This window comes from Oculina patagonica, chromosome 1, assembly GCF_052425735.1.
Source record: "Oculina patagonica isolate OP01 chromosome 1, crgOcupat, whole genome shotgun sequence".
Lineage (NCBI taxonomy): Eukaryota > Metazoa > Cnidaria > Anthozoa > Scleractinia > Oculinidae > Oculina > Oculina patagonica.
The window spans coordinates 36,342,012-36,625,244 of record NC_135758.1 but is presented as its reverse complement, the minus strand read 5'-3'; the positions used below and the strand labels follow the sequence as shown (position 1 = coordinate 36,625,244).

Genomic DNA, 283,233 nt, shown 5'->3' with positions numbered 1-283,233 from the left:
AGATTTGCTAAAACAAAACTTGAACACAATCTTTTCTCAAAGGAAGTTATTCACCAAGTCACAAAACAAAAGTGAACAGAATAGCTGAAGTTGGGTTCTTTTTTACTTCAGCGCGTAATTTATGAATCGCGAATACGGGCAAAATCTTACTGAGTTAAGAATGGAAAAAGAAAATCTTAACAAAAAAGTCCCATAGCATTTCAATTTAGGTAGGCGTGCCTTTCACTTTCGTTTACTTAGAAATGTAAGTATACGTAAACTGAACGTTCGTAGTGCGTCATGTGAAGTTAATAGGGATTCATATTTAGTTTTGCACAATTGGATACTGTCTGATATCTTTAATTCCAGTTGCCCTTTAAGCGATGTCTTGACTTATTTATGTATCAAGTTTATTCTGCATTGGGAAAACCGTTGCTCAAATTGTGAAGTGCAATTTGCTTGAGGCAGCTGTTGGCAGCTCCTTAGAAAGAGCAACAGCAAACGACCAAGGAAGTACATACAGGGTGTGATATTTAGACAGCTGAAAAATACACAGGGGGTTCATTTGATGTATATTTGGTTAAATAAAATTCAGAATTACACGTAAAATGAGACTTTAAGGAAGCGACTGATTGTAATTTGCCTGAAATTTTAGACCAAAAGAAAATCGTTTTGTACATCATCAACAACCGAATGTTTTGCGTAACAAGTTGTGTGTCATAGGGATAAACTAAGTCGATTCAACTCTCAGCCTTTGGGCTTTAACTTCGAAGATGCTATTCATGTTACCTTTTTTTATGTTTCCTTTTTTTCAAACTTCAAATTAACTTGTATGGTTAACAAATCTCTTGGCCTGGAAATTTGGTTTGATTTCTGATCAGCCCAGTCCGAATTACTGGATAAATTCCTTTTTATAATACAAGCTTAACTACTAAAAGATTTTCCATTTATTGACTGAAAGTTTCTTTTAATCTTTATTCTACTCGAATAGAGAAGTGTATGAATATATTCATTCTTGTCAGACGGGCAAAGTACTTTTCCCCGGGGACTAATTCGTAGAAGAACAAATTTATAGTTACAAAGTTTTTTCGTTTTGGGAGCTACATATTGCAAGATGAAACGGTCGACATTTGAAAAAATACTCTGAACCACTTAAGAAAATCCAAACAAACCTCTCAATTGATCACACAACATTTAAAATTAACCGATCTTTCTTTTTGTTAAAGTTTAGAGGTCCATTGACCTCACACTAGACAATGGAAAGTAAAAGTTTATGCTTAGTGTGTGATCCTTTTGTTAGTACTTGACACCATTCCATAACAAAGGGTATAATTTTAGTTAATTCATCGTACCAGTAACATGTATATAAGATGGTAATTTTGCAGCCCTTGAGAAAAATATACTAGTCGACAACCCCATATTAATAAAAGAATTTGCCATTGTACGAAAACGTGAATAGTACTTTTCACACTCGTTAAAATAGCTGTCGGCGAGACTAAATGAAAATCTTAAAACATTTTTGCTGGTTTAGGTGGGTTGTCAATGATATCTAATAGTTCACCGCTTATCTCACTACCACAATTAATAATAACTTAAACGCGTTCACTTTTCAAAAGAAAAGAAAATAATAATTTTAAAGGTACAATTAGACCGTATTATTGGCCAGAGAAGCAAACTTAAACACAGTACACTTTGGCTAATTTCAAAGATATTTTAAGATCTTACAGTTTAAAAACATACGGTATTTAAAATAACCTAGCGCTGGAGTTCAAAACTGAGCCTCTTTCTGTACTCTCTCGTCAGTTTCTTCCCAAGTCTTTACAAATCATTGTAAGTACTAAGATTTCTTTTACTGAATAAAACAAAACAAAATCTCACTACTATTTTTGAGATTTTGCCGCCTGACTCGAATTCGTTCAAAAAATCCGCACTAAATTCGACTCCTTTAGGGAAGGAAAAGAAAATTCCAGCCGGGCATTACCCCGGGCTATAAAACTCGAATGTCTTGAATTACTGAATATGCAGCCCTCTTGAACAGTAAACTGAATAAAACATATATTACCAAGGTGCTAATGTGTTTCTTCTTTTTCGTATGCATGCAGACATTTGTGAAAGTGTTTTGTCTAAAAATAGGATGTAGTAGGTTCTCCATTTCAATATATCATTTTTACCAAGTCGGGTGGAGTATTTCTTTTGTAGTTTAGCTCCTAAAGGGTAGAAATCACGAGGCTTTGTTTGCTATTCTATTAAGAAAAGGTCGATGTATAGTCCCATAAAAAGTGCTATCAGACATGAGGTACTCCCACGTGTTTATCATGGAACAGGTATTCTTGTTCAAAATAAATCAATTTTTGAAAGCCGGGTAGCAGGTACCTGCTGTAGGGTTATTATTGTACCACATGCATGAGAAACAGTACTTCAATACACTGTTGTTTACTAATTCTTTAAACGTTTCAGTAGGACCGTTAAATATTTCAGTATTGGTTGGCTTGCTCAAACAATCAAAATATCACTTAAAATGAAATCAGTTAAACAATCTGCCTTGTTTGATTTCTAAGGGGGATTTTAAAACAACTAGCTTTTCCTTGCAGAATTCGTGTCAACAGATAGGTTTTAAAAAGAGAGTGAGTAAGTCAAATAGGGAATATTGTCTAAACGTTCCACCAAATGTAATCAATAAGAAGGAATTCATATTTCTGATCCTTCGTACTACCGTGGTCAGAAGGTCGAAGGTATAAAGGTCATTAATTTATGTACTAAAAACTGAGAGTTGTAAAAACGTTACCATTTAAGTTGGTATATGAATATAAAATGTGTCATATGATTTGATTTAGAAAGCAACGCAGGCTCCGTAATAAAACTATCTACCACGAATGAAAATGTTTTTTTTTTCTTTTAATCACTCCTATCACTACTTCACTCAAAGAAGTTCTGTACTGAAGCTTTTTGTGAAGCAATTGGTGTTAATACAACAAAAAGAGGATCGATATACACTAAAGTAATCAGAACAGGGGATTTGCAATTAACCCCTACGAAATTCAAAAGTTTAATCTCATTGACAACAAAAAAGGTAAAAAAAAAAGCCGATTTAAGAATTAGACAATCAAATGCTTTGAAACCAACAAGCAGGTGGTATGTTGTACTGTAGAAATCCTGAAATACGAGGTTGCTTCAGTAACCAGCTCAGTGCAAGTAAGTTTAATATGCCTGATCACGTCCAAAGCCGGAACATTACGTTGCAAGCTTGACATTACGGTTAGATATCTCCCATTCATCACGGGGAGGGTCCGAAATTCAACAATTTAAGATACAGTACCTCTAAAAGGGTTGTTAGAACATGTTTAACTAATCGATCATAAATGCGTTGTTTTGACAGATTATCCTCTCGTTTTTTTGACCAGGAATTTATTACTCTCATAATCGCTATAATTATACTTAAGTTGCTTGACTAAAAAAACTTTCATTCTCAGTAAATCTTTTCGGTCATTATTCAACTTTTCAAACTTTAATTACAAGATTTCTGCAGTCCGACAATGGCAAGAAAGACGATTAATACTGACACCACACGAAAAAAAATAAATCGTTCTGGTGAGATCGTTTTTGTTGCTTCCCCTTTTGTAAATAAACAATTACCCTTGAATTACTTTTGTAAACAAGGAGACAAACAAATGACCTCTGATATTGATGAGAACTACCAGTGATTAGCTGGCCTTGCATTGGCATTCCAGCTTTGAGTGATTTACTATTTGCAGCCAAACCCAGAACATTGCCCTATTTATTTTGGCACAATCTTTTACTGGCACTTATCGCGACTGGGGCTAAAAAGTTATTAATTTGCATGTTTCTATTTGAATAGGCAATCTTCAGTTCTAAGGTGCTCCCAATCTGCAAAAGTAATCGTTAATAATGTAATTTTAAACGTTTTACTTGACATGAATCCGGAGTTCAGTAACCTGGAATGGGATTACCGTTCAGTGAAAACCATAAATCCATCTGCGAATGCTTTCTTCACGACAAATTAGCGCAAGAGTTGTTTCACTGAAACGTGTTGCCTTATCTCAGCGTGGCGACCGTGGCATAAAAGGTCACGTGGCTTCATTAGATTACTGATATGTTAATTATCATCACTCATCAGTCTGGCGGGACCGATAACTCTAAATAATAATTACTGGTAGTTACTAGCAACATGGCTAAATCGTTCGTCACGGCTTTGTCGATGAACAGTCTCGGCCATGAACAGATACCGGGGAGACTGTGGCGTTGTTCTTAAAGGGACCGTGTCAAGGATTTTAGCCAAATTTAGTAGACACGGGAAATGGCCATCAAATTCAGTAACACACAAGTACGAAAGAAGGTACGGATGGCCAAAAGGGAAGAAGATTGAAACGGATTGCGATATGAGTTTTTGAAATACTGTTGGGCTGAACAGTTTTCAAACTGATCAGTTGTAACGCCCGGGAGACACATGTATTTGGTTGTAATGAAGCTATGGTTTTGTCATTTAGATCCACAGATGTAATTTCTTTGCAAACGTATAGTCTCATTGCGAGTATTTGGCAAACGTAATAAAATAAACTTAACTCAGCCGTGACACAGTCCCTTTAACTCAGTAAAAGAGATACAAGTATGCACTCTTCTAAAATTCTAGATTGTAATTACAAACTACAGAGAACATTCTTTGTGGGAGAATAAAAACTGCGATTCTTTCCTGTCAGAAACAATCACATACGTTTTTTGACAGTTTTCTTATTACATGTTTCAGACAACCTACAACTCACATTATACCATTGTTAACTTTACAGTAATTCAAAATGAACAACAATATGCAATCAATAGTTCAATTTCAAGCTAAATTGACATTTTACCTCATTTTTCGGCTTTAGCTTGCATGTGTATAGTAACTTTTGTTCGTGTCTATTACTTCGCAGTTTTTCGTACTTCGCACCTACTTCCTTTCATTGTCTTTAAGCTTTAATTGTCAAATGCTACACATGCAAGATGGCTAAAATTACTAGTTTAAGACAATAGTTACTTTTATTCTTTGAAACACTTGAAAGCTTTGTCAAAAAGGCCGGAGTGTTACAATAGCCCGAGGATGTTAGCTCAAGTTTGTTTAACAGCAACCATGCATAGGTTGTACTAAGGTACTCAAAATAATTTGGATCAAAAAGTTTCTCCGAACTTCCATGTTAGATTTCGGTCTGCGGTTTCGCTTCCAATATGGTAGTCATAGGAATTGTTTTTAGTTTAATTATTTCCAAACTTGAGCAGAACGTAGTCATGTTACGTGTTAGTTTTATTGTAAACAGGCTCATGTGTTGTCCAAATTGGGGATTAATTGGATTGTTGCTTGAATGGGATTTTACACCAGCACTATTTTTGAAAAAAAATAACAATGCTAAGATTTTTCATTAATTCTATACGCTATTCAAGATTTGCTCGAGTTTTCTGACTACCTCGAGTAGCTTAGCACCAAGTATCAGTAAAGCTGAGGCGATTAAAAATACACATTAATTTCTGGTAGTAATCATGACTTTGAAACGTATTTCCGTTTACTACGTAGCACGGGAGATAATTATTTTTACAAGCAATAAAATAAGCACAGCCGGGCCAGCCCAATGTTTTTGTCCTTCCTAAGTTTATCAAAAGAATAATATATAGTACTAAGTTTTCTGAATTTGTATAATTTCAGCCCGTCCTGCAAATCCCCTTCAAGCGCTCATTAGTATATAAGGCGATGGCACCCACAGTTTAAATTCCTGCTGCGAAAGATTGTTTTAAATTCGCCCTGTTTGTTCTTATTTTGGAATAATTTTATACGTAATGCAACTTCTTTTAGAGACAAAGGCATCAGTTGGAACTTTGCTGCAATTACTGTACAAGCAGTACAAGTTCATTTAAATACCGTAATAAAATGGTTGAGCTGCATGGAGAGGCGCTCTCTCTTTCTTCGTAAACCTCTGAATGACGGAGCCTTGAAGAGAAATCGAGTGTTCGTCAATGTCCTTTGTTCCACCAAGAATCTAGAGGATGAAGGCAGTAAACTTCTTAAATTGTTTGCGCGTAAGTTTTTCCAAATCATTGTCACTCACAATCGCTAGCAATTCCTTGATCGGTGCATAGGGCTCCAAAAACCGAATCCGAACAATGATCTTTTCACCGAACGGACCGCATAATATTAAGTGTCAGAAATGACTAAGAGAAAGATTTGTGTGCGCGTAGAACAAGTAATTTATGGCCCCATTTATCTGCATTTAACTAGGTCTATTTATAGTAAATGATAAAGATGGTAAAGTCTCTCGTAGCTCAATTGGTTAGAGCGCCCAACCGGTATCTGGGAGGCCATGGGTTCGATTCCCGTCGGGGACTCAGAATTTTTCTTTGTCCCATGCTCGAGTCATGTTGAACACTTCATCTTCATTAGGTCTATTTATGTTTCTTAAATACATTTCACCAAGTATACGTTAAGCAAAGCCTGTGATTTTTCAGCTGTATAAATATTACACCCTCCAGTAGTCCTTGTTCACCGTTTGCTGTTGCCCTTTCTAAGAAGCTGCTAAGACGCTAACAGCTGCCTCGAGCTAATTGCAGTTCACAATTTGAACCCAGTTGACTCAACTTGACATAATACTGCGAATTGTGAATTTACTTGCGTTTCAATTTAAAGTTGAAAAGAATTGAAAGGCAAGTCTAACTAAAATCAAATGCTATGGGACTTTTTGGTTATTTTATTTTTCCATTCTCTACTGAGATTTCACTCTTAACTATGATTATTTCGCGTTTAAGTTAGTGAGTTGGCCAATATATCTCTTCCTTTGAAAAACGGATAGAAACGAATGTGTTTCAGTTTTGTTTTAGCAAAACTTCATTCGCTAATTTCTTACGCTAATTGTATCCCCGCGTCATACTTCAAGGAACTACACGTTGCTTGGTATCTTGCTTTATTTTTTTGACTCTTCTTCCTCTTCTTTTAGTTCTCCTTTACTTTTCTCTCACACTCCTTTTCTTTTTTCTTTTTTTTTCACTTTTTTTTAAGCTCAATGTGTATTTTGCAATATTTTCTTTAAGTGGTCGCAACAATAAATGGTTTAAGAACGATAACGCATATGGATGAAAAAAATATCAAAGAGGAGTAATTGTTGGCAGCAAAGGAACATTTACAAGCATAAACGAGTAACTGGCAATATACAGTATTACCGTACTCAAATTTGCAAGTAGCCAATCAGAAGCGCGATCTACTGTCCTGATATCCTACGATATCAAGTTACTGACCTGATATGCCACCATATCACGGTCACTTTGAAGTAAAGTAGTGTTACTGTACGATGAATTGAAAAGAGGTTTACCAATAAAACAGAACTTCGTAATTTAAATTAAGCGGTGTTTAGCGGTCGTAAAAAGAGAAAAACTTTCCCGCCAAAACTAAACTTGACCACGCTCGCCAATTGCGCGATGTTTGCCGATGAGTACTGAGACATTCAGACTGAAAAAATGAGTCGGAATTTCCAAATTTTTCGGTTTATTTTGATTTTGAAAATTTAGAGAATGAAACTCTAAAAAACGAGTGAAAAAAAAGGCAGAAGAAGGACTTGGTAAAAGTGTTGAAGACCTAGTCAGTAACAAATTTGCAGTAAGTCCTTACAAGCATAGCTTCAACAGAGCGATAAAAAACCGGAGTTTTGGCTGAATTTGGGTACGGTAAATACCTAATCTACCTTTTTAGTACGCTTCGGTGCATATCAGGCTGTTAGTCTCGCCATGGGTATTTTGGCTCGACTGCGTCTCCCAAAATACGAACCATGGTCGACCAAACTCGCCTGATATGCCGCCAAGCGTACCAAAAAGGTACGATTAGGTATAAGAATCCCGATTTCTCGAACCTCCTGGAGAAACGAAAATTGCTTCGAGAAATCGGAGAGTAAAATTACAGAGAAGTACTATCCAACGGAAACCAAAATAGAAATCGGGATTCTATTGTGTCTATTGTAGTTCCTGGCTTGTTTGGCTTATTGAGTTGACTAAATACACGGACGAGCAGCCTTTTAAGACAAACGGAAGCAAATATCGCAGTTAGGTAAAGTGAAGATTTCCAACTGTGTATGACATTATTACCGTCAGTATGCATCAAAGCATTTAGGACGCCTACAAATCGAAATAAATAAACTTTTCTCTGAAGCAGCTTTTGTTTCACATTTTTTTGTCCCATTTTGCTTTACTACTTCTCCGATGCTGTATCAGTAAATCTAGCAGGTGGGCACGTAGTGTTATACATATCATTTATTAAGTTTTAAGTGAAATTGTTAAAGAGACTGAATCCTTTCGTCGGTTAAACGACGAAAGGATTTTTAACTATCAAAGTTTCAATTAAATGTTAATAATAATAATAATAATAATAATTAAAAATAAAAACTTTATTAACCAATTTCTAAAAGAATTACAATGATTTGACTATTCGAATAAGAACTTTATATATAAACATATTATTTACATAATAATAAAAACAGTGTCTCTAAAAATGTAGAAAAATAGTAAAAGCGACTTCGAGAGCAATAATAAAAGAAGAACTATATATTAAAAAAAATATATATATTCGATCTAAATTGCAGTACGAGAATTCTCTACTTGAAAGTCCATATCATAAATGTCAATGTTCCTGTTTCTCTTTACAGTTCTTGATCCCCTTAGGCAGATTAAGGCGGATCGGAGGATCGCAAATGAGACTTTTGATCTGATCCAAGACACCGTTGTTGCGTAATCCTCCCCTTTCTTTGCGGCGATTAATTCTGCAAGCCTACTGTGATACCTCTTGCACTCCTCGCCCATTCCTCCGGTGGATGTAAACACCAATGGAGTGAAAGTTCCCTGTTCTACTTGAAGAACCCTGTCTGCGTAAGCCCTCTTCTTCTCATTCTCATGGTTACGGTATATCTGCTTGGGGGTTTGGTCCTTGTAGGAATCCGCGTTGGGGTGACACACCCTCACATCAAAGAACGCGGATCTCTGCTTCTCCCAAAACCCCCCCGGCATGTATATCTAGGCGAGCATCTGGCGTTGTGTTAGCGCCGCTTGGTAGCCTCTCTCCAGTCAGTTCTTGAAGGACGGGCTCTATTTCGACATCATTACAGACCATCTTAAGCAAGTCAGCCTCGAGGTCACGGAGTTCATTATGGCGCTGAATTATGAATCCGCCTCTCCTACAAATCATTGCATGATCGATTGTAAAGGCGTCACCGCACACGCACACTGTCGGCTTGTCCTCAATTTCCCAGTCGTACCTGAGCTTTACAGCATCTCGGAACTCGCCTTTATTCAGGTTGTAGCCCATGTCCTTTAATGGGAGGACCGTGAGCCAGTTAGAAGCACCTTTCTCGGTTGCGAGATCAATGGCTCGTTGTGTCTTCTGAGGTAGAGACTCCCTGACATTGCCAAGCCTAGTCTGAAGCGCTTCGTTGGTTTCTCTTCGCACGCACTGCTGTAGTGTCTTGACAGCAGTATCAGCCGGTGTTTCATGATCCTGTGCGATTATTTTCTCGACTAGGGGCGCTGTGATCTTGGTTGACACCTTGAATTGGGACGCTGCATCCTGGCTTGGATTAATAAGTCCAAGCCCCCCTAGCCGCACTGGAAGTGCCACTAGGTCCCTCTCTTCTTTTGTGCAGTGGTGATCAGTGATTGATGGTATTAGTACATCTGCAATAGCACGCTCCAGGGGCTCTAATAGATCTTCTATATCGGGAAGTGTTCTGAGAAAATATGTCCAGCGGTGGCGTAGTCCGAAGGTAAATGCCGCATAGCACGCCTGTGGGTTTGATGTGGCATACTCGGCTAGCTTTACCACCTGGCTCACCCACTCCTCAACCTTTCCATCGACATACTCTTCGAGATAAGCTCGAGAGCCCAGAGCGGCGCCTAGATGTTTTTGTCCCTGCGTAGAGATGTTTATCGCAGTCCCCTCGAAGATAGCTTTAGCATGGTCCTTCTTGTCGGGTTTCGTAATAAGCCAGCACTTTTTGGCGTTAGGGTAGTACCCCAAATCAGGTCCTGCCTCAGTCAGCACATCCCACCATCGCTTGATATCTTCCAATGAACCTGCACCACTCGCGTCATCGGCAAACCAGCACTGCTTCAAATCGTTCGAAATCCCCAAACGAGTAATCAGAGGTTGTAGACTGATGGCGTAAATTCCCATCGCTAGAGGATCTCCTTGCGTTGTACCCTCTGCAGACTTGATCTCCTTCCCTCCGATTATGAATAATCTTGCTGGTTCTCGATACGTATTGATAGCGTACGTTGCAATAGGTGGGCAGAGTACTCTAATATTGTGGAGGGCAGCAGCTCTGTTTAGTGCATTGAATGCATTTGAGGCGTCAATCAGGAGTACAGCATCCGTCTCATCAGCTTCGAATATAGAGTGTATGGCGTGGACTGCGGCTTCGCTTCCACTCTTGAGGCCTGCGCATACTTGTAGCGAACCACTAGCCTCGATCACATCTTGTTTGGTCACCTTCATGACACATTTCCCAATCACTCTCCTGATGACTTCACCAACACCGATGGGGCGGACCGCGCCTTCGCCTTTGTCTAGAGGGATGAGCCTGTTGGCTAGAAATGGCTCAATGGTTCGAGGGTCGACAAAGTCTGTGTTGAGCCTCCTTGCCGTTTTTGCTAAGGCATCGCATAGGTTTGCACTCGATTTCTTGAATGATTTGCAAGCAAGAATTCGCTTGAAACCGTTTGCATCGACGCCTGAGGGACCACCAGAGCCTTTTGTTCGTAACGCCGCCTCGCGTATCATATCGCCATCGATTTGCTGGTAGAGCGAGTCATGCACTTCTTCAACTGGTCCGAAGAGTAACGAGCCGAGCTTTGCTTCTTGTGCCTCAGGGTGTTTATCTTTTAGTTGGCCCATGACGTCATCGGTCAGCGGTAACACGCCGCCGCACTCATTCTCGCTGAGGTATCTCAACGCTGAATTAATCTGTCCCTCCATGACTAGCTTGGCGAATATCTTAGCTTTATTTGGTGGTTCTGTCCTCTTGGTCTTAACAAGGCGTTTTTGGATAGACCTCCCCTCTCGAAGCAGACTATCAATTTCACCTTCTTTCCAAAGCGCTAAGCGCTTAGCCAGACACTCTTGATGAATTTTTGCTTTTGACTTCATGCTTGGCTTTTGTAGCGTCGTTGCTAGGAGAACAATGGCAGCTTTGAGCGCTATGTGTTGCATTTGCGTTGCATTGTTCCAGTCGGTTATATGCGTCGTAAGCTGATCGATAAACTCTCGCCCGACTTTCCCATAAGGGACAAGGAAGGTGTTTTTACGCCATTGTGTAATCTCATCATAGGCTTTTGTTATGACTGATGAATAGACTGTTATTGTACTCCCATCCGCTCTTCGCCCCCAATTAATAATTAATGGAGTGTCAACAACATTGTAGTCAGGCAACCGTCCTGGTAAGTGCACGCATGCACGGGCTTCGCTCAAGTCATTAGTCATCTCATTAACCGAGGCGTTTACTGGTTCTTGTTGTTCTTGGATATTTTGCGTGGAACCATCACTCTCTGTAGCTGTAGGTCTCTCTGGGGATCGCGCCACTGCCATATGCAAATCCATCAAACTTTCCGAATCCACGCAATTAGCATTTAGAGCTGTATTACATGTATTCTGTTTTCTAGGATTGGATTTTTTCTGAGAAGTTTGGTTTAAAGTCCTCTGATGCTCACTTCCGCTCGAATCTTGTACGCGATTGCATCTCGAATCCTTTTCCTGGTTCTTTCTTGCGGGAGCGCTTGAGCCAACCGTGTGATCAATTTTCTCGAGTCTAGAAGCTTGATCTCTGAGGTTCTGGCTCTTAATTTCAAGATGCGCATAGCCTTTCTCATCCCATAACTCCTTCATCACTACAATATATCCCTTTCTCCTGCCGTTCTCGTTGCATGGTGGTGTGTCTGATGTCACAAGATCCTTAGCTCTCGCCTTGCATTCGAGTAGGTCATTATTCATCTTTTCGGTCCATTTCAGCTTGCCTCGCGATGTAGTCGACATTTCGTTTGTTGCGTAGAATTCCAGTATTTAGAGCATAATAATAATAATAATAATAATGATAATAATAATAATAATAATTTTTTCAATGTTAATGAAATTTGACCTTTTTGGAAAAGAAATTTTCTTTGACCTTATTTTATTCTTACTCTTTTCCTTCTTTCACGGCAAATCAAAAGGTTGAGGACTGAACTTTAGACAGCTGAGAACATATTCCTATTATTTGGTACGGTCAATAAATTCGAGAATATCAAAACGGGATCTAGCATCGTCCGTTCGTCACAAACAAGAGAAAAAGAAACACGTGAAACGATTCCTGTTTTTGGGCCGCTAGTCTGGACGCGGTGTTAGTCCATCAAGATCATCAACAACAACTCGCTACATCTGGGTTGAGGGAAGGGGTTAGGGAAGGAGATGGCCTGTTCCAGGCTCTCGGTAGTTGCGGGAGAGCGAAAAACGCGGGCGAGCGAGGAAAAAAAAGAGGGGAGACGAAGGCGAGAGTCTCCCCTCGTTTTTTTTTACTTGCTCGCCGCGTTTTTCGCTCTCCCCCAACTGCCGAGAGAGGCTAGAAAGGAGAGAGGGAGAGAGAGAGGGATGGAGAGAGAGGAAGGGGGAAGGGGAGTCTACACACTTTACATGACCTAATATTTACTTCTCGATTTTATTTTTTCAATTTTAACAAACCACTATCCGTGGTCTCTTAGTGTATTGCTACACCATGGACGCATTTAAAGTAACACCTTAGTTATTTTCAAAATGTCTTCAAATAATATGAACCAAGGCCAACAACACTAATTTTCTATATAAACACATTACTACTGTCCCGATGGACGCTTTGACATGCACTGAATGGTACAAAGGGGTTGGACGGTTAATATACTCTTTGTTTTACTTTTAATTAATTTTCCTATGACGGTGCAGTTTGGTTCATTTAAATATTATTTTCTGCGCTGCTTTCTGCAACGCCGGCTTCTCTAGACAATTAAAATAACGGCTTGTTAGGAAGACTGAAATACATACAGCTTGATAAATCTTGGCTAAGCGTCTATCTCACATGTTAACCAGTCCCCCACTTCCTATTATATTAAGCACGCCTAATGGCGACCACCGCCATACAGAGTAATTTTGGACAGGAAATACTCGCAAATCGTGAAATTGAGGTGTCCCAAAATATCCCAATTTATCGCAACTTTAATTTGAGCCAAACATTCTACAGTAAACATGGCTTACATATTCACAACGCCAAAATACCGTGAATAACCTACGGGAGAGAAAGAGTTCGATTCTCCATTGTCTTGACATGCAATTAAATTCTCACAACTTCTGTTACAAGAATTGAATGGAGACCACAAAGGAGAATTCGTAAATTAATGTCAAGGTTGTGACTATTTAAGAATGAAAGCTTTCATTGTACATTATATACATTTGACGTTCTTTTACGAAATTAACACCATTTTCTTCTTTGAGAACTGTTTTCTTTTACTTAATAAGCTTGCTCACCCATTTTATGAGCCTAACATTAAAAATATGTTACCCAATGCTTAACAAGACGATGTCGTATTCTCAGAGTTGCTTTGGGGAACTATCCCGTACCTCCAAATGGGGGAGAGAAGAATCTTTTTTCAACGCAAGCCAAAGCTAGTTCCAGCTAAACCGGGCGAATTCGAGCATCGCCTGTTTAAAAGCTTTAATTTAAAATTGCTTAAAACCCTAGCGCGAAAAGCTTCACGATTGGTCATGGTTATGATCGGCAGGTTTTCAAATGGCTTTGGAAAAATTTTTTACTTTTTTTGTTTTGTTTACATGTAAATAATTTTTGCACTAAGAACTGGTCCAGACATCTCGTGCAATGCACCTTGCTGTAGCCTATCAGTGGTCAAAGTTCAAAACAAAAACCAGTCACGAACAGGATTAGTTACACATAACACTGGTTAGATGTTTTCCTGCCCATGACAGCGGCGACATTTTTTGCAGCGCTTGATAGCGGTGAAATATTTTCCCGCGATTGACAGCGGTGACCTGTTTTCCCGCGCTTGCCACCCGTGGCCTGTTTTGCCGCGCGTGAGACTGCTTAGATTCTTTCCCGCGCTTGGCACCCGTGGTGTGTTTCCTGCGTTTGGCAACACTGACAAGTTTTCCCGCGTTTGACAGCGACGACATGTTTTCCGCGCTTGCCACCATTGGCATGTTTTGCCGCGCTGATACTGGTTTATAGATTTTATCCCGCGCTTGACACCGGTGACATGTTTTACTGCGTTGATACTGATCACACTTGCTACCTGTGAGAAGTCTTAGCCTTCAGTTCTGAATGATTTATATCGTTATTTGTGGCTGGCAAACGCACAATAAAAAGATTATAAGGATACTTCGATCTAAGATTATAACTGTCCTTTGCAAACCGCTTTAAAAATATAATTAAACCTGACGTAACATTATATTCTACAGTGATATCCCACCTTACCAGCACCTCACCACCTTGCCTACTCTTCTGGTCCGAACAGTTAACAGAGTTGCACTGCATGTTCTTATTGCAATGTTAGTATATAACTGAGCTGGATAAAAGTCAAAATAAAGACTTGTCCAATGGCACAGTTATAAAAAAATAACTGACATAGCCTAACCCCATATACTAAAAGTAAACGCTGCACGTTAAAATCTTCACTGATCAAGCAGTTTTTAGAGTTAATTAATTTGCTTATTTTTCGAACAGTGCAAAGCTGTACACATTCCCTCTGTTACGTAGGCACACTGGAGCTGTTTGGCACTCCCTCCGTTCTTTTTGTTGTACCCTGATCAACAACTATTTCTGGCATTTCATCCACAGCGCTTGGACTTTGGGGACTGTCTTTTCCCTCCGGTCCATCCAGAGTTGGCCAGCTGGTGGTCTGCTCCAATTTTTGAAGCCTCTCATTTAGGGCCTTCAATGCCTTTTGTCTAACCAAGGAAACAGAAACAGAACGAGAATGTGAAGTCTGTGTCATATTGTGTGGTTCCAGAAAATGTCCATACTCCCCCCACTCCTGGGGAAGGGAGGGGACTTGGAGACAAAAATTTTAAGGAAATGTATGAAGCTTAAAATCCCTTTCATGGGGAAGGTATGGATAATTTATAAACTACTGTGCACATTATCATCTGCCATCCCCACCTCCTTTCTTTTTTTAAAATAAAAACATGTCATCACAAGAATTTGAAATATAGCACTTCTTTATAATGGTTTAAGGTCGCGCAGGACCCTTGCAATCATTAGTATGTATTTATTTAAAGAGTATGCACGAACTGCCGGACGACTGAAGCCGACAACAAACGAAATATTCACGAGAATGTTTGTTTTTAAACTCTTTTGTACAAGTAATTACTAGTAATTGTTCTCAGCTTTGTGCCACGTGCACTGGAACATAGGGAATTATCATAATTAGATTCACAGTTTTGAATATATCACACGTTGTTGTAAACATTAATTGACTCGGGAGGTCTTCGGAAGCCTCAAAACCTGCAAATTTGTGTCCAAGTTTTCTCCGTCGATATACAATTTCAAGAGTTGATTCACGAGGAACATAAACTTGGTGTACTCTATTGTGCTATGACTAGAGCGAATTTTTAAGTTTCCTTCTCAAAATGAAGATAGCACGTTTCAAAGTTTAGATTTCACATTTTTGCTCTCTTAGAAGCGATTAACTTGTAGCAGTTTTTGAAATCGAAAATTCCGTTCTAGTGGTAGCACAAAAGAGGTTATGATTTATCACTAAGCTATACAATCATTTAATTTGGTGCCCTGTTCTAGCTGAAAACTTGGACACAAAATCGCATTATCTGCAGTTAAACTTTTAAGGGCTTGTAACATCACAGACAACGGTCATCTCTCAGTAAAAGGACAATCATGATGTAATTCCATCATCCCCGAATATCCTTGTTTAATTTTAGAGGAATCGATGTTCAAAATGTAGTGAATTAAAGCTATACAAGATAGCACTCCGTCAAGAAATTTGGCTAATGAATTTATTAATGAGCAAGGGTCCCGCGCGACCTTAATTTTGTAGAACAGCACAGAGAACTAACCACAATGAGGGAGGGAATGGATTACAGAAGGTTTTTTTTGGAGGGGAGGGGGGGGGGGTGCTGTTGAAACATGTACCTCCTACATTGCACACCTTTCAGGTGTAGAGGGGAGAGGTGAGTGAACATTTAAACCTCTATCAGACATAACATTGTTATAAACAGGTACTCTATAACACAAAATCTCATGAAACCAAATGGCACATCAGCAAAATACGATAACATTTCTAACATTCTTAGCAAAACATTCCAAGTCTATCAGTCACAGAAATGACAAATGCTGTTAGTAAGTTGCTTATCAGGTGGTTAATTGCCCACTTTGGGGGGGGGGGGGGGGAATGGCCACATCACACCCTTTTTGTACTGTGATTTGTTGTTTGTAGGTTAAAAGGCAGCACAGCAACTGTGAGATTGAAGATGTGAACTGAGAACTGACTTACTCACTCGGAGTACTACACTCTACCTTCTTCTCTCGGCATCTGCAGGATCCATTCCTGGTAAGCTGATTGTTATTGCTGATGGTGCTCCCACATCATATGTTCTGACAGGTTTGTGGCAGATTTTCAGACGAATCAGAGTATTGAATACAATTGTTGACACTGTGCTTACTGGAGCCCTGGTTAAAAATAGCAACAGACGTGTTAATTCAAGCTGGTTCAAGCTAGTTCAATAAGCTTTGTGTAGTTAGTGCAATCATACACTATAAATGGGCAAGAAACTTGGTTATTTGCAGGTAAAAAGGTATCCTCTTAGAGGGTGGGAAAGACAACAATATTTCCCAAAACTATATCAGAAACCTTTACAGCAACTTGTAAATGAAATAAAAATAACCACGTTCAAAGAAAAGGAAAGCCTGTCAACAAGTGTCAGCCGGCTGAAGAAAAAAGTTACCACCAAGAAAAAAAAGGCCAGAATTGGCACTTAGTACACTGATGATTTAGAGCTTTATCAAAAATTTCTGCATCTCTCATACAATACCAGTGTATTTTCCAATACCAGTGTATTTTCCATGTACCTTATCAAAAATTTCTGCATCTCTCATACAATACCAGTGTATTTTCCATGTACCTTAAGTAATTATTACTTAAGGTACATGGAAAATACACTGGTATTGTATGAGAGATGCAGAAATTTTTGATAAAGCTCTATGCCTAAGTAATAATTACTTAAGGTACATGGAAAATACACTGGTATTGTATGAGAGATGCAGAAATTTTTGATAAAGCTCTAAACCATCAGTGTACTAAGTGCCAATCCTGGCCTTTTTTACCATGAGCGTGACTTCTCCTCGCTTCATGGCGCGAATAATGTCATCTCTGATCCCTAATAGAACAGTAGTCGTTGAGTGTCCTTTGTAAAGACACCAAAAACATTATTTTTAAGAGAGTTTTAGAACATTTGAATTTTTAACTTTTTAGCATGTCTTAAGTATTTTTTTTTGTTTTGTTTTGTTTTATATACTATAATTCACATAATTAGTTCTTATATCGTTTTAATACAATTTTATCTCGTTTTCATGTAAATATAAATTCTTAGATATTTTTTAAACTTTTACATCTGTAAATTTAGTTAGGATCGGGCAGGCGAAGAGCCACTCTGTGGATATACTGCCCGAAGTGCCATTATTATTATTATTATTATTATTATTATTATTTTTTATATAGACCTTTCCGAATTATGCTTTGTTGCCTGCGAACAATGGTTTCAAGTCGAGGCTGGGGTGTACAAACTATATTATTATAGTTTCATACATTTACTGCATTTTTGTCCACCCGAGCCTCAACTTGAAACCATTGTTGGTATTCACTGGAGTGAATGTGGGAAAGGTCTGTTGTAATATTATATACTTGAGATAATCAAAACCACTTACTGCAAAGCTTCTGGAAAGAAACTAGCATAGGAGAAACTTTCACTCAAGTCTCCCTTGACTCCTTTACCACGTGGCTGGTAAAACCTTAAGTACACCCAGCCAATCAGTGTCCCTGATAGAACCATGACCAGTAGGATGATGGGAAGAATGCCAACGATGCAAAGAATACTGTATACAAGAACAACTATAGATGGTACATGCTGAAATAGGAAAAAACATTTTTATCTGAGTAAGCAGAGATAACACTTTCTTGAGAAAAATCTGAGATGTTGGACTTGAGTTGTAGAAATTCCATGACATAGCTCTGCAAAGATACACATAGTGTCGCGGATTGGGTTTTGCTTGGTTTTGAATTTTTGCATTCGCATAACACCAATCAGGGACACTGCACATATCTTTGCATCAGTATGGAATTTTGGGGGTCAGGCAGCAGCTCTCACATGGTCTCACATAAATGGCTCGCTGCCCTTTGAGAGAACAATAGAACAAACCACAGGAACAATGGCACTTGCTCCAAAAACAATATCAACTGCAACACTAGAGGACCAGTAGAATTAAAAACTTATGAGAGCTGCTACACTATGTACTGAATTCTCTGGTCATGTTTTAAGTGTTTCTCAAACAGGAGAAGATTGAGCATGCAAAGAGACATGTCTGTTTATCATTTCTCTATGAGGCATGATGATGAAGTGGAAACCAACCTTTACACGAAGACCAATCGAGGACAAGCTTACTTCCTGCTCAGGTCTGATCTGTTTGAATGCAACCACCATTCCCGATAAAATTCCAGTCATTCCACTGAACTCCAGAAACCTATGAGTCAGATAAAAAATAGCAAATGAGAAAGTAACTAACAACACTTTAGTTACAGCTATTGATGGCTGCCATGTGAGGATAAAAAACAGTGAATACAAGTAACATTTGAAAGCTTTGAAAGACTTTAGAGGAATCTTGGCAAGCTGCACATATCACAGGATATGTGTTAATATGAAGGGATGACGGATAACACTGGCATTCTGACCATAAATTATATAGGCATCACAGCAATTTATTGAATAATGATTCTAGATATTACACTACGCTATCACAGGTTAAACAAGACCTTTTTCAGACTACCAAAAAAAGAGACACTGGAAGCCATCTGTAGGCCTTTCAGTACTAGCTTTGGATAGTGTATGACTGTTAGTACTGAATTTGTACTGCATCTTGCACTGAAACCTGTGGACTGTCAACTATGTATTACAAATTTAGATGTAGACTTACCACATATGTGTGTCAAATGTTGCAACATAAGCTATTACGCAAACAGCTGATGTTACCAGTGATGTTCCTACATCTAATATTAATACAAATTTCTACAAAAAAGAGAAAGAAAACATAAGTTTATAGACAGCCCAAGAAACATAGAAAACTATTCATAGTTGTTACAAAATTCATGGGGTACATAACAATCCACAAACAGTCACAGTCATATCTTGGTTTCTCAAACCTTCAAGGGAAATGAATATTGGTTCCAGTAATCAGGGAGTTTGAGAAATTAGGGCTTAACATGGATGTAGATTAAAGCCGCTAGATTTTACCGCTTATGAAAGTGAAAATGGGGATGTTGCATAGGTTTGAAAACCCTTTTCTTGACCAGCACCCACCCATAGCAAAGAAATTTCCACCAGTTTCATCTTAGCTACCTTATTACATGAAATTTTCGCAACACTTTAATTTCGCGAATTTCGCGATTCTAAAAAAATCGCGAAATTAAAGTGACGCGAACAATAAGTGTCGCGAACATAACATGACGCGAATATTAAGTGACTCGCATATGTCAGTTATCAATGTAAATGGATGTTGTCGTCAATTGACTCACTTGTAGACATTGTGAGAACTGCTCTGTTGTAGGTATTGCCGAGATAAAGTCCCCCCTGCGTTTTAGTTAATTTTGACGTTATTGTTCCTTCGATGAAGTCGTTTTATATAATTCAAAGGTATGTCAAAATATATTGCCAAGAAAACGTAAATTGTGTCTCACACAAAAACGCGAAATTAAAGTGATTCAAAATACAAAATTTTCGCAAAATTGCGAAATTTAAATGTCGCGAAATATGTGTACCTCAAAGTCGCGAAATTAACGTGTCGCGAAAATTTCATGTAATAAGGTACATCCTTGGGGTAAAATTACAGTGTTAAACACAGGGAAGGGAGACAACTTTTGGGTTGAGTTATTAGGAGGTTTGAGAAATCGAGCGTTAAAAAAAATCAGGATTCCACTGCTTTTACCAAAAATTCAAGTGCTCCCCAGAGAGGCTCTAGCAACTGACCACATAGCACAAGAACTCCAATGTCTATTAACATCTGAAAATCAAACACACTCATCATCTGATTGTTCCCTTACTTATAACAAAGATTTAAGTCCAGAAGTCATGTATTGAATTTAAGCATGTTTTTTCCAAAATAGTTCTAAAGGTTGTAAAATAGAAGAGGTTGCACAAAGCTAGCCTGTGAATACAGCCGCTCTCACGTGAATGAGAGGCCGCTGTATTCGCAGGCTAGCACAAAGCATTTTCAAAACGATGTACACCAACCATTGTGCAGGGCTCGACTTTCAGAAAAAAACCTTGGGGCCAGCTGGCCCCTAAGTCTTCAGCTTTGGTCGCCAGCACACATTTTCTAGTCGCCAAAAATGTTTCAACAATAAAAGCAGTATTATTTCAAGGGCAGATAAAATACACTATCTTCATCTTGAGAAATATAAATTTGCCGTCTCCCGCTAGATTTCTTTTTTTAAAAAAAAATGAATGAGAGAATGTATAGTGTATATAAGAAAAACCGTTTATCGTGCAAGCTTTGAGTCATTTTTTTTCTTTAAACAACAAATATTTTTCAGAAAAAACGGAAGAAATTACGTGCGCCACAGGGTTTTCGTGCTCATTGATGTGTAACGACTACGCGCCAGAGTTACGTGTGTTGAGACTTACTCAATTTGCATGCCGTGGGAATTGGAGGTTTTTCCCTGATTTGTTTGATTATTGTTACAGGCTACAAATTTTTGTTATCGATAAAGCAGTTTCATTGAGCTAGAAATCAACTCCGAGCAGTCCGATAGCTTTTCATGATCTTTCATGAGCCGGGCCGAGCCGAATATCGGCAATGAATGAACAGGCAGCGATGCGTAAAAACCACGGGAATGCCTCAAAACTGAAGCGGGTTGTTTTCATTCGAAATTGAAGTGCGTTGCACGAAAGACAAACATAACTTTAGTCTTTAAGTCCATTGACCTTTAATCAGTGCTCGACACTAACGCTAGTACACTAGCCCAGGACTAGTAAAATTTCATGCTTGGCTAGTAAAAGTACTTTCCTACTAGCCCATAGACTAGTAAGATTCGTGGAAAAATAAATCAACTACAACTCTATAACTTGGGAAGTTTTTCTCCCAGAAACCTTCATCAGGATCTAGTTTCCATAGCTTGAGTAATTTAAACCACATCGCATACGGATTTACATGTATATCGTACGATCAACTCGCAAACCTGACGCCATCTTGGAAAAGACCCTCTGTCCTCGCTTCCATGACACCCAAAAGGGACCTGGGAGAGAGCCATAATAAGTCGGCCATCTTGGGGTTTTCGCGCGAGCGACCGCGCGAGCGACCGCGCGAGCATGATTTCAAGCTTTTGTAACACTTTACCTACAAGAAAACCGCCTTCAAGGGCCGATAATTGTGAGCCAGATTTACATTGTTCACCAGAGGACCACACACAGCATGAAGAGAAAAAGAAGTGTGATCCACGGTCAAGAAATTCTTAACCGAGTTGGATGATAGCATCGTTGCTGCGTCTCAGTGAAGGAAAGATGTACTTGTGTGGACTCAAACAAATATAGTGCTAAGAGATTAGCTGATTCAAACTTGGCTGTTTTAATTTTTTTTAAAGGGGGGGGGGGGTGGGGCTAGTGACTTGTCCTTGTGGGCTAGTGATTATTTGTACCTACTAGCCAATTGCCTAGTATCCAAAAAAGTTAGTGTCGAGCACTGTTAATATCCTGAACATGGAAAACTTAAGAATAGCGATGACAAGAATATAATATTTCGTTTGTGTTCGAGCCAGACAAGGCGAAATCCGATATTCAAATGCAAATATGCTAATGCGTGTGTTGTTTACGATTCAACAGCACACTCCATTATTCTTAAATTCCCATATTCTTCGGAACCACTGTTGCCAACCACAATATAAAGCTAAAAACAAAATAAAAGAACATAGTGACTCATTATGAGAAGACACGCGCGGTCAGTGTAATTATCCAAAACGCGACATTCCAAAATGGACTTTAATTTCCAATCTTGTTTAACAACTTACGGAAAGCTTGTAATGTTAAATCCAACGTGAGAATTCTTGAATACACTAAGACCATAGTTCACACTTTCGAACGGTAAATTTGTTTATTTAGCAGAACATTTCATTTTAGAAACTATTTTTTAAAAATGTGGCTTCCGGCTGGCTTCCTGAATGTACTCAACGCGAGGAAAGATGTCGATTTCACTTTGCGTTTCGCCACTGCTTGTAATTTTAATAAGTAAGTAAATAATCAGTTTAAGATAAAGGGCAGTTTCAATGGATTTATACGTAAAATACGTAATGAAATTCTTCGCCGGTTTGAATGAACATTCAATCTGTTCATTAGGGTTCTAAGGAAATAACAAAAACCTAAAAATCTTAGTGGCCAGATTGGCGACCAAGCATTGGAAGTTAGTCGCCACCGGATCGAATCCAGTCGCATTGGCGACCCCACAGGTCGCAACGTCGAGCCCTGCAACAATGCCTCAAGAGGAATCAACTTTTAATTTGGACTAAGCACAGGAATAGAATACATTTCTAACCAATTTTGCTCATCTTTGCTACTGATTATTTTGACTCAATCTGTTTATAAGCTTGACATATTCTAGCTACCTAGCTAGAAAAGCTATATGGCCTAACTACTTCAAGTGCACCTAACCCCCGAAACAATACTTTCAAAATTGATTGTACATGAGTTAGAGAGTTGAATGGTTAAATATTTCTTCATCTCAATGTTGCGTTTTTAAGTTATGAAGGTTTTTTTTTCCAATATGTTAATGAGTATGACGCCTACCCAGTCTTCATTCAATATACAGATTTTGACTGGTTCACACAAGCAGTATTTAAAAAGCATTATCATAATACTCGCAATTTCCACAATTTTTATTGTAAATTTGGTGTCTGGTAATGGCGAGTAAATAATGATATAAGCCAAACAAGTATGCTTAAAAGCCTGGGTAGACGTCATACTCATTACCATATTGGAAAAATAAACCTTCATAACTTAAAAACGCAACATTGAGATGAAGAAATATTTAACCATTCAACTCTCTAACTCATGTAGAATCAATTTTGAAAGTATTGCCACAGGGGTTAGGTGCACTTTCAGTTACCATAAGAGCTGGCAGAATAAAATTATAAAATAATTTACAATAAAATATATAGTTAGACCCTACTAATTTCAACTCAGTTATTTCAAATTTCCAGTTATTTCAAACTAAAACACATTTCCCTTGGATTTGCCCTTCAGCCTTTTACTAGTGGCTATTTTAAACAGGGTTCAACTGTACTTACCCACATAATTGGAGTTAAATTTATAACAATGGTACACACTTACATTCCATATTCTATATTCTATAAATCCTCCTGTAATTAAAGTCCATATTCTAAAATGTGGTGGAATGATGCTGAAGAAATAAAAAGAATAATGAGTTAAAATCGGAAATAAAAGAAGAAAAAGAGGCTGCATGCAAGCACTATACTATTAAAATAGGTACACACTATGAGCTAGTGATGCCAACAGTGACATAATAAACGGCATGAATGAATGAATGATGATGGTTAGACTTGTATAACTCATTAACAAAGCTCAATGCGCTCTACAGTTAGAGTTACGGGACAAGATCAGACATCAGCATATCAGGCGCCTTTAAAGGTCAAATGAACAGAAATTTCAAAATGCCATTTTAACCACTCAAATGCTAAAACTATCCATTATTGAGAAAAATTAAGAAAAATTTTTACTTTTCGAGCCTTAAAGCGCGAATAACAGCAAAAAATACGAAGATTTCCGAAGGCTTCACGAAAACGTTTTTGAATGACTGCGCGCTAAAATGGAAGGAATGGAATGAGTTTTTGACGTCATAATTGGTGTTTTTGAAGACAACCGCAGACCAACTACACAGACCGCACCGACGGCAACGTCAACGAAAACGTCTGGTGGAAAATGAATTTATATTTTACTTGAGAATCTCGCAACTTTCCGAACGTATTCTGCTTATTTATAACTTTAAGAACTAGCTCCCGCTGAATACTCAAAGAGAGCGTTTTACCCCAAGTAGAAAAACCGGATATCAGCCGTCGTGGCTGACATTGTCCAAAATACGCAGAATTTCAATTCGTCATTTCATGTTGTTGTTCGGCAGAGAACGGCTTCTTGTAGTGTACCAAGATTCAAAACGCACGTGCATAGTTAAAGCACGTGCTCATTAACGAAAATGCTAATCAGAAGAACAATAGAGATTCCTGATTTGTTTTCATACCAGCGTGCATTCTACCTATGCCTCACATGATTATGCAAAACGACAGCAAACAAAACTTTAAGCTATTTTTGAGCTTTAGCTATTTTATTTAAAAAAATGCGCGTCTCTGAACAACCATCAATCAATCAACTGAAAAACGGCCGAACTGAACGAAATAACTGCTTGAAAAGTCACTAAACACATTTATTTAAATTCTAACGTGCGGTCTGCGGAATCGGTCTGCGGTCGTCTTCAAAAACACCAATTATGACGTCACAAGTTTTTATTTCCGACAATTTTTCCGAGCACTCTACGATTATGACAGCCTACAAAAAGCATTTTTCAACTTGCAATATCTCTGCGATGTAATGACCGATTGCTTTGAAACGTTGGGATATGTTTATTTGGCTCTTAATAAACACATGGGCAAAAAATATCAAAAATCGAAATTTCTGTTCATTTGACCTTTAATAGGCTAGTTTCGAATTAGGCTCCACTGATCACAAACAAAGGAATTAAGTTGAGGTTCAGGGAAATTAATTTTCTTTTGTTTTATTCCCCTCAACCTCGACTTCACTCCTTTGTTTAGGATCAGTAGAGCATAATTCGAAACTAGTCTATTTGGCAGCTGCTGTCTGTCCATTTATAATGATCTTGTCCCACCACCCAACCCATGGATACCATGCAGTGCATGGAGAGGCGATGACATTCCTCAAGGGGGTCTTAAATAATTTTCAGGAAATTTATCAAAACATTTACATACGCTAGATAAAAGTAGCTGACAACTTCTGTATTGAATGACTGTTCAACAAAATCGAAACAAAGGTTGTTATCTAGTAGCGTAAAATTTGATATAAGCCTGATACCGTAAAAACTCATGTATAATTATAAGCCGCACCTTTTTGCTGAAATTTTTGGCTCAAAATTGTGGGTGCGGCTTTTCTACGAGACCATTGCTTTTGAGGGGTGTAAATTGCCTAGTCTGGGGTCAAAAAGGTATTTTAAGAGTTGATTAATATAATCAACTTGCAGCAAATGCACAGCATTAGCTTTCAATGGCTACGTTTATCACCAACAAACAACTACTTCTTTACCTCAGCGCTTTTTTAAGTTTTTTATTTTTTTCTCAAAATCAAGCTTCAAAATCAAGCTTATGTATGAGTGCGGCTTATACACGAGTCTTTACGGTATATGATATACAATACTCCTCTTAAGTGACTCAAGACTCTTTAGTCACTTGAGAGGAAGATAAACACAGTCTTGTTATCATTATTGTTTAACACAGGCCAACTGTAGAAGATGTAGACCTGTTTACTGAATCTAATAGAACTAGTCAAAAATAAATGTCTCTTTCATTTATATTTTGTATTACTGGTAGTAGTCCTTTCTAACTTTCCAAGAGTATAATTTTGCTTTGTGTTCTTTGCGGCAATTTCTTGTTGTGCTAAACTTGATTTCTGTTCACGTCTCATTTTATATATAATTACTGCTGTAGTTAGTTCCCAGTCCTATTCAGTTGGTTGATCAGGACAGAGCCAGATGAAGGCCCATGACATACTTCTCCAATTAAAAGAAACATTACCAGCTAACAGATACATAATAAATACAAATTTAATTCAAAGAAACAATTTGTGTTTTGGGGACACCTGTTTTTCACACTTTTATAAAGTTTTATGTGACAAATATGTTTGATCGTGTAGATGACACAACAATTATTTGTCAGCAATCAAAGGTTTAGTGCGCCAGTAATGACCTTGAGCAGCAGAGATACGCTAAGAGATACGTGTGCACAGTGCCCAGTAGGAGACTGGGGACCACATATGCTGACGCAATATTTGCCACAGTTTATGTGACAAGTCGTTTACACCAGTAATTCATATTTTTTGTATGTGACAACTTTTAGTGGTCACATAAAAGCTAACAAAACAGCTTGTCAACAAATACATCTGACACACAAGCAAATAAAAATTGTCACATTAATTGTCATACAAAAATTGCTTGTGTAAACTTGGCTTAAGTTTCTTTCAATTTTGTAGAATCAAGATGTTATGACTCGCTATCTCGGCTAATGCACTGTTAAAAAATGCTTTAGTGTTAATATGTGGTCCTACATCATAACTATAGAACATTGCAACATATTTACATTTATATTTTAAAAACTCCAACAAAATGGATAAGAAACATTTACTTTCACAACTAAATGATTTCAAGTATCTGATTTAACATTACCTTTACTGATAATATGAGCTATAAAATAAAAAGTAAATTTTATAAGAAATAAGTTGTACTTACAATCCAGGAGTAACAGCCAGCACAGAATAAACAGAAGGAATAAAACTCAAACAATACAACAGGCATACAGTAGCACAGGAAAACTTTACAACCACGGAAGCATCGCCCAGTGCCTTGTTTACGTGATTCTGGAATAAAAAGACGAGTGAGTAAAAAATTAGAGACAAATTGTGACCAGTTTAAGCGAGATATCTTCTTTATATTACCTTGAGACGATCAAAATCGATGGTGGCCATTTTGTTTGTATGTTTCTGGTGCGCAGCCGCAGAAGCACAGATGACGAGTCACAAAATGACGTGTATTTCTCGGCCCAGTCCTTTTATTAGCGTCTCCATGAAGTTTAACTCGCAAAAATGCCAAAAAATTTAATAATTTCCATAAGGAAATGTAAACATTAAATTCATAATGCAAATTTCGCCGAAACGTATAGATATTTATAATTACTGACCGATTTAAAGCATCGGACGTAATGAGTCCTGGTTCACACTAGCGACATAACTAGACGTGGACATAACGACAAAAAGAAAAGTTCAGTTCTTTCGTTATGTCGTTATGCATATGTCAGAGAGATTCCCTGGTGGCGAGGTGACCGGATACCCTATGTTGTTATGTTATGTTCACTGGTGACATAAAACATCAATGTAAAGCGTTTTTGTGCGTTTGCGTGACCTTGCAAGTGTGAACCAGGCCTAAGAGAAACTGAGACGTAACCAAAAATAGTCACGCGATCTGAGGGTGACCAAAGATAACCTGGCAACTCAAATGAAGTAGTCCGCAGAAAAAAAGTGTTCCGTAAGGGTATCGTTGGCTGGGAAGGATGAATTGCTGGACTTGGTGGTTGTGCTAGGAAAATATTTCTTTTGTGAAAGGGTGAGATCAACATTGAGATGATGATACCCCCTCCCCTTCCCGCTTCCAACTAAAAGTGTAAATATGGCGTGGAATAGTTCAGGTATTTTCAGGACTGCGCGCTTTCCCTTAAAAAATCCGGTAAACGTTGCCTCAACGGCATCCTCGCGACTATGAAAGATTTTGGAAGCAGAATTTTCACAACCCTTGTATGTTTATACATGCCGCCGTGCACATGCAATCTCACATGATGTTTGTTACAGGGGGTGGGGTACGTACACGTTTGATACTGGATGATAAACGTGCTCCACAGTGTTCAGGGTGGTATACCTCTTACGCAGAGTCAAGGCGAAACGACAGAAACCACAAATGATACACTTAGCTGTTAGGGGCGAGACAGTTGCATAATAATTATAACGTGTAGATGCGTGCTTGGAACATGCAACAATTGTATTAGCGAGACAATTTGACAATTTTCTTGTTATAACAAGAAACAAGATTTAATGGCACGTTATTTTGTTGACTTCAAGCCAGAGGTAATCTAAAACTCGTGAAGTCACGCACGGAGAAAAAAAACTTGAAATAATATAAAGCTCATGAATTATTGATAGCACGAATGGGCTAAAGGATTAATTTCTTAAGAAACTCTCGTGAAGCTTCGAATGAATGATAACTTTGTATGAGTGGTTATGCCTTTAGTTTTCAGTAATAACTGAAGGCATATGAGCCGTACAACACTCGCTGTAGGTGGCGACTTTTGAAGGCTAGGAGGGTTTAATTGGTGAAAACGTGTGTCGTGCCACCATGGGGCAATGTGATCAAAAGAATGGTGGGAAAGATTAAAATGTTTAACAAATGATTTAGCGTCTCTGAAACGGAAACGATGTTGCATGATGAGCCACGATGCACGTTGTGCAATGAATCCTGTAAAACTTATCACAAGTAATGAGATTTGGCAGTGTGGCGAGACAGAGGTGCAGTTATTAACACGTTGGTCCCAAAATGTGGGTGTTATGATCTTTTTCCCCTTCGTAATGAAACTATCCAAGAATTTAAAAATCACTGAGCTATTCAATTCACTTTAAAATAATTCTTTCAATTAATTCTTTTAAATGAATGAAGAGCGAAACGTCGTGATTGTCGATTGCATAAAAGTAAACTCTTAAGTGACAACCAATACAGACCCACTTCAAACAGTCATACCGACCCTTCATTCACTATTTCACGCTTTCTTCTTCAAACAGTACGAGAGTAAACACGTGCTTGATCCCTGGAGTTATTTTTAGGAACGTTACTGCCCGTTAATAAGGAGTAATATTTCCCTTATCCGCTAATATCCACTTAAAAGCACCGCAATGTTAGGTCCATGGAGCAGTTTAGTAAAGATAAATTAGTCAAGAGGTGCCGATTACATTTTTGCGACGATAAAAAGCACTTGATTGTTTAAAAATTTAATTAGTTTTTGAGAAGTTTACTCTACTCATTCTGTTATTAATCAAAGCTTATTAAAGTAAAGTTCTATTGCACTTCCATGCATATGTAAACTGCATATTTAGATGCAAAAACGTTAATCCTCTTGCTTGGGCTAATTATGTGCCGAGCCACCCTACGCCATGTTTTGCCCCTTTTTTAACAGATTTTCAGTTAAAGAAAGTGATGCGACATACTTTTATTGAAATTGATCAAGGAATTACTTACGTGTTTGCTTTGGAAAGCGAATCGCTCTAATAAGAGGTCATTTAGTGGCACGATGATTAGTAAGTTCTCAAGTATGTGTCGAAAAGTAAATAAACTTAATCCTTTGTTGGACATGATACAACAATTAACACTTGAAACGACGCTTGTGCAATCAGAAACTAGAGTGCAAATGAATAAATAGAACAAAAGAGATTTTGTAAGTTTAAATCACGATGTAAAGGAGAACTAAACATCACGAATTGCTCAGTGGAACACTGTAAGAACACAAGCCCAAAATGAGTGGAAGAAAACATATGGCCGGTCGAAAAGAGCTCACGCAATCTTTAAAAAATACTGGAATGATGAACTATCAAGAGTCTAAGAAGCTTAATTGTTCGGTAGACAAGTACAAAAAGGAATTCGAGAAGAAACTTCGGGAGTTATCGGTACAACAATCAATGCTTGTCGCCTCCCAGCGAAAACGAGAGTCCCGCCGAGGTTCCCTTCCTTCCAGCCCCTCGATTGAAGCATACGCTGAAGAAGATAAGAGAAATGTTGGTGATGATACCTTAAAGAGTTCATTCTCCGATTCGGCATTGGACCAATACACTGTAGCTAAGGATTTGAAATCCGGAGTAAACAATGACAACAAAACTTCGTCATCGCCGTCGCCTCTAAAACTACCGAACATAACAACTCACAAGAATAAAGGGTCGAGAAAGATTGAGTTAGAAGACGTCAAGTCGATAAAAACACCAAAAGAAATATTATTCGACAAGCTGAAGTACTCAAGACAAGCCAAACCGAGACTGGATGCGCTAGATGTGACGAGCAAGTTATCCAACGGTTATTCCGCGATGGTTATTGCGTCTCCGCCAATAGCCAGATCGACCCGACGAGGAAGTTTACAGCCGATGCATTTATCGCCCTTGACTGTGGAAGAAGCCGTCCCGAAAAGTTCGAGGCTGATGCGGAGAGGTAGTTGTCCTAGCCTGGGTTCAAAGTGGGCCAGAGTAAGGAAATTAGTCGGCGTGGAAAGCAACGATGACAATTCGGAGGAACAGAAGTTTTCCAAGCATGTGGAAGAGATGAAGAAATGTAGATATTTGAGATTTCCAACGTCTATAAGAGAGGACGAGGAAGAGAACATTGACTCGGTTTTTATTCAAAAGTAAACCAGACAAAGCAAAGTATTTAGTGTTTCTTATAGTAAAGGACGACGACCTTATTTTTCATTTTGAACAAAAACTACCATAACATTGTAACTTTTTGTAAGGCTGAATAAATTTTAAACAATTAGGTTTTTTGATATATATTTTTAAAAGACAAAATTAACCACCAAAAGAAATGTTGATTGCATCATAACTTGAGTTAAGACTGACAGTATATTGTAAGAATGTATACATGTAAATAAAGGTACAATAGACGAAAAACAAACAAATCTCTTGAGAACTTTTTTTGTTTTAATATTTGACATCTTGACTTACTTTCAATACTATATACTTCAGGAGGGCCACAGGTTTCAGCTTAGTGCTTTGTTAAATAATAACTACATTTTTGAAAAATTACCCATAAATAAAAACTAAATTGTTTTTAGTATTACCATAATTCGCAAAATCCTTCATTCTTCAAGTTGATTGTGAAATACCGTTATGATTCGCCAGGGGCCCGTTTTTCGAAAGCCCCGGAAACTTAACGGGCCCGTAAAGCCATTTTTAGTCACCTGTATCTTAGAAACAGAGAAGTCTATAGGCCTGAAACTTTGTATAAAGAGAACATCCGTTTATATTAAAAATATCATGGAATAAAACAGCTCTATAATCCTAAGGTTCAGGATTTTGTAATGGCTTTTCGGGTGCGAAAACGTTTCGGGATCTTCGAGAAACGGGCCCCTGGGCCGCTATTTTTATTTTGGGAGCTCAAGGTGTTCAAGGGAAGGCGCTCATTGATTGGAGACAGTGCGCCTACTTGGGACGGAGCGCTTATTGTTTTGATATTCATCTAAATGTGTAAAAATGTGTAAAATTAATGAGATCTTTTATTTGAAGGAATTTTGTCCTCACATGAAAATAACAGTCGAGACACTTCGAAGAACAGTTATTTTGTATGCAGGAACGATTGAGGACTCAAGCTTGTGATTACGATTGGTCATCGATTGGCCGATGCCAATCGATAGCAATTAACTAATTGTTATCGACTGGTATCAATTGAGCGATTGGATTTCCGATGATCGATTATAAGCGATTGATCAGGCCGGGGAATGATTTGAGTCAGTTTGATGGGAGATAAACCATGGGTGATTTTAATGTACTCTGGTGGCGCAGTAAATTGAAACAGGAAAGAATAGGGGCGCCTACGCAATTGGAGGCGTTTGGAGCACTTATACTTATTGGCACAGGGGCGGTGTTAGAATAGGGTCGCTTATTAGCAAAAACACATTCAAAGGAGCCGGCGCACTTATTACAAAGGGGCACTTATTGAACGAGGGCATTAAATAGAATTACCGCCAAGATCGCCTCGTTTCAGGAAATTAAGCAACACTTAAAGGTCCTTAAATTATGGCCATATTGCCAGCCAATTCTGTAAACGTTACATTGAGAGTTTGCATTTTTGTTTCTTTCGGTTTGTCTACATATCCGCGCCCGCACAAAAAAGAAAAAAGAAAAAACTTCCAGAATAGTTTTGTAAGAGTGGAAAACGTTAATCGTCAACGACCGTTACCGGTTGGACACTTTGAGAAGTTCTATAAAGGAGTCATAATGACCTAAATTAAGCAGGGGAGGTTTAGATATGGGGTAAGGTAGAGAATAGCTTTAGGCAGAGGATTCGAAAAGCACTTCAGTAAGCTTGTAGGGTTAGTCCTTGGTAATTTTGGAGTTGTTTCTGTCTGTAGTAACCTTATACAAATGTTACTTTGGCTTGCATTGTGTAGTGAACAGTTCTCTGGCGCTTAGCGGTAAGGCATTGGACTCTAAGTCGTGTTAGGGTATTTTTAGGTCCCAAAAAAATTTTCGATTAAAAAGTTAAGGGAAAATGCCTCACATAAAAACTTAAAAAACTAAGTGTTCAAACTGGTTCGTGTTATTTGCATCAAAGCGCCTTTCCTGTTAAACTCAAATGAAACGTTTCCAAGTGACCGGCGCGCCTCCGTAATGGTTTTGCCTGGAGATGGCACTTTAAGTCGCATCAGTACCTCATTTGGATTAACATGAAAGGAACGTCCTTTTTCTGTTATCAAAAACCACACCCAAAGTAAGTGGCCTCCAATGAGTTGTGTAAAAGAGTATAAAAGAGTAGCCGCTTTATAAGAAATATCAATCAATTCCACAGCCAATCGATGACTTACACATCACGTCTACGGTTATTATCACGGCACTCAAATTTATAGGGACTATGTCAGAGAGTTCGCCTATTTTTGGTCTAAACTGTTCTGAAATAAGTGGCAGGCAACTTTACCCATGAAAAAAATTCTTTGAACACTTAACTGAAGATATAACCTTTATTTGGGGATAGCAATCAAACTTCGGCTATAAAATATCCATCCGAGTTATCCACAGGCCAAACGTGCTTTTTAACAGATTTAGTGCTCTAAAATAGCAATTGTTTATACAAATTGACCATTATTTTTAAGTTTCCTACGACAAAAACATAAATTTTGGCTGTTCAAAAATCTGTTAAAATCCGTGACATAGTCCCTTTAAAGCTTGGCATGCATCTAAGCTTGGCTATCAACATGTCGAATTTAACCTCGAGAGATAAGTTAGAGACAAACTAGAGACAAAAAGCTTGCTGCTATTATCAGGCGCGTAGGAGGGGGGGTTCGAGGGGTTCGAACGAACCCCCTTTGGAGGTCAATAATGGAGGACCGAAAACACAAACTGTTGATTTTCAGCTTTTAGCAAATAGGGGGGGAATGTAAAACAAACTTTGAGAGTTGCAGCTTTTAAATTACCCTGCACGAAAACGCTAAAAGTATCGGGAAAGTATTAAATTGTTAGGAGAATGGATCTTAGTGCCCTAGTATTATATGTAGTCAAAATAATCCCATTGCTGAAAAAGTATTTCCTTAACAGGCGTCCGGGATTTGATAAATGGAGTATCAATAAACAAAATGCGGGGATTACAATTTCGGGGGACCCAGGTGATACGTGCATTCATAGTTAGTACTAACTATGGTGTATTTAGTGCATATTGACGATTTGACGCCGCTTTTAGTACATTGAAGGTGGAGCCGGGGTGGGGGCTTAACCTTTGCAGCACACATCAAGCCTTTGTAAAACGTTTAGTGTACTAAGCCGGTATGTATGTATGAATGTATCAAGTTAACAAAACGCCGGAAATATTGTTGTTATGACTAAAAATACCTGTTATTTTACACTCCATCGAGTTTGAAATATTGACGTACACAATGCTGAAAATAGCATTTCCGGGCCTCTAGATTCAAAATATTCTGGGGGGACATGCCCCCAGATCCCCCTAGAGGCTCGCGCCTTCGGCGCTCGTATTAAATAACCCCCCTTAATAAATATTCCTGTCAATACGAACACCCTTACAAAAACTTCAGCTACGCGCCTGATTATGATTGTGTCGCAATGTCTTGTGTGTACTCATTTCGCCAATTTAGAAATCAACTTTTGTCCGTAAACCCAGCCGTGTATTTGTACTACTAGCGATGCATCTGAAATTACAGTAAAAAGAACAAATCTCATTTTAATATTGTCCCTCATTCCTAAATGACAAAGTTACAGAAAATATAAACATCGCTTTTTGACGTATAGCGAGAAAAAAACCTAATACATTAACATTTCAATTAAAGTTTTTTTTATCGGTGTGTGCCTTTTAAACAAAATGAATTAGTTTTTCAAATTTCCTGCTTCTCAGGGTTGCTTGGTTTCAGCTCAATTTCTAATGGCCCATTTACACGTCATGTCCCAAGCACTTACAATTTTACTTAAGAAACGTGTTTTAATAACGTACTTTGGCGCACCTGTCAGTTAAGTTTAAAACGCTAGTGTTATGAATTCTGGGGAAGTCTTTCGCACGACAGCCTACAATTCGTTCGACGACTTTAACTTACAATTTTGTCTCATCAATAAAATTATTGACGATCACAAAGCTCTCTCTTGGCTCCGCGCTCTCTCTGCTTTCTCTCCTACCACGATTTCTTTTCCTCCCAAACAAAGCTTGAAAGCTTCGACGATACGGCCGCATCCTCCAGGCATATAACAACGGGTTAAGTGCAGAATTACTATACAGAATCGGAATAGAAAATCGGTAGCCTGCAATAAACCATCTTTGCTCAGAGCACTCCTTGCAATACCGACGTATGGCAGTAAACGACCAAAATGGAACAAGAGACAGGACGAAAACAAGGATTATCAGAGAGGCGGTTTTCATCAGTTGCTTTTGCAGTTCGGCCGATTGTTTGGACATTTTCTCCTTTCTCACTGAGCCACGCTCTCGATATTTGTACCGTCCACTTTCTCCGCGTTGTAAGCTGCCGTGTCGATGAAGCCTTTCAGCCTTTCTCTTCATCAAGCAATAGGTCGCACAATAAGTGAAACACATCGTAACAAGAGGAAGGACAAACGTGGTGTAGAAAAAGACAACATCGTACAAATCTTGCTGGACTGCTAACTCCAGACAACTCGTAACGATGGCTAACACCCAACACAACGCGCAGCCGAAGACGGTCTTTCGGATGGTGACAGAGGCACGATAAACGAACGGGAAGGCTACTGCTACGAAGCGCTCCACTGCGAACATGATCAAGATGTAAACACTTGCGCGCACGGTTACCTGCGAAATGATTTTAGCCTGAAGCATGACTTTCTGAATGGCGAGTCCTTCCAGGATGTGTGATATTCCTACATCTACAGCGGTAACACAGCCTGTTAGAAAGTCAGCAACGCCCAACGAAATGACGAGGACGGCGGTCGCGTTGCGAAATGTTTTTAACGGATCTTTGTATATCACGAACAGGAGTAAACCATTAGAAATCGATATCAGCACTGCGAATAAGAGCAGTATGGCCCCGTTGATGACGAAGATACGGGATTTGAAGTCTTGGGTGAGACTGGAATTCATACTGACCTTCCCTGGTATACCGGCAGTGCGAGTCGAGAATACTTTCTGGACTTCTGTAGTCAGGCTAAAGTCGAGTGCGGTAAAAGGTGTCAAAAGAGGAAATTCATATGCCTTTACAAGCTGTTACGAGTTCATATATCGCACATTAACTCCTCATTATCGTAGTATACCTTCTTGAATATCTCAAGGACAAGGCGCGCTATTTTCTTGAAGAGTGAGTGCTGCGAATTGAGGTTCGGCCCGTCAATTAACAAGAACAGGAAAAATTAACTTGTTTTTTTCACGCTGATCTCGTCAATGAAGCCTGCTTTACCACTCCATTAATGGATTTCTTAGTTACCTAGGCTGTATATTGAATGCACAGTAATCATTTCAATTAGCGCAATTGATGCTGCTTACAGTAAATGCACAAAAGATGTTCATTTGACTTAATATATGCAGCGTAGGTTAGACGAAAGCGTGCGCTTTAGATTGCTTTTAGAAATATTATCATAATCGTCATAAAATTTGACACATCATCTATGAAGGCTATCAGCTCATATACTATAAATGGAACAGTGACCCGAAATAGATGGTGAAAATAAAAGCTTCCTTGAAAGATAATGGATCTGTTGGTAATGTAATGACTACTTCTCATCCAATGGTTGCCTTTTTATAAAACGATTATTCAGTCGATCTAGTATGATGTCTTAAAGTCGACTCTGTCAGCCTGTGATGATTACGAACTCTCGCTATAACGGACACTAAACGACGCCCCGAGCGTGTCCGCTATAACGAGAGTTGACTGTATCAGGTTTTTCCTCTAGTACGTCATTTATTAATCAATTCTCGAAGACGAAATACTAAGGGACCGTTCTTTTTTATGAGCATTGGGAGGGTGGTGGGATTTGGGGTCACCCCAAACAATTGGCACAAAAGGGGGGGGGGGCTGCCCCAAAAATGGAGTGAATGGGAGGGGGGTGAAAATGGCTCACTAGAAAGAAAACGCTACAGAAAAAAATCACGAATTACCTTGAAGGAAGCGTTTTTACAAATAGTGCAGAAGGAAAGGCCGAAAGGTTTTTAAAGCGCACGTGCACTGACAATGCAAAATGGTTTTCAAATCTGGTTGCAAAAATTAAACAGTAACTAACAATATTGAAACAGTCTCTCTCCCCGGGGGGGGGGGGATACTTAAAAAAGTTTTATACGGGGAGGCTCCGCCCCAAGTTCTAACCCCTTACCCTTTTATATACCATTTTTGACAGAAATTGTACCCCTTTCGTATACCTTTAACTGAAAAAAAGGGACCCCTTTCATATACCTAAGAGACATGGCGTGGACTTAAAATAGGACGTTTTCTTGTCATGTTTATGTAACGCTTAATAAATTAAAATAATACAGCCGTAAATTGCGTCTGTTCGAAATATTTTAATTAAAGGCCCTTTTAAATAGCCAAATGACAGATTTCTATACCCTTTCATATACTTAAACTCGTGAAATCCCTATCCTTTTATATCCCTGAAGCCTGAAAAAGGTACCCCTTTCGGGCTTGGACCATTTCCACCGACAAAATGTAGACTATAAACTAACTATACTTTGTACACACGAACGAGTACCAAATCGCCATGACATGCCCATGACATTCTTTTTACCTTCTCTCGTTCTGTCTAGTTGCGCCAGAAAATGGAAGAACTTGACTTAATCGCCGTTTAGGTTTATTACCCAGGATTCATGATATCGGGAATCGTTTTTGCAAGCACAATAAGCACATCTTTTAGTCGTGGACATTCTGTTTGTATACTACCCACTATACAAATATGTTCGACAGTTGTCCGAACTTTCGGTCTTTGTTTAACAAAAAAGTCACGTGACACTGCGTGACACTACACGTGAAATCTAAAGCCGAAGTGGTGAATTTGCGCGCGCTAAAATGCATACAGACAACTCTCTCTCTCTTAACGGAGACCCCTATAAGACGGACACCTCCATAAGACGGGCACCTGTTGATGGTTCCTGCCGTTTTTCAGTCATTTTACTGTAACTAAACTCCCTATAAGACGGACACCTCTTAAGACGGACAACGGACACTTTGAAATCATTAACGGACTTGAGAAGTGTTTTTTGAGAGGTGTTTTTTGAGAGGTGTCAATTCTTGCAAGCGAAATTTGGTTTTAATGAGATCTGTAAAACTTATTAATATGCGAGGTTGAGCTGTAAAAGAGGGAAAGTTTCCACAACTTAATCAAATAGTTCGTTTCGGCAAAATTAGTTATCTTGCATTTTCGCAGCTGAAAACATCTCTTGCGGAAAGCAATAAGTTTCACAATAAGCTACAATAGAAAGCAGATTTTAAGCTAGATAAATATCTTTTCTAAAGTGTACGTGTTGCCTAAATTTTAAAGTTTACAACAGCGGTTAACCGAAATTATTTAAAAGGTAAAGATACAATAAGGTTGAAACAAGGATTCCTTTTGATAAGTTAAATATGAGTGACCGTTTAGCGGCTACGCAAAAGTAAATAAAACTGAAAGAGGGGTATCAAATGGTCTTTGCGAGCATTTGCGAGCATGCGAGCACAGCGTTTTTCTTTGCGAGCACGAGCATTGACAAAAATTAGCCTTGCGAGCAACGAGCACTTTTCAAAAACCTACCTCCACTAAAAACCGAGCATGCGAGCACTTGTAAAATTGTGCGTAAAATTCTTGACTCCTTGAAAGGTTACTTTAAAGTAATCTGTGACGTGAGTTCTCACCTAGTTGTAACGCGAGTTCACACTTCATGAAATCCATGTTTTCCGCAGATGAGTAGATATAATTAAAACACGAGCAGGTACTACTAAGAAATCTATTTTTTAAATAATCCCAAAATTTGCTTCTACATAAACAACCTTAATGGACCTGAAGTATACCTTAAGCCGGTTTCTATTGTTGGCGGCTACTAAATTTTAACGATTGTAGCGAGTTGGACGAAAATCGCTAAAATGAGTACTCGCTAAAATTTGTCTCGGTCAAATTTAATACTCGTTAAATTTAAGTACCGGGTACCCCCTTCCATCCCAAAGAAAAAAAACATAGTCAACAAAAATTCTTTATGCTAGTAACTTTGTTCTCTCTGGCAATTATACAAATGGTCGTTCAATTTCAAGTCAGCTTGTTCTTTTACTGAACATTTATTTATTTTACAATTTTTTTTAAATTTTCGGAAAATCGCACTTTCAAACAAACTTAGCTTGTTTAAACACTTTACTTGGTTTAGCTTAACCTGTTTACTATAATGGACCAATTTGAAGCAAACGAACGGGTCATGTGTTTTTTTGTTGTGGTAAAATCGGAATTTGGGGTGATAATGTGAAATATTTTCGTCTTGTTGTTAACCACATTTCATCCTACAATTTCATTCGAAAACCCTGATATCCCGCAAGTGCGTAGCGTGGAACCGGCCCTCAACACTCAATTTATTCTGCAACAAGAACTTCTTAGAAGTTTTTATCGCGCTTCAAAATTTTTTACCGTATTTCTGCTTATAAAAATTCATAACAAGAAGCTACTTAATAGCTTGAAACCGAGTGGTTAATGTTTAACCACATCTTTGTCTAACAAGAAAGCCTAAGGTTTTATAGACAGACCCAGTAGCGTTTGTAATTCCTTTTATCGAAGAAGGGCGTTATGTTGAAGCGTGACATCCAATATATACGATATTAGGTCTCCTGCTTTGATCGCTTTTGAATGTAGAGATGTCTGAGATGTCTTCTTTCTTCTACTAAAACTCATAAAATATATGTCTCTTTCATTTATACCTCATACTGCTCATTTCTAACCGGCTCTATTCTGCTTTGTGGTCCAAGCGAGGATTCCTTGTTGTGTTAAACACATGCAAAAAAATCTTTGTCTAACAAGAAAGCCTAAGGTTTTATAGACAGACCCAGTAGAGTTTGTAATTCCTTTTGTCGAAGAAGTGCGTTATGTTGAAGCGTGACATCCAATATATACGATATTAGGTCTCCTGCTTTGATCGCTTTTGAATGTAGAGATGTCTGAGATGTCTTCTTTCTTCTACTAAAACTCATAAAATATATGTCTCTTTCATTTATACCTCATACTGCTCATTTCTAACCGGCTCTATTCTGCTTTGTGGTCCAAGCGATGATTCCTTGTTGTGTTAAACACATGCAAAATGCTTATAACGCACGTGATTTTAATCTATCAAGTGGCAAGTATGGGTATTAAAGCACATATCAGGAGCCCATGACGAAATTAGTGGCGTGTAGCGAAATTAGTGCCGTCCCATTCCCCTTTCTTCATCCAGGCAATTTCAAGATGGTGATGAAAGATGATCAACACGCGTGACCTTCAATGCCCTACTTACAAAACGAGAAGTGCGTTATGTTGAAGCGTGACAGCCGATATACGATACTTTGCTGTCAGAATTAAAGGTCAAAGGCGCTTTGATCGCTATGAAGACTTTGAAGAAAGAGATATTAGAGTTTTTTTTTTTCTTTCTACTACTAAAACCCATAACATATAACGTGTCTCTTTCATTTATATCTCGTACTGGTCATTTCTAACTGCCCAGCAGTTCTATGTTGCTCTGCGTTCCAAGCAAGGATTCCTTGTTGAGTTAAACACAAGGAAAACGCGTATAACGCACGTAATTTTAATCCCTCAAGTGGCAAGTGATTTAAAACACTTCCTCCGTCCCATTCCCCTCCCCCCATCGAAGCAATTTCAAGTGGGTGATGAAAGATGACCTGTTTTAAGCCAATCAACATGCGTGACCTTCAATGCCCTATCGACAAAAAAAAAACGACGACAAAAAAACCCCGAAGGTAGATTATGAACCGGGGGGCACCAGACCCCCACCCGGTTAATTAAGTAGTATTATTTACTCCCAAAAACGTTACGCGATTTCGTAGCACCACAATTGTTCAATTTTTGACTCGCAATCAAAAACTGTCGTCGATTTTAACAGGTCAAGAGAATAATAATAATATTAATAATAATCGCAAAGATCGGAAAGTTGTAACGTCAACACATTCTATGAATAACAGTGTTTATTTATAAATTTTGGCCAATGATAGGTCAATGATTCAATAGCGCTTGCAAGAGCTTGACGAATAAACAACTGAATGCGTGATTCAAAGCACGGCCGAAGCCAGACTCGTACCCAGTCGTTAAAAATCGAGAGAAGCGGCTGGGTACGAGTCTGGGCCGACGAGTTGAACGATTGGGAATAACAATTGACAAGACGGAACCACGAGTAGAGCAAAAACTGCGTGCGTGGTTAATTAATAATAGCAACTGTCGTGCCCATTAATAAACGGTGACTCATCTCTTAGGTAAAGAGGACGCCTCGAAAATGACCAAGCAATCAGGTTTCATGTTACATATCAGAGAAGTAAATGGCATTACCAGGCAGCTCATTTCCTGGGAAGCCAAAAAGCATTATTCAGCAAACTATCATAATTAAGCGAAACCCGCCTTTCAGTTTTCCACAAACACATACTCTGTGAAAACACATACTCTGTGTTATAATTAACGCAAGGAAGATTGCCAACTGAGAAAACATATGCATGAATTGTTCAATTTTAATGTAAACTCTTACAGTTTGAAGACATCAAAAAAGCATTTTGTTTATCTTTTTTAAACGTTTTCACTTTAATCATTTTAGGCGCACACACCTGTGTACATGAAGGAAAGCAACATGGCAATTAATGGTAAAAATGACTTTCAATTGTGATAATGTGTGTTCACCTACCGCTGCATTTAAATTATATTTATAGTCGTAAACATCTTTTAGGCCCCTTGCATACACAATTGGTAGGCAAGTGAAGTTTTGATTATGGTTAGCTGTGACTTTTGATTCGTTCCAGGGCGAAAATCAGTTTCTAATCCCGGGGAGCGATTTGCTACAAGAACCTTAGCTGTTTTTAGAGTTCATTTCTTGGGCGAGAGTTTAACTGGACAGTGTACTTAGGAGTGCACTCCAGGATGAGTCCGCTACTCTGTGTTCACACACCGCCTTCTTGGCCAGAAAGACTGCTTGTAGTTCCCACTTGTTGCGGCACTGTGTGGCATCGTATCTGCCTAAAACAGCAGCAGGCGAAGAGAGAAACTGTTTGTATCTCTCTCTGAATTCCTTATCAGTAATAGGGTAAATACCAGGTTTGATAGCTGCATAGATGTCCACCGCGATCTGAATGGCAAAAAACACATACTCGCTGCACCGACGACCTTCAGGACCTTCACAAATGTACAGCAAAATCAGCAAGATTATTGATATGATGACGAAAAGAAACGATGTTGCACTCTCGATCTTCGCCTCTTCTTGTGTCATTTCGAGACTTTACCTCTACTACAGACTGATCGGTACTGCTTGAAGCATCTTCTTCGCCAACAGCGACGTCACTAGTATCGCTGCCTTTGTTAGATTCAGTGGACATCTCAATAAAGGTTTCAGTGTTGCTGCTTTCGGCAGCGAAAACTTCTCCACCAGGCTCAGAGCTTTTGCTTGACAGCATCTCCCGAGCTTCGTCTGTGAACTGCACAACTTTGTCGTTTCTCACGTCTCTGATCCGCTTCTTTTGGCGTCGAACTTTCATTTTTCCAGCCCTCGTCGTCTCTCGTTTGCGACGAGCTATTTCCTTTTTTCTCCTCTTAACTCGGCAAAAGATGACAAGATTTAGAATCATCAGAATCAAGTCAGCAGGTGCCACGAACATAAAGGAGTGAATTAAATCCATCATGAACTTCGTCATCTGTTGAGCCGGATCAGTGACGCACTTTTTGTTTTCAACCTTGTTCATTATTATATAAAAATGTACATGAACGAGAGGCCTGCAGCGATGATCCAAACGAAAACCATTAAAATGACGCTGAATCTTTGTGTGTGTTCCCCTCGGCCTTTGGTGGACAAATTTCTGGTCACGTCGCACGCCAGAGCAACCAAGCAAAGAACAATAACCTCGCCAGGAATTTGAGCGAGGAAGGCATAAATTTTGCACAGTACATTTCCAGCCTGACCTTTAACGAGCCAAACGTATTCACCATGAGAAAACCAGACAAACTGTGCCGGGTAGTAAAGAAGGGCGCTTAAAATATCTGCACACGCCACACTGATCAGTGTGCATCGAGCAAACGTTTTTCTTCCTTTCCTGATGCTCTTGTACAGAATAAAAATAGCGATGCTGTTTTCCATTAAGCAGATAACAAAGAGAACAACTCGAATAGCCAGGCTGATTTTGGGGAGTAAAGTGTCCGGTTTTCTTGTTGGCGGCACCAATGGTATTGCATAGTCCGGGATGGTTGGCACCTCGGTTAGATAAGGAGAGTTTGTCGGGGAGGTTGACCTGGACCAGGAGTTAGTTGAAGTCCAAGCCATTTTTTCACTTCAGTGTGTTCGACAATCCGTCACGTCCCAGCACTAAACAGCAAATGGACCTTTAGCGTACTTAATTTGCAATTAAACGACGATTAGATTTTTATTTGTTTTAGTTTTAATTATAACAAGTATGAACTGCCGATCAAGTGGCAATTTTAAGGCACAAAGACAAGACTAACTGTTTTTCAAACGTAAACGTTTGACACGTACAGCTATTGGCTTGGATGTGAAGTATTTTAAAACTGACTAAAAGACGACGAAGACGTCAATGGCAAACTCTAGCTCCTTCAAATACACCTAATTGCAATAACGTTGCCATAGAAAAAAGAAAAAGGAAAAAGGTTAATAGGAATTAATTAGCGTATTTTTATAACTGGTAGTATTTACAGAAAACTCACGAGTTTTTTGGGTTTCTATCTGCACACTTTGAGTCCACTTTTTTATGCTGTAACAAGATAAATTGCTTATTCATATTTGTATTTAAAGGCTTTTTGTACGAATAAATTTCATGTATGTGCTTAATTAATACCTATCTGACTTTTTCCTTTTTTCTATGACAACCTTATTAATCGGGCGTGGCCGATTTATAGTTTACCCTTTGGTCGTCCTAGAGCATAGTCTCCTGGCGCGGCCAAAAAGACGGGGATAGCTTGGGGTTGCTACAAAACCGCTATGGGTGACGCATACCGCAATGGTTTTCATTTTAGTTTTGACAGGAAATCGTTGCAGGCACACTTGGTCGACTTTTGGGTTAATGTGTAATCAGGTTGTGTTTTTTTGCTTCGGCGGAAGGACAGAGAAAAAAGCTTACGGGGAAAAGTACAGTATGGGGCCCAGTTCTCGGCCACTTTTGACGTAAACTTGTATTTCTTACCTCAGAAGAACCGCAGGAACTTGAAATTTCTCCCAGAGCTAGCTACATTATTCAGCTTTTTGGTGTAAAGCTATCGACCGGTCAAAAATTAATTTGCCCGAGCAATAATAAAAATAAAAGCTCCATTTGTGGGCCCAGTTCTCGGCCACCTTGGCCCAGTTCTCGGCCACTAAAAAGCTTGTGCGTAATTATCTGTAAAAAAAATGCTCAATTAATTTTCACAGTCATAAAATCACTCTGTAAACCTATTTATGTTATATCGATCCCAAATTATTTTTATGAGGCTTTGTTTTACTTTAGAAAAGAAGGATTTTAACGCGCCTAGTTGCCTATGTGCAGGTTCTAGCAACGCATTGTGTGACCCGTGCATTTAGATGGTTTATTTTGCAGTGAAAAGGTCTTGAAAGATTTAGGAGTTGTAGAAATAATAGACAAGACAAGAGTTAGCTCAAAACTTAGAGATAAGATTGAACTTTATTTTTAAAACATTTATTTCTTTCATTCTGGCAGCAGCAGATGAAATTATATTAAAAACCAAGCGCTAAGCTGTGATAGCGAGCAGGGTGGCCGAGAACTGGCAAATACGCAAACGTCGCAAGAAAAACTTTCGAAGTAAATTAAGACCAAAAAATACAACGGTTCAACGAAAAGTTAACTAAAGCAGAAAGCTGAATTATTCTACGTTTCACATGCCAAAAATTAGCTCGTATGGTGGGGGCTTTTGGATAAAATACGAATTTAACTACATCCATGAATTTTAAGGAGCCGTAAACAAACAAATTTTTCGGGAATGCAAATTCACCTACCTCCGCGTAAACTCGACGTGTGAGCTTTCTATATCGAATTGAACGATCAAACTCAAGATACTTAAAGCACATGAATCAGTCTATCGTTTGAAGGAAATACCTTTTTCTTTTAATTCAACTGGAGTGTGAAAAAACGCGTTAAACACAAAGTGGCCGAGAACTGGACCCGGCCGAGAACTGGGCCCCATACTGTACATGATATTCACCATTGTGAAATTGCACTTACTTTGACAAGTTAAAGTTATTTTTGTAAATGAAAAAGGTAACGTCATTGATGTCACGCAGTGTTTTTTTTTAGCAAACTAGATGGTTTGCTGGTTTCTGACTATGAATGGGGGTGTGATCTTGCGGTATATTTTTTGAGCCTGACTCCGCCGTAAAACTTTTTTTTTATTTAGCAAGAACTGTGTCGATTTTCATTTCTGAACAATTGGTCGTCAAGTCGTTTGTCACAAAGAGTAGAATGTTTGTACAGCATGTTTTGGAATTATTTTAGATTTGGTTAGTAAGACGCTTCTGAAGACCTGAGCAAAACATTGGGAATGTACAGTATTAATAGGAACTTGAATGGAATTTTTCACAAGTTGGATAAAGGTATCAACTAAAAAAAATGGACTTCAAAATGAGAACTTGGATTTTGTTGTAATTAAATTTTATCGCGGATTGGATGCATAATATCACGGCTTTGAAAGTCTTCAAATAATTAGAAAGGTTCCTTTCTTCCTTTTGATCTTATTGTTATTTTCATGTATTGATTATTCGAAAGTGGTTTTCGTTGATACGAAAAAAAAACGGGTTTTCACTGAATTGCTTGAAGTATTTTTAGACGTGATAATATTGGCTTAATCAAATTACATTGTGCACGAAATATTTGTTATTCTTTTGTCTTGAAACTTTGAGGAAATTGAAATTTTTGTTTGACAGTAGTGTATGAAAGGCATTTTATAGAACTGAATAAAAAATAAGAAACATTGATAAAGGTTATTTCAAAGATTTATTTTGCCTGATTTTGAAGGGTTTCAGGAGTTTTAAAGAGTGCTGGTAAACGGCTGTATGTTGTTTGTGATTACGGATCTTATTTAGTTTCGAACGCTCTAATTTTTGAAAGGTTAAAACAGGTTAAAACCGGGCGGTTTCATGAGTTTTTTGGGTAGAAAGGTACGGTGGTGGTCAAAAAAAAATGTTTAGAAAGGAATGACTGTAGTAGCACGTAAGTCGGAGGTTTGCGTGAGTCACGGGGTATAGTATGCGTGAGCTGGATTTCCGGCGTCATAACGGCATGTTTTGTTAATCGGGCGTGGCCGATTTATAGTTTACCCTTTGGTCGTCCTAGACGATAGTCTCCTGTCGGCTAAAAATTACGGGGATAGCCTGGACCAATCGGTTTCATTTCAGTTTTGACAGTAAATCGTTGTAGGAATACTGGGTCGACTTTTGGGCTAATCTGCAATCTGGTTCTCTTCTTTGCTTCGGCGGGAGGACAGAGGAAAAAGCTTAAGGGGTAAAGTACTTTGACAAGTTGAAGCTATTTTTGTAAATAAAAGGGGTAACGTCATTGATGTCACGCAATGTTTTTGTGGGAAACTTTTGAAACTAGACGCTTTGCAGGTTTCTACAAATAGCAGTGTGATCTGGCGGTACATTTTTTTGAGGCGGACTCCACTTTAAAACTATTTTTTATATATTTAGCAAGAAATATGTCGATTTTCATTTCCGCACAGTTGGGCGTCAAAGTCGCCTGTCACAAAGATTAGAATGTTTGCACAACTTGGTTTGGATATATTTTAGATTTGACTAGTGACGTTAGTACGACACTTCTCAAGACATCAGCAAAACATTGGCAGTGTACAGTATTGGTGTGAACTTGAATGAATTTTTTACGAGATCAGTAAAGCTATCGAATAAAAAGATGACTTGAAAATGAAAACTTCGAATAACTATAATTAAATACCAATTGAATTTTAGATGACAAATTCCGGAAGTGACATCTGTGTTTAAAATAGGAATTTTTGTACAACTTAAAGTTCCGAAAAAAAGACCACATGTTTGGTAAAAATCACAGACAAACATGATCAGGAAAACAAAACAGGCCAATTGGTTTTATTCACGAAAATACAACTTTCTTGAGAATGAGTTTGTAAACAAGACAATGAAATCGAATTACATTTCACACGAAATTTGCATACATTTGAACTTGCAAAAAAGAAGTATCTCTGCCGAGACATAATAGCGTCAGACCTTACATTAATAATTATGGTATTCTGATCTGATTGTTATTTTTTATGCATAACTATTTGAAAGTGGTTCTCATCGATGAAAACAAAACGGTTTTTCATTCACTGCTTGAAGTATTTATAGACGTGAAAACATTCGCTTAATCAAATTACATTCTGCACGAAATATTTTGTATCCATTTGTCCCGAAACTTTGAGGAAATTGAAATCTTTGTGGACAGTACTGCATAAAAGCAGTTTATAGAATTGAATAAAAAGATAAGAACCATATTGATAAAGGAAATTTTAAAACTTTATTTTGGTTCATTTTGACGAAATTCAGGATTTTCAAAGACTGCCAGTAAACGGCTGTATGGTAGCGGGCAGAAGTCGGTTCGTTCTGAATTTTTCAATACGGTATACAAGTTACAGGTCAATAAACAGACCCTATGTACAGTAAAAAACGTTTTGGGAACAAACCATTGTGAACTCATTTTCTATGTTGATCAGTAAAAATCCTTAGTACGACATGGGGCTTGTTATCAAGTTTGTTAGTACGTTAATACTGCAAGGTGTATAACCTCAGAGAATTATTATCAGTTTGTTTTGTTTTATTAGCGGTTTATACTCCAAGGTCTTGGAATGGGAGATCAAAATTAAGGCAAATTTCTGATATTATCTGATTGCTTGGCACAGATTAGTACGATACTTAATTGGTTAGGAAATTTAAACAAACATTAAATTGAATGAGAATAGAAAGGGAGGGACAGGTGGGGGTGAAAGGCTAAGGAGATGGAAAGGGAGGGAGAATTAAAATCCATGCTTGGTTATATCACGCAACTTTGACTTCTGTTGTTTTCTCACAAGAACAAAAATTAAGATGGGGTTCTACCTGAATTTGAATGGAACTTTAAGAGATTTAAAGAAGGGATTGAATAAAAAGAATGGAAACACCTTCAAACAGTTGACCCCCTCGCAAGAGCACTCCGGGTTGTCAGGAGACTGTTTGGTGTCCGTCCACCAATTTTTAACTTCAAATTCAAATTTTAAAATCACATTAAATCTTCAATATTTCTTATTTGTCTACATTTTACTAATCCTTTGAGAAAAACTATCGCCTCCCAGACATCCCCCAAAATCGTTCAAAAATTAACAAAATACTGCAAAACATATATATATGGGATAAGTAAAGCTTTTTTGGATTCCTTGAAACGCGGCTGAAATGGTTTTCAGTGTTTTCCAGCCCTTATACTTTGGGTCAGTACTACTATTCTTCACCAGTTTCTATTACAGTAATGGTATGAAACAAATACCTAATCATTGGTCAATAAGTTGTGATCATTTTCTTGACAATAGTACCTGATTAGGAGTTGTATACTGTTACATTAAAGTGTAAGGACTGGAAAATACTGAAATGCGTCAGCCACCTAAAGCGTTGGAAAACTTGGTCTTCAGGTAAAACCCCGCCTTTATTAAAAGGCTGTCAAAATGACGTTGCCATGGTGATTTCAAGTTACTGGCACAATAACTAATCCTACCAAATTATTGCGAGATAAATTTTCGATAAACGCGCAAAGTTTGGCAGCGTTTGGTTGAATCTTGAAAAAGTTATAAGCGTCAAAAGTCAGCAAGGGCCTCAAAAGCCCCCCCCCCCCCGGCCTGAATAGGTTTAAGTGACTGTTTTTGCAGTGATTTTTACTGTACTGTACCCCGCCTTTCAAGTCAAAACAGATAGCTAATTATTAAGCGCCCGATTTTAAGCTTCTCAAGCTTCTCAAGCTTCTTGTTGCAATTAGGTTTATATACTTATACTTTGCCAAAAAGTCATTATTCAGCGAACTACCAAAAAGAAAAGGTAAACCTGCCTTTCAACTTTCCACAAAATATAAACTCGATCTCAAACACATGCAGGGATAACTGCATATTTAAAAAATTCAATGTAAACTCCACGAACAGTTTGTAGGATATTAAAGAAAGCGTTCTGTTTATCATTTTTTAACGTTTCCAGTTAAATCATTTTGGGCGCACACACACCTGTGTATACATAAGGGGAAGCAATTATGGCAATGAATTTTAATAAATGGCTCTCCGCTATCAGCAAGAGATTAGTTTTCAACTTAGAGCGATGATGCTTACAGTTATTCGAAAGCTTTGCAGTAATGGTTGTTAATTTCTTTGTAACACGAGATAAATTAAGAAAAATATGTGTTGGAGTAAACTTTTTCTCACTGATATATCAATTATTGTTAAAATCTACCACTGCATTTAAAGAACATCGGGTTTGTTTTGCAGTCGTATTAAGACATTGTATATAGCCCTTGAACAGGCGCTTTATAGTGTATAATAGATGAAAACGTGTTCGGCAACCTTTCTCGCCGATTTTTGTTTTCGCCCTTTACCTCCCGGGATTACTCCCTATAGTGGACTATACGGAGAGGGTCCGCCCAAAAAGGGTACCTTTTTCAGGCTTTAGGTATATTAAAGTGTAAGGATTGTTTTTGGAATAAAAAAAGAGAGATGCATTATTCCTTCTGCAGATATGTGAAAGGGGTACCATCTTCCTATTGAAGATATACGAAAGGGTAACCTTTTCTATCGGAAATGGTATATAAAAGGGTAAGGGTTTTGACCTCTGGGCGGCAACTCCCCATATAGCGACTACGGGTGGGGCTTTCCGGGGGGGGGGGCTCTATCCCATTAAGGAATCTGTTCAATGCTACACTATACAGGATGGCTGGTTAGGTCTTCTTCAGTCAAAGCTCGCCACCGTGTGGATATTCTCAATCGTCTTTTGAGTCATGATACAAGTGTCACTGGTTGGAATAGATCCTAAACTGAATTGTTCAGCGATCAACTACTTTATTCTCGTAGTAAATAATAAAGATGGTAAATTTCAAGCTCGGTGATAAATAGTGAAGAAATTATTCAACATGACACGAGCGTGGGACAAAGAAAAAATCTGAGTCCCCGACGGGAATCGAACCCAACCGGTGTCTGGGAGGCCATGGGTTCGATTCCCGTCGGGGACTCAGATTTTTTCTTTGTCCCACGCTCGTGTCATGTTGAATAATTTCTTCACTACTTTATTCTCCTTGCAATATCAACTCAATGTGAAACAGACAGGTAATGAGAATATAGAAAATCATCACCCACAAAATTCTCCAACCTCGTTCCCAGGGTCTTTCTCTCTCCTTCCCCCAAGGAGGGGGTTAAAGCGGGAGTTTCTTTAGAGGATTCTTCAAAATTCAGAACAGTTTGACAAAAAGTGTCAAGTAATTTCCAAACTTTCTCCGCTGTCCAGAAACATCATTTCCCTAAATATTTTCGTGTTTGTGCGGAACAAACTTTGTTTTGTTGATTTTTTTTTCAATTGAAAAAATGTTGCCCACTGGTTTCAGAAACATTTTGCTTAGCTTCTGCAACAAATTTCTCCATTTATGCACCAAGGAAACAGTATAAGAAAACAATGTTTTCGCAATGACGTTTTCTTGTTTGTAGGAGTCATTTACATCCTTTTACAAGGGAAGCTTCTTACAAAATTGAACCTTATGAGCAGATGTTCACGGCAGATGTTCCGCAAAAGGCTTGCCTTCGTTAATGGTTTATTCAAAGCAGGTTTTAAGCTAATAACTACTATTGTCTTTTCAAAGAGTCATTAAAAAAGATTGATTTATTCAGTGTAGGGGTTCACACTATTATTAAAATTCACCTGGCTTTTTCTATCACTGATTTTTTTACTTTTATAATGTGGTTCCATTTGGTGGAACAATGTACCAAATGCTTGTTAAATGACAATGATAAGTAATTTGCGAACGTTCTCCGCTGCTCGGAAACAGCACTTCCCTAAATATTTTCGTATTTGTGCTCACTTACAGAAACATTTTGCTTCTGCAACAAATTTCTCCATTTATGCACCAAGAAAACAGTATAAGAAAACAATGTTTTGGCAACAAAGCTTCCTCATTTGCAAGGGACATTCACATCTTTTTACAAGGGAAGCTTATTACAAAATTGAACCTTATGAGCAGAAGTGTTGTTCACGGCAGATGTTCCGCAAAAGGCTTGCCTTCGTTAATGGTTTATTCAAAGCGAGTTTCAAGCTAATAACTACTATTGTCTTTTCAAAGAGTCATTAAAAAAGATTAATTTATTCAGTGTAGGGGTTCGCACTATTATTAAAATTCACCTGGCTTTTTCTATCACTGATTTTTTTACTTACCGTGACGTTTTGCGTAGTTGCGTGACACCGTCACACAAGGCGATCGTAGGTTCTAAAAAGCGCGAAAATAAACGACATCGACAACGGCAATGATGACAATATTTTAGTAGGGGGTCCTGCTCATCAGTAGGTTATTTTTAAGCAGGTACTACAGACTAAAAAATCTAAAAATGCCTTCCTAAATTTAAAAAGCTAAAAATATATTTTTGAAAATACTGTATATTTCAATACATTAAAGATAAAAAATGTACGACTGTAGGTAGGCTACTGGTTTAAAAACATTTTGAGTACGCGAGGTTGCGTTGCTCCAGTCTCAGACCACATAGAAGATAAAAAGCCACTTGCGCTGATATCTTATAAGATTACAATTTAAATACGAAACAGTTAAAGCTTTATAAATGGCAGTGTAGCATTGGTGCAAATGTGCAACTGCAAAATTATGTATCTTATAAAATTTCCAGCTGTTTTCTCATTTCTTCTAAACGTGATTCATACTCATCTACTAATTTAAATACTGTTTCTCGATCCATCTTTCCCTCCTTAATTTGGTGAATGGTGTTTTTCAGTTTTTCTGCTTCATCTCCTTGCAAAGTCTCTAAGGCTTCTTCAAGAACATCTATTTCCATCATATTAGACTTTCTCAGTGCAATCTCTTTAGATGGTGACGATCTTGACTGCAAAACTGAACCTTGCACCTGACAAGTAAACATGATACAGTCGAAGCTCTCTCAACGGACACTCTCGTCAGCGGACAGCTCTACTTACGGCCGCCTTGTTTAAAACCCTGTTTTAACTCCTATACAAACTTTGTATTTTTACATTCTCGTACGCGGAGATTCCGGAAAGCGGCCGTGGACACTTTCGGAGATTACGACTTAGACTTTTTCTTTGTTTTTAAGCTCCTGTAAGCGGACACCCCAAAGAAAATTCTTTTAACAACCTTGTATCAACTTCACATCGCTGTTCGTCACAATGATTTTACAGTACCCTATTTCTGTGTTTGTTTTGTCGTCGTCCACGTCCCTCCGGTTATTTTTAGCTGGGCAAGCTCTCGTAAGCGGCCATCTATCCCCTACACCTCTAGCGACCGCTTACGAGAACCATTCTCGTAAGCGGCCAGCTCCAGTTACGGACACTTTTTTCGCGTCCCGAGGGTGTCCGCTTATGAGAGCTTTGACTGTATTACACTGCTGCGCGCTGTAACGTTTGAGCCCTTGCCAGGATCACTGCACTGTGTTATTGGGCAAGACACTTAGTGCCTCTCTCTACCCATGTATATAAATAGCTAATGCAAATTTATTGCTAAGGTAACCCAGCAATGGACCAGCATCCCATCCAGGGAGAAGTGTTTAAAAGTATTACTACTACTACTTCTTATTTAGTCCCTGGGCCTCTTTGAAAAACTCCTCACAACAATTTGGGTTTTTGAAATATTGAGACCCCATTTTGGGTGGTACGGAGGGAAGGGGGCGTGAAGAACGCTTGTTACAGTCAACTCTCGTTATAGCGGACACGCTCGGGGCGTCGTTTAGTGTCCATTATAGCGAGAGTCCGTAATAGCGGGAGTCATTTACAGTCAAACCTCTTTCGCTGGGGATCTGGATTTTGTCCGTAATAGCGAGTGTCCGCAATAGCGGGGTGTCCGCAAGCCGAGAGTTGACTGTACTCATAAAAAAAATAACATAATAATAATCATTGTTTTTTTAAATTATTATTTTATTTTGGGACCTTCTCTCGCTGCTCGGAAACATCACTTCCCGAAATATTTTTAATATTTTTGTTTCGTTGTTTCTTTTATTGAAAAAAGTTACTGACTGTCTTCAGAAATATTTTGCTTCTGCAACAAATTTCTCCATTTATGCACCAAGGAAACAGTATAAGAAAACAATGTTTTGGCAACAAAGCTTCCTCATTTGCAAGGGACATTTACATCTTTTTACAAGGAAAGCTTATTACATGATTGAACCTAACGAGCAGAAGTGTTGTTCACGGCAGATGTTCCGCAAAAGGCTTGCCTTCGTTAATGGTTTATTCAAAGCCAGTTTTTAGCTAATAACTACTATTGTCTTTTCAAAGAGTCATTAAAAAAGATTAATTTATTCAGTGTAGGGGTTCACACTATTATTAAAATTCACCTGGCTTTTTCTATCACTGATTTTTTTACTTTTATAATGTGGTTCCATTTGGTGGAACAATGCACTGAATGCTTGCTAAATGACAACGTCGACAACGACACTGATGACAATATTTTAGTAGGGGGTCCTGCTCATCAGTAGGTTATTTTTAAGCAGGTACTACAGACTAAAAAAAATCTAAAAATGCCTTCCTAAATTTAAAAAGCTAAAAATATATTTTTGAAAATACTGTATGTTTTTTATTAAAGATAAAAAATGTACGACTGTAGGTAGGCTACTGGTTTAAAAACATTTTAAGTACGTGAGGTTGCGTTGCTCCAGTCTCAGACCACATAGAAGATAAAAAGCCACTTGCCCTGATATCTTATAAGATTACAATTTAAATACGAAACAGTTAAAGCTTTATAAATGGCAGTGTAGCAGTGGTGCAAATGTGCAACTGCAAAATTATGTATCTTATAAAATTTCCAGCTGTTTTCTCATTTCTTCTAAACGTGATTCATACTCATCTACTAATTTAAATACCGTTTCTCGATCCACCTTTCCCTCCTTAATTTGGTGAATTGTGTTTTTCAGTTTTTCTGCTTCATCACCTTGCAAAGTCTCTAAAGCTTCTTCAAGAACATCTATTTCCATCATATTAGACTTTCTCAGTGCAATCTCTTTAGATGGTGACATCTTTACTGCAAAACTGAACCTTGCACCTGTCAAGTAAACAGGATATTACACTTCTGCACGCTGTAACGTTTGAGCCCTGGCCAGAATCACTACACTGTATTGTTGGGCAAGACACTTAGTGCCTCTCTCTACCCAGATGTATAAACTGGTGATGGCAAATTTAATGCTGAGGTAAACCAGCGATGGACTAGCATTCCATCCAGGAAGGAGTATTTAAAAGTATTGCTACTACTACTTATAAAGTTCCAGCACCTCTTTGAAAAACCCCCACAACAATTTGGATCTTTGAAATATTAAGACCTATTTTGGGTGGTGCTGGGAGGGAAGGGGACGTGAAGATTGCTTGTTTCTCATAAAAAATAAGATAATAATAATCACTGTCTTTTTAAATCATTATTTTATTTTAGGACTAAATAAGTGAATAAATACGATCTGTACCTTCATATGTCAATGGTGGTGGTCTGGCGCTATGTGGAATTGTCCCATGAAAAATAGCAACACGTCCATATTTTGGTCTCACTGCAAAAATGACCTCATTCCCCTCCATATCACTAAAGAACACTGTCTCGCCATGATGGTTCTCGGTCCAGTTTTGATTGAGGTAAATTAACAGAGTAAATTCATTCTCGTAATCTGCACAATCTGTGTGGATCGTAGTTGTGTCGACACTCTGGATATTATTGCATCCAATATCGTAAGGGTAATATCCTTCCCTTCCCGAGACAGCAGTTACAATCTGACTGATCAGCTGCCACAATGAAGTTTGAACAAAGTCGTCAACTTCAAATGCCATAATCCACTGCACATTGTCTGTACTGTCCATGCCAGGAGCATTGTCATTATATCCACTACGTACAACTGTTTGTCTTAGAGCGTCAAGCTCTCTAGCAGGAAGGATGTTATCCAAGACAATGACACAACGGCCATCACTGGTTGTAAAATTCCTCGTGATGAATTGTTTTATGGCCAGCTTTTCACTTGGGGTTGTGTCAGTTTTAGTCAGAAGTTTAAAACTAGGATAATGCTCAAAAGAGTAAGTTCCTCTTGTTGACGCAGCGTCAGCTGATAGTTCCTCAATTTCAGATTGACCCTTTTCATCAGACTGCGAGAGGTGAATTTTAATAAGATACAAGCGTTCTGTCATGTCAATAGCTGGGGGTTTGATCACATATTCCAGCGAGGCAGGTAAAATTATTAGCCTCCCCCTCTTCGGGTACACAGCTTTAAGAATTTCACCTTCCTTATACACAACCAGTTCACCATAACCATTGCATCTCCAATTCTGCACAAGAAAAATAACAGCAATATAGCTGTTGACATTATTTCCATTGAATTCCCGCTTGCTACATGTGTGGCTCGCTTTGATGTTGATTTGGCCTTCTATTGCCAGTATGCTCCAATCACACTTTGAGCTAAAGTGCGATGACAATGTATCTGATACTTTTCTCCAATAAGAAGACCTCGTAAAAGTTGGAGAAGTCAGGTTAGCAGACCAACTGTAGCAGGATTTCGCTGACGATGCCCCCGTTTGACTATATGCGCTGATGTTGATCGGTTCATTTGGCTGGAAAATTCATAGCGTTTCGTCTTGGCTGAGCAAAGTCTTCATTTCCCAAATTTCACTGGTAGTAAATAAATTGTCCTTTACCAAAACATCCTCCGAGGTAAATGAGCCCGCTAAGGGGATCCTTAAAAGAAGACAAGGTAAAAAGACGTAAACTGAGGGGGCCAAGTTTGAATCTGTGGCCATTTCGAAGCGATGTCGACGTCGGCATAAGTTTACAAACTGTATGTTGCCAGGATCTCGATCATCATGTATGTTATCTTTGGGCTCTAGTAGCCGCTCCTGAGGTGAAAACGTGATGCGTTTTATTAGTTGGTAATCAATTTCAGGTCGATTTCAGGAAGAACCTTGGCCTTCCGGTTTTTATTGCGCATGCTCTTAGGTCTAAGCGGAAGTAAATTTCCCAGAACTGAAGGAAATCGAGAAAGTTGAACTATTTCTAACACAGCGACTGCGTCGTACGCCACCTTGGGCATGTACCTTCGAAAAAGTTTCTCTCTAAATGATCTTTCTCTTCTCGAATTTTAGTATCATGACAGGCAAGTTTGGTCCAAACAAGATCGCGCGAGCATCATAAAGTTTACAGGAAAGATGTTTACCAGATAAACGTTAAGAGTAATGTTAAGATTTACAATAATTGTTGTTGTTAAAATTTTAGGAAGGGCTTAGGTGTTACAAGAATACGCTTGCGAAATACAGTTTCGTGGGAGAGGTTTACCCCTAGAAATTATCCATATCATTAACGGAACGTGAGTTGGGCACAAACATATCTCATAAGGCATCAATGCTTTGGTTTTGCACCTTTGTGCGAAGTGTGAACGAAATACAAAAGTAATTAAACATTGCAACTAAAACATCGTAAAAAGTAAGTAAAAAAAGTAAAGTTTGACAGAACAATTAGACAGAATTTTACTAGTGTGTAATAGAATTTAACGAGACTAAAAGTGCGGTTACAAAAGGTAGTTCCTGAATTTTATCTTTTTGTTTTCAACAACACCCGTGTGTACACAATCGCCTTTCGTAGTTAACGCAGCTGGAAATAGAAAATATATTTAAAAAATGCAATGATGCCCAAGTAGTATGTTTGTGCCCAATTTAATCGAGAAAGATAGTTTATAAGTTATATTTTAGGTGTACAATTAAAAACAACTAAGTTAGACTGTTCACTTGACTAAGCAATAAATATTTTAGCAACTGATACATATTTCAGGGAAAAACTGGCTCCTTGGAAACGTTCCATCTATTTGTTCAATGACCAGGTTACAAGAATATCACAACTGATCAGTTAAATTAAGAAAGCAAGTCGTACAGTTTTTATGTCCCTTATTCCTAAAATATTTCAATATTATATTTTTAATGATCCAACACCTAACTATTAACATTAAAAGTACTTTTTACTCAATTAAACACACGAATAAGTATCTAAAGAGAATTTGTATCTTGCTTGCATTTTTATTGTTTTACATTACTCTCCCCTTAGATTGAGCTAGTCCTCTAGCTCTCAAGGTGTTAGTAATAAGATGCAAGCAAGATAACATGATAACCATAACAAAGAAAAATAGAGGCATATAACATAGCCGCGTACCCAACACCGAATTTTTATTTTTTTAAAACAACTGTTTGACTTATGCAATATATATTTTAAACATAACAAACGACGTGAACCTCGACACGTAAGGAGGATGTTCAACGGCTGAACGCCGGAAACAACAATAAGGTACGTATCATGTATTTTTTTGTATTTCTCTTAACGATGTAACAAGAATGAAAGATAAGTGAAGTTATTAATGTAAAGTAGTAATTTTTGACTTGTTTTATACGTATATAAGCATAGCCTCCAGTCAGTGTACTAAGCCTGCCTTATTATAGCCACGAGTAGCACGGTCTCGCCCCTCAGTGAATAATTGACAGACCTAGTGGCAAACCGGCTAAATACTTATGCGGTCATGGCAGGTTTCCGGCCACAAACCCAACACTATTAAAAGTATAGTGTATACTAACAAGAAAAAAATGTGATGAGAAATTGCGACATATTGAGCAACTAAATTTGGTGTGCGACAAAAAAAAAAAGAAAAATGTATACGGTTTAAGTAAATTAAAAATGGATTTCAGCCTTAAATGGAAATGTGATCAAATTCAACTCCTAAGTTATTGTGATTTATAGAACGAAGAACTTCTAATGAAGCAATCTTTGTAGGAATGATAAGGTCAGTGACAGTGATAGAGGCTGGCTAAGAGATCAATCTTGCAAATTGAACAAAATCCTAATCTCGAAGTTGCCATGGAATAAACAAGATGAATTCTGCGAAAGATAATTAGAATGCTCAAAATAGTCACAACTTTCTTTTTTGTTTTTTCTTTTTTTTTTAGTATTTTGGTGAAATAATTTAAAATACTCAGATAAGCAATGCAATCGTGAAAATTTTGTGAATTTACTTTGTAGGTTTTATGTATTCGTGTAGTCGTTTTGTGCTTTTGTTTGTTTGGGTTTGGCTTTGAGTTTTCTTGGTTCTATCAGACTTTGTTTAGATTAGAAGAAAAGAAAACAAAGCTGGTCAAACAGTGATTCATCTCATTAGGAGGTTTGCGTTGTTTTGGCATGAAAAATTTATAAGGTGGTGTATCATTCTTACAAACCTCAACTGTCCATGGCGTTTGGGACATCGCGCTAACGTTCGCTGCGGAAAATGGTTCCTGGAAATTTGCGGTTATAGTACTATGCTGCACTGTCTAGTTTGGTTTGTAATTTTGCTTGAAGAAGATCTCTGTCATTGGTAACAGGTTTTCTAAATTGACGCTCACAAAAATCAGAACTGTTCTGTACCGAATTGTCTGACTGACAGTAATGTTGAATACTTCATCTTCATTATTTATTACCGAGCTTAAAATTTACCATCTTTATTATTTACAGCAATAGATTCTTTTGGAGAATGATATACTGGAAAATTCAGAACTTTCGCTATTTCATCTGTCATAGGATTATCTTTCAGATATTCGCTTAAACTAGGAAAGGTCAATGCTTCCTCATAAGAAGGCAATCTGGGAAAAACCTTAGGCTAAGATACGGCTATGTCCGCTACTTTGCGTTGCATTGACTTGTCCAATTGCTGTGTTTTTGCCGCCGTATCATGCATCAACTCTTCCTGACTTGCTTGGCCAGGCAGGTCAGGGAGAGAAGAGTCCACAGTACAGTTAACTCTCGTTATAGCGGACACGCTCGGGGCGTCGTTTAGTGTCCGTTATAGGGAGTCCGTAATGGCGGGAGTCATTTCCAGTCAAACCTCTTTCGCTGGGGATCTGGATTTTGTCCGTAATAGCGAGTGTCCGCAATAGCGGGGTGTCTGCAAGGCGAGAGTTGACTGTAGCAAGAGTCCGTAATAGCGGGAGTCATTTCCAGTCAAACCTCTTTCGCTGGGGATCTGGATTTTGTCCGTAATAGCGAGTGTCCGCAATAGCGGGGTGTCCGCAAGGCGAGAGTTGACTGTATCTAATTCCTGTTGAATGGAAGTTGAATTTGGATATAATGTATGCACAACTTGATCAGGGTTGACTGAGCCTGAGTAAACGAATTATACGTGCTATAGAGCATGTTTGCGTGCGCTGAGTTGTTGACTAAGTATCCATCCTGCGGACCGGCGGCAAAGCGCGTTAGAAAAGCGTCCAAAAGGGCTGCCAAATCGCCACTAGTCCCAGATGGTAACGCTAGGAACCATGCGTGTGCGATTCCTTTTAAATAAAGAGGAAAAGCGTTTAACTGCATATCATTTGACCAGTTATTTAGCTTGGCGATACGTTGGAAGTTATCCAACCATGCTGATGCATCGCCAACTGGACTACCATCTTTTTGAAAAAGAATTCTCTTTTGACCGGAATTCTTGCAGCTAGAGCAGCTAGAGGGCTGTGGTTATAGAATCTCAACAACTAAGTGTGTACTGAGAGAAGTCTCATTTAGTGCACGGTCTCCTGAATTAAAGAGCCATTACATCTGACCACAGAAAAATATAATAAATATCTAGAATTTATGATGCATCTCTTATCAACGACATTCCAGTTATAGCGTCGAACCAATTGCAACTTTAATTTCTCTTCTCACGGGTGGTTATTTTGAAATAACGCGTTTCCTCCTACAGAACCGAAACGATTTTTATTACTTGAGCGCCTCTTAAAAGTGATTTATTTCAGCTAACAATCGGCAAAATACCATTAAATCATGCATCTGGGATCAAGACCGTTCTGTATTGCCATCAAATTTCTCAAACATACAGCCGTCTTACATTGAACGAGATTATTTTGCACACAAAATGTTTTGACAGCCAAAAATGTATCAGTGTTGCAAATCACCACCAAATATTGATGTCACGTATCGCATTAAAATAAGCTATACGAATGATTTACTTCACTCTCCTTTTCGCTAGATACGCTAGATTTGCTTGACCACATGTTGAAAGCCATGCAGCTTCTACGCGATCCACCAGTCCACGTAAATGTTTAACGCACTGACGTCAATGTTCTAAGAATGGCCTGTTAGTATTCACAGGACACCTCATAGTCAAATGTGCAAGAATCGCGTTTCGACATGTGTGCTGGATAAATCACTATACAGTGGACTGCGTGGTTTTTGTTAAACCTTTTGACACTGGATAGCGATTCTATTTACTAGATAGAGTTACCCACGGCCACTTTTGAAAATCGTTTTCACGTCAAGCTCTTTCCAGAACAATGAGAAAAACAACAGAAATTTCTTCCTTTATGATTTTATTGGTCGTCGCTGTAGTAGTGAATCATTTCTCTCGTCACTCATTCTCAATATTAAAACATTTTAAGCAAGTCAACGGATTCCCGATTCCCGATTCCGGATTCCGTGTTTAGGGTTGACCGGTTTATAGCCTTTATTGTTTTTTAAGACAGCCAGTAGTTTTAAATATTATTAGTACACTGAGTTGTAACACAGTTGAACTTTCCTGTACATGCATGTGTTACCTGACCTCACTACAACAAAAGTTTTTCCAGTAAAAATAGTCAGAACCTGTCAGCAGGCAACCACTCTATTGTAAGTGACTGTGGCCACTTCTGGAGCTTAGGGTTTGAAGCCCGGGGTTTGAAGTTGCTAGGCAGCCTGAGATGAGACCAATTTGGAATGTGAATTGTGCAGTTCTCTTTCTCTGATTAACAGGTACTGTGAAGATTAGAGTTCACCTTCTAACATGGCGGGATGGAAACTGACAATGTCAGTTATGATAGCTGTTGTCATCTATGCCTTACTGACTGCGGTTGACAAACATTTTAAGTGCAATTTGCCTTCCGTTGTTAGTTCACTGGTAAGTTATTAGTTTACAAATTCAGATGGTTAATAATAATTTCAAACCTGTTAAAACACTGGGCAGTATCTTTAAGAAACCGAAAGACCGCCCCTCTACAAATCAGATCAAGGGAATTGTGTACAAAGTCAAGTGCAAAACATGTGATTTTACCTATGTGGGAGAGAGCAAAAGATCTTGGAATTCGCGCGGCGCAGAACACAAACCTGGCACAAAGTCAAGCAACGAAAGCGCAATAAAACTTCACGCGGAAACAACAGACCATGACATTCATCCAGATTACGTGGAAATTTTAGAAAGAAACGTGAATAATAGACAACAACGCCTTTTCCTAGAAGCGCTACATTCCATCCAACGAACATATACATTTTCCGCAAGTTTATTTAGCATTGGGAAAATCCCTAGAGACCGGCGGCGTATAAAAAAAACTTATTATGCAAAAAGAACTGAACCAATTTTAACTCTGATGAAGGTAACAGAGAGTTACCGAAAATTCAGTTTTTATACGTTTTTTACAGATCAGATACAAACCGTTTTTTAATCAGATTTCCTTCAGTTGGTTCCTTTTCATGTGACATTTAATTTCTTGTTCCCGTTTCAGTGTTCATCTTATAAGGCAGGACATGTGTCTGGACCACTGTGCTCTGATCTTTGTGAACAGAACAACATCCACCTTGGAAAATGTCTTTCAATGGTGCCCGAAAAAAAGGTTTATGATGGAGAATGGCATGGAAGACAAGTTATTTTCAAAGCAAACATGAAGTGGTTTATGGAATTTAAAGAACGTCAGAAACAAACAGACAGTGATTTAGTGTCATCATTTGAAAGTGAAGTTTCTTCTTGGGTGGAAACTTTGTTTGGCGATTGTTCTCACTGCAGTACACTTGTCTCACAGTTACTATCACTTGGTGACAGCAATAATGATCAAATTGTAACAGCCTCTGAGGCTAGGACATTTGTCTCATTATTGTACCAAGAAGAACCCTTTATGTTGATGGCTTTGAATGAAAGTAACCACTCTGTGGATTTCTATGGTTATTGTGGCGGGCTGTATGTAACTGAAAAAGTACATACTATTGCCTCAAATGTCTTTGGAGAGAAATCGGTATTGGCGGAGTTTTCTTTCTTGCCTGATCTATTTGAGCCAGTGGAGGAGATGTTAAGAAACTTTGCTGGAAAGATTTTAGAAGTGGCTTTTTCTAATGTTTTTACCTTTGTAAATGATGCCCTGACTCATACAAAATATATAATTTCTAGTACGTTTTTTCAGAAGCACATTCCAAGCCAAAAGGAAAAGTTTGATTTTCTCCACTCATTGCTGGATGCCACTTTGGCTCTGTCCAGTAATCCTTATGGCATCATCCAATCTTGTGATATGCACCTTGGAAATTTTGGAATCAACAATGATTCTGTGGTAAAGGTCACCGACCTTGATTTAATGTACCCTGTTGTTTTCTTGAGAACTCTCCTAGAGCAAAAAGAATGTGTATCTGATGAAGACTGCTGGGTTGGTCATATAGAAGATTGTCACTCATCATGTGACACTTCCACCAGCACTTGTACGTCGATGGTACAAAAACAGGATTTAGTCAATATCTGTGAGACACAACTCCCATTTGTTTTTGGAAGTTCCTCCTCCTTAGAACCTGCCGGACATAACACTACCTGTTTGAGAGAAGCTATAGGAGAGCTTGTCATGTATTGCCAGGCGTTGCCAGTGGCTTACACAACTGAACAATTAAGACATGACATCCTAACTGTCAAAGAAAAACTGAGATTTTTAGAGTACAATTTATCTGCTGTGTGCTAAGACATGAAACTGCACGTGAAACAGTTAACTGAGATGTGACTGGTCTATTGTAGAATCTTTGATGAGTTTATCATCTGATTTTCAACAAATCAAATGTATAAATTACTAATATATTTCATTCAGATTGAAATTAGTGGAATAATAAATCCCGTATTCCACGGTTTAACATATAATACAAGCGGACATTTTGCTTATTGCTAGTATTTTTCCGAGTTCTGTCGCACAATATCCGCGTGTATTGTATGTTAGACCAACGAATAAGGTGTATATACATACCTCAAAACGTTGCTGCTGTAAATATATTTCATTCATATTCTCCAAACATAACACGCTTAACAAAATATTTGATTTTCTGAAAATCTTCCACTGGCTAATTTTCCGATGTCCTCAGGAAAATAGGCTTTCCAAAGACGATAACCCAATATTAAAACAGAAGCATCCATGACAATCTGAAAAACGCGTTTGCTGACTCATTCTATAAACAAATAAACACGTAGCCATCGCCTGGTGTACCTTTTATTATAAAAGAAAACTTTTCCATTAACTCTGTCAAAATCGAGGTCAAGTAAAGTTATTCTTATGGTATAGCTCAGTAGCTGATTTTTGAAACGTAGAATAACACGGTTTTGTTTAGTACATGTACTATTGTGTAGTAATCAAATATAAGAAAACATTGAAAACAACTGGACAGAAAACGAAAATTTCCTCCTAAAGGAACTTTCTTTTTCCGTTATCAAAAACCAAGTGGCCTTCAACGAGTTGTGTAAAAGAGTATAAAAGAGTAGCCGCTTTATTACTTTTTGGTATAAGAAATATCAATCAATTCCGCAGCCAATCGATGACTTACACATCACGTCCACGGTTATTATCACGGCACTCAAATTTATTGGGACTATGCCAGAGAGTTCGCCTATTTTTGGTCTTAAATGTTCTGAAATAAGTGGCAGGCAACTTTAGCCATGAAAAAAATTCTTTGAATACTTAACTGAAGATATAACCTTTATTTGGGGATAGAAATCAAACTTCGGCTATAAATATCCATCCGAGTTATCCGCAGGCCAAACGTGCTTTTTAACAGGTTTAGTGCTCTAAAATAGCAATTGTTTATACAAATTGACCATTATTTTGAAGATTCCAACGACAAAAATATAAATTTTGACTGTTCAGAAATCTGTTAAAATCCGCGACATAGTCCCTTTAACGCTCGGCATGCATCTTAGCTTGGCTATCAAAATGTCGAATTTAACCTCGAGAAAAAAGTTAGAGACAAACTAGAGACAAAAAGCTTGCTGCTATTATGATTGTGTCGCAATGTTCTGTGTGTACTCCCCAGTTCGCCAATTTAGAAATCAACTTTTGTACGTTAACCCAGCTGTATTTGTATTACTAGCGATGCATCTGAAATTACAGTAAAAAGAACAAATCTCATTAGAATATTGTCCCTCATTCGCAAATTAAAAATTACTTAAGTTACAGAAAAATATATAAACATCGCTTTTTGATGTTAAGCGAGAAAAAACCTAACACATTAACATTTCAACAAGAAGCTTGAGAAGCTTGAGAAGCTTAAAATCGGGCGCTTAATAATTAGCTATCTGTTTTGACTTGAAAGGCAGGGTACAGTACAGTAAAAATCACTGGAAAAACAGTCACTTAAACCTATTCAGGCCGGGAGGAGGGGGCCTTTGAGGCCCGCGCTGACTATGGACGCTTATAACTTTTTCAAGATTCAACCAAACGCTGCCAAACTTTGCGCGTTTATCTAAAATTTATCTCGCAATAATTTGGTAGGATTAGTTATTGTGCCAGTAACTTGAAATCACCATGGCAACGTCATTTTGACAGGCTTGTTTTCCCAAATTTGAATTTTTCGTGTTTCTATTTAATAATGAAAATCTGGAATGTTTTCAAAATTGCATTATTACTTAATGACATAATGGTCTCAATTTATAAAAATATATTTCGCACAATACAAATAAACGATTGAACTAGACGTCTAGAAAATATAAATTTGTAACACTTAGCAAAGTGCAGCCTTTTCGCAATACTTAATAAAGGCGGAGTTTTTACCTGAAGACCAATTTTTCCAACGCTTTAGGTGGCTGACGCATTTCAGTATTTTCCAGCCCTTACACTTTAATGGAACAGTATACAACTCCTAATCAGGTAACTACTATTGTCACGAAAATGATCACAACTTATTGACCAATGATTAGGTATTTGTTTCATACCATTACTGTAATAGCAACTGGTGAATAATAGTAGTACTGACCCAAAGTATAAGGGCTGGAAAACACTGAAAACCATTTCAGCCGCGTTTCAAGGAATCCAAAAAAGCTTTATCCCATATATATTTGCTTTGCAGTATTTTGTTAATTTTTGGATTTTGGGGGATGTCTAGGAGGCCATAGTTTTTCTCAAAGGATTAGACAAATAAGAAATATTGGAGATTTAATGTGATTTTAAAATTTGAATTTGTATACGTAATTGGACTACATGCTGTCCAATTTGGAAATAATTTGATGAAAAAAATTCCGAGGGCAGCCAAAATTGGACGAGGCCGTAGGCCGAGTCCAATTTGGCTGTCAGAGGAATTTTTTGAATCTAATTATTTCCAAAATTGGACAAGCATGTAGTCCGGTTACATATTAATTATATAGCTTGTAGTCAGTCAATCCAGCATAAACAATAAACTTATGTCCAGAACGGGAAAAGCATTCAACAATAGTAGGCATAACACAGCACATGCAACTCACTCAGAGCATTGTCTTCACAAATAAAACTTAAACAAAACAGTGGAATTTTATTCACCTGAGTTTGCGAAGCTTGCTACAAAGTGAGTGAAAACACTGCATCAATCAATTAAAGTCGTAAACAAAGTGTCCGAAGAGCTTTAAAACTTCTTGAATCTGACATACTCCTTTCCACTATATCGTTCGTACTTCATCGCCGTCTTTTCTTTTCGAATTTCAGCAAAAAACGACAAAGAATTGCATCTAGCTCATGGCGATGAATATCTGACAGATTTCTTGCTTCGCTTCGCTGCACTTACGTTCACCCAAGTTTTGTTCTATTGGATTGAAACTATCCAAATTTAATCCCAAATTGGACAATTCCCAGAAATTAAGGAAAAATAGCTGCGCTGACAATATAGGATTTACTGACGGCTATATAATTAGAAGTTAAAAATTGGTGGACGGACACCAAACAGTCTCCTGACAACCCGGAGTGCTCTTGCGAGGGGTCAACTGTTTGGAGGTGTTTCCATTCTTTTCTTCAATCCCTTCTTTAAATCTCTTAAAGTTCCATTCAAATTCAGGTAGAACCCCACCTTAAGTTTTGTTCTTGTGAGAAAACAACAGAAGTCAAAGGTTGCGTGATATAACCAAGCATGGATTTTAATTCTCCCTCCCTTTCCATCTCCTTAGCATTTCACCCCCACTTGTCCCTCCCTTTCTACTCTCATTCAGTTTAATGTTTGTTTACATTTCCTAACCAATTCAGTATCGTACTAATCTGTACCAAGCAATCAGATAATAACAGAAATTTGCCTTAATTTTGATCTCCCATACCAAGACCTTAGAGTATAAACCGCTAATAAAACAAAACACACTTGATAATAATTCTCTGAGGTTAAACACCTTGCAGTATTAACGTACTAACGAACTTGATAACAAACCCCATGTCGTACTAAGGGACTGGTCAATAAGTACCAGGGGGGGGGGGGGGGGTGGGCCGGAGCAATTGGAAAAGTGGTGGCTCAAAAATTTGTGACCCACCCCTTCCTTCTGGCTCAAAACTGACTGACCCACCCCTGATAGGGGATTGAAAATTACACGACCCAAAAAAAATTTTTATATTTTTATATTTTTAAATTTTTATATTTGGGCCTTCTGAAATGGCTAGAAATTCATTTAAAACTGCTCACATGGAGAAATTTACAATTTTATATACTGATGAATACAACTTTTCTTGGAACTATGGTAGTTCAAAGTCAGTGAATAAATAAGATGACCCACCCCTACCTGTGGATCAAAATTACATAACCCACCCCTTTTTGAGGGCTCAAAAACTGATGACCCACCCCGTTTCTGCTCCGGCCCACCCCCCTGTACTTATTGACCAGTCCCTAAGGATCTTTACTGATCAACATAGAAAATAAGTTCACAATGGTTTGTTCCCAAAACGTTTTTTACTGTACAGAGGGTCTGTATATTGACCTGTAACTTGTATACCGTATTGAAAAATTCAGAACGAACCGACTTCTGCCCGCTACCATGATATCATGTTGAAAAATTAGCTCGTTCAAAACAGCCGTTTACTGGCAGTCTTTGAAAATCCTGAATCTCGTCAAAATGAGCCAAAATAAAGTTTTAAAATTTCCTTTATCAATATGGTTCTTATCTTTTTATTCAATTCTATGAACTGCTTTTATGCAGTACTGCAGTCCACAAAGATTTCAATTTCCTCAAAGTTTCGGGACAAATGGATACAAAATATTTCGTGCAGAATGTAATTTGATTAAGCGAATGTTTTCACGTCTATAAATACTTCAAGCAGTGAACGAAAAACCGTTTTGTTTTCATCGATGAGAACCACTTTCAAATAGTTAATGCATAAAAAATAACAATCAGATCAGAATACAATAATTATTAATGTAAGGTCTCGCTATTATGTCTCGGCAGAGATACTTCTTTTTTGCAAGTTCAAATGTATGCAAATTTCGTGTGAAATGTAATTCGATTCCATTGTCTTGTTTACAAACTCTTTCTTAAGAAAGTTGTATTTTCGTGAATAAAACCCATTGGCCTGTTTTGTTTTCCTGATCATGTTTGTCTGTGATTTTTACAAAACATGTGGTCTTTTTTTTCGGAACTTTAAGTTGTACAAAAATTCCTATTTTGAACACAGATGTCACTTCCGGAATTTCTCATCTAAAATTCAATTGATATTTAATTATAATTTTCATTCGATAGCTTTACTGATCTCGTAAAAAATTCCATTCAAGTTCACACCAATACTGTACATTGCCAATGTTTTGCTGTCGTCTTGAGAAGTGTCTTACTAACGTCACTAGTCAAATCTAAAATATATCCAAACCATCTTGTGCAAACATTCTACTCTTTGTGACAGGCGACTTTGACGCCCAACTGTGCGGAAATGAAAATCGACATACCCTTCTTGCTAAATATATAAAAAATAGTTTTAAAGTGGAGTCCGCCTCAAAAAAATGTACCGCCAGATCACACTGCTATTTGTAGAAACCAGCAAAGCGTCTAGTTTCAAAGTTTCCCACAAAAACATTGCGTGACATGAATGACGTTACCCCTTTTATTTACAAAAATAGCTTCAACTTGTCAAAGCAACTACAGTTTCACAATGGTGATTATTAGTACTTTACCCCTTAAGCTTTTTTCTCTGTCCTCCCGCCGAAGCAAAGAAGAGAAACAGATTGCAGATTAGCCCAAAAGTCGACCCAGTGTTCCTACAACGATTTACTGTCAAAACTGAAATGAAACCGATTGGCCCAGGCTATCCCCGTCATTTTTAGCCGACAGGAGACTATCGTCTAGGACGACCAAAGGGTAAACTATAAATCGGCCACGCCCGATTAATAAGTCCTTGACGGTTCTTGTCGTTTTTCGGTGCCTATTCATCTTCGGCATCTTTCTCATCCACCTCTCGTTCTGTCCTGTGTCTGTCATCACACGAACAAGCTGATTCTCAAAAAATCTGCCACAAAAGGAAATTGACAAAAACAATATGAAAACCATATATCGAAAGTTTCTTATTCTAAAATTTTATCATACGTCTTAATTCAGAGCTACAAAGAAGTTCCTCCTTTTGAGTTATTGATACTGTTCTTACAGTACCTCTTTCCACTAGCGAAATTTTACAAAATTCCTTCGCGGCGAAAAGGTAGCGCGAATCCAGAACAGACTCCAATCGAGAGTGGGTTAATTCTAGATTACTATTAATTAACTATTACAACATTCATTTTTAAAATAGTTTCCCAAGCCGACTAAGCTAACTAAACGTCGAGTGTATCTTTCAGTAAACAAAACATGCCGTTATGACGCCGGAAATCCAGCTCACTCATACTATACCCCGTGACTCACGCAAACCTCCGACTTACGTGCTACTACAGTCATTCCTTTCTAAACATTTTTTTTTACCACCACCGTACCTTTCTACCCAAAAAACTCATGAAACCGCCCGGTTTTAACCTGTTTTAACCTTTCAAAAATTAGAGCGTTCGAAACTAAATAAGATCCGTAATCACAAACAACATACAGCCGTTTACCAGCACTCTTTAAAACTCCTGAAACCCTTCAAAATCAGGCAAAATAAATCTTTGAAATAACCTTTATCAATGTTTCTTATTTTTTATTCAGTTCTATAAAATGCCTTTCATACACTGCTGTCAAACAAAAATTTCAATTTCCTCAAAGTTTCAAGACAAAAGGATAACAAATATTTCGTGCACAATGTAATTTGATTAAGCCAATATTATCACGTCTAAAAATACTTCAAGCAATTCAGTGAAAACCCGTTTTTTTTCGTATCAACGAAAACCACTTTCGAATAATCAATACATGAAAATAACAATAAGTTCAAAAGGAAGAAAGGAACCTTTCTAATTATTTGAAGACTTTCAAAGCCGTGATATTATGCATCCAATCCGCGATAAAATTTAATTACAACAAAATCCAAGTTCTCATTTTGAAGTCCATTTTTTTCAGTTGATACCTTTATCCAACTTGTGAAAAATTCCATTCAAGTTCCTATTAATACTGTACATTCCCAATGTTTTGCTCAGGTCTTCAGAAGCGTCTTACTAACCAAATCTAAAATAATTCCAAAACATGCTGTACAAACATTCTACTCTTTGTGACAAACGACTTGACGACCAATTGTTCAGAAATGAAAATCGACACAGTTCTTGCTAAATAAAAAAAAAGTTTTACGGCGGAGTCAGGCTCAAAAAATATAGCGCAAGATCACACCCCCATTCATAGTCAGAAACCAGCAAACCATCTAGTTTGCTAAAAAAAAAAACACTGCGTGACATCAATGACGTTACCTTTTTCATTTACAAAAATAACTTTAACTTGTCAAAGTAAGTGCAATTTCACAATGGTGAATATCAGTACAGTATGGGGCCCAGTTCTCGGCCGGGTCCAGTTCTCGGCCACTTTGTGTTTAACGCGTTTTTCACACTCCAGTTGAATTAAAAGAAAAAGGTATTTCCTTCAAACGATAGACTGATTCATGTGCTTTAAGTATCTTGAGTTTGATCGTTCAATTCGATATAGAAAGCTCACACGTCGAGTTTACGCGGAGGTAGGTGAATTTGCATTCCCGAAAAATTTGTTTGTTTACGGCTCCTTAAAATTCATGGATGTAGTTAAATTCGTATTTTATCCAAAAGCCCCCACCATACGAGCTAATTTTTGGCATGTGAAACGTAGAATAATTCAGCTTTCTGCTTTAGTTAACTTTTCGTTGAACCGTTGTATTTTTTGGTCTTAATTTACTTCGAAATTTTTTCTTGCGACGTTTGCGTATTTGCCAGTTCTCGGCCACCCTGCTCGCTATCACAGCTTAGCGCTTGGTTTTTAATATAATTTCATCTGCTGCTGCCAGAATGAAAGAAATAAATGTTTTAAAAATAAAGTTCAATCTTATCTCTAAGTTTTGAGCTGACTCTTGTCTTGTCTATTATTTCTACAACACCTAAATCTTTCAAGACCTTTTCACTGCAAAATAAACCATCTAAATGCACGGGTCACACAATGCGGTTTTGCCAGAACCTGCACATAGGCAACTAGGCGCGTTAAAATCCTTCTTTTCTAAAGTAAAACAAAGCCTCATAAAAATAATTTGGGATCGATATAACATAAATAGGTTTACAGAGTGATTTTATGACTGTGAAAATTAATTGAGCATTTTTTTTACAGATAATTACGCACAAGCTTTTTAGTGGCCGAGAACTGGGCCAAGGTGGCCGAGAACTGGTCCCACAAATGAAGCTTTTATTTTTATTATTGCTCGGGCAAATTAATTTTTGACCGGTCGATAGCTTTACACCAAAAAGCTGAATAATGTAGCTAGCTCTGGGAGAAATTTCAAGTTCCTGCGGTTCTTCTGAGGTAAGAAATACAAGTTTACGTCAAAAGTGGCCGAGAACTGGGCCCCATACTGTACTTTGCCCCGTAAGCTTTTTTCTCTGTCCTTCCGCCGAAGCAAAAAAACACAACCTGATTACACATTAACCCAAAAGTCGACCAAGTGTGCCTGCAACGATTTCCTGTCAAAACTAAAATGAAAACCATTGCGGTATGCGTCACCCGTAGCGGTTTTGTAGCAACCCCAAGCTATCCCCTTCTTTTTGGCCGACAGGAGACTATGCTCTAGGACGACCAAAGGGTAAACTATAAATCGGCCACGCCCGGTTAATTACAGTTTTTTTTATCGATGTGTGCCTTTTAAACAAAATGAATTAGTTTTTCAAATTTCCTCCTTATCAGGATTGCTTGGTTTCAGCTCAATTTCTAATGGCCCATTTACACGTCATGTCCAAAGCACTTACAATTTTACTTAATTAAGAAACGTGTTTTAATAACGTACTTTGGCGCACCTATCAGTTAAGTTTAAAACGCTAGTGTTATGAATTCTGGGGAAGTCTTTTGCACGACAACCTACAATTCGTTCGACGACTTTAACTTACAATTTTGTCTCATCAATAAAATTATTGACGATCACAAAGCTCTCTCTTGGCTCCGCGCTCTCTCTGCTTTCTCTCCTACCACGAAAAAAAGCTTCCTTGAAAGATAATGGATCCGTTGGTAAGGTAATGGCTACTTCTCATTCAATAGTTTCCTTTTTAATACAACGGTTATTCAGTCGAATCTGTCAGCCTGTGATGAATCAGGGTATCAAGGTCTTCTTTTACTACGCCATTTCCTGATCAATTCTAAGGGAATAAGGGACCGTTCATGAGCATTGGGGGAGGGGAGTGGTGGGATTTTGGGTCATCCCCAAACAATTGGCATTGAGGGGGGGGGGCTTCGCCAAAAAGGGGAGGGGGGGTGCAAGTGGCTCACTAGAAAGAAGGAGGGAGTTACAGAAAGAATCACAAATTACCTTAAAGGTGGCGTTTTAGTAAGTAGTAGTAGTTTAGTAGTAGTAAACTGTGGAAGAAAAGGCCGAAAGTTTTAGCGCGTGTGTATTGACAATGCAAAATGGTATTCAAAGCCATTGATTATTAATAATATTATCAATTCTTAACTCTCGTGCAAGTATTAAACAGTTAGAAAATGTTCATCGATTCCCAGTACTCATGATTCAGAAACTGTCTCTCTCTTGGAGAGAATGACGTTAAACTCTTTTCCTGTATTGACGAAACCGAAAGGTTGCCATGTTAGTTTTTAGTTTCGTTCAACGCTAGCTTGCTCAGTAAAATGCACAATTATAGTATTTCAGCCTCTTCCTGCTTTTCTCAGAATCGACGGGATCTCTGCTTTGGTGAGAGGTGAAAAAGAAATGATTTCAGACACATGTCACTGGAAATTATAATTCATTCATCGTAGCAACACTGTTTGAACCATTGTATGAAAATAAAAGTAAAATATAGACAATTGTTACTAAGTTACACTCTAAAATTATTACATGTGTAAAGCGAGTATCTACTTCCGCCTCTGCCCTAAGGTCTTCAAAGACGACTACGTGACTGGCGATTTAACAAGTATTTTAAACACTATACAAAGATTGCTGAAAAAGTTTCTTGTATATCATTAAGATATAAGTGTCAAGAGAGAAGGTTACTCGAATTGAAAAGAACAACTACAAATATTTTTATATCAGACGAACATACACACACAAAACCGTATTCTGTATGCAAATACAGTTCACGCCACGCTCGTATAGATCACTTCCGTTCACCCAACAAACTAAGTTTCTTTTACTCCGACATCACGCTTAAGGATTGGGATCCCTTAAGGATTAGGTCGTAGTTCCTTGATATGCTCGATAGCTTTGCCGATTTCCTCAATGTGAAGTCGAGCTAATAAATCCACTGCATCAGAGATCATTTCTTTTTTCTTTATCAACGCCTGTAGCTCTTCCTCAACGGCTCGCTTCTTCTCGTCATCAAACCAATCTTTGAAGAGAAAATCTCCGCTTTGAAAACTCTCCGCGTCAAACGATTTCCACGTACGTATTCCCGTGAAGGCGATCACAAATGATCCCTCGGGTATAGTACGGAGCTTTTTGGCGTCTTCTTCCCAGCAAACCACTCGAAGACTGCCACCAGACTTGTAGCCATAGCCGTAGTGAAATACGCCTCGTTTGTCCGAGAAACAAACGAGGGTTTTGGAGTCGATATCGTCTTGTTTAGCAAGCATCACGCCGTGTCCGATATCTTGAACGCTTTTGCCAAGGACATGCATTAGATGCAAAGTATCCATTTGCTCTAAGCTCTATACTAATTAACAGAGAGGAAATGACCTTCCACGGCAATACGTCACAAATTAAGCCGTGTCTTTAAAAGAGCTGGGTCGAGGTTATCGTTTTCATTTTGATAGCTCTTTTGCTCCTGTATATAGGGCCTTCCACGAGTTGCTCGAAATTTCTGAAAAAGATGCTCCAAAGTTGCTCCAAAAATCGAAAAAATAACACACTGCTTTTTTTGTGTGTCTTTTTGCCTAGCGCCTTGATATATATAGTAACCTGCCCCCAATGTTCCCTTCAGTTGTAATATTAACACCCAGAGTGATCTGTTTTATCATTGCTGTACTTCTTTCGCTCTTCAGAGAGTGTGTTTTTTCATTCTTTCTTTTTCTCTTTTTTTTTTCGAATTACCTTAAATGTTATTGTCCATGATTTATCTGTTTTTAACTGCCTGCTGGTGCTTGCCTGGCGCTACGGGCCCTACAGTAAGGATGTAATGCACCACTGATCAGGAGTGAAAAAAGATACAGATGAACGCACATGATGAACCTTTAGTAAATTGTTATTATAACGTACACTCAGGGTATTATTCTAGATGAAAAGCCTTTTTTCTCCCCCCTCCCTCCCCCCTCTACCCCATCCCCCACTCCCACAGAAAGATGTTTACCCGACAACAAGAATACTCAGATCGAGGCTGGTTTCTTGGAACTATGACATCATTGTCAGAATTATACCGAGAAAGATGCTTTAACTTAGACGTCGCTCTAAAAATCGAAATTGCAGGTGAGTTTTAACATCGTAAATGGAAATTTTCAAATAACAGCTTTAGCAGTAGCTTATGATGATGCATTTTCAGTTAGAAATCAATCTGTACGCCTTATGTTTAGTCCTGATTTTGCGACATAAGTGAGCACTGTTGATGTCAAACCTCGAAAGATCTCAAAATAGATACTGGCTGAGAAATTTTAACAGCGTTTACAATAATAATATCGAGTGCATCCGTTATGATATGCTAGCTTTTTTGCTAATAACACCTCCTACTGACGCTAATACACTAGAGAAACACCTTGTGTAGCGAGAAAATTACACCCTTCCGAGATTTTCATGATGCCTCGATCGTAAGAGGTTGGTTTGTTTTTACTTCAATACGTAAGGTTTATTTCCAAGTTGTACATTTATCAACAACGGATTTCTTGGCATGAATACTACACCGAGATGATATAGATGATGTAAGAATCTTTATATTTGCATGCAGCTGGAGTTTGTCCGTTTAATCCAGCTTTAATAGTATAAACACTATGCCGAGTGTTATCGGGTGAAGTTCTGTGTTTGTTTATATGTGAATAAGAACAACAACCTTGCACAAAAACAAATTGCTGAAGCAAAAGAAAGAAGAAGGGTGAAGGCTACCAGAACTGTGAAGAGAAAACAAATTGTGAACCTGGTCACGACTGCAACTGTATCCATAAATGCTGGAAACGTAATATCTTCGCCAGCAAGTTGGATAGTGTTTTCATGTGAAGGATTGCAGGTCGTACAACAGGTTCACTTTTGTCGTTGTTGTCACTGTGTGATCATAGCTTGCGACACTTTTGCCAGAGTCTTCGCTGCCTTTGGTTAAAGGTCTTTGCTTGCTCACTCTATTACAGTATGCTCCAGAATTAACATTGAACAGTGATAGCCTAGGGGGGTAGGTTTATAGAAGCGAAATATCTGAAAATCAGAGTTTCAATAGTTCTGGCAAAGGTGAATCATGAACCATCCGTCCTCATCTTGTGTTAACTACCTTCCTTGCTTATTCAGTGTCTTGATGTCACCAACTATACCATCCTGTAAAAGCCACAACGCCCCAAAATGAGATTCTGGTAACTTTTAAAATTTTCGACTTGCACTCCCGTTCCCTTTTATGTGGGAGTCCCCCGGGTTCTCCAGCTATATTGTTTCTCAGTTTGTTACTCATCAACCAGAAACTCTAATCTACGATGTAAAATATATTTTTAGAATGACAGAATCAAACATTTTGGTGTGATTAGATTGAGTAAAGCTGCATTCAAATTTATTTGTGACCCACACCGTGTTAAAATTCTAGCCGATAAGGACTGGAACCAGTTTTCTTTTCCACCGATCCACTCGTCTGCATAAATATTCAGGCCCGGCCAGGGGTTTTGGGTATACGGTATCTTGGGTGTTTTTAACCAAGGTATTCAGTATCTTTTTTCCGAAATACAGGTATTAAGTATTTTTGCCTGAATGTTTGGAATTCTGTATATAAGCGTAATGGTGGTGTTTTTTTTCTTTTTTAAGTGTCTTATCGTCAGTGCTTGTGTCACTTTTAAAAAAATCGTGAAAGATCTGCATTTCTTGCGTCACTAAATCCGCATACGAGCGCATGCTGCGAGTGGTCATGAATGGTGGTTTTGACTTTGTCAAAGCTGTTAATTAGGGACGGACCATTATTTTTTGAAGGTGGGGAGTGAAACAAAAATCCTGAAAAAAGTTGTTTGCAAGAGCAAAAAGGCTCAAATCAATTGTTGCAGACATGAGGAGGAGAAAATAGATAGTTTGACGACAATAGATAGTCAGCCATTTATATCATGATATATCATCAACAGCACTCTTTTTAATGCCCAGAATGCTGGTAATTGCGTTTCCGATCTTCTAGATTTCAAAATTCTCTGGGGGAGAATGCCCCCAGACCCCCCTAGGAAAAGGCGCCTCACAGTCCCTTCTGTGGTCACATCAACCTAGCTATTTCCAATTGGAAGTAGCCTCCCACGCAGTCGTTCTTAGGGGCGATCGTGTTTCACTCCTCCGGACACGAAAACCCCTAAAAACAAGCAAGTGGAGAAAACGGGGAACGTGTGGCCCCGACCAAGGCAGTGGCGCAACCCTTGGGGGTTTAGGGTATTCTTATCTAACTACTGTAAACAAATACTCCTGGGGACGAGTGAAACACGATCGCCCCTAAGAACGACTGCGTGGGAGGCTAAATTGGAAGCGGCTTATAAAAAAATGTCGTTGAAAACCCTGAATTACTTTTTGCATAACTGTAAAATTCCCTGATCAAATGGGGTGTGCGCTGGTCACACGAAACACGTAGTAGATAAAAAGTTCAACTAAAGTAGTTCATGCAGGTCCTTCTGACTGAAAAATTTAAAAAAAGAGGTATTGGTATCCCAGGACAAAAAAATGGGGTATATTGGTATCCCACTACCCCCCCTGGCTGGGCCTGAATATTATGTCTAAGTTATCATACCACGAACATATGAACAATACTGATTAATACAAGGATTCAGTTTGATGCCTCTGGAGGCTATTGAGTAGGTGTGCAGTTTTTCAGCTCCAAGGTAAGAACAGTTGCCCGTTTGGACTATTCTTATTTAAAGAACCTTACTGATAACGTGTAGCGTGATTTCGTGCAGCGAACTGTGCAGGTAGTTAGATAGGTAATTAGATATGTGACCAGAAGAAACCTTTGAGACAATCATTTAAGATTTTACTTCAATCAATCGAATCGAACATGAAGTCCTTAAGATAGCTGTCCTTTAATTAGATACCTAGAGCTACTGTATTCGGCTGAGGAAAAACGGAATTCGAGCTTTCGATTTGCAGTCATGTCCACATATGTTGGAATTTGTGCTGACCTTTATATTCAAGACAACGAAGATACATATGCTGTTATACGAGTTCATCTATTTGATCTACTTGATTGATATACTTGTTTGACCCTGTATTTACTAACAGATAACAGTTATTTTCTTTGGCAGTGTGAGCCTTAGAATCTTTACAAAATAGTGGTAACGAATTCTAGACAGGGTCATTATTGTTAGATGCATTATTTATCACGGATGCTCTTTCGCAGGCGTCATTATTTGCGTGTAACAGCTTAACAGTGTCGTAACAACTGTGGAAGGTGTATACTTTAACCAGTTTGTAAAAGCGATATTAGGCTAGTATGAGTTGCAGCAGCATTTACCTCTAAAATATGTAAAAGCAGTTTTGTTTGAATTAATGATATGGTGTTAGGGGGTTTCCCCTAATGCAGATTAGGAAATAACGTAATGCATGTCGCTCGGCATACGGACGCATTTAGCGGTTGAAGATGTTAACCGCTGTTGTAAGATTGGACCCTACACCGTATCAGTAGATCACCATTGCGAATATTAAACTTGTGCGTAATACATTGTAGGTAAAGGCTTGTCGTTTATGATTTAATTCGTGAATCTTATCAAGGGCGACAGTGCAATTTTTTTTTTCACAATGCGTGGGAAGGCTATTTTAATAGTCTTATTTGCATACCACAAGGCCATCAAATTTTTAAACCCACCTTTGCCAAAACGGAGCCAAACATGAAGTGATTAATAATTAAGAAGTGTTTGTATGAGAATTTCGTGTCAGATAACTTTTGATATAAAATAATTTGATTTCTGAAAAATTTAGCGTGCAGAAGAGGCAAAAGAGCTCTGCCAAGCTTTTATAATAAGCTACATCATTGGTCAATTGGAATGAAGACCTTGATACACAATATATTTCCACGGCGAGTAGGCAAGACGACAACTTTAAACTAAAGTATATATATATAGCGTAAAAACCGGCCGAACGTTTAGCTGATCCAATCTATAATTGCTTTCTTCCAACTAAAGTAATGGCATCCTCAAGCACATCAAGAACAGTCGGTCAACTGGCTAAACCGGAGTACAGAAACTGGCTTGCACTGGGCCATGCCTTAACAACAGAGCTGTGCCAGGGCCTTCGTCCGTTCATAACCCAAGAGATGGAGACCTTCTATAGGAATGTATCGGCGAGAACTACTGGTCGACCCTGCACGTGTGTCCATGTGCCGAGAAGAAGACCAAACGAGTACCACGACATGAGCACGTGCGCATGGGCTAACATTCTAAAAGCTCATCACCATCGAAACAAACCAAACTGGAGACAAAGTGATCCTGCCAAATGGATGGATCCAATCCTAGGTCCCTGGGAAATAGCTAAGCTCTTCCTGCCTGATTTAGGAGGACATGCTGATATACGGAGTGCGGATGACATGGACATCACTGGTATCTTGAACCTGATGTACTGGTGCAACCAGTTTATCATCCCTCAGCCCTTGATCAAGGAAGTCCGTGAAACACGAAACAACAAGTGGGTGCATGTGCCGAATCTAGAGTTGACCGATGCTGACAAGAAGGTCGCCTTTGACGCTATTGAGAATCTGCTTCTGGATCCCAATATAGCTCACGACCCTGACGTCCAACAAGCCCTTAAAAAAATTGGCGACCTCAAGTGTGTTTCAGACCTGCACAGCATGGAGGCCCGAGTCCTGGCGGACTTTAAAGAAGTTATTACAAAAGAGCTTTCAAACATTAATACCGATCTGGCTACGTTGATGGAGGAGTCCGTTAGAAACGAACGGCAACAAAGCCAGCTCAAACAACAGCAGGAGGTCATGGAAAAACAACTGGAAGACCTGAATCGGAAAAGGAAACATAAAGACAACAAGTTCTGGCTTAGCTTCTGTAGTTTGTTTGGAAACCTGACAAGAAACATTAAAGGCATAAAGAAAAGCCACGTTGCTGCTTGGTTGATGGTGTTGTTACTTTGTCGCTTCAATGTCATTTTGGATGACTCTTTTGACAGAGATGGTAAGTAAGTGACATTTTACGATAGTGGCAACTTATAACAACATAAGGCCTTTCACAAATGGTGGTCTCATTGGACTGCGGTCCATAACATTCATGAGTTGATATAGAATTTTTGCAACGAAATTGGCGGGGCCAAATTCGAAACAGCCAAAGGCCTGGCTAAACTAGGAAACGCTGTTGCTGAAACATTGTCCTTGTCACGTTTCCTAGGCGGCTAAAACAGGTGAAAAAAGGTGGAAAGCAGGGAAAATGTTTTGCCACCGGGTGCCTAAACGAGGAAACAAAGTTTTGTTCTTTTTTTGTTTCGGGAACAAAGTGTCAAAATTATGCCAGTGGGATTAGGAAATTCTGTCTGTTGATGATTTGCTCAATTTTTCCCCCCAAATGTCGTTCTTAAAACAACCAACTCATGGATGCCAGGCATAACTAATCGATGATCAATGACATCAGTTGGTAATCAATGGGTAATCAGTTGATTAGTCATTGATTATTGGCGATGATCGATGAGTAATCGAAGCCCAAAAATTTTGTGGCCTATCGATTACTCATCGATGACATCGATTACTCATTGATGTAATTGATTACTTATTGGTGTTATTGATCACTCATCGATGACCCATCGATTACTCATCAACTATCATACTGCACACTAAAAACACATACCTTGCTTTCTTGTACCATTTTTTGTGATTTTGTATCTATGTTAGTCATATTTTGCTTTATAACTGGCATTCTTGTTGACGAATTTACGCCCTCACAAAAGGTCAAATAACCTTCCGGCATATCAAGACGTGAAGGGCTAATCACAAATACAGATGATATTTCAATATTTCACTTTACCCAACTTTTTATTTAATAACAAAACAATTGAACAGGAAAACCAACCTGTCTGGAAATGAAATTGACAAGTACGGAGACAAAAATCGACTACGTGGTTATAGATTTTGTTCGGTGGATGTTTGTCAGCAAAGTAAAGCTGCTTCGGAATAGAGAGACAGCCGTCATAAGCACTTACATTACGCACCAGAACAGCTGCAAGCACTTTTACTTTCCGTGATTGTTATGGCGTGTACAAGCTTGAGTATTAAATACTTTTACAAGTGCCGGTTTTCAACCACGAGACTATATCGATGAGTAATCAATGTAACTAATGACTAATCGATGCAATCGATGACTGATCGATGCAATCGATGACTATTAAATCGATTACCAAAAATTTTGTGGCCTATCGATTAGTCATCGATTACTCATTGATCATCGGCAATAATCAATGATTAATCAACTGATTACCTATCGATTACTCATTGATTACTCATTGATGTCATTGATGCCATCGATTAGTTATGCCTGGCGAATGTCATCATCATCCGTCCTTGTTACGAGCAACCCTAGAAAGTTCTGCAATTGCAAGTGCGAAAATATCGGACTTCCGGTTGAATTGCGCATGCCTGGCTTTCAAAAACTTTACTCAACGAACTTCTTGGTGTTTCACTTCCAGCTATTTTTATCGTTTTCAAAAAACCAATCAAAATCGATCCTGCAACGGAACTTTCGAGAGTTGCTCGTGTCGTCAAACTTGCGCAGTAAAGAAACGAAGACTCGAGGTAAGAGATTGATCGCTGCTCAAATCCTTTTAAATCTGATTCGCTGACAATCGTAAATGAGCAATGTGCAAATATCGCGACCTCTGGGGACGATAATATATTACGTCATTAAGGTGAAAAAATGGTCAGTGCTACATACTAGCTACAATGTAGCTTCTCTCGTGTTTTTTACCCAATACCCGGGCCAAACGAAAATGAGAGTAGCCATGAGTTTAAACTCTCGCTCTGGTTTGGCCGCCAATTCTCAAGCGTTCTCATCGACTCTCAGCTACTCTCGGCTGCAACCATCGAATTTGAACCTGCTTAAATTTTCAAGAGGGTCGGCGAGAGTTTTCGTTCGCCCACTGCCTGATTTTTATCAACACCCGTGCAGTCGCATCCTCGTCGGGCCGCGCACAAATGAACTCTCATAAGAGTTCGACTATCGTCTACTCTTGGGGACTCTTATTCACATTTCGCCCGGGCTAAAAAAATGAAAGGATTTTGCAAACAATAGAAGTTTTTCGTTTCCTATAGGTTGTTCCATCCAGGTGTATAGTGATCAATTGGAGCTAAAATATTTCGACTTCAGTGATTTCATCAACTCGTCCAGAGCGGAATTCACCGGTCGTCAGTGGTTGTACCAGGAGATGGAAAGTGTCTTAGAGCATACTAACAAGCGTGGTGTTTTGATAACTGGAAATCCTGGCTCAGGAAAGTCAGCCTTTTTAAGCTATTTACTTTGTTCCAGAACATCCAGCCCATTTATCCATAATAGAATCCTCGGATATCATTTTTGCATGCACTTCGACAAAGGGACGCAGAGTGGAGCCAAGTTTACTGGAAACCTAGCAAATATGATCGCCTGGAGAATCAGTGACTACCGTCAAGTCATTTTGACCGATTCGTTTGTCCGTAGAGTGCTGTATAAGGATTGTCCTCAAGATCCAGAGTGGTGTTTCGAACAGGGAATCCTTACACCTTTGAAAAAACTTAAACGGCTGCCCATGGAGCCATGGTATATTGTCATTGACGCCCTAGATGAATGTGCGAATGACAAAGCAGAGATTCTCAACATGCTTAAATCCAAACTTCCACGGCTTCCAAAGTGGCTGAAGCTAATTGTTAGTTCACGGAATGTAAGTAGCATCACTGCAAGCCTACATGGGCTACAAAGAGTTGAGTTACGATCGGACGATGAAAGAAATCGTGATGATATTGACACATATCTATCCCTTAAGGTGTTTTCTTTGAAAGAATACATTGTACACAGGATTAAGACAGCCCTTAAAATCACGGACAATGAAACGCCAACTCAGAAAATTATTTCGAGCCTAGCCGAAAAAAGTCAGGGGAACTTTCAGTTTGTCAAAGTTGTGCTGGACTTGTGGCTCGCATCAGCAGAAAGTGTCACATGGGATACTTTTCCAAAGACACTTGACAGTTCTTATCAATTGTACTTTGAACGAAGGTATGGCACCCCGGAATCTTTTCAATCACTGCGACAAATTTTTGAAGTCTTAGTGGCAGCGTACACACCCCTTACTCTGCATGAAATGCACTCACTGCTCAGCCTTGACAATCCAACTCTTGATCTAGAATACGAATTAATGCCGAAACTTGACCGGGTCTCTTTGTTCTTATGGCATGGATCAGAAGACGGCCTTATTCGAATTTACCACACTTCCTTGTCTGAATGGCTCACTAGTGAGGCCAACAAGGGAAAGTTCTATTACATCAAGAAACAAAATGGTCATAACCGTCTTGCAAGGTACTATCTTAAGAACTCTATTGAAAACAATTCACCTCTGAAACCCGACGAGGCTTTTCACCTGGCAAGTCATGTTGTTGAAGGGGGCCTGGATGAATCTATGGTACAACAATTTCTGTCACTTTCTTCGAGCCACATCAATACCACTGACCCTGTGACGCAAACAACGGCACTTCACCACAGTTCAAGTTCTTTAAATGCAGATGTGACTAAGCTTTTGGTGCATCATTTCTCCAACATTGACTGCTTAGATAACGACCATCGCACACCATCTTTTATCGCGGCAACTTCAGGTCACTTAAATAGTTTGACAGTTTTGTTTGACAGAGGAGCTAACCTTAACCACACGTCTGCATATCTAGATGTTTACATTGTTACTCATTCCCAAGATCCTGTCAGTGAATGTAAAAGGAAGTTGTGTGGGTATTCACTGCTGCACACAGCCGCTCAAGAAGGTAACATCGATGTCGTAAATTTCCTTATTCAACACAAGGTGAATATCATGAAGAAAACTGGAGCAAACAACACCGCGATACAGTTAGCAGCAGCAAACGGACATCTTCAGACTGTCCAGACACTCAAGAGAGCTGGCGAAGTTCTGGATGGCATCTCACTACATCACGCCGCAGGTCGGGGCCACAACCATGTGGTGCAGTATCTACTGAGAGAGGGGATAAAAGACTCTTGTGTCCGCGATATCCCTTCCTCCATGTTTTGCGATGAAGAGGACAGCGAATTGAAATCCGCTAAAGTACGTTTGTATGATAACCATCATCTGTATTTGCGTGAAACAGCTCTTCATGCAGCAGTCGCAAGAGGGCACCATTCAGTAATGAGGTCACTACTAAGTGAAGACAAAAATGCCATTCACTGCCCAAATTCCGCTGGTAGACGTCCCCTACACGAGGCTATACATGTTAACAACTATAACACACTGAAACTGCTGTTAGCATCTGGGGCGAATGCTAATGTTCAATGCGACAGCAGATTGCCAACGTTAAGTATGGAGCCCATTACACCTGGCAAGTTTGCTCGAGCACACTGTCCGTGTGGGTTTACTTCTTTGCATATCGCTGCTAAGTACGGCTATCACAGCATTGCCGAACTGCTAATCAAGCACAAAGCGGATGTTAATGCACAGGACTGTAATTGTTCCACCCCTCTCCACGTTGCCTCCTGCCAAAACATGCCATCCCTCGTGGGCCTTCTCGTCAACAGTGGAGCCGATATCAACGCAAAAAGTCGGAATGGTTCGACTCCCCTTCATAGTGCTGCGGCATGTTTTGCTAAAAACGTTTACTGGTCTTTGATTAATCTGGGCTGTGATCATTTGGCTACTGATATCGAAGGAATGACAGCATTACACTACGTTGTCAAAGACGTACCTTCTGTTGGCTTTGAGTATTTTGCTGATTTGTATGTGAGCAATCCAAAAGGTTGGATAGAGAACCAGAAAGGCACCTCCCTGCAAGAAACTATGGATAAGTTGGGATTACAGTATCCTTGGTTAAATGCGTTGATCAAGCTTATTGAGAGTTTTGCCAGATCAGAAAGAACAAGAAAAACTCCTTTTCTAGGGATGGAAGATAAGAAGAATCAAAGTGTTTTTGATAAATTAGAAGAAATGACCAATTCGTCCTTTCTTTTAACCGGAAGCAGTAGAACCAGTGGTAGCCTACTGGTACTGTCATTAACTCCTTTAATTTTTGCTTACGATATTACCATCTCTGAGAAGGTAAAGAGCCAAGTTGTAGCTTTAAGCAAGCCTTACGAACAGGCTTTAATTCGAAGGGCTTTAACGAGAGTTTTATCGCGAACGTATACATCCGCATTTACGAACTTAAACTGCTCGCGTTTGTTAAGTGCTATGAGTTTAAATTTCGTTCAAACCGTCAACATCATGTTACAAGCGGGTATTGATGTTAACTGTCGGGATGCGTCTGGATGGACTCCTCTTCTAGTTTATTTACGTAATGGTGGACGACACATGTCCAAAGTCCTAGTTAAACATAACGTAGGAGTGCGAATCACGTGTGGCGATCCCTTTGAGAGTTCAGTTTTCCACTTAGCCTCGTATCACAAGCTGCATTACCTCCATTACCTCTCCGAGTTTATACTGGGGAGTGACAACTGGCAGAAATATTTGCAAACGGAAAATGCAATATTTGACTATTTCGTGGACAAATATGTCGAGGAAAACAACAACGGGAGCGTTGAAACTATCAAAACTGGAGATGGACCATTGACGGCAGCGATTCTCTCTCATCCTAATGGCAGTAACGTTGTTGATGAATGCTTTGATGCAGAGGGTTACAACGCCTTTCACAGAGCAGCACAGGGAGCAAATTTGGTCGCTATCAAAAAATTCCTTTCTTTGGGAGCGAACCCTTCGTTAGAAACTGCAGATGGGTTTTCTCCGTTATGGCTTTCAATGTTATATGCTGTAAAATACAGGCCGTTCTTGAATTTTGATAGACCCAGTGTATTGACATCACTGGAAGTGGAACTTGCCTCATTTTCGGCGTCTGCTATTTTGGACTATCTTCTTCGAAACGGAACAGTGGATGTGGGCTGTAATAAAACTCGCTCAGAGCTAACTATTTATCATGTTGCTGCTACCCGGGGCATGTGGCAAATTATCGCACATTTGCTTTCCAGAAGTGACATTATCGGAATGGATGTAAACTGTCCAAACAAAGATGGAATTACTCCAATGTACCTAGCAAAATTCATTGGCGGTGACTCGTGTGAGTGGAACAGTCCATGGTGTAAAGTCGTTGACATAATCAAGAGCTATGGTGGAACTCTCCAATATCCCCCGTTGGAAACGGAATACTTTCTCATCTTTAATGTATTTTTTGGAAGGAATCCTAGTTCGCTGTTTCTTGAGCTTACAGAACATGAGCTACTGACACTCCAGGAGGGATGTGGACATGATGAATGCCGGGAATACAAAGCCAGAAATTTCGACATTTTTAGAACATCTGACGAACTCGATAGAGTTCATGTCGATTACCAAAAGAAGGTGGATAAATGTTCCACATTTGAGGAAAATTGTCCATCTGACATAAAGAAAGGTTTGCCTCATTTTACATTTGTGGTGTTCATCCTTGACCGCCAACAGGCCCTAAAGTTCAGCTTTTTTCACGTTAGAAATTCATTCGTCACTTTTGTAGACAACGAAATTAAACGACTGAAGAACGTTTTGTTTACTGCAACGAGACCTCATGCAGAAATTCCCTGCAAAGATGCGCCAAAAAACAAAAAAACACCAGCAGAGAGGATTGACATGTGTTCTCAGTTCCATAAACAAGACCTTGAAACTGTGCTTCACAAATGGTATCGCATTTACAAAGAAAGTTTCGATTTGGTTCTAGAAAACTCAGACGAAGTGAAATCATTTATGCCTATTAATGGAAAACTTCCACGCTTTTTGGCAAAGATGAACTTTGCATTAACTAATTACGATAGCACGTTAAGCTGTGACTGGCAAGCAGTTGCAATCAAGTACGTACAACTTAGTTTTCTAGTCCGTAACTTGAACTTCTGGATCCAAGCTGTACACGATCGCGAAACGTCTACAGTACCAAGCGTATCAGATTTTTTATCAAAGAGGATGGAAAATGTTATCGTTCAGCATTCAGAGGAATCGCTTAAACTTATGTTAAAGCTTGCTTCAGGAGAGCCTTCTGAAAAATTTAATTATCTAAGAATTTTGAGATTCACAAAGCCACCCATGTGGCACGAAACGTTTTCTGGTTTAGGGAACTTTGGGTGAAATCTCCAGAATGAAGATTTCCGATCACATCTGTACTTAAGCTTCTTACGGAACGTGAATGTGTAATCTAACTGCGAGCTTCTTTTTTGTGAAGGGAATTTGTGGGGGTGACTATTTTCTTCACATGTTTCTGTCCCGGGGGGGGGGGGGTACTCCCATAAATTTCGGATAGGCGTGTGCCGCCCAGGTTCTTAAACCCTGACCCTATTTAAGGATAAAGAAAGCGAAAATTGATACCCTTTTTAAGGCCCAAAACTGAAAAATGACACCCTATTCAAGGGAAGAAGAAACGTTCCGTGATGACGCATTATATCGCCTAACCGCGCACAGCAAAACACAAATCTTTATAAAATCAAAATCGCTTTACTAACACTTGAACGGATGCCTTTTTACGTTTAGCTGGGCGTTTTTTTAGCTGATAGAATTAAGGTACCCTATCTAAGGATCACACCGGGGAGACATTGCCAAAAGGAGCAAAAAAGATACCCTATTTAAGGACTGAGAACCTCAAAAACCATACCCTATCGGGCGGCACATACCTATATAGCGCATATATGGGAGTACCTCCCCCCGGGGTTTCTGTCAGTGTGAAGAAATTGTTTGGATGGAATAGGAAATATCTTGGAATATTTTAATGCTCTCAAGAGCTGTTCCAAAGTTCTCGCCCCAATTTGTATTATATTTTGTATTATATAAGTACAGACTTTTGATACGTGTGTCCAAAACCTTAGAATTCTAAAGATTCTAAAGAATTTAGTTTTAAATATTGTGCCATGGGAATATGATCTGCACCCTAGAAATAACCAAAAACGCGCCTACCCCATTTAATTGACAGAAAATGGTGTATTTCAAACATGTAGATTCTTTTCCTCCATTTCTTCGATGCGTCGATTGGTGACAAAGTTCTCCACAGGCGCCTCTACCTGCCTTTGTGTGGCTGGTGTCTCCAGCTGACCCTACTAAATCTACATTTTTCTAATGACACGAAGGGATTTTCTCCCAGATGGCAACATTGCATTTGTCAAACAAAGCACATGTTTCTTTTAACGAGATATTGGCGATATTTTCTTATGCATGTGTTTTATGATCCTATTCGTGCTTGTGTTACAAGTTAGGACCGCAGGGTCTCTTTCAATAATGTTTGCTCGACACCTGATCGTTAACGATCGCAGGCGTATTTCAATTTGATCGCTGGCGTTTTAGCCACTCTTCGAGCGATCACGTGATATATATAACCAGCTCCTGGTGAGTTACTGAGATTTAGTGTAGCCTGAGTTTTAGTATAGAAGTCCTTTCCATTGTCCATAACATTTATATATTCTTGTTTCTGGACAAAAAAGAACAGAAATGTAAAAATATATTCGAAGTAAAATATCGTTTGATCGTTGTTTCTGGACAAAAAAGAACATAAATGTAAAATATATTCGAAGTAGGTTTTCAGTAAGTATTTTTATATGTTCAGCTTGCCATAGCAAAGGAACGTGTAACTTAGGACTTAATTATGAATTTCGTTAAATTGTCACCATAGTCAATGACGTAAATAATACCAGTCAAGTACACTTGGTATAATTTAATTATCATTGTTTTAAAAATGTATCCTAAGTTGATTATTTACATGCAATAAATGAATGCAATGATAATGTTTGAGGCAACTAGACAAAGTGGACATTTCCTGTTCTAGGTATGGGTGAGTGGGGAACCGAAGGCCTAACGACCCAACGCAAGTTTTCTTTCCAGAATTTCGATCATCAGGGGTTTAGGGCTCCGGGCCCAAAACACAGGGACTCCAAGGCACTGGGCTTTGCGAAAACGATTGTTTCCATTGCTCCAGGTTCTTGCAGCAAAATAATATTAGGGCTCCACGTAGTCCAATTCCAGAACTCTCCCTTCCACGCTCTATATAGGGGTTTAAGCCAGGCACGCCTGGGTTAAACCCCTATATAAGACGCGGAAGGGAGAGTTCAGGGACTGAACTAGGCTCCACGCAGAAAAATGATGGGGTGACGAGCTCCACAGGGAAGTGTTTAGGGCTACCGAACTCTGCACTCTCGCTTCTAACGCTGAAGTTAACAGCTAAGTTCGGACTTTAAACCCAGTCAAAGTCACTACTTTGTAAACGTCTAACTCGAGCAGTTAGGCCCATTCTCATTTTGATGAAAATACACCTGCACAGCAGGCGGGATTGTTTTGCGCCAGTGCTTTGGTTTCGTTGGCAGAACCGAGATCCCCTCACTGCCGCTCGTGCCGAAACCAAAGCACAAAAAATCCCGCCAGCTGTGCAGGCTGCAAGACTATTCATTGCTCTTGTTTACGCACTTGTGTTAGTGATATTGTAGAACCAAGCTGTGATTTTTAAGGCAACATTCGATTCCTCAGAAGACCATTTTTCAGGCAACAGTTAGACTAGCCTGCGAACAGGCTCCCGAGTGGGGTTTCCGCGAGCGAAGCGAGCGAAGCGACCGACGCCGCTCGCTTCGCTCGCGTAACTCCACTCGCTTCGCTCGCGGAAACCCCACTCGGGAGCCTGTTCGCAGGCTACAGTTAGACGCGTTGCGTGACGACCCAGATAACGGTGGCGTTGTTTTTAATATAAAATCATCGGTAACGTTCTCATGTTATTTGCTATTTCCTTTGTTTACTGCAGCAGGAGAAAGGAAAAATGAATACATTGAAACGTAGGGAAGTGGGCAAACGAAATCTGACTGCATAATATGCAAACAAAGCCAACACCAGGTAGTCGACTGCAAGTTGCCACAGAAGCTATGGGCAGCCACAGAAGTTTCACCGGTAGAATAAAAAGGAATTGCTGTATAAGAAGTCATCTTCTCGGTATAACCTCCAACGCGGATAAAGGTTCTTTTGGCTTGTCACGCAATCAATTTTGGGTAAAGGTTGCGTGAAGCTTGTTCCCAGGTTCTTTCTGGAAGAGGAGGACGAGGTTGCGAAGCAATGTAAAGGCCTTGTTACACGAGGCAATTTTCCTTGCAACTTGCAACGCAATAAGAACGACTGAAAAACATTGCAAGTTCCATAGGGGGTGTCACGGGTTAGCGATTTTTGTTGGCAACTTGCAAGACCCCTTGCAAATTATCTTGTTGAAGTCTCTCGCGAGCGAAGGACGCGCTCTGATTGGCTCTTATTTAAATAAAATTGCGTTGCAAGTTGCACTTGACATGTCACACGAAGCGACTTGTCTCGCAACGCCGCGAAAAGTGGAGAATAGTTTTGTTGCATTGCAGGTTTCATAAATGCTTGGGGTGTTACTTACTGTGAAAATTTTTGGCACTGGACACGCAACGTTTGTTGCGTTGCAAGCTGCAAGAAAAATTGCTTTGTGTAACATGGCCTTAAATCTAAGGAGCTCTTTTCCTTGCGCTCGGCGGGATGGTTCGGGATCAGAAACCGTGCAAGAAAGGCCTTTTGCACCTACCTACTAGATCGAGTGTGAAAGGCAGGTACAACTATTTAATTAGCTGACATCCGGGAAGTCGACTGATAATCATAACGAGGCTGTTTTCTGGGAAATCTGACGTGATAAGTCTAAAAATACCGAGAAAGTTATTATACGATTTGAAAATTATTTCATTTCGTTTTTCGTGTTCGAACTTCGAAGTCGGCGACATTGTGAGGTGAGTTTTTGTAAAAGTCTTCCACTTTGATCAAAATTAAATACTGCACAGACATTTCCACAGGTTTGATCATTTGCATATTGTGCTTATACAAGAATCCATCCGCCTCTACTCCTTGTGCTTTCGTCGGTCATCAGAAGTGCTAAAACTACGATGTTAACGATCGAGTACACCTTGCTTAGATGTAATTTTACGTACTGTGTTCTTGGTTGAACGAGTTTCGATAACGAAAAACTCGATTTCTACCGCTTTGCATCGTTTCCGAGAAATGACATCATCGGCTGATGTTTCTGAGAATATTCCTCGGGGACCTTCAATTCTCGGAATTACTTCAAGTCTTGATCGCTTATATTTATCATACAAACTGGTTATCTTCCATTGTCGATTGCAGTTGACAATTGAGTGCCTAGAGATCGAAATTGAACATCTTTCAGTCCTGTTTTTGTGCTAGAGAGGTAAATCAAAGTCTGTTTCTGTCGACTTCCACTAAACTTGATAGAATATCGCTCCTTTTATTCATTAATTAGGACTGAATCATTGCAGTTTATATTAATGTTAAAATAAACGAATTCCCTTGTTATAAACTGAAAGTTAAGATGCTGCTTCTTGTATGCTGACGGGCTGTAGACGTTGAAAACTATCGATATGTAAATGTGCTTTACTTCCGCTTTATAAGGGAAACTTGTTTTCGAAACAGCGTTCTTTAAGATTTGCCTCGGCAATTTCTTCAACTTAAAACATGAGTAGAACTGTCTTTTCACGAGATGATTTCAAGAGTTTCCACTAAAATCACGAGGCAGTGTCCTGTCGATGCAGATTTTGTAGGATGCCGTTACGAAAACACTTGATTAAGGGATTGTAAAACCTTATACTTATACGCAACTATGAAATGTTGCTCGACCGGCAGCTTGCGATTTCGTACTCCATTTCCTACATGTATTAAACATTTTGAGGTGAAACATCAAAGAATTGCACGAGCATTTTATGTTAGTATGAAAACCGATAACATCTTGACAATGTACAGAGTGAACGAGTATTGTGATTCCGGCTACACATCATCTCAGTTCTTGCAAGCTTAGTCTCTCTTTATAGTTCAAAGTTCTCTCAATAACTTCAGTTATTACATCTACTAATTTCTCACTATTTCTCTAATTGCTCTTCTTTAACTTATAACATTCTTTTCTTTAACTTATAACATTCTTCTTTAACTTATAACATGACGACATTTGCACATATACAAGAAAATACATGTTTCCCTTATTGTTAAATGTTGGATTTACTCTCAGTTAGGGAAAGGCACAGTTGGCCAGGTGTAAAACATTCTCGAGTCTTGTTTATTCGTCAGATTCGTGCATGTGCTAGCCACCAAAGTAATGTATTGACAAAACTAAACCGTTCCGTACAAAACCAGTTTCGAACCACTAAACTCTTTAGCATCAAGTTAGGGCATACTTCTGGTTTTAGATAAGAACGGAAGGTATTTATCAGTTGGTTGACGTTCTAAAGAGACAGAGCCTTTCGGTTTTACCTCCACATTTAAAGCTCATTATATATACTCCCACTACAAATCAGAGGGATATAATAAGTCAAATGATTGTAACATGTCAAAATCGTGCTACAAGATGAAGTTGGTTTTGCATCCAAATAGATGAAGTTGATAACAATTTTATGCTACAATTTCCTACATTTTAATTTTGATTTCCGTGTAATATCACTCCCACTGCAGGTCTTCGTCAAAATGTTTCGCGGTAGCCGAATGAAAGTCGGCAGAACTGTTGACCAGGAGAAAATTATAGCACAGACCTTTGTCAAGTTTCTGGAAGATGAAAATCGTAAGGAGGACATGTTTGTGCACGAATTGAAGCAGATTTATCAAGAAGAGTATCGTTCGTTGTACGAAACACTGGGTATGTCCTTCTCAAAACTTCTCAACACGCTTACTTATCGTCTAAACCTGTGCCAACGACTTCAAGATCGTGTTATCTTTGGAGGCGGAGATGCCGCAGCTCTTCAACTCTTAGCTAACGATCCTGACGAATCAGAGGAAGATGAAGGTGATTTTTTCAGCTACATGAGGCATGGAGCTTATTATTGCAAGGTTTGTAAAAGAGATCTTGGAAATCCAGCCGCTTATAGGAGTCACCTCGCTGGTGTGAAACATCGCCAACAGCACATCCTCAGAAAGATTCGGAAATCACTCCAGAAGTAAGTAGAACATTCATTTGACTAAGTACACTTTTAACAAACAACCCATCATTCTTCATAGCTTACCTAGGAAGATTAGAAACGAAGTATCAGTTTCCGGGGAGGCCAATTTCCTGATGTAAAATACCCGAGTAAGCCTCGTAGCGTTCAGTTAAAACTGAGTCGAGGATTTTAAAACGCAACTGGGTATGCTGAAGCACTGATCTTTGGATGATCCTTCTCTCGTCAGTCATTACTTTCCTGTTTTAGTAGTTGTGATTGTAACGACAACAGAAGAGTTGTTTTTGTTTTCTTTCTTTAACTTCTAATTTATTTGTATTTTCGCAACTTGTGAATTGTATGTTACAACTACAAGGCCCTTCCGCTAGCCTTCGAAGGCTATAATCGATTTTTTGTGTATTGTTCAATGTTCAACAGAGGAGAATGTCTAGTCCATTAGGTTCCGAGTGGAACAAAGGGTGTTCGGATTTCTATCATGCAAGCACCGAACACCATGTTAGGCAAAACCATGCTTGTGCACTGGAAGTCATATTCTCTAACATTTTTTTTAAACGGTTAGCTCTGGGACAGATATCAAACTTCATTTGATCGCTAACTTACCTTGTCATCTACAGTAATTTGGATTTTTAACTCTATAACAAAGAACAAGTAGGTACAGTACAAGAACTGATGAAGGAGTAGATTATCACGAAAAGAATTGTAAAAACTCCGTCGAAAACATCTGTATCACTAAAAAGTCGAACTCGATATTTTGAGTGACATTGAAGCGCTCCTCTGTAGACGGACCTGAGTGAAGACTTATTATGTCTTTCCAGCAAAAACTTTGAACTTCCTTTTCAGAAAATATTTATTTAATTTTTTTGACACACAGACCGGAACTTATCTTTGACAAAAACGGGATAAGCGTCACTTCAAACCCCAGTGGAGACGAAAATGGCGTCATAGAATTGAGAGTTGAGAGCGGAAAATACGGACAGATTGTGTTGGTTATAGAGAACACCAGCGACGAGATAATCACCCTGAAACACATCACTTTACTGTGGAGCGTCAATTTCTTTGATTACTCAGAAATCTCCAGTATCGGGGATGAGGGTCAACTCCTTCCAGGTAATTCTTGGCTTAGTAATACCAGTGTAGCGATTATTTTTGCTTCCTAATCGTTTTGTTTTTAAGAATGATCGATATCTAAAATCGTCTTACATAATACATTGTCAAGTAGTCAGGTGATAGAATAAAGAACTCATAAGATGTGTTGTGATACTCCAAACAACAAACTGATCCTCCTGATACAACAGAAAACATTTTGGAAGAAAAATTGAACTGTACTCGGTCAGAACCCACTGTTCTGACATAAGAGATAATGGTCTCTTAATGTAATCCTTCCCCACTTCATTGAAATATGGTATCTTGATTTTTAAGTCCCCTACTCTATCAAGTGTAAAAACTAAGAGAAAGGTTAGAGAACCTCTCTGCGTCATTTTACCAGCAAGCTACGCGAACACAGAATTGAACTCAGGCCAATAGGTTTATGTCATGACACCCTCGGATAGGTGGTATTTTGCCTGACCCTTGACGAAGTGTACCCGCCTTCTGTAGGAGTAAACTTCTTACGATCACCTCCCTTGTAATCAGATATACCTTACAGACAACGACTGGACGTTTTCATAAACACAGCCAGCATTGATACAACGAATGACCGCTAATGAAGTTTTTTCCATGTGATCTTCAGAGTTTCTTGGTCATTTTCTTGTCGTAAGTGCACAGAAGCCTCTCCTATAAGAACGTCCTTAACATTGTCCCAAAACTTTTTAAGCAAAAGAAAATTGATTTATTTTCTACAGGTTGTCAGCAAAGGTTCAGGATTGGCTGCAAACGCCGAAGGGAGTATGGCTATTCCTACGTTCCCGGTGTGCTCACGTTCGAGACTAAAGACGGTATGGGGGAATTTCACATCCTGAGATTTTTGTCCGTTCGCATCGTTAGTGACTTGTACGATGATTTGAAGCAGACTTCGGAGTACAAACCTCCCCAACGGGCACCGGAAATTCCCAGGGATGTCTTGACCACACGAGGCATACCACTTCCACCGTAAGTTCACAGTAAAAACCCCTGACTAAAATGCATAACTTAGGCAAGGGGAAAAAAGGTTTTAGCCGGGGCATTTACTGCGCCCTGGTATCCGATGACTAACGTTTCTTTTTTAGTAAATATTCTGCAAACAATAAACTTTGCGGGCCCGAAATATCTTAGGGACTTTTGAGAAACACACGCTTGATTCCTCTAAAAAATTTGTTTAAGCGGGTAGGTGACCAGTATCTTCAAAAGTGTATGAAATAGGACTAGCTGAATGCGTTCAAACCATTATTGTGATCTTTCTTATATTGCAGGTTAGCGAGAAATGGGCTCATCATGCAAAAGCTGGATTCTTATGAAATTCCTTTCACTGTTAAGGCCCAGGTCGTCAAGAGTAACCAAGTCCGAGAGGGACTGAGGTAAGAAGTTCTGTAAATAAGTATCTTATTTAATGCTAAGGAAAGCGCCAGTCCCTACACCAGCGTCACCAGCCCCGTCCTTATTAAAAGTATGTTGAGCAAGAAACGGAGTAGTGTCTAGTCTAGTTACACACCAGAAAGGAGTCAGTTTGTACATGCATTTCTAATCATTCGTCTATTCAGTCATATTCGTCTAACCAGACTTTATAAGTGCAGTCCATTAACCAGAGCCTGGAGCAGTTCCTGAATAGATCTCTAAGCTGAATGTAACGCAGCGAGCTTGAAGAAACGATTTGTAATGAACAGCAACTGCAGCTCACCAACATGCATACTTCCCTTTGGTTTTAGGGAGCGACTGGAAAAGAAGCTCAATTTTGACAACTATAAAGAAAAGTTCAGTATGCTTCTGCATGTAGAAGAACTTCAAATGCAAAGGGATATCAGAAATTACGATATGAAGGGAGTTGTTTTTAAACCGGAAAGAGAAGACAGACGGTTTCTCATCTTAGAGGCGAGTCTCTGTATATTGTTAGTGGCGTTGATTATAACAGAGTTTTTCTTTTCATTTACGCCTGTCTTCATGTTAAAAATTAGGACGCTGGTCGCAAGACATCTGCCACCATTTTTTCACCACCAATAGTAATTAGCTTTGGTGACACTAGATACATGGGTGTATCGCGAGATTGATTCTGGATACCACTAAAAATGATTTGTTAATTTGTCGTCCTTAGGTACCAGGCCTTGCTGAAAACCGCCCGTCTGTGTTACGTGGTGACAGAATCTTTGCTTACGAGCCAGGTGTGCTACGGCGACGATACGAAGGAATTGTACACAAAGTTCAACTATTGGACGTGAAGCTTGGGTTTGATTTGAAATGGTACGTAATAAATTAGGATCAGGACAAACTCGTTTCCAGAGCCTTCGAGTTAAATGGCCAGTGTCATGGACAGGAAACAAGAGAGGCTCCCGACTGTCCCAAGGTAGCTGATTTAATTTAGATCCTCCCCCCATCCCTCAATCCCGTCGTTGGAGGGTAGAGGGCGAATGTACACACGCTATCCCAGGAAAGAACAGGGAAGAAATGGTGCAGTCGGTTGATTATACGTGCACGCACGCTTCATTGATGAGTTTAGCTGTAGATTTCTCAGGTAAATCACCGATAAATGATAACACTTTTGTCACTTGTATTTTCTCTTCAGTATGCCGTATGTGAAAGGTCAAAAATATGACATCCAGTTCACATTTAATCGGCTTCCAGTACAGATGGAACACCGCGCATGTGAGCGCATCACATCAGTTGCCAGGCAGGAAATGCGCCATGTTCTTTTCCCACAAGAGGAGAGTCTCGATCAAAGAGGAGAGATTAATAAGACAGTCAGGCAAGTGCTTGTAGGGAGGTGAGCGTGCGCGGGTCCAGGTTTACTGCGTTTTAAAGTATACGCTTTAAGTAACACGTTTTATTTTAAATTTCAGATACTTCTACGATCGTAATCTGAACAGTGAACAACAGCAGGCAGTTCAGAAGATTTTGTCAGGATCCTCTCGTCCTGCTCCGTACCTGGTGTTTGGACCGCCTGGAACAGGCAAAACTGTTACCATGGTGGAGGCCATTAAACAGGTCAGGAATAACTATTGGCATTTTAACTGCATGTAAGTAGTATAGTAGTTGGGGGTACGAGACCAAAAATTTTTGGATCTCTTACTCCCCAACTACTATACTACTAACCAGTGCTGGATTTAAAACTGGATCCAAAACTGGATCCAAAAATGGATTTGAAAAATGGATTCAAAAAATAGAATCAAAAATGGAATCAAAAATGGAATCAAAAAAATGGAATCAAAAATGGAAATTAAAAATGGAACCAAATATCAAAATCTCTTATACTCTTTTTCAAAATTTTGGATACAGTGTGTTTAAACAAGCCTTGATATCATAACTGAAATATCAATCTGGAAAACCAAGCGAAGCCGAGTTTTATGATGTTTTTGAAATTTATTTCAAAATCTCTTATACTCTTTTTTAAACTTTTTTTATACGGTGCCTTTAATCATAGATCTGATATTGTTTCTCTTAAATTAGGTAAGTCGCCTGCCTTTAATCCGTACTTGTATGGATTAAATCCTTCAATGTGTATCCATATAGCTTTATTGATTTTATTTCTGATTGAAGGTGTTCTTAGACTCTGCTCGACCGTAGTATTTATGTAATACAAGATCTTTTTGGGACCATTTGTGTAAGTTAATAAATTTCCTTTTATGCTTTCTAGTTTGTAGCCCTTCATACTGGCTTCTTTTGTTATTTTATTTATGAATACTTTTTTGTTGTAACTGTCTTTATAACCAGTGGAATCAGGCTTATAATGCTGTAATTTAGGCAAAGCGTCGATGAGGATGAATGTTTTTATTTTTGCGTACTTTTTCATATTCAAAAACTTCATATCCCAACCAGCTCCGTAATACACCATTGTGTGATTTTTGTCGGTTTTTTTATTTGTTTTTTTGGTTTTATTGGTTTTATTTGTTTTTAATAAGTGAGTGAAATACTGATGATTTAGAAGTATAACTTGTTCAACTTCAGCACGACGTAGTTTAGATACTTGAAATGTTTTTTTAACCTTTAATATTTCTTTTTTTAGTTCTTTGACGGTGAATTTTTTTATGTGGTTAGCTAGTTGATTTACTGTTTCCATATATAATTGAATTATATTAAAGTTTTTTTTATTTTATAATGGCCGTAAGCATAGCTCATGATACCATTATTGTGTATATATCGTTTATCATCAAAACAGCTAAGTGATATTTTATTGATCTCATAGCTTCCAAGTTGATGGCATTGACTTCTGATTGTTTTCATAGTATGATGTATTTGTTTGTTATTAAAGAGTGTGTCTTTGTAATTCATATGTGCCATATCTTTTTTAATAACGTTTTTCTTAATTCCTTTTGCAGTTCGTTCTTCTTTATAATTGTCTTTTACATATGAATACATTTTGATCTCAAACCAACGATTCGCATATAGGCACTCCTGCGGCTTCATCTTTGAATTACCAATGACTTTATTGTTTGTTTTATCAAAGATGGTGATTTTTCAGGGTAGTCACTTTATCATTTCTCTTTATCATTAAAAAATCTTTATATACATCTTACCTGAATTTCATAAAACTGTCTGTATCTGTATTAGTTTGGCTTTGTTTACAACTTCTTTTTTATGTATTATAAGATCATAATTATTTTTTAAATCTAATAACCATTCCTACATAAAGGTCGATTGAGGGTTAATTTTCTTTATTTTATGAATAATTTTAAATCTACACTATTGGTTTGCTATTATATTTATTTTTATTCACTATCACCCTCCTATTCTCCATGTGCCGTTTATTATATTAAACTAAATACTTTTACGTCTATGGTTACTAATCCTTTTGCTTTATCCTAACTATATTGTTTATTTTATTATTTTTTTTTACCCGAACTTTAACTCACCAATGTGTTATATAAACTCCTTGTCCTATTTTTTACTCTCTTAACTGCAATTTTCTTTTTTTTTAAATCTAAAAAGAAATACTTACTATAAATTATACAAGATAATATATACTTTGAGGGCGCCTTCTCATCATATTTTTTCATATATTTGTTATTACTTTCCCATATCGATGCTTACACCTCCTCTATTCCTTTTTCGATAATTGGTATCAATATATTACTCTAATTTATTCATCATTTTAAATCCCACGAAAACCTGGGCTTGTGAAGTATAGAAATTATATATTCTAGGCATTTTTTCTTTAAACAATCTCTAATAATAAAACTATAAAAAAAAGCTAATTTTAATCTTAACTTTTCAAATTTTTACATCTTTACTAATATTTAATATTATCTTCTGGGTTTTTTATTTTCATATTCAACCTCTAATATCTTAAAGTAATTTAGGTTCCTTAGGTGTACAAACACTAAACTATCTGGAAGCATTTTCTATATATGGTACTTAGTAATTTTACCATCTCTTATATTTATTTTATCTCTCTTCTTATGCCTCCTCTGATCTAGATCTCTAACGTTACTAATTTAACATTCTATTTATACTTTATACTTTTTCTTCTTCCTTTTATCTTTTTCTCCTCTAATTTTCTATACACTTAATAAACTTTTTCTTCAATAATATTCTACGACTTTTCTTACTAAACTTGTTAGTATTTTTATCCTTATCGCTACTCTGACTCATAAAATTTTAATATACTTTTTCAATCTAAAGAAATTTCTTTATAATTTAAAAATCTTTTATAAATAATATACTTTATATTATGTTTACAAAATATCTATAAATCTTCTTTTAAACCCCATACTTCATATACACCTCCTTTAAATTTAAATTTTTTTTGGTATACTTTACGTTTTAATATTTTATTTTATCTGATTTTTAATAAATCTTTTCTCTGCCTTTACTATCTACAATTACAACTTTTATGTTTTTATTGTAAAACACACCCTTTTTTTGCTATTCTTTCCTTTTTTATTGGGGTCTAACAACTTTGTGCTTGACTTTACCTTTGTGGTGGGGAATAACTTATTAATGTCTTGAGTAGGCTTGGAGGCCGGGTTTGTAAATATTGGTTGGTGCTTTTAGTGATAATCATTTTTATATCGTTCGTAGCTTAGTAGATCTGATCGTTTATAGTGAGATATTTTTATTTTCCATTTTTTATACTATATATTATTCTTTAGTGTTTAAGTAAATTATTTTTTTATTTTTTAAGTCGTTTTCGTAGCTTAGCTGATCTATTCGTTTATTATTAGATAAGATATATTTCATTGTGTTTTTTTTATATTTAAATTATCATATCTTCTTCTTTTTTTAAACTATGTCATTAGCGATGGAGTTATTTCTTTTTATGGTATTCTTCCTCACTACTTACTTATTCTATTATACTTAATAATCTTTATACTTTTACATAATAATGCTAATAACAGTAATAAAATATTATTTTGTTATCAACAAGAATAATACTTAACGCTTATTAACTTTCTTATAGAAGCTAAAAGAAAAACTGTTACATTTAAAATGTATTGATAAGATAAAAAAATATTTGTATTATAAATGCTTCTTCAGACAATCAATAGACAAAACCAGAAACGACGACGGGGAAGGCCTCGTAAGGATCAAATTAAATTTATTCAGTTTAGGTTTTACCCATAAGTTATAAATATTAATGACTAAAAATGGTTTACAATGTTACAATTATTAGGGGGTTTTTCGATGGCGTGATTTTTCGGCTTACGCGTCAGCAGGTTTTTTTGATCAATGGCGTGATTTTTTGACTTACGCGTCAGCAGGTTTTTTTATCAATGGCGTGATTTTTCGACTTACGCGTCAGCAGGTATTTTTAATTAACCAGTCTTTAAAAGGGAGTTTTTTGATGAATTACGCGTCAGCAGGTATTTTTAATTTAGGCTATATCAAGTCGATAAATTCGTTTTTGAGGTCATGAGTAAGAATTTTTTTTATTATAAACTTTTTGAGTAAATTTTACTCAAAAGTTTATATGCGTTGCGTATTCAATTACGAGTGTTTCCATAATTGCATTTTAGACGATATAACAATGCATGCAAACAGAGACAAACTCGATGATAGTCTTTATAACTTAATTCTATTGCCTTGAACCATCTTTATATAAATATATTTATATATGAGATGTTTTGTGATAATAGCGATTTAAAAATAATGGGTGAGGGTTCTTGTATTTTTTGCAATGAGTTATTATATACAGGCGATATTGTTGATCATTGCTGTGATAAACCTGATATTTTGGAAGATGATATAGAAAGTGCAAAATTGCGGGACTCAGAATTATAAATATGTTAGCGAGTATTTTGATTTTTATAGAATACGGCGAAAATCGTTATCATCGTAAATACCATATTAGAAATGTTTTAAACGATTTATGTATTAAAAATGGAGTTCAATTGTCTTATAATCATCGCGATAAGATTTACAAAGTGTTTCATGAGATCGATACTATTCTTCCATCTATAAATAAAAGAAGAAGAGGATGATCTCAACGAAATATATTATAAGACAGCTGTTTAAAATGCTCGGTATCCCATACAATTTCATCTGTGTTACTGAATCAAAAAAAACGCGAGCGTTTAATGATCGGTATTGGGGTGAGATTTTATTGTTGAAATTTGATGAGATTATTAAGATTATTCTGAAGTGAATTTTTTATAATATTTTTTAACATATTCATCTACAGTGGGGCATTGATCAATTACTATGTCGTCAAGCACTTTTAGATCGGTCAGAAAAGCATTTTCGTCTGATGGTAAGCCTCTCAAGAAGCATTTTATCTGTATACAAACTTTCTCATAACTTGTGTATGCAAATTTGCATTATACTTTGTCAGTTTACTCTTTGTTATATAACATAATCAAAACACCTGATCCTGTCAAACAACCTATAAAATAGGATTAAGGTGATACTACCAACAAAGTACCTATACAGTCAAGCCAATGGAGGACATCTGCAGAAAGATAAAACTTTCAATTTCTTATACTTCCATTTATAACATTCTGTAATCGGTGGTAATTATTATACAGGTCCTTCAATTCCTTCACTCTATCTTCTGATAATTTTTGATATTGATTAAAATTCATCATATATCTTCTCATATGTTATATGATTATACAATTTTCTTCATTCGATTTTCTATTTTTTATTCTGTTATATTTTCTTATTTGGATCAATCTCAATACTTTTTAGTATTTCATGTATTAAATCTACAGCTTTCATATATATTTTTTATATTAAAATTATATCCTTTCCTTTTCTAAAATTGATTTTATAACTCTCTACCATTTATCGGATATGCAGTTTTATTAAAAACTACTAACCTGATGTTTTAATCTAATTTAACAAATCTCACCCTTTCTCTTTCTTATTCATCTACCCACAAAAGCTATCACCATCGATAAATTCAATTTTAATCCTTTTATTATCACTGGGCTTATAGTCATATTTAAATGCCATATATAAGTCCAGTCATTGGATTCAGTGATATTTTATTTAAATTAATTTCAAAATATTCATAAACCCATATTTGGATTAAAATCTTCTAACATTTTGTGGGATTAAAGACAAGATTATCATTAATCCAGAAAAAACAGCTCCGTTGCTATCTGACATGATGAATTTAGAGGCATCCGTTAGATCGAAATAGTACTCAAATATTTCACTATAAAAACTCTTGGACTGTAATAATTTAATCTGATTTTCAAATTGTTTTGAGAATATTGATTTGACTTACCAACTGTTTATAATTAACAGCTTGATCATCGGTAGTACCTTCTGCAATACCATGAATGGCCTGTGTTTTCATATCAATTGATGCATTGAAAGCTATTCTATCATTTTCAACATAATATAGCTGATCGTATATACTGGGTCAAATTACTTTCATTTCTTATCCCATATATTATAATATAGTTTGAGTTTTGGTACATACGAGTGTCCTGACTTATTTTTAAAACGATATCGACATAGAGATAGTTGTTGTTATGTTGTTGATACTTATGAACTTGAGCTATTGTTCGACTATACCGTTATAAACTCGTGTAGTACTTTATTAAAGTATAATCATAAAACTATTAACTATTCTCATCTATTTCAACTGGAAAATAGAGTTCAAAGCATTTATAATAATTAATTGGTATAGGGTACATACTAATCTGTTGAGTAGTATTTTTCGAACTATCGAGATAATTTTGTATCTATTACCTTTTTATTGATTTGATGAAAGGATTTGGATGATGAATTAAATCTCCAAGCTCGATATCATTCTCTTCACTAAGTTGATTATCACTGTCAATCATTATATTATTGAAAACGTTTCCTTTATCAATAGAGGTAATATGTGAACTGTCAACATAAATTTATTTACACCATCGGTTCCATATATTGGTTTGCTTAGATTTGTTATGCGATTATCGTTCATATCGAGATTTGCCTGCATCATTTACTACCGTGAATATCAAGCTTGCTTAGAATTTTTTGAGTCAAAACGCGTCCTACGACCTTTTTTAAAAAACTGTTATCAACGTACGATTTGTCTGCTTTGTTTTGAAGGCTTTGAGCTAAGACACCTCCTGATTTCTTTGTTAAATATGTATTATCAGCGTACGATTTGTCAGCCTTAGTAGCAAGTTTGGTATCAATTTCAGTCCTTACTTTGTTATCCTCAACACTAACATAGCCTACGTTTGGTACAGATCGATCGTTATATAAACTTGGATAATACACTTCGGTATTTTGCAATGAAAGGCCGGCACAATCAAACACTGTTTCATTTCTGTTCTTTTTAAGGAAGAATTGGTTAAGATATCGTTTATTTACGGCCGTCTCGAGATCCCTTGAATAATTTTCAATTGAATCATCGATCGCAACGTCATCAGGCGTTTTTAGCCCTATTACTCTCTTTTTATTCAAATTGAAATTACCTTCAGGCGTAACATCAAAGCCGACTCCCGGGTCACCCTTTTCACCTCGAGGGCCTTTAATTGGTGTAATATTAGTGTTATTTGATTGTAATAAACCGTTTGAGTAACTCATATTATATCAATCAGTTATATTATATTATATTTTTTCATTGAAATTCTTAGTTACGAATTTTCGTGGCTTATCAATATATAAAAAGCTAAATGGGTCTGCAGTTGCTTTGAGATAGTCGTTTTTACTGATTCCAAGTTCTCTGCAAATCATTCCTTGTTCATTATTAGATGGGAATTCGAAAATACAGTGATGAGTACAATTTAATCTGATTGTTTTATCGGTATTATAATAGCTTTGAGATAAATAAATGCAACTGCAATTTTTATTTCTTGAATTTGTAAAATAGTTGCGTATTTCGCTATCATTTTTTGATCCCGTATTGAGATAATCGTCAAAGATGACTAGTTTTTGGCCTTCATCTGATATTTTATCAAGCGGTATTATTTTATCATTACTTGCTTCAATAACAGAATAACCAGCCTCTTGATTAAGGGGTTCAAAGGTATTGAAAAGATGTTGATATTTTGATTGTTGAAGATTTTTCCCATACAAATATATTTTATCATAAAACAATAGCCGATATATCATATCAAGTAAAAGGTTTGATTTACCTCCGCCTGATGGTGAGGAAATCAGCATCCGGAAACATTGATTTGGCATGAAATCGTATAGTTGTCTAAAGTTTGAGGCCATATCGTCTTCAGTGTCATAATTCGGTATTCTCATTATATTATATGGGTATATTATTTTCAGTTCAACAAGGTGTTCAACACGGTGTACATCAAGGTGTTAAACGCTATGTTAAATGTTGATTTTTATATTCAATTTTCATTTTTTATGTAACGTAATAATATAAAATAAAATGAGTTTACTTAGATGGAAAGAGCTTGCAAAGAGTAAATCTGATTTGGGCGATAAAATCAATTATGTTAAAAATGCAATCACACAAAATAATATCGGTCAGCAGACAAGCCAAGAGTCATTAGCAAAGGTATTCAAACCAGTTACAAGTAAATTAGATGAGGTAATAGAAAGTAATTTGCAGATTCCCAAAGTACCAAAAAAGCGTGTCAAAAAGGGGATGAAAGGTGAACAAGAAGGTCCAGATTACGCCCCCGAGGTTGATCCTTTTGAGGAAATGGACGTAGATAATATCTTTGAACCTCAACAACAAAAACAAATTCCAAAGCAACCACCTAGATATTCAGATGTTTTTGGAAAAGAAGGGCCTGATTATGAGACTTTTACTGAAGATGAGATTGTAGAAGCAGAAAGTGAAGAAGACGCTGATGATGATATAGAAGTTGAAGATGAATCAGAAGATGAAATAACACCCGAAGATTTTTATCTACCTTCTATAGACGATATCAAAACAAAATTAGTTGATAAAAAGAATAAGACAACATATTTGAAGAGTATCATTGCACAAGCAACCCATGAACGAAACAGATTAAAAGGTTTCAAAGCAAGCAATACGAAGAAATTATCAGCAAAAAAAATTAGTGCTAAAGAAGCTAAGGAAACTGGTGATCAGTTGGATAATTCAAATAAAGTTTTAACAGCTTATATTAATGATAACAAAAAGCTTCTTCAAACTATTCAAAAAAAAGGTTCAGGGATTAGAAGAAAGCATAGAGGTGGGAACGTTATATTTTTCAGTGATGTAAATCAGCTTCTCAAGATATTAGAATTGATCATCGGTGAAACAATGGCTGGAAATACGTCAGTTGAAATGCGGAATACGGGAGTTAATATATTGGACACATTATTGAAAATGTCGACAATCAATAGACCGCAATATAATAAATTGTATAATCAGTACTTTAAAGTCTAATTTATGTAACTGTATTATATATATATGGATCGTGAGTTAGTATTATCATCATATAGTGTTAAAAATCAAGGGAATAACACTCCTCAAAATTTTACAACTAAATTCAACAGGCCTATAACATTGGATAGCAATTACCAATATATGATAGGTCTCAATCGTATTATTAACATGTCATTTACATGGTTTAATGTAAATCCCTCATATGGTAATCAGCTGATTAAATATAGTTCAGATAATGGGAATAAATTTGAAGACATAACTTTCCCTGCAGGTGTTTGGAATTATTCTGAATTTGATGAATATATTAAAGAGATTACTAAGACGGGGGATGATGATAACCCTATATATCCCATCTCTATTGATTTTGATTCAACAACATTCCGAGTCACAATCACTTTATCTCAAAATTATCAACTTGATTTGACGCATAGCAATTTCAACGACCTTATAGGGTTTGATAAAAAGGTATTAAAGGATGCGGTTAATATTGGTCCAAGAGTCCCAAATCTAAGCCAAGATACCGATATATTAAATGTACATTGCGATCTAGTCAATACTTCTTTAGTCGATGGCGAAGAGTCGGATATCATTTATACTTTTTCGACCAGCGTACTACAGCCGAGTTATTCGTTTACAATCGAGCCTCGTAGGGTCACATATAATCCGGTTAATAAGCAACAGATAAGTAGCATTCGAATATACATCACAGATGGGAAGAGACGGTTAATTAACCTGAATGGAGCGGATACGTCTTTTTCATTAATTTTGAAAAGGATAGAATAATATAACATAATAGTATATAATGAAACCATATGAATTCAAGAGGTTTTACCATCCAAAATTTGGTAAATTTGTATATAAGCACAAAGGGTCAGGGATTATCGTTGATAACATTTTCAAACCGATGAAGAGTGTTATGTCGTCTGTTGTTAAAAAAATTGTCAAGCCCTTTGGTAAGAAGGCGATAAAATCAGGTATTTCTCATGCAGGTGATAAACTGGGTAAAAGGGCATCAGAAAAAGCCGGAGACCTTATAATGGAAAGGCTAAGGAATATGAGGAAGGGGAATGCTGGGCAAAAGGCACTATCCCCAATCTTACAGAAAGTAAATGCCTCACCTGTCAGACACCAACAGAAAAATGAAAGTACTGATATGATCATTAATAGATTAATATCAGGATCAGGTGTAAAAAAGAAGGCGTTGAGTAAAATGAATAAAATGATTAAAAAAATTGGTACATAATTGCAAAATTATGTAACATAATAATATAATGTCTTTTAGAACAAGTGAATACTTACAGAGATATGAGTTGGTTCGATTTCAACTCGATGATGTTATTCGAGTCCCAGCTAACGGACAGCACCAACTTAAAAATGGCTATAAATTCACGATTAACGATAGAAGTTCATTCTACGATTGGTATAATGCGTATTTCGAGGTGCAATTTCAGGTGCAAATGTTAGCTGATGGAGCAACCACGGGGGCCCATCGTATCACAGTTATTAATGGAGCACATTCATTGATTGCCCACATGATGATTAAGTCAGCAGGTAAAATCGTGTATGATACTGATAATCTCCATAAAGTTACTTTCGTTAAGAATCTCCTTGAATATAGTGACGATTTTAGTCGCTCAGTAGCAAAAAATAGTCTTTGGTATCTGGATACCGACCATAGGATAGCAAATGCTAATCAGAATGCAGGGTTTGAGGCTAGGCGACTTTTGACGACAGGTCTCAATGATGTCAATGTTGTTATACCTCTAAATCGTTACAGTTTCTTTGAAGAGCTGGAAGGTCGAATGTTACTCCCAATGCAACTCCAATTCAATATACAGTTACAGAATGACGCCGAATTACTTAAAAAGGCCGATGATGTAGCTGATGGACGAGTGGTCCTTAATAGATTCCTTCTATGGGTCCCAAAATTGACTCCAAAGGACAGCCTATATGATAAGTTTGTTAGTTCCTTCTTGGTAAAGAACACTTGGACGTATATGCGCGAAATGTATGAGGTTTCCGCACCAACGAATAGCAGTGGATTCTTCCAAATATCATCCAGTATTGATAATGTTAAGGCTATCTTTGTATATCTACAACGAGCTAAATCAAACAATGCAGATGAAAATCCCTATGAATTTGATACCTACAATATCAATCTTGACCGTGGGAATGGTAGTTATTTGACAACATGCCGATTGGAATACGGCAACGGAGTGTTTTATCCTGAGACCGAATATGATAGTGAGTCCAAAGTTAGGATCTTCAATGATTTAATGTCTTATGGTATGAGAAAGAATGATTACAACAGCGGTACACAACTCAACTTGGCAAATTACAACTCTCTCTATTCTATTATCTTTTTTGATTTATCATATCAAGCAGAGCGAGTAACTAGAGACCCAAAGCAGTTGATCTTCAGATATAAACTAAACGCTAATAGTGCGGGAGATAGTCCTTTCAACGTCCATGCCATCGTTCTTTATGATGAGACAATCGTCATTGACAAGGTGGGGAATGAGCTGGTTATTGTATAAATCAATCAATTGAATATTATGTATAAACCATTCTATTTTGTATACGTTTTATAAACAAGAAATTATATAACATATAATATATATACAAGTAATGACAACTTATCACTCTCATAAAGTGAATCTGTCAGAAGGACAGCGAAGGAAGCTTTTGACTGCTTATAGAAATAAAAGTGAGATCACTATTCGCTTAAGCAATTCAGATATGACTGGCAATGATAGTTTAATGTTAACTAAACGACAAATCAATAAATTGAATAAGGCTAAGAAGTTAGGTGTTGGATCTGATTTAAAATCTCAAAACAATTCGAAAGGTCATTAGGGTCGGTCAGGCACGTTTCCAAGAAGCTCGAAAACGAAAATAAAGTAACAACTAAAAATCAAAACTGATAACATTCAAAGAAGGATGGGGGAAATATCAGAATACCAAGTAAGAAAGAGATATTATCTTATAGGAGTCCTCCAATAATTGGATCATGGAATGAGTATAATAGGTTCCTCAAATCGGGAGGTCTGATTGTTCCAAAAAAAAAGATTTTAATACCCAAAAAGTAAACAAGCCAAAATTCCATAAGAATATTCCCATGAGTAATTTTGATCTAATAAAATGGTGTTCATATTTGAATATACCAATAAAAAACGTACTAATGAGAGACGAGACTGTACCACATAACCATAAACAAGCATTATTTATATACAATCTTCAACCCTCATATATGAGGGGAAGCCATTGGGTTGCTACTTATGTAAAAGATAAGGTAATTAATTATTTTGATAGTTTTGGTATGCCTCCATTTCAAGGTATAGTCGATCACGCAAAAAAGAAGAATTTAACATTGATACATCAAAACAATCAGATACAGAGCATAAATACAACCACCTGCGGATACTTTTGTTTATACTTTCTCAACGAAATGAATAAGGGGAATTCGTATTATAATTTATTGAAAGTGTTTGACATATATTACACAATAAAGAATGAGAAATTCATTCAACATTATTTCAGAAATATATAACTTATATATATATAATGATTAAATCGTATTGTGTACGTGAAAAAATAAAATAATTGTGTTCCTGGTTCTGAAAAATATGTAAGATCAAAAAACAATCCTTATGCTCACGTATGCGTTTGCTTAGATGGTAATTACTAAAACTCATTTTGTGAGTGAGAAAAAGGGGCGAGGAGTTGGTGAAACGATTAACAATAAGGTCGGCGAAAAGATACCAGGATTTCAACAATCTCAAGACGTTGCAAGCTTCATAATGGGTATTACCGGTGGTGATAAGGATTTATTTAAAAAATATTGGTCGGGAGATATCGCAAAAGGGCCTTCAACCGAATACGGTATTCTCAAAGAAATTTTGGACCTCCAAGTGAGCATCAAGATCCGTCATGCTCTTACCGTGGATATAAAAACAGGAAAATGGAGGAATAATATTGTGATTAATATCTAATCAATATATATATATTTAATCATATTGTGTAAAAAAAAAATGATCATATAAAAAGAAAAAGGACTATGAAAAATTTGGAAGAAAAAAGTAATTAAGGGGAGCGCGAAAACCATAATCGGAGAAACAAGAAACGATATACGGACCTGGTAATCTCTTGAAGAAAGATAAATTCTAAGATACTAAATATAGAGACAATAAAAAACGTGTAGATAAATATTTGATTATCTTATCTACTACAAACATAAAAGATCAGGTTATGCTAAAGAAGATGATAAATAGATTTAAGACCTTGATGCATCCCGTGGAGGACAACAATGGGGTCATGCTTTGCTCGTAAACTTCACAAGATAAAATAGGTATGGGTGTAAAAAAGCCAAAAAACGGAAAACGGCGTTGAGTAAAAATGATTGGTCTCAACAATTAGCCGATGAGTTACATAAACCAATCAGACGAAAATTTAAAACTAGAAGAGTAATATCAAATGGAATTGACGACATATGGTCTGCTGATTTAGTTTTTATGGATAAACTTTCAAAATGGAATAAAGGTTATAAATATCTATTGACTATAATTGACGTATTCAGTAAATTCGCTTGGGCTATACAATTGAAAGATAAGAAAGGTGCATCAATAACTAACGCTTTCAACAATATTATCATTAATGACAAGCGTAAACCTGAATATCTCTGGGTTGATAAGGGATCTGAATTTTATAACAAAACATTCAAGGAATGGCTAAAGCAGAATGATATTAAGATGTATTCCACTTTTAATGAAGGTAAAGCTGTTGTTATTGAGAGATTTAATAGGACTTTAAAAAACAAAATGTACAAACAGTTTACTATTCAAGGTAATACACAGTATCTTGAAATACTTCCAAAAATAGTAAAAGAATATAATAATAAAAACATAGCTCTATAAAATACACCATAGAAGCTTAAATAAAAAGAATGAAGGAACTGTTTACTTTAACCTATACGGTGATATGGAGTCATTATCAACTAAACCAAAATTTAAGGTTGGTGACAAGGTCCGAAATCTAAGTATAAACGAATTTTTTCGTAAGGGTTATACACAATTGGAGTGAAGAAATGTTCGACTAATCAACCTTTTTTTTATAGGCTTTTATAACCTAATATAAAAAGATGCATGGGGGAGTTTATGGTGAAGGAATGTGATTGGATTTTATTTTAGGTTTTTTATTATTTTATTAAAATTATAATTTTAAAGTATATATTTTTTGGTCGGGTATTTTATGAAAGGAAAGATGGATGCAAAAAGAAGATCGAAGAGTTATATGCTTCTAAAAAGGAATGGTTTTGTGTCATTTGTAATAATTATAACTATAAATTATCCGGTAAATGGAGACATCTTTTAACACAAAAGCATATTAATAACAGCATCATTTACAACAAAAAATCAGATTAAATGCACTTTATAAATGATATAAAAAATAATGTATAATAAATATTATAATGACATAAATTACATCAAAAAAAATTTGTTGAGATGATGAATATTATAGAAAAACATTGCATTAAAGACAATACATGTAGCATCAACAACGTTAAAAAGTACCAAGCTTCTGGCTGTCTACATGTGTCTATTTGGAGTATGATGTTCATCTTAAAAATGTCAGTCTGAATTCCATGGCTCATAGTGCTCGGAGGGTTATCAGATTGTTAATTGTCCAATCAAAAAATTTCACGAGTATTTCAAAGATGTCACGTGCCCTTGTCGTCATCAGGACACGTCATGTTACCTATATCTAGCAAAATCACTGCATGCAATGCAGTGAAGTTGCATTGGAAGTAATGCATGTCTTTTCATGTCATGTTACACCCTTGGCAAAAAGCATAACTAAAATTGCTAACTGGTCTATGTTGCAAGCGGACAATTCATTCTCGGAATAGCAAATGCATTTATTTTTCAGAGTAGCTGTTCAACTGAAAAATATGTAAGAAATAACGTGTGATCTTAATCACGCAGGTACACAGCCTGATCGATACAAGCTTCATTCTTGCATGTGCACCTGAAAACAGTGCCGCTGACCTGTTGGCCGAGCGCTTGTTAGACCATGTGGATAAAGGCAAACTATTTCGGATGTACGCCTCATCAAGGCCCTGGGACTTTGTGCCACAAAAGCTGAAGGTGAAATATACTTTACTCTCTAATTTTCAGTTTAAAATTTAAAATAATAATTTTCCGTACTGACTTCTACTGACTTCTTCTTCTAATGTCAGTTCAGTGGATTTGGTGGTATTTCACCAGGAAATGTTCTGTTTATATTTCTTGCAAGCACTCGGTTCTCATGAAGTTAATAAGGTCAATTTCATGTCATTACAAATTCAGAAAGCTAACGTCTCGAAAGTTTGCCCTTCGTCGAAGGGGATTTGTTTCTACTTGTAATCAGTTCTGAAGTAACCGTGCATTTACAAAGCCAACCATACTACCATCTAACTATACTGTCTTTCGATTTGAAGCGTGGTTTGTTGTGTTTCACAGGACGCCCGGGTGGTGAATTTTGACCCAGTGTTACATGACGTATTTTATCCATCCAAAGAGGAGTTGATGAGCAACTATCGTGTAATAGTCACGACCCTGGTCACCGCAGGAAGGTAACTGATAAGATTGTAAGGCAACAAACATGGAAAACCAAAGCTTTAGATCCACCAGGGTAGAAGTGGAAGGCATTTTTCTTGCAATGGTCTTAGTTATAAGGTAGCTCAACAGTAAACAACTTACAGTCAACTCCCTCCTATAACGGACACCTTGGGGACCACCATTTGGTGTCTGTTATAGAGAAAGTTCGTAGTAGCGAGAGTTATTTTCAGTAGTTCTTATTCGCCGGGACTTCAACTCCTGTCCGTAATAAAGGGGTGTCCGTAATAGCGAGGTGTCCGTAAGGCGAGAATTGACCGTACTCATTTTCCCACAACATTAGAGGTTGAAGAAGGCAAACTTACTCAAATGAAGATCGCGATGTATCTTATTTTTCTTGTATTTGTAATATCAATTAATTCATTTTTTTCTCAGATTGGTCTCAGCAATGTTTCCTCGCACTCATTTCACGCACATTTTCATAGACGAAGCAGGGCACGCAACAGAGCCTGAGTGCATCATTCCTGTGGCGGATCTCCTGGACCCTAATAATCCCAGGGGCGGTCAGCTGGTACTCGCGGGAGACCCTAAGCAGCTGGGACCAATTCTTAGGTCCCCAATCACACAGAAATATGGCCTTGGTAAGAATGTCATATTGGCTACGATAATTAGGATGAAGTGGCAGTCACCCCTTCTCTTATATAGCCTCTTCTTTCTCTCGTTCCCTATCTTTCTTACTGATAGCTAATTGTGTTTTTGTCCTGGGGCGCTTTCCATTTTTTCACGACTGGGTGGCCGGTCTGGTGGTTTTAAATTTGAGATACGCACGAGATTTTCCCACAAATCCACCATAACAATGTATAATATTCATGCACTGACTGATTTGACAGGACAAATCTGACTAACAACGGAATTCTGTTCTCGAACAAACCGGTCTGACGGGCCAGTTCTGACTAGTGGAAAGCGCCTCTAGATGGCTCTAAGTTCCAATAATGTTTGTTACAGAAACCTCACTTTTGGAACGTTTGATGACGTCATGTGCCGCATATTCACGTGGACTCAAAGGAAGCTACAATTCGAATCTCCTGACGAAACTTGTGAACAACTACCGCTCACACAGGACCATAATTGAGATACCCAAACAGCTTTTTTACGACAATGAACTGCATGAATGTGCTGGAGATTTTAGGTGAGATGATGATGTCTATTAGGATACCTTCGAGACAGAGTTTCCCTTCTCTTTTATTTTTAGGCTCTCCCCGAGCAGAAAGAAAATTGAATCTATGTCTCGGAGGGTGAGAGCAGGAGAATGACTAACAGCCTTCATTAGAGCTTAACCTTACTACCTGCATCCGAAAAACAAATTTAAGAAGTCCCTAAAAACCTAAAGCTAGACTTTCTCTCGTCACTCAAAGGAATTGCACAGGAGCGAAGAAGTTCGCCCTGTTACAAGTATACCATAGGAATAGCATGGATTTTCTTTTGATTTGGAGATAATCTGTTGATTATTTTAATTAATCGTTTCAAATTTATATGTCGCCAAAACGAGTTCACAAGGACACTTTTACAGCTAGATTAAACAAATTTAAATCAAAACATTTCCTTATATTCGAGTACATATCAGCACAGGTGTTTTGGTAATTAAACAAAACGTAAAAACAAAAACAAAATAAAAGTAAAGGCGATATAGAATGAACGTTTTGTGTTTTTTCCACAGGAACGTGATGCTCGGCTGGGAGGAGTTGCCAAATAAGGACTTTCCCATTATCTTTCACCCGGTGTTCGGCAAGGACGAGAGAGAAGGGAGCAGCCCTTCATTCTTTAACGTGGCTGAGGTGGAAACTATTGAGCGCTATCTGAAGAAACTGCTGGACGATAATGTGAGGAGCAGAGGATTGAAACACTTGAGGCCCGAAATGATTGGAGTTATTTCACCGTACAAAAGACAAGTATGTCTATAATGATGGAGGCCATGCTTTAAGTGACATGTCCCAACTTAACTCCATAATGTTTGTGAGAAACACAACTTTCAATTCTTTGCTTTCTTTCATTGTTTGCTTATCAAATATTTCTTTCTTTTTAGGAAACGAACGCCCAGAGAATTGAATGCTGTTTTGATACATTATGGTCGATGTATGGGGCTTTCTTTGGGGTAGATTTTCTATGGAGAAACGTGTCGAGTCGATCAATAGACAAAATCGTTTCCTATTCTCTATTACAAGAACGTTAACGACAAACAAACCGTATTTGCTGGTTCAATACACAGTTGTTTCAAGTTGTTGTGTTTTCGTTTTTTCTGATCAATGCGCAGCCCCACCGTGTCTCAGTGCACATTTTAGTGTGAGCTCGTTGGGGAAAAAAAAATATTATTTTGCAGTCTCGCGGCCTATCAAATGGTTGCTGATTGTGTTTTCCGTCTTCTTGGTTAGGTGCAAAAGATTCAGAAGATGATTGAAAAGAGACGGTTTGGTGCTGGGATTAAAGTTGGTAGCGTGGAAGAGTTTCAGGGACAAGAGAGAAGAGTGATCATCTTATCAACTGTGCGAAGCACCAAGAAGGAGTACCTTGAGATGGACAAGGACTTCCACCTCGGATTTCTAAACAACCCAAAGGTAGGGGCACTATGAATAGCTCCTCTTGAAGGGGCAATTGCAACATCCCAAGCAACAGCCAACTTGTATTGGTAATTGAATAATATACGGCCAAATTTGAAAAGAATTGAATGAAAAAATATGCGAGGACTGCCAAAATTGGACAAATGAAATTATTCCCATATTGGACAAGCAAGTGTTGGTATATTTTATTACATCTCACGCGGTATCTAAATTGAGAATAACGATTGAGGACAGTTTGACAAATTATCAAATATTCTTGCACACCTAGTATTTCTTGTCTTTTATTTCCTGGGTGCATTGACAACAAACTTTCATCATTTTCTTTCAGAGATTCAATGTAGCCATTACTCGTGCCCAGGCTCTCTTGATTTTGATAGGCAACCCGGACATGCTTCGCTTGGACGAAAACTGGCGAAGGTAAGCATATCTCAAAAAATATCGACAAACATGTTAAAAAAGAACTAGCCATGCATTGTCATGAGCATAAGTGAACCACGAAGGCCTTTCCACTAACTCCCCCTAGCTTTGATATTTTCTGGCAAAATTCTTAATTCACTCATTATGGCTTTCAGGTTTCTGGAGTACTGTGGGACAAACAATGCTACTGTTGAAGTAGGAAGAAAAGAAAAGGTCGAGGACATTGCAGACACTCTAAGAAGACTTAACCTCTACTCCGCAGCATCTTCAGGTAAAAAGAGACGCCAATCTGCTCAGCCTTTACAGCAAGGCGCCCAAATGTGTGACCACTTTTAATTTATTCACATTCTTTCGTGCAGATTTAATCCAATCAGAAGTCAACTGCAAGCTATCCACGGCTTTTGATTGGATTAAATCTGCACCAAAGAATGTGAATAAATTAAAAGTGGTCACCCATTTGGGCGCCTTGCTGTAAGTGAAACTAACACTTTCAGAAGATTTAACTATCTCCTTTTATATATTTGTGTTTCAGAATTCGATGAAGATTCGGAAATCAGTCAGCGACAACTCCAAGAACACCCAGAGTGGACTAGGCACGAGTAAATGTGTTCTGTTCCAGTCTCCATTCCTTTTAAACTCTGATCTCGTCAGTTTCAAGATTAATCACTTTCTATGACTAAAAATGAGCAGTAGAAAACAGCTAGTATTACTGTAGTTTCAAGCTAATTACTTTGCCGTTTGATAGCAGTATTGCTCACGTAGAGCAGCAATCTGTCTGAACTGTCTTGATCTATATTGATTTAATTAACAATGTGACTACGAGCTCGAGTTTTCTATGAGCGAATTAATCAATGAGGCGACTATCGCTCCTAGAAAACGAGGGCAAGTAGTGTTATTATTTTAGTAGACACTCTAAGGGAGTGCAGTACAAAACCTGCAAATTTATGTATTTTTAAGCAAACAAATCACAAATAAGTTTTCCTTTTAAGAGAATCGCTCTCTAACAATTGTCTATCAGCCAATAAAAAACAATGCTGAATGCAAGAACCAATTTGATTCTTCGCGGATTTCCAGTAGAACACGTTTAGAGGCTACTAACTAGAAATATAGCTTACACTACAGCTCCCCCCACTGTTTATGTGTCAGTGTACTTCTCTAAACTAGCAAAACTGACTACGGAAGGGAACACACAGAAGTTGATTTTATCTGGGGACTGCAGACTTTTCAACGGCTTCAAATTTAACGGACGAATAGCTAGTAACCTCTTTTTTGAAGTGCGTTTGGAAATAAACAAAATGATGCATAGCAATGCACATGACACTCTAGCCATGCTTCCTATTGGTGTCTACAATTGCAAACCCCGACAATTTGTAGCTTATAGAGAACTGACAAATAAATCGTTCTTTTAAATTATTAAAGTTGATAAGAGCACAAAGGGAGAGGGGGACATAGAACACAGTAGTACCTGTAAATAATTAATGAGCTTGCTACTTGAATAAAAACTTTAACTTTCATCACCCCTTCCCAAGTATTGTACGTACACATACGTATTCCGGCGAAATGAAATGAAGTTATTCCTATAGTACGGTGCGGAATTAATTTTTTCGTATTTTTCTTCAAGCAAGCCATAGCCATAATGAAATACACCTCTTTTATCCGGAGAAAAAAACACGGGAGGGAGAAAGAAGTTGAGGCGCTGAAACCGATGTCAATGGCGACAGATTGAAATTAAAACGTTGAATTTTTTAGCTTTCAATTTTGTATATGTTAATTTTAATTAACCTGAAGGTCTCTACCCAAGGATGACAGTTGTCTATGGTAGAGTCCCAGAGACTCCCCCCTCCTCCCCCCAAAAATTTGGCCCTTGGAACTACCCAACTACCCAGGGAAATGATTATTCAGTTATGTTACCTTAATTAGATATGTTAATGTCACCTTTTTTGTATAAATTAATTAAGTTTTCCTTTTGTTTGACCTCATGTTTTCGTCTGCCGCTTTCAGACCACCCGAGGCACGTAAGTATAGGTCTAACCACGTTTTCGTACAATTCCTTTTAATTTTCTTTTCGATTTTTAAGGCCGGGACACAGAAGGCGACATGTCGCTGCAACACGTCGCGGGGACAAGTTGCTGCAACATGTTGCCACGTGTGACATGGTGCATTTTTGCGACGATCTTTGTCGCTGCGACAGAATTTTGTCGCTGCGATCAGTCGCACGAATTCAACGATCGTAGCGACAAAATGAGCGAAAGCAGCGTTGTCGCAGCGTGTGCACACTTCTTCGACAAGTCGGTGCGACAAAATATAAATTAACCAATGAGAAAGCGTCTTGTATTTTCACCAAACTAGTTCACATTCCCACTCTTACAAATTCGCTGAGTGTGCACCGAACAAGCGCCTTGTCGCAGCGACTTATTTTGAAGCACTACACACGGAGAGACTTGTCGCAGAGACCTGTCGCTACGACTTGTCGCCTAGCTTGTCCCGACCTTTAGTTCCATTCCGGCAACTAAACGTTACTCATCCTCAAGGCCCTCTCAGTGAAGTTAAAAAGTATGCGAGAACAGAATTGCATAAGCCATACATAATAGATTACGTACTTCTGACAAGAAGTGAAATCGAGGCTGTTTTCTTGGAAATCTGACGTCATCATAGAATCATTCTGAGAATAATACGGGAAGTTGTGTCTTTGGCTATATATCGATATATACCTGCTTCTACCTGCTTAAAATCGGCATTTCAGGTGAGTTTAAGTATCTTAAAAGGCGCTTTTCTAGCATAAGTCTAGTCGAATATCTTTATGAATAACCCTTTATCAAGTAGAAAGCAATCAGTATTTTTTTACAATACGGAATCCATTCCCTGGGCACCCGGCACTACACATCACAAGCGACGAGTCGAGACGAGCAGGTGACGAAAACAAACAAAGAGAAAAAAGTTTGTGAACACAGTGCAATCCCGATTTCCCAGAGTTTCAAGGGAAACAAAAATTGCTTTGAGAAATCGGGGAGTTCGAGACATCGGGGTAAAATTGCAGTTTTCGACCATCCAAGGAAAACAACTTTTTAGTTCAGTCGAGTTTATAAATAATATATGGGGAAGTTCGAGAAATCGGAATTTCACTGTACATCTGATAAACTTTTATCACTTGATTTCATTTGTGCAGACAGTGCAGTAGAATCCAGATTTTTTCGATCCCTAGATTTCTCACCTCCCGATAACTCGAAGAGTTATCGGGAATTAAAAGTCGTTTCCTTTGAATTTGCTTCGCGCAGCAATTTTACTTTCGATTTCCAAATTAACTTTCGTTTCCCTTGCAGGTTTGAAAATGAGATCCACACTATAATCGTATAATACTCGAACCAGACATCGCTTCGATTCCCTTGAATAGTCGGAACGCTGCAATTTTACGGCCGTGACAATCACACAGTTCTTGTAAAGGAATACTAACTCAAGTGTCAAAATTGCAAATTAAAGTTCTAGCCATATTCAAATATCACTTAGAGAAGTTTCAGTTGAGATAACAAAATTATCGAAGAAATCGCTATAAAAATTAAAATCGTTGTCTACAAACTCAAAATAATGAAACACTGCTCCCTAATAACACTCCTTACCTAAATTATAAGTATATTTAACTGGACTAAGTTGTAAATTTTGCTCAAAATATACAAGTGACCTTCACTATTTTTTTTTTTTCAGCACAGCAGTTAACTCGCCTGACGTGACAAATTTTAGTCGTAATTAATGTTTGCGCTATTAGCTGCTATTGTGCTTTAACGACGATTTGCTGAAAAAATATCATACAGATGACAAACTTCAATGACAAACTACCGATGTTTTACAAAGATTCATTGATATAATACTCGAGCTGCATCAAATATACATGTTGCTAATAACAGGACCAGTAATGGAAAATTTTCTCTTAAGTCATCAGGGAGCCAATGTATGGAACAGTTTACCAGCTTAGATAAAGAAATCAAAACCTTATTAGACTTTCATTATTTTTAAATGGACCCCGAAATTAACAGTAACAAGTTATTAACAACATTATGTAATAGTATTGAATAAATATCAATTGTGGAATTATCAAGAACATTTATCTACATCCTTTCTTGACGCCTAACTATAAGTAAATATAATTGTAACATATATTACGGGATACCTTTGTAAAAAGCTCAAGAGAACTTGCTTAAGTTCTCCCGGCCCAATTATGAAAGTATTGTTAAATGAGTATATTGTAATGGATGTAATAGCAAATTAAAGACATCTTATTCATAAAGACATCTCATGCATATGGTTCTTATATGTTGCAGGTTTCACGATGTTCCATGCCAGTTACTTAGATGGGGAGAAAGGTGTAGCCAAAACATTCATTCAGTTTTTAGAGAAAAATCACCTCAAGCAAGATGTTATGCCCGAGTCCGAGTTAAGGGACATATATCAGTCCCAATTCTGCCCGCAGTACAGCACGAGTGTTGAGTTCGCAAGAGTCCTTAACGCACTAAAATTTCATCTAAACCTGTGTCAGCAAATTACAGATCGTGTTATATTTGGTGGCGGAGAAGCCGCAGCTCTTCAGATGTTTTGTATTGACGATACTGATGAATCAAGTTCCGAGGAAGATGAACTTTCCAGCCTGATGCCTCGCTGCAAGATTTGCAAGAGGAACTTCAGGAGTACATTTGCTTACGAGTTTCATTTGAATACTGTCGGTCATCGTCAGCAGAGTATCTTAAAAAAGATTCGACAATCAGTGGAAAAGTAAGTCTGTAAGAAACCCGCATACGCACACAAGCATTAATCAGTGATAAACCGACTCCAACGTACCTCGTACATAGAATCTTCGTTCCCCTTGACCAGCGGTCAGGAAACGTGTGACCCCGGAAAGTTCTCATTGAAAGTCCGAAAATATCGGGCATCCGGTTGAATCGCGCATGCCTCACTGCCAATTAAACCCACTCCTTAGTGTGTTACTTTCAGTAATTTTTATAAGGCTAGTTAAACAACTAAAGCAAGTACCGTAGGGTGAGAAGGTACGAGATCGACTGCCCCCATTTCTTGCGAGGACTCGGGGGAGAGGGAATCGTTTTTCACTAAATGCAGTTTCGGGCCAACTTTAACTTAAACCGACCATGTTTGTTACGACAAGCGTTACTGCAAACGACTGTGGGTGGGAGTAATCAAAGGAAAATATAAGACAAAGAAAGTTTGTGTTGTTTTTATTTATTATCTTCAACAGGCCAGAGCTTGTCTGGGATAAAAATGGAATTCAAGTAACTTCCTCGCCACCTGGAGACGAAAATGGAGTCATCGAGTTAAGGGTCGAGAGCGGGGTGCGAGGCAAGATTACGCTAACTGTGGAGAATACTGGCACAGAGAAAATTAGATTAAAAGACATCACTCTTTTATGGAGTTTTAAGTTCTTTGATTATTCGGAGATTGCTTATATTGGAGAATTCAAAGGAAGTCTCTCCCCAGGTAACATATTGTTATTTTACCCTGCACGTTTGTTGCGTGACCGTTATTTTTACAAGGTTTTACAGCTCTAGCGTCGGTCGTTGCATATCATCTTTAATAGAAAAGCTAACGGGTTTCACCTTCTTTGACATTTGTATTATCTTGTCTTTCTCGTCGTAGTCGAATGTTGATCTTATGATGTGGTTAATGTGATTTGAATAGAAGCCAGCAGAGATATTAAGACTCGGAAGTCTGGTAAGCTCAGTTGATAGAGCACCGGACTGTCGTGCGGGAGTTCTCGGGTTCGACTCCCAGACCGGACCAACACTCAGGGCCTTTGTAATGACATCTGCAAATGGTTAGACGTTCTAGTCTTCTCGGATGAGGACGATGAACCGTAGGCCCCGTCTTCTGCATCTTCAGTGTATATGGTCAGCAGGGGACGTTAAAGAACCCACACACTTATCGAAGAGTAGGGCACGGTTCCCGGTGTTGTGGTCTGGCCTATTCACATGTATCCATGGGTTAGGTGGTGGGACGAAATCACATACATGGACGGATAGCGGCTGCCAAAGGCGCCTTTAATATGCTGATGTCCGATCTTGTCCCGTGCTGTAATTGTAAAGCGCATTGAGCTTCGGGAGATGCGCTATAGAAGTATCATAACCATAACCATAAGACTGAAGGAATTCGAAACAGCTTTGGAAACACTCGCCTTCCCCTGCAACTCTGATTGCACTATCAAACATCCACTAATCAGTTAGCAGCTGGACTCTTTAAATAGAAAATAGCGTGGCTTTCTTATTGTGCGTGTGTAACTTTTTTTAAAACTCATTCAGGTCAAACAAGTTCATTTAGTGTTGGTTGCAAACCTCGGAGTGAGTATGGGTACTCATATGTTCCTGGTGTACTGACATTCAAGCTTGGAGACGGGACAGAATTTCACATCTTGAGGTTTTTAGCCGTGCGCGTTATCAGTGATCTGTTCGAAGATTTGAAGCCAACGTCAGTGTATCGACCTCCTCCCAAAGCAGTGAGAGTTCCCAGGGACGTCATAACCACACCTGGCATACCGCTTCCATCGTACGTTGACTGATACTCTACTTCTTCCCCTTCCCCCCACCTCAACCATTTCAATGGGTTAAGACCAGCCTCGTCCCCAGGCCATACCGCGCTATGCGAGTGAGTGGAGGAGGACTGGAACCGAGCGCGAACTTTCCCGACAAGCTTGGCGGGTGACGTCACATTCAAATTCGCCAGGGACGATTGGGGACGAGGCTGGGTTAAGACTATAAAACCTAGTTGAAATCGAAGGTGTCGTACCCCAAGTTCAAAATCGTGCACTTCACGAGAATGAAAAGTTTAGAGGTTATATTTTTATTACTATTATTACTCTCGAAAAAAGTACCCAAACGATCGTAAACAGTACTTTTCAGTTCTCCCATTTCTCGCCGAGGTGACGCTCAATGCGGATACTTTCTAAATTTCGTGAGTTTTATGCCTCCAAGTAAGCGCAAATTTAGATTTTGTGTCTAGGAGCGAGTAGAGCGTGTGCACTAAAGTGGGAAAATGGTTGTCGCGTGATACATTACTCTTCTTGAAATTAACAGTTTAATTTATTTATTTTCTCTTTTTATAAGCTTACTTTGTAACCCGTCTTTGAATAAAGGCAGACTTTGTTTTTATGCTTGTAGATTGCAAGGAAATGGCCTTATCATGGAGAGGTTGGACCGTTATGACATTCCTCCTACTGTCATGGCCCAGCAAGGTCGAGATGGACTGAGGTATACTAAAATAGCGCACCGATAATTTTTATGTTTCTGTTAGGAATAGCTATTTTATCCATAGCTGCAGACGTATAGTGTAATCTCGATTTGTTGTTGTTGTTGTTGTTGTTGTTGTTGTAGAACCTGGCTAAATGATCAAACGTTATCATCCAAACCCTTGTTAGATGGACTAGCTAAATTGGCAAACAATGTTCCTCATGCAAAATACACGTCTTAATTGATTGAAAGTGGATAATAATTGGATGAAAGTGTTTGATCGTTTAACCAGGGCTCAGAGACTCATTATGCATGCATGCATGCGCAATCTAAACGAAAGTAACACTGAAACCGTTTTTCCGATTTCTGTTGTAAAAGCCGAAGACAATATGTAAATAAAACTTGAGTTAAAAGAAGACTGCTCAGTGTTCTTCATTGCAATCTAGGGAACGGCTGAAGAAACCGCTAAATTTTGACAACTATAAGGAGAAGTTTAGGCTGCTTCTTCAGCTGGAAGAAATTCAAATGCTGAAGGACATCAGACATTACGATATAAAGGAGGTAGAATTTGACCAGGATAGATCCGACAGAAGGTTCCTCGTCTTAGAGGTGGGTGAGAATTCCATTATCTATCTTATACGTACACATTTATTTCTCAAATGATGTTTTTCACTTATACATTTTGCACTCCGCTTCGATTCAGACCAATTATTTCTTTTCATTTTTTATGAAATAAAACATTTCATGGTAAATTCTAGTTCACGACGACATTATGCTTGGCCCGAAGCTACAAGCTCACATTTTAGGACAAATAAAACAACTCTATTTTGTTTTACGGGTAGCATTGGAAAATCGCAGCTCATGCACGGCTGCGATTTTAACAAGGACGAAAATAGCCATTTCACGATAATTTCACGCCTAAAACACCTCATATCCCCTCTTAAAGTCGTAGTGAGAATAAGTCAAGTCTGCTTCCGAGCCAAGTGGGCCCATACAGCCGGAGCTTATCCAGTTTTCCGTAGCATTAAGTGACTAGGAGTATTACCACTCCCCCATGGATGCGATGCCAGTCCATCGCAGGAATTATCCCCCAGCAGAAAATTTCCCGGTACTCATTTATACACCTGGGTCCAGTTGTTCGAAGGGTGGATAACGCTATCCACTGGATAGTGATTTATCTGGCGAATGGCGTTATCCATCCTTCGAACAACTGGGCCCTGGGTGGAGAGAGGCACTGTGAGAGTAAAGAGTCTTGCCCAAGAACACAACGCAGCGCCTCGGCCAGCGCCCGAACCCGGGCCGTCCGACTTTGAGTCGAGCGCGATAACCATAAGGCAACCGCTCCAAGTAATAAGAATGGCTACCGACAAATCGGGGCGTGTGTAAAGGTGTGTACGGCATCATTTGGGTTATCTTATATAAAGCTCAATGTGACTTAACAGGTACTAGGCCTTGCAGAGAACCGTCCGTCAGTGTTACGTGGCGACAGGATTTATGCTTACGAGCATGGCGTGCGTCAGCGTCGGTATGAAGGGATTGTACATAAAGTTCAGATGCTGAATGTGAAACTTGGATTTGACATGGGACAGTAAGTCACAGAATTTCATTAAAATTCTACATGAAACAAAGAGGCTTAGGGAATCGCATTCCTGAAATCTTGTTTTTTTACTTCCCCAGTCCTCTTTCCCAGTCTCAAAGGGCTTGGGGAAGAGGAAATCCGTAAAGCAAAGCAAACGTTTTTTTTTTACCCTTAAAGCCTGCACTCGTCTCGATCAGCAGAAGCATGAATGAGATGTTTATCTTCCAGTTAGCATTGTAAACTGCGCTTTTGAATGCAAGTTTAAGTTTAGTTTCTTTTTGTACCAAGAAAACTTAACGTACCATGGTAACCCAGGTGTCAAAATTTGGTTTATACCTCGTTAGCGCCAAACCCTTAACTATGTTAAAACTACTTATGCGCTTTCTCACCAGAATGCCATACGTGAAGGGGAAAAAGTTCGACATTGAGTTCACTTATAATCGGCTTACAGTGAAAATGGAACACCGCGCATGTGAGCGGATTGCACCAGTGACCAGGCCAGAAATGCGACAAGTTCTTTTTCCACAACAAGAAAGTCTTGTTCAAAGAGGAGAGGTTGACAGGCAAATCAGGCGAGTAATTCATGTTTTTCCCCCAGAAACAGATAATTATTTAAGGCTATTTTAAACAAGGCGTTCGTGTTTCAAAGTTGTCTCAGGTTTCACGTTTGATCGAATATTATTTTATAATTTCAGATCCTTTCACGATCATAACCTAAACAACGAACAGAAGCAGGCAGTTCAGAAGATTTTGTCAGGGTCCTCTCGTCCCGCTCCTTATCTGGTGTTTGGGCCCCCCGGAACAGGAAAAACTGTTACCTTAGTTGAGGCTATCAAACAGGTCAGGGCTATTACTTGATTTGTTGATTATCACTGATGTGTCAGGTCTCTTTCTTATTTCTTCTCTGATGAAATGTCGTGACATGACTTCTACATTAGCGACCTTCAGATTTGACTACAAATACGAGATCGAGTACGAGTACGACTTTAGAATTTCAACACAATTGTATCCCCGAAACTATAACTTTTCCCTGTTGTTGACTTACACATAATTAAACATTAGAGATAAGATTGGTGTGATAAGTGATTATAAGTGGCACACGAATTTGGTTTGAAAACTCGTACTCATACTCGATCTCGTACTCGTAGTCAAATCTGAAGGTCCCTATCTCGTATTTGACGGGCATTTTCTGAAGGCAGTAACTTCTCATTTGTCACACGCAGGTGCACAGCCAGATTGAGTCAAGTGTTATTCTTGCGTGTGCGCCTGAAAACAGTGCCGCTGATCTGTTGGCTGAGCGTTTGCTGGCTCACGTCGATAAAAGCAAGATGTTCAGAATGTATGCGACATCTAGACCCTGGGACTTTGTACCACAGGCACTCAAGGTAAGTTCTAATACTGGAACCTTATTCTCCTTTCTTTTCGCGGGCCTTGAATGTCGCGAAAATTTTCTCGGCATATTTTGCGAGTCGTTAATTTCGCGATCGGGGAAGAATTGTGTTTTGAAGGGAATTTAATTTCGCGAAATTGACAATTCAACGTCTTTATTTTTTATTTTTTACAAAAATTGTACGTTAATCAACAACTGCAACAAAACCAATAGGCTGCCCCTACTCGGCAGAAGACTGTGTTTGTGCGAAGACGATTACGCGGATGCCGAACTGAAGACGAATTGAGGGCGAATCTTGACACTGATTTGATAGATGATAGCACCTTGCAATACCTTGTGGTAAAAATTGTTTAGGACCCTTCGCGGGTATCAAAGTTCGCAATTTTTTTTAAAAAGAGCGAAAATCGCGAATTCAAAGACCCGCGAAAATTAAGGAGAATGTGCATTTTAAAAAAACAACCATGGGTGAATAGCAGGCTTTACAGTGCATATCCGGGACGAAGTGAAGATTGGCTCTTTCTTGATCTAAAAGGGAGTTGGAGGAAAGAAGGTCATTTGTGTCCTTTCTTGTTTCAATGGAGGGGGGTCCAAAAAATGTCGGTTCTTCAGGCCAGTTACCTTTTTCAGAGGGGATGGGACTTCTCCCACCTTCCGCCTCTACATTAAGTTTCGGCACATGATTATTACAGTCGTTTGATTATGGTAGTACGTGCACCACTGAAATCCCTCTCTGTCCCACTCTTGGTGCATCATTTCTCATTTTCTAGAAGGCAGATGAAAATAGACCATGCACCACAGAAAAACATTCAATTCCCGTCCGGTTTGAAAACAGATTCCCTTGTAGTGTTTCCACGAAGCTCATTGCAACAGTATAACTGTAGTTTGTTGACTTACAGGATGCGCGAGTGGTGAATTTTGACTTCGTGTCACACGAAGTGTATTATCCATCCAAAGAAGACTTGATGAGCAACTATCGTATAATCGTCACCACTTTGGTCACTGCTGGAAGGTAAGTTGTAGGATTTTGACAGGGACCGCGGAGGGGGGGGGGGGCTGGTAAGGGTATAGCTCTACCACTTTTTGCTTGGGTTGATCTTTTAGGGCTCCAGATGACATGGATAGATAATGTGTGAATTTTACCACTTGAAAGTAACCAAACGTGTTTACTCACTTGTATATGCACTTCACCTGAAGTCCTACTAACCAGACCACTTTAAAATGGTCTCCGCGCGCGGTCCCTGTTTGACGGAACCAACGTAGAATAGTTGCGCGGAAATGATTTTTTTTTCATGTATTAGATACAAGGACAAGAGCAAACTTGGGCTCCACTTTGTAACCTCGTAGATAAGATACTGGAGATAAGCATGCTTGAAACATTGCAGTAAGTCATTATCTGCACCGAACTTACCAGTAAGCCTAGTAAGACTATAGTAGTCTCCAAACTCGGACCAGTTTGTTTATATACATACAGCTTTGTAGTCTATCCAAAAGCTCACTGCTAGAAGGTTTAAAAATTATCTTCCTTTGATAACTATATTCGGCACATTAAAATTTTGAACACAATTTCTCACTGTTACCACTCAGGGCGATCTCCTTTCGCACAAGCCCTTCTCATATTCCGATTGTCATCCGATTTGATATCGATCGACTGATTGGTTTTTACCGGGTATTTTAACACCTTGACTTATAATTTGTCTGCGCAAAGAGCATCGATTCCACTGGTTTAAAATCGTACCTAGTCACACCGGCTGCTGGGAAAAGTCTAGCATTTAAGAGTGTTAAGTTCTACCTTGGATTCTACGTGTAAAAATATGATGTGTTCAACGATACCATAACTTAACACGTTCATCCCACAATCAAATGAAAAATGAAAAAGAAAATCAACAAGTAATTTGCTTTTGCTTGTTCTCTAAGTAGCGGCTAGTTAATTTACGACTGTTGTAATATTTGTTCTCATTTTAATAACATTTAAAGGCCCTGATTTTTTTTTTCGCAGGCTGGTCTCGGCGAAGTTTCCCCGCACTCACTTCACGCACATTTTCATAGACGAAGCAGGGCACGCAACAGAGCCTGAGTGCATCATTCCTGTGGCGGATCTCTTGGACCCTAATAATCCCAGGGGCGGTCAGTTGGTACTCGCGGGAGACCCTAAGCAGCTGGGACCAATTCTGAGGTCGCGAACCACGCAAGAATATGGTCTCGGTGGGTATTCTGTATACTTGCTCCAAGTCGCTCGTTTGATTCGCAGGAAATCGCTGGATACGGAGGGCACGCGCGGGCTTGAAAAAACAAAATGGCGGCTGATCGCAGAACGAGCAGGGCGGGAGAAGCCCACCTGCCTCGATTTAGTGCGCTTCGCACGCTACGCGCTCCGGCAAATAAATTCCGCGCGGTCTTTCGCGCAAAATTTCAAAGCGACCTTACACAAGTAGCTCTATCGCACGAAGAAAAAAAAGAGCGACTTGGGGCAAGTCTAGATATTGAAAACCGGAATTAAATAAGAGAAAAAACAGGGATCGACAATCGAATCTTGACAAGCCATTACATTGTGTAAGAGTAAGCGTAAACCATGCCCACTGAACTATGAGCATCCACAAGAGGTTTGCCTATCCCGAACAACTTTAACCCCCTTCACAAAGAAAGCTCTCCTTGCAGTTTCCCTGAACATCAATGATATATTTTTTACAGAAACTTCACTTTTGGAACGCCTGATGACTTCGTGCGACACCTACTCACGTGATCCAGCCAACGGGAGTTACAACTCAGATCTACTGACGAAATTGGTGAACAACTATCGTTCACACAAGAACATCATTGAAATTCCCAATGAGCTGTTTTACGACAATGAATTGAATGAATGTGCTGGAGATTTTAGGTGAGACTAATAATTAAAAACAATACCAAGAGAAAATATGACAATACTTATTTGCAGAAAAACCTCTTGAGATCGTTTGTTTGTTTTTTGATTTTCTGTTTTTGTCATTGGTTGATTGACTGGTTGGCTTGTTGATTGGCACATATAGTTGCGAAACCGTTATAGAAACCACAGCCCTTAAAATGTGGCTTAAAACCAAAATGTTGACATATTAGAAATGACTACATTTTGAAAAACCATCATTACTAAACGTGCGGTCACGTACACCCGCAAATCCTTGAACTGTGCCCGTTAAAATATCCTTGAAATTGACAGGGATCACACACCAAACATTGAGATTAATCGTCACTAAAACGCACGTCATCGTGACGTTTCTTGGAATAAAAACAATGTCTAATAATCGGCTTACTATATATAAAAAACTGTTTCCCATGTTTGAGGGTCCTGAAGAGGGGGAAGGTTATAAAAAACCCATTTCCCAGCCCAAATTTAACCCAAATCCCATTTCGCTGCCTATTGTTTTCCCGATTTTCCAAATCCCAATCTCAGTTCTATTGTTTATTTGTTTGTTTCCCTCTAATCCCAGTGACCCAAATCCCATTTTCCCAGTCCCAACTCCCAGTTCCCATTTTACCCCTTCGAGCCCCTCATGTTAAGTTGCACGATACAAGCTTATTCCTTCACTACAGGAACGTGATGCTCGACTGGCAGGAGCTGCCAAATAAGAACTTTCCGATGATCTTCCACGCCGTGTATGGGAAAGACGAGAGAGAGGAAAACAGTCCTTCATTCTTCAACATCCCCGAGGTGGAAACTATTCAGCGCTATCTAAAGTTACTGCTGGACGACAATGTGAGGAGCAGGCAGCTGAAACACTTGAAACCTGAGATGGTTGGAATCATTTCTCCGTACAAGAGACAAGTATGTCGATAATGTGGCCGCACTTTATTTACGAAACAAAGATGTTTGACATAGTTAATCGCACGTGTGTCGACCTTATTTCAGCCAAACAGAGCTCAGTCATGCCTACGGAAAATAATTTGTAAAACTTTTCGCCGATTGCTTTTGTCACGCGATTTTAGCCAAATTTTGGGCATGGGAAAAGGGCCATCAATTTCAGTGAAATATAAAAAGTAACCACTTAAAACAGCGAAGGAACATTTCAATAACACAGTAAATACAAAAGAAGGTACGGACGGTCCAAAAGTGACAAAGATTGAAACGGATTGCGATATGAGTTTCTGAAATATTATAGGGCTGAACAATTTTCAAAAGTTAATCTCGTTTGCTTGAAACTTTAGATTTAAACGCTCGGGAGACAAATTTGGTTTCAATGAAGCTATGGTTTTGTCATTTAGATCCATAAAGGTAATTACTTTGCAAGCATTAGGATTCATAGCGAGTATTTGGCAAAATTAATTGAAATATACTATACTTGCACGTCACACAGTCAATTATCCGCTAGTGATTTTCTTCTCGTTCTTGGTTAGGTGCAAAAGATTCAAAAAATGGTTGAAAAGAAACGGTTTGGTGCTGGGATAAAAGTTGGCAGCGTGGAAGAGTTTCAGGGACAAGAGAGAAGAGTCATCATCTTGTCAACTGTACGAAGCACCAACAAGGAGTATCTGGATATGGACAAAGATTTTCATCTTGGATTTTTAGACAACCCGAAGGTACCATCATAAAGTTCTAAAAGCTGAACAAAAAAATATCATTTTTAAGTTCAATTCCACTCAATGATACTCTGTTCGTCTATTATTCGTTCTTACTTCCTATATCCACCCCCTTTAAATTTCGGTATATTACTTTTTGTAGATGCTGAGGGAAAGGGTGACGACGATCATTTAATGATCTCGATCCGAAGACACGCGATGATTCCCGAAAATGACCCGAAGTTCTTAAGATGTTAGTTCCAAAAAGAAGTTTTACTTGACTTCACAATTTTGGAAGAACTAAAGAAAAAACGTTAAAAAATTTTTACCAAGTGCTTGTCCCAAATATCGGCATGCAGTACGAATATTAATCTAAGAAAATAACACACAGCTACAAACTTGTTTCAATCTTATTTGCTTTAACTTTAATTTCTCTTTCAGCGATTCAATGTGGCCATTACTCGTGCCCAGGCTCTCTTGATTTTGATAGGCAACCCAGACATGCTTTGCATGGACGTGAACTGGACAAGGTTAGCTGCAGTTCCCTGTACGATTCTAACTGAATGTCTTAAGAAACTATTCAAATACATATAATTGATTGACAAATGAGTGCCCTAACCCAAATAAGCTTCTTTTGACATATTACAATTCCACATGACAGGAAGCGCTACTGCACACAAACAAATTAGAAATAATAAACATGCTTGTGTCCTTGTTTTGTCCTCTAATTTCAGCATATCAAAAGAAGCTTTATTTTCCTTATGAACGTTTCATTTCCTTAGGCTTTTGGAGTACTGCAGTGAAAACAACGCTTGTATCAGAGCAGAAAGGAAAAACGAAATTGAGGACATAGCTGACACTCTGAAAAAACTTCATCTCTACCCAGTGGCGACATCAGGTAAAGTCGGTAAAAAGCAATGCTTATCTGTTCAATTTTTCTGGCATTAAGATTGCCTTAGATTTACCGTTGTGTTGGTGCTGAGAATCTCTTTGTATTAAGACATTTCCCCAAGTGCTCAAACAAGGAGGAGATGACAAGTTACAATTTAAATTGTCCACGCCCAGCAGGCTGCAGACAAAAAGCTGTGACAAAACGCCAAGTTTAAATATTTCACCATAATCTACAACAGTGAGCCACGCAGACATCACTTACAGAGCTTTTCAACTATATAAACTCAAATTAAGAGTTGATATCGCCTCGAGCAACTCTTACGCTTCTTTCGTACCCTCCAATTTTTTATACGCACGCTAAGCATGAAATAATTCTTAAATAACTGACTTTCTCTTTCAGAAGCTGAAGACCAGTCGGAAATAAGTCAGCGTCAACTCCAAGAGCATCCAGAGTGGACTAGGCACGAGTGAATTTGCTCTATTCTAGTTTCCATCTCACTAAACCTCTCGTGTAGCATTAGACTAAACAAATCGTTGTGAGATTCTCAATTATAGGCACAAAGCAGGGTGTAGTAGGGGTTTGAGGTGTTGAAAACAGATGTTAATAACGTCAGATTTGCACAATGAAGTGTACCATACGAGCAAACGGTCTCTCATACATATTTATGTTAATGAAACGCAACTTGATCTTTAAAGATTTTTAATTTACTTGTAGGACTCCATCCCAGGATGATGCAGTTGCATCCGAGACCCTTCTTGCCCCCTCCCCCAGGACAATCGGACCTTGAACCTCTTCATCTGCAAATGAACACCTCTTGTTAAGCCTTCATATGTACTTTTGCACTTGATAAAGTTTTTGATTAACAAATTCCTTTTAACATCACTCAAATTTGGTTTTTCTTGATCTACTAATTAAAATCAATTACCATGGTCTTTGTTACAAGTGAAACAGTAGTTATTTACAATTTTTTCAATATACAGCTGACAGAAACAATGTTTGTCTAAGTTCAAAGGGTATTTAAAATATCACTGGGAATATGCCATCGTTAATTTATAATCAGTACTGTAAATTTTTGCTATTTAAATTGGCAAAACTAATCAGTGCAGTTTTGTCCACACAATAATAATATACACTGAGAAATCAGTACAGTAACAAGGGGGAGGATAAACAATACAGTATCATGCAAATGAGTATGGCCTTGCTGATTTAATAAAAAAATATACATTTACATTGCAACCCTTTAATTTTGTCTTTATTACTGATCATAAAAGCAATTAGCAATTCAAAATGGAGGGGGAGGGACATGAGGGTAAATCTTCCTCCTTCGTACATTTTTTGCCTCGATTTCTCCCTCCTCCCTATTCTGTTCCTATCCCTCAAAATGAAATAATAAAAAAATCATTAAATAGTAATAAAAAACCTACTTTTCTATATTTCATGTATGTTTTGACAAAAGGAGATCACAACTATGAAAATATCTTCAATAAAGACTCCTTTCCTGCTCTTAGAAAATATATTACCAGTATTTCAATTGCTTGGCAAGTGTCTTGATCCACATAGCATAGGAAGTCAGATGTGGACTGACATTTTAAAAAGTTTTTTTTTTAAAAAGTTTCAGAACTCTGTATTTTTACAGTTGAACCAGTCAATCAATCCTCCAGTATTCAAAATTATAAAACTCAATCCAAAACTTTAGTTTTGGTTGGGATAAATGATACCAGCTTGTATGAACCACCAAAAATTACTTTGCTTCGGAAGAATGCTTGACTGGGGTAATGACCTTTCTGTCATCCACTAGAGTCTGTCATATTTTGAATGGTGTGCAGATCTTTTTTGGACGATTCTATCCTCAGACCATCCTTTCCACATCCTTTGAAATTTTAACTCCACCACACATCTCTATCACTTGCCATTTCCATCAAGGAGATCTTTTGCTTCATTTATTTTTGCAGCCAAATAAGGTGAACCACCTGAGAAATGATACAAAAAACAGCGTCTAGTCAAGGTGTACATCAAATTCAAAATGTTTACAATCTACAGCGACATGATGTAGTTCAGCTTAAGACCCTGTGAAAATGATTGGAACATTACTTTAACAGTTGCTGAAAACAATATTATTAATACTCAAACTATTATGTATTCACTCCTTCACCAATAAAACCATTCTTTATTAACCTTTTCCTTTTGTTCTTGGAACTCATTGCAAATGCACCATTGATGCCATCAACTGGTAGAAAATTAATGCATTTCTCTTGTTGAAGATATACTGGCAGGCTGAATAAGAAGAGAATGGGTTCTTCCCCCCAGGCCTTCACCTGTTTTCTTCACCTGTACTACTAAAATTTGCGACCTGACTTTGAAATTCTACAGTTTTCACTGTCACTGCCTACACCAAACCTCCACTCACCTCTATCAGGATGATTTATTAGCATGATCCTTCTGTGTGCCTCCCTGACTTTGACCTTGTTTGCAGAAGGACTACGTAAGCAAAATATAAACAATTACGGTAGGTTTTAACAAGCTGGGATTTATATTAAATACCTTTAAAAACTATTTTAACAATCTTCCTGAAGGTAGGAGAAGCATTAAATATGCAATATCATTAAAATACAGTACATGGTTTGAACCCAGGAGTATCTGTAGTTCATATAGTGTGCTCGTCCGGGTGAGAGTAGTTCTGAGAAGAACTGTTGTCGGTGACTGACGTTTCAACAACCTGAGCAGAAGTCATCTTCAGAGTCAAGTGAAAAGTTGTTGTCAGTCGATGATGTTATAAGTCTGGTCCGTTGAAGCTGATTGGTCAGTTTAGCCGTGATGTTATTGGCTGGAAGACTTGTGTAAAGTTTGTAAACAGTAATTGGTCAGTTTCGATCCGTCTATTGTCAGTCAAATTAAGTTGTTCTGTTCTGTCTATTGTTAGTTAAATTGAGTAGTACTGTTTGCAGTGCATTTATCGGTCCTGTTTACGTCGTGAATAAGTCGTTTGTAAGGTGCCAGTTATTGTTGACATCTGTTAATAGGTGTCTGTTCTAAGTTTGTGTACCAGCTTTCCAGAGTCAGTCGTTGAAAATAGTTAGTACTGTAGGTTAGGCATTCAGCAGAGTCCCAGTCGATTTTGTGGCTAGTAAGTTGATGGTGTTCAGAAATGTGATTGTTGACATCACCATGGCCTCAAAAGAAATTTAAAAACGAATTAGTTACATACCTGACTCCAAGTACTAAACCAGCTTCTCTTTTTGTCATTTTGGATTCAAATCCTCCTCTGTAATAATGGCTGAACTCCTGTTAACAAATTATCATCATCATTATTATTATTATTATAGAGCGGTTTTCACTTGAGTGTCGAAAGTAAATTGTGTTTGCATTGGTTTTGCATTACTACGCTTAGTGATTGGCTAAAAAATCTCGCGCCACTTTCTCAACCAATCAGAACTAAAACCAAAACCAATCGTGACAAGCTTGCACACGTTTTCCCGCGCTTCGTGCCAGCTACATGTATTTGCTTCGAGTTTTGATTAGTTTACTAAATTGTCTGTGTTCTTTGTGATTGGCCAGAATAATTAGTTTGGTTTTGGTTTTACGACACTCAATTGAAAACTGCTCTAAACAAAGATATTTGCTTCATCAAAAGTTTTCTACCAACCAGAGTTCTGGCCGGTTTATCAGCAGGGTGCAAAGAAATTGAATTTTTCAGCCTGCAAGCTTTAGCCACGATGTACTTGCCTGAAAGTCATTTTTACTAGCCCCCAAAAATGCTTATAACCATGAAGCTTATGATGCTTCACTTGCTCATTGGGCAAGTGAAGGATTCTGTCCCTGCAAGGCGGTGTCAGAAGAAATGGGACCACAGGTGCGGCAGCGAGCATGAATGCATGGAGAAGTGCCAATGAAGACCAGGTTGGCTACTGTCGGTGGTATGTGGTATGTACTAATACACAATACATTCATTACCCAGAGTAGTGCACTCTTGCATGTATCAAGGAGCTCATTGCAGGGATGTTGAATGGTAAATGCAAGACTTCGCGAGGCAGCGAGACTGATATCTCTTCTGCAAGCCCGATACCTTTTTAGCCTTGCAAAAGAAATCAAGACTCCCAGAAGGCGTCAAAGAAAAATTTGACACGACGAGACCACTGAAGTTTTGCTAAAATTTTGCGAGACACTCATTTATTGAAGGACCATTCACCACCCCTCATTGCGCATGACAGCAGCATCTTAGGTCAAAACGGATGGCTACTGATGAGGCAGTCACCCGAGCACAACAACACACAACTTTACATCATACAAATGACAGAAGTCATATATTGCAAGGATTCATTTGAGAAAGCCGTATTTTAATAACTAGTTACCAGACGAAGCAAGCTAGGAATGTTTTTATACAATCACTTACCGGTATTTTTGGTATAATTTTAGGTATTTGGTTAAAGTTGACCTTTCTAAACGCCACCATGGCATAACGACCTGAAAGACGGCAGCAGAAAAATAACATTTCCTTCAGTTGAAATGCACTGTCTCGGACTAAAAACACGTGCACTTTTTCGTCCAAGATTTTGACATAATTTTGAAGCAAACAAACCTGCTATCGCTGCTCCAGCTACTCCAAGCCCTGCTAGTATGAGGCTAGTCTGAGAGGAAGTGAATAAAGCAGCAAGTTACGAAATTTCCCTAGAAGAAAATGAAAAAAAAAACCTTCAAGACAAACCTACCATTTTCACGTTGTGGAATATCAGTGACCGTAATGACGCAACAAATTTCCCAGAGGACATCACACCGCGGAAACGATCCCAGGGCTCCAAGGGGGCGGGTTGTAACAACATCCGGGGTATAGTTCTTTACACGAGTCATTCCGGTTCCAACATGGCGGATCTTTTGGGCAGTGACGAATTTCAGGAAGATCCCGCAGCCGAATTTTTAGCCAGAGAACAAGATGATCTCGCTGAACTGGGAGAAGATTTCGGCGAAGGGCAGCCAGAGACCAACGTAAGCTTAACAGGGCCTTAGTTTGGGCACAATTTAGTGGTAATTTAACTGTTGCTTTCTGATATTGTCGACAAAGTAATCTTGACATACTATAGCTTTTTAGAAACCGCGAACAAACTGACACGCCGTTTATTTGTTAACGATGAAAGCGAAAGTATCTTTAAAAATGGATTATTTTCATTCTCTTTTTCGCCACCAAACGTGATTGTTAATCTAGTTTGCAGTCGTGTATGGACAGGAGACATCGTGACACCGTTGAAAGGCTAGCAGCTCTCAAATTTTCGGCTTAATCATTTGATCCTTTATTCACTTTTCACCAGTTTGGAAGTTCTAATAAAAATAAAAAAAACACATCGTAAACGTTGACTTAAAAAAAAACAGCTGAAAAGTAACAAGTCCATGTAATTCAAGCAATGAAATGAAATTGAGAATTGGAATTTTAAATTGTGATTTCGATTCTTCTGAAGAAAAAAAAAGTATGACGAAAACGTACTGATGGAGTGATCTAAATTGACTGTATTTGTTTTTAAGACCCAAAAAGTGCTGAGAATGACGGGGCTACCCAGTTTTTTTTTGTATATTTTAAAGTATTAATGTTGTTGCTGAGATTTGTGTTCATAACTGTCAACTTTCAGTTAGCATGATCATTTTACACTGCAGATTTAAATCATCACTTTGATTTCAGATAAGTTATGTGTTCTTGGGCATCTGCCTCCTCATGAGGATACCACTTTGACATAGTAGTGTGTGTGTTTGTGAGGAGAGGAGGGGTCACCATAACCATCTCTAACTAAAAGCCAGTGTATCTGTCTCTTCCACCACCACCAAAAACACTAATAGAAATAAGGAAGCAAATTTTGCTATAAAAGGTTCGTCTATGCCAAGAAGCAGTTGTTATGAAAACTGTACAGCTGTAGTGACAGAGGAAGTTTTAGATACAAAACCAATCATAACTAATTTTATCTCCTGGAATATGATCACGATGATCTACCACCTTATGTCCAAGTAGTCTAAGAGGAAAAATAAGTAAGCTCTGACATCTAAGTATGAAGAACAGCATCAATAACCATGATTTGTTTTTTGTTTTTTTCAGGAGCTTAATGGCTTTGGTGATTCAGTTGACAATGAGCCAGTTGTAAATGGATTTGATGATGAGGAGGTAATTAATAAACAGCATACAATGCATGTAGAAGGGATGACGTTTCCCAAGGGGGTCTTAAATTATTTGTAAGGAAATTTGTCAAAAAATTAACGTATACTTAATTTAAAGTAGCTTGATACTAATAAATCAATTTGTAGCTAATCTAAAAATTTTCAAAAAAGTTTTTAAGTAGCTGCCAACTTCTGTATTTTGTTATCTTGTAGCATGACATCTAAAATAAGCCTGATATACGACATAGAATACTTCTCTCGACAACCAGAGTCAAACACAGTCTTGTTGATACACAGGCCAACTGTACAGAGACTAGTTCAGTGAAAGGTTTTTTTCTAGAATTTTGTACATCCAGTTAGCAGGAATTTGTTAGGATCCCATCTGAGAAGCACCATAGTCGGCTGATTGTCAAAACAGTGACATAAGCTTGACATGAATTTACCTGGTGCTAGATTAACTCTCAAGTGATAACTGCCGTACCCTCTTGTCCCTTGGGAGGTGTGGTTTTAATGCTTGTTCACAATAATTTTCTCACAACTTTACAGATGTCTGTTTACTGAATCTAATAGAACTTGTCAAATATATTTTGCATCTTTTATTTATATTTTGTTTTAGTCCTTTCTAACTTCCCAGGAGTATTTTGCTTTTTGTTCTTCACAAGGATTTCTTGTTGTCCTTAACTTGGTCTCTGTTCATGTCTCATTTATTTCTCTAGTTAGTTCCCAGTTCTATTTGGTCGGTCGGTCTGTTGCGTAAAACCGAACCGGTAGATAGCCCATGACATAAAAAATGCTTAACATAATAATAATAATAATTTGCTAATTTATATAGCGCATATTTTCATGTTCTGATCAATAGCGCTTAACATGGCAATGTCAAAACATGGCAATTTCAAAAAATTCTACAATGACAAGGTTCTATACTTTCAAGCTGATTTGCTTTGACTTTGCATTAGAGTAGCTTACTAAGTGGTGCTGGCCTACAGTTTGGTTTGCTACAGTTTTTCACGTGCTTCAAAACTTTCACTCATATTTCTGTAACTCAGTAGAAATAGAAAAAATGTTATGGATCTATTTCTTACTACCAGCACATTATCATTGTTTATTTTTCAGCTCTATAACAATCTGTTCTTAAAATTTGTAGATTTCAGGTTCCCATCAGCCTGTAGTACCACTCCCAAGAGAATCAGAACCAGAGTCTGTTAGGTGAGGCTAGTTCAGAGAAAGGTTTTTTGTAGAATTTTGCAGAATGTGTTAGGATCCCATCCAGTATTTTGATGGTAAAATATTTGTCTGAGTTTGAGAAGCGCCATAGTCGGCTGATTGTCCAAACAGTGACATTATAAGCTTGACATGAATTTACCTGGTGCTAGAATAACTATCAAGTGATAACTGCCGTACCCTCTCGTCCCTTGGGAGGTGTGGTTTTAATGCTTGTGTACATGATTTTCTTTACAACTTAACAACACAGGGTCTTTATAGACCCTCTGCATGACTGGTAAATGTTATTGCATTTTATTAACACTTGTGATACCCTTAGCATATTGTAAAATTGACGGTCTGAAATGAAGTTGCTTGAGTGGGGTGGTGTTACAGAAGTAGTAGAACTTTTACGCAGTATGTGGCCCATGGAACATTATTTGTTACTTCAAATTTGGCTTTGAAGTTTAAATTGCCATAAAAATCGAAGATAGCATGTGATCTCTAGAGTGTCCTGAAAAGCCAAGTGTGTGATCTGCACAATTAGTCATGTATCTTCGCAATCAATTATTTTTTTTAATTGGCTTGTGCGTATTTTGAACTACCTTTCAGCTCATTATACGCTGCGTGGTAAATAAATGATTGATTGATTAAAACTCAGACCGTAGCACTGAGGAAGACTATAAAACTCAGACCAAAAGAAAGTATTGTTTTAACTATATGTTGTAAAATTATTATGTTACTTACTAACCAGTATACATGCATTTTGTTGTAGGAAATGGAGAGAAGAAAAAGCAGCTCTTCTCGAAAAAATGGACGGTGAAGAAAAATCAGAAATACAAGAATGGCGCGAACAAGCTAAAAAGGAACTCAATGACTGGTATGAGAGACGAGATGAACAGTTAGGAAAAACACAAACAAGCAATAGGTATGTTGATGCTTCTGATTTTTGCAGAAATGCATTGTGTTGGGCCAAGAAAAGTTTAGTAAATAATAAAGATAGTAAATTTCAAGCTCGGTGAAAAATAGTGAAGAAATTATTCAACATGACACACGCGTGGGACAAAGGAAAAAATCTGAGTCCCCGACGGGAATCGAACCCATGGCCTCCCAGATACCGGTTGGGCGCTCTAACCAACTGAGCTACGAGAGACTCGTTGTGAGCTGGGCCATTTACAAGGTTGATATATGACACGCGTCCTGCATACTGCTAGGATCAGCAATGTCGAAATCATCAAATGTGTAGTAAATAATAAAGATGGTAAATTTCAAGCTCGGTGGTCCCAGATACCGGTTGGGCACTCTAACCAACTGAGCTACGAGAGACTCGTTGTGAACTGGGTCATTTACTAGGTTGATATATGAGACGCGTCCTGCATACTGCTAGCATCAGCAATGTCGAAATCATCAAATGTGTAGTAAATAATAAATAATGGTAAATTTCAAGCTTCGTGTCACCGAGCTTGAAATTTACCATCTTTATTGGAGACCATGGGTTCGATTCCCATCGGGGACTCAGATTTTTTTCTTTGTCCCACGCTCATGTCATGTTGAATAATTTCTTCACCAAGAAAAGTTTAATTTGGCAATCAAGAAGGAGTTTTATAACCAATATGAACCCAGCCTTCTAAAAGAAAACTGATCAATCAAAGTGTTATTGCTATTTATTGTGAATAATGGATATGGATGTTTTACATAAACAGGTCAATAACCAAATGAAAGGAAATAAAGGTCTTTTTTTACTATAAATTATATGTCTTTATTTTACAGAAACTGTCCTTAGTGGCAAATTTTCATCACTCTTTTTTTAATAGCCCTACTAAAACAACTAAATCACAACTTTGTTTGCTTTTGAACCTGTTATTGAGCCTTTTCATATGACATCACAGCAGCCATATTGGTGTTGCAAAACAAAGGAAGGCGGCGATGTTGGTGTACCAAGCCATTCCTCCAGGAATGAAACTCTATTTTTATGCAAAATTAATCTTTTGTTTGACTAAACCAATATTGCCACTGGTCATGTAAGTTTAAACGCTCTACAGGCATTTTAAATAGTCAGCATCCTTAGGCTTAGTTCTAAATTAAAATTTTCCTAGGTTTAGCTTCTTCCATGTGGCCCAGGTTCTCTACTGTAATATTATAGTCTCCACTCACAACATTTGTTAAATTCTCTTTTCAGGGCAGATGAAGAAGCCTTTGTGGCCGATCGTGATGACTCTTCCACTCCAGGCCATGACTGGGAACGAGTTTGCCGCAATTGCGACTTTAATCCCAAGGGAACAAAGAATACCAAGGATGTATCACGCATGCGTTCAATTTTCCTGCAACTTAAGCAGACACCGCTTGCAAAGGATTAGTGTTGTGTTTTCTTAGGTCAACTCAAAATTAGCTCAACAAAATCAATAATCTTATCCTATCTTCATATTACCCTAGTAAACAATTTCCTTTCAATTTATATTAAATAATGTAAGCCAAGTTTCTGGTCCTAAATTTTGTATGATTTTTTCAATTTTTTGACAGTTTGTTGGGTAAAGGGACAGGATATGTTCAGTAGATACTCATAAGTAGGTTAAACTCTCTCTAAAGTAGACCACCTGGGGCCAGCTTTAATGGTCCGCTAGGGGGTGTTTGCCTCAGAGATATGTCCAGCTAAAAACAAAAGTCTAATTTGAAGTCTTGAACACATGTCTACCTTAGAGATCGAAAGTTCTCTAGACAGGGATCTGTTCAAATATCAGGCTTTTTTGTAAATGTAGATACCATCACTCTGGAGTAGTTATGTGGAGTAGATTCCTGTCATACTTCAATCATTTTCTTTGTCTGAAATCTCAACCTGAGGTAGACTCCTCAAAGGAGACACTTTCTCTAAGGTGAACACCTCTCTTAAGTTTCCTTTTTTAAGTGGAGTGGTGTTGCTTTCCTGTTCCTCCAATGTCATACTTGGCTTTCTGGGATCGGTACCGTACCTTACAGTGAAAAGTTGCTGAGTCGCTACAACTTTGGCTACCTTTTTACACCTATCAGGATTCCCCACCCTTGTCAACTAATCAGAAATCTAAAATTCAGTGGTTGTTGGCGAATCTGATATCTCTGTTTCCCAGACTGAATTACTGGAAACTCAGCAAAAACGTGGCTGAAGTGTGTCAATCAAAAGTTAATAAGAAACTTAGTTGAGTGGCAACATTAAAGTACATTTTACAGTAAGGTTCACAATAAGAACATTAGTTAAGAAAAAAAATCAGAATTATTGTGTAGTAGAATTGGTGTAAAAAGGGCAACTTGGAGTTAACCAAAGTAAAGCAAAGACTAAAAGAAGATAGAGAAAAATGGCTTTATCATGTACCTTTGGTTTGCTTTGAGTTATTAGTTTACTGATGTGTAATGCAGGGTAGTTTCAACTGATTATTATGTTAAATATGTCATATTATTGTCGGTCCTGCTATTCTCACTTGTTAAATGTGCTTTTAGATTGTGTTTATTAGATTTTATTAATTAATATCGCTTTAAGTGTAAAGTACACTTCTCAAAAGAAGGTACTTACTTGAAAGATGGAAATTACGTATTATGTTGTAATTGAATTCCCTGCATATTAAACAACTCTACCTCCATTTGTATAAGATATACTGTAGCTCCCTCTTCTACATAATGTCAATAAATGCTGTTTTAGAGTTACTTTTGTTTGTTGTTGCTTTTTGACATCATTCCCCATGCCTTGAAAAGCTACTTCTACTATCTCGTCATAATGCTCCCTCTCCCTCACTCCCCAACACACACCACCACCAGCTTTTCTTTCTTTTTTGTGTGGCTCCGATCAAACTGGTAGTGGTTATCCTTTTACTAAGAACGAACCATTATTTTTTTGGAGAAAAAATAGTTTGAATTTCTCGAAAAATGTTTGCAGAGGTGCATAACTAAAAAAAAGTTTGCAGAGGAAAATTTTTCATACCCACCCCCCCCCCCCAGGAAAATAATGGTCCGTCCCTAATTGCTCTAGGGTGGGGCGCATGGATTTTTGGGATTTTTCCCTTCCCTCATCAAACCCCGTGCGGTGCGCTTTGCGTCATGGGATTGATAGTGCGCAGTTCGTTTGGCGTTGTGGGACCGATGCGAACGAGAAGGCTCACTCCCTAACCATCTACCACCGCGCAAACTGTTTCCATCCTTTACCGCCCAGCCGATCCGCGGATTCAGTGCCCGGGGACGAGGCAGCCGGGGTCGAGAGAGAGGCAAGCTTTTATAAGTGTACCAACTAACCGGTTACACAACTAACAACAACCCTTACTTAAGTGAAATCCTGTCTTTTCGCCAATTAAGCCTTATCACAAGCAGTCTTTTAGAGGTTGAGATCAAAAAGGTGCATTCATCGCCAGCACGGATTCCTGAGGCCAGAAAGACATGCACTCAGGAACAAAGTTGGAACGCGCGACAACCCAAATAAGTAGACGCTAAATCTTCCAAGTAAAAATTGTGAAATTTTATTATGAATTGGCTAAAAATGGGAACGTTCAGTACGTGTCGAAATGAAGAATGAAAATTGAGAAGCCGAAAGGGAGAAAAACGCCTTAACTTTGCGCATTGCTTCCGTTTTAGGTAAGACGAGCTGCAAACTGATGATTTTTTTTCTTTCTCAATAAAAATAAGTCCTTCGACGGTTTCTGGTCGTTCTTTCTGGGCTTGAGATCAACTGAAACGAGTACACAAGGAAAATTTCTGCACAGTATCGATGCTATGTTTCTGTTCAAATGGAAACTTGCCTGTTTCCAAGCCTTACAACTGCGAGTTTCTGTTTGTCTTTATTTGCTTATTTTTTCGAGAGGCAGTACTCATTTTTCGCACCCTATCCATATAAGCCTTATAACAATATTCCAGGAACTCAAAAGCTGTTCCACACCAGTCCCTCACAGTCGCAAAGAGATAACTGTACCATCGGCTACCCTCGGAATCAAACGGATATCCCCAACCGGCTGTCGTAACACACGGGAAGGATTGTAGCAGATCTTCCTGTAAGAGAAAACAAATATATATACAGTCAACTCTCTCTAAGACGGACACCTTCGGGACCGGCCACAGCTGATTGTTTTTGGTCAGTTTGATATCCTTAAAGGTGGATTTCCACTGACGCGTAAATATTTACGTACGTAAAACGTGCGTAAAAAAAGAAACGTAGGCAAATTTCCACTGTCGCGTAAAAAGTAATAAAAAGCGTTTCCTTTTTACGCGCGTTGAACGTGCGTAAATGCCCGCCATACTGAATTATCAAGTTGGTGAATAGAGTGCGTGATTGTCGGCCATATTGGAGAAGTGAAACAATAAGTTGTTTTTCCTTTGGGAAAAAATCATTAACATTTTTATGCAAATATCTTGTTGTTTGACTCTTCCAACATGGCTGCCATGAAAACACTTTGTACCACACGCTAGAAAAAGAAATGCGTGAATATGACCAAGAGGCATTTTATAAATACTTCCGAAAGACACCATCAAGTAAAAGAAGATTCGAGGCGACCTTCCCGGATTCCGGGTCAAAGGCTAAGTGACCTGCGTTTTCTTTCACTGCTGCGTTCGTGTAATTTGGTTCTGTAGCCAGTTCTAGAGATTATTTCTTGAAATGTTAAGACTTTCTCGATGAGAATTGTTTCTACATCTGAATGTTTCCCAAGTAAATCGATGGGCGATTTAAAACAAAATGGTTTTCCACATGGTAAGTGGTGTGGTGTCATGTGACGAAATCCAAAAGTATGATTGGGTAAATCGTTGCGTAACCGCAGACAGCCGCGAAAAAAGTTGAACTCGGTTCAACTTTTTCAAAACCCCCCAAATCGCTACATGCGTAAACGTGCGCGTCACGTGCGTAAATACCTGGAAAAAAACGTGGCATTGGAAATTGGACAACGTAAATTCGACGCACGTAATCGCGCGCGTAAAATTTCATTTTACGTACGTTTATAATTTTTACGCGCGTTAACGTGCGTAAACAAAAACGCGACAGTGGAAATCCACCTTAAGGCGCTGACTAACTTTGCTTTATGTCGAAACGAAGTTTAAAGTATTATTCACTAAGAATAATCACTTCTTTTCTTTTCTGAGGAAGAAAAACATCAAAAGTGGTAATAAAAAAGAGAACAAAGAACAAAGATAGCTAAGATGGAGGAAAATTAAGGCGGATTACGTAGGTCACACTTGAAAAAAAAAAAAAACAGTTTAGACTAACTTAATTTTTCAGTCTCTTCAATGTGCGTCATCCTTGACGTAGAACCGTTTTACCACAGCCGAATGTCTATCGCTGAATGAGCCAAATAACAAAATAACAAGACGGCTGCCGTTTTAATTTGACCCTGATATAGTTTCTCATGCACGCATGATCTTCCTCGCATATTAATGATGGGTGATTAACTTTTACATACGCGATGATTGGAATAAACACGTTCGAGTTACCAATGATGACGTCAACAAAGTGACAAGATTGCGGAACATTAGTCTTGATGCATGCAACCGCGAATGTTATTTGCGTAAAATAAGACCCTATGGTCCTTTCTACGGCTTTTCACTAATTCTCTTTTATAAAAGAGTAGAATATTAGAGGCCACAATGCTACGTTATTTGTTAACCGGGTTTATACGAACATCATCTTTAGTGACCATGCAGCTAGAAGCGAATGCATTAATATAATAAACTATTTAATTTAGTTACGAAACTGAAAGAGTTTTCAACTTGAATGGATTTGCATATATATACAACGAAAGTTTGGGTCAAGACTTAAATGCATGAATGTTTATGCAATTGTAAGCAAATCCTTCAGACGGGACAATACAAACAGAGTCATTCGGCAAACAAACGGCTTTTAACAAGTGCCTTTCTTTAATATGCGCGTTCCACTCTATGAAACAATAATCACAAAATGGCATCAAAGAAACACTTTTACATCAAGCAAATTTAATTTAAAGACGCATTGATATAACTAATAATTTGCATGGTTTGAACTGAAACCAATACATTTTTTTAATCCGAGTAAAATAAGTGTATGAGTATAGGAATTTGTGTCGTGACGTTCAGTTTCCGTTTGTAAACTTAAAAGAGCTTATTGAGTTTCGCGGCATTCAATTTTAAAATACATTTATTAAAATTCTAGAATATCGAGTTTTAAATTGCTAAGACTGACTGATTTTTCTTACCCATCCGCCTTTACTTTTGATCCAATCCACCATGTACAAAGCAGCAAATTCATACATCCAGTTCCCAATATCAAGCACGAAAGAATTGCGACCCTCTCTGCAGCACTCGGCGGCTAGCGCCCCGGCGAAAGTGTACAAAGCAACGATTCTCGCCCAGTTCAATCCATCGCTCAAGATTTCCGACGAAACGTTATTAAAGACCTCGTGAACGGCGTTTTCGCTGCTGAAGGGAACATTAACACGGCTGGAGATATCGGTGTATAGTCGAGGATAGCAAAGCTCCAGGAGTTCTCCGACCTCCCGTACGCGGCTTGATATTTTACAGGCCTTCTCGGCCGTTTCGCCGCTGCTCTGCTGCGTTGAAAACGCGAAAGATAAACCACGATTCTTTATACCTTCGCGCTCTAGTTTAGCTTCCACATAATCGTTACATATCTGTTTTGCTTGTTCAAGAATGTCAGCAGACGCTTTGTTACCTTGTAGCTGAACGATTCGTCTTGTTAAGTGAATTCTCGGGCTCGCGGGAGACATATCTTGCCAGCTTAAACGCTTCACTACTTTTGGACGCTGTAAAGACGCCATTGCTTTTGGTGTTTAGTTCGCCGTTACGGTTGTTTAACGTTCTGAGTGTAGGCAAACAGCTTCGAGTTCGCCAAGCCGGTCAACAGGGAAAAGAATTCATGCAAATTGAGTTGCGTTTGGCTGCCGAGATCCGAGTGTTTACTTGTGACGCGTTTCAAGTTTCCTTTAATGACTTTTAAAGTGTGCTTAAAGTGATAATACAAATAGCCGTAAATGATTGGTTGGATGTCGTCACTTTCACTAGTTATTAAACAGGCCTGAAAAGTGCTAATTCAAGTTGATAGATTAAAACATATTTGTGTTGCCACATTAATACCTACTTCGCCTGCATTTGCACATCATGTTTTAAAGCTTTTTCTATTTTACTTTCCCAAAGCACCTCCCCGTGCTCTGCTCGTACCGTTACAAGATTCGAGAGCCTGAGAAACTGTGGTGCGTGAAAGGTCTACATGATCAACCAGTTGGTCAAGAGGGTCGTAAAGAGGGCGGAGGGGAGGGGTGGGGGAGTTTACGTTTTTGGAAAATCACGTGCACGGTCCTCGGCTACTATGGAAATCACGATTCACCAGTTAAAAAATATAGCCATTTCACTTTTCACGGGAAATAAAAAGGACCGATCACGGGGTCACGAATCACAACGCCCTTTTACTACCCTCTGTCAAGAGTAGTCAAGGACTGCTAGCATTTCTGCAGGCATTATTTTAGGCAATTTTCAGGTAACCCTGTATACATAGAAATGATTGGGAAACTGTTAACCCGATCTTCAGCAACTAGGGTGCTTGTATTGTTAGCCTTAGCCTGTTCCAGGCGTTCAGATAGCGGCTGTAAGCGGCGAGCGAAAAAAAGGGGGAGGGGTGCGGGGAAGGAAGCGAGCCCTAAACACCTCGCCATTTTTCACTGGCCTTTCTTCAGTTCGCACTAATCCCGCTGTCTGCGCTGCTCCAAAACTAACCGAACGCCTGGAACAGGCTATGTTAGCCTGGGAACAGCCGCCAACTCTCGAGGGAAGGCGAACAGGGTATGTAGTTTCAGCAAAAACAATATGAGAGTAGTTTTTTTCACAGGTTCTTACATCAGTCAACCAATCAGGCAAATGCTCGCTCAGCCAATCAGGTTAGAAAACCAAACTGACCAGTCATGACTGAGTTCTCCCCCTTTTCACAATTCCCTCTCTCTTCGAGTTTTGATTGGTTTATGGCAGGAGCCCATGCTGTTTTTTTTTTGTCAATAATTATCCAAACTAATTGTGTGTTTCCTTTGGTTTTGCATTTAAGTTGATGTCGTTTGAGTCTAAAAAGCCTTCCGTCGCCCTGTGGCACGTGTTTCACTGTAAGGGACGGACCTTCTTTTCTTGGAGGGGGTGGGGGGGGGGGTGCTTCCTCTCCTTTTTGTTGCCCTCGCCATTTTTTGCTTCTTTTGTCTCGTCCATTTCTCGGCCCCCATTCTTCCCCCCCCCCCCCTCTATGTCCTCCCTAAGGGGATTTCTCGCATTGCACGAATCATGGTGAACCAAACAAAACCAAATTACAATTTTATCTTTATTACAGACACAGTGCACTAACATTATAAACCGTTTACCACTACAAAGACACTTGTCTTTTTTGCTACAAAACTATTTTTTTTCCTTTTCCCATAGAGAAGTTACAAACGTGTTTTTACCTTACCACTATCCACGAAAAATAAATTAAGCTATTTCACTATCAAAGCGATGTTATCTTAGTTGAGTAGACTTTGTTTGACTAATTAGTTTACATCGTTAGACAAACATACTCAAATGTCTGAACAATGAGTTTATTGCAAAAAAAATTACAAAACGGAATTGTGCTCGTGACTTTTGAGATGAATTTTTATCTAAATGACGTACTCCAACGAATAATAAAAGGCGAAAGCAATTCTTACAAAGATGGGTTAAAGAACTTTTCCACAATTAAACCATCACTGCTGAATGTGTGATGATCTCGTCATGTTTCTATTTACGTTCTTGAAAATCAGCGAGTTTCGAAACGACTTTGAACAGGATGAAGCAAGATTTCTACAAAGAACTCTTTCATTTGGGCTAGTCGCTTTTACAAATGCTCGCTTTTCACGTATGGACTTTATACTCTAAAAACGTGTTTAAACAATAAACTTTAAATTCACATTGATTTCATGGAAAAAATTACTGTTAATTACCTCCTTTGTAAATTAAATAGTATTTCAAAGCCACAGAAGGGTGATGACCAATACTGTCTAAAGACAATATTTTTTCTTGTTTATTTGTTGTGGTAGGTTTATCCCAAACGTTTTTTTGGACATAGCACCTTCTATTGATAAAAATATACTACATCATAGCTCATGTTCCTTATTGGCAAATGCCAAAACTGTATAAATTGCAATTATTGCTACTTCATAAATACAAACTTGACCTCGAGGTCCAATACCAAATCATATACAACTGATATAGAGCGATTTTCACTTGAGAGTCGAAAGTAATTCGCATTTGCTTTGGTGATTGGTTTAAAAAACCTTGCGCCACTTTCTTAACCAATCAGAAGTGAAACCAAAACCAATCACGGGTCGCTCACACACGTTTTCCCGCGTTTCGCGCCGGCTCCATGTATTTACTTCGATTTTGATTGGTTCACTGGATTGTCTGTGTCTTTTTTGATTGGTCAAAACGATTACTTTATTTTAGTTTTACGACACTCAATTGAAAACCGCTCTAACGAAGAAATTTCAAAACGAAAATGGCGTTACTCTCAACTGGATCACACCTATATTATACGAGACCCAAAAGAGTAGGGTGTGATACAGAACACGAGTTGCTTGCTACGCTTACAACTGACACTCTCTCAAATAATAAAAGCAACATGCGAAGCAAACATCATTATACGGACACGTGAATGATGGAGTGATTTGCGACCAATTTTGATGTCTCACGTTTTTGCTTCTTGTTTGATGATTCATGAGAAAATAGAGGGACCACTTGCAAATATATTTCATAGAGGTCTGCACGTTGTCACTCATTATGCTTACTGTATGCATGTATGGGCCACAATTTCAAGTAGGCTTGTATTGCCTTTCCGAAATCTATTTTCAAAAGGCACCTTTCAATGTTATCTTTCACTGGCTAGTAAATTACTATTACACTACATGTTTCAAGCACGTGGCTCCATTTCTATACCCTGTTGCCCTGGGCGCTGTGGGGGATTTCTCTTCTTGCGACCTGGGAGTGTCTTGGCAGGTTTCTTGGCCTCTTTATGAGGATTGCTGCTTGGGGTGTACCGTGAGCACAAAAAGACGAGAAGGCCAACAAAGACAGCAAATGCAATTGTACCAAGCATGATGGCCCACCAGTACTTCTTTACTGTTTCCTTGAGGCCTGTTGAAAATGTCAAGAATACCATCAAATCACTGGCAGTAGGAGTTCCCTGCTGTTTGGAAGGTGTTCTGCGACTTGGCATTACAAGTACATTTGTATGACCAAACATTGATGTTAGAGTAGATGTCCCATTTATCTTTCATTAGCTGGTATTGTGGGCGCATGCTGGTGGTTAAGCGCACTGGTCTAATAATCCAGAGGTTCCAGGTTCAAGCCCTCCACCCTGCCACTAGCTGGATTATTTGCAGATGTTCCGAGTTCAATCCATAGTCACTCTTTTAGTCAACTGGTCTGCCTCCTCCAGTTGGGATAACCACATTATACTTATTTCAAGATTTTCTTTTGTTTGAGTGCATGTCTGAAAACCAGCTATCTCGAAGCTAAGTGCATGACCACTATAACATAAGTGCCCACCGAAATAAAAAGGCCCGGATCGATAGTGCCCGCCCGTGACTTTCTTTGTAAACAAGCATGCCTGCAAAAAAACCCAACCAAATTCACTGCATTGTTTCGTTTGCTAAATTTCAGCTTTCTATTAAGTTTTTTATCCTCAAAAGTAAAAAAATAAATTCACAATGCTCGTTTTTATATGTGCGCGCGGAAAAAAAATAAGTGGTAAACAATAAAAACAATAGTTAAGAGTGTTTCTGTCTCGAAACTATCGGTCTGATAGTTGCCCCTTGGAAATTTGATGTTCTTAAAACTAGCATATTAGCCCAAGAAGCGTAGCTTCGAGGGCTAATATTTGTTTTAAGAACATCAAATTTCCAAGGGGCAACTATCAGACTGATAGTTCCTCGACAGAAACACTCTATTGTTTAAATATTTACATTTTCCATGTACAACTTTACTGACATTTCAGGCTTTCTTGATACATTATTTAGTTACCGGTACATTAAATGCACATAGAGCTACACATTCTATTTACATAGAAGCAGAGCAAAAATTATGTGAATTACAAGTGAGGTGAGGCAAGTAAGACAAGCTTATTATTTAACTGATTACTTAACTTATTATTTTAAGAAGTAAAATTGCACATCTTTCTGTTACCTTCAACGGTGAAGAACTGTTGCTTGAGTCGCAATAGAGGGCCAGCCATGTCAACTCGGCGACAAACAGCAAACACATCACAGTATCCATTCAAGTTATCACAAGGTGACCCAGGAACCAGCTTCAAAGACTGCTGTTCATCGTCCAGCTAAGGGTTTAGAGAGTAAAAGGGTAAGTTAAAGCCTTTTAAGCCCAACTGGCTCAAAGCTCTCGGCACTTAACCCTGGTTTCTGTAACATAAAGTGGCTAGGAGTATTGCTACTCCTCCCTGGATGGGATGCTAGTCTATAGATCGCAGGTAAATGCTTCAGCCTTCTGTCAGCTCCAAACCCAGATCGTTCAATCTGGAGTCTAGTGCACTAACCATTCTCAATACACAATTAGGTATAATATACAAGTATAAAACTTGACGAACATTTCTGTGCCAACTTGGCATCATTGTCAAGCTAAAAAAAATGGTTACTTAATATACACAAAAAGTAAATTTATGCCAAAAGAGTGATGAAAGGTGTACATGTCTTAATAATTATTTGAAAAAGAATAACATTAAACAAGCTGTGTGCAAAAATCAGACACATTGCTCAAAACTACCGGTCCTCTGTTTCATCTGTCTACCAGTCAGAAGATTTTATACTGGCATAGCAATTTTTTAAGGAAATAAAAAGCGCCTTTTGTGAGATTACCCCTTGACGGGAATTAGCATTTTCACAAAATCCAGTGTTCTCACCAGGAATATTGCCTTGGGGAGTCCCAGGGCCCTCTCTGCTGAAAAATAGGGGCCCTATAAGAACATTAGGGGGACAAGTTACTCGCAGTTCATGGATGATGTGAAAAAAATCCTTTAAAAAGTTTGTGATTTCTCTGCCTTCCAATCATCAATGCATGTTTAAATGGGAATAACTCTTGTAATGGTGGTCCTTGGGCTGTAATTACTATGAGTGTGTCCAACCTCTCTGAGCACTACAAGTCTATTTCTCTGACCTCTGACAATTTTTTTTTAAGGTTATTTTGAAGGCTAAAATCCCTCTCAAGATTAGAAAATGAATCCTTGTAAAATTTTTAAATTATGCTCTAAAAAATTCCCATGCTGTCGTGCTCTGCTGTACCATGTGTATCAACTGTGTTATGTCAACAAAAATCACATGGTACGAATAACCTGAGCCTGCACTCTAAATGGTCTGTTACATGAAGTACCAAACTGATCCAATATGGCGGCCAAGATGTTTATGATTCAATAACGATGCTTGCGCCAAATTTCAGCTACATACTTGTGACCAACAAAGCTAAAGACAGTAAATTTAATAATAAAAGTGTTTTTTATTCATTTGATTTAGAAACAAGCTGGGGTGTTCGATTGACCATCAAAGCTACTCAACTATCATTCAAAAATCTGTTTGACTCGTATCTTGCTCCTTCGTCTTTTTGGCTTGTAGTGCGCCATCTCATTTTTTTGTACGGGAATCCCGCAAGGCTGCGGCCTGGTGAGAACACTGAAAATCTGGTTTTGACAAAATTTCCATGCGAAATTAATCTTGCAAAATTTTCCTGTGAAAATAAGTAACAATAAGAGTATTTTTAGCCATCTACTTCATACCTGAGACAAACTCTTTGCTGAAGTGCACACTCCCCCTTTCTCTTTACAGCACAGATCACAAAGTTCTTCCTCGGCTGTACATGAACACTCTTCCAGACCATAACTGTAGCAAACAGATGTAGAACATTGTCCTGCATAGCATAGACGCCGTCCTCCATCACAAGAAGTCCCGTTTGGCTTAGCCTCTGGTGTGTCGCAGCTGAATGAGTGGCCACTGCAAGTTGTATTTTTAGTGCAGTCTGTCGCAGCAGCACATAACACAGCTGGTCCCTCATAATTACACTGGGTACCACAACATGGACCTGAAATTAAACAAGGTAAGTAGAATAAGTATGCATCAGGCCAGTGTCCCCTCTTGCCGAAGGTTATCCTAGTTTCCATTGCATTGAACAACAAGAATGGAGGTTAGTGCGCCCTTAATAGTTAGTGCGCTGGGCTCTGGGCGCTGGGCTCTCCAGCAGTCCAGGCTCAAGCCCTGGCCAGTGTCACTGCCGTGTTCCTGGGCAAGACACTTGACTCTTGTAGTGCCTCTCTCCACCCAGGTGTAAATGGGTACTGGCAAGTTTACTGCTGGGGGTAACCCTGCAGGGCATGTACTAAAACCAGGAACACCGCAACACCACGGAACACCCTGGAACACCACGGAATACCCCAGAACACCTGGAACACCACGGAACACCCCGGAATTTTATCAGAATTTTTCAGGAATTTGACGGTATTTTAGCGGCATATACTAAAACCCGAAATGAACAATAGCTTTCACTCCGGTTTGCTTGGGGTTAGTTCCACTCCAGCTTGCTGCGGTTACCTTTCACTCAGGTTTGCTTACAGTTAGCTTTCATTTGTTGGTTAGGTTTCGTTTCATTTCGCTTCGTTTATTTCGGCAGTTACAAAAACACGAAATGATGAAACCACCGAAACGAAACGAAACGTAACCAACAAAAGACCAGAGTGGAACTAACCGCGAGCAAACCAAAGTGGAACTAATGATGATGAGGAGGATGATACTGTTTCAATATCGACAATTGCGTCATAAAAAGAAAAACCACAATATACAATGTAAATGTGTGGACATCATGGATTGTATCATTGTGGCAATATTCACTTTAAGGACACACCAAAATTACAAACCTTGGCTTGGGCTGCAAATCTTTCCTGGTTTCAGTTTGCACTGATTGGCTTTTGGCTTACTAGGATCTGTACTGGCCGATTCACAGCAATCCTCAGTACAGGTTTCTGTGTCTCCGCAGTCACACTGTTCACCTTTTTCCACAATCTTGTTTCCACATATTGGCTCGTCAGCTCTAATAAAGCAGTCATTGTCCTTAGAACGATGTCTATTGATGTTTTGCTTGATGCTGTCTTTGCTGCAGACAGAAAATTGGTCATTGTTTGGTTCAATGCCAGATGTTGCTTTGTCGAACATGATGTAGTTTCCTTCAGCGCCTCCTGGGGAACATTGCTCTGTGTCTGGATCATGCTAGTAAAAGAAAAATGTATAATTTTTAAACTCTACCCTCATTGCAAAGCAGTAATCAAATATAATTACAACAATGATCAGTACTTTAGATTAAATCTGTGCCAGGGAATGGAGGTTATTAACTTCAACAGATGAACCAAGTCTAGACAAATGTTACATTGGATTACATGATTACATGACTTGCCCGCAACTTGGTGTTGTTGCATGCCAAATATTCAGATTACAAACAAGTTATTTTATCTTTATCATTAAAAGTTAGCACCTAATTAATTAATTAGTTAATTAAACAAAGGTTTATATCTCTTTTTCTCTTTTGTATTAAAGTGTAAAAAACCTTTTATTTCATTTTAACCCTTGCCCCCACCTCATTTAATTGTTTTTACTATAATAGGGGCAAGCAAATTTGTTACAATATATGAAAAACAAATAATAAAGTTCTCATTGGCCTATCTTACTCAACTGTTATCTTGAGATTTTCCTTACCCTACCATTTTATTAAGTTTTAAAGCAAGCCGGAGGTTCAGAAAAGTAGACAGTTTTGAGTTCAGAGGACCAATGCAATGGGCTTTTGCCTTCTACTACTAGGGGGTCTGGGGGCAGGTTCCCCCGGGAAATCTTGAATGCCGAAAATTGCATTTCCTGGCATCTTTCTTGAGTTGATGACTGTTGTAGCCAGCAAAAACTTGCGGAGTAAATGGGAAAGATCACCAGCTGCTGGCTCTAATCTGCAGCCCTGTTGACCTTAAGGCTTTTTTGCTGGCTGTTATATGAAATATTGGGTACTGATGAACCATTCATTTACATTTCTATACCTGCCAACTCTCATGCCTAAGGTGTGAGTCTCACGCCTGCAAGTTAAAAACTTTGATCTCATGCCAACTCACATTAACAAACCAATTATGCACACCTAGTGGATCGACACGCTTTCCAAAAATATGTTAACTGAAACCAATGTGAGAATAAACGAAAACTCCATCTTAAATGAGTAAATAATGATACTTTCCCTGAAATCTCAGAGTTTTGACAAAAAAGCAATGGAAACGAGGTCAGTTTAGAAAAACATGTCAACACACTGGGATCGGGATAACTTCGGATGTCTTGGGAAAACTTCGGACATGGTCGTATCGTCTTTGAAAATCCTGCCACTTTCAGGAAAAAATCTCACTCCTTTGACCCAGAAAAAGTTGGCAGGTATACATTTCTCTTCTGTTTGACTGTATTTAATTTTGATATAAAATGTATAATGTATATCTGAGTTGTAAAACTTAATATCTTTGTTACTTTATAATTCAAGTGAGAAAAACTGATTTCACTTCAAAAGTGAAATCACACCTAAAAAGGTTGGAAAACATTCCATGTCACATAGCCTTAAGTTTTGAATAATGGCTGATGTGAACAATATCACACAGCCACTTCCCATGTGCCAATATCTTATGGATATCTGATGGATGATGTCATTATGTAATTTATTCACAACACTATCATGGTATACCAAAAGAATTAGGCAATTTGTAACTGTTTAATACCCAGTCAAACAGCAAATAAATGTAACTGTACATAATTTGCAAAAATTGTAAGCTTGGAAAATGACAGTGAAAAAGACTAAAATTTCAGTCAGGAGTTGGCTTGACAAATTTTTTGAAATAATTATTTCTGACACTGGCTTAGTGAAATACAAAACAACGTTCACAATAAGACTTGTAAAAAGATGTTACGACCGAGAACCTTCTGCCTTATTTGGTTTTGGACAGTGGTTTACTACAAGCTGCTCTGGTGCGTCTAGAGTTTGGCTGTATTTGTAGCATAATTTTGCAATAAACAAAATTTATGCATACATTTTTTTTTATCAGACCAAAGCATATTTCTGCTGCTGTTCCAAGAGAAAACAGGCGTCACTGCAACTGTTTTTGTGGAAGGGACAACATGGACTGCTTATAGTGACCACATTTTAACAACTTGCCGACCAAATCAAATATTGTAAGCATGTCTGAGATATGTTGGACCAGTTGGAAAAATTCAGTCTGAAAATATATATTTTCAATAGTACTTGGTTGTAATGTTCAAAGGCAAATCAGTTCTCTACACTTAACCGCTACAATCACAAAACAAATATTTTTTCGATGGACCCTCCCACTTATTCAATAAGTCTAAAGTATTTACAAAGCTTATATACAGAACTATTAATTTTTGTGCACATGAACATGATAAAATCTGGATAGCCTACTGTGCGTGATACTTTTATTAGAAAATATAACCACATTTTGCTTTCCACATGTATTTGCCAATTCCTGCTTGTTATATTGCCAAAAACTTTCAAAATAAGTTAATATTTAGCGTTGTCATCGCGTGGCAAATTGTAAACAAGTAAAATGTCAACCATGAGAAAGGTGTGTCACTTTGTTTTGTTATTTGAACTCTGTATTTTATCATGCAACTTTAAGCCGCTATAAAAAATATTAAATCCGTTTGCATTAATGAAGTCTGAGGTTAAAACTTAGCCTGCATAAACTAAGGTGCTTTTACGCTTGTACTAAATGCACAAAGAGAGATCTGAGTAGAAAATTCTAAATTATTCACAAAAGTATTCTTATGCATGACACTTTACATTCCAAAAACATGAAACAAAAGCTTACCTGAGAGCCAAATCCATGCCCAAGCTCGTGTGCAAACGTTATTTCTGAGACTCTTGGAGGTGTAAATCGTCCATAAAGCTTCAATGTCACAACACCAGTATTGTAACTTCGTTTTTTCCCTCCACCATAATCGGCAAATTTGTCGCAAATTCCGCCCGCCGCACTGCCTTTAGGATCTCCGATCCAAGCGAGACCCAAAATCCCACCCTCAAAATCGCGATCAGTGAACAAGAAGGCTTCACAAACACCACTGTGGTCGATACTTGAGAAGAGATCTAATAATGTGTCTATACCGACATTACTGTCCTTTACTTGAGCGGGAAGATTGTTGGGTAGTGGGTCATCGGTTTCATCGAAGACAACGATGGATTTGACGCGGAATGTTATTCCGTGTGGTTTGAAGTAATTCGTGTCGTTGAACTGGTTCATGTAGATAATCTGAGCCGCCTGCACTTGTTTGACAAGTTGGAAAATGGCTTTCGTTTTGCTGCCGTACAATTTGGTGAAAAAGTTATCGGCGTAGAGGCCGAGAGTGCAGGCGCTTTTCACAAGTTCTCCTCCAGTTTGTCTACGAGCGCGGGATCGGTCTTGGTCTGCGAGCGATCGCCGCGTTCGTTCTGGAATTGAAACGGAGGGCACTCTTTGCTTGATATCGGCAAAATTGTGGTCGTATTCCAGATCTTCGTCCTTGTAGATCACAGATGGAAAATCCTGCTTCTCATCAAAGTACCAAGAAGACGGATCCACATAATAGTTCTCGCTTCCACTCAATATCTTTCCATGGAATCCATCATCTTTGTCAATAACACCGTACACATCGGAACTTGGATGACCTTCTACTTTACCTCGTACCACGGCATCGCGATCAAATGGGAAAGGCTTTCCATTGCCAGAGAGAATTCTTGCATCTGCTGTAAATATCTCTCTATCAGGCCGCAAATTTAGCTGGTGAAATTTCCCAAACGCGGAAAACGCGAACTTTCCATGCGACCGACTTTCAACGGCTCTCCGATGAATTGTGTGCAACTCAGAAGGATCGTAGTATAGAGGTTCATAGTGCTTGATAAACTTTCCTAGCCGTTTTCCAGTGGTGCATTCACATTGGTAGTAAACAGCCGCTAAAAAGAAAAGAATAAAAAGAAATCGGGGAGCCATGGCTCTACAAATGCCAAGTGAGTAACTGAAATAGACTCCCACCCATCAATTTGATCAAAGGGACGCGGCAGTCACGCTTTCGCGCTATAGTTTGGGAGTACTTCGGATATTGGCCGTTACCTTTCGGCACATTTCCGAGCATTCACGAAGTCACGATCGTATGGAAAGAGCGGGCCCTGGAAAAATATCAAAATAATGGCGGGTAAGGTCAGGTAAGGTGAATACCAAAACTAACTCTTGTTTTGAAGACGAATTCACGAACATAAGGTTAGTTTGAAAGAAATATGACAGGGAGAATTGTTTTATGTTGACTTTATTACAGATTTATTACTGTAATTAATCCTTAATAATATAAAACGAAGTTGGAAATCATTTTGACCTCAAAATCATTTTCAACTACAACAGATTCATCATATCATCGTTATGTAGCTATTATCTCAAAGGTTGCTAAAGCAAAGAAATTAAAATCTATAGCCTAAGGGGCCTTTCCATATTATAAATACACCCTTCCATAGACAACAAAAAAGGACCCCCCTTCCTAGAAGCTGCTCTCAGACGACTTTTAAAGCCCTTTTAGAAAGTATCATCTGTGGGGCTAGCCTGAATTTCAGACATCCCTCTGTGCTCGCCTGCTCACCAGAAGAGACGTCTGAACACATTTGGGCCTAATGCCGTCCGGTGACATCGCTACCCGAAAACCGGGTAGTGATTTTGATTGGTTGATTTAAAAATTATTTGCATAATTATGTGAAATTATGACTGAATTTTACCGCGCGAGGATTGTAATTTGAAAACGTTTGGAAAGAGTTCGAAAGGGTTCACCTTCCCAGAAATGAATTTATTAGTCATTTACCTTGAGTTTATTACTTTATTAGTTTACCTACGGATGAAGAATAGTAATGGAGATCGGTAGGTTTTAAGTTGGCAGCATTCGTTGCTTCGACATGCAGTGTTTTGCCAAATTTATATGTAATCTTGTTTTAATTGTCAACAAAGCCGCTCGACGCTTATGTCCTGCAGCCTTGATGAGCCAGTAACTTCTGAACTCAGTGCCCATGGTCAAGTAGGATATTTTTGTATTGAATTCCGTTTCTTGATGCCTCTGTAACCATCAAAATTGATTCATTTAAGTACTCACGAGTGTGTTGTATTTGTCCGTTGCGTAACATATTATATTTTGATCGCTAGATAAAGCAAATCAGTTCAGATTAAATCGGTTCCGTAAAAAAATATAGCCTGCAGTCGATTAAAATCTCATTCATTTGTCTCAAGTTTTCAATAGTTTACTATTAAAACAATTTTATACCCTGTAATCCTTTATTGAAGCGATTTTTCTTTCACAATTTCATAGCCTCGACAGAAACTTTTCTGCATGAATTAAAACCAAAGTGTAGTGACGTCACCGGACGGCATTAGGCCCAAATGTGTTCAGACGTCTCTTCTGGCAAGCAGGCGAGCACAGAGGGATGTCTGAAATTCAGGCTACTGTGGGGCCTGAGGAAGGGAGATAACTGGCAATAATGACTATCGAATCGGCTGTGGACATTGAAAGGAATAGCCCTTTACAAGAGCAATAAATGAGAGAAGGGAAAGGAAGAGAATGGGCTTCTCCTATTCTCAGCCCAGCCCTGACCTCTTTTCCAAAGAGAATGGTAGAAGTCTGAGAGATCCTGGGAAGTTGCCTCCCCAATTGGCTAGGTTGTTCATTACAATCAGTAGTTATCGTTGATTGCATCTACCCGAGAACGCACGTGCTAAAAACATGTTTTCACATGACGTCAAACGTCTGTGTTTCAAGTGTCAAACCTTAATGGCAATTTAAAAATGTGGAATGGGTGGAGCTGAGAGACTTGCTTATCCTCCGGTGGTGGTTAGTGGACCCATTGGCCAACACTCTTCATTACATAAATATTGGATCACAAAAAATGTTTTGATTGGGCGATGATGATAATTTAAGAACATACAATTCCTTTAATTTGTTTATTTATCTCTCAACTTCAAGCATTGAACAGTTTATGAACAACAATATCATTCAATACAATTAACAATACAAACGTGAATGCATATGTAGGAGAACATGTTACAGTGTTACCTTGCATTACAGTGTTGCCTTGATATCAAGATTAGTATTAAATGTATGAGCCTTTTGTATCTGTCAGCACATTTATAATTACATGTGCTTGCGTGAGTTTAGCCTAGCCGTCTTATGTTTCAACCAGAACTTAGGTTCATAGTCACAAATGTTGTTGTTAATTATCGCGTCAGTGTGAGTTTATGTTCTGTAATCGAACGATCACCTTTCGGAGGAGCTATCCCACCAATTAATAAACCCTATTCAAGATCGTAGTTGGAGTAGTGGTCTTCTACTGGTACCTACTACATATACAATAAAATAAAAGCTTCTCTGAAAAAGTGCATTTTCATGACTGACATTCAGGAAATGAAAAGCATATGAATGTATACATATTGACAACAGCAGGGGGGGTATGCACAAATAGGCTGTGTTATCTTATTTTGACTAGATCAAGTATTCTGTGCCATGTAGCACAGCTTTCTTGCTTACATTAGCTTGATTTAACTATCCCACTGTTTTGTGAGGCAGTGACTAGGCCAAAAAGGGCATTCTGGAGAGGAAAGAAAACATAGGCACGCTAAGCGTGCAGGAGTTATTTTTTCAATTTATGGGGTGGCTTGGGGTGAAACTGGGTGATTGTCCTGTTGGGATGGTTTATGCCATGGGTTGAGGCATTTGTGTATGGCGGCCCACGGAGTCACTTTTTTGCACAAAATTTGCTTGCAAACAAAATAACTGCATTTTACGTGCATTTTGATACATCAGAACTGTTTTATTCAATACGTAAATTTTCGTCATTTAATTGAAAAACAAAACCTAATTCAATTATCAAAATGTCACAAAATGGCACGTTCTTATTCTGTTTAAGCGGTTATTTTGTTGCTAGCTTTGTAGCAACCGTAACGTGTTACTTTTGTTTGTTACGGAATACTTTTGGATTTTTGCCAAACACTGAAACATGTTGTTGTTGTTTATCTCACTTTTGTAACATGAGACCTTTGTTTTTTTAAAAACGAACGTAACACGATACCCTTGTTTTTCTCGAAAAAGCCACGTTTCCATACAGACATTGAACGAAAAGTACTATAATAAACGAAGTAATAAACGCATCAAATCAAAAACCACTTTCTTCGGGAAAGTTCTTTAAAGCGCAGTATACCTGGAGTCTGTTTCCTGTCAGAACTGTTCAACAAAGATTTTCTTTCATTTACAACCTAAATTCTATTCAACAAACAAGAACTAATTGAGATATCAAACTGTCACGGAATGGCACGCTCTTATTCTGTTTTTGCTATCGATTGTAGTTGCTTTTAACAGCAAAGTTAATACTTGTACCGGTTCATTAAATATTTGAACGAGATGTTTTACAGTTGATTTCAGTTTACTTTGGCCGCCCGCTTTGCGAAGTTTGTTGGATAATTGGAAACTTTGTTATGAAGTTGCCAATTACGTTGCGAGTTTGCGAATCAAATTGCGAACTTTGATAAGTTCCCAACTTCGGCCGGACTGAACTTTCGAAGTTTTGGTAGTTGAGGAGAAACAAGACATGTTGCTCGAAAGTCATGGCGATTTCTGAACTCGAAGATTTTAGAGCTTGTCAAGGAAAGTTGAAGTAGCTTGAAGTGCAAGACAACGTTTCGCATCAGCGATCACGCAAGTGTTTTGGCGATAAATAAATTTTATGCAGGTAGAAATTTGGTCAAATTTTAACTTTTTTGTATGAAAACACATATTTAACGATTTCTGTGAGGCATAATCTTCACTGTCTTCAATTTCAAGTCTCCTGCGTTTGTAAACCGGATGAAACTGGATGGTTTATTGATTTTAATCGAAGCCGACGCGACGCGACAGACTAATTTGTTCGAGACAACATGTTTACGGCTCGCTGAACATAAAAGTTTTTTATTTTTATGACATTTGTGTCCAACAGTTTAGCGTAGCAAAGCCATTTTTGATAACATAATTATAGAAGGTTTTATTAATTTCAGGCCGAAGTTGGGAACTTTGTATCGAAGCTCACAATTCGATTCGCAAACTCGCAACCTATTTGGCAACTTCATAACAAACTTTCCAATTTCCCAACGAACTTCGCAAAGCGGACGGCAAAAGTAATGACAACATTATTCTTCAAATCTGCTTTGTGCAAATGTTATATGTTATTTTTACTACGGTCAGGAAAGCTAGCCTCTCCAAACGTACGCTCGAATAAGACGAATAACAAGTTATTGTTGGGCCTTTTGCTCACGGCGTGTGCGTTGTAAGCAGGCGGGCGTTACGAAAACCGTTTTTAATCCAGGGTTAAATCACAACTCACCGATTCCGCCTCCTTCTAATCTAAAAACTTCGAACGAAATTGCTGACTACGTCAGTTTGCTTCCCCTTTATAAACTACAATTTGATTGGTTCCGATAGTACCTGAAATCTGATTGGTGTGACAAACCCACATACTTCACTGATTACAGGTCCATCGCGCCGACTAAAGAGCTATTTTGAAAAAATAACTCAATAACAAACTGTCTGCGGTTTAGAATGTGTATATATGTGACTAGTCTGGCCATGTAAGCACTTTGCACAAATGTAGTGGAACATCCAGAGCGTAGCAACACTCACACTAGTAATTTGCGCAACTACGGTTTTCAATCATTCGCTGTAGCCACGCCACAACTATGGAATGCTTTATTTACCTTCTGATATTTGAGCTTGCGATATAATATACCATACTAGAGTTTAAGCGCAAACTTAAGGCATATCTTTTTAGAAGAGCTTTTAGTTAGGTATTTTTAATTCTTTTTTTAGAATTAATTATATACTACAGAAACTTGCTAGTCTTTTTATTCTTTTTAGTCTTTCACTCTGTTATTGTTCTTTTCTCTTTTATATATAATTTATAACGTTTTTATATAGATTTTTATTTATAACATTATAAAAACTTGTAAAACGCTATTGGAAAGCAATAGAAATAGCACTATATGAATAACTTATTATTAATACAATTGAAAATATTGGTTTCCTGCTCCGGATACATAGTTAAAAGGGTTTAAAATGTTTTCAAACTCGGAGCGCAAATAAAATTTAAAAGCGTGAAATATTTCGTCTGATATCATCCAGACTTCATCAGTCACTGAGGTGGTGTTTTTTAAGATGAATGTTAAGAAGACATTTCAATGCCTCAGGGGAGTTAAAATTCTGTCATAAATTGGAGCTAATTCAAAACCATTGTCTCTATTTAACAAAGGTTTTCTGAGTTTTATCTCAATGGCCTCTTTGAGATTAGGCCTCTGATTAATAATTAAATAAATATTTTTATTATTAACTTGCGGCTCAGCATGGCTTATTTTGTTGCAAAAGGCCCAATTACTTTCATTGGTGTTATGCTCTTGCCAGAACTGGCCAGTCATTATATTTGAAAATAGTTCTGTTCAGGACAGGTGTTCATTTTGCTACCCAATGTCCTTGCTTTTTTTTTTTAGAAATGGGGAGCTGGTCCTTATGGATCGTGGGTACGCCGGCGACATTGCAAGGACATGGCCAGTCAGTGGTAAATTTAGTTACCCGCAGAGGGATTTACTCTACGAACTGGTGCTTAGAGTACACAAGAAATGCTTAAAAGTAAGCTCCTTCTCTTGCTAAAACACTAAGGGCTAGTCCAAATATGAAAAGGTTTCTCAGCGCAGCATGTTTGACTTTCTTGTTCCCAGCTTTGTTACTTTCAACAGTAGAGAACTTATGCTCAGTGAAGGACTTTTTCTTGAGTCGCAGTAGAGGGCCATCTTTGTCAACTCGGCGACAAACAGCAAATGCATCACAGTATCCATTCAAGTTATCACAAGGTGTCCCAGGGACCAGCTTCAAAGACTTCACTTTATCATCCAGCTATGGGTTTAGAGAGTAAAAGGGTAAATAAAGCCTTTTAACCTACTGGCTCTTACCTCTTGGAACTTAAAGGGGTAGTATTACCAAGATTAAGTGCAATTTGAAAATCCCATGAAGGTGTTGGTATGAATTGTAAATCCACTCAATCATAGTGGCCTGGCCTTGCTAAAACATACTTTACAAGTCCTGAAAATTGTTAAAACGTGGTTTAGGTACAGACTGGTTGGAAAGAAGTTGCCTTAAACTTGAGAACGACGACCCAACGTTTTCAAGTTTGACAGTTTTACTTGGAAGAACATTTCTTAAAAACTATTGAGACCCATTGATTGCGGGGTTTTTCAGTACATCTTGGTGAATGATTTTGTGCCTACCTTTTGTTGTTTAAAGGTTATTTTGCTTAACAATGAGGCAGAGTGCGTCCTCAAAATTCTAGAATATTTTACACGAAAACTAAGTAGATTTCTTGTGACACTGTCCCTTTGACTCAAGTTTCTATAGAATGAAGAGGCTAAGAGTATTGCTACTCCCCCTGGATGGGATGCTAGTCCATCGCAGGTTCACCACCATCCTGCCAGGTTGCCTTAACAACTCGCTGGTACCCATTTCTACACTGGGTGGAGTAAGGCACTGTGACAGTAAAGAGTCTTGCCCAAGAACACGACATAAAGGCCTACTCTGGGACCCAAAGTCGCCGTAACTTTGGGCGACTTAAGGCGACTTTAGGTGATTTTAGCTTATGTTGTCCAACATTACGGGCGATTTGGGGCGATTTAAGGCGATCTTGGGCGACTTTAGGTGACTTTGGGCGATTTTGAGCGACTTTAGGCAGTTTTAGGTCACCTTTAAGGCAATTTTAGGTCACCTTTTAGGCAATTTTAGGTGACCGACCTAAGTACAGTTGTGGTATACATGTACATGCATGGGAATCATCATGGTACACCACAAAGCATTGTTACAGAAAATAGACTAGACTTTGGGCGATTTTGGGTCCCAGAGTAGGCCGACATAATCACCCTAGCCGGGCCTCCAAACCCAGACTTCTTAATCCAGCTTCTGCACTAGTTAACCATTCTCGATAGCAATAAAATACAAGTGTAAAGACTGACAGACATTTCTGTGCCACCTTGGCATCATTGTCAAGCTAAAAAAATAAATAATTTCACGCCAAAACAGTGATAAAAAGTATGTAAATAATTATTTGAAAAAAGAACAAATCTAATCAATCAGACACGTTGCTCAGAATGGTCTTGGTCTGAGATGACCAGAAATTTTAAACTGCTGAGCAACCCTCTTTGTTTGGAAATTAATAGTCTGGTTGCCCTGTCTGTGCTGTATAACATTAAGCAGAAACATGTTAGTTATTAGCCATCTGCTACATACCTGAGACAAACGCTTTGCTGAAATGCACTCTCCCCCTTTCTCTTTACAGCACAGATCACAAAGTTCTTCCTGAGCTGTACATGAACACTCTTCCAGACCATAACTGTAGCAAACAGATGTAGAACATTGTCCTGCATAGCATAGACGCCGTCCACCATCACAGGAAGTCCCGTTTGGCTTCGTCTCTGGGGTGTTGCAGCTGAATGAGTGGCCACTGCAAAACCTATTAAAAGTGCAGTCTGTCGCAGCAGCACATAAAATAGCTGGTCTCTCATAATTACACTGGGTACTACAGCATGGTCCTGAAATTTAACGAGATGAAAAAAATTTGAATCAGGCCAAAGGTTGATATTGTAAATTTTGCCTTGTTTTCCGTCCCCCCCCCCCCCCCCCCAACCAAGATTTCGTCAGAAACCGTACGTGAAAAGGTCTATTGAGATCCAAAACTGCATTTCTACTAGCCTGTGGCTAGTTTGCTACCACTAGTCTCGAGCCCTTATTAAAGGACACTACAGTAATTACAAACCTTGGCTTGGGCTGCAAATCTTTCCTGATTTCAGTTTGCACTGATTGACTCTTGGCTTACTCGGATCTGCACTGGCCGGTTCACAACAATCCTCAGTACAGGTTTCTGTGTCTCCGCAGTCGCACTGTTCACCTCTTTCCACAATCTTGTTTCCACATATTGGCTCGTCAGCTCTGATAAAGCAGGCATTGTCCTTAGAACGATGTCTATTGATATTTTTCTTGATGCTGTCTTTACTGCAGATGGAAAATCGGTCATTGTTAGGCTTGATGCCAGATGTTGCTTTGTCGGACATGATGTAGTTTCCTTCAGCACCTCCTGGGGAACATTGCGCTGTGTCTGGATCATGCTAGTGAAGGAAAAAATGCATAATTAACGTCACAGTCTTCTTACTGTAAAATTCATTGCATTGTAAAATTGTGGCTATTTACTGAATTTTATGGTACAGTGGAACCACGTTCATACGGACACCAAGGGGACATGGCAAAGTGTCCGTATTATCGGGGTGTCCGTATTAGGACAAAAAGTCATGGACATGTTTTATCGACACAAAGATGGAAGCATAAATTTTTATGGCAACAAAACGTCATTTAGTTGAACTGTAACTGTAACAAGTTTAAAATTATGGAAACCGTATGGCTATTAATTATGCCCTCGGATTAAAACTAATTTTATAGTACTGTTCTTGAAATCATTTGAGAGTTCGCGACTCCTACTTTATACAAGAAATAAAGCAAACATTTTAACAGCAACAAAACGTCTAGTTTCTTTTGTAACTGTAACAAGTTGTTATGAACTGGGAAAACCTTACGCTCATCTACCTGTACTCTAACTCTCCGGACTTATTAACAATTAGTTCATTCCTTAGATTGTACTATCGAGTTATCGTGCACGCGGGAAGTTTCCTGAAGTTTGGAAGGCACGAGAGAAGTGTAAGAGTTGCTCGAGGCGATAGCCGTGGGTAACGCTGAAGTAAGGGAACGCTGAAGTGTAACATTCAGTGAAAACTCTATCGCGCTTTCGTCGCGAAACTTCTTGTTCCCACCTGATTTGTCTGATATCGCTCGCTTTCAAGTTTTTTTGTTTACTTAATTACTTTTATCGTTGTCGTAATTTCACGGCACTTTTCTTGCCGTTCGTCGTCATTTCAGCACCTTCATGTCGCCGATTCAGAGCCGTGTCGCCTGTCGGAATATACCCCTTACAGGGCCTCATTCATTGCGTGCTCCGCAGCATGCAGGATATGATGAATGAGCTGAAAACATGAAACAAAAGCTTACCTGAGAGCCAAATCCATGCCCAAGCTCGTGTGCAAACGTTATTTCTGAAACCCTCGGAGGTACGAGTCGTCCATAAAGCTTCAATGTGACAACACCAGTATTGTAACTTCGTTTTTTCCCTCCCCCATAATCGGCAAATTTGTCGCAAATTCCGCCCGCCGCACTGCCATCAGGGTCTCCGATCCAAGCGAGACCCAAATTCCCACCCTCAAAATCGCGATCAGTGAACAAGAAGGCTTCACAAACACCACTGTGGTCGATACTTGAGAAGAGATCTAATAATGTGTCTATACCGACATTACTGTCCTTTACTTGGGCGGGAAGATTGTTGGGTAGTGGGTCATCGGTTTCATCGAAGACAACGACGGATTTGACGCGGAATGTTATTCCATATGGACTGAAGTAATTCGTTTCATTGAACTGGTTCGTGTAGATAATCTGAGCCGCCTGCACTTGTTTGACAAGTTGGAAGATGGCTTTTGTTTTGCTGCCGTACAATTTGGTGAAAAAGTTATCGGCGTAGAGGCCGAGAGTGCAGGCGCTTTTCCTAAGTTCTGCTTGAGTTTGTCTTCGAGCGCGGGATCGGTCTTGGTCTGCGCGCGAACGCCGTGTTCGTTCTGGAATTGGAACGGAGGGCACTCTTTGCTTGACATCAGCAAAATCCTGATCGTCTAGGTCTTCGTCCTTGTAGATGACAGATGGAAAATCCTGCTTCTCATCAAAGTACCAAGAAGACGGATCCACGTAATAGTTTTCGCTTCCACTCAATATCTTTCCATGGAATCCATCATCTTTGTCAATAACACCGTAAATGTCGGAACCTGGATGACCCTCTACTTTACCTCGTACCACGGCATTGCGATCAAATGGAAAAGGCTTTCCATCACCAGAGAGAATTCTTGCATCTCCTGTAAATATTTCTCTATCAGGCCGCAAATTTAGCTGGTGAAATTTTCCAAACGCAGAAAACGCGAACTTTCCATGCGACCGACTTTCAACGGCTCTCCGATGAATTGTGTGCAACTCAGAAGGATCGTAGTATAGAGGTTCGTGGTGCTTGATGAACTTTCCTAGCCTTTTTCCAATGGCGCATTTACATTGGTAACAAACAGCTGCTAAAAAGAACAAAATAAAAAGAAATCGAGGAGCCATATCTCTACAAAGTGAGTAAATGAAATATACGTAAACGGAAATTTAAATACCGAATAGACGTGCGACCAAGAGCGTGCGGCTAGTACTAAAGGCCGGAACGCCGGAACGACGGAACGACGGAACGCCGGAACGCCGGAACGCCGGAATTAGGAACTTCGGAATACTGAAACCCGCCACCGGCGACCAGCTGCCAAAATCCCGATTTTTTTTTGGATGAAAATTCTAACCCTATTATAAAAACTAACCGCAAGCAACTCAAGCTAGAGTAGGATAACCAGAACCGGAGTGCTATTTAGGCTATAGCCGGAGTGCTAGTTAGGCTAACCGAACGCTATTTAGGCTAACCGGAGTGCTGTTCAGGCTAACCACCGGAGCGCTAGTTAGGCTAACCGCAGTGCTGTTTAGTATTCATTACATAAACAGAGTGTTACGTGGTATAAATATGTCATTAGGTGTCTCGCTAGTGTCCGTTCATTACATCAACTGAGTGTTGAATAGTTAACTAATCCCGTTTTAGAATTCCAACGTACCGGTTGTTTTTGTGCATTCCGGGTTTTAGTAATCGAACGTCCCGGGTTTCTTTTATGCGTTCCGGTTTTCAGTATTCCGGCGTTCCTGGTTTTAGTATTCCGGCGTTCCGGCGTTCCGGTGTTCCCAGTTTCTGGAAGTAATAAAGTTGAAGTTGAAGTTGATGACCGTAATAAAGTGGCGGCCAAGTGGGCGTAAAAACTCCTGGACCAACCCTGAAGAGACGACTCTCCATTTTTCCTTTCAGCACTTCGTGCCTCGTCACAACAGTCAGCATTATTCTATTAAATAAGACGTATTTAATTGATTTCATTTTTACCGAATGGTAATGAGGTTATGTTATGGGCCGCATTTTCTCACTCGAACACTCACTTGATCACTCACTGGATTCTGATATCAAACCGCAATTAATTCATCATTAAACGAGAAACGTGCTGACAGAAAGGTCCTTTAAACGCATTCAGCACATGTCAATCAGAAACAAATTATTTTTTAACCTCGTTCCAGGGTCTCTCTCTTTCAGGGAACTAAATAGAATTTCACAAAACAAATAGAAAGAGGATCATTTACACTTATCCTCTGGTGATAAAAGAGAATAGAATTCGCTCAACGAAGCCTCAGAGCATAGGCTATCAATGACCCATTCACGTAAGAAAACATTCAAAGACGCGTTTTAGTGAACACAACATTCATGCACGTTTTTGTTTCGCGTCACATCATCTTCGTGTCACGTCATCCGTTCTTGATCTTTTTGAGTCGTGCAGAAACGCGCATCTCTCCCTCAAATTTTATTCGCTGCTAAAAATAACGCTATACGTGCTGGCAGAAAAGTAAACATATTAACAAAACAAATTTACTTAATGCTAAAAAGGATCAAAGGTTACACTTAAATATTTTTGTGATAAAATACGGAATTCGCGCTATGAACTACATATAGTTACGCTTAAACTGTTATAAAAAATTATTACGCTCGCCTTGTGACGTGTTTTAGTCAACACAACATCCACGGCACGTTTTTGTTTCGCGTCACGTCACCTCGTGTCACGTCATCCGTTTTTTCGACTTTTCTGCTTGCTTACAAGCGAAAGTAGGAGAATAACAGTTATGTTAGGGAAAATTTCACATTCTTGTAAACTCTCAAGGGATTTTTTTTAATTTCTCAAGGGACTGTTTTAATTTCTCAAGGGATTACTTTCAGCTGTGGGTGATCACTTGCGATCTCGTGGAAAAAACGTGACTTGTCACATTTACAAACGTTATATAACAATTTTAAAAGTGACATGTCAGCTTTCTTATCTCAACGCACGTGTGTCTGAAAGGCGATCTATAAAAAGCGTCGCACAAACAATGGATTGCGTAACTAACGCTAAAACACGAATAAATAATCACTAGCACTTACATCGTTTAAAAAATTACAAACGTCAAAAATAAACCATACCAAAAAAACTCGCTCTTTTCAAAGATATTTTTGAAGTTAAAACAAATGCAAGAGATGGGGGCTTCTTTTAGCTTAGGAGCGGTTAAAAATTAGGCCAAATTTGGTCGCTACAAGCGCCATTCTATTTCGTCATCAGCCTAGGTCGTTAGGGGCGTGACCTCTCGTTGACAGCAATGTTGCATGAATCGGCTTTACAACATGCGATCTTATCGACGCAGTTCGAGTGGAATTTCAGTCAAAGACAGCAAAATTCTTTCGTATTTCATCTTCAAATATAATTCGAAAGCATTCATTGTATATATGGCTTTTGTTAAATCCTTCTTAAGCCCACGCGCGAAGAAGCTGTCTTGATATCCGACCCTCGCAGAGCCTAGACAAAACGCAGCTTGAGTGTATCGATTTGTTTACGCCGCAATTATATGCGCAATGTTTTCTCCGACAGTAGTCGGAAATATCTGTATTTTTGTTCGTGCTTTTTCGTCGCAAAAACAAAGCGTCGAACGCATATTTTGTTGTTTCATTTGCTAATTTCGCTGCCGTAATCGACTGCCTCGAAAGGTCCTTGCAATTTTAAAGTATAGAATTGTCAGATCTCGGTGAAATTTGCACTGTTTATTTGTGTAATGTTGAGAAATATGTGTATAAATACCCGGCGCAGACGAGCCATTTTTGATAAAATTATATGGCTGCATTTCCTCCGCGAAGATAGGAAATTGTTAAACTAAACTACAAAGCAACTGTAATAATAAGTTCGAAGAACAATGCACAGGATAAACCTTCGACTCATACTTCATGCAAAAAAGTCGGTATCTCGAAGAGACTTTGATTCATCTTTTGGAGTCGAGCAGATACACGAAGTGTTCGGGCGTATCTTTTCTCTCAAATTTTTTCCGCTGCTCAAAAATAACGCTATACGTGCTGACAGAAAAGTAAACATATTCACAAAACAAATTTACTTAATGCTTAAAAGGATCAAAGGTAATACACTAACCGGTAAATATTTTGGTTGTGAAAACTGAATAGCGCTACGACCCCTGCGAGCACGAGCCATCAATGACGCAACTCACGTGGAAAAATAAAGCAAAGTGAGATTGTTTTACTTTATTGGACACTTATTTAGAAAAAATGCGGAGGTCGGCACTTCATTCATCGAATTACCATGAGGTTGCTCGAAGAGCCTTTGATATTGATTGATTAGTTACTGAGCTCCTCTCCGGCTCCCTGTGCTATCTCCTCTCCCTGTGCTTTCGTTAGAGGTCGGGAGCACTTCGGATATTGGCCGTCAACTTTCGGCCCATATCCGGAAGCCACGATCGTACGGAAGGAGCGGGACCTGGAAAAAACATCAAAATAATGGCGGCTGAGGTGAAACACTTTGCTGCGCGAATACCAAAACTAACTCTTGTTTTGAAGACGAATTCACGGACATTTGGTGAGTTTGAAAGAAGTATGACAGGGAGAATTGTTTTGTGTTGATTTTAAGCTAATATTCTAATAGTTCGTATTAGGTACATCCATGGAACAAAGTTTACGAGATGGAAAAGTCGGCCACCTCTCGCCGCATGTTGGTCAACATCTCGGATGCGAACAGAAAGCACCCTGAGCGGCATTGCTGGAGTACAACCGTGTTCCAATGAAGGTAAAAACTTACTTTATCTCATCGTACAAGTTCTTCATATACCTTGAGATCTCTTTTTGTAATTGGGCGATTCCAGAAAATATCCGTACCATACCACGGACGGCTTCCATATTTTAGCCCCCCTTGCCTTCGGAAATTCCAAAATGCGTTATCCCCCCATGCCCTCGGAATTCCATAATCATTAACCCCCCCTCCCGTTCAGATTTTTCATTTTTTAGTCAAGCTCTTTAGAATTCCCGTCAGGGTTCGCAAATACGCCCAATGTGGCGTATTTTACATCAAATTATTTCAAATGACTCGATCTGTACATAGCGACAGTCATTATGACTCAAGAAATTCTGGGATGAAAATGTAAAAAAAATAAGACTTTTCTCCTTACCCTTGTTCAACAGATACAACCTACATTAATTTTACATTGCCCTAAACTGGTGCAGAACATTAAAATAAGAATATCGTGTGATGCACGTGTGTAAACGCGGAAGATAATACGATCGAGTGCACTGACGTATCCGCCATCTTGGATTTGAGCCTTCACGGTCAGCAGTTGCTCCCAACCCACATGCTTTAAAATGGCGTCTCGAAGCGTAGCAAAAGAGTTTCCCACTGAATTAATGGACTTAATATTTGTGGATCCGCTTTGACAAGAAAACAAAGAGCGAATGAAGCAGTTCATCAATGTTAAGGCATCTGAAGATTGATGTAGAACCCACATTTTAGCGATTTTCTTTTGTAAATGAACGCAAACACATGCCTGATCGATCGATACTTGTCTTGTATCCTGCTTCCGCTACGCGGTCGTCAGTTCGGGCTTTATTTGCGACTTGGTAGTCCACAAAAATAAGCATTTTCAAGGATCACACTCTTGTTTTCTCCTCTGGAAATCCAAGACCTGGAACTCCCCATGCCTTTGGAATTTCCAATCGTAAGTATCCCCCCATGCCTTCGGAATTCCAGTTCAATGAACCCCCCCTTGCCCTCGGATTTCCAAAAAGCCGTCCGTGGTATGGTACGGATATTTTCTGGAATCGCCCATTGAGCCTAATGAATGCCACTGTGCATAATGGTCCATAATGGCAGTGGCAGACAAGGAGAGATCCCAGGGTAAAAAGGTGAAATAGGTGGGGACCCGAACGGGGGGGGGGGGGCACCCTGTATATTTTTGGGTGGGGGTGAGCCGCTGGGAATTTGAAACCCTTATACCCTATACCAGACCATGTTCAGCGTATTTTGCAACCCAATATTAGACTAGACACCGAAATTCCCTACCCTATCCCAGACTTGTATCATTTAGAACTGTATCATTATCAGTGTATTAATGGAAAACCATCTGTCAACAACGATGCTGCAATGATTTAATTTACGTTTAGGAAAGCCTCTTTCTCTTCTGAGTTTCTATTCCTACTCTGGACTTAATTTGTCATACCACCGATCAGTTTCCCGGCAAATGCTACCCTTTTCTAGACCAAAACTTTCTGATTTCTATACCCTATCTCAGACTTAACTGCTTGAAAACCATACCCTTCACAGCAGCACATACCTATATAGATCATAAATGGGAGTGCCCCCACCTGGCGGCCCGAATGGGAATTCAATATCCCCCAACTTTGGCTATTGTCCTCCATCCACTTTCCACACTTCATCAAGATCTGTTAGTGGAGTCAACTCTCGCCTTGCGGACACCCCGCTATTACGGACACTCGCTATTACGGACAAAATCCAGATCCCCAGGGAAAGAGGTTTGACTGGAAATGACTCCCGCTATTACGGACTCTCGCTATTACGGACACCAAACGGCACCCCGAGCGTGTCCGCTATAACGGGAGTTGTTGTGGATGAAAATGACTTTCAGGTCAAAATGATTTCAAACTTAAGTTTGATTTCAATGATCCTTTGTTCCAGATTTATTACCAAAAATTATCCTTAAAATATGAATCAAACAAAGTTTACCTTGTAAATCATTTTGACCTCAAAAACATTTTCAGCTACAACAGATGCATCACCATTATGAAACAAATTCTCAGAGGTTGCCAAGGCAAACAAAAACAATAGGGGCTATTCCATTTTATTTCCACACCATCCTATAGTCAACAAAAATTCCTTCCTCCTCCACAAGAAGCCACTCAGTTCCTACCCAATGTCTCTTTACTCCCTTAAGAAAAAAGTCACTTTTTTCAAACTCCTTCTGATCAAAAGATGCCAACAGCGCAACTCCTAAGTTCAGAAATGACTTTGAGTTCCTTCAGACCAAGGGGGAGGGAGTGGGCTGACATTGATAACAGTGGCTATTAGATGGGCTGTGGTATTAAATGTCAGAGAGCAAGGAAGAGGTTTGGAATAAGTTATAATAATGAGGTTAGGAGAGGGAAGAGAATGGGGGCCTCCTCTTCTCATCCCTTGTTTCCAGGAAAAAAGGAAGAAGTCTGTGAGATCCTGGGAATGAGGTTACTTCCTGCTATTATTTATGCTTTGGCGAATTATCACACCTGCATGACTAACTCAAAGAAAGGTCCATACTATATTCCAATCTCATTATTTTTTGTAGAAAATTTAAAATCCCTCAGTGAAAGAGGCCTCAGGTTTGTTGGCGACAAGTCAAAGACTATCGGACAACCAACACCAGAATCACACCCTCACCTCATGGAGGAAGACGAAAGTAGGTGTCGTCATGTTTGAAGATATTGATTTTTAGTGCAGAATGCACTATTGTGATGGTTTGGTGGGTTGGCGGTTGCTAAACCCCTAGACCGCTAACGCGGTGTAAACTTTTAATCGCCAATTAATTAATTAATATCAATTAATTAATTATTCCTTGTGGAGGGGGTGGGGGTGGGGAGCACCTGACCGTACCCCTAGGTAAAACCTGGAGCACATCTACGTTACTTTCATATGAAGATCTCAAACGTATATATTTGTTTCAGAAAACCCTTTGCTCTCCTTGTGGTACTACTCAACGTAATTTACACCAAACGCATGCGCAGATTAGTCTACGTTGTTTTCTGGAACTATCATGAACATCGCTTGTATTGCGTGTTTGCGGTAGGCTTCCTGCAGACTTCTTGGCGCCAAGTAAAAACCGCAAATTAATTAAATTAGATTTTGAGACTTTCACGGCGCTTTCGTAATTAGGTATGCAAAAACTTGCACCGGGATTTTCGGCGTGAACACCTGATAACCAGGAAACAAATATCCTAGCTGTACTACGTTTTAAAAAACCTGTCGAAAAATATGTTTTTTGATTAGATTTGTTTCTTTAGTTTTTGAGAATCGTCTTTCGTGCAGTCTAAACCGTAACTTAATTAAATTAAACAAATGTCATCGATGCCGCCGTAAAACAAACAAAAAACAAAAGTTTCATGTTATCGCATTTTCAAGGAAGACAAAAGTATTTTGTTACAAACGAACAAAAGTGTCGTGTTACGTTTGCAAAGATTAGCGTAAGGAACACCTGGGAAAGAATACAAGTAGCCTGTGAACAGTTTTTCCGAAAGTAAAATAAAGCAAATAAACACGAACATATATAAAACAACATACTTTCAATTGTTCCATATTGCATTCTGCACTTACCAAATCATCGAGATTTTTTTATATAATAGCTTTGAAGTCTTTGCTCCATTCCTGAAGGTCACAACTAATAAAAGCTCCTCACCAAATGGGAATCATTTGGAGAAAATTACATTATTTGGGGAGGCATGCCCCTGGTACCAACTCACTTGTTATACTGAACAAAAATCTTGTTGTGGTAATTCAAGACAATTTCTGGAGAGGAAATCAATTTGTATTTTCATGCAGAAAAGTGGGATTACAAAATATGACAAATTTAAAATACCTCAGTCTCTGTTTTAAAGATGAATTTCAGTCCGTACTGCGCAATCTCGGCTGCAATGTTTATTTGAGCCCACCACGAAGGAATGTTTACAAGCAAAACTTAAATTTCCGCGACAAACTTACCTTTTTCTTCATTATTAACGCCAGATATCCTTGCAGAACAAATAATAACGAGTAGAAGAACCTTGACGCTATTTCAAACCGACCTTTCAGCTCATCGGAAATCCTTGAACGAAACGAACTGTAATGGCGGACTAAAAAACTTCATGTATGCTGTCACCGAAGTGTAACGTTTCAACGAATTCAAAACAAAAACGAAAACAAACCCCGAGTCTGCGCAGTACGGACTGGAAATCAGCTTTAACACTTGCTTCAAACCTTTAGTTTAAAGACCGTGCAAGTTAGTTTGAAAATATATGACTGTTTTGCAGCAACTCTATTGTACATGTACCATTTTACTCTGAACATGAGTTTTTCATGTATACTTGTTAATTTATGCAGTGCTTGACACTAACTTTTTTTGATACTAGGCCATGGGCTAGTAAGTTCAAATAATCACTAGCCCAAAAGGACAAGTCACTAGCCACCCCCCTCCCAAAAACAAATAAAATTAGAAAACCGAGTTTGAATCAGCTTCATCAGCTTATCCCTCAGCTAAACTCTCAGAGTCCTCCATTGAATCGCAGCAACGGATATGCTTTCTTCCAACTCGGTTGAAAATTTCTTGACCGCTGATCGCACTTCTTTTTCTCTTCATGATGTGTGTGGTCCTTTGGTGAACAATCTGGATCAGGATTATCGGCCCTTGGAGGTCGTTGCAAAAAGCTTGAAATCTCCTTCATGCTTGCGGTGACACAGTGACTGCTCGCGCGAAAACATCCAAGATGGTGGACCTTTGTTGGCTCTCACCCAGGTCCCTTGTGAGTGACATGGAAGCGAGGACGGAGAGCCTTTTCCAAGATGGCGTCAGGTTTGCATTTGCGAGTCAATCGTAAAACCCATACGATACGAGATGGATCGAAAGCCCTCTGGTTTTAAATTGCTCAAGCTATGGAAACTAGATCCTGATGATGGTTTCTAGGAGAAATACTTCCCAAGTTATAGAGTTGTAGTTAATTTATTTGTCCACGAAGCCAACTAGTCTAGGGGCTAGTAGAAGCGTACTTTCACTAGCCAAGCATGAAGTTTTACTAGTCCTTGGCTAGTGTACTAGCGTTAGTGTCGAGCACTGTTATGATCTAAAGAAGAAATCCCTTCCATGAAAAAAAAAACTCTGCAGCAGAATTTGGATTGGATTCTTTCTGTCCAGAAGGGTTCTAACTTGTATCAACCATTTAGTACATGAAAAATTAGTAAGATATTAAAAAAAAAAAACACAGAACACATAGATTTATTATGTCATGTTGGGAGAAATAGTAGAAAGAATGTACAGTTGTCAATGATTTGCTTAAAAATAGATTTTTTTCAAGCCAAAAATTGATGGAAAGAATAATATTATTAGCACTTGATGTGCATAAAGACTAAATGTTGGTCACTTGTAAAATTTATTAATTCTTTATAGCAGTAATTATTACTATAAATTTGTAATAAAATTCCATATATTGAGAGTCAAATGGCTTGTGAATTACTCAGTGTAAATTAAATATTTAAATCTTTCCTGTTAACTTGTTAAAATGAGCAGGTGGTAATTTATTTTACCAAAAATGTTGGGTAATTTTTTTCAAAAAAATATATTAAATTATTATTTGAATATACTTTTTTCACTTTGAAAAGATAATCTGATACTTATTTTCATGAGGAATTTTAAATTATAAATGAGATAAATACAGAGAAATTTGCTCTTAAGAATAATGCGTGTCAGTTTTGCTAGAAATAGATTGAAACAGTTTTTTTTTTGTTTGTGTTAACATCTTGTGGTTACAGGTATTTGTAGCAAGTAAAGCAGGGTTTGAATGTCAATCAGTTGCAATTTATAGATTTTATATAAATAGATTCATTAACATACTACCATTAAAAGATGTGATAATAAAAAGAATAACATGATTGTATTTCATTTTAATATCAATGTTGATACAGTGATGAAATGCAAAAGTTAGAAATGATGATCAGCTTAAACAAAATTTTCTTCTTCAATCTTGCAATAATTTTCATATTTTTATCAAATTATCTTTTAAGAAGATAGTTCAGATATTAATTCATTGAGTGGTCCAGTATTTTATTTCCATGTTCTACCTACTTGAATAACTGCAAAATATTTTAGAGAGTTAAGGAATTAATTACTTTTGTAGAGATCCACAAAACTGTTACTTGCTGACACTGCTGGTGGTACAGGTGCCTTGTGTTGTTATTGGTCAGGAAGGAACAATGGAACAAGGAATCATGGGAATTGTTTTTCTTTTTTGTCCCAAGAAAAGCACATGGAACAAATTACTTAAGGAAAGATGAATTGAATTCTTGGTTTTTCATGATCTCAAGTTTAAAAAAAAACACATTGCAAAGAGGGAACAATTTTTTGTGGACTTTTCCTTTTTTTCTGAACAAAATGTTAATGGATAAGGGAAGATGTTCCACAGTACTCAGTTGTAGCTAGTTTCAAGTCAGCAATTGCCATCATGTGGAATTTTACTCTTCGAAGGATTTCATCTTTGGCAATTTTAACATGTGCTTTGGTTGTAATATTTCTGGCAATTTCATACTTTCCTGGACTTAATAAGATGCCACTGTTCAAGAGGAACACAATTACTAGTGAAATGATTCATTTGGAAGAACCAGTCATTTTAGAACAAGCTGGTTACACAACAGAGAATGAAGGTGTTATGATGATGGAACTGTTACGACCTTCAGCTCCTGACTTGTATCCGACTCCAAGACGACCAAGGAGAGGAACACCTGATAGTAGTTTTGGTATAAATTTTCTGAATTACTTTGATTTAGTTGTGTGGAGTATACACTTGATCAACTTATAGTTGAAATAGAATACTGATTTCTCAAGCCTTCAAGGAAAATAGATATTGGCTTGAGAAATCAAGAAGTTCAAGAAAACTGAGGTATAAAGTTGAACCCCAGTAACTCAAACTCTGAAGGGAAACAAAAAACAGTTTGAGTTAGCGGGGTTTTCGAGTTAACAGAGTAAATGACTAAAAAGTGGTTCCAAGGGAAATAGAAGTTAGTTCAAGTTAGCGGGGTTGTTCAAGTTATCCGAGTTCAGGTTACCAGTGTCCTACTGTAATATTATTGAGAGGGAGGTGCTCTGGCCTAATGGTTAGTGCACCGGACTCCGGATCAAGCGGTCTGTCCAATCATAGTGCAGACTTGTTTAACTGCAAAGTGATTTTAATTATCTTGTCAATTCGTTCCTTGAAATTTCATTGTTAATTTAATTGGTAATTATGGTTATTGCGTATTAAAATTAATTATAGACTTAGTGTATTTTTTCTATTTTAATGTTACTTTGCACATAAATGTTTTTTGTCATTTGTTAGCAACTTTTGACTGCTTCGTTACTCTCAAATACCTATGAGGCACTTCAATCTTTGCTTAGGATTCAGAGCATTTCCTTTACCCTTATTCTCTAGGGTATTTAATCCTGAAGCAGGGACGTTGCTAAGGACCGGCTGAAATAGAACTTAAATCTGGCTGAAATTTAACATGAAAGCAGAGACTTAGGCAAACTTTTAGAGCTGCTAAGGCCAGAAAAGCCAGCTGAGCCGTCTTAGTGTTTTCTTAGCTACATCTTTGCTGAAGAGGAGAGCCTTAACAAGCTCCTAACTCCCATTACAATATCTTTTTTTTTTTTTTTAATATTTTAAAACTTGATGTTTATTTCTTTGCAGTCACTCCTGGAATTACTAAGAAGGAATATAGAGACAGAAGACAAATGCTTCTAAGGTCTTAGTTACATTCTTAAAATTCTTTAAAAACTATAAGATGTTTTGGAATTGAGAGAACTTTCAATTTAGAATGCTCTCGTTTTGGAATTGAATTATTTTCTTAATTTTTTTTTAACCTGCAGTCTACTGGCCAAGACACATTTTGGTGAAACTCACGACAAACATTTGGTGATCATTCCAAGCAATCCTACAAAATACATGACAAAAGATGTGCCGTAAGTATCCATTCAACTTTTTGTTAATTTGTGCTCGAAGCTGTTTAGCTGTATATTCAAATAATTTCTAGTATTGTAATAAATATTAAGTTGAGCTAGACTGCGAACAGGCTTTCTCCAGGGATAATTCTTTCTTGGACTGCTTTACCCGCCAGCCATCCTTTTACTCCTATCTTCAGAATGAGCCTGAACATTCACAAGCCAGTTTGCTCTGCTTTTCACTACAGATATCCATTCAGACAAAACACAGATTTTCTGTACCTTACTGGTTTTCAACAACCAGATGCTGTTTTAGTTTTGCGTAAGTGCCATCAAATTCTATTTATGTATTAAGTAGTAAAGCATATTTTGTGTTAAATTTATCTCAACACATCTTCTCTCATTTTCGTTGTTCGGTTATAACTTTACCACAGCTCTCTTAACAGCTTACAGGGCCATATGGCTATAGGAAACACATATCATAGTCTACCAAGAAAAGAAACTGTATATTTTTCCTGTGGATGTATATATCCATGAATACTTTATGAATACCTCCTGCATGTCAGAGGTCTATAACAAATGAATGAGTTGATTCAAGAATTCTAGAAAATTGTAATCATGCTTCTTTGAGAAGCAAGTGCTGATTTAATGTTAAGTGTAATTCTTATTTTTGCTGTGCAGAATCTGTAGAAGGTCTGCCCTTGCCAGCTCACAAAAGTACTCTCTTTATCCAACCACATGATCCTAAAAAGTAAGTGTTTTCACATAATTGTAACAAAATAAATAAATATTGAAATCAATAATGTATGTTCAGATCTATGGATTACAATAATTTATTCTAATTTAAATGTGCAATACAGTGGTTTCTTTCATAAATTCAGTAATTGTGAGTAACAGCTCCCGTTCACTGACTGTTTGTCAACTGTCAGCTGACAGGGTTACCGACAGTTTCCCTGAACAGAAATTTTGCTTTTACCATAAATTCAATGCCACGGGCTTCAGGTCATGTTCAATGTTGCATGGTTATGCACTAGTACTGAGCCTCATTGGTCTTCCAGTTCTTTCCATTCTGAAAATAAGTATGATTTCTCTTGTTCAAAGGGTGCTGTGGGAAGGTAAACGACCTGGAACTAAAGATGCCATTCTTCACTTTGGATTTGATGAGGTAAGTTATACCTGTAATTAGTGATTCCACTTTGTTATAAACATTTTTAAACTTTACTTTTGCCATTAGATTAGCATGTTACTGATGTCATTAAATAAACTGTTGTGCTATGTCTGTGGGCGAGTGAAACACATAGTTGATTATTATGAACTTATAAATATGATAAAGGTAAATTAACCACCATAGCAAGTTTCAGTGTAAATTGTATTTGTTTAAGTCACAGTGGAAATAGTTTGACCAAACTTTTTCTTTAAATCTTCTTTTTTTTTTCTAGTCATATTCAATTCGAAATCTAGCATCAGTACTTATTGACAGGTATGTTGCTTCATCTAAGCCTTAATTGTCATTTCTCCTATTAAAATATACTGTAAAATTCTGGTTATAAGCCCCTCTGCTTATAAGCCCCCCCCCCCCCCCCCTGGTTATAGGCCCATCTACCTGGAAACAGAAAAATACATCTGGTTATAAGCCCCCCTGGATATAAGCCCACCTCTAGAAAACTTTTTCAGGGCTAAATGTTGCTTTATTATGACTTTTTAACTTAAAAACATATTTCGTTCAATGCTGCTGTGGCTCATTTCGAAGATGTGAGTGAGCTGCAATTCAGTCTTCTCCAAGGATACATTAATTTTGATGTATGTATTGGACTTGAAGTTCCATGTAAAATGGATAGCTGCACCCACCTTTTACAATGAATATTGTATGAGGTGCAGCAAAAAATTAATTACGTTTTGGTTGCCAAGAACAAACTTAAAATTCTTTCGGTCAAAGCATGTTGTGGACCCAAGCATCCTGCACTCAACTTGATTCAAAATCCTGTGAAGCCAAAATGTAAAATAAGAAAGTAAGACACAAGTTTATGCTCTTACCTGTGAGCCACTTTTACTATTGCTACCAGGCCACGCCCATGCCCTAAGGGGTCAGTTGGATGCTAACAGTTTTCAATAGGTTAGAAGTATTTAATCAAGTCTTTTGTGCAATTAAACCAGGTATGCTGGCAAAGACTTCTGTGTGTGGTATGATTCCCTTCGTCCTACCCACCCAACCATCCATGATGAAATCTCCAAGGTTCTGTTCCACACAGAGAAGTTTAGTTACAAAAGTAAGTGCACCTCTTACTCTTTTTCCAATTACTTTCCAATCTGTTCTTTTGGTAAAGAAGGTATGGCCAGGTTTTCTTGCTTTATCTTTTTCTATCATTTGATAGCCCCTTACTATCTGAAGACTACAGTGAATCCACAAAAAATTTGGGTCAATAGCAGCTCTACATAAGAGCACAATATTAAAACAATAGATTATGCTCTGCATTTCTTTTCAGATTTGCTGGTTCTTGGCCACAACATTCACATGCTTAGACTTATTAAATCTGATGCAGAAATTAAATTACTTAGAGAATCAGCTTCACTGGCATCCAGAGCTATTACTAAGGTGAGATTTATTTCTGTCATTGTTTTATATGGCCTACATGTATAAGAGCAGACACATTGGACTCTGCTTGAGTTTTGATGATAGCTTAAGTTTTAAATTTTCAACCAGTCCACTTGTGCCTTCACCTTTTGCAGTGCCACTTACTTTTGTTACTTGTTTCGCTTCTAACTCAATCCAGGCAGAAAAAAAAAGGCCTGGGTGGTTAGGAACACTGTAAGAGTAATTAAAAGTGTCTCGCTCACTGCTGTGGCGTCGTCATCAGTCAGGACTTGGTCATGACTGCAGCATCAAGCTTGATCCGAATTAATGTACTGTTTAAAATTTTGCACAAGTGTGTAAATACCAGTTTGAATCGGACTATTATCTTTCTTATTACTTGATCTGTAAATGCATTCTTCTACCACCTTGAAATGTTGATCTCAATGTGTTCATAATAATTATTGTGCTCAGGGTTTTCAAAGCAAGCCGGCGACTACCAGAGTTCCACCAGCTACTTGATGATAATATTATGTTGCCGGTTACTCTGGTCAAAGAAACAATTCACAACAAACAAGCTTGGCTTGTCACAGCCGCCTACTGCTGACTCCTACTTCAAAACATTTTGTTTTATCTAACCATGAAACCTATTTATGATTCAAAGGTTATGAAAAGCACTCGTCCAGGGCTGGAGGAGTCTCATCTTCATACTATCTTGGAATATGAGTGTCGAATGGGTGGGGCTGAGAGACTTGCTTACCCTCCTGTAGTGGCTAGTGGACCCATGGCTAACACCCTTCACTACATAAACAACACACAACTTCTAAGGTAATTGTTGTTAAAGAAAACACCAGCTAGTGGTCAGAACGGGACTCTAACCCGCGACCTTCGGTTTTCGAGTCCAGCACTCTAACCACTCGACCACGCTGCCTCCTTAAAGGGCCAAATTACAGTCATGTAAAAATAGTTCTATTCAGGACAGGTGTTCATTTTGCTACCCAATGTCCTTGCTGTTTTCTTCAGAGATGGGGAGCTGGTCCTTATGGATGCTGGATGTGAGTACCACGGCTACGCCAGCGATATCACCAGGACGTGGCCAGTCAGTGGTAAATTTAGTGACCCACAGAGGGAACTCTACGAACTGGTGCTAAGAGTACACAAAAAATGCTTAAAAGTGAGCTCCTTCTCTTTCTTTAAACACTTTCACTTAAGGCTAGTAAGGCTTGTCTAAATAGAAAAATGTTGCTTAGTGCAGAGACTTGCGAGCAATCTAAAGGCTTAGTTTAAAATGCAAATAAGAAGGCCTGGTCAATCAAGCTTTCTAAAAGACTGATATAAGGACTTCCACCTATGTAATTATTAAATTTTATGATGCTGTAAATAGATGTATTGTTATAACTATGTACATTAGCGTCAAAGTTTTTTTGCTCTTAGTTAGGTGTGTCCCCTTTAAGCAGAGAGTTCTCCATCTGCTGAATACTTTTAGACACGTTAATTTAAAGTTCATTGATTCATTCATGTTTGACTTTCTTTGTTGCCAGCTTTGTCAAAAGGAGGTGTCACTAGACTATCTTCATCATGCCATGCTACTACTCCTTGGAGAGGAACTTATTAGTGAGTAAACTATTTTGTTTTGAGCGTTTAGTTTATTTGCATTTGGTCACTTGTGCATAACTGATGGTGTTTGGTAGGTACGAAACTTGAGAAGCTGACTCAAGAAACTTGCTTGACAAATGTTTCTTCGTATTGAGGGTACAGTTGAAGGCATGATTTGGAGTGTAACAGCAGTGTAATGCTGACAAGGCTCGACAGAGAATGAAGAAAAACAAAAAACAATGAAAGTGAACATACATGCAGCCCATCACTACACCTTTTTGTAAGCCAGTGCTAAGCGCATGACCAATTTATCTCTGGTTTGATTTTCATTTTGATTGGATAAACAAGGTCTTATCTTCCCTGATTTGTTTGTCTTACTGATACAGGAGTTTTATTGAACAAGATATAGAGCGGTTTTCACTTGAGTGTCGAAAGTACCTTATTATAGGAAATTAACTTGTCATGAAATTTTACGCGAATTTTAAACATTCGCGTTAATTTAAGTCGCGTTAATTTTTGTTAACGTTAATTTTCGCACCGTTAATTAGGTGGAGCGTTAATTTCTATGACGTTAATTTCCATTATTTTGGTCCCAATTTCTCATTACAGTCCAGCGTTCTTGACTCCAAGGAAAAAGCATATTTTATCTGCCACTATCATTGATACTGCAAAGAACGCTCAAATGAGAAGAACATTGTTTTCGTTTAAGATAACAGCCTGCAAGTATTGAAATAAACTTGTTCCTTTGTGTACGTCGCGTTAATCCTTCATTTTGAAATGTTCCCCCCTCTTTCGCGTTATTTCCTTTATTGGGAAGTAACTTTTCCTTCAATTCGCGTTAATTTAAGTCGCGTTAATTTCAAATACCTTAATTACACAAGCGTTAATTTCCTATAATAAGGTAAATTGCGTTTGCTTTGGTTTTGCATTACTACGCTCAGTGATTGGCTTAAAAATCTCGCGCCACGTTCTCAGCCAATCAGAACTAAAACCAAAACCAATCGTGACTCGCTTGCGCACGTTTTCCCGCGCTTCGTGACGGCTACATGTATTTGCTTGGAGTTTTGATGATTGGTTCACTGGTTTGTCTGTGTCCTTTGTGATTGGCCAGAGTAATTACTTTGGTTTTGGTTTTACGACACTCAATTGAAAACTGCTCTAAAGCCCAGTAAATGTAATTTGTAAATGAAATTTATTTACCCACGTTACAACATAGAAAAGCTCAGGAGCTTGCTAAGACCTGTACCGTGCATCCAAGATCGAATTGGAATTTGGAGTGTTGGTTTTTGTGGAGGGAGGAAAACCTGAGAACCCGGAGAAAAACCCTCGGAGCAAGGACGAGAACCAACAACAACCCTCGTATGGCAACCGGGCCGGAATCGAACCCGGGCCACATTGGTGGGAGGCGAGCGCTCTCACCACTGCGCCATCCCTGCTCCCTGCTTAACTAAACAACCACATTGACCTAATTTACTTCATTTTAGAATTATCTTTTTCCTCTTTATTTTAACAGACATCAATTTTGTCCCGAAGAACTTGACCGAAAGTCAACTCAAAAAGGTATTTACACACAACATTAGTAACCTGCGGATACATTATAGGATGACTGAACGTATGTGGCTTTTTAATGAGGTCTTTAGAGAGGCCTATTGGACTTGATAACCTAGAAAGGCTTCCAATTTCAACGTTTTTAGGCGGTTTTCACTTGATTGTCGAAAGTAATTCGCATTTGCTTTGATTTTGCATTACTTTGCCTAGTGATTGGATTAAAAAACTCGCGCCACTTTTTCATCCAACCAGAATTAAGTAAAACCAATCTTGACGCGCTCGCACACGTTTTCCCGCGCTTTCCGACGTATACGTGTATTTACCTTGAGACTTGATTGGTTAATTTGATTGTCTGTCCTATAGGATTGGCCAGAGTGATAACTTTTGGTTTTACGACACTCATTGAAAACTGCTCTAACGGGTTTACATAGAAGCAATCGAGGTTTAAGGGTTTTTAGTCATTGCCAAATAGGGATAAGTTTTATTTGGTTTCTGTTTACAAAACGTTATAGGTAAAGAGCCATACTGAAACGGTACGATGGCATTTGACTTCTTTGCTTCCTAGAGTAAGACTAACTTGCTTTAATTTCCGCTTAGCCAAGTAACGGGAAAATGCTAAAAAAGTACTGTAATCAAAAACTTTTTCGAGTGACAATATTTCACTGTATTAATGAAAAGTGACTCCTCTCCGTAAAACTATTAATCGCTCTAAAGTCTATGAAATCCACTTGTGTTCAAAACCGGTTATTTTAAAGGCTGGCTGGTGAACATTAAAAACATCAATGTGGCTTTTACACCACTTCCTTTCTCACAGTTTGTTTTCTGTAAAAGTTCCTGGCAAGGGTCAGGCTCCTGCACGGGTAGAATCCCTTCACTTTACCAGTGTCGTTGTTAGACAGGTCTTGCTAATGGTATAGCACCATAAGAAGGTTTAGGTGCATAAACTCCCCCTGATACTCCCTGTGGTGCTGCAGTGTAAGGGGGAGGCTGTTCACTCGCTGTCGTTACCTCAGGGTTGTGTGGTGGAAGGTTGGTCGTGTGTTGCTGCTGTGGGGGATGGTGTGGGTAGCCTTGTTGGTAGCTATCGGACGGTGGAACCTGTCCCTGGTGGGGTGGGTTGCTCTGTATTGCACCAGTGGTGGGGACAGTAGTTGCTGTTCCTCTCTGTCCTGATCTCAGGCAACGGCCAATGGCGACTATACACATGGAAATCAAGCATATTACACCAATAATGATACCAATGGTGGCGGCAGTATCGTGACAACCTTTATTCGAGCATTGTCCGTCACAGCAGTGTTTGGCCTTGTTTCCACAATCAGAGTCTTTGGAACAAGAATACCCCGAGCAATCGAGCTCATCTATACATACGCTGCTACAACAACTTTCAGAGCCAGAACAATCTGAATCCGACGAACAGTAACGACCGAAACAACTTGAAGCGACAACGCATGAATGGCTACAACAAGTCTCCCAGCTAGAACAATCGGAATCCGACGAACAGCATCTTGATCCGTCAACACATTTACCATAACAGCAACTTTCCCCGATATAACAACCAGAATCAGTCACACAGCCGTGACCGATACAGTTTGATCCATCAACGCATCCGTAGTTGCAGCAGACTTGGTTCTCTTCGCAGTCACTCTTGAAAGTACACCCATCGCTTACAGCAACAAACAAGAAAGCAATCAGGGCAACCAGTGCCGTGTGTTTGAAGAAAGTTGCGAAAGAAAATGCTGCCATAGTTAACTCTATCGACGGCTTTCTTCCTTTCGTAATGTGGTTACGGTAACTTCGAACGTCGGAAGTTCATTAAGATTGATCACGAGTTATAGCTGAAACGTTGTCGCGTGCCTTTTTTCACGATCTATATCGCGTGCCCCTTTTCACGATTTTTCATCGCATGCCTTTTTTCGCGATTTTTCATCGCGTGCCTTTTTTCACGATTTCGCGCGCTTTGTCGACTGAATCAGATTTCGTTATCTCCATCAGCGCCCATTTTTACGTTGCAACGCAGCTTATATTACTCGTGAAAACCGCAGAATATAAATTACATTGTGACTTTTTTGGAGATCTTTTGTATCATTCAGCAAATCACAAATTTATTAATCAAGTACATAATTGTTCGGTGTTATGTAAACAGCAGAACAGAAAAAGTTTAGTTTTGTTCACAAACAATTTATTATAGCAGGGGAAAGGAAAGAAACGGTGAAAGCGTCAATCAACTGAAGTCAATTTGAGACTTGACTTGCGCTTTTGCCACCCAGAAATTTTGCAGCGTTTCAAAGCTAATATCTATATCTCCTTCAATATTACACGTAAAGTTAAGAGCTGAAAATTTTGCCGATTGTTAAGTTTCACAAGCTCTTTAAACTTCTGAAGTTAATATGTATATAGCAGGATGCCTTCTCTTTGCAAAGTCGTATGCAAATGAGGCAAAATGTAAACAACGACGTCAGCAAAGATCGTCCTATTGGCCTATTGTGCATGTCAAGGCTTAGGTTGTTACTACCAATTTCTTGATGCTATAGGAAGCATTGTGTCATATCCTGTGACTCAAAATATTGTTTAATGATGTAAACAGTCATCAAACTTAACAAGGAGCTATTCAGTTCAAACAGTCACGCCACTTGAGTTACACACAAGTCTGAGGTTTGCGTGAGTCACGCTGTGCGTGAGATCCCTCATAACGTTATCTCTAGCTATACTCCACATGCCTGGATAAATTTTGTTCACACTTGCAAATATTTATTTTGTTCCGAATCTTGAATAAAAAAATAAAAAAACATTTCACGCTAAATAAACGAGTAGACTCGAGCCCATTCTATTTCTTTCTTTTCATTCTATTTCCCATTCTATTTCTTTATTTTCATTCCATTTTCCATTCTATTTCTTTCTTTTCATTCTATTTCCCATTCTATTTCTCCGTTTAGCATCGTCCGAGGTTTGCACGAGTCAGGAAGTTTGCGTCAACTGTCGCAGTGAGCAAAAATTCCCCTTTACTTCATGACGTCATCCTGATCCACATGCATAAACAGATTCCGGCCTAGGCTTGCAAATATTTATTTTGTTCCGAATCTTAGATAAAATACACTTGAACCGGCACTTGAATGGCATAAATTGATTTCGGCAAAAATTAAAGGAGCTTTTAAACCAAGTTCAAGTTTAACTGCTATTTTGCTTGAAAAGCACAGCTATCAGCGGCATTTGAGAAGTCGCGTGATTCAAAGAAACTCTCTAATATGAACTCGGTCTCATCTCATGCATTTCACAGGGTCAACGTTTCTTCAATCTGGTGTATACACCGACCCCACCCATCTAAATTGTATATAGTTGACACGTAGCAGTCAATCCCTCCACGCACGCCACCCCATCCCACCCCACCCCACCCCACCCCACCCCATACCAATCTAGCCTCCACCTAGCCAGGACATGATGGTCAACATTGGACAAGATGGACGTAATAGTTGATTTTCCTCAATTTCATTACGCTTGAATTATAGTAATACCGTAAAGGGAAAACTAGCTGTTGATTACTCTACAAACTTTAAATGCAGGGCTGATCAAACAGCTAGGGACTGATGTTTTAAACTTATTTTGGCCCAATATTTCGGTTGAACAAAACCAACCTTCATCAGGGGCATACAATGCTAAGTGAGTATGGAAACAAACGGTAACAAAATTTAAATAAACTAAGATGAAAAACTGGTACGTGATAGGCTGATAATAAGAAAACAAAACAAATAACGGTAGAAGATAGAAATAGCATACATGTGACAAACATAATATATCAAGTTTCATCCCGTCTATTCATGCTATAGGGTTCAAGTGTTTTCCCTTTAGAAATTAAAAACGCTTCTGTGGCTTTGCGGATGCTGTCTCTATGTTGATTACTCTGCTTGCTTCAGTAGTTCGTCACTGACAGTTGTCTTTACCTTTGTGGCTTTCAGGCTGCTGGTGAATTCTGTCCTCATCACGTGGGTCACTATCTCGGTATGGACACGCATGACACGCACTTGGTGAGCAGAGGTCTGGGGCTACATCCGGGTATGGTGATCACGGTGGAGCCTGGTATCTACATCTCTGAGGACAACAAAAACGTACCGGAAAGGTTTGCAATGGGACCTCTGCAGCTAATGGTCACATGGTACAAAACAACACCTTGCTTGAGGACAGGCTACGCGCTGGGACATCGAAAACAAAGCGACTTCAACCAGTCATGACTTGACTTTCCTTTGTTTTGAATGTACCAGAGCGGACATTCCCTCCAACATGGAGGATTTTGAACCATGTGACCATAAGCTGCGAAGGGCCCATCCATCTCCTTAAAGGTGGTGTTACACGGGACAACTTGCAACAACGATTTTTCGCGCAACAATGTTGCGCGAAAAATCGTTCACCGTGTAACATGGTACCGGGGACGATTTTTCGCGCAACTTTTGACTCGGCAACACGTTGCGAGTTTTTGAACCCAAGTCAAAAACTCGCAACGCAAGATGACGAATATTTAGAAAGTTGACTCGTGTAACAGGGTCGCCGTCGATTTTTCGCGCAACACCTTCCCAGAGTTCTGTTCAACATGGCCTGGATGCGCGCGCGAAATGTTGCGAGTTGGCGTTGCGCTAAAAATCGTCTCGTATAACATGCATGTTGCCAAGTTCATTTCGTACGATGTTGCGCGAAAAGTTGACTCGTTTAACATATCACGAAAAGTTGACGCGGTTTTGCGCGAAAAATCGTTGTTGCAAGTTGTCCCGTGTAACATTTTAATTCTATTCTTTCAAACGGATGCGTTTTGACCGCCAGAACCATTCTCTTTTGGTGGCCGGCTTCCAATTAGCCAAGAAGTTGCAGCATTGGCGATTTAATTAAACTACATTCCACGCCGCAATTCTTAGGACACGCCGTTTTTTACACTTAAAACAGGAAAAAAATCAACAAATACCCCCCCCCCCCCCCCCCTGGCCCATTCAATGTTGTGTACCTTGAAAAAAAAAAACAATGCCCTCCGTTTCCGTCTATTTTGAAACATTGGTTTTGGGGAAGGGGGGTTCTCCATTTCTGAGAATTCGCAACGGAATGTCACGTTATAATTGTTGAAATGAGTGTCCCAAGGAATCATGGCACGGATTGTGGGTCACTTTGGCCTTGAGGTGCCTGTTTGTTTCTCCCAGTCTGAGTGTCAATAGCCTAGCTGCAGTCAAAATGTGAATTGTATAGCGGCTAAGGTGTGCTTTTTGTTTTGCTTTAGGAAAAGCAAATGTTGTTATATATATAACAAAAACCTTGGCCAGTGAAGGTGTAATTCTGTGTTCGTTTACAGGTATCGAGGGATAGGCATACGAATCGAGGATGATGTTTTGATCACAGAGAGTGGACCCGAAGTTCTTACTGATGAATGCCCAAAGGAGGTGGAAGATATTGAAAGACTCATAAATAACACAGAAACAGCGAGGCTTTGAAATTAAACGCTTGAGCTGAGAGGACCATTCGCTTCAAAGCAAGATCTTGTAACGGATGTGACTGATTTGAAACAAGAACATAATCGTCCCAAGACACCGAAAAACAAAATTTCGCATAGTCTGTGTCCGACTCAAAAACTCAGCTGCTCAATAAAAACAGAGGAACGTTTTATATCTTCCCAGTTTTGGTGTTTCTTGTTCTACCGTCCAGTTTCTTTGCTAACTGCTTGCATTTTTATAAAAATCTTACTTAAAAGTTGAATTTTCCCGGAAATGCGTTCAGAACTTTTCAAAATTTACACAATCGGTGACTCAAAAAATGGCGGTGAAGCAGTCTTACAGAGGCAAAGACAAGTCCGCCTTTTTAATACTTCTGACATGAGTTCATATTAAGGCTATCGGAAGACACCTGATGACCGGTTTATACCACATAGTATAGCTATTAGCATAGGCGTGGAATAGGGTATTGGGTTAAGCCTGGTTTTCACTAGCCACGCAAGCACAAGCGCAAGCACGCAAAAAGGACAAAACCCTTTTGCTTGTGCTTGACGCCAGCACTAGTAAAAGCTACAAAATGCAGTGCGCTTGTGCTTTTGCTTGCGCCAAAGCCATTTTCACGGTAAAGTAAGAGCTGTTATCCTTGCGCTTGTGTCGCTTGTGAAACCAGGCTTTACCGTTAGACAAAGAAAAACTGCAAAATAAAGCTGTTAAAAATTTAGAAGAAATCCAATGAAACAATTCACTTGTTTTATTTGTTCACAGTTGATGGATTTAACATTACCCATGTGCTAGTTTTATAATAGAACGAACAAGAGCTAGTTATAATAAACCATGATCTTTTCATACAATACTCAGACTGGAACTTTTTTGTAGTTCTGTATCTCGTATTTGTTTTCCTTTTGTTTTTAATGGACTTCTGATTTCTACAAGTCGTTTCCCTTGGTTTTGCTTCACAAAGTCGAACACTGGAATTTTACCCTGATTTTTAAATTCCCCTATTTCTCGAAACAAATTTATTTCCCTTGAAATCAAAATTCCACTGTATGTTCTTTTTCTCTTATCGACAAAACGGTAAAACAATTTAAAAAACTCTTGTTGAAGCTGTTCAAAGTGACCATAAATTTATGCAATAAAAACATTAAAGGTGCCACTGAGGCCCACCCACAGTTTACTTTTTATTTTTATTGATGTCCATGTCAAAAGTGCAGCTTGATCTTTTTTGCCAGTGGGCTAGCCTGCAGAACAGGCGGTTTATTTTGCGGGTCGAAGCGCGAAGTGCGAGTTTTTTCCCTCACGCTCCGCGCTCGTGGGGTCGCGCTTCGCGCGAGCTCGCAATAACCCCGCAAAAAAAATTAACCGCCTGTTCTGCAGGCTACAGTGGGCAGGCTTCGTGGTGGTGTTTAGCGTGGGAAAAATACAGACATCCAGTAAACGGGCTAGAACTTTTCAAGGTCATTGTGATATTGATTTTTAAATGCAGTAGCAAAAATTGAAGACAGTGACAAAGCTTGAAATTATACAATGTTCTTCAGACAAATTGCTGAGGTTTAGATACTGACAGGATGTTTATCGACCTTAGACAAATCGAAATCCCTGTCTCCCTGTCTCAAGTCCAGTACTAGTAAGGACTTGTTCGCTCCATATGTAGAAAGATTAACTTTTTTATATATTTTTTCGTGTAAGCATAGTTACCCGAGGCTTTGATGTGTGCCATGTGTGAGAGCCGTTTAGTCATTTCAGACAGGGGCAGTCCCGGGGTGGTCCGTGTCTGAAATGAAGTACTGGGGACGAGTCAGGATTTGTAAACGCCAGTTGTACTTTGTGGTCAACGGTATGTTTCCGAGGACTTCGAACTGTAAACAGAGAAAGAGAGGGATACAAAATTAAAGAATTTTTCTGGAAAAAATGGTCAAAGAATTGATTGAAATTGCAATGAAGGGGGATATTGAAAGACTTAAAGAGCTTTTCGAGGACCCAGAGAGTATATATTCCACTGATCCAGCTCAGGCATTGAACAAACGAGACAAAGATGGCAAGTCAGCCCTGGATATAGCAGCCATGTTGGGACGCAAAGAGATTGTTCGAGAGCTTCTAGAACGCGGAGCAGAAATCAACAGTCAGACTAAGAAAGGTATTTTTAGCCTATATCACGAATATACCATGGCGAAGAAGAAAGGGGTTTTTATTCTCTGTTCTATAATAGCTCCAACCTTTTGTTGTTTCAATAAGAAGGTTGGGATCATAGCTCCCCTGTTTTACACTTTCCCATTTACCAGCATTTACCTGCCAATCAGTACAACTGGAAATCTAGAGATTTTTCTAAACAAACCGAGGTATCAAGACTGAACCTGGAGATTTGCTAAAACACACAAATATAGGAACCAATCAGAGAAAGTCAACTGCCTTGTCATGCTTGTTTGCAGTGAGAGTACCACAACTTAAATGTTAGTGGTTGATCATAGCCAAGTGTTCCATGGTGGGACTGCAGTAAGGCACTACCTCTCTGGAACCTCTATTTTTATTTGCCCATTGTAACACTACCTCTATTGTTTTCTAGGGCTAGGGGACCTATTGTTTTGATCTGTTATCTACAGGCTCGGGCCCTATCCCCCACCTGGGGGCATTAAGAACTAAGTTATCCATTGTTTTAAGAACCATTGAAGAAACTCGTTCCGAGAGGTAGTGGGCGACCCTGGGACTGGGGTATCTTGGAAGGTTTGCTTTCAATACTAAGGCCAGGTTTTTAAAGTTTGGAAAATCCAATACAGTCCAGTATGGTATATATAGTTTCCTGATGGCCCCAGATGTTCAAACGCCAAAATTCTGGATTGAACATCAAAATACTTAAACAACAAAATTCTAGACTGTTAGTGGTTTTTCCAAAGTAATATGAAAACCAGCCTTCAGTTTCATTCAGGTGACAAGAACTACTGACACTAAATGCATGTCAAATAAACCTTGATGTTGTTGTTGTCTAAAGCACCAAGGAAGTCATCTTGATATATGTTCAAATTCTCTTACCTGACACTTTAAGAAGTAAGTAAGGCTAGTAAGGAGAACGTGTATATTGATGCTAGGGCTGATTATTACAGGTTATACAGCTTTGCACAGAGCTGCATCCTGGGGTCATCCTGACTGTCTAAGAGTGTTGGTCACAAATGGGGCAGATCTACAGATACAAAATGCACATGGTGAGAGAGCACGAGAAGCTGCAGCTCGCTACAAAAAGGACACCTGTGTGGACTATTTAGACCGAGCAGGTACTCCAAACTTATAGAAATATTTTTAGCTCTTTTGGTCAGTGCATGTCAGTGCTAGATTAATCAAGTGAGCAATTCAGGTCGTTTACTTAAATTAGGGGGCCGTTGGCAGCCGGTTATATACCTTATTCTCACTTAATTTCGCGAGTACTTAATTTCGCGAAAAATCAAGAGCCATATTTCGCGAGTTCTTAATTTCGCGATTTTGAGAGGAAGGTACAATTGGAGTGTATTAAATTTCGCGATTTTTATCTATTCTTCAATATGAAGCTTTGACCTCGAAACTGTAACGACATAATTAATATGAAAGTTATCGTAAAAACAGCAAACAAAACAATATACACATAACAAAACATAAGGTATTCAACAGTCTTTATACCTAATAGGTTCATCTGCGACTGCAAGAGCAAAATTTTGAAGAACTTGACGGCAGAGAACAGTTCGAACAGTGCCACTGATAGAGTGGGAGATAACTAATGGGCAAAATTAAACTAAAAAACTCTTAAACATGAAGCTCAGACATGTTGGAATAACTACATAAAAACACATCGAGTTTAATTATTTTTTTTATATTATCAGTACGATACTAAATTTCGCGATTTTAAACTTCGCGTTTCCTATATTTCGCGAGTATTAAATTTAGCGATTTTTTCAAAATCGGGAAAATCGCGAAATTTAATACTCGCGAAATTAAGTGAGAATAAGGTACATGTATCAGGCGTTCTTTTTTCCTTCTTCCTCATTTCAATAAAAGAACACCTGATTGCAGGTTAGTCAGAGGGAGTCCTAAGCTCACAAGAGTGGCAAAGACCTCAACCTAAACTACTTATCAATGCATATTTTTAGAGGCACAACAGGCCCTTCTATCAGTTATAGCTGCAATGAAGGATACAATATCTGATCCAGAGAAGCACTTGGGTCGATTCACAAGAGAAGATAAGGTTTGTCCATTACGTTTATGAACTTCTTTTCATTATGACAAAGTTATAACACATGCACTCAATGTGCCTATGTTGTAGTTTAAAATGAATTCCAGGTTAAAATACTTTCAAACTAGTTTGATGATTGATTTGTATTTACCTTTGTTCCAGATTTATTTCCATACTCCTAAACCTTGTCAAAAGAAAAATGCAAATTATTGAAACAAATTGAAATCATTTTCACTGAGATTCATTTCAAACTACAACATAAACATTTGATGCAGTTTTTGAAATACTGTAGTATTACTAACAATAGCTTGAAAATAGACTCACTGAAGACCACAGAGCGACGTTATGCTGACTTGATATGTGGTTGCATTTTCATGTTTTGCTGACAGCTTAGTGGAAATCGTTTCTGTGATGAAAAGAATGATTGGCTAGAGTCACACAAAGAAAACGCCACAGTTGAAGACATTTATAAACAGAAACAAGAACTAGAGGAGCTGTTGAAACCCATCTTAAGCAAACTGGAAGAATCAGGTAAACAAATAATAATTGCTTTTTATTCACTCATTCATTGTTACTGCATGATCTCAATCAATATGGTAGCCTCTCATGCAGTGCAGGTATTCCTTAGTGAACAACCAACAAATTTGTCTGTATGTTTGGATCAGTTCCAGACAAATGGAATTAGCAAATTTTGTTATTTAAATTTTACTTTGGCTCTGAGGCTCAGGGGAATAAAACAAAAGAAATCACATAGAGATTGAGGGATGAATAAATCACTTCTTTTGTTTTATTTTCCTAAGCCAATTGGTGTCAAGTTATATTGAAATTGACCTATTGTTGTGAATAAAAATGACTTGTGGGGAAGGGGTGAGGCTTATAAAGATAAAATCCTGGAAGGGAGGGGTGCTGGTTTGAATGTTCTCCTCATTCTTCTGCAACTTAAACAGTGAAGATAATGATTCAACAAAGTTACAATTGTTTACCAACAAACAAAACAGTTAAGGCTATCATGTAGAAGGGATAGTGTCCTTGTATTCTTACGGTGGTGCAACTGGTTAGACAATATTCTGAGTTAATATTAGACTTTCTTAAAGTCCTTAAAAAATTTTTCTGGTTGGTTGGGTTAATATGAATGGTAATGTAAAAAAAGTGCGGGTTGTAGGGTGGCACAGTCATAAGCGAGGCCCTGCCAGGGTAAATTCCGACAAGCGACATGGCTCAAAAAGTAGCGACAGCATACTAATAAAATCGCGACAAACGACAACCGTTATGGAAAAACTTAAATTCCAACAAGGACAAGCAATTTTCCTTCAATTTAATTACCGACAGCGACATGAAGAGCGATAAAACAGCGACACGGCACATTTTTAAATTTAGACAAGCGACACGGGAACCCCCCTGGCAGGGCCTCATAAGCTTGTTAGACTCCAGATCAAGTGATCAAGCCTTGGGAAATAACTCTTTGCATTGATCCCAGTCAGCACTCACACACAGATCTCTCAGGTTCCAGGGATATACCTAGCCTGCGAACCCAGACACATTTCCGGCTGTCGGCGGAGACAAGCGACGGCCCGAAAAAAGACTGGTTTTGCAGGCTAAGGATATACCTTCATATAAGAGTTTGCTAATTGTACAGCTAAGAAGGCTGTGAGGTACAATCAGAATGACTTCTTATTAGTTGTGTAACTGACTATCTCAGGTTTGAATGTACCCAAGACAACCAATTCCCGGCGTGTTTAGCCGGGCTCACTGGTCAGTGAGGATGGTAGGACAAAATTTCAAATGATTTTCACCAGGTTAAACTTTCCCGCCCTATCCCCCACCCGGGGACTAGGAACTAAGCACAGCTAAATTAAAACTGCACACAGACTTTTAATAGTAGTTGTTCAAACTTTTGTTTCACTGCCTTCATTTCTACTGGTCAGCTCACCAGTGGAAGAAAAATATGTGGAAATGAGTTTGCTATTTGTTCCACTAAGCATAAAACTAAGCACAATTTAAAAATCATATTTTCATTGTTGTAATCGCTATCTGTTCACTATGACATTTCCTCTTCGATCTTTCTTTCTCATTCCTTGCATTGAAGGCCTATTAAAGCTTCAGCACATTAAATAAGGATTCTTCTTTAGTAGACTTTATATTTTTTTTCAATAGCTTGTTTTCGATACTCCTTCACTTGTCTATACATGTTCTTCAGCACTCAGTTTTTTTGTATTTGTTGTCTTTACATCTGTGTTTGACCGCTTGGTCATCTTGAAACAGCTCGCAACTTAAACTTTGCTCTCATGATTTTTCAACAGATGAAGACTTCTTTGCAAAAGACGTCAAGGGTGTGAAAAAATAACACAGTGACAGAATAACAGTCACAACCGGTCACAAGTCTGGTACTACAACGTCTCACCTTCTCGTTACAACTTGTTGGAAAATGACTGCAGAATAATTTCTTGTTCAAATTTACACCCTCTTGTTGTACTATAAAGTACAACAAGAGGGTGCTCCATTTCGGCTTCAAAACTGTGCATTAAGGAGATTTTCAAACGTATCGTCGGATTTCGGACATTTTTGTGGCCGTAAATTGTCTACGTGTAAAAGATGTTTGTCTATTTGCAATAATAAACGACATTTATATAGACATTCTGTTTTTTTCAGTTTGTTAATTTTTATTAGAGTGAAATGACCCGCATGAAGGGTTTTTTAAGAGAAATTTATTTCCACAAAATTTTCTACTGGTCTTAGTATCTCTTGGTAAACCTCGGCTTCAACCTTACTCCTTCTTCGAACAGGACAACTCGGATTAATATTAATCCGCGAATTATAATAATAATAGATTATAATAGGATTATTATAATCCAGTAATAGATTATTATAATCCAGTAATAGATTATTATAATCCAGTAATATATTATTATAATCCAGTAATAGATTAAGGCACGGCAAAAAATTCGAAGGATTAGATTATTATTAATATTATAATCCGGATTAATATTAATCTCTATTATAATCCCGATAAAATTCCTTGAATGTTCGGATAACAGATACTGTATGTCTATTTGACTATCTGACAGATATGTATATGACAAACACACTGCAGACTTACAACACAGGACTGACAGAACATAAGTCACTAATCACATCCGTCAATTGTAAATAAAGGTGACGGGCCTACACGACTCCTACGTTTGTGACATTTGTACCTTTGTGTTAAGTTCGGTCTTTCGACCTTATTTGCTTCTGACTTCTTTCTAAAGGTTACTGTTATTATTTGGAGGCATTATGTTTTGAATAGAGCCGTAAGATTGTGGCCAAAGTCTAGAGGTCCGCTGCGTTGCTTCCGTTTGTAGAGTTGAATGACACCTCTAAATCTGTACTATGCCACGTTGTGCTAGTCAGTTTGTTTTGGCTCAATTCTATTTGCAAGATATGCTTTAGGCTCTCAAAATGTTCGCCAGATGTGAATGTTCCGTGAAAATGTAAACTACAGTACTTGCAATAAATGAATGTGTGTCCAGCAGTAGCAATGAAATATATATATGATAATGCAAATGCGGCCTTACACTACTGAAGACCTGAAAATTTTTTTCAGGTCTTCAGTAGTGTAAGGCCGCATTTGCATTATCATATATACAGTACTTGCATTTTATTGACGCCGGGCCCGGCATTTTAATCAATACTGTTGCAAGATGTATCGTCTTATCACCGATTATCTTGGTCCGGCGTTGCCAGCGACTGTTTCAGCTTTACTATGAAAAAGCTGAAAGTTGGTTTCAGAGAGACACTCTGTGTTGTAAAGGCAATGCTTCTTGCATTATTTTGATCGAGCGCTCTGTCTTTTTAGCTCGATGTTTAGGATTTGTTACCTCCCTTGTTGTTGTGTTGCGTTGGCACCACATGATTCAAATATAGATTTGAAATCTTTCACGCGCAAGTCTGTTGACTATTTTGCGTTTTGTATATGCCAGTATATGGTTCAGTTCAAAAGCTTTGGACTAGGATTGAGTTGTTGAGATTTATTATTAAGATTAATATTAATCCGATTAATATTAATCTTACGTAAGATTAATATTAATCCTAATGGATTAAGGCACGGCTCAAACCTCAGTAATAGATTATAATAATCTATTACCGGATTATAATAATCTATTACTGGATTATAATAATCTATTACTGGATTATAATAATCATTAGGATTAATATTAATCGGATTAATATTAATCCGAGTTGTCCTGTTCGAAGCTGTAATGCAGCATAGAAGTTGTTTTGGAACCGAGAAAGAGTGTTACCCTGAGAGTGAGATAGAACACGACCAACCTTTATTGTTTCAGCGTGTTATGAGAGCGAATAATATCGAGAATAATAAAACCGGCTCTGGCCTGGTTACGAGAGCTTCGACTGTAGATTTATATTAAAATCAGAACATTCCCTCTCTTGAGCTTTATAACAGCCAAAAAAAGTTATCGCGCACTGAAATCTGGCGCAAAAGAACATACTGTTGGTCATAGACTTTTATAACATTTGGTGGCTCCTAAAGGAGCCGTTTGTTTTGGCGGGAAACCCACAAAGTGAGTTTACTTGCTGCTGGTGTACTTGGTCACAGCCTTGGTTCCTTCACTGACGGCGTGTTTGGCCAGTTCACCGGGCAGAAGCAGCCTGATGGCGGTCTGGATCTCGCGGGAGCTGATGGTTGATTTCTTGTTGTAGTGGGCAAGACGGGAAGCTTCGGTAGCGATGCGCTCGAAGATGTCGTTGACGAACGAGTTCATGATGCCCATGGCTTTGCTGGAGATACCAGTGTCAGGGTGAACTTGCTTCAACACCTTGTAGATGTAGATAGCATAGCTTTCCTTTCTCTTTCCCCTTCTCTTCTTCTTTCCATCAGCCGCGGGCTTTGCCTTTCCGGCTTTCTTCTCGCCTTTCTTTCCTGCAACTTTGGGTGCCATGTCTATGGATTAGAATGAACGCCAGACGATGCATCCTGTATTTATGGTAAAATTTAGAAAAGATCAATTACCATACGGATCGAAATCCTCGATTACTGATTGGTCATTCTAACAGAACTGACCTTCGAGGTCATATATTTTGCATGTGCTTTGTTTATACCACCTGAGGTCTTTTGTCTTATGTTGTCAAATGGAAAGTTCTGGGGTGCTTACCATTTGTAAAATAAATCCGGTTGGTGTGACCGTTGCATAATGGTAAGCGATTTTCCGAATATAGCGACCAACCGGATGAGATTTCGCTTACCATTATTCTACCAGGCGTTCCTTCCCGCTCACTCGATCTGGCGCGAAATTCAGTGTTGTTTTCTGTCGATATAGCTGAATACTTCGAGGTAGAAAACAAACTTTCTGACGAAGAAGATGGGCTGATGCTGTTTACTGCCGTCAGCTGTTCCATGAAACGCGATTTAAACAGAATACAAGGTTATTTTGAGGTAACTGTTCCCACCTACGCACCGAGTGAATTTCGCAGTCGAGTGACACTTGGCACGTTTGAGCTAGATCCTGTCCCGAGAAAAAATATAGACACATGAACAATTCCAACGTGGAATACCAGAGGCAGGCAGCTTATTTCTCCCGTTAACAAAGTGCTGGCATTTCTATGGTCGAGGTGAACAGACACGTTCTAAATTGGTATTAAGACGCCATATTGTAAACACGACTAAAACCGCGCGGAGGTGCTAAAAAGGGCCTGGAAACGGAAAATTCGTTCAAATGGTAAGGAAATTTCCGATGTTCCGTTCCGAACGGAAAAAGTGGAGTACCTCTAGAGGTAGTCCACAATTTCCGAATGGAATTTCCGGAAAATTACCTTACCATTTGACTTCAAACCGAAATTTCCGGATTTTTTGGCTAAATGGTAAGCACCCCTGATTGGTGTATTTCGATCCTCTCTACTTGAATAACGGCAAATAAAATTCGGGGCGCATACATCTTGATTCATTCTTTTAGAAACTTATCTTCGTGAGTCTTACTTTCAACAATGTCTGGTCGCGGTAAAGGAAAAGCAAAGGGCACCAAGTCCAAGACCCGCTCATCCCGAGCAGGGCTTCAGTTCCCAGTTGGTCGTATCCACCGTCTTCTCCGCAAAGGCAACTATGGCGAGCGTGTTGGCGCCGGTGCTCCAGTGTACTTGGCTGCCGTGCTCGAGTATTTGAGTGCTGAAATCCTCGAGTTGGCGGGCAACGCTGCTCGTGACAACAAGAAGACAAGAATCATCCCCCGTCACCTTCAGCTGGCTGTCCGTAATGACGAGGAGTTGAACAAACTGCTCGCTGGCGTCACCATCGCACAGGGAGGTGTTCTTCCCAACATCCAAGCTGTACTTCTTCCCAAGAAGACCGAGAAGAAAGCTAAAGCTTAAAGAGCTTTGACCCACAAAAACAAACGGCTCCTTTAGGAGCCACCAAATATTATGAAAGTCATGACCAACAATTTTTATTAAACATTTTCCATACCCTTGCAATAAACTGCAGTGTTAGCTACGTTACAAAAACCCCGCCAAAAAATGCTGCTACAGCTAGAAGCTTTCAATCGCGCGTGCAAAATTTGAACTGAATCAAAGGGATTCCGTTATAAAAATGCGCCAACACTGTGTGCAAATTTTTTGCTAAAATTTCACTTCCCTCGTAAAAGATGAGAAAACAGGGCTTTTACAGCGGGATTTCGAAAGAGTGCTTTTGTTTTAAACCAAAACTTTATTTTTCCTCGATTGGACCCGATTGCACCTAGCCTGTTCTGTGCATATATAAAAAAAACTTCCCACATTTAGGGGAATCAGAAAGCAAGCCTTGAGGCTTTTAATTTCCGATTGCGCAAAGAGCGTGACCTCGCGCGCGATCTGTTGAAGAAGCCTAATTATTTGACTATCAGTGCGCAATACACTAGCTGAAATAGAAATGTAGATGTTACTATCAGAGTTCATAAGAAACACTTTATTGGTCATGACCCTTGAGAGATTTGGTGGCTCCTAAAGGAGCCGTTTGTTTGTGTTGGTAGACTGCGCGTCTAACCGCCAAATCCGTATAGAGTACGGCCTTGTCGTTTCAGAGCGTACACCACATCCATGGCTGTCACAGTCTTCCTCTTGGCGTGCTCGGTGTAGGTTACAGCATCACGGATCACGTTCTCAAGGAAAACTTTAAGAACACCTCGAGTCTCCTCGTAGATCAGGCCAGAGATTCGCTTGACACCGCCACGGCGAGCAAGACGACGGATGGCTGGCTTGGTGATGCCTTGGATGTTATCACGAAGTATCTTTCGGTGACGCTTGGCGCCTCCTTTTCCTAGACCTTTGCCTCCTTTACCGCGACCAGACATATCGATTGCTACTTGTGTAACTGGGATATGAGAGGTATTGGGTTTATTCGCTTTTATAAGGTGAAGAATGACCTCTCAGAAAACACTATATGAATATACGTTCCTATTGGTTGACTGCATACAACAAAGCGAAGGGTCAAGTTAATATTAATTACCATAAAATATGTTCAAGTAACATGGGAATCTACTGTAAAGGAACCAAGTCTTTACCTTTGAGAAACATTTAGATAAACTCAGTCTTATCGAAACATTTTGTTCACCGTTCTTACTTTTGAAGTGATTTTCCATAGCAGAGCAATCTCAAAATACCTAAAAATTATTCAAAGCTTGTTCGGATCGAAATACAATCATAGAACCGTGAAATTATTTACTGGTTTTGCTTCTAAGCCAATCACATCTCTTCGTTTTAAGCCAATCAGGAACAAGCCCGCCAGGTATAAATCCATTTGTAATATGATTTTGACCTAATCGGTTATCTTTCTCGTTTACGAAGATGGCGCGTACGAAGCAAACTGCACGTAAATCAACTGGAGGAAAAGCTCCACGAAAACAGCTCGCCACAAAGGCAGCTCGTAAGAGTGCTCCTGCTACTGGTGGAGTCAAGAAACCTCATCGTTACAGGCCTGGTACAGTCGCTCTTCGTGAGATCCGTCGTTACCAGAAATCCACCGAGCTGCTGATCCGCAAGCTGCCCTTCCAGCGTCTTGTGCGAGAAATCGCTCAAGATTTTAAGACCGATTTGCGTTTCCAGAGCTCTGCTGTGATGGCTCTTCAAGAAGCTAGCGAGGCTTACCTTGTTGGTCTGTTTGAAGATACCAACTTGTGCGCCATCCACGCCAAGCGCGTCACCATTATGCCCAAGGACATTCAGTTGGCCCGCCGAATCCGCGGAGAGCGAGCATAAAGTGGATAACATCCCTCACAAAACAAACGGCTCCTTTAGGAGCCACCACATCAAAAAAAGCAATGACCAATCGAACTATTACAATATATTCAACTAGATTTGTACGATCAATGATTCTTGAAAGGGGTTTTATGAATACCATAAGTTGGCTTTATTGACTTTATCTTCAACTTGAAGATTTCAGTTCCACAGGACTACAACAGAATACACTTAATAACTAAACATTAACATTAACAAGCTAACAACTAACTCTTGGTCGTGAGGGAAAAATTCTCCTCAAGTTCTTTTAGTGATTCATTATAACAGTTTAAAATATTTATGACAACATATTGCTAAAAGGTTTTGGAGTGCGGGAGCCCATCGAAATTGGCGCGCGGTAACGGTGAACCCGTAGCGTGGTTAACAGCTTTTCAATTCAATTCAAAATTAACTTTTTTCTCTCTTCTGTAGTTTCTAACCTTCAAAAACATATTACTTGCTTCTTTTAGAACGATAGACGATCTCTTTTAAAAGTGACTTTCACATCCTGCAAGATTTTAGTCGCGGTCGCTACAACTTAAACGAAATAGATCTTTGATTAATCATTAGCCATTATTTGTCGATCCGCGATCCGTTCAAATACGCTACATGTAAAACTCTATATCTAAGGCCCCGTCCACACTGACCCGGGAAAATTTGAAAACGCCGCGTAAAATGTTTTCCGTCCACATTAACCCGGGTAAATTTGAAAACCATACGCTTCATTAATAAGTAAAAGTAAAGTCTTTATTTAACGAGGGTAGCACTAAAATAACATAAAAAATACTAACAAACCAGTGGCCCTTTAAAATTATTTACAATAAAATATAAAAATACACTATTTCACACTCCAAGTCCAAACGCTCATTGGTGAGCGTTTTTGAAAAGCTTTCGGCAAAAGCTCCGTTTTCGGTGACCGAAAACGCCGTTTCAGTGTGGACGGTTGGCCTAACCGGAGAAAAAAAGATGCGTTTTCAAATTTACCCGGGTCAGTGTGGACGGGGCCTAAATGTACCTCCTTTTGTGTTGTTTTGAAACGAAACGGGGTTTACAATCAACACGAACTCGAGATAACCTGCGTTATAGTCCGGACTATACCGGGGTTTTGTTCGTCTGCAACGCAGGCTAACTCGAAAGAGCGGCAAGAGAAGGCCTGCGAGCAGGGTCTCTATTCGGGGGCAACGCGAGTCTCTCTTTGAGTGCCGAAGGCGCTAGTTCTGGCGCGAGCGCAGCGGCTCACTTTGCTCGCCAACTCGCGCCTTCGGTACTTTAAGAGAGATTTTTTAACTGCTTCATAGGCTCAGTTTATGTGTTCTTTCATAGTGTCAGCCTCTGTCAATGCTTCTTCAGAAGAATCAGTGTAAAAACTTCTAGAAACGTTCTGTTGTTATGAAAATTGATACTCTATTTTGTTGTATTAAATGTGGCGCGCGACCCGCACGTGGTCGCAGTTACAGTTATTGTCATGTCCAGAATGTACTTTTCGCATTTTCTGTTTCTAATTTTACTAAAATCTATATCAATGATCTAACTGACTTTATCTAGAACCATTGCTAGATCATATTGGCGTTGGAAACTATTGCAATAATCCGGTGATGTTGGCTGCGCTTATGCAAATTGTGTGTTTACAGTGTTTACAAAAACCATGAACATATCAGTATGATCATTTTACTGATCTGTTTGCGCGTACTTCTGCTCAGTTCTCCGTTTTCTAGACCACACACCTTACGAGTACTAAGTGTGAAGAAACACTTTTGAAAAATATATTTAGAATTAAGTTTGCGCGAAGCGGAACCGCTATTCGACCCTATATGGAACTGTCATGTTATGTTTTCAATCTGTATCGTGTGTCATTGTTAAGCTCTGACAAAATTTTAACTTTTACTATACATTTAAAATGTGTTATAAAATTGTCAATCTCAGCATTTCTCCAAAAAATATTACTTGAAATACTTCTTTACCGTAAAGCTCGCATAGTTGGTCGGAATATCAAACAGTGATTTACAAATGGCGTTCTGAAGGAGTTTGTCCTTGTTGTTTAAACTTCAAGGACGTTCAGCCTTCGAAGATTAACAGAAGGTCTAACTTTATTTAAGGAACGTAAGGTTTAGGAGTTGTTCTTTCTCGGAATTTTCGATTACTTGAAGGATAGCGATCTGAACTAAAGTTATTCAGCTTTTAACTCGAAATGTTCTTTAGAATTGTACAGGTTAATGAGCTCAAAAGCTTAAAATTTCGTCCTTTCACGATCTTTATTCCAAAACTGTTTCCGTTTTCAACTTAAAAAATATCACAACTACAAATTATAAAACTTAGTTCCAGTCAATCTCATTATTAACGCATTTTATTTGCGCAAATCGGCGGGCAAACTAGCACAAAATTTGAGGGCGCCATTTTGAAGGCCTGTTTCCTCAGTGGTCCGCGTCCGACGCACTTTACTCGCACAGTACAATCGAAGGAGCATTTGAGTCTACAGTTCCGAAGTGATAGCAACGAAAGATTTGACGTTCTAAAACTGCAACATGTCAGAAGCAGCAAAGTCTCCAGCTAAAAAGAAGCCGGCAGCGCCTAAAAAGCCAGCCGCTCACCCACCTTATTTAGAGATGGTCAAAGTTGCAATTGTAGCATTGAAGGAGCGAAACGGTTCTTCCCGCCAAGCCATCGAGAAATACATCAAAGCCAACTACAAGGTTGGAGAGGTCGGCTCGCACTTAAAGATGGCTTTGAAGAGAGCCGCCGCCAACGGTAAACTTGTGCACACCAAGGGAGTTGGTGCTTCAGGTTCCTTCAAGGTTCCCAAGGAGGAGAAGAAGGAGAAGAAACCGAAGAAGAAGCCCGCCGCAAAGAAGCCTGCTGCCAAACCAAAGAAGCCCGCCGCCAAGAAGGCAGCGAAGAAACCAGCGGCAAAGAAGGCTGCAAAGAAACCCGCGGCAAAAAAACCAGCAGCAAAGAAGCCCGCAGCTAAAAAGCCAGCCGCGAAGAAGCCGGCAGCTAAAAAGCCAGCACCGAAGAAGCCCGCAGCTAAAAAGCCCGCCAAGAAAGCGGCCAAGAAACCCGCGGCGAAAAAGACCGTTAAGAAGCCCGCAGCCAAGAAGTGAGACCATTCTTCACTAAACAAAAACGGCTCCTTTAGGAGCCACCACATGAAATAAAAGAGCAATTATCAACAGAGTACACTTCCCCCAAAAAAATAATCCAACTCTTTGGATCTTGTCAAAATCGTGTCGTTTCTCTGTACACACAAAATACTCATGGGTTAAGGTTACAGGTTTTAAATCGTTCAATTTACGAAGCTTACAGTTGAATTTTACTTCCTAGTTTTGTTGTACTTTGACAAAACACAAATTTGTGTGACACGCGAATGCATAATTCAAAGGTCAGACTAATGACAGATTGTTGTCGTCTTGGGAATAGAATTTCAAGCTTTGTTCGGTCACGTCCTACCCTAAACTTCTTCAAGAGGGGAAGAAACAGAATAGGGAGGAGGGAAAATAGTACAAAAAAGGAGGGAAGAGGGAGACATCGAGGCGCAAAAGTGTAGAGGAGGGAAAAATTGGCTCACATGATGTAGGGAAGAGGAAAAATTGGCTCAAACAGTGTATAGGGAGAAGGGTGAAATTGGCTCAGAGTAGGGAGAAGGAATTCTTGGTTTTCACGTGACGTCATCAAAATTCTAAAATCCAGAATCGCGAGAGCCCTGCCTTTTTATCCTTTACTGGCTATTTGACGTCCTTAATATATATCTTATTGAAGGTTTTCAGCTCGATAGCATCCGCCGTCTTTAAAATATAACATTTTGAGTTTCGGAGTTTTGCGCTCCTCGACATCAGAATGGCCGCCTGAAGGCTGCCATGTATGCTTTAAAAGAATGCATCATCCTGTGATTTTTAACGATCTAAACAATTGAGGTTTTACAAAAAGTGTTTATGTGAATGTTTACGTATTCACGATGGTGAACTGACCGCTTTTTATAGCAGAAGTGAATGCTAGATGTTTTCATTGATTTCCGGCGGCCATCTTGGTGCCCCTTGACACGGACTCCAGCATGGAATTTCCATACTGTGCTCTCTAAATTTGTGTGGAACATTTTAACGGATAACTCGAGTACGGAATAACGTACAGACCTGAAACTTAAACACGTAGACTATCTAGTAATTTTCTACAACCTGAAATATTCTTGATTTTTTTTTTATACTCAATAGCTTTGGATTTATTTTTTGCAGCGCGTGACAGTATCGTTACTTGAGTGACAGTGAAAACCAGCAATTAAAAGATTTACCCTGCTTCCCCTTCCCCTGTGCCGTGCATTCATTTCGCAAACACAGCCCCAGAACAAAGAGGTTTCCTGGGCGACTGAAAATAACTTACTCTTGATTCTTTCTTGTGCGCAAGCTAATGACCACGTTGTTTTTATTTCTACACGAAACAACTAACCAAGATAAACTAATCACTAGCCTGAATAGGCCATAGTAGATATTTGACACATTGCCCGAGAATGATGGGAACGAAGCAGAGAAGGAAGAGTCTTACTCCTTCCCACCATCCTTCGCATCTTGCAATTCTAATGAGAGACGACTGGAGAGGACTCCCTTTCTAGAATTGTTGCGCATATTCGATTCTGAAACGGGACATGGCTGAAAATGAATGTGACAGCGACTCTGACAAATCAAGCAATGAGAAATCGAGTGAAGAGAATAGTGATCCTAAGACTGCAAAAGTAGCGGGGATGTCGTTCTTGCATCGGTGTTTGACTATCTGAAGAAGACACTTCGGATCAAGATAGTTCCAGCCAAGAATTAATATATAAAAACACATTTAACTAGAAAACAGTCAAATTTTACTGAAAGTGTATTTTGATTTTGAGACCGGAAAAAAAATTGGGCTACTGCTGGGTCGAAGTCATACCAGGGGAGGGATGGGGGGAGACTAAAAAATTTAGATATTGATCTTATGGAATTTAAGAAACAAGAGTTATTTTTGTCCAAACCAGTAATCCCTGTAAATAATAACCGGTCATATCCAAGAACGCGAAGCATGGTAAGAAAAGTGTTAACAGTACAATACACCGTTTTTCAATTTTTTAAGAGTTACCGGTATTTGAAATTGATTTAAAGGCGAAATAACGCTAAAAAAGCGCCGAGATGCGGCTTAAAGTGTCAAAGACATTCAATATTAAAACAGGCGCCATAGAACGCCTGATCGCAGGTTACATTTCGTCTGGCATACAAGCTTAAATGGATGTTAAATTTTATTTTTCATTAGCCAGTCTCTTCGAGCGAGAATGTTCCATACATATTATTTTATTCTGCCGTCAAGCTGTCCTGTTGTGAGTCTGACGTTCATGTGGTGATAGCTTCGTGAAAAACCAACGTTTTTTTAATCACATCGGCTTACGGTATCATGTATTACTTGAGAAAAAAGTAACATTGAAAATAACTTAATTATTGTTTTATTTAAAGTCCATCTGCATCAACAACTGAATGTTTTGCGCCGAGGTCCTTTCCCTAGCTTTCACATTTCACACAGAAATAAATCAAACAACTTTGCAAGTGAAAACAATATATTTTTTCATTATCTTTCTCTTTGTTTTTCAAGTCTGAATAATCTAATTCTAAATGTCACAACTACATTTATTTTCTATTGGCCAAAGCACTTAGATACACTCTAATTTACAAAACCGAAAACAATGTCTTTCTGTGATTTGGGCGAAAATGCATTTTGAAAAGCAAGTCCATTATGATAATGATTCGATGGTTTCCTACAGTGCAGTTCTTACCCAAAAAGATCTAAACAGTATTTTTTTTTAAGTGGAAAATCTTATCACTAATGTAGAAAAAAATATTGACTACCCGAAACCGACATATCACCACATTTTAATAATTCGCATAAACCATTCTTTTTCTGTTGTTTGAGAACACAAACAGAAACAATTCTGGCAATAAAACTAGCACAAATGAAATTATTTCAAACAAAACATCCGTTCTCGTCTTTATCTGAAACCCACACGATAACAGAATTTCAATTAATATAAATAACAGGGTCTGAGCGAACCCCTAGTTTCAATTTAAATAGTGCGTTAATTTGTTTCTGCCTCCAGGAAAAAAAATTCACGGTAAATCGACTAAAATCTCCACATTTTTAGCAGGAACTCGTCCGAACTTCCCATCCAAAATTCCTTCAAACCAGTTCTCGTCGACCTTCTCCGTCAGAACAATCACCTGGCCTTCAGAGAACGAAAGCTCGCCATCTTTCTCTGCCTTGTAATCGCTTTTTGCGCGACAGCACGGCTTACTGCCCGCCGCCGTATCCTCCTTTGGCTTCGCAGCGGAATCCAAGTCTTCTGCCAAAGGATTCGTGCCTTTGGCGGAAGTTTCCGACTTTCCCTGGTCCCCTTGGTTTTCTTCGGTAGCTGCAGGTTTGGGCTGTGCGGCGGTGCTGCTGTTGCGACTTGAAGCTTGTACTCTCTTATTGAGCTGCAGTAGCAACCGCTCAAGGGTGTCGGCTGATTTCTTGTGGTGCTCCAACATGGCGCAAACCAGTTGGCTAAGCTGGTGAATTCGCTCTACTTCGTTTCCCATAAGTTGCACCATCTCCTGTTGACAAATCGCCTTCGATTCTTCAAATTTGTACTGGGCCATTTTGACTTCTTCCACGGCGATCTTATTCCCCTTGCGTTTCTTACAATCGTAGTCAAGCCTGCGTCCCTGCAGTTTCTTTCGGTGCTGGGCGATTTCTTTCAGTTGCTTTTCGTCTAATTCATGCAGCGGCATCAGAAAGCTCTCATGCACTTGTGCGTCTAAAGAATCTCGAGTGTCGCCGACTTCGATTAAAGCGCTGCCGACGTCGAGTAGAGCGGACGCGTAGTCGGAAAGCTGTGGATCTAAATCGTGCCCTGCCTTTAGCATGATGTCACCAAGAACTCCTTCGGGTTGAGGATACTTCGCTCCTTGTTGCGCCATGTGCATGTAGATCTTCGCACGGACGGCGGGGTTTGGTTGAAGATACTCCTTCGTTTTGCTCAGGAGCTGAGTCACTAGGTTTGTCATCACGTCTGTTTTTCGCTCCAGATCGACAAACTCGTCTTCCATCTTGGTTCCTTCGGCCGATCCCATCTTTTCACTCACGAACTGATTCGCTTTGTTAATCTGTTTCTTGAAGCCTGCCAACGACATCGTAAATTTTCTTTGCGAAAAACAAAACGAGCGTTGAAATCAGGGTAGATTGTATTCGGTCGAAAATAAAAACACACGTCGGGACGAACTTTGCTCGAGGACCGACAAACCAAAGCACTTTAGCTCCGCTAAAACTCAGACCACAGGCAGATGGTGGCAAATCACTCTACTGCAATACTGTGAACGAATTCATAATTTATCCCCGCAGATTCAATCGATAACTTTGGCCAATTTCATTTTAGCGACTAATAATTTAGTTTATTGCAAACCAATGAAAAGATTTCCTCGGCGGTGCTTGAACCAGGTGCATTCACTGTATACTTCACCAGGTGTCCTTTATAATTACAGCATAATCAAATCGCTTCTATCCTGGCCTACTATTGTACAGTTGAAACAAAATCTATGCAAATAAACTCACTGTGTTTGTTTCCGCTACGTATGAGAAACAAATCAAATCTGAAGAAACGCGTTCAAAATTAACTCGCTTATAAACTTCGCCAATAAACCGTCATTTGTAACTCGCAATTTTCTCTCGCTTAATTTCAAGGTTCAAGTTCCTAAATTGCAATTTCCATTGTGCGCAGTTTATTAAAATTTTTAGTGGCTTTTCGAAAATTACGAAATGGACAAATACATCAAACTCACTCACTGAAAATTGACTATAACTATTCGAAAATTTAAATAAGATAATTTTGTTATCGCGGAAGACCTTTTATTGTAGCGTTTACGAAAAATCTACATCTTAAAGCTAAATTTTTAAAGAATCAGATGGAGCATGCCGATTTGACGCCAATTAGGACGGATTTTGTTACCTTGAATAAAATATATTGAACTGAAAGTGCAAACTAAAAATGTAAATTTGCACGACTGAGTGACAAAAGGATCTCCAACGCATTCTTCAAAGTGATTATTTTGATTTATGTCATTCCCACGGCTTTCATAAATTTTTATTGCTTTTTTACGCCTTCATATTTGGCCACAATAAATACAGCCGAAATTATTACTTATAAACAAATCAAGCAAAGAATTTCCTGTTTTAGATTATTCCCTTTACTGGAACATATGGACGCTGTGAATAACGTTCTCCAAACAAACAACCCATTAGTTTTCTCTCCAGATCATGACATCCAATATTTTTTAGCCAACACGTACCACGTGATGTGGTGCCCCCTCCAAATTACCGAGGGAAAAGCCCTGGGCACGAGGCTGGTGAATGTTCACCTACCATTCAATTTTGTTTGTAGGAAAATATACTCGGGGTAATTTCTTTTTACCCACGTCTGTAGCCCACACGTGAAAATAAATACAAGAGAAAGTGACTTGAGAATAATTGCTTCTAATGTAATCATATTAACCTCTGGTAGTGTCTGGCGATGCTTACAGTGTGCTTGTGACTCACTAGCCATGCTGAACCTGCTGCGACCAGCGCCGCCCGACAACCGTACCTGCCTCTGCGGTGTTGAACATACAGGTTTGAATTCTCCATGCGTTCTTCAGTGCTTGATCTAACCTGAAGAGCCGTCTTGTTGTCGCCCTTTGCGACAATTAGCTTTCAAAGGAGTCAATTGATGATGTCAATGTACGCGTACGCGTCCCCTTAGGCTCGGGCAAATACTATTCTGGGACCGGGCGGAATCGAAGGCTTGCATGTACGTCTTACATGCCTAGTTTTCCTTCCCGACATTCCTTGTAGGTAGAAACCAACCTCGTCCCCAGGGCCTTCTCGGCGACGAGTTTTTTAAAATGGCGGCTCGTCGAGAGAAGACCCTGGCAAAGGCTGGGTCACGTGGTACAAAATCTCCAAAAATCTTGGAGATTTTTGTCACGTGACTTTTCAGAGAAGCCAAAACAAAATGGCGGTCCAGTTTGAATTCGAATTGACTCTTCGACGGCGTTTGAGGGCGTAAACTTCATGCAGAAGGCAGTGATTACTTCGTAAAGCATAGATATTATTTCAGGGATTTCAAAATGTTGAAGTAGGCGTCAGCAACTGGAAGAGTAGGCGACTGTGACAAGCCAAGCTTGTTTCTTACAAGCTGATTGCTACGACCATTAAACTGGTGACAAAAATCAAGTAGCTGGTGGAACTCCGGCGGCTGCCCGCTTGTTTTGAAAACCCTGTTATTTTCGCCAGGTGTTCGAATGTAGACCGTGAGGTATGAGAATCGGGAAGGTACGGAAAGTAAAAAAATTAAATGTTACACAGTCTGTAAGCTTATGTAGTCTATGTACTGTTATTTAAGTCTTAATATATTTACTTTCTGTATTTTGATTGAGTGCAAGAGAAACTAAAACTTAGCTGCTTATAGGTAAAGAGGCAAAATGTGTGCTTAATACCCTACAAATGTATGATCAACATATCAATCGATTTCGGTGGCAAATTTTTCTGCTTTATAATTCATTCTAACTTATTACAGTGATACACATAACCTTGACCCTAAAAGCTTTAACTAAACTCATACATTTTCGCTTTTATATGACCAAGTTCACTCTGTTCTACAAACTTTTACATAAGGTGAAGTTGTAACTGAAATTATGAAATATCCATATCCATATTATGGCCATATACCCGGCCACTCTTTTGCATCTCATTGAATAACAAAGTGCCTGTTGTGTTATGCCTCATTCTTTAAAGCATTCGGACACATGTAAATGAAGTGACCGGGTATTCTGCAATCGCTCCCCCTGAAAGCTTAAACTCAAATTTATACATGTTTGAAGCTTACCTTAGTTGAGGCCAATTTCACTTTGTTTTACAAACTTTTACATGAGGTGAAGTTCTAACTGAAATTTTGAGATATTTACATCCACTAGAGTGGCTATTTTGTACATCAAAACAGGTGAACCCACATAACTGTAATCTTCTGGAATTAGTTTTAACTTTTTTACCACAGCAGTTTAAAAAATTGACACTTTCATTTCAAAGATGTTATGCACATAGTTATGCACATAATAGACTTAAACAGGGTGTAGAACTTGGGATTACACCTGTGACCACATATGGCAGGCTAGTTAATGTTGTGTTGCTTGAAATGATGTCTAAATCACAAATTTTACAGGAGAAGGATGATTTAACATTTTATCAGAATACAAAATGCTAAAAGGTGATCACTTTTACATTTCCCACATGTTGCCATTTTGGACTTTTTGACATCAGTGTGTTTCCACTGTATTGTTAGGAAGCATGCATTCTTTGCGTGAAACAAATGGGCAATACATTGATGTCATAAATTCCAAAATGGCATTGTGTAGAAAATTCCTGTTTTAAAATACCTAAAAACAATTTACGCTCGCTTCTTAAATTGTCTCACAGAGGGATGTCAAGGGCGCCCCATGCCTCAACCCCCAGCTACACTCTTTAAACAGGAGCAAAAAAATTGTTTTGACTCAAAACAGTCATCTTTAAAATTTGTGAGACTGTCCACACAGACACTGTTTATCCCCATGAAAAGAGCTCTAAAACATAAGAATAGACTTGTTAGTTCTGAATGCCATTGTTGGATCATTTGGCCTCCAGTGATCCCATACTTGTAAAAAGATTGTGCTGTGCAAATAATTAATCACTCAAGAGAGTGAAATGGATTTTTGCGTAGATGACATCTGTGGACTTTAATCACTTTTCAGCCTTGTAAATATTTATTTTATGATGATCATGTTCTGTTAGTTTCAAAAAAATGCTGCCTGTTTTATCACAAGAGAGTGAAGGTGGTACATAATATCTAATTTGAAGCTCTACATAGGCGCGTATTGCTGTATGTGGAGGAGGGGTTTTAACCAATTTTGTCTGGGATAGGGTAAAGAAATCAGAGCCATTTTGGCCTTAAGTAGCTATTGCTGGCATGAAAAAGATTAGAAAATAATACTTGAAATTAAAAAAAACATGAACTGTTAAAGCAATGCACTGCCACAGCAAAGTTTTTGGAAAATAGCAAATCTTGTGAAAGGAAGAAATGTTTTGCATCTTATCTAGCATAGGCTTTAAAGGCTGCAAACAGCCCAGGGGGTACTCAGGATTTCAAGTGACGGGGATGATCGAATGAGCGCAAAAATCAAGACCCAAAAAAATCCCTAGGGCTTCCCACAGAAGCCCAAAAAAATCCCTGGACCAAAAATTAACCCCCAAAAATCAACAGAAAAGTACTTTAGTTTGTACTTTATTTGCAGAATTATGCAGCCAAAGCACTACCACACATCTTTAGTTCGTATTTAATACCCAAAAATTCCCTTATTTTTATTTAAAAAAATACTTACAAATTTTCCTACCCAAAAAAATCCCGGAACCGAAACTGTCAAACCCAAAAAAATCCTTCTATCATCCCCGTCACTTGAAACCCTAAGTACCCCTGCTGGGGCAAACAGGGCTGGGCTTCATCATCCAAGTGACACATGACTTCCCAAACATTTCCACAGTACAATGCTTTCAGGTTTTGATGTGCAATGAGCCACGTTAAAACAGTACACTGATAAGGTTTTCCTTATAAAATATCCATTTAGGGAACCTTAAGACAAATCAAAACTATGACAGTGAGATAGGTAAATGACCTCACAAAGAACATATTTTGTAGTTTTATTTTCCTGATTGTTCTCTTTTTTAGTCTCATTTAAGTGTTCAGTTTGATCACATTTTCAAATACCTCAAGTTTCATCAGAAATATTTTGTTACAAATTGTTTTTAAATTTCAATATACTCTGTCTGTCATGTTTGCAATCAGCCTTTACTGATCATGAGGTAACTGTAAAAGGGAAAGCAAGCAAGTCTGAGACAACATATTCTGAGAACAGTACACGATACAACTTTAATTTTTTAAAGAAATTAAATTGACCAAAGTTTTTTTATCCTTCACATTAATTAATTAATATTTTAATAGATCTCTTATTAACACGCTTAATTTATCTCCTTTGGTCACCAATTTTCTCCAGCACTACTTGAGCATGATTTAAAACACGTCCACCACTTGTATAAGGACCTACAAAAAAGGAGTGGTATAAATAAATTCATAATGAGAACAGACCCTTAGAAAGCACCAATATCATATTCGGAAGAATGCAGACAGTGAATGGGTGATGATATGTGTTCGAACGCGACAAATTGAAATCGAATTTCCTCCGAAAAAGAACACGAGCACTTTAGGTCCAACTATGTCTACGACGGGCAGAAATTCCTTTACGTTTTAGATTTGCATCTCGTACATAGCTGCAGCCCGGTGTCGAAATGACTCTTTCATCTTGAATGTTACTTTCCGACAGTACTAGGTTCTACTTTCGGCAGGAATATTAAGTTATAAAACAGTCAAAACAGCAAAGCGAAAAGTTCGCAATGAAGTGAATTTAACGCTTCTACTTCTACCGAATTATTTGAATCTTGAGAATTATAAATATATTGGAAAGACTTACCTTTCCAGCTGTAAATGGCTTAAATTCCAAGAAAAATCGACCCCTCCGCCATATTTGTTTTGGATTACATGAACCAATCAGGATTGAGGTTAGAATAGACCACTCTGCGATGCCGTTATATCAGCCTTGGCCAGGGTCATCTCGTAAAGACTGCCATTTACCGAGAAGGCCCTGGGGACGAGGTTGGGTAGAAACCATGGTGTCGGCGCGGTCAGCGGTTTATTTCATAAAATCAAGATGGCGGCAGAAGCGAAGGTAAAACACACACGTGGGGAAGTTGTTCCAAAATCTCTTTTTTTTCTTCCAAGGAAACTTAATTGTTAACTTTCATATAGGAAGAAAAGTCAATGAGGAAAACCAAGGATGAAGAAACTGTGGACAAAGTTGTACTACAGAAATATCATCGAGGAAGACAAAATAGGTTCAAAGTAAGGTTGGAAAAATGTGATTGTTTTTCTCATGTTTTACCGTGTTAGGGCATCATACAAGACTAGAATTTAAATTTTTTTTGATCATCAGAATTTAAAAGACAAGAAGCTGCGAGGGAAGCTCAGATCATACGAGTCACAATATCAGCAAGCGGCGGTACAGGCTGCTAAGTCAGAGCTACTTCTAACAGAGGAACCGGGGTAAAGAATTATTTACTATACATGTGCTTGCTTTAACTCTGCTACAGTGGCAGTTATGCTGTGGAATAAAGTTAGGAAAGGGTGAAATTAAACTTGTTTTTGCGTGTAGTTTGCGTTGAATAGAAAAGCAAGGAAAGGGAAATTTGCGAACTCCTCAATGTTGTTTCAGTATAAACACCTAAAGTTTCATAATTTTCTAAGATAATCACCACAGTATGCATAATGGGACTCTATAAACACAAAATACACTCTACAGTCATAACATAACATCATCGATGATCATACCAAACAACACGAAGGAAGAGAAAAACTGTATACAACATGTTGCATTTCTTGGACCTTACATAAAACATGAGATCCTGGATTTTATTAATGGGACTTTTTACCAAAGGGTTTTTCTGTATCTGTTATTTGTGGGCTTGTTTTTAAGAGGAGGGGTGGGGGGTATATCATAAGAATTTAATGATACTGAATTCATATCTTGAGTATGGGACTAACACATTTGCGTATTCCACATTGTACACATACCGGTATATGACTGTGTGTCTTTGGCAAACATTACTTTTTGGTAATATTTTTTTTATATTTGGCAGATATTTAGAAGCTGAAGGTCTAGAGAAAACGTTTAAATTCAAGCAAAGGAATATTGCAGATGTTGTTGATATTACAAGTGCTAAAAAGGTTGGTGTTTCACATCTTATACCCCGGGCATTGGGATGGGGGGTGGGGGGTACCCGAGGAAAAAAGTGACAGGCAGGTATTAACTAAGGATTTGTACTAAAATAATTTAATAGATTTTTATTGGTAGTGTAAAGGTTTATGCTTTGCTTAAACCTGTTCGCCTACAGGATATGTAAAATATGCAGTCATTATGTGCTCATTAAATTTAACATTGTTGAAAAATTAATATTATTTTTAAAAAAATTATCTTTATAACCAGCACTTAAATATATAACTTTCAGATAAAAAAGTTAATTTTAATTTTCTTACTTTCAGTATTTTGAGCTAAATCTTGATACCTTTGGACCTTACCGTATAAATTACACACGCAATGGAAGGTAAGCCAAATTCTTTTTTTTTTTCTTAGAAGAATCCTTTCTTAATCCTCTTCATGTGTGTCTACACATAAGGTTGAACTGTTAGAAGAACACTTAGGTATTAATCCTGTGAAGGCTCCTTAAATTCTCAGGTACAAAATAATACTTTTAGAGTTTACTGACCATATCCAGCAGCATACCCTTAACACAGACAGTACTAACATGACATCGGGAATGTGGGTGGTTTGATTTGGTGGTGTTTAGTGAACTGGACTTTGGATTGAGTTGTCTAGTTTCAAGCATTGGATAGGATCATTGTGTTGTGGGGAGCAGGGATAGCGCAGTGGTGAGAGCGCTCGCTTCCCACCAATGTGGCCCCGGGTTCGATCACCGGACCCGGCGTCATATGTGGGTTGAGTTTGTTGTTGGTTCTCGTCCTTGCTCCGAGGGTTTTTCTCCGGGTTCTCCGGTTTTCCTCCCTCCACAAAAACCAACACTTCTAAATTCCAATTCGATCGGGAATCCGAGGGCCACAGGTTTGTCAGTCGAAAGACTGCTATGTGCAACCCTCGTAAAAAAACAAAGTTGAAGTTGACACTGTGCCTCTCTCCACCCATGAGTTTTATGGGTACTGGTAGGCAACCTGTTAAAAGAAAACCTGATATGGTTGGTGAGGGATGACCTGCCATGGACTAGCATCCCATCCAGGCGGAGCAGCCATATAATGCCCCCAGCCGCTTCCTGCTACAATGTGTTGTTGTTCGTCCTTCGTAATCGAAGATGACCAAAGACATCTAGTTTGTTGATAATTTGCTACCGTGTGCCCGGAGGTGGCTGATGAGACCAATCTGGGCAAGGAAGCTTCTCCCACATGTACACCTGTAGGGCAGAAGTGGGTAGGGGCTGTGCTGTTGGTGCTGGCGGCTCTTTCCTTGCATACTGCTTCCTTCTCCTCGGTTTGACAGGACCTGCGTTCCTTAGCTGTGTGGGCTTCTTTGGTGATGAGTTGGTGCCAGGAGGGTCTGTCGGAGGCGAGAGACTCCCAGGACTCCGTGCTGATGTTGAAGTCTTTTAGGGTGGCAACAATGTACAGAAACTGGGATTAGCTTTGAATTAGGGTCACTTTGGCCTAAATGCAAACCTAACTTACTACCCAGTAGGATACAGCCAATCAGTGGTCGGCAAATAACCATTCTCATGACCATTGCCCATATGACCAACAATTGAAAACATTTAATATTACCGGATGAATATTGATGCTTTAGCTAATAAAACACATTAAATTTTATCTTTGGACAGATTTCTTCTTATTGGTGGTAAAAAGGGTCATCTGGCCACAATGGACTGGCAAAACAAGAAACTTGGATGTGAAGTTCATGTACAGGAGACAGTCAGAGATGTCAGGTAAGATTATAATAATTATAATTTAATATAAAATTATAATACAACAAAAAAATTATAACTGTTGTAATAATAGCTACTTGTAACAGTGTATACTTCCAAGATATTGCACTAGCTTCAGTATAGGAGTACACATATTAACTAGTTAAAATTTGGAGGTCAATAAATAATATTGTCATCATTTCTAATATTACTTTTTCCTTGCAGATGGTTACATATTGAGACCATGTTTGCTGTTGCCCAAAAGAAGTGTGTCTACATTTACGACAACACTGGAATTGAACTGCACTGCCTTAAAAATCACAGACAAGTCAACAGATTAGAGTTTTTACCTTACCATTTCCTTCTAGCTTCTGTGGTAAGTGGCTATTGTTAAGTTATGGGTGCTATCACAGTATTCTATCTGATTTTGAGAGATGTCTATTTGTGTACATAAAAAGATCAAGGGCCTAATTATGTGGAGAAAAGTTGACCCTACCCTTCATACCGAGCCACTCTGTGTGAGAGATCATTTTATACCTTTCTTTATAAATAGAGCTCTGTGAACCATTTATGTCAAAAATTGCCAAAAAGCAGGAGCCCATCAACTGGAGCCTCCATACGTACTGTACCCTTGAGTCAACCCTTTCCCGTATATTTTTATTTTTAGAAACACATTTCCCGCGAAAACATTGCTCCTGCGGTCAGACCACATGCAGCGCAGCTAGGGCGACGATGTAAAAAAAAAAAATGGCGGTCAATGTCGTACGCACATTCCCTGTCTGTTTTCCTTTATAATTTTATCTACTTTCCTGATTTTACAGCCGAGAGAGCCTGGTTTACTCGTGAATGAATAACGGTTAAAAGTTAATTAATAAACCACTTTTTTGTCCTTGAAAATGAAGTCAGTTTAGTCATGGCGTTGATCGGAAATGTGTTTTTGCTTCAGTTGCTTGTTTGAATCTTTCCGATTTCTGGTTTGCACGGACTTATTACATGCAGTGTTAGACGTAGACAGTACTGTGAGATTTGACGCTGGATTTGTAAGATCTATTCCCGAACGAAAGCAGAAATAATTTAATATGGCCGAGCTGTAGCGAACGCGTGTTCTTTGATACGGCGACAAAGTTTCACTATAAACGTGATGACTTTGATGCAAATTTTGACTATCCGTATGCTCCAAGATCCAGCCAATATAAGATCATCATGCTTCGAATAAAACCTCAGGAAAATGATATGTGTTTGTTTCTTCTAAAGTCCAGCAACTGGAATTATGGCAGAGATCGTCGAGTCGCTGTTGCAGAGGTGAGATATTGCGCATCTTACAATTTTAAAATTGTACGCGTACAGGCCAACGGCCTGAATGTTACATCTTTCTTCGGTTAGAGACCGTGTGATCCGCTTATTTCAATCCCCGTACATTTATTTCGCTTTGTATGTTTCCAAAGAGAACTCTATGCCTGTACTATCTGGAGAATTCTAAAGCCGAACGGGTCGTTTAGCCGGAACGGCTGTTTAGATTCTAATGTTTGTCTAGTGCCTTCGCCACGAAGGACCAAACCTGTCAACCCTAAGCGTTCACAAGCTAGCGCTTGTCTGAATTATTGTCACTCAGAGTTTTGAATGCCTTGTAGAATTTGATTTGCAATGTGTTGGTACAGGCCAAAGTGCGTACCTTGTTTATAAATTTATACCATTGTTACGTTCGTTTGGTGTGAATGTTTACAACCCAGTAAAATTTATTGTTCGCAACAACGATTAGAAATAGAATCGATCAAGCTTTTATCAAGCTGCCTTCTTATCAGAAGAATTACACGACAAATAATATTGACCGATCTGTTACGGCTACCCATCATCTTTTCAAAATATATTCGTAATTTCGCAGTTGCGAGATCGGTCTCGGCGCTTTTCGATTCGAATAATTGCTCTTACTTTTTTGACAGACCCGTACAAAATTCCGCAGTTTTTTTTAGTCATAGCATTACTTGATGTCATCCTTTGAAGAAATACCGAATTCAGACGACGAAAAGGAACATCATTCTGCAGTCTTCCGTTCTTATTTCGCCATTGTTTTAGATATCACAGCTTGCGTAGCCACAGCGGAATGCAACAAATGATTGACAGAGGTGCGAATTCTCCCGCGAGAGACCCCGGGAGATTAGTTCTAAAAATAAATTAATACGGGGAAGGGTTGACTCCAAGGGTTAGTATGGGAGACGAAGGCTCCAGTTGATGGGCTCCTGCAAAAAGTTGTTGTTGTTGTTTTTTTGGTGGGGGGGGGGGGGGGGGGGGATTGAACCTGGGTGGAAGGTCCTCTCTTTGAAGGTAGGGTTACCCTGCAGAGTGAACCAATGTTTCCCTATGTCAGTAAACACTTGCTTATTTTGGACTCATCTAAGTCTGGACATGCAGAGCATGGCTTGCATGAATCCAGGAGGGCCAATTCTTGACCTGGGTGGCAGGGACAACTTTTCTCACATAAACATCCAGGAAAAGATGACTCAGGGGAGAGGGTAGCTCTCCTTCCAGGTACAACTCTTGTTTATATAAACAGGCTAAGTTAATCTGGGTTCTGGGATCATTTTAAGCACTACATAAAGGATTTTAGTCTACATTTCTCTCTGTTACCAAGTTGTGATATTTTATGATTACATAGTGATCAGAAACATTACTATTGCTACGTTTTGGGTTCTTGAGTTTTTAAATAACGTTTTCTGTTACCTTCAAACCCTTAATTAAAAATAATTTTATTTCCAAATGTGTATTTTTATTTTCTTCACAGGGGGATTATGGAATTCTCAAATATCAAGACACATCAACAGGCAAACCAGTTGCTGAATTATTTACAAAGCTTGGGAAATGTGATTGTATGACTCAGAATCCTTATAATGCTGTCATTCACCTGGGACACTATAATGGTAAAGACACTTGTCTAATAATTATAAAAATACAACCTTACCCATTAAATAATACAGATGGTAAATTTTAAGCTTGGTGAGAAATAATGAAGATGAATCGTTCAACAATGACACAAGCATGGGACAAAACAAAAACAAAAAAGAAAAAAGAAAAAAATTGAGGTGTCCACATTTTTTGTAGTGTCTGCATAATACAGTCCAATCTCCACTATGGACATCTCATGCAGGTAGACATCTCTTTTTATTAAACAGTCTCTTTGTTTAAGGTCCCAGCCACACAGCTCGACACTACATTTTTTTAATCTCTCATGAGCAGACACCTCTCCTAGGTAGCCCCACAGATTTTCTCTTACAGCCTGAAGGTTCAATTACTAAAATAAGAGACTGTTTTGAGAGGGTAGCAATAGGGGGCCGGTGTCATGATCCTGTTTCACACAGAAATTTTAGCCAAATTCACGTGGTCACGTACCTTGAAACAGCAGAATTCAGGAATCACGTGTCGTTTGTCTGAGCTGTTTTTATACAATATGGTCTAATTTTTGCCCCTCTTCCACCTGTGTCACACATAAACTGTTTGCTACCCTCTTCTGAATCGAAATATCACTTATGAGAGGTAGTCAAAGTTTTTCAAGATCTAATAAAATGTTAGGAGTGTCATGGACTTGAACGTTAATAATAGTATAATGTTGTGGTTTTTAAGGCACAGTTACGCTATGGGCTCCCAAGATGAAAGACCCACTTGTCAAGATGTTATGCCACAAGGGACCTGTACAAGCAATTGCCATTGACAACAAAGGATAGTAAGTTTTATTTAACTGTGGATAGTGGAAGATAAATTAAATTTTCAAAATATTTAAGGTGGCTCTACAACTGCTCCGGTGAATTTTTTTTTAATCTTTGAATAAAGTTGTATCTTACCATGCTGATCATTATTCAATTTTAGTAGAAACTCAACCAGTGGTTCTATCTTGAAAATGCCGTCGAATCTGATTGAGTCCTCTCAGAAACTGTTTTCTATTCACTGATAGAAAACAATCACGCACTCCGGTTGCTCATTTAAAGATTAATTTTTTCTTCTATTTTTCAAACACTTTTGCCCCAAAAAAACTTAAATTCCGATAAGGACAAGCCAACTTTGGGTCTTAATTCAACTACCAACAGTGACAGAAGTGCAATAAAACAGCGACACAGGGTATTTTTATAATTTAGACAAGCGACACAGGATCCCCCTGGCAGGTCCTCATAAATGTTTGTAGCACTGTTTGTAGTATGAGAGCTGGAAACTGTTGTGAACCTCCTTAAATGCCGGTAGTTGTTAATGTGCAGTCATAAACTATACACATTTTCACCCCTTAGCACTTCTTGGCATTGCCAAGAAAACTGAAATACAGTACATGAAGGAGAAGATGTAGCTGTGGACAAATTGTTAATAGTATTTAATAGATCCCATGGTCATTTCACTTGTTATTTGATTTCTTGTAATTGCTTTCCCTTTTAAATCAAATCTCAGCTACATGGCAACATCAGGCCTAGATGGACAAATGAAGATCTGGGACGTCAGAACATACAAACAACTCCAAGCTTATTACACTCCTACACCAGCAAGCTGTCTTGCCATCAGCCAGCGAGGACTGCTCGCTGTGGGCCATGGACCAAACATACAGGTATGATACCCGGAAAACACCAACAATAAATACTATACAAAAACTGAAGTCTCTCTTAATTAATTTTATAAGTATAAATTTACATTTAAAATGTCTTTATTGCAATTAGATATGGCGAGATGCTTTCACTCAAAAACAGAAGTCTCCCTACATGTCTCATCTGTTTCCGTCATGCACTGTACATGGAATGCAGTTCTGTCCATTTGAAGATGTATTGGGCGTAGGACACTCTCAAGGATTTGGTAGTTTACTTATACCTGGTAAGGTTGCTACTAATTAGAGTTTTCATTAATCTTGCTATACGTTATTGAGCATCCTCGGAGACCCAGGGGCAGTTAGTGGGGCGAAACGAAGGAATAAACAGGGCATAAATCGTAGGTGCTCTACCTAGCAACAGAATTACAATATGGGGTGGACCATTTCATATTATATTCCTCATATTATATTCCACCATAGATGAGGTAAGTCAAAATTTCCTTCCCTAAAGCCAACCGCACACTAGAGCAACTAGCTGAGTTATTCACCTCGTGAGCCTGTTTGCTCAGCCATTTACTCACTGCACATTTCACCGCAGACAGTGAGGAAAGTGCTTAGCAAGTTTGATTTGGAAGCTGCCATGTTGAGTCACGTGAGCATTCTACATGTGTTTATTGGTCAGTTCTGGCTGAGCAAGTAGCTCATGTCGCCCACACATGTTGAGGATTTTTTCTCTCGAGACAAAAAATATTAAACACAATAGATATTTTCCTCAAGGCCTGGCGAGGTAAAATTCTCATGAAAAATGTCCGCACACGAGAGAAATCTGCTGAGCAAACAGGCACGCAAGGCGGTTAGCTCAGCTAGATGCTCTAGTGTGCGGCCAGCTTAAGAAGAAAAGATCAAAGTGCCTGTTGGGGGTGGGTGGATATAAAATCGATTGGCCTGGCCAGTGGGCATAAAGGCCAAAGTAATAACAGTTAAGTAAAAATATATTTTTTCTTTACAGGTGCTGGGGAACCTAACTTTGATGCACTGGAAGCTAATCCTTACCAGACAAAGAAACAAAGACAAGAGTTTGAAGTAAAGTCCTTGTTAGAAAAGGTACTGTATAGTAAAATAACTACTGGTATTTACAAGGCTTTAAAGTGTTAAAAACTATAAATTAAGTTTAAAAGATTAACCCAAATGTTTCCGACTAAGTTATTTTTGTGGTGCATAACTTAGGAAATGAAAGCATTTCTGATGTAATGAATCATTTCATATACATTACATCATTTCACTCCTCTCATAGGAAAATATGAACTCACAATTGACCTCGCTCCCAATGTGTGGCTTCAATAGCTCAGTTGGTAGAGCATCGCACCGGTATCGCGGAGGTCACGGGTTCGAATCCCGTTGAAGCTCTGAATTTTTTTCAGGCTTCTTTATTCCAATTGCTTAAATTGGAAATTCACTGCGACGATCATTTATCACTCTCGAAAGCATTTCTGTTGGACAGTGTACTGACAACTTTAATTAAATAAATATTATTGATTGATTGATTGATTGATTGATTGTTGGCAGGCATTACAACTAAACCTTTCCTACAAAGTTTATTATCAGTGTTTCAGCTAGCGTTCTAACCTCATTTTTGCAGGTCCAACCTGAGCTAATAACATTAAACCCAATGGATATTGTACGTGTCAGTCATCCATCAAAGAAAGGTGCTAGAAAACAGGGTCAGAATGATGATGATGATGATGAGGAGGTAAGTTTGGCATATCAGTTAGCCAGAAGCACAAGACTCAGGCAATAATTCCATTTGTAAAAATTGGCAGAGTTTGTCGTTATATGCAAGGTTTTCTGAAATAAACTCTTGGAGTGCTTATTACAAATAGTTGCAATTCTGTTTGTTGTCAATTTTTTTTCACAGGTATGCTATTACGTTACTATACAATCCCAACTGATATTTAAAGGGTTTGGGGGACTTATTGTTGATGGGAGCTGATGAATTTTAAGACTGTTCACAGCCCTCTATTTTTTCGTACTTTTCTTCGATCATAGCTTGCTGGTTGGTGTTGAACGGGAGAACTGAACACTAATGTCTCCACCCCTTCGTGTTTTGTGCTCACTCTCACATCGCTGGCTGTTTCTCTTACATTTGTTGCATCGAAATATCGGTATAAGTCTAATGAATTTTATGAGACAACAGAATTCTCTTGTAACGAGTTGAAGCAACGTTAAACAATCACAAATGGCTCTAATTATAATGGTGAATGGCTATATTATGGTAACTTCATGTATGCATGCCTGCATGAAAAATATTTCTAATATGGGAAGTCAAATTGGAGCGTTACATTTTTGTTTCTCCTTCCATCCCCAGCAGTCAAATTCCAAAGAGAAATTTGAACCAAAATATAAAAAGAAAGGTCGTAGCTCTTCAAAGAAACAACACCTTAGAAAGAAAGGACATGAAGAACAAGACAAAAAGGTGAGTGAAGGACTCACACAAAACTGTTTTCACTTTTGGGTATTTTAGAACAGGTTTTGGTACAAAAATGAGTGTAATTTGCAAACTCACTTTATGCAAATCAAACACATTTTGACATGAAATGTCTTTGTATCTGGACTCATTCCAAGACAAAGGCAAAAGCAAGGTAGAAAAAAACCTATATCAGTGTTACATGCATATCATAGTAAATTGGTAAACAGTTGGTAAGAACAATTTGGAAACCATTTAAATTTTTCCCTCAAATATCATTTAGAGAATCTTACAAATGCCTTACCATGTTCCAGGTCTCATTAGTTTTTCAATTTAGGTACCCTAAGATTATTAGTCATGCTGAAAAGCAGCAGCAGAAATGCTTCATCTTTCTTACTGCTTCATAGCTCTTAATTTGCAAGAATTACAATCACTTTGACTAGAGTACATCGAGATGTAATTAAAAAGGCTGGAAATAGAGTTCACAAAGAATAGGACTTGATCAATATTACAAGTGCAGTACTTTTGAAGCACGAGGCCCCAGTTGTTCAAAGTGGATGACGCTTTCCACTGGATAAATCTTTATCTGGTGGGTAACGTTATCCACCTTTTGAACAACTGGGCCCAGTAATTGATTACCTTATGTCAAATATCTCTTCTTTTTATTTTCTCCAGGAAAAAATTAGACAAGCAATAAAAGACAAGAGAAAAGAATCAAGAACTAGTAAAATGAATGAAAGAAGGCCTCTAGAAAATTCATCTGCATTGGATAGATTCCAGTCCAAGGCAAAGTAACCTAAATCAACACAGAAGGATAAAACTGCATCACAAGGACAGCTTTCAATTTTTTATTTAATTTTCCTGTGCCCAGTTCCTAATAAATGAATATTATTTGCAAAACTTGTTGTGACTGTCAGTTGTTTCTAAGGGCCTCTTTACACAACCCTCGGTTGGTTGCCTACCCAAGTTGAATCACTGCAACCGGTAACCCTTATTCAGTCAATCTTCAGTCAGCGTTTACACAAAAAACTTCCAACCCAGGTCAACCCCTGTTGCCAGGTAACCCTTTTCGTGACTTGGGTTGACCCGTCTAAAGGGTTGACAATTTCCATGTACATGTATATAGTCTGCGAATAACCAACCCTGGAGGATGTTTATTTCTCTTTTTTTATTTTTTATTTTAAGTCAACGCGTTTCAGTGATACCAGGAAGTTTTAAAAGTGGCATTTTGTTTCTTTTTAGTTACCCATTTTCAGTTTTTGGTGAAAAGCTGAACCAGGTCAGTATCGAAGAAACCAAACTCTGATACAACCAGGAAACTCAGGTTCATGTTAACATTACTTATTTCCCATACTTGGCGTCAAGCCAATCCGGGGTGGTGCAAACCCAGGGTCGTGTAAAGAGGCCCTGAATTGCCCAAATTTCTTGTGACAGATGTCCAAGAGAGAATCTTTTTCTAGTCTCTTTGATGGGGATGACTAAATTGACCATGCAAATAAGATCAATGATGCCTGATTAGAGCTTGAAAAAAGTCTCGTCTGTTCATCCAGAACAAGTAGATTTTCCTAAGAGACAAGTTACTTTCATGCTCACTTTCCTGATGGGCAAGGGCCCAGCTTTGTAATCTCCCCACAAAATAGAACAAAAGGAAACTAAGAGCGCTTTCCATAAGTCAGAACTGGCTGGTGAGACCGGCATATTCAAGAATAGAATTCCGTTTTAAGGCGGATTTGTCCTGTCAAATCAGTCAATACACAAATTTTATACACTGTTGCGGTGGATATGTGAAAAAATCTCGTAGAAAAGACCCATTTCGTATTCAAAACCACAGAACCGGCCGGCCAGTTCTGACTAATGAAAAGTGCCCTAAGACAAGCATGCAACTGCCCCAGGCAAGCCAAAGTTAAGAGCTGCTTATTTAAAGGGCGAGCTGGAATTTAAACTTTTTTCAAGCCCTGCTGGACAAGTCAGGAAAGCGAGTCAACAACCACAACATAACACTAAACAGACTAAACGCTTGATCATACTGTTCTTTATTACAATTTACAGAACATTGCACTTTTAGTTCTTCTTCTTGGCAACACCAACAGTTCTTCCCTTGCGACCAGTTGTCTTGGTGTGCTGACCACGTACACGCAGACTGTAAACAACAACAAAAAAATACTTGTATTTTAAACCTGTCTTGCAAAGGGATTTAACCACAAAGCTAAACCAAAATACATACACCTTATTCGATGGTTTAACATATAATACGCGCAGATATTTTGCGAGTTGCGTAGTATTTTTCCGAGCCCCGTAGGAGTGAGGAAAAATACGAGCAATGAGCAAAATGTTATTTTTTAATTATTCCACTATTTTTTCCACCAAGTTTGGGTCCGTATTCCGTAAGTTTGTCCGTCCGTATTTTCGCCCTGTTCTACTGTGTAATAACGTGGCATGTTTTGTGCGTTCTTTCGCCCTAATATGGTAAAATGGCGCAATAGTGGAATAATAATAATTCTTTTTACATATTTGCACTTGCGACATCTCTAGCTCGACATTTTATTGGCAGTAATAGCAATAACTAGCAGTGTGACTTGTTAGGAAAAGACCTTTTCAACATTACAGCGGCCATTTTAATTTCTATTTTTGAAAGATATTATGGGAAACAACAGAATTCAAAATGGTTGTCATATCAGTAAAAAAGGTCTATTCAGTGACCAACTTTTTACAGCAAAACTGCCAATAGTGAGCAAAAATAGTGGTAAAAAAAGATTACCGGTACAGATTATTTACAATGGCGTAGCTTTCAAAAGAAGTCCACGCAATAAAATCTTGTGAGCTTACATTGACTATATTAAGTCATGGCAGGGGCCCGCCAATAGATTTAAGCTCGGGCCAAACAAGGATGAGAGTTCAAACTCTTGCTCTTGTTTGGCCTGAACTTCTCATGCACTCAGGCTCATTGACTCTCACATGATCTCATCAGGAGTCAATGCGAGTTTTCTCTTGTTTGGTCCTAGTTGATGAGAGCCAAAAAGAATTGACGAAAACTTTCACGAGAGTCAACTCTCATCAACTTTCATCCTTGTTTGACCCGGGCTTTATGGAAAACGATAAGTACATGTAGGAATGTTTCTTAACAATAAACACCATAAATTAACAACAATAACTTGTACAAGCTTACCCCCAGTAGTGACGAAGACCACGGTGAGCACGAATCTTCTTCAACCTCTCAAGGTCCTCACGAAGCTTGCTCTCAAGATTGTTGGCAAGAATCTAAAACCAAAGCACAATGATGTCAACAAGAAGTCATTACCAAAAAAAACATTTAAGTCACTTACAAGACAAGTGTAAACTACGATTTCCATACCTGGGAGTACTTGCCGTCCTTAATGTCCTTCTGCCTGTTGAGAAACCAGTCAGGGATCTTGTACTGACGAGGGTTTTGCATAATAGTTATAACTCGCTCCACCTGTCAGTTCAAAGAAAGAAAAAGTGGTTTAATAAATTATAAAGTTTACAGAACATCAAAATAAACTAAACAGGATTTCCATGGAAAACATAAATAACAGAAATATTACATCACCTCATCATCTGTGAGTTCTCCAGCACGTTTGTTCATATCAACATCAGCCTTCTTACACACAAGGTTGGCATACCTTCGCCCCACACCCTACAAACAGCAAAAACCTTGAGTTTTAATTGTTTTACTCAAACTAGAATTGGATCATAATTTCTCAAACCAACAAGGCTCTCCCGTGTGGGTCACCAAATCTTCTGGACATGAAGGAAAGTGCTTGAAGTACATGTTTTCACTCTTGGGTGATTTTAGGTTGGGGAGAAATGTTCGGGTATTTGATGTTCTTTTGTGGTTGAATTGGAAATAATCTACTTTCAAATTCTGTTTTTTGGGTCAAAATAGGAATCAAAAGTAAAATTGGCGACCACTTAGATTTCAGTGTTGTAAGGTTGGCATGTCTGGAATTGCCACAAGACAGTGACCATGGCTTTCATTTTTTCAAATCATAAAAAAATACTAGTGTCATAATTCAGTTGAATGCATGGCTGCTTATGTATCAGTCAATTCCAAGCAAGATCATCCCAACCCTGGGCAAATCCCCGGGCATTTGACTTTTTTCAAAATTTCTGATCAAATTCCCCACTATATGGGCCAGTTGCACGGTCAAATGCCCCACCGGATCGGGGCTGAAATGTCATTGTAAGTCGGTTTTCTCGTTGAATTGCAGTCGTTTTGACTACGAGTACAAGCGGATTCGCTATTAAACGACCAGTTACCTTCTCGTTAACACTTGGTCTAAAAGGACACTCATGCCCTATTTATCAGCCAATTTTTATAGGAAAAGATAGATACGTTGAAACTAGGTACTTAACATTTAATAACGTAACCAAATACTAACTTCACGCGCTTGAGCTCGCTAGCGTTTTACAGTTTATGACACATTTTGTCAACGGTCAAATGCCTGACCATCCGAGCTTCTGTTCGATCAAATTCCCCACTATCTGGGCCTCAGTAGCGGTCAAATGCCCGGGGGTTGCAGGATGATCTTGCTTGGAATTGACTGATACATTAGAGATACAAATTTCGCTTTTGAGTGTTCAACTCTAAAGCTTGGTGTAGAGCTAAACACTTGAAGAAAATTTGTTATACCTCTGTGCACCCATAAATTATTGTACATTAGTGTCAACTTTATCAGAGTAAAATATCTTTTCCAAATAATAACCCAGTTGTTACAAAACTATCTCACAGATAATTTATTGTCAGTCTGCTTACCTTGATGGAGGTAAGTGCGAACATAATCTTTTGTTTTCCATCGATGTTGGTGTTCAGTACACGCAAAATGTGTTGAAACTTCTCAGGAATTACAAGGGCCTGTGAAACAATAACTCATAAGAAAACATACAAAACAGAACATGACGTTGAGAACTAGAAAGCAGCATTCACAAATCAATATTATATAATAAAGAGACGACACTAGCTACAAAATTGTTGTTAAAAACGGCAACAACACCATTTAGTCATGTTTAGTTACAGATCTCAACGATTACCGTCACTTGAAGAACTGAGCAAAATTTACCGTATTAAACTTCTTTTACGGACTTCTAGAAATGTGCAAGAGCTATCTCTCGTTCGTAAAATTTAACCAGAAACTCTACAAATACAGGTATTTTGCGATGTGTAAAATTTCTTTTACATGATTAACGGTTTAATTGCAATTCGCAATGCTTGAGAAAACTGCAAAGCGGTTTTCAACAAAGAAACCTTCGCTAGTCGACGCTAGACAGGACAATTAAAAACTTCCACTACGTGTATTTATTTCATGACATCATACTTTGCACGTTAAGCAAATTGTCAAAATAAGCAAAAATAGTATTTCGTAAATATTCAGACACTAGAAAGCGTTATTCAAAACGTCTAAAAGTAGCCTAGAAGCTGAGATGAAGATGGATTTCTTCGTTACTTCTTGTTCTAAACGGGAACCTACCATGATGGCAGCCGAAAGAGAGCTTACCAAGGTGCATGGTGGGATTTGTATTCACTCACTGAGCCCGCGAAACGCACCAAATCAGCGGAAGACGGAGGCTAGGAACCAGTTCTCCTCATCTGGGGCGGGATTTGTGTGAAAACTTCGTGAAAAAGGCCCGTCAAAACAGTTTATAATATTTATGCATTGACTTTAAAACTTTTGCATTGACTGATTTGACAGGAAAATCAGACGAATAACGGAATTTTGTTCTCGAATATACGGCCTGGTCTGGCCGGCCAGTTCTGGCTAATGAGAAGCGTGCAAATTCGATTTGCTAGGAAAATGAAATGCTTATGCTTACCGGTAATTGTTTTTTTTTTCTACATTTAATGTAGAAAAAAACAACAATATTATCTGCAAGTGCGATAAACACGAGGTTTAGTAGCAGGAAGCCACTTGTGTACCCTGGGTGCCAGAGGGTTTTTTTTTCGGCGACGATCGCGGCTTCGCCGCTCTTTGTCGCCGCAAAAAAAAAACCCTCTGGAAACCAGGGTACCACTTGTGCCGATCGCGGGTTAAAAACTGGCTGTATAAAAACTAAATCCCTGTTTATACTACACAGCAGAAAAAAGAAAGAAAGAAAAAACGTCGAAAAAGTGAGATTATATTTCTAGAAGCCAAAAACCTACAATCACTTCAAATTGGCGCTTTGACTCTGGGAGTCAGAGAATAAAGTACCACCCCAAAATAGCTGCTCCTTGCAGATCATCGGATAATGAAGAGAGGTAGCCTGCGTAGCAGGCTACCCCGCACCTTTCGCGTTTCCCATACGCGCACTCGAAACAACGGCGCCTGCTATGCAGGATAGAAGAGGGGAAGAGGGGGTTAGTGTAGAAGACGGGGTGTGAGTAGTAAAAGCCAGGGGGAGGGGTACTCTGTAAATTTTTGGGTGTAGTGTACCGCAATGAACAACAATGAAACCCTTACCACCCTATACCACACCATGTTAAGCCAATTTTGCCACCCTATACTAGACTAGTCACCGAAAATTCCTACCAGAAAGAATTTTTTCATAAAAAATTTCTGTCTGAAAATTCCTACCCTCTCCCAAATTAACTGACTGTATCACTATATAGTATTTATAGTGTTTTTAATGGCACAACTTTGCCGCAATGATTTTATTTACGTTTAGGAAAGCCTTTTTCTCTTCCCAGTTTCTATTCTTATTCTGGAATTTTTTCCCAGACTAAACCTGTACCCTATCCCAGACTAAACTGCTTGAAAGCCATACCTTTCACAGAGGCACATACCTGAAAAGCTCATATATGGGAGTGCCCCCTCCTCGGGGGTAAAAGATAACCTGTGACAATCAGTAAACCTTTACAAATGAAAAAGAGGGCCCAGCAGTGACTAAACTTTCTCCAAGACACTTGTTTGCAAATTACTCTTTTAATAGGAACTGTACATTTCTTCATAATTATTTATAAGAAAACGTTAAATAAATTTGTTTTAATTTAGCATTCTGTCCTTGCGTTTTTTTCTTGTAACCAGCACCAAGATAGTTGAATGTTGAACAATTGTAAACAATTTCAACTGAGCTTGGCTGGGAAAGTGTTCTTTTATAGGTCCTAGATTACTCTGGTTTATTATGCGTGATTAAAGAATGAATAATGTGAAGAACAACAAGTGTAGATAAATATTGGCTTCTTTCTGACCTCACTATGTGGGCAAACATGGCCATTACATAGACTTTTTTTGAAAGATTACAATCTAAGGTATTATCTTTCATGAATGTTATTTACTATTCTTTGAGACACTTGATTTGGTGTTTATTGAACATCTGCTATGGCAATGTGAATAATGAGACAGCAATTTTGGTTTACTTTTAAAGATAGACACTTACACCTACATTTCCAAGAGATAACTTAAAGTTGCAAGAAGTCCTTCTGTAAGTGAGATGCCAGAGTGAAAATACAAAGCATCAGTCAGAAAGGAAAACATATTAAAAAAAGAAAGCAGTTCAAAAACTATTACAGTCCAATTTCAAATATCCAAACTTCATAGGACTGGGGAAACAGACTTATTGAGAGTTCCAAAATAATAATAAAAAATACATATTAACTAAAGGTGAATATGAAACTGACAAGACAATAATATCACTCTGAAAAATTTAGATTGGAGCGGTAAATCCTACTACACCTGTAAGTTCAGTTCCTGTTTACCCTTTCAGTCAAAATCTATAGCTTAAGTAATGAAAAAAATTATTCTCTATACTGGTCTACCTATAACACTCATAGTAATGTTGGGAGACTTTGATAATTGATGCCTCTTCCTAACATACAAAACTGAAAACTTATGAAACCAAACGGTACAAACATCTTATGGAATGCCAAAACAAACATCCTTCTGTTACTTGCAATCTTGAACTTGATAACTTGAAGTTTTTTTCTAGACTGTTCACAGTCCCCTTTTTTCCGTGAAGTCATAAAGATCAATATTATTGTTGAGTTCAACAGGCCGCCATCTTGGTTCCTGAACGCATATGAAAAATGGGGAGAGTGCAAAAACCCTGTGGGTAGGGAAGCAGGGTGTTTATAGTGTGAGGGTGGGGGGGTGAAAATTTTTTTTTTGACCTGGCACCCCTCCCCTCCCCCCTCCCCTACCCACAGGTATTTTGCTCTCTCCCCAGTTTTTGCTCGCGTTCAGGAACCAAAATGGCAGTTCGTCAAACTCAACAATCGATCTCTACAACTTCACGGGAAAATAAGGGACTGTGAACAGTCTAAGTTTTTTTTTTTCAACATACACTCTAACATCCAAATGCATCACTCAGAGGTAGTTTTACAACTCCAACTCCACCGCCAAGTCTGCGATAGTTCATTCCTCCATAAAGCTTCCATTGGTTGGACACTGGGTCAAACACTTCAATTGTCTTAAGATATGTGGTGCCATCAAAGCCGCCAACAGCAAGAAGTTGCCCATTCACTACTGCCAGTCCTACTCCACTGCGGCGAGAGTTCATTGCGACTACTGGAAACCACTGGTTTGTTTTGGGATCATAGCATTCGGCACTGCTGAGTTCTGTTGCATCGTCTCTCCCTCCAACTACACAAAAAGGAAACATGCCTCACTTTTTTTTATAAAAAGGTGATTGACAATGTTATTATTATAAACCTTTGAATTTGTATGCATTATGAGTGAATTTGCTGTGACAACTGGGGAATATGCAATAAACAGCTCCACTTTGCCTGGTCAATTTTGAATAAAGGTTGCACAGAGATTTGCTTAAAACTTGTGCGTTGCAATGGCAAACCAAGAGTGAGATCAAAGGCTCTATGAGCAAAGTCGTGAATGTGGTATATTATAAACTGATAGCCCAGAATTAGCCAAAATAAATTTAAAATGTCTAATGACATACGACAATTTTTGTAATTGTCTATAAAATCTGTTAAACGTACATCATAGTCGAGTCATGTTTAAAATTCTAGCTGCTAAGTGATAAATAACCCCATATTCTAACTGAAAACTAACCATCCAGTAGTCCATCGAGGCCTTCTAGCTAAGCAGCTAAGAAGTGAAGATTATTTCAGAGCTTAAAATAATTAATTCTGAGAGAGACACGTATAGTGGTAACAAGATATGAGGTACCTTAAGATGCTGCGAAGCTGGTAATGGAAAGAAGCTAGGGAATTTTTTTTCACCAAACTGTTTCACGTTTGCTAAAGGGTTCTTTAGTTAATAACCAGGTAACTCAGCCATTTATACAGGACAGTGGTATTATTCGACATACATTTTTCTCTGTTAAAGAATGGCAGACACTGTGACAGAAGGCAAATAATTAAAAGAAACTAACAGATGCCTGATACATGTGACTTCTAAGAATTGAAATTGGCAGGAAACAGTAAAGTCAACATAATTTATTATCAATTTAGAGGCCTGATACATGTATCAAATGAAAACTGCTGCTTATTTCCTTTTCTGGTACCTTTACTTGCAACCAAAAAGTTAACTTTACCCCTTTACATGCCACAAATATCATCAATGCATTTTAATCAGCCTTATTAATTCGTTTTTAAATAATCTCTATACATTGCCAGTCATTCTGCATATATTTGGTGGCCATGTTGGATTAAAGGATCTGAACCTTAAAGCTTGTTTATCTTTTACTCTTTGTTTTCAGCAGTCAATAACAATAACTTCCAAATATTTTATTTTTCAAGCTGTACAGTCTGCTAAAAGTCAATTTATAGAGAGCAGTATTCACTGTTTGTGAAATGAGAGTAAATTCGAAATAAAATTATTTTTCTGATCATGTGTTTCATACAAGTTACTACAGGATGTTCATTCCAGCCCACACCTCTTGACAGCCTAGCCCCATGCAGAGTTCAGTGATGTGCTGTATTGCAGGATATTGCTTTGGCGAATCTGTAAATTAATTCAAAATTCTATGTGCCTTGCTAAAATAAATCTGCAGGACAACACATACAACAAACCATCTCAGTGTAAGCAATTTGTTATTTATCAACATGGCATGCAACCAGGTTTCTTTTCGGCTGAGATGACTGCATGCATTTATTGGGGGGGGGGGGGAGGCATAGGACATGTACAGAAATCAACCTTAAGGTTACTATTGTTATATTAGTGGCTATTACATTTTAGCGATTTTAGTGAGTTGGGCGAAAATCGCTAAATTTAGTACTTGCTAAAATTTGTCTTGGTCAAATTTCAAGTACCTTCCCGGTACCCCCTTCCCACCCTAATGGAACACAAAAATGGATACTGGTAACTCGTTCTTTTAGGCAATGCAATTTATGTTCATTCAATGTCAAGATACGGTAGTTTTTTTTCTTTTACTGAACACTTATTTTCATCTTAGCCACATGTTCATCACCGGCCAGTAAAAGCTGGTTTACACGATATTACTATTTTTTGAAGTTTTTGGAAAATCTTCATATTAAATAGTCGCTAAATCTTGCTCAGAAAAAAACGCTTAAATTAATAGCCGCTAACAATAGTACTCTCTCAGTATTTCTTTGAATGTCTACCCCATAGCACTCAGTGGATGTTGACAAAGCAAAAAATTACCTGAGTGCAATGATACACCCCTGGAGAACTACAATTACCACAGTTGAACTAATATGTCCCTTCTTTGACAGACCATGTGTATGAAGAAAAAATAATTGTAAGGGACTGATGCACAATACAGTGTTTACAAATGTAGTTTTGCCTTCAAAAGCAGAGCAAATTTATCATTCACATAAGGCTTGCTACCTAATGAGCTACGAATGCCAAAGGATTTTTTGATTTAAGAGATAGATGTACTTGGGAACTTCGTTAACGAGAGTGTGACAACGAATATAAAATATTACTAGATACAAAAACTTGACGAACGTGCAAATGAATGATCGACCGAAAGACAAAGCAAGCCAACTATAGATATCTATAATCGTTTCGAAAGGCATCAGTTTAATCTTGCTGAGTGAGACTAATTTGTAGTGAAAAATACAGCCTTATTTAGGGTGATTTATTACTTACCAACTATTTGATTGCATTTCAATTAAAGATAATATCATATCCGCAGACTTTCAAAATAAGCTATCGATCGGCGTGCAAGTTTCTTGCTTCCTTGGCCATCCTTTCCGTTGCATTGTGTGTAAATGTGGATTCGAGCACTGGCCTCACTAGAAAAATTCCTTCCAGAAAGGAAAAAAAATTTGTATTCTCCTGATGTACATCCACAAGTTCGCATTACAACTCGGGAAACCAGCCCTTGTCCACGTTCATCCGCCATTTTGAACTTAATTTAAACTTAATATAAAATTGCCAGGTTACCAAGCGAGTTTTACACCACCCAGCAAACCGCTATAAGTCGTTCATTACATTCACGACTTAAAAATGATTAACAGTGGTTCAAGGACACTGAGTTTTAAAACACAAGGCTTTTGATTGTTGGCTGTGTTAAGATTTTGTCTTTCAAGAGACACTAAGCGTAAACTGAGTAAATTAATGCAACAGTGAACTATACAAGATCAATAACACATTACTTTTAGGATCTTACCAACATAAAGTTTGTCCTGGAACAAAGCTGCCCCAAGATGCTTTCTTCGTGTTCCCATGGGAGCAACTGGGCTCCACCGATTTGTTGTAGGATCATATTTCTCTACTGTGTTTAAAGGTGAAGTGCCATCAGAGCCCCCAATGGCATAGAGATATCCATCAAGCACAGCAACACCCACGCCCAGTCGGCGAGAACACATAGACGCCACTCGGAACCATCTGTTTTCTTGAGGGTCATACTTTTCAACAATGTAAAGACATGATACACCATCTTGCCCTCCAACAGCATACATGTACCTAAAAGAATTGTTTTAAAAATGATACACATGTTCGTACTTAATTTTGCAGGTCTTAAATTTCGCAATTTTTCAGGATTCTCAAATCGCAAAATTAAAGAACTGCACTGTGTATGTTTTTAGACATATTTTTAAATGTTTTTGATGTAATTTTTGGTCATATTGTGAAAAACAAAACCCCAAATAAAACCCCTGCTATGCAGGCTAACCAAAAGAAAGATATTCGGACATACTATACATCTTAAGTCTCCTACAAGTTTCATTGTGATTGCTTAAATATTCTGGAAGTTACATAGGGAGGGGGGGGGGCTTCCTTTCGGTCCAAGAAGGTCCAAAAAAGCCCGGTCTAAATAGGGCTTAACTAATACCACACATCCCATATGGACACTAGCCTACGGGGGTGGGTACGACTACACGTAGACTACATGGATACGACTACACGTAGATCACCACTTATCAAATGAATAAATCTGAACTCACCCGTTAAGTACAGCGACACCAACACTGGTCCGGCAAGTGCAAGTAGGTGAAACTTCACTGCTCCATTGATTTGTTTTGGGGTCATACCTTTCAACACTGTTGAGATAGCTACTGCCATCATGACCCCCAACAGCATACAGTAAATTGTCCAAAACTGCGACACCTACACCACAGCGTCGTTTACTCATAGTCGCCACCATTTTCCAATCATTTGTCTGCGGCTCATAGCGTTCGACGCTACTGATGGCATCCCCACTACACCACCCACCCACAGCAAACAATACTTCCGAGCATTTGGTTGGTTTCCTCGGTCGGGTTCGTGGTCCCTGCATGAGCAACCTTTGCTCCGGAAGTAAAAGATAGTTCTTTGCTTCATCAACTAGGTCCCTACATGATTCGTCACTTTTCACCAAAGGATCAGTACCAACCACACCAACTAAGAACTTGGGCCCTAACAGCGGTAAGCGGACGTGTTGCAAAATCTGCGAAAGATGACATCGCCTCTCGGAAACGCTATATTTGACCCAGTTTATAACCGCTGTAAAAACTTGTTCTTCTGAACGAATGTTTAGCTCGTCGCTCGAGAGAATGTCCAGTAATTGCGTCACCGGTAGAAGCAGGAATTCCTCGCTTTCCATGACTTCTTGAAAGTTGTGTTGAGTGAAAATGTCAGCGATACGTAACAACTCGCGGCAAGCATGAGTATCAGCGAAGGCTCTAATACCAAGGCAGTTCGATGGGTCGAGTTGACGTTTTAGAAATTCGCAGCAGATTTCTTGAATTTCTGAGATTTGAAGAAGACAAGCGGCAGGGAGAAGCGCTTGAACGTTACTTTCTTCGACAGTAATCGTCGCCGTGTAGGCAAAATCAACCAGCAATTCCATTGCAGTTTCGTCGACATCTTGGATTGTAATTTCCATTTGGCGGCTTTCCGCCATTTCTCCGGTGAACATGGCGCGAAAATACGGGCTACAAGCCGCCAAAATCACTCGATGGGCAAACAGAGTTTTGCTACCAGCCTTAATAACGACATCACATAGTTCTTTGCATTGCCGTAAAGCCTCTAAAGTGTCCAGAAGTTGTTTAGGGTGGCGATCAGAGATATGCCTCATTCTCGGTTTGTTGAGTTGAGAAGACGACTTCAAAGGGCTGCCAGACAAGAAACCCAGGTCAATCGCTGCGGTTTTCTCCATGTTTTCGAAAGTCAAGATCTATACCTTCTGTTCTGAACGGTTGCTGTGTAATTTAACTCATTTTGTTATTAATTTGTGGCAACAATGATGTAAATTCTTCCTCTTTTCGCCACAACAACAAGCAAATACGACTTTGTGCCTGGCTGTGTAACCTGGCGTCGGGGAAGAGAAGAAACGAAAAGAACGCAATGGGATTTGAAAAGGAGGAATGGATAGGAGTTGAAAGGCCCTCCTCCGCATGGTACTATTTCCTTGTTAATGTTATTTTTAAATCTTCCATCTCTCATTATGTTACCAACTTTTTTATATTGTAATTGGCCACAAAATTACCAGTTTAAAATATCCGACAACAATCTTTTTCTGTCCTGTTTCTGTTTACACCGTTAATAATTTTATTTCCTGTTACTGTTAAATGTAATTTAAGGGGAAAGTGAAAATAAAGATTGATTGATTGTTTATTTTATTCGCATTATTTCTGGAATTCAGCACTTATTAGTCGAAAGCTATATGCACTGATATATAGTCGATGATGAGAGTGGCGATTGCCATGCAATCATGACAAACGAAAACAACGGAATCAACTTTTGGCTCAGCCAATGCAAAACCAACACAAATGAAAATCCACTCTAAGATAGCCTAAATTTTTGTGGTGCAAACCTACAGAAACACAGATCGTATGCGGAGAATCCAACGACTTATTAAAAGAAGTCAAACAGTTCGCAACCGGTCAAAATTTCTGGGATATAAATTTCGATGGACTAGTGTCTTACCAAGGGGGGGGAGGTGGGGGGGGGGGGGTGTAGTCCTAGTCTGAATACTCCTAGTCTCTTCATTCTATTAAGCTGGAGTTGAGGCCAGTTATTTTTTGCCGGCGTCAGAGCTATTGAGGGCAACTGAGACATGAACATAAACGCAAGCATAAGACACCTTTTTTTCGTATGTTGGGAATCACCGGAACAAGCATGGCAAAAGCACTTGGCCGAACGATGATGAGAGTTGATGAGAGTTGTCTCTCATGAGAGTTAACGTCAACTCTCATTGACTATCATGAACTTGGGCCAAACGAGAGAAAACTCTCATCGACTCTCGTGAAAAATTTGAACACGTTCAAGTCGATGAGAGCCCATGAGAGCGCACGAGAGTCGATGAGAGTGCATGAGAGTTCCATGCCAACTTGAGAGTGAGAGTTTGAGCTCTCATCCTCGTTTGGCCCGGGCTTTAGCCTAAGCACAAGAAGAATGAAGAGTTTTGTTTTTCTTTTGCTCATGCTCATGCTAAGGCAGCGGTTATTCTTAGTGAGGACAACATAAGAAGTATAAGCGAGTTATTGGCCTGGTTTCTGAGCCTTCCAATAGTTTACTTTTCAAGACGATAATTTAAACAGATCAGAGTCAGTTCACTTTGACTTTTATTGGCATTCAAGGTCCTTTCCTGTTTTTCACATTTTCCATTCCTTGAAGCTATGCCACGATTTTTCGAAATTATTCGAGCCACTCCAAGCTTTCATGTTGATCTAGCATACTGCGGTTTAATTCTCTAGGCCCAAGGATAAGACTTCGGCTCCCCGTGCCTAGGGCCCGCCGGCTAAGATCCTCAAATGGCTTCGAAGGCTTCGGGCACTGGAGAGCATGTCATAAGAGATGATACAAAGTATACGGTAACAGCAGGAAGCTGAAGGAATCTAAAACTGATTGCGTGACTGTTGATTAGGTGAGGCATCGATCCTGCTCTGAATTTTTTCAAGGTAAGTGCATGTGTGATTTGCCAACTAGAGTTCCAATTCTTAACAAATTGAATTAAACTTGAGTCTATTCGAGTCTTGTTCGCTATTATCGCATTCTTCGTGCTGCAGTACAGGGTTTGAAGACGAGAAATTTAGTCCCTGCATACTTTTAGCATTGCTCTCTGTTTCACTGTTCATCCCTGCTATTGTGGAAGCAAAGTTACCCAGTATTATTTCACCTTCCGTTTTTGCTCGATAAGAAGCGATCTTACGTTCAAAACCTAGGAATAGAATTGAGATCAAAATGCCAGCAGCGACAAGGAGGAAGACGCCGTTGTAGTTATGTATGGACAATCTGTCCGGCATTTTTTCAAAATCTTCCTTTTTTAAGCACTTGCGTACCAGCCACTTGCTCCAGAGTTCTGCTAAAACGTTGTCACCACTTAATTGTAGAATACTGTTCGAGATAGCCTGGGTCCAGGGGGAGTTTTTTCTAAGTACCAATCCGTAACCAGAAATGCCAAAGGGTTTTCCCACGATTCTTAGGGAACAGTCGTACTGCGAAGAGACCATGTGTTCTAGGTAGGGTTGGTCATCTATATAAACTGAAAGTTCCCTAAGAACAAGAATGAAGACATGATCAGGATTACGCTAGTCTGTTCCTTGCGTTCAGCTGGGGACCAGCGCGAAGAACGGCGAGTAAAAAAAAAAATACGAAATTATTTGCCTTTTTTCACTCGCCATTATTTTGCGCTGTTTCTCAATTAACCAACGTGGCTTGGAAGAGAATTACGCAAAACCAAACGCCTGGAAGAGACAAAAATTGCGCAAATATGCAAAAAAGGAAAACTGAATCTGCTGACATATATCTATTTACTGTTCAACAGTGGATGAAGGTCCACCTTTTATCATGCATGCCATTGAAACCAATTCATTCATTCATTCATTAAGTCATTCATTCACTCACTCACTCACTCACTCATTCCTTCGTTCGTCCATTCTTTCCTTCTTTTATTTATATTATTTATTGATTTTCCTTTCCTCTTGCTGAATGATTATTGCATCATGATATTGTGAAAGCAGCTGCTGTTGTGTTTTGAAATCAGGAACGGAAGGCTGGCATGTGTATGGCTTTCTTTCGATAGTAAGAAGCACCTTCCGACTTTCTCCCTCGCTTCTTGTCGATGAAAACTGGGAGCGCGCGGAAGGCTTTGGGAACGAGATTGTACTAGAGACTGACGAGCTGTAATTCGCGTTATAAATCTCACTTTAATATACACGCCGAAGCACGCAGATTGACTAGACCTTACCCTGACTTCACTTTCTTTACTCCATCGTGCACATTTTCCACGTTGTGGTCTTTCATGTTCTGATAGATCTTACGCATGCGCGGGTCACGATTAAACTTAAAGTAGGCCTCAGTGCTGGTCGACTTGAGTGTTCCAAAGTGGAAGCCTGAGGGAGGATTTACCATCTGTGGAATAAAAAAATATGATGAAATATTTACACTTGTGTTACATAGTAGGCCTAATATGTTACAAGCGTGTGAGCGACAACCCTGAACAAGAGAAAACAAAGCTCTCTCTTCTAAAGATCAGAGTTTCGCTTAGATGTTCTAAAAGTGTTAACTCTAATATCACATCTTCAGGGCTTAGTATTCCTGTGAACTGATCCCATGATCCGAATATACAAATATATATAGACAAGTGATTTGTACTTTTTCCAATAAGTAGGAGTGAACGTCTCGCTTGTGCGTAGCGGCCTTATTTCCCAGCAGGGGTGGATCTAGGGGAGGGTGCGCAGCCTCCCCCCCGAAATGACCTGCGGCTTTCTAATACAATATGTATTCTGCAAAAAAAAAAAGTCAGTAACGCCACTCCTTAGTGGTGCATCCCCTCCTATGAAAAATCCTGGATCCGCCACTGCCCAGACCAAAGTTAGTAGAGGGGGTTTATCTATAAATCCGTTAGAGTTTACCTTTTCATCATGTATCCCTGTTATCGGTGATTCTGCTTCATCTTTCACTTTATTAGCCGCAAGATTTGCTGTGTATGTGCTACTCAGGATGATCATCGCAAACGCGAAGAAAATTGCCACAAAGCGCGCACTTAGGCTCCTTGGAAAACCACTTCCCGCCGGCACGTGCACGAACGTGCTCCACGTGTAAGACATGCTTTCTAGAAGAGTCACTCTTTGTCTCCTTTGAAAGTAACTCTTTTCTCTTCTGAAGAAAGTGCGCCTGCTCTTAGAGTAAAACTCGCTCGTTTTTCGGTCCAAGAACCACAACGCAATGAGAATGGTAAAAATAGTAGTCACGATAGCAATCCACAAACTTGTTCCAAATGGCTCGAGAAATTCCATAGTTATTACAGGTCTGGCCGTGTTTCCGTTGGATATCATCATTCCAATACCAACTTCGCCGTAAGGAGAAGTGAAATCTACAACTTGGCTGCGTTGTGCGTTGATGGTGATAGTACCCAGCGCTATATCGGCGTGTCCGTACAGCACCTCTCCTATCATTCCATTCCAGCGCCCTGTGGCATCGTCTATGGCACCATACTTTCCATCTGGGACAAGATAAAGCTCGTACGAGAAACCAAGCTTGTTCTGTATCAAGCCCAGGAGGTCGATCATTAGACCAGATACACAGAAAATGTATAGTTCGTCTGTGTCATTCAAGATTTCTGAGTGCACATGGTCGTAACAAGGCACGCCTACTTCGCAACTGGGTTGAAGTGATCTGCGCTGTAGACTTTGTCTTGTGCATATCTTTGCGCCTTCGCAGCCTAGCACACTACCGACCTTGTAAAGGTACTGACCGTGTGCTATACTAACAATTCTGAGAGCCTTTGGAGTAATGCGAGGAATGGGACCGAGCTGTACCGGAAGAATGTTGCCTTCCATTTGAATAGTACTTCCTTTATTTCGATATACTCCAATTTGTCTCCAAGATCGGTCCTCCACAGAGTTGTTACTTTCAAGCTTTAAAATGGTGTAGGTATCACTAAGAATTTGCTGATCAAAATTAGGGCTAGGGATTGCCTGTTCAAGATGACTGTGAAAAGAGCAAAAAATTAGTGAGAAGTCTGCTTGTAATAAAAAAACCCAACTAACCCAGGTTATCCTAGCAAGGTAGCAAGATCTAGTATCTCAGTCAGTCTAACGAACTTACCGATATATCTAAAGAATGTTTTAAAAACACTGATTTTGAGCTTTGGTATGCCTAGAAAGGGTCTGTGAACAAGGAGTTTACTCTTAGAAGTTTATTTACTACCCCTTCTAAAACCCCAAGTTGACGCAGCACAACATTGTTCTTAACTATTTCCCTATGAAAGGTTCCATTTCCCAGCCCAAATTTTGCTCATATCCCATTTCCCAGTCTCTGTTTTGCCCAAATCCCAGTCCCATTTTCTGTTTTGCGATTCCCAGTCCCAGCGAACCAAATCCAATTTTCCCAGTGAAAAAATAGGCAAATCCCAGTACCCATTTTACCCCTCAAGGCCCCTTCTACAATTCATGATCATTTTACCCAGTCTATTAAATTATTTTAATCCCAGTCTTTAATAAAAGGAACAAATTCAACACAAAGAAATCTGGCCTTAATTGCGTAACAAATTTGTAACTAACACATTAAAAGTTTTTTTAAAAGCTTACCTTCGAAACTTTACATGTGGGATCCATTGAGAACCACCAAAACAAGACTCGTTTATTGAAGGAAAAACAGTCACAAATGACTCATGAAAATCAGCTTGTACTGAAGAAGATAGAATCTGTAGTGCTTTCATTGCTGTAGTCATGAAATAAAAAAGAACGAAAAATATTATCACACGCCCCGGGCCCACAACAGAAAAAATATTCCTTTTTCTACGTGACACGCATGTTCTGTTATATGAGCTACACATGTTGTACAGTTATCACTCAGATAGCAATTTACTTCAGTACGAGTACCATAGTAGAGAGCGAGACGTTACGCAAAAGCTGTCGTTAAAGTACAGTCAACTATCTCTCAACGGACACCTCTTGTAGCTAGACTGAACGGACACCTGTTGTTAGTCCTGTGCCTGCCGTTTTGTCAGTCGCCTTCAGCTCAGAGTAACTAAAAATAAACTCCCTATAAGACGGACGCCTCTCTGATGACGAACAGTTGAGACGTTCCAGACGGTGTCCGTCTTAGAGAAAGTTCACTGTAATCACAAACAAGCTAAATAAAAACTTAGCGTTTGCATTAAGGCTCCGTCCACACTGACCCGGGTAAATTTGAAAACGTATCTTTTTTCCATGATTAGGCCAACCGTCCACACTGAAACGGCGTTCTAGATCTCGGTCACCGAAAACGGGGCTTTTCAAAAACGCTCACCAATGAAGCGTATCGTTTTCAAATTTACCCGGGTTAATGTGGACGGGGCCCAAGTTTGTGTTAATAAGCCTGTATACTGACGACTGGTTTCATTTATGTCCCTAATTGGCCAAAACACAACGTGATCTCTGCTCCGATTGTCCAGTACATTCTCGTCCCAGCCGCTTTCAGAGCCGCTTGTCCCTCTTAGCCGGTAGAGCCTGGGGCAAGAGTAACAAGGGGCCCTGGGGACGTATGATTTGATTGGCTAGATTTTAACATTAACAAAGAGAATTTAAATCTAGCCAAACAAATCAACCGTAGTAAAATCCCTTACAACAAGTATTCTACGGTGTTTGGTTTGCTGTTTTCCTTTGTTCTGTCATCATCAGTTCCCCGGCCACTTGTTCCTCTGCCCCGGCTGCCGGCGCGGGCAAGCGGACGAGATGGTTCCAGCACGCCACGCAAGAGTACATACCAGACCATATTTCAAATCTTTTCTTACCTATCGTTTCGTCTGAAGTATTGAGTCTAATTCCAACGAAATTTAAAACAGATATTTTCTCCAGCAGTGTCGTTTATTGCACGGACAACACTCTCCGTTCCAATCCACAGAAACTTTTCAGAAACCATTCCCAGGCCCTTCGCAACTTCAAACATAATCTTCACTAAATGCTGTCGACAAGCCAAAACGATTACTTTTATCTCTTGGATTTTTATTCTGACCAATTCTTCCGCTATAAGAAACTTTGAGGCGCTATCAAGTAAATTCTTGGACGGGAGTACAGCCTCGAAGACATTGCCAGCGCGTGTTTTGTCGCCAGAAATAATCTCCTTTGCTAGTTTATCGTTTCCCTCGTGGATTTCATATATAATGGAGTACTTGTCAACTTGAAGAGAGTCCAGGATCCCTTGAATCACTTCAGATTGATGGGTTAAGGGAGATCGAAGGAATTTATAGTTCTGAAACAGCTCCTAATAAATAAAGGGAGAGGCATAAATGACTTATTCTATTGAAATTATCAACACTTCACATCCGTCAAGTCTTAGAGATCAGAGAATAAATTCTGAAATTGTTTTTACATCAAGTTAAGATAATATTCCACGCCTTCGTAAATACAGTAATTGATATTGTAATGAGTATAAATTAAATATTGATAATCTACAGCAATGTCTCTCTGGTTTAGATGAAACTTAAGCTAGAAAATGGAATTAAATTAAAACCTGGGTTGATAGTCGGGCTATACATTAATACAATGTATAGAATGACATACATTTTTATCCGATTAAGTTAATTGGTTTTCGTTGTATTAGAAGTACCCATTTATGACACCGGTTTGCGCATGCTATTTAACAGTAAGTATAGAACGAGAAATTCGCTAAAACGGCTGTATTAGGACAGTAAAGTAACTCAGTTGATTTGGTTGTCGAAGGCACTGTAATCTAACTGAGTAACTTTATCTGTTTACTTTTAAAGTTATTATTAAAGCAGGTTAACTTTCACCCACTATTATTTCTCTGGACAACCATTACCTGATTTTCAAAGGCTGGATCTCTATTTGTACCCAAAATTAGTACAGGAACAAGTCCGAAAAACTTCGTAAATTCGTAAGCAACTGGACTTTCAGTTGACAGGAAAACTGCATGAACTTGTCGAGGAAGCAACTCCTGACACAGCATATCAAGAATGTCTCCAAATGACTGCAAGTCTCTCTTAGAAACGGAAACAAATTCAAATTTTACTTCATGTCGCAAATATGGAAGCTTGTCGACGAGTTTAAGGGCTCTCTGGAAAACGCCAGTCCAATTTGAGCTTGAATGCACGTCTGTGATGAGTGCTAAGCGAATACTTGGCTGATGAGGCACTGCTAAACATCGCGTATGGCATACGATGATATGAAGAATGATAAAATATTTGTAGAACATATCCAAACTTATTTTAAAATGGTATTCACCATGACAAATTGATATTTTGTGGACATACTGGGTTGGTTTAACCAATGTAACGGTAAACCACGATACCAGACACAAGTTTTAGTCCAAAAGCTTGCTCTTGACTACAGTTGTTCCTGACAAATTTCAATATTTCTTGTCCCGCCGGTTTTTGTTGTGTTTAAATTGGCGTCGTTAAGTAAAACTCACTTTTGACCGGTAAAAATCGAGAAATTAAGGTGGTTAACCAGTAATAATTTGCGGTAAATAAGTCCCAGCTAACAATTACAGGACGTGATTTTAAGGTCTTGTTTTCTGTGTTTTAAAACTCAGTTCTTGAAGCCGGAAAGTGATAGACTTCCTACACATGTTTTCCGACGACTCACGTTTTTTCAAGTGAATTGTATATCAGTCTGTGCTAATTTATTGGCAGGTGCCCAATTTGTCTCCCGCCGTAGATTTATTAATTTCATTAAAAGAGTGTTTAACCAATTTTATACAAACAGCGCGCCAGCATACCGCGTGTTTTGGGGTTTGTAGTCTCCCAATCCTTCCGTACCTAATTCCTGTTGTGTGATAATTTCTTTTAAAAGAAAATAGAAGCTCAGTCATTTATTCAGTATCGCAGTGATCGCCGAACCGTCGCCTAAACTCCGACCTAGGGCACATTTTTCATTAAACCGGGCCGGGAACTACGCGCCCTGGTGCAAGATTGCCGATTGCCAGAGATTATTACGCCGTGGATTCACACCGTGATGGCTGGTGCTTATTATGACTTCCAAATATAACTGACTAGAAGAAAAGGCAAACAAGGACAAACAAACAAAATACGTGCGAGATGTGAAAATTGTTTACGTCTGAGTTTAGGTGTTATATTTTATATTCTTTCTCCCGGTCTTTCTGAATGCACTCAACTCCTAAATAGTCTAAATACCGTTGAATCTCGATAACTCGAACCCTTAATAACTGTAGGTTTTTTTGTGATCTATTTTACTGTATCTTTTTTTTGTTCTCGGAGATATTAGCTTATCTGTAAGCTACTCTAAAATTCGAGAGGAAAATAACTGAAATAAGTTTTTTATGTAGAGTTCATGTAATAGGTGACGGAGTAAAGGTGGTCTTTATATCATATGATGACACATATGATGATAGCAGCTTTGTCAAAGTTACGATTTTTCCGGTGTTCCATCTACAAAGGCATTGGGCCCGGAGGTAGTCCCCGAGGTACAACTGCAAGGCCGGAGGGTTCGATTCTAGAGCCCGCGATATTCATCAACAGCAGTCTGTTGTCAAACAAAAATGGCGGAAGACGTAAACAACGAGTCTCCTCCTTCTAAAGTGGACGAACGGAAAATTGTGGTCGAGTTTTGTCAACTACAGGAAAAATCACGTCAGCTGTTTAACGCTCTAAGGTATTATTGACGCTTGTTGTGTGGTGTATCATCTGTAAGCTAGCTTCGTAGCTTTTTTGCGTTCGTTCATCTAGTCATATCAGTCTGCGTGAAGGGTGTGTAACGGCTTATGTTATGGTGTACTTAGGCTTGTTTCTGGCTATTTTTCCTTAAGAATTCCTTTAGATGCAAAATTGTTTTATTTACGAACAAGTATTTTGTATTATATACAGCTTATGCCGTTGAATTTAAATGTTCCCTATTTGTTCGAGTTTGGGACATGCACGCGCGTTCTTGTAACTCATCTCTGGAATTTTGCCGGCGGGGAGCGAGGAGGGCATTGCTAGAATCGACTGATGCATTACAAGGAAACATGTTCTAAAAACTCTCTGTTGCTTACACTGGGTAATTAATTACCATGTGATTTCCAGGTGTATAAAATTGTTGTACTGTTACATACAATGCAATGACAATTCCCTGTGCTGATGACCAGCAGACCAGTGGCTGCATGGAAAGGATGTATAATGGTCCATAGCCAGATTAAGTGATAAGTCTTGACAAATTTTAACATAGTCTGAAGATCTTGGCATCGTTAAATAGAGTCAGGGAATATCAGAATTGAAACGTGTCTTCCAAAGCTCAAATTTTGCAAACTTAGCTGTCATGAAAAAAACCCAGGTCATATTGTAAAGAGTTAAAATATTCTGTTCTATCACTGGCTTCATGCTGCTGCCACTTGCAGTTTAATCTGGGTATGTGTCTTCATAGTGTCTTACTTAAAAGTAACTTTAAGTTATGCAACTATCAATGTGGAGAACAGGGAAGAAGAGGGGAGAAGGGGAGGCCAGACATAGGCAGGGCATTTGGACTTAGCTGAGATTTTCTGTTAAAATGCCCCACCCAAGGGAATTTGTGAATGGTAAAACGAGTGTATAAACTTCAACAAAATTTTGCTAGAAAGTCCACTCAAATGGTCAAAAGGCCCCACAATGGGCAGATAATTGCTGTCAAATACCACCGTCTATTTCCAGCCTCCCCACCCCCTCCAGCATAACATTGACAGGTGCATTAATTATGAATAAGGAAAGTTATAATTAAAAGTGTTTTAAAAGCCCGTTGGTATAGGTACAGGTACAATGCAAAGTTCAAATTAATTCTGTTGCACTCAATTTATGATCAACACAGAGACTTGCCACAGTTTGGACACAAGCACTGGCAGACACATTTTGGAAAAACATTTGACGTCTACACTAGGGTGAATAATGTGATATAATTTTCTGATTTTTAAAAAATATGTTTGTATTTTGTCGGTGTTAAATCAAAATGGATTGCATTTTTGCCTTTGTGTGGATTAAATACCAAAAATTAAATGATTTATGTTTTTTAATATGCTCTCAGCTATGGAAATTTCAGCAGAACAACAGGTATGTTTATATTAGTCTTTTTAGATGTTAAGTACTGGTAAATATTATTGGGCAGTTTCTTACTGTAACCAAAAAATTGAAAGTATCCAGACCATAATATATTTTTAAACTAATGTGGAATTTGTTCCACTGTTAGATGCAGTGTCATGACAACCATTTAAATTATTCAAGTTTTTTTAAAAGTAAAAATTATAGTACCTAATGCTGGACTATGAATTGGCCGGCCTTGAGTAGGAAATATTTTAAATTAAAATATTTGACTTTCTTGAATGGTCTGTTTATTTCCCTAGGTCTATTCTGGACACTAAATACAACCTGAAAAGATGGCAAATAGGAGAAATTGCATCTAAAATTGGACAACTTTACTATCATTACTAGTAAGAGTTTTAAATTTGATATATTGTAGAACAAATTAGTTTTTCGGTTAAAGGTGTGAGTATTTTAGATTCGTGGAGGACGACAGTTGCAGTAGATGCTGATCCCAATCCTGTGCTCTTGCAAAGGTTTCAGTTGGGGGAGGGGGGAGTGCACAAATTTTGTTTTGGTTGATCTTTAACTGTTTTTTTTTTTTTGTAACACAGTAAAGCAAGTCAATAAATACCTGTATCAAAACTACCTTAGGAAACAATCTGTATGCACTTTGTGGGAGATTTGACACAAGTCGCAAAAAAACATTCCCAGGGAATTTTCAACCTGCACAAAATTTTAAAATGTGGACTACGTTCAAGCCTTGTGACCCATCAGGCCAGAGCTTATCCTGATTCTGTAGCATTAAGGGACCAGGAAGGGACTAGGAGTATTTCTACTCCCCCCTGGATGGGCTGCTAGTCCATCGCAGGGTTACCCCCAGCATTAAATTTGACAGTATCCATTTATACACCTGAGTGGAGAGAGGCACTATGAGAGTAAAGTGTCTTGCCCAACTTTGTGAAACCAGCCAGGGCTGTAACACACTTGAACCTAGACTTGCCCCAAGTTGCTCTTTTTTTCTTTGCATCTATAGATACTTAAATAAAATAGCTTTGAAATCCTGCGCGAGAGATCGCGCGGGATTCATTTATGTGAACGCGTACACAAAGGAAAACAAATGACACCTGCTGAGGAATGGCCGGAAGAGCGACTTGTGTCACTTGCAGGAAAACGATTCTAGCTGACGTTTTTTGCCGCAAAAATATTGCATCATTTTGTGTGCATTGAGTTGGTTTCTTTTATCGTGTTGATGTCAGTTTCGTGCGCCGTATGCTGCTGATGTCAGGAGCGCTGTGGCGTTGTTAAAATTGCGATTTTCTTCCCTTTTTTGTGGGAAATCATAGTCAAGGCCCTTGATGGCTCTCCCATTTTTGTAAGATTTAAATGGGACAGGCACAAAAGAAGACATTTGTAATGTTTGTTCCAAAACTGGTTTAAACTGCAATTCTGTTCAAGAGGTAAAAAGTAAAACGCAAGCTTGTCTCGTGAGCAGCGCGCACTAAGTTGACAAGCAGAGCGCGCTCAGTAAGATCGTGCGCAATAATATGATTGACATAATTTTGATGGCGTCACTGGTGGAAAAATCCACCGGTGATGCCACATTTCAGAATTGGTGTGCTGCAGGTGAGACAAGTTGCTTGTTCCGCCACGATCCTCCGCCATTTTGTTTCTCATGCCCCCGCGCGCGCCCTCTCTTTCCGTATCCAGTGGTCTCCTGCAAATCTAACGAGCGACTTGGAGCAAGTCTAACTTGAACCATATGCCACTGCCTCCAGCTTAGAATTGGCCAGGATGTGGTAGGGCCAATGCCTCACCTCTCCCTACTTGTGGTCACTTGATCTTAAAGGTTTTTACAATTTTTACAGAGGACTGTCTTATTTATTTTTGTTTAATTACTCATGATTACCTTTTCAGCCTTAGGACAAGTGAGGCAAACTACCTGCATGAGTCTTTTGGGTTTTATTCCGCCATCCGATCTAGGGCCTATTACAGCCAAGCTAGCAAGGAAGAAAAGTAAGCAAGCAGTAATGTTTTATTTTTCGGTTTATTTTGTGTTGCTGTAGATTTCCAAGTTTGGGGTAAGTGTGCAGAAAATTGATTCGGATTATGAGCTTCAAAAGAAAGAGATAGGCGTGAAGCACGACAAGGCAAACATTTCTACATTGCAACTCTTAAACTTATTGCTGCAGTTACTTAAAAGAAGTGGGACCACTCTTTCATGAGGTCAAATAATTATAGCATCTTATCTGAAATGTACTTCTGTGACTTTCTTTTGCAAAAACTGTAGATTTCTTGTTCGCTCATTGTCTGTTTTTATCATCGAAAAAAAGCACAGTCACACAGCTAATGCCATCATCCACGGATCTGAAAAAAAGTTCATCAATTTATAAATTTGCTTTTCATACATGTCTGTTCATTCTTACCAAAGGATAATACACGTTTCATTAACAGGGTATTAACATATTGTATTTTTTTTTTCGATTATATTTCAGGCCAGATTTGATGGTGAAAAAGCTTCGTTACTATGCACGCTTCATAGTTGTCAGCCTTCTTCTTAATAAGGTGGATCTTGTCAAAGAATTGATACAGGTGATTCATTATTATTGGATTTCACCTTTTGAAGACTAGTACAAGTACAACTTTTCGAACTTAGTTTTATGCTTTCACGTTTCACACCAATCTCGTACCTATAGTCTCTCTCTCCTTTTCAACTGGTCAGCAACAGGGAGTAGCGAGGGGTCTGGGAATGTAACTGGATTAAAATTCGAAAGTCATACTCATATTGCCATCTAATTTCCTATTGTAAGATATTCTAATGACGTCATTGTACATGGAAAAATGTTTTGCTGATTAGTTTTGCATTGTTTGTTTTCACTGTAGCTTTGTCAACCTATTGGGTATTGGAATTTTGATTTCTTTTTTGCAGGAATTACATCATTATGTCGAGGAATACGTGAATGTATACGAAGCTGACGACGATGAAGAGTGGAGACTGGTGATCAGTGAAGTAACGGCTTTCATGGAGGTAGGGATAAATATAAACGGATTGCAGGTCCCGGTTGTTCAAAGGGTGGCTAACACTATCCATCCCATAAATCCCCCCCCCCCCCCCCCCCCCCCCCCTTCCCCCCCCCCCCCACACTTTCCCATATACCACGCCGGACAAAGCGGATAATAATAGTAGTACTATCCAGTGGATAGCGGTGTTTGTTCTGTCAACACTTATTCACTGAATAGCGATTTATCCGGTGGATAGCTTTATCCCCCCTTTGAGCAACTGGGCCCAGACGAATTCAGATTAGTCATTTTGCATAAGGTTATAAAACTGTTCTTGCCACTTTTCCTGTCAGACCTGTTTTTTGTTTCCTGTTATACAGGCAGACTCGCTGGTGACGGTTATGACCCCGGATGTTGTACCCGTGACTTTATCACACAGGATGGGCGAAAACGTGAGTACCGTGTTTATATCAACCTCACAGGGAAACGGGACAAGCATAGATAATTAATTTTGAGGAGTGTATCTTTAAAATAAAGCAGCTCTGGTTAAACGTTCTTTACGTAGTACACTTTTACCAGAGAGCACATCCTCGACTCCCCTTTGTGATTTTTTTTTTCCAGGAGATTCCACCTCAAAGACCAGTAAGTGGTACATCGTTATCTTTACAGGAGATCGTTATCGTGGGAAACTGTGAAAAGCAGGTGTGTAACAAACACTAACTCAGTTGACCATAACTCATTGGGCTAGGTTGTTTCAACGATTAAATCACTATCCAGTCGATGAGTGTTGACAAAACAAATCTGCTGCACGCTGTTGACGGAGCTAGAATAGCTCTATCCCGTAGGACAATGCTGATGCGCCCTGCAGAAATGTCAGCGTCTTTTGCTGCAGTGTCTTGTGTGACTGTCCAGTCCAGTATGGGAGCGGCAGTCTCAGCCGTAGCTGGTGCAGACAAAGTTGGTTTGCAGGGAAGACCTGGCTGTTACACGTTGCTTGCGGCAAATCCTCTTTGTTGCAGCTTGTTGTGACCTGCTTTCGTCGATCCATTTATTTCGATCGATCCACTGGGTAGTGCTTCATCCTGTGCGTAGCAATATCCTTCCGTTGAACAACAATTGCGTCCAGTTGTCTAAGTATCCACACTCTGCCCTGGGAAGAGAAAGATAACCCTACCCAGGGGGTAAAGAGAATATACTGTGTCAAGTGAAAACGAACGTCGACATAAGCATAAGCACAAGCATAATAACACGATGTTTACTAGTTACATGGCTCAAATGCTCCGAAGCGGGGTAATCTGGAACCAGTGCTTTAATTGGCCAGACACGGCCAGACGTCGTAAATTTCCTTGTGCTTATGCGTGTTTCGTTTTCACACGGCATAATGCAAGCACAAGAAAAGGAAAAATTTTGATCCTTGTGCCTGTGCTTATTCTTGCGTCAAAGCGGTTTTCACGGTGAAATACGAGCTGTTATGCTTGCGTCTGTGCTTGCGCTTGTGCTTGCTTTGCTAGTGAAAACCAGGTTTTAATGCATACCCTCTCCATAACCTATTCGTCATTTCACTGTGTAAAAACAATGTAATAAACGAAGTTTGTTTTTTGATCACTTCCATCTATCATTTTCCCCAAGGTCAAATTCAGCGAGTTAACGCTGGACATGTTCCGCATGCTGCAAGCCCTGGAGAGAGAACCCGAGGACGCTCCTTCACGTACCTTGGTAACTTCTACCGAGGTCTCTGAGAGCCCCGTTGACAGGGTGAGCCATGACATCCATTCAGTAATAAAGGTTACAGCTCTCGACTTCTTCATTTCACAGGGTAATTGTACGTGAAGAATACAGTAAAAACCCGCGTATAAGAACCTAGAAATAAGAACCTCCTGGCAGAATTTGCTTCCTTAATCCCCAAGTTCTTATATGTGGGGTTAAACTATTTTATTTATAATACAATAACTGTATTTTATCAAAGGACTAGGATCAGAATGCACAGGGAGCTAAAAAATGCCAGTAAGTACCCCAAAATATAAGAACCTGTTTTGCCAAACTCTAAAACGCGGGTTTTTACTGTAGCGGTTTTGGCAAATCTTTGTGACTTGAAGAATTTTCGTTTCTTGTCATCCGGTACAAAAATGGCGCGTGTACTCAGAGGTATTCCAAACGATACTATCGTTTGATTACCTCCGCATGACGCTATTTGGCTACGCTATGTTTCTTAGCAACCAGTCAGGGTCCTGACCAGGCCTGACCAAGAAAAGTAAAAAAGTTAAAAAGCTACGTCTCAGAGTTGAGTCGTTATTGTAATATGTGCTTCTTTTCTGTTTAGGAAACCAGCGAGATGGAGCGATCGTCATCCAAGAGACCTAATCCCCATAAATACCTTCTGTACAAACCAACGCTGACTCAGTTGTACGTATTTCTGGCCTGCGGTGTTAAGGTTGGCATCCATTTAAATTATGAGCAACTCAGTTTTTGTTGAACTGAAATTGGATTTTATCATTATAGTTCAGTGTGCCTAGATTGTTGCGCGGATGACTGTAAGCGCTATTACATCTAGGATTTGCAGTTGTTCTCATTGACGATTAATCAGTCATGGCTATAGGTTAGAGTAAATCGCAAATTTGAATTTACAGAAGAGTGATTAAAACAGAAAATTCCTCTTTGAAATCTCGCATTTAGATAATTTTCAGACAAGTTCAAACCAAAATTGGTATGTGCTCAAACCAAGCAAAAGGAAACAAAGTTTTAGGTCAGCACACACGAAATACAAGTACAGGGGGCAACTCCCTGATACAAGTCCCTGGGACGAAATCTTAGTCCCTGCGACTAGATTTTTGTCAAAAATGGGTGGTTCACAATAAGGGACTTGTTGCAGGGACTTGACCTCTCGTGTGTGTCGACCTTAATTTACAGAAGACCAGTAAAAGGACACTATCCAGTTACAAACTTCTGTTGTTGTTTCAGGAACTTCCCAACAATGGCGTTATGTTAGTTTATGTGTCCGGTGATGGTTGCCCTGGAAGCGCAAAGGCTGGAGAAGAAGGTAACCTCAATTGCACAATATAATAATCTCCGTGACCTCTCTATTGGTGGATTTCAATAAACGTTTCGTAAACGTTTACGCAAGTCGTTCATACATTGTCTCTAAATATTTTTCACGCACGTAAACGCACGTCACATGACAATGCGTTTCTATCTCTTTAGGTCCCTACGAACTGGGAGGAGTTGCCACTTGTCATAAAAAGGCGGGAAACGAAGAGGCCGCGAGGCGCCTGAGAACTAACCTGAAGGACGTTCACTGGTACGTTGCTTTTGTACTATGGCAAACTGATTTTGATATAGGACAGGCCCATGAGCCGACAGGCCCCAGTTGTTCAAAAGGTAGATAACGCTGTCCACCGGATAATTCGCTATCCAGTGGATAGCACAGTTTGTTTTGTTAGCACTTATCCACTGCATAGCGATTTGTCCGGTGGATAGTGTTATCCGCCTTTTGAACAACTGGGCCCAGACCGGCATTGGTCTCATAACCACGATGTGGCCGGTCTACGTAGCTATATCGGAAGTGACGTTCTGTCACCCTTTTAATAGCTCTAGAAGTAATATATATCAAACACATTTCAAATACCGAGGAGAAAGTTGGGAATACGACGTGCAGTGGAGTGTTTTTGACGAACGTTGAGGTGTTTGGAAAAAGCAACGGAGAAAACGGAGCAATAAAATCGCATAACCGATGCTTATTAAGATCACATATTCAAACCACCGTCACGGTTCTCCTTTGCTTTGTTTTAACTTGATAAATATTACTGAGATTTCTACTGTTGTCTGATTTACGAAAGAAGTCATATGCAACCACAATTGGTTCATGCTTTATTTTGCACTATCGAGTTATGGATTCACGCGGGAAGTTTGGAGAGCACGAAAGAAGCGTAAGAATTGCCCTAGGCGATAGCCGAGGGCAACTCTAGCTTCTTTCGTGCATTGTAGCCATTTTGCGCGTGCATTTAGACAGTTGTTTTCCCAATATAGCGCGAGTACCTTAAAAGTAACGAAAGCTGAAAAAAAGATTGATAGGGTTTCGCTTTCCACAAACCAAATATATTTTATCGCTTTCGACAAAACACATTCTGTGAGTTTTTCTCAATGAGATATAAACTTGTCGATAGGATTACGTCATCAGCGTGCACGATCGGGATTTTGAACACGCTTACATATACTGAGTTTGATTGCGCGGCTCTGCTAGCTATGTTATAAAGCCTATTGGTTGAACAGCCGCAAGTGACGTACATGCCTCGGGTATGAAGCAACTAGTAGTAATTGCCACGCCCCTTAAATGGGATTCTCGTCCATCACAGGTTACCCCAATATAACTAGGTACTCATTTACACCCCTGGAGACTGTAAGTGTGAAGTGACTGGTTCAAGAACACAACACAGTGACAATGGCTTATTTCCGTCTAGTTTGAACTCTCGACCTCTGTATCTAAATATAAATCTCAGAGCAAAGCAATTTGGTAAGCAAACCGTTGTGATGATCACTGCTGAGACGATGGTGATGTATAAAGTGTGAACTAACTTACTCACCTTTGTTTTGTAGTCTGTACCCAGAAGACCTTGTGCCGTTCAGTAGGAAACCACTCATGGTGATAGTGGATAGCTCAAACAGTCACGCTTTTAAAGTGAGTTCATTATACAATTTCCTTTTAACAATACATTTCCTTTATTTTTTTTACATTTCTGGTTTCTCCTCAGGTAATCGATTTTTTTAAATATTTGATTCCCTCGAAACACTGTATTTTGCACCATGTTATCACCACTTGCAACATTGGTATATTGTTGTAACGACACTTTCTGTAATCAAGAATTTCATCATTTACCTTGCAGTATTTTCCAAGTTTATTTGGGCAACCGCTGGTCTGTTTGATGTCACCTATCACGGTTCCTACCACAATGCAAGGTAAATATGCAACCCTGCTTATGTCACGCAGCCATGGTAAGCGTCACGCATTCCTCACTGGAGTAGTGGTACGTTACAAAACAAAATAACAACTACTGTACCGAAGTGGATTTAGTTCCAGTACGGAATTTTTGCTAGGATAGGAATTCATTTTGTGGACGTCGCCACGTCAAAGACACCACGTGTCGCAAAAATAATTTATTACAAGGCTTAAAACAACCCATGCTGAAGACGTCGGGAAAATACCGGTCATTAGCTGTCATTTGTATGGTCACACAGTGAATGGGAGTTAATCCATGTACTTGAAAGTTAGAACCACTCTATACAGCATAATAAACAGTACCTAATGAAAGTACTACTTAATATGGGATTTTCATCCACAGACTCAAAAGTTAGAACTATCTTGTACAGCATTTTAAACACATAAATAAAGACTACTACTTTATAGTATTGGAGTTTCATCCACGGATGCCAAAGATAGAACCATCTTGTACCGCAAAGTAAACAGCACCACATTGATGTTCTGATCGTGATGGTTCCTGCACTGTGACTTTATTGATTGATGTCTAGCTGAGGTATTGAGGCTTGTTTGTTACCTTTTTGGAGAGGGGCGAGTTTCTAGCAAGGACGTATCATGATTTAAGAGATAAATTGAAGGCAATTTCTATCTGTTAATGCTTATTCCTATCTTGCAGAACAAAGTCGCAAGGGAAGTCTCTTCACGTTGTTTCTCTTCAATCCGCTAGTGGCCTTCTGTTACGTGTGCAGCATTGCCGACCTTCGTAGCGACTTGTGGGATAGCTGTCAGCGGCAAGTTCGACGAATAATGAACGACAGCCTCCGAGTATTCTACGACTGGTCTCGATATGTTGGTGAGTCGCGTGGCGTGAGAAAGGCATCGAAAGACATTACCAATTTAAAACTTTCAGCCAAGACAGTATAGAGCTGTTAGTACTAGAGACCTTTAAATTGGACTACGAGTACGAGAAATTGAGTACGAGTACGAGATATCAAACCAAATTCGTGTTTCTCCTATAATCACTTATCACACCAATCTTATCCCTTACGTTTATTTTTATGAGTTAGTCAGCAACAGGAAAGAGTTATAGTACGGGGAATGCAATTGTCTTTAAATTCCAAAGTCGTGCTTGTACTCGATTATGTACTCGTAGTCAAATCTAATGGTCGCTAGTATTAAACTTCTAGGCTCATATTTTTTTTTGCAAATGATTGTGGGATATGCCTTCTACTGGATAATAAAGTTCGTTTCCATTTCCCCTAGAGAGTTGTAAAAAATAATTACTTAAAAATAGCTTGTCACCAGCTAAGCGTTCCATTCTCCCGTAAGTGCGGCAAGTTTGTTTTGCAGATCATCTGCCACACAAAGGTTACTGCATGAATCGTCGCATTTTGACAAGTTGTCTAAACACGCCTTTTTGTTGTTTTCATTTTACAGATGTTGTCTTTATTCAGCTTCTCGATGACGAGTTTCTTCGCCTGATGATTCTTCGTTATATCTTCTGTTTCTACACGATGCATCTTCATCGAGCATTCAAGGTATTGTCAAAATTTCCTTGACGGGGAAGGACTTGCTTAGATTTACCAGGAGAAACCACGGTGTTTTGCAGAAAAGGCGATAAATTCATACAGAACCATCCTAAGGATTTAGGTTGTGGCTCGATTGCCATGCAGTGCAGCGTCGAAAGACATTTTTTCTAATGCTAATAAGTAAAAAGGGGTGTAAGAAAACCCTACGATTGTCGCATGCGATACACTTTCGCCATGACTGCTAAACGAATCGCGTCGGTAAATCAACCTACTACATCCTTACGACAGACACGTGCACGTGTAAATGATACTAAGTCATGACATAGGCCTGTCGTAAGCTTATAACAGACAGACAGACAGACAGACAGACAGACAGACAGACAGACAGACAGACAGACAATTTCATTTCCACACGGAATCTCTTCAGTTACAAAGAATTGGGTTCTAAGAAAGCCGTGCTAAGAATTTACTAAAAAAACTACAATAACAAAATTTCTTTACAGAAATGGAAAAAAATACTCTGGTTAACTGCAATTGTATTTTAAGAATAGATGTATTTTATACTTAATGCTGATCGCCAGTTCATACCAGTGATCTAATGATCACTGATTGGCCCTTCAGGATAAATAAAGTTTTTATTTTTTATTTTTTGTGCGTTAAGACAAGAGAATAAAGATTTACAATAAACGACTCAAGAGACTGGTCTGATTTGAACGCTTTTGGAAGAAAATCCCAGTGTTTCTGGAGTGCTTAATTGTAGAGAGTCTGAGATTGTAAGCAGTACTGTTACGAATCAGGTTTTTATGAAATACGATCGCACTTTGCTGGTGACAGTGTCGCATGCGAGAAAGTCGTCCCGTATCAATCGGCCCTTAACAGACTTTTATCTTCCTTATTTTCAGTCCATGCCGGTTTTACTACGTAACTATTCTTGGCTACATGGAAGTCAATAAATTTTGGCATTGTTTTCCCAAAGTCTTTGTTTATTTACTTGTCTTTTTTTTTCAGGGTTCCGACTACTACCCGAAGAGCTTCCCTAAGCTGCCAGCGGCAGAAATTTTACTCAACGGCAGCATAGAGAAGCAAGTTCTTGAACTGGCTTCCATGTTGGATGTGCGAAGTCTTTTTTACGAGATCGGTGAAGGACCTCCCACGGACTAAGAATCAGTACGCATGAGCAAACGTGTTGCTGACCTGTAAGAACGACGGATCCGCAAAAACGAGAACGTCTTGAAAGAAATCTTCTGTGCTGAAGGTAGATGTGACAAGGGTTTGAAGCGGACGTTTTACTTTTTAAACGTGGGTTTTGTATTCTGGAACAGATCTTGAACACCAAAACGAAGAAAGACGGTTCACTTATTTGGGAATAAAAGGATAAAAAAGGATAAAAAATACTGTTATCTCCACTGTATCTCTTGTACCCTTATAGTCATCACTTCATGCAAATGTGGATGTGAAGTTTTGTAATCAGTCTTACATAGGAGCAAAAGAAAAATAATAGTCGGTGTATCCTCAAGCATCAGTCTGTAAATAAAGTTTTATTTTTGTATTGTTTACAGTCCTTATGCGTGGTTCCCCAGCTCGGCTCCAGGTATATAGAGTAAATTCAGGTACAGTAAAAGGCCTGACAAATTTCCATCGGAATCAGGTTAGCGTTCGGCGGTTTTTGTTAAACGCGTTGCAGGTCAACGAGTTTTTAACAACGAGATCCCAGTTTCAGGCTTCGCGCGTTAAATAAAACGAGAGAACACCTGGGTACTAGGCTGCATATATCACGCGATTTGATTGGTTAATAGTCTCAATCGGGACCGGATATTTCCGTTATGTTCAAGGGCATCATGAGCGATGTTAATGCCCAAGGGCAGGCAAAACGCGGGCCACAGCTCGGTTCGCTAGACCTTGGGTTATTTTCTTTCAGTACGTTCCTTGCCCTCCAACATAAAGTTATTAATGTACTAATGGATAAAAATACTTGTAAAGGTGTTTTCATTACAAAAACAACAACAGGTATGTACGTAGGTCGCCATTCTTATTTAAATTTCTAAATGCCGGTTGTATTATTATTACAATTACCCAATTAGCACGATGACGTCATTGTAAAAATAACGAAAAAAAACAACAACTAGGGAAGAAAACAACCAATTTTTTATTTTCATTAGTTGCGACTTTGCCCTTGATCTGTTTTTTTTTTTTAATTTCTTGATCAATCGAGATCGCCCTGTGTAATAACTGCCGTTTACCAATGGATCTAGGAAGCAAACATACTTTGAAGAATTTAAAGGTCACCACGTTTCGCTTTTTCTTTATTTTTTAATACCAGAGGGATTATGGTCGAGGAAATCGATTGGTTTTCGAAAGACAAGTGACGTCATTGTGAAAATCAAAAACAACATATAAAGTAACAACAACTTTTCAGTGTCATCAGTTGCGACTTTGCCTTCGCTCTGTTTTTTTTTTTTTTAACGTGCAAATTTCTTGATCAATCGAGATCGTCCTATGTGACAACTGCCTTTTACCAATGGGTCCAGGAAGCGAAAATACTTCGACGAAATCAATGTCACCACGTTTCCCACGAAAGGAGAAATACCATGACGATGCTGAATCAAATGTGGAGGAACTTGCAGAGAGCAAGCAGGCTAGTGACATTAGCGAATGCTCCTCCGAACATCCCAGCAATCCAGAGATCGTCCTATGTGACGATGGCTATTTACAAGTGGAGACACCTAGCAAAGATACTTTGAAGAAATCATGGTCACCACGTTTTCTACAGAAGAGGAAATGCCAATGAAGAAATTTTCTCGAGTAAACAAGTCGGTGGAAGTTCTTCTGAATATCCCAGCAATCCAGAGATCGTTGTGTGCGATGATGGCCTTTTAACGGTGAAGTCACCACCCGAGTCACCAAGTGAAAATGGATTGAAGAAATCATGGTCACCGCGTTTTCTACGGAAGAGGAACTGTCATGAGGAAATTTCCTCCAGTAAACAGATCAGTGGAAGTTTTTCTGAACATCCCAGCAATCCAGAGATCGTTGTGTGCGATGATGGCCTTTTAACGGTGAAGTCACCACCCGAGTCACCAAGTGAAAATGGATTGAAGAAATCATGGTCACCGCGTTTTCTACGGAAGAGGAACTGTCATGAGGACATTTCCTCCAGTAAACAGTTCAGTGGAAGTTCTTCTGAACATCCCAGCAATCCAGAGATCGTTGTGTGCGATGATGGCCTTTTATCAGTGAAGTCACCAAACGAAAGTGCTTTGAAGAAATCATGGTCACCGCGTTTTCTACGAAAGAGACAATGCTGTGATATTGCTAAATCAAACGGAGGGGAAATTTCCGCTGATGAGTTGACAGGCAGTGAAAGTGAAAGTCCTACAGGGTGGCTTGTTGGTTCAAAGCATAGGAGAAATGCTATTTGTGCGGCGTTGATGCCCGCCGAGCATCTTCGAGCCATTCCTTATCTTGAGCTGCTGAGTGTGCTGTCAGGTACAGATCTGATTTAAACGTAACATGCCAACCAAGTCTTGTTACTGTGCGAAGGGAAAAACATTAACAATATTAACTGGTATGTTTACGCGTACAGTTTCATTCAAATGCATTTCGCGGGCTGTTTCAATTGTGTGTAAATTAAGGATTTTTGGTCACTTTCTGTGACGTTTTTTTAGCTTTTTTCTTACAACGTTTAGGCGGCGGGGCGTTTCGGAACGTGGAGGGCTAAGACTGTCCCAAAAATACTCGGCAAGTTTTCATATTTGAAGCAACTTTTTTCCGTGCTAGCAACTTTTTGTTTTCTGAGCAGTTTCTAGACCGAAGATTTCTGAAGATTCTCCGATTGCTGTTCGAAGGCAATGCGAACATTTCCGATCGTTTTTCAAACTTTTCCGAAGATAAACGAAGTTTCCCGAAGACTTCCAAGGAAGTTCCGAAGATGTTTGAACTCACTCACGAGACGGAATATTTCGGCACCAAAACGTGGCTACAGCGCCTCCCTGACCCCCCCTGCTCCGCCGCCCTGTGCAATTTCCGAGTATTCCTATTTTGCTGTTTCACATAAAAAAACGAATTTTCTTTAAAACAGGAGGCTTATGGTGATTTAAAAAAACATACTAGACTGATAGCTGTCCCTTAGCTTTTCAGTCAGTCGAGCGGGCAAAAACAAGAAAACGCAACGATCGGGCGAGCAAAGCGAAAAGAAAAAGAAATAGCAACCTTTTCTGTAAGAGACGTATTCAGATAATCCTACATGTTAAAAATAAACTAATATTGTCCTTTTTTTCTTCTCTCCTCCAGTTCTCGCTCGGCTCATAGTTGTTCGCTTGCGTTTGCGCCCGCACGTCTGATTAAAAGGAACAGCTTGCAGTCTCATGGAAGTCTCATGATAAATATATGCCTGCGCATGACATAGAAAACAACCTGCTTGTGATTGGCTATTTGAAGCGCGGGACAGTGTGCCTTATTTGGGTTGGCCTTCCGCCACGAGTATAAGTTCTCAGTTTTCCTTAGCCTCGAATGTTTTAAGTTTTCTGTTTTGTTGCACAAAGGGTCGTCTTTTACAACGATATTAAAATATTTACTTTTTGTAGTTGCTTCACGCTTCACTACTACCCAAAGTTGGTGTAATAACTGACATACGATGAAATTATGGTTTATACGCAAGCATGCGCTTTACATCAAAAGAACAGGTTGTGATTGGTTATTTGTAGCGCAGGCCGGTGCCTTATTTGGTGTTATTTTTCACTGTTCGACGTGCGTAAGAACTTCCTTTTTCAGCTCATATAATTCTTTGAACGCCCGATTTTTCACCATACATTGTACAGTACTGAGCAATCATTCTTCCTTGCCGACCGCACTTGCCGTAGCAAGCCCATGGAGCCACACGAGAAATCTAAACGGCCACTTTATCTTCCACCTCTGTCAAGTTCTCCGTATTTCCAACGGAAGAAAAAGATCAGAAAGCAAGAAGGAAAAGAGTACAAAATACCCGCTGAAAAGATGAATCAGTCTCCACCAAGCAACAAGCCGATGAGGGGACCCGAAAGTGTTACATCATCGATGAACGATCCACAGCAACAACGAAGAAATAGTATCTGCGTGATGCTAATGCCTGCCGAGTATTTTGCTGCCCTTCCTCATCTTGAATTGTTAAATGTCAGGTACGAGTTTGGTTTGGAAAAGTCGCTTGACACTGATTAAGGTAAAGACAGAGAATGATGATTATTCGCAGAACTCTAATGCGTGCTAACAAATCCAAATGGAACTGATTTTACGCTGTCAATTTTCAAGCTTTTTGCGGAGAAATCTCTTCATATTGTTACAATTTTTGTTGTGTGTCTTTGTGTACAGCTAAGATAACTTTACAGTGATGTAACTTTTTTATATATTTTTCGCCGATTTCGTAACTTGAATTTGAGTTAATCGCGAATTTTAGCGCTACGATTTTTTTTCTTGTAATGTACCGTGATGGAAATTCTTGATTTGTGTGTTACTATCATTTTAACGTAGTTTTTCCTTGGAAATGTAAATAGGCTGATGCTGAAAGTTTCATTGATGGCAGTATCGACATTAACCCAATTCGATTTTGTTAAAATCAAATTCACCGACTCAAGATTAAGATTGGCGTTACTTTATCGGTGCCCAACAGTTTATTTCTTGTAATGACGATACTTTAGTTTTTTTTTATTATTTTCACAGTGATGTAATTTTTCACACTTTGACCATATGTAATAAAATCAAGAAAAAAAATGTTCCGTAATAATTTGATATACCAGCTGGTAAGTTAAGCGCACTCATTTATGCAGTTCAGCGAATCTGTTGTGAGAGTGTAAGTCCTGTTATGATACTTGGAAATGCCATGTATTTTGTCATACTAGGCAGTAATCACGTTTCAGGCTCCGTTTTCATTTGTTTTCCCTTCAATCCAGGGAAGGGGGCAGTTGGAAAAACTCCTAGCGACATTTCCAACTTTTTGTTGCTCCGTGTGCATGGGGAGCGTCCCCTTGTTATACAATTTTTAGTACTTTAATGTGTTAGATTAATTTGGAACTTTTTGCTGGAAATGTTGAGCAAGGCATGTGTGCAGTCAGAAGCAAAATTGCGTTTTAAGGCCATCGGTGATCAAGGCATGATTTTTTGAGATTTTCCATTTAGTGTTGCCGGACTATTCGTAATAATTCCACTCACAACCTGAGAACTGTATAAAAGTTCTTTATTCCTTCGTTGACAGTCTGTAGAAAATCTTTGTACAGTACTCAAGTATTATTGCGTTTGTACTCAACAAGTCCAACAAAATCGTTTTTCTATCGATCTAATATTACCCGATCTCTAGTTACATAATTGACACTCATAATCACCTTACATAATCATACACGTGAAATAGAAGCCGTCACCAGATCCCTCGCGTGTCGCACGTGGAAACTTTTACCTTCCGACCCTTGACAACACAGTGTGAGTTTTTCTATCGATCTAATATTACCCGATCTCTAGTTTCATAATTGACATTACATAATCATCTTACATAATCATATACGTGTAATAAAAGCCGTCACCAGATCTCTCGCGCGTCGCACGTGGGAAACTTTGACCTTCAGACACTTGACAACACCGTGTGAGTTTTTCTATCAACCCAATATTACCCGATCTCTAGTTACATAATTGGCATTTGTTACACAATCGTCTTACATAATCATACACGTGTAATAAAAGCCGTCACCAGATCTCTCGCGCGTCACACGTGGGAAACTTTGACCTTCAGACACTTGACAACACCGTGTGAGTTTTTCTATCAACCCAATATTACCCGAACTCCAGTTACATAATTGGCATTTGTTACACAATCGTCTTACATAATCATACACGTGTAATTGAAGCCGTCATACCATTTTCGCACGTCCCACGAAGGAAACCTTGACCTTCAGACACTTGACACCACAGTGTGAATTTTTTTCTATCGATCTAATATAATATTACCCGATCTAGTTACATAATTGACATTGCATAATCGTCTTACATAATCATACACGTGTAATGGAATCCCTCGCGCGTCGCACGTGGGAAACTTTGACCTTCAGACACTTGACATCACCGTTTGATCTCTAGTTACATAATTGTCATTTGTTACATAATCATACACGTGTAATAGAAGCGGTCACCAGATCTCTCGCGCGTCGCATGTGGTAAACTTCGACCTTTAGACACTTGACATCACCGTATGAGTTTTTCTATCAACCCAATATTACCCGATCTCTAGTTACATTATTGACATTTGTTATATAATCACCAGAACATAATCATACAAGCCGTAACCAGATCTCTCGCGCGTCGCATGTGGAAAACCTCGACCTTTAGACACTTGACAACACCGTGTGAGTTTTTCTATCAACCCAATATTACCCGATCTCTAGTTACATAATTGACATTTGTTACATAATCGTTTTACATAATCATACACGTGTAACTAAAGCCGTCACCAGATCCATCGCGTGTCACACGTGGGAAACTTTGACCTTCCGACCCTTGACAACACCGTGTGAGCATTTCTACTGATCTAATATTACCCGATCTCTAGTTACATAATAGGCCATTTCCGAGTTACCCTTTGCCTCTGTCTCAAAGCGAGTCTACGTGCGAAACCATTTATATGAAAATGAGTTTCACCTTCAGGCCCATTTTCATGCAAGTCAAACTCATTTTCATTTGAATAGTTTCGCACGTAGACTCGTTTTGAAACAGAGGCAAAGGGTAACTCGGAAATGGCCTATTGACATTTGTTACATAATCATCTTACATAATCATACACGTGTAATAGAAGCGGTCACCAGATCTCTCACGCGTCGCACATGGGAAACTTTGACCCGGGACTTTGACCTTTCGTCCCTTGACAACACCGTGAGAGTTTTTTATCGATCTAATATTACCCGATCTCTAGTTTCATAATTGACATTACACAATCATACACGTGTAATAAAAGCCGTCACCAGATCTCTCGCGCGTCACACGTTGGAAACTTTGACCTTCGAATTCCGACACTTGACAAAACTGTGTGAGTTTTTCTTTCGATCTAATATTACCGAACTCCAGTTACATAATTGACACTTGTTACATAAACATACACGTGTAAGAGAAGCCGTCACCCAGATCTCTCGCGCGTCGCACGTGGGAAACTTTGACCTTGCAACACTTGACATCACTGTGGGATGCCTGGATTGACCTCTTTTAAAGCGTGTAACAAAATAAGGCGTTTTGTGTTAGGGTAGCAAAATGAAGGGATTTTGTGTTATGGTTGCCCTCCGATAGGACTTTTCTGTTTTGGCTAGTAGGCACTGTGAATTGTTTGCATTTTGAGTCATGCATGATTAGCCGTTGATTGTGATTGGTTATTTGTACCGCAGGACGGTGCCTTATTTGGTGCTGTTTACACTGTTCTCTCTTGCGCAAGATCTCGTCTTTCCCAACTCCTATTGGCTCCAAAGATGCCAATTATATGATTCTTTGCATGTCCGCTTCTTCATCGTAAATTGTGCAATACTAAGCAGTCCAGTTCTTCCTTGCTGGCGAGTCGTTGCAATCCTATGGAGCCACAAGGAAAATCTAAGCGGCTTCTGCTTCCCCAGTCAATTTCTCCGTATCTTCAACAAAAGAGAAAGTTTGGAGAGCAAGCGGAAAACCACAACAAAATACCCGCTGAAAAACTGAATCAGTCCGTACCAACCAACAAGCCGATAAGGGGACTAGAGAATTTTACAGCACCGATGAACGATCTAACGCAACAACGAAGAAATAGTATCTGCGTGATGCTAATGCCTGCCGAGTATTTTGCTGCCCTTCCTCATCTTGAATTGCAAAATGTCAGGTACGAGTTTGGATTGGAAAAGTCGCTTGGCTCTCATTAGGGTCGAAGGCCAAAGGATGAAGATTATTCGCCGAACTCTAATGCGTGCTAATTAGCCTCAATGAAACTGATATTATGTTGCGTTCGAGTCAATTTTCATGTTATTTTTTGGTTACATCTCTTCACATTTTTGTGTCTTTGTGTAACTTTCTTTTTCAATATTTTGCTATTCTTTTATTTTCGCCGACTACGTATATATGTAACTTGAATTAATTTCGCGATTTTCAGTGTTCCTTGTAATGTAACGTGATAGAATATCTTGAATTGGGTGATAGTATGATTTTACGCACTCTTTCTTGGAAACTCAAAAAAGTAGATACTAAAGGTTTCATTGATGGCAGTACATACCTTAGAATCGCGTTTCGATTACGATTACGATTTAGATTTAGATTCGTGTTACGGTTTATTTCTCTTAATAATAATACTTCAAATTCCTTGTATTACTTCAAATTCCTGTATTATAAAGACAAAGATATTTTCTGATTTTGACCATATGGAATAAAATCAAGAAAAGATATCACAATAAAAGAAGAAAAAGAAAGAAAAGATATCGCTACACACGTGTGTAGTTATTTGCATACCAGTAATTAATTCGCGCTAATCGATTCGGTTTAACAATAGGCTGTGAGAGTGCAATGGAGCACTCGGATTGGATGATTTTAACTTTTGGCTCCCTGACTGCTTTCGTTGTGCAATAAATTAAAGGACAGCAATCAATTTTCAGGCTGCATTTTGAAATTCATGATTTTCTTTCAGTCCATGGGAGGGGAAAAGGGGCTGTAAGAAAAACTTCCTGGCGACTTTTCTCACTTTTTTGGCTACTTGCATATGTGCATTGTAGGTGTTGTATGTCTTGTTATATAACCTCCGTCACTGTTTGTGTACACGTGAATTGTGCGGACTTGAGGTGTAATTGGCATAGTGTTACTGTTCCCCGATTCATTCGCGTTGTTATATAACCTCACTGTGTTTGTTTACACGTGAATTATGGGGGCTTGATGCGTCATTAACTGTGTTACAATTGCCGCGTTGTTATATAACCTCACTGCGTTTGGCACGTGAAGTATGCGGACTTGATCTGTTATTGGCATAGTGTTACATTTGTCCGATGCATTCGATATGGAAACAACACGTAGCCACCTGTACACACTGTGTACCTTTCGTTTTGTATTGTGACCTCCTTGTCTTGTAGCAGGTAGTATTTGATGAGTTCTGGCTTTCCGGTCAAAGAATCAAGTTCTGGCCCTCTAATTGAAAACATTTCTAAGAAGATAGCTTGTGCCATTGGTGCAATTAAACAAATTCGGCATCTCACTCAATTTAATATTTTAATCCTAGTTTATAATAGCCTTATTCAACCACAATTTGATTATTGCAACGTAGTGTGGGGAAGCTGTAACAAGGGCCTTGCTGAAAAATTGCAAGGGCTTCAAAACCGCGCAGCTCGTACCCCCCGTACCCTTATGTCTGCGGACACTGGGGTGGGCCTTGGCGGTAGCCTGGGAACTATCGCCTTCTTTTACAAGTGTCAATCAGAGTGACCAGCGGAGTTACTTTACAAGATGGCGTCCTACTCATGGGATTTCTGTGGAACAAATAACATTTTGTAAAATGGTAAAAAATTGGATTTAAAAAATAGTAGTGTTAGATCGTTTTCACTGGTTCTGCAGGTTTTATGTGTTATTTTTAAAACGATAAATTTGGGCGCCCTTGTTTTTAGGGATCTCAAGTGAAAGATGTTAAAATTCCACCCAACTCTCCAACACAACTATTATTGGAGAAACACGCTGATTTTATCGCAGCGTATGGAAAGAAGAAAGATGATTATGTAAGTAAGATGTTGTAAGTTATATTTTGCACGTTATGAATTGTTGCCGTCAGGTCCATCTCATTCACACAGGACAAGAACTTCTAACAATCAAAACTTCTTGATGAGAATATTACAAAACGTCGACTCAACTTAAAACTCAAATGTTGATTTTATAACGTCTAGCTTCTTAGCAGTCAGAAACATTTATTATAAGAAAAATAGTGTATTTCTTTTCAAATGGTGTATGCACAACCATGGTCTATCAGCATTTATTAAAAACTAGCCATGGTATATTGCAATTCCTGAGCTTTGATTGGCTTACAGGCCATGCATGGTATATGAGCTTAATACCATGGACCACAAATATAAATATAGTAGGCATACACGTCAGTGAGAACAGCCAGGAATCTCAAATATTGCAATTCTTTTGGTGTTTTTAATAAAGCAACTATTCCAATCACACTTGTTGGATTTAAGATAGAAAAGTGGGGGCAGTCTGTCACTGGTAATTAACAACTATTCACCAAAGTGAGGTGGCTAGCAGTGGATGTTTACCAAGCCACGAAGCAGCTTGGTAAACTGAGGTGAATAGTTGTTGTAGAAATACTATAACAGTGAGATGACATAACCCAAAAAGGATTAAGTACTTTTAACTCATGTATTCCTGTCAAGGATAACAGTTTTTGCACACGAGTTGCTCGGAGGTGAACAGCGAAGGATATCCCATGTTTAAGTAGCCAGTCAGGGTGTGCCAACAATGCTATCCACTGTTTTAGTACATGTATATACTAATTAACAATATCAGGCGATATTCCCTGCAATTTCTCAGGATAATTGTTAAACATTGTTATGTATGGACAACCCTCCAAGTTTATGTTTTCCTTATTGGCCATTTGGCCACCGACTCTTCAAATTTGGTCGCCAGTGAAAAATGTGAGTCGCTAAATTAAGCTCACGCTTTCAATCCTTTTACTCAATTTTAGTCACTCAGCCAGCTCCAAAATTTTAGTCGCGATGGCAACTAAAATGGTCTTAACTCTGAGGGTTGATGGATGACAGGTAACAAGCCATCCTGCCATATACGAGCATCATCAAAATTTGTTGAATTATAATTCTTGCTAGTGATGTCTGACAAATAAATACAACTGTGATGTAAAGTATATGAAATGATTTATATATGAACTGCGGATGTATATGAGAGTGATAAATTATCGTCGCAGTGAATTTCCAATTTAAGCAATTGGAATAAAGAAGCCTGAAAAAAATTCAGGGCTTCAAAGGGATTCGAAACTGTGACCTCCGTGATACCGGTGCGATGCTCTACCAACTGAGCTATTAACGCCACACATTGGGAGCGAGGTCAATTGTTAGTTCATATTTTCCCGTGAGAGGAGTGAAGATGTAATGTATATGAAATGATTCATATATGAACTGCGGATGTATACGAGAGTGATAAATGATCATCGCAGTGAATTTCCAATGGGATTCGTTGAACTCACAATTGACCTCGCTCCCAATGTGTGGCTTCAATAGCTCAGTTGGTAGAGCATCGCACCGGTATCGCAGAGGTCACAGGTTCGAATCCCGTTGAAGCCCTGAATTTTTTTCAGGCTTCTTTATTCCAATTGCTTAAATTGGAAATTCACTGCGACGATCATTTATCACTCTCAAATACAACTGTGTTGATGATTTGATGTATTCTCTCAGGAGTACTGCATAACAGAGTATCTGCGTATGAGTGGCGTCTACTGGGGCCTTACCTCAATGTTTCTAATGAACAAGCAGGATATGATGGAGAAGGATGAAATCATTGAGTTTGTCAAGTCTTGTCAACATGATAATGGTGGGTTTAGTGCCAGCCACAACCATGACCCTCATCTCCTGTACACACTTAGTGCAATTCAGGTAATATGTGAAATATGTCACAAAGTATGTCTTTTCTAATTCCAAAGGTGGCTTGTAGTGGTAGTGAGTCGTCCTTTAAAGTACACGCCTCTTGCAAAATTTTAGTCAAATTTGACGAGGCTCATAGCCTCGATTTTATTTGGAAGGCTACGAATGGGCCTCGGGTTGCAGGGTTAGTCCAGTCTTTTCGCAGCCTTGAATTTCCCATTTTCCACCCCTTTTGGCAAGTCTAGAGGATCACTATAAAGTGTCTAGGAGTGTCATCAATCCTCATGGGTGAAATGAAGTCCATTTGCAGGTTAAAATAAAATAAATTGTCTCTATTTTACAATGCTGGCACTTAATAGTCTTGCGACTAACAAACCTGTGGCCCTTGGATTCCCAATTGAATTGGAATTTAGAAGTGTTGGTTTTTGTGGTGGGAGGATAAACGGAGAACTCGGAGAGAAACCCCTGGAGTAAGAACAAGAACCAACAACAAACTTAACCCTAATGTAATGCTGGGTCCAGGGATCGAACTCACTGGGCCACATTGGTGGAAGGCGAGAGCTCTCACCACTGCGCCATCCCTGCTCTCAAAGGTTACTCATTCATTTACTCATTTAGTATGTGACATGTTGCCTTGCCAACAACCTGATTATTTGTCTCAACAACAGGTTAACACAACAACTATGCTTAGCCTTATATTTGGTCTCCTCACCTGCAAGTCAGGGCTGTCACTAAGGGCCGGGGGCCGGGGATTTTCCCCGGCTACAACGAGTTTGAGCCCCGCCTACTTTGATACAAAACCAAAACATGGAAAGTGAAAAATACATCAAATAACAGAATTGTGTATCAAAGACAAATCAATAGTTTATTAATTCAAATTATTTTTCACCTTTTAAAGAGAGCGATTGACATTTCATTTGAGGCTGTGATTGAAAAAGCGTAAATATTGAACAATGTCATCTTCCTTTGAAAGCGCGTGATTTACGTGTTAGTTTCATTCGGATTCTCTTGTTGTCGGAGATTCCGGCTCCACGTGAAAATGTCATCGAAAAAACGGAGGGCAAAAGTGGATAAACGAATAAAACTGGATCCCTTCTTATCTTCTGGCTGTGCTTCAAGGTAAGATTATGATTAACTGAAGAAACAACAGTTTGGGCTTCAGCATTTCTCTTCGAATCGACAAGTGGCCTGGATGACGCATGAAGGAAATTGTGCAAGACGCATGTGGCCCAGTAATAGTCACACATGGACTTTCCATAGTTAAACTTTGAACACTTTCCACACAAAAAAAAATTGGCGATCAGTTAACTGTAAACTTGCAACATTATGTGTGTTCTCCTTTTGCCTGTTTTAATGCTGTTTAATCAGCTACCTGTCAATAAACACAGATCCCTGAGTCGTACAGGGCTCAAATGCGTTACTACACGTACTTTGTATGACAAAACATTGGCTTGTCTGAGTATTCTACATAAGTGCAGAAAGTTTTGTTATGTTCATTTCACAAAGCAATGGTTTTGGTTCAAGAAAAACAAACAAAAACAAACCAGTTTGACGTTCCCAACACGTTACCGACGCCATGTTTTTTGGTCTTTTTCACGAGTGACTTTCACTCATTCCCAGTCTTCCTCAACTTCTCTTTTCTGTCACGCCATTAGTCACAAGTCAGGCCGTTTCAAATCCCATAATAAACGATAACTTTCGAAAACTTGTCAGATTCTTGTGGAATGGAGTAGGGAAAGAGAAAGTTGTAAGTTACCATGGCGTAAAAATTGCATTAAAACAAATTCGTATTAGGAACAAATTCTTGTTGTTTCGTAAACCCTACCCCCCCCCCCCCCCAACAACCTTACCTACAACAGAAAAATCTTGTCCCCCGGCTACATTTTTCATTTCCCCACCTACTTGACAAATTAGTGACAGCCCTGTGCAAGAACCAAATTTTGATGACAAATTTCACCTCATGGTGTCTTTTCATCTTTAAAACTTGACATTATTCATTTGCTGTTTTTTAGATTCTATCTCTTTATGAATGCATTGAGCTGATTGATGTGGAAAAGACGGTGGATTATGTATGTAAACTCCAACAAGCTGATGGATCATTTGTAGGCGACAAGTGGGGTTTGTACTTATGTATTTTATTTATTCTGCCGTATTCTATTCTATTGAATTCATGCTTGTGGAAAATGAAGATCGGTTGCTGATGTTCTGATAGCAATATCATTTTAACTACTTTACAACAAAGCTGATGACCGCTAGATTGTTGGCCAGAATTAAACTATATATTCTTATTTTGAACTTGTTAATCCTATTTACTTTTATCCATAGGAGAAGTGGATACAAGGTTTTCATTCTGTGCCTTTGCCACCTTGAAACTGCTGGTAGGTTCAACTGTTTGTTTATCCTACATGTATGTGCATTATATAAAATTCCTTGTTAGTGGAACCTTCTATAATAATAGTAGTCATGAAAATTTGCAGATATAACTTTGTCCCTAAGCAGTAGTTTAGTAAAGATAATACTAAACTCCTTCAAGACTTTATCCTATTTCTGTAGCAGTTAAGCAACTAGAAGTACCAGTATCTTTACTCCCCTCTGAATAGGATGCCAACCCATTGCAGGATCACCTCCCAGCATTATTGATGCATTAAATTTACTGATACCCATTTGAGTAAAGCATCTTGTTCAAGAACACAATCCTAAAACCCCAGCCAGGGGTAGAACTGAGACTGCTTAATCTGAAGTCCGGCACATTTACCATTAGGCCTCCACATCTCCAGCTGTAGTTTAATAGCAAAAACAAATGTTCACCTGAAAGGATGAGAGATAAACTAAGAAATGTAACTACAGGTATTTGTTTTATCACCAGGGCCGTTTGGATGCAGTTAACCTTCAGAAGGCTGTGGAATATGTATTGTCATGTATGAATTTTGATGGTGGCTTTGGATGTAGGCCAGGATCTGAATCACACTCAGGACAGGTCAGTAGTGCTAAATTGCTTTATTTCAATTTTTTAAAGTATATTTTACTGTTTTCAGTGGCGGATCAAGAGAAGGGGCCAAGGAGTGGGGCAGGGTTCTACTTTTTGTTGAAAATACTAAATAGAATTAGCCAAGGCTAAAAGCAGAGCTCCCTGGTTATTTATTTTTGCCCTTTATTTACCGGTAAATCTGAATTTACTGACCATAGACAAAATCCAATGGAAAAAAATAATCCAATGAAAAACTATTACCTGGTCAGCGGTCAACTTCAGAAAACATGTTAACTTGATGAGCTCTACACCTGAGCCTGCGATATGGTCATGTGAAAGTGGTCAGCATATGCCTTGGCCATAACATGGATGTTCGATATCAAAGGTTTACAAAAGTGTAAGCTGATGTTAACATTAACGTTAACCTATTTCTGCAGTATGGCTGTCATGTTGCATGATGTCATACGGACAAAGAGAGCACATGCCTGCAAACCATGCCGCTAGCCATGATGACCATGAAAAATTGAATGCATGGTTCTTCTATTTTGGTGCATGCATGATTCTCCTATTTCTATGGTTATGGGGCTCCGCTCTGCAGCCATTTTGTGCTGCTGGGGAGCTCCGCTAGAAAGCCCAAAGGAAATATCCCCAGCTCTTATTGAAACAAGAAGGGGCTGGGCCCTTCCCTAAGGAAGATCAGTTTGAGCCATCTCTGGTTTAGCCAGACTGTTTACACAGCCAGTATATTAACAGTTTGTCACTTTTTGAGTTTTTGAATTAGAACCAAAGTACCTCATTATTAGCAGTCAGTACTGAAAACGCAGATTTAATTTGCATTCTTAACTACAAAATTATGGAAATTTAAATCACAATCTTCAGTGTAAAACTTTGCCAGTAGCACAGCCAGCAGGCAGGGCAGTGTGAGATGAGAAACATCCAATTTACATGTCTATAAACTTTTCTCTGTAGATTTACTGCTGTCTAGGCGCCTTAGCAATAGCGGATTCTCTTCATCATGTGAATGCTGACATGTTGGGATGGTGGCTGTGTGAAAGACAGCTTCCATCAGGTGGATTAAATGGTAAGATGGAAAGAATATAATAAATTGTACAAAATAGAGGTGCATCACCTCTCCAAACAAAACGCATTTCTGTGTAAATGAATGAAAACTATGGTAAACCACCAGTGGGTAAGAGGGTACAGTTCTGTGTAGTGTAATGCCCTGGGGGCCATATAAAGGGAGGAGGATGCTCGTTGTATCGCTTAAGGATGTAAATAGCAGATGTTTGTCTCACTTAGGGAGTTCAGGACAGCACGCCAATATTTTTAGCTGTAAAGGTCTCATTAGGAGTTGCACGTGAAGAAAATAAAAAAACACTGTCATACTTTGTTGGTGTTGGCAATCTAAACCGATTAGGCATCTTTTGAGTCACGTGCATATTGGTCTCCTTTTGCGATTCAATTCAAGCTTTTCAAAGAGCATCCTCGTCCTCCGTTTCATATGATAGTTCCTCGGGGAGTTGTAACGGCAATCTAATTGCTTCTTTTACTGAGAAATGCTGTTTGAACTGTCCCAACTTGCAGTAAGTAGAACATGTCTTACCGCCCCCCCTTAAACGTAATTTGGGTCAATTCTGTTGTAATAATCCAAGTCATGTTTTTTTTTATTCATTCCAGGCCGACCAGAGAAACTCCCTGACGTTTGCTACTCATGGTGGGTGTTGGCATCGCTCAAGATTATAGGCAAATTACATTGGATCGACAAGGTAAGTTAAGTAAAACTAAAAAAAAAAAAACGCGATTGAAATGTTCAGCTTTTAAAGATCTATTGCCACTGTGTGCCCATACATTAAATGTTTGGCTTAGACTTGTCAGAAGGGTTTTTAAGGTTGTCAGGAAGATGTTCCCTTTTGCTTTTTTATCACCTCTTATGTCTATTATGCCTTAGGGTCTGTTTAGAGAGCTGTAGGAGAGTTGTCCCTGTTAAGAGGGCTACCCTCTTCCCCGAGCTATCTTTTGCCGAGCGTTTATATGAAAAAGTTGTCCCTGTTGACCGAGCCAAAACTTAGCCCTCTCGGTTCAAAAGACTGGCGAGAGTTGTTTTGAAACATCTATTATCTCTGCCTTTTTTAAATAAGGAACGCTGAAACATCGACCACGACCATTTTTTGGACAAATTTACCGCCGACTTCGATTTCAATGTATCTGCAATTTTGTTTTGGTCGACTGCAGCGTTTGCGCATGCTCTGTATGTGTCAACTTGTCCCTGGTAGGCGAGGCGAAAATAACCAAAGTGTTTATTATAATATATGAAAAAAAGTTGGCTCGCTCCCCAGGGTCACCCTACCTTCAAAGCGAGTGACCCTCCACCAAGGGTCACCCTGCTCCCCGAGCCAGCTTTGCAATTTCTCATATAAACAGTTCGCAGCTATTTATAAAGAAACGTATGAAAAGCTCTCTCGCCCGGGGTGGCTCGGTATGGAGGGTAACCCTCGTACCAGGGACAACTCTCCTCCATATAAACAGGCCCTTAATATGCTATTTATTATTTTTTCGTCCAATATAAAAAGTGACTTAAAGATAATGTTTCCCCGAAGCACAGTTATATAAATGTTTCTTTTAACTAACCAGGACAAATTACGGAGTTACATTCTTGCTTGCCAAGATGAAGAAACAGGCGGATTTGCTGACAGACCTGGTGATATGGTAAGGCTGCCGGTATAATCCGTCAAATACCCCAGAATCCCGAGGAGATGGTATTAGTGGGTTTGTTGAGGGTCGTTAAAGGAGCTATGCCACGGTATCTAACACATTTTTTCTGATTACTTTCAAATTGAAGGAAACTTCAGAATAATAGTTTTCTAAAGTAGAGAAACGACAACAGAGTAATAAAAACTCGAAAATGAACAAGGATGGTTTCAACTGACTAAGATTAAGACGGATTACAAACGATAAACTTGAAAAGAATTGCCAAATTTTTCAAGATTTGTTGCAAGTGACTTAGCCCATTTAAGGAATTGGTTTGATGTGAACGTGAGCCGTTATGTAGCAGGGTGTCAATGGGTAATATAAAAGAGTGGTTCGGCTGGCATTACTGACATTGCACAGACAAAAGGGGAAAAGGTTACTAAAGTCTTAATTTCGAGAACCTTTCAAGAATACAGTAGTGATTATACGAAGTGAGAATGGCCAGCCACGATTTCAATATGGACAAACTTTTACAGAACTCTTATCCCTGTTTTGTTATAGCCTGCGCGAACACAGACGGATTTCCGGTGGCGTAAAACAGAAGCCGGAAGTCTGTCTGTCTTGTCTGCAGGCTAGTTTTATTAACGTTCAAAGAGGTTTTATTTTATCAACTGATGGGACATTTCCTGTCTTTGTTGTACTTACATGAAAGAACCCCGTGAGACTACCGACACTGCCCCAGACTGTAATTATACACTGGTTTTATAGTATCTGGTTATCAGCTAAAATGAAGGCAAAACACGAACTTTGTCGCATTGCAACGTAATAATTCTGTCAAGCTCAAAAAAAGTGACATACGAGTTGTACTGAATAAAAACATTTATTTTATCGGTAAGCCAAATTTTTCTTTAAATCGACGTCTTTAATTCGTTTGACTATAGTGGATACTTGTCAATACTGTATGTGACGTAAGTCCGTCTGTTTTCTTTTTCAGGTCGATCCGTTCCATACACTGTTCGGTTTGGCCGGTTTATCGCTACTTGGATCATCCGAGGTTAAACCGGTCAATCCTGTTTATTGCTTACCTGAAGAGACAATTGAAAGATTACAAATTCGACCTGAGTTGTTGGGATGAGAGCTGTTGACTTTGCAGCCTGTACGTGACCAGACACGACAAGAAACAAGAACCTGTAGAACCAGCGACGCGACGAGCTAATTCAGAAATTTACGCGCCAAAAGGCCTGCGTGGCTGGCCGGATTTCGCGCGTGGAGGGATTTCAATCGAGTGCTTTGCGCGCGAAATCCCGCCAGCTGCGCAGGCTACAAACAAAACAGTGAATGAAGGAATAACTTTGTTGAAGTGTCTAAGGACACTCTTTTTAATTACAACCTTTTTAATAACAAGAATATAAAGGCTGAGAAAGGCTAATGTAAGAACAAGCTAAGAACGTACCCAAGGCTGAAATTTTCCGAGTAAAAACTTTATTACTATTTTTTACCTTTCAGTTTTGCGAAAAATGACAAGTACGAATCAACCTCTGTCAAATCCAACAAGAAAACAACATTTCCACCACCTTAAAGTATAATCTTAATGCGTTTAAGGGAGACGTACCGCATTATCTCACAGCCTCAAATCGTCGAAAAACTAAGAATGTTCAGCGTTAGCCCAAAAATGGACATTCTTATAAAAAAAGAGCGTAATTAGCACTTAAAACGAAAACTAATTGTGGACTCTAGACTCCTAAAGCTATTACATCAGGTATATCAGTTTAAAAACTGAAATATTAGTTAAAAAGTACTAAAATTTACAAAATTTATAGTTAGTGCCTTATATAATGAACAGTGCCTTATATAGTTATATAGTTATATATAGTTAGTGCCTTATATAATGAACAGTGCCTTTCACGGGGAAGTTTCAAAGGGGTGACGCGTTGCTACATTTGATGACTCGTGGAGATGTTCATTTACTTTTGTTTATGACATGATATAAGCTTCATATGATTTCTGAACATTGTTAACTACATTTTTGACACACATTTCTGTTCATTTTCAACAGCAATAAAGTTGTCATCAAAGATGTGTTTATTGTTCATCGTGGTGTGAGATAGGAAAGATGAACGTTTATTCTTTTGTCTCACGATTGAATCGCTTTGAGGCGTTGATCGTGATGTTTCGACTGCTGTACTGCTATGAAGACTAGCTGTAAAGCAGTCGAGACGTCGCGATCAATACCTCAAAGCGATTCCATTGTGGACAGAATAATCTTTTATCTTTGCTAGTAATCAAGTTTACGTCAATTCAGTATTTTAACAAAAAATTTTATACTTTTTTCCTTTTTTTCCTCCCCAAAAATAAGTTTTTTTTTTCTTATAAAAAAAATTTTAAAACCCTAAGAGTTTTTAAAAACCCCGAAAGCCAAGGGCCGGTAAAAAAAGGGAACCGCACGCTTTCGATGCGGTTACAAATGAAACCGTGTCCGTGTAAACGTAGCCTCATTCGTTCCAATCTTTTTCCGTTATTTTTCCGTTTCAAGTATTTCTGTTGTGTTATTCTATCATTTCAAATCATTTTAGAAAAGTCGTTCAAATGCAAGACCACCAAATCACCGTGCCCCAACGTGACTCTAACGTGACAGTATCGCCTCGTAGCCCTCCAGGGGGGGGTACTCCCATATGTGGCCTATATAGGTATGTGCCGCCCGATAGGGTATGGTTTTTGAGGTTCTCGGTCCTTAAATAGGGTATCATTTTTGCTCCTTTTGGCAATGTGTTCCTGGTGTGATCCTTACATAGGGTACCTAAATTCTATTAGCTAAAATAAACGCCCAGCTAAACGAAAAACTTAAAACTGAATTTTCTGTTCAGGTATTAGAAAAGCGATTTTATAAAGATTTGCGTCTTGTCGTGCGCGGTTAGGCGATATTTGGGTCGTCACGGAACGCTTCTCTTCCCCTTGAATAGGGTGTCTTTTTTCGGTTTTGGGCCTTAAAAAGGGTATCAATTTTCGCTTTTTTTTATCCTTAAATAGGGTCAGGGTTAAAGAACCTTGGCGGCACACCCCAATCCGAAATTTATGGGAGTACCCCCCCCCCCCCCGGGGTAGCCCTGTATTCATAACAAGCACAAAGCTTCAGCGCAAGTCGCTGACTTATTAATCCCTTTGCGGGGCAAGAAAGAAGCAATAATGGTTACAAGGCGTAGGGTACGAGACAATAGACAGATTTAGCAAGAGAACGGGAACGTCAGTTGACGACGGCGCGCGCATTAAAACTACCCATATATGGGTAGCGTGCGCATAAAAACACCCATACATGGGCATTTTTAATGCGCGCGCCGTCGTCAACTGACGTTCCCGTTTAGTTTAAGGTAGTTTAAATACAAACCACGTGAGGATCTCGCAGTCAGTTTCCTGTAGCTGAATATGGAATGACAACGTTCTAATAAAAAAAAAAATCGAAATTAGGAACGTTGGCTGTCGTACTTCATGTTCTGTATTTAATCATTTTGACGTTGCGTTAGGGTCAGAGTTAACTATAATAGCGACCTTCAGATTTGACTACGAGTACGAGATCGAGTACGAGTACGACTTTGGAATTTCGACACAATTGTATTCCCCAAACTATTACTCTTCCCTGTTGCTGACTAAGACACATATAAACGTTAGGGATACGATTGGTGGGATAAGTGATTATAGGAGGCACATGAATTTGGTTTGAAAACTCGTACTCAATCTCGTACTCGTAGTCCAATCTGAAGGTCGCTAATATCTCTAAGGACTAAACCTCAAAAATCCCAGCTTTTTCATGTCATTTAAGTAATCCGACCTCCCCCTTCCCCCTCTCTGAAATTTTTGTCATTATTTGTTTGACTTATTATCGGACTTCAAGGCTTCATCATACAGCAGAATTTGAAAAAAATAGAAATGTGACACTTTCGTAAGGGCTTAAAAAGTCAGATTGCCAACAACCTTTGCCACGGGCGTTGCAGCGTACGCATTTCTTTCATCTAATATGCATGCATATAACCGCGAGAAAAAGAAAATTAAAACCACTTCAAATAACATTATTGCTGTTATTATAATAGCCCTTTTATCCAAACCTTTCAGACTTTCCGAGTGGAAGACCACCTCAAAGGGTCAATACCTTCATCTAGCTTTCCTGAGACCCTTTAGCTTGACGCATGATGTATAAACTTGATGAAGCAGAAGTAGTGCTGAACAAGGAGAAATTGAAGAAGTTGCGTGCAAAATAAGAGTGTAGCAGGATAAAGGTGCGTCTCAGTGGAAGGAAGGCTCGTGGTCTAAATCTCGTCCATAGATATTAAAGAAGCTAAGCAGCCAGTATCACCTGAGCATATACTAACCACTCCTTGACGTATCGATATTTTTTTTGCCTTTGTTTCTTTCGTGTTTTCGTGGGCACACGCAATACGTTTTCATGGAAATCCCATTCAGTAGCCATTAAAAACTAAATGTTCGTAGGATAAACAATATTAAAAAACAGCAGCACGCCCGATAATTTTTCCTCATTTTTTTAATTACCATCCGTCTAAGTGGACGTGATCGCTAATACGTTGCCTAGTGCCTAGTTGCCTAGGTGTTTCTACATTCTATATCCGTTACGTATAAATTTGGATAAGGCATACTTCCCGTGTCTTTACCCAGAAGGTATTAAATAGTAAGATCTGGAACTCCAAAGCTTGACATTTCGGTTTCGAGTGAGGGACTGCATTTAGTGATCTCGCCAGTATTGTACGTGGAAAGAAAGTAGGAGAAAAAAGCAAGTATCTTAGCAGCTAATTTAAAGGTAATATTTTATTTATTATTTACCGTATCATATAATTAGTACCAGGAGTCAGGAGTAAACTTGAAACATGCACAAACGAGATCCGGCGGATCATTTTGAGAAAGGAACGCTCATTTATCCATATGGAACTAGAATCTTCACAATGTAGCAGCATTGGCCATGGGCTTTCTAGATCTTTTGTCGAGGTACAAAAAGCAAGACAATCAACCAGCAAACTCGCATCACTTGGTCATTATGAAATAGTTTGCGGTGGGGTGTGCTGTGCATTGTGTGTTCTAAAGAAAATAAGCTTGTGAAATAAGCCTGAAATTGCAACAGCTTCAACTCGCTGAATGGTTCAACCACCAGATACAACTGAATATTCTTCTCCATCTTGCTATGAGTTCAGTAGAGTTAGAAAGAGGTCTTGGCCCGAGGCGCGGTGGCCTAATGGTTAGCGCGCCGGCACTCCGGCAGCGAGCGGCACAAACTATTATATTCCGGGTTCGAGCCCTGGCCGGGGTCACAGTGTTGTGTTCTTGGGCAAAACGACTTTAGCTCTCATAGTGCCTCAAATCTCCACCTAGTGTGTATAAATGGGTACCGGCGAAATAATGCTGGGGGGTTCCCTGCGATGGACTAGCATCCCATCTAGGGGGGAGTAGAAATACTCCTAGCTGCTTAATGCTAAGGAAACCGGGATAAGCTCTTTCATCCCGGCAGTATGCGGCCCACTTTGGCTCGAAGCTGACCTTTTTTTTTTTTTTTTAGAAAGAGGTCTGTAATGGGATACTATCTTTACTGTAGCCCCGGGGGGACTGTAGCTCACAGAGTCCCTAAAAAGCTTTCATCTCGACCTCGATTTCTTTGGGTCAGCTGCCTCCTTAAACTGGTATTATATGGTGGTATATAAGTCAGATAAGTGCAGATGAGCTTTCGAACAAAAATGACTCACAAACCTAGAACATGTCGAACACAAACCGCATATCCGAAAATGTCGGAAACACAAAGTTGGTTTTGAGCAACTTCCAGTCGGCTAAATTGTCTCACCCTCTTCGTTTTTCTGTCGTGAAGAATTTCCTTCTCGCAACAGGCTACTACACTTTGTAAACAGTGTAAACCTTGTAAAAGCTTGAACTACACATTAGAAAATGTTACTGTTGCAATTTAAGAACCAAACTGGGACGTGATCAGTAGTCACTGTGGGTTATATAAACACGGTTTTACGCCCAGGATAGCAAGATTGAGCGTGCACTAAAACACACACTCTGGACTTCTGTACTCTAGCTCTAAGCAAATCGGCTTAGAGGGCGGCTGGGTGGGGCGAAACGCTTTTATTAAATTAGTCTTGTTTGCTTTTACGGTTGAATCTGGCTTATGATAACATATTCTTGATTTCTAGGGAATCAACTTTTTGTGGGTACTTGTTTTGCCCACACATTTGGTTTTCCAAGATTATTAATTTAGTGGATTTTCGATTTAAGACTGAGTTCGGCGATCTTCAGTTAGCGATTTTTTATGTCATCGCTATTTGTTCATGTTGTAGGTGAAAAGTAAACTTATAGTAAGTGTACAATGAAAGACAGGAGCCTGATTGTGAGAAATTGGAAAGAGGGGACTGGAGACGAGCTGCACGGTCGCTGCACGTACTTGTCACTTGTTGATAATGAAGGAGAAAGTTTTTCGCTGCCAAAAGCCGCTTTGAAATCGAGATCTTTTACTTTGCGGTTAGTCAGTTTCCTATGTACACAACGTCCAACTCGTACCCAGTGGCGATTGACATCAATCATGTTCATGGTTTCCTGTTGGACAGGGAGAGCTGTGTGGGAATTTTCCCCGGGGGGCACTCCCATACATGAGCTATATAGGTATGTGCCGCTGTGAAGGGTATGGTTTTCAAGCAGTTTAGTCTGGGATAGGGTATAGAAATCAGCGAGTTTTGGTCTAGAATAGGGAATCATTTGCCGGAAAACTGATCAGTAGTATGAGGAATTAAGTCCAGAATAGGAATAGAAACTCGGAAGAGACCCTTCTTAAACGTAAAAAATCATCGCGGCAACGTTGTTGACAGATGGTTTTCCATTTAAAACAAAAATAGTGACACAGTTCTGAAAATGGCAAGTCTGGGATAGGGTAGCGATTTTCGGTGTTTAGTCTAGTAAAGGGTTGCGAAATCAGCTGAACAGGGTCTAGTATAGGGTAAGGGTTTCGAAGTCCCAGCGACACACCCCCACCCAAAAATATATAGAGTACCCCCCGGGGAATTTTCCATGTTTGATCGGTGTACTAATCAGCCGCTCGTGCAGCTTATACATGTCGCCTTATAGTAACAGCGAGGAAAAACTCAGCTTGAAATCAGTGCAATAAAACTTCCATTAACAACCTTAAGTAAAAATTCATTTATCGAAACATTTAAGTCCCCTAAATAGATTTATTTTCCGATTAAAGAACTCGAAGTTTCGAGACTAGTAATTCCTGCTGGTAATGAAATTTGATG

General features: G+C 38.9%; 27 protein-coding genes, 1 long non-coding RNA gene and 2 pseudogenes across 37 annotated transcripts; 15 read left to right on the top strand and 15 right to left on the bottom strand.

Annotated features, from left to right (window-relative positions):
* Positions 1-8,505: 8,505 nt before the first annotated feature.
* On the bottom strand, positions 8,506-11,587 carry LOC144667342 (uncharacterized; annotated as a pseudogene).
* Positions 11,588-12,661: 1,074 nt separating this feature from the next.
* LOC144628426 (transmembrane protein 115-like) lies at positions 12,662-27,063 on the bottom strand. The gene is made up of 9 exons (XM_078486519.1): positions 27,008-27,063; positions 26,802-26,929; positions 23,606-23,675; positions 20,214-20,288; positions 19,206-19,297; positions 18,644-18,755; positions 17,943-18,142; positions 16,536-16,688; positions 12,662-14,953 (listed from the first exon to the last, which is right to left on the bottom strand). The coding sequence occupies exons 1-9, from the start codon at positions 27,035-27,037 to the stop codon at positions 14,755-14,757; spliced, it is 1,059 nt and encodes a 352-aa protein (XP_078342645.1). The 5' UTR covers positions 27,038-27,063; the 3' UTR covers positions 12,662-14,754.
* A 2,444-nt stretch (positions 27,064-29,507) lies between these two features.
* On the top strand, positions 29,508-30,757 carry LOC144628274 (uncharacterized). Its single transcript, XM_078486349.1, has one exon. It carries the CDS (start codon positions 29,624-29,626, stop codon positions 30,500-30,502), a length of 879 nt encoding a protein of 292 aa, XP_078342475.1. The 5' UTR covers positions 29,508-29,623; the 3' UTR covers positions 30,503-30,757.
* A 3,643-nt stretch (positions 30,758-34,400) lies between these two features.
* Positions 34,401-35,437, bottom strand: LOC144628210 (adenosine receptor A1-like). The gene has a single exon (XM_078486277.1). The coding sequence runs from the start codon at positions 35,412-35,414 to the stop codon at positions 34,401-34,403; it is 1,014 nt and encodes a 337-aa protein (XP_078342403.1). The 5' UTR covers positions 35,415-35,437.
* Positions 35,438-53,343: 17,906 nt separating this feature from the next.
* LOC144628228 (uncharacterized) lies at positions 53,344-55,567 on the bottom strand. The gene is made up of 2 exons (XM_078486299.1): positions 54,137-55,567; positions 53,344-53,724 (listed from the first exon to the last, which is right to left on the bottom strand). Exons 1-2 carry the CDS (start codon positions 54,840-54,842, stop codon positions 53,477-53,479), a joined length of 954 nt encoding a protein of 317 aa, XP_078342425.1. The 5' UTR covers positions 54,843-55,567; the 3' UTR covers positions 53,344-53,476.
* A 1,203-nt stretch (positions 55,568-56,770) lies between these two features.
* LOC144628140 (divergent protein kinase domain 1A-like) lies at positions 56,771-62,951 on the top strand. Its single transcript, XM_078486203.1, has 3 exons — positions 56,771-56,979; positions 60,436-60,580; positions 61,182-62,951. The coding sequence occupies exons 2-3, from the start codon at positions 60,467-60,469 to the stop codon at positions 62,388-62,390; spliced, it is 1,323 nt and encodes a 440-aa protein (XP_078342329.1). The 5' UTR covers positions 56,771-56,979; positions 60,436-60,466; the 3' UTR covers positions 62,391-62,951.
* Positions 62,952-73,579: 10,628 nt separating this feature from the next.
* Positions 73,580-87,259, top strand: LOC144667264 (uncharacterized). Its single transcript, XM_078528666.1, has 3 exons — positions 73,580-73,625; positions 77,486-78,484; positions 80,605-87,259. The coding sequence occupies exons 2-3, from the start codon at positions 77,488-77,490 to the stop codon at positions 85,614-85,616; spliced, it is 6,009 nt and encodes a 2,002-aa protein (XP_078384792.1). The 5' UTR covers positions 73,580-73,625; positions 77,486-77,487; the 3' UTR covers positions 85,617-87,259.
* Positions 87,260-90,945: 3,686 nt separating this feature from the next.
* Positions 90,946-115,460, top strand: LOC144667317 (putative helicase MOV-10). Its single transcript, XM_078528711.1, has 17 exons — positions 90,946-91,450; positions 92,322-92,557; positions 93,292-93,538; positions 93,838-93,942; positions 94,291-94,453; positions 94,674-94,819; positions 95,142-95,321; positions 95,416-95,560; positions 110,300-110,461; positions 110,816-110,928; positions 111,347-111,552; positions 111,917-112,100; positions 112,629-112,860; positions 113,341-113,523; positions 113,855-113,943; positions 114,099-114,214; positions 114,476-115,460. Exons 1-17 carry the CDS (start codon positions 90,984-90,986, stop codon positions 114,544-114,546), a joined length of 3,045 nt encoding a protein of 1,014 aa, XP_078384837.1. The 5' UTR covers positions 90,946-90,983; the 3' UTR covers positions 114,547-115,460.
* Positions 115,461-115,883: 423 nt separating this feature from the next.
* Positions 115,884-130,795, top strand: LOC144667326 (putative helicase MOV-10). 2 transcript variants are annotated; one of them, XM_078528719.1, is made up of 18 exons: positions 115,884-116,686; positions 118,257-118,704; positions 119,183-119,421; positions 120,240-120,483; positions 121,095-121,184; positions 121,610-121,772; positions 122,606-122,751; positions 123,135-123,314; positions 123,438-123,582; positions 123,966-124,127; positions 125,029-125,141; positions 126,129-126,334; positions 126,821-127,007; positions 127,697-127,928; positions 128,498-128,680; positions 129,101-129,189; positions 129,442-129,557; positions 129,951-130,795. In XM_078528719.1, the coding sequence occupies exons 2-18, from the start codon at positions 118,265-118,267 to the stop codon at positions 130,019-130,021; spliced, it is 3,006 nt and encodes a 1,001-aa protein (XP_078384845.1). In that variant the 5' UTR covers positions 115,884-116,686; positions 118,257-118,264; the 3' UTR covers positions 130,022-130,795. The 2 variants fall into 2 exon arrangements, with proteins under 2 accessions (XP_078384845.1, XP_078384851.1); XM_078528725.1 differs by lacking the exon at positions 115,884-116,686 and having other exon boundaries at positions 117,538-118,704.
* On the bottom strand, positions 130,743-134,297 carry LOC144628504 (mitochondrial import inner membrane translocase subunit TIM14-like). The gene is made up of 6 exons (XM_078486617.1): positions 134,258-134,297; positions 134,128-134,176; positions 133,942-134,012; positions 132,757-132,833; positions 131,959-132,029; positions 130,743-131,521 (listed from the first exon to the last, which is right to left on the bottom strand). Exons 1-6 carry the CDS (start codon positions 134,258-134,260, stop codon positions 131,454-131,456), a joined length of 339 nt encoding a protein of 112 aa, XP_078342743.1. The 5' UTR covers positions 134,261-134,297; the 3' UTR covers positions 130,743-131,453.
* A 78-nt stretch (positions 134,298-134,375) lies between these two features.
* Positions 134,376-140,555, top strand: LOC144628395 (clathrin light chain A-like). The gene is made up of 5 exons (XM_078486496.1): positions 134,376-134,531; positions 135,625-135,690; positions 136,828-136,889; positions 137,659-137,811; positions 139,063-140,555. Exons 1-5 carry the CDS (start codon positions 134,409-134,411, stop codon positions 139,238-139,240), a joined length of 582 nt encoding a protein of 193 aa, XP_078342622.1. The 5' UTR covers positions 134,376-134,408; the 3' UTR covers positions 139,241-140,555.
* Positions 140,556-141,562: 1,007 nt separating this feature from the next.
* Positions 141,563-144,809, bottom strand: LOC144628353 (bcl-2-related ovarian killer protein homolog B-like). Its single transcript, XM_078486457.1, has 2 exons — positions 144,053-144,809; positions 141,563-141,884 (listed from the first exon to the last, which is right to left on the bottom strand). Exons 1-2 carry the CDS (start codon positions 144,632-144,634, stop codon positions 141,651-141,653), a joined length of 816 nt encoding a protein of 271 aa, XP_078342583.1. The 5' UTR covers positions 144,635-144,809; the 3' UTR covers positions 141,563-141,650.
* A 1,349-nt stretch (positions 144,810-146,158) lies between these two features.
* LOC144667406 (disintegrin and metalloproteinase domain-containing protein 10-like) lies at positions 146,159-155,972 on the bottom strand. The gene is made up of 5 exons (XM_078528806.1): positions 154,753-155,972; positions 151,771-152,119; positions 150,640-150,941; positions 149,046-149,193; positions 146,159-147,995 (listed from the first exon to the last, which is right to left on the bottom strand). The coding sequence occupies exons 1-5, from the start codon at positions 155,905-155,907 to the stop codon at positions 147,772-147,774; spliced, it is 2,178 nt and encodes a 725-aa protein (XP_078384932.1). The 5' UTR covers positions 155,908-155,972; the 3' UTR covers positions 146,159-147,771.
* A 126-nt stretch (positions 155,973-156,098) lies between these two features.
* Positions 156,099-163,765, top strand: LOC144628582 (uncharacterized). Of its 2 annotated transcripts, XR_013566272.1 has the most exons (4): positions 156,099-156,174; positions 161,452-161,590; positions 161,680-161,877; positions 163,284-163,765. It is a non-coding gene; the product is annotated as an uncharacterized LOC144628582 (long non-coding RNA). The 2 variants fall into 2 exon arrangements; XR_013566271.1 differs by having other exon boundaries at positions 161,452-161,877.
* Positions 161,585-166,234, bottom strand: LOC144667417 (disintegrin and metalloproteinase domain-containing protein 10-like). Its single transcript, XM_078528816.1, has 4 exons — positions 165,041-166,234; positions 163,761-164,109; positions 163,235-163,536; positions 161,585-161,854 (listed from the first exon to the last, which is right to left on the bottom strand). Exons 1-4 carry the CDS (start codon positions 166,190-166,192, stop codon positions 161,585-161,587), a joined length of 2,073 nt encoding a protein of 690 aa, XP_078384942.1. The 5' UTR covers positions 166,193-166,234.
* Positions 166,235-169,490: 3,256 nt separating this feature from the next.
* Positions 169,491-189,058, top strand: LOC144667531 (xaa-Pro aminopeptidase 3-like). 3 transcript variants are annotated; one of them, XM_078528961.1, is made up of 17 exons: positions 169,491-169,590; positions 169,657-169,797; positions 172,340-172,450; positions 177,456-177,510; positions 177,635-177,727; positions 177,955-178,028; positions 178,388-178,457; positions 178,808-178,871; positions 179,146-179,186; positions 179,861-179,973; positions 180,190-180,299; positions 180,940-181,103; positions 181,299-181,449; positions 181,817-181,889; positions 183,385-183,431; positions 187,370-187,530; positions 188,743-189,058. In XM_078528961.1, the coding sequence occupies exons 1-17, from the start codon at positions 169,512-169,514 to the stop codon at positions 188,879-188,881; spliced, it is 1,686 nt and encodes a 561-aa protein (XP_078385087.1). In that variant the 5' UTR covers positions 169,491-169,511; the 3' UTR covers positions 188,882-189,058. The 3 variants fall into 3 exon arrangements, with proteins under 3 accessions (XP_078385087.1, XP_078342052.1, XP_078342044.1); XM_078485926.1 differs by having other exon boundaries at positions 169,498-169,590; positions 169,667-169,797; XM_078485918.1 differs by lacking the exons at positions 169,491-169,590; positions 169,657-169,797; positions 172,340-172,450 and adding an exon at positions 175,809-176,526.
* Positions 184,311-185,249, bottom strand: LOC144628559 (uncharacterized). Its single transcript, XM_078486679.1, has 2 exons — positions 184,996-185,249; positions 184,311-184,923 (listed from the first exon to the last, which is right to left on the bottom strand). Exons 1-2 carry the CDS (start codon positions 185,160-185,162, stop codon positions 184,311-184,313), a joined length of 780 nt encoding a protein of 259 aa, XP_078342805.1. The 5' UTR covers positions 185,163-185,249.
* Positions 189,059-190,722: 1,664 nt separating the features above from the next.
* On the top strand, positions 190,723-195,704 carry LOC144628298 (ankyrin repeat domain-containing protein 45-like). Of its 5 annotated transcripts, XM_078486411.1 has the most exons (6): positions 190,723-191,012; positions 191,974-192,141; positions 192,988-193,082; positions 193,460-193,601; positions 194,770-194,835; positions 195,371-195,704. In XM_078486411.1, the coding sequence occupies exons 1-5, from the start codon at positions 190,787-190,789 to the stop codon at positions 194,808-194,810; spliced, it is 672 nt and encodes a 223-aa protein (XP_078342537.1). In that variant the 5' UTR covers positions 190,723-190,786; the 3' UTR covers positions 194,811-194,835; positions 195,371-195,704. The 5 variants fall into 5 exon arrangements, 4 of the variants coding, with proteins under 4 accessions (XP_078342537.1, XP_078342521.1, XP_078342529.1 ...); XR_013566236.1 differs by having other exon boundaries at positions 193,460-194,835; XM_078486395.1 differs by lacking the exon at positions 194,770-194,835.
* A 1,579-nt stretch (positions 195,705-197,283) lies between these two features.
* Positions 197,284-199,025, bottom strand: LOC144628450 (histone H2B, gonadal-like). Its single transcript, XM_078486548.1, has 2 exons — positions 198,965-199,025; positions 197,284-198,009 (listed from the first exon to the last, which is right to left on the bottom strand). The coding sequence occupies exons 1-2, from the start codon at positions 199,008-199,010 to the stop codon at positions 197,636-197,638; spliced, it is 420 nt and encodes a 139-aa protein (XP_078342674.1). The 5' UTR covers positions 199,011-199,025; the 3' UTR covers positions 197,284-197,635.
* Positions 198,976-199,543, top strand: LOC144628485 (histone H2A-like). Its single transcript, XM_078486594.1, has one exon. It carries the CDS (start codon positions 199,050-199,052, stop codon positions 199,428-199,430), a length of 381 nt encoding a protein of 126 aa, XP_078342720.1. The 5' UTR covers positions 198,976-199,049; the 3' UTR covers positions 199,431-199,543.
* Positions 199,544-199,852: 309 nt separating this feature from the next.
* On the bottom strand, positions 199,853-200,420 carry LOC144628511 (histone H4). The gene has a single exon (XM_078486630.1). It carries the CDS (start codon positions 200,384-200,386, stop codon positions 200,075-200,077), a length of 312 nt encoding a protein of 103 aa, XP_078342756.1. The 5' UTR covers positions 200,387-200,420; the 3' UTR covers positions 199,853-200,074.
* A 348-nt stretch (positions 200,421-200,768) lies between these two features.
* On the top strand, positions 200,769-201,401 carry LOC144628470 (histone H3). Its single transcript, XM_078486569.1, has one exon. The coding sequence runs from the start codon at positions 200,880-200,882 to the stop codon at positions 201,288-201,290; it is 411 nt and encodes a 136-aa protein (XP_078342695.1). The 5' UTR covers positions 200,769-200,879; the 3' UTR covers positions 201,291-201,401.
* Positions 201,402-203,820: 2,419 nt separating this feature from the next.
* LOC144628404 (histone H1.2-like) lies at positions 203,821-204,406 on the top strand. Its single transcript, XM_078486508.1, has one exon. The coding sequence runs from the start codon at positions 203,831-203,833 to the stop codon at positions 204,404-204,406; it is 576 nt and encodes a 191-aa protein (XP_078342634.1). The 5' UTR covers positions 203,821-203,830.
* A 2,757-nt stretch (positions 204,407-207,163) lies between these two features.
* On the bottom strand, positions 207,164-208,723 carry LOC144628200 (endophilin-A3 pseudogene; annotated as a pseudogene).
* A 5,349-nt stretch (positions 208,724-214,072) lies between these two features.
* LOC144627967 (uncharacterized) lies at positions 214,073-224,847 on the top strand. Of its 2 annotated transcripts, none has more exons than XM_078486006.1 (15): positions 214,073-214,129; positions 214,210-214,302; positions 214,394-214,503; positions 215,097-215,184; positions 215,500-215,561; positions 216,840-216,944; positions 217,149-217,299; positions 219,703-219,838; positions 220,539-220,638; positions 221,349-221,502; positions 221,612-221,762; positions 222,488-222,582; positions 223,118-223,228; positions 223,847-223,951; positions 224,618-224,847. In XM_078486006.1, the coding sequence occupies exons 1-15, from the start codon at positions 214,112-214,114 to the stop codon at positions 224,735-224,737; spliced, it is 1,599 nt and encodes a 532-aa protein (XP_078342132.1). In that variant the 5' UTR covers positions 214,073-214,111; the 3' UTR covers positions 224,738-224,847. The 2 variants fall into 2 exon arrangements, with proteins under 2 accessions (XP_078342132.1, XP_078342125.1); XM_078485999.1 differs by having other exon boundaries at positions 223,844-223,951.
* Positions 224,848-225,959: 1,112 nt separating this feature from the next.
* On the bottom strand, positions 225,960-228,873 carry LOC144628474 (small ribosomal subunit protein uS13). The gene is made up of 5 exons (XM_078486583.1): positions 228,717-228,873; positions 227,511-227,597; positions 227,295-227,396; positions 227,109-227,200; positions 225,960-226,082 (listed from the first exon to the last, which is right to left on the bottom strand). The coding sequence occupies exons 1-5, from the start codon at positions 228,738-228,740 to the stop codon at positions 226,004-226,006; spliced, it is 384 nt and encodes a 127-aa protein (XP_078342709.1). The 5' UTR covers positions 228,741-228,873; the 3' UTR covers positions 225,960-226,003.
* Positions 228,874-230,839: 1,966 nt separating this feature from the next.
* LOC144667494 (kelch-like protein 20) lies at positions 230,840-237,672 on the bottom strand. Its single transcript, XM_078528919.1, has 3 exons — positions 236,244-237,672; positions 235,469-235,764; positions 230,840-232,515 (listed from the first exon to the last, which is right to left on the bottom strand). The coding sequence occupies exons 1-3, from the start codon at positions 237,434-237,436 to the stop codon at positions 232,220-232,222; spliced, it is 1,785 nt and encodes a 594-aa protein (XP_078385045.1). The 5' UTR covers positions 237,437-237,672; the 3' UTR covers positions 230,840-232,219.
* A 963-nt stretch (positions 237,673-238,635) lies between these two features.
* Positions 238,636-244,136, bottom strand: LOC144650415 (glutamate receptor ionotropic, NMDA 1-like). The gene is made up of 5 exons (XM_078510084.1): positions 244,001-244,136; positions 242,814-242,946; positions 241,137-242,214; positions 240,470-240,633; positions 238,636-239,775 (listed from the first exon to the last, which is right to left on the bottom strand). Exons 2-5 carry the CDS (start codon positions 242,942-242,944, stop codon positions 239,220-239,222), a joined length of 1,929 nt encoding a protein of 642 aa, XP_078366210.1. The 5' UTR covers positions 242,945-242,946; positions 244,001-244,136; the 3' UTR covers positions 238,636-239,219.
* Positions 244,137-246,687: 2,551 nt separating this feature from the next.
* LOC144667504 (protein SCAI-like) lies at positions 246,688-259,261 on the top strand. The gene is made up of 18 exons (XM_078528931.1): positions 246,688-246,839; positions 248,004-248,073; positions 248,217-248,242; positions 248,533-248,619; positions 250,127-250,225; positions 250,705-250,801; positions 251,139-251,237; positions 251,590-251,661; positions 251,831-251,911; positions 252,839-252,964; positions 253,530-253,640; positions 254,168-254,246; positions 254,408-254,504; positions 255,800-255,881; positions 256,087-256,159; positions 256,855-257,031; positions 257,616-257,716; positions 258,716-259,261. The coding sequence occupies exons 1-18, from the start codon at positions 246,727-246,729 to the stop codon at positions 258,866-258,868; spliced, it is 1,743 nt and encodes a 580-aa protein (XP_078385057.1). The 5' UTR covers positions 246,688-246,726; the 3' UTR covers positions 258,869-259,261.
* Positions 259,262-268,088: 8,827 nt separating this feature from the next.
* Positions 268,089-277,759, top strand: LOC144667118 (geranylgeranyl transferase type-2 subunit beta-like). Its single transcript, XM_078528508.1, has 10 exons — positions 268,089-268,208; positions 268,315-268,422; positions 270,112-270,309; positions 272,310-272,415; positions 272,623-272,675; positions 273,164-273,274; positions 274,235-274,346; positions 274,943-275,031; positions 275,897-275,971; positions 276,948-277,759. The coding sequence occupies exons 1-10, from the start codon at positions 268,206-268,208 to the stop codon at positions 277,086-277,088; spliced, it is 996 nt and encodes a 331-aa protein (XP_078384634.1). The 5' UTR covers positions 268,089-268,205; the 3' UTR covers positions 277,089-277,759.
* Positions 277,760-283,233: the final 5,474 nt, after the last annotated feature.

Excerpts from the sequence above, each read along its gene's own strand:
- LOC144628426 (XM_078486519.1), bottom strand. The coding sequence starts at position 27,037 with ATGGCCACCATCGATTTTGATCGTCTCAAG. Across the intron at positions 18,756-19,205 it reads ACATTTGACACACATATGTG|GTTTCTGGAGTTCAGTGGAA; the intron begins GTAAGTCTACAT and ends TCTGACTCATAG. Across the intron at positions 16,689-17,942 it reads TTCTTTCCAGAAGCTTTGCA|GGCTCCAGTAAGCACAGTGT; the intron begins GTAAGTGGTTTT and ends ATTTTTAACCAG.
- LOC144628274 (XM_078486349.1), top strand. The coding sequence starts at position 29,624 with ATGAGTGGAAGAAAACATATGGCCGGTCGAAAAGAGCTCACGCAATCT.
- LOC144628210 (XM_078486277.1), bottom strand. The coding sequence starts at position 35,414 with ATGAATTCCAGTCTCACCCAAGACTTCAAATCCCGTATCTTCGTCATC.
- LOC144628228 (XM_078486299.1), bottom strand. The coding sequence starts at position 54,842 with ATGACAGAACGCTTGTATCTTATTAAAATTCACCTCTCGCAGTCTGAT. Across the intron at positions 53,725-54,136 it reads ACCACCATTGACATATGAAG|GTGCAAGGTTCAGTTTTGCA; the intron begins GTACAGATCGTA and ends TTTACTTGACAG.
- LOC144628140 (XM_078486203.1), top strand. The coding sequence starts at position 60,467 with ATGGCGGGATGGAAACTGACAATGTCAGTTATGATAGCTGTTGTCATC. Across the intron at positions 60,581-61,181 it reads CTTCCGTTGTTAGTTCACTG|TGTTCATCTTATAAGGCAGG; the intron begins GTAAGTTATTAG and ends TTCCCGTTTCAG.
- LOC144667264 (XM_078528666.1), top strand. The coding sequence starts at position 77,488 with ATGGCATCCTCAAGCACATCAAGAACAGTCGGTCAACTGGCTAAACCG. Across the intron at positions 78,485-80,604 it reads TGACTCTTTTGACAGAGATG|GTTGTTCCATCCAGGTGTAT; the intron begins GTAAGTAAGTGA and ends CGTTTCCTATAG.
- LOC144667317 (XM_078528711.1), top strand. The coding sequence starts at position 90,984 with ATGTTTCGCGGTAGCCGAATGAAAGTCGGCAGAACTGTTGACCAGGAG. Across the intron at positions 94,454-94,673 it reads GACGGTTTCTCATCTTAGAG|GTACCAGGCCTTGCTGAAAA; the intron begins GCGAGTCTCTGT and ends TGTCGTCCTTAG. Across the intron at positions 113,524-113,854 it reads GATTTCTAAACAACCCAAAG|AGATTCAATGTAGCCATTAC; the intron begins GTAGGGGCACTA and ends ATTTTCTTTCAG.
- LOC144667326 (XM_078528719.1), top strand. The coding sequence starts at position 118,265 with ATGTTCCATGCCAGTTACTTAGATGGGGAGAAAGGTGTAGCCAAAACA. Across the intron at positions 120,484-121,094 it reads CCTGGCATACCGCTTCCATC|ATTGCAAGGAAATGGCCTTA; the intron begins GTACGTTGACTG and ends TTATGCTTGTAG. Across the intron at positions 124,128-125,028 it reads TTGTACCACAGGCACTCAAG|GATGCGCGAGTGGTGAATTT; the intron begins GTAAGTTCTAAT and ends GTTGACTTACAG.
- LOC144628504 (XM_078486617.1), bottom strand. Across the intron at positions 134,013-134,127 it reads AGCTGGAGCAGCGATAGCAG|GTCGTTATGCCATGGTGGCG; the intron begins GTTTGTTTGCTT and ends GCCGTCTTTCAG. Across the intron at positions 131,522-131,958 it reads AATAAATCATCCTGATAGAG|GTGGTTCACCTTATTTGGCT; the intron begins GTGAGTGGAGGT and ends ATCATTTCTCAG.
- LOC144628395 (XM_078486496.1), top strand. The coding sequence starts at position 134,409 with ATGGCGGATCTTTTGGGCAGTGACGAATTTCAGGAAGATCCCGCAGCC. Across the intron at positions 136,890-137,658 it reads TCAGAACCAGAGTCTGTTAG|GAAATGGAGAGAAGAAAAAG; the intron begins GTGAGGCTAGTT and ends ATTTTGTTGTAG. Across the intron at positions 137,812-139,062 it reads AAAACACAAACAAGCAATAG|GGCAGATGAAGAAGCCTTTG; the intron begins GTATGTTGATGC and ends TTCTCTTTTCAG.
- LOC144628353 (XM_078486457.1), bottom strand. The coding sequence starts at position 144,634 with ATGGCGTCTTTACAGCGTCCAAAAGTAGTGAAGCGTTTAAGCTGGCAA. Across the intron at positions 141,885-144,052 it reads TCAAAAGTAAAGGCGGATGG|GAAGATCTGCTACAATCCTT; the intron begins GTAAGAAAAATC and ends TTTCTCTTACAG.
- LOC144667406 (XM_078528806.1), bottom strand. The coding sequence starts at position 155,907 with ATGGCTCCCCGATTTCTTTTTATTCTTTTCTTTTTAGCGGCTGTTTAC. Across the intron at positions 150,942-151,770 it reads GATTTGCAGCCCAAGCCAAG|GTCCATGTTGTGGTACCCAG; the intron begins GTTTGTAATTTT and ends GTTTAATTTCAG. Across the intron at positions 147,996-149,045 it reads ACAGTTCTTCACCGTTGAAG|GCCTCAAGGAAACAGTAAAG; the intron begins GTAACAGAAAGA and ends CATTTTCAACAG.
- LOC144667417 (XM_078528816.1), bottom strand. The coding sequence starts at position 166,192 with ATGGCTCCTCGATTTCTTTTTATTTTGTTCTTTTTAGCAGCTGTTTGT. Across the intron at positions 163,537-163,760 it reads GATTTGCAGCCCAAGCCAAG|GACCATGCTGTAGTACCCAG; the intron begins GTTTGTAATTAC and ends GTTAAATTTCAG. Across the intron at positions 161,855-163,234 it reads CAGCAAAGCGTTTGTCTCAG|CTGGATGATAAAGTGAAGTC; the intron begins GTATGTAGCAGA and ends CTAAACCCATAG.
- LOC144667531 (XM_078528961.1), top strand. The coding sequence starts at position 169,512 with ATGGCGGCTGAGGTGAAACACTTTGCTGCGCGAATACCAAAACTAACT. Across the intron at positions 172,451-177,455 it reads CCTCATGGAGGAAGACGAAA|TCACTCCTGGAATTACTAAG; the intron begins GTAGGTGTCGTC and ends ATTTCTTTGCAG. Across the intron at positions 178,458-178,807 it reads CAACCACATGATCCTAAAAA|GGTGCTGTGGGAAGGTAAAC; the intron begins GTAAGTGTTTTC and ends TCTTGTTCAAAG.
- LOC144628559 (XM_078486679.1), bottom strand. The coding sequence starts at position 185,162 with ATGGCAGCATTTTCTTTCGCAACTTTCTTCAAACACACGGCACTGGTT. Across the intron at positions 184,924-184,995 it reads GGATCAAACTGTATCGGTCA|ATGCTGTTCGTCGGATTCCG; the intron begins CGGCTGTGTGAC and ends TGACGGATCAAG.
- LOC144628298 (XM_078486384.1), top strand. The coding sequence starts at position 190,787 with ATGGTCAAAGAATTGATTGAAATTGCAATGAAGGGGGATATTGAAAGA. Across the intron at positions 191,013-191,973 it reads CAACAGTCAGACTAAGAAAG|GTTATACAGCTTTGCACAGA; the intron begins GTATTTTTAGCC and ends TGATTATTACAG. Across the intron at positions 192,142-192,987 it reads GGACTATTTAGACCGAGCAG|AGGCACAACAGGCCCTTCTA; the intron begins GTACTCCAAACT and ends GCATATTTTTAG.
- LOC144628450 (XM_078486548.1), bottom strand. The coding sequence starts at position 199,010 with ATGAATCAAGATGTATGCGCCCCGAATTTTATTTGCCGTTATTCAA. Across the intron at positions 198,010-198,964 it reads TTTTATTTGCCGTTATTCAA|ACATGGCACCCAAAGTTGCA; the intron begins GTAGAGAGGATC and ends TCTAATCCATAG.
- LOC144628485 (XM_078486594.1), top strand. The coding sequence starts at position 199,050 with ATGTCTGGTCGCGGTAAAGGAAAAGCAAAGGGCACCAAGTCCAAGACC.
- LOC144628511 (XM_078486630.1), bottom strand. The coding sequence starts at position 200,386 with ATGTCTGGTCGCGGTAAAGGAGGCAAAGGTCTAGGAAAAGGAGGCGCC.
- LOC144628470 (XM_078486569.1), top strand. The coding sequence starts at position 200,880 with ATGGCGCGTACGAAGCAAACTGCACGTAAATCAACTGGAGGAAAAGCT.
- LOC144628404 (XM_078486508.1), top strand. The coding sequence starts at position 203,831 with ATGTCAGAAGCAGCAAAGTCTCCAGCTAAAAAGAAGCCGGCAGCGCCT.
- LOC144627967 (XM_078485999.1), top strand. Across the intron at positions 220,639-221,348 it reads GCCATTGACAACAAAGGATA|CTACATGGCAACATCAGGCC; the intron begins GTAAGTTTTATT and ends ATCAAATCTCAG. Across the intron at positions 223,229-223,843 it reads ATGATGATGATGATGAGGAG|CAGTCAAATTCCAAAGAGAA; the intron begins GTAAGTTTGGCA and ends TTCCATCCCCAG.
- LOC144628474 (XM_078486583.1), bottom strand. The coding sequence starts at position 228,740 with ATGTTCGCACTTACCTCCATCAAG. Across the intron at positions 227,397-227,510 it reads GAGAACTCACAGATGATGAG|GTGGAGCGAGTTATAACTAT; the intron begins GTGATGTAATAT and ends TTGAACTGACAG. Across the intron at positions 226,083-227,108 it reads GGTCTTCGTCACTACTGGGG|TCTGCGTGTACGTGGTCAGC; the intron begins GTAAGCTTGTAC and ends TGTTGTTTACAG.
- LOC144667494 (XM_078528919.1), bottom strand. The coding sequence starts at position 237,436 with ATGGAGAAAACCGCAGCGATTGACCTGGGTTTCTTGTCTGGCAGCCCT. Across the intron at positions 235,765-236,243 it reads GGTGTCGCTGTACTTAACGG|GTACATGTATGCTGTTGGAG; the intron begins GTGAGTTCAGAT and ends CAATTCTTTTAG. Across the intron at positions 232,516-235,468 it reads CCAGGACAAACTTTATGTTG|TTGGAGGGAGAGACGATGCA; the intron begins GTAAGATCCTAA and ends CTTTTTGTGTAG.
- LOC144650415 (XM_078510084.1), bottom strand. The coding sequence starts at position 242,944 with ATGAAAGCACTACAGATTCTATCTTCTTCAGTACAAGCTGATTTTCAT. Across the intron at positions 242,215-242,813 it reads CCACATGTAAAGTTTCGAAG|TCATCTTGAACAGGCAATCC; the intron begins GTAAGCTTTTAA and ends CTCTTTTCACAG. Across the intron at positions 240,634-241,136 it reads CAGGGATACATGATGAAAAG|ATGGTAAATCCTCCCTCAGG; the intron begins GTAAACTCTAAC and ends TTTATTCCACAG.
- LOC144667504 (XM_078528931.1), top strand. The coding sequence starts at position 246,727 with ATGGCGGAAGACGTAAACAACGAGTCTCCTCCTTCTAAAGTGGACGAA. Across the intron at positions 250,802-251,138 it reads TTGTCAAAGAATTGATACAG|GAATTACATCATTATGTCGA; the intron begins GTGATTCATTAT and ends TCTTTTTTGCAG. Across the intron at positions 254,505-255,799 it reads AACCTGAAGGACGTTCACTG|TCTGTACCCAGAAGACCTTG; the intron begins GTACGTTGCTTT and ends TTTGTTTTGTAG.
- LOC144667118 (XM_078528508.1), top strand. Across the intron at positions 272,676-273,163 it reads TTGCCACCTTGAAACTGCTG|GGCCGTTTGGATGCAGTTAA; the intron begins GTAGGTTCAACT and ends TTTTATCACCAG. Across the intron at positions 275,972-276,947 it reads CTGACAGACCTGGTGATATG|GTCGATCCGTTCCATACACT; the intron begins GTAAGGCTGCCG and ends TTTCTTTTTCAG.